The sequence below is a fragment of the Heteronotia binoei genome, chromosome 7 (genome assembly GCF_032191835.1).
Source record: "Heteronotia binoei isolate CCM8104 ecotype False Entrance Well chromosome 7, APGP_CSIRO_Hbin_v1, whole genome shotgun sequence".
NCBI classification, from domain to species: Eukaryota; Metazoa; Chordata; class Lepidosauria; order Squamata; family Gekkonidae; genus Heteronotia; species Heteronotia binoei.
The window spans coordinates 64,363,116-64,651,473 of NC_083229.1; the positions used below are offsets into that span (position 1 = coordinate 64,363,116).

At 42.4% G+C, this 288,358-nt stretch overlaps 1 protein-coding gene across 4 annotated transcripts; it reads right to left on the reverse strand.

Annotated features, from left to right (window-relative positions):
* Positions 1-26,151: 26,151 nt before the first annotated feature.
* Positions 26,152-151,178, reverse strand: FAM110B (family with sequence similarity 110 member B). 4 transcript variants are annotated; one of them, XM_060243747.1, is made up of 2 exons: positions 150,737-151,178; positions 26,152-29,299 (listed from the first exon to the last, which is right to left on the reverse strand). In XM_060243747.1, exon 2 carries the CDS (start codon positions 28,947-28,949, stop codon positions 27,837-27,839), a length of 1,113 nt encoding a protein of 370 aa, XP_060099730.1. In that variant the 5' UTR covers positions 28,950-29,299; positions 150,737-151,178; the 3' UTR covers positions 26,152-27,836. The 4 variants fall into 4 exon arrangements, with proteins under 4 accessions (XP_060099730.1, XP_060099728.1, XP_060099727.1 ...); XM_060243745.1 differs by lacking the exon at positions 150,737-151,178 and adding an exon at positions 96,903-97,040; XM_060243744.1 differs by lacking the exon at positions 150,737-151,178 and adding an exon at positions 96,878-97,033.
* Between the last annotated feature and the right edge of the window lie 137,180 nt (positions 151,179-288,358).

Here is a 288,358-nt window from a genome sequence, read left to right on the forward strand (position 1 = left end):
ACAAGATTACACAAAAAATGCTTGAAAGGCAGATCACATTTCAGTCTACCTTTTTGACAGCAGTAAGCCTGTTTGTTCTCCCCTTATGCAATTCTATGTTTATAATGATAAGCAATTTATATAGCTATCCTTTTTCTTGTCTTTGCCACCCCTCCCTACTGCCCTCATCTGGGGGGTGGCCTTGCATGGGCTTAGTGGGGCTGGTGGAAGTGAAGGGTGGCAGTGATTCTGGGGCCCTATCCTAGACTTTTCCCCAGAGCTGCAGAATTACTAAGTCTACCCCTGCTATCATCCATGTTTGTGTCCTTGCTGGATTTAAAGTTGCTGCATCCCCCCCCCATTTCTTCATATACTTTTCCTCAAACAGCATTTCCATTTAATTTAAGAGGCTAATTATTGCTTAGTGATACTTTTATTCAGTTTTGGAAAGTAGTATAAACTGCTAAGGCTTCCTCAGTGACATCACCTGGCCACTGCTGAGTTATGACAGATGTATAAATAGCCACAAGTGGTCATTCACATATTGAAGGCTATAATCATTACTTGTCAAAAAAGGGTTCTGAAAATGGGCATAAACAGAGGACAAGTAGATCAAGCATGGCTGTCTCTAAATCCCAGTCCTGCTGTGTTGCCGGATTAGATGGGAATTGATGTGGCAAACTAGGATCCATGAGATTTTTCTGGGGCTTTGGAGTTCCTGGAAGTTATGGTGCATGACATGGCATTCATTATTAACTATCCTATTGAACACTGTTGACTGATTGGTTCGGTGCTGCCAATTGCTTATTCCTTTTGCCGAGTTTGGCAAGAGCTGGGCTATGGCACATGTCAAGGGTTTAAATGCCCTCGGGCATCCTTCCACATGACTGAATCATCAGGTGGGCAGGACACCTCATCCCTGTCTATGGGTATAGTCAAACAACAGGCTTGGCTGTGCCTCAAATTTTTCCAGAACTATTTGTTCCAGAGAAATGTGATCACACATACCACCTTAATCTCACCTCACCCCGTGGTTGAGTGATCAGACTGCTACCACACAGAAAGGGTGGGCAGCCAGCTTTGCTTAAAAAAAAAAAAGGTCTGCTTTGCACTGTTGGGTGAATATGAGGTTAAGAGCTCATTGCTAACAGTGAAATAAAAAAAAGGTGGCCAGGGAGCATAAGTCAGATCTCCTAAAGGGCTCGTGCACTACAGAGAGATCAAACATTGTAAGTGTGCACGGAGATTGGCTCAAGCAAAAAAACTTCATAAGATGTTGGGAAAGTCGGGGATGAGGATGGGGGGCTGAGTGGGGAATGGAGGGCAGATATGGCTGTATAGATAAGCATTTAAATCTGCTGGAGAGAAGCAATGACAACAGATCAAATTGCTTGTCTGACCACACTCTATATCTCTCCTAGGAGTCATAACAAGAGCATCCTCCCATCTGAGAGATGGGAAACACTCCCCCCGTCTCCACAAAAAGTTCTGAAAGCAGGCCTAAGGGAAGATCCAGTAGATTTTACAGCCAAAAAATCAAATTGATTTTATTTTTTCCCCAAGGAAGCTTAAAAAGTTTATTTAGGATTTGGTTAACTAGGTGTGGGATAATTACAGCTTGTTTCAATACTCTTCAAACAAAATCAAAGGAAAGATAATGAGGGAGGGATGTAATAAACTGTTCCTTGATTGCAGCATTGTATCATCACTAAGTGGTCAAGCCTTGAATGATCCTTTGTTCCTTTATGCCTTGGGGTGCTTTTAGCCTGGCAAAAACCAGATAGTGGGGCAATGGGTATAATGTGCTCAGATTATAGTAATGAGTATCATTTTAATTATCATAACTATTAAATACACAGCTGGGTAACAGTTATACTAATGCACAATAGTCAACATAGACCCTTCTTATCCTAGGGTTGCCATTCCCCAGTTGGGGCAATTGAAGTGAGAATCATGGATGAATTGGCAAGGAAAAAGGCACCGTCTCCATGCAAAGGTGTCTCCAAATTTCTTCAAATGACTAGAAATCACTATAATTACTTAGAACAAAAAAAATTATTATTTTTCAAAGCATGGAACCCATTGGGAAGTGCATGAGTTTGAAATTTGGATCTGATGAAACTCCTTGTCTTGAATGTGAAGCTTAGATGAAACTTTCAGCAAAAATGGGATCCGAATGTTCCGGAAGTGCTTGTTTAGCTGTATATTTGAAAATTCACATACTGTGCATTTGAAAGTTGAATTTGGGCTGGAGTCCACTTGTAAATTTCTTCTACTGCAGGAGCTGTGGATATTTACCTGAGGAAAAGAAAAATTATTGCAATGATATTTTGAACTTTACCTGTTGAACATGGGTTTTAAGTCCTGATCTCTGTTGTGTGTTGTTTTGTAATATTTTGTAATTTCTATGAGCCTTTGAAAAATAGTAATTTTCTTGTTCTAAGTAATTATAGTGATTTCTAGTCACTTTAAGAAATTTGTAGACACTTTTGCATGGAGGTGGTGCCTTTATTCCTCAGTTAGGGGCAGGAGATTCCCTGATTTGGAGCCCCTCCCCTCACTTCAAGGCTATCAGAAAGCGAGGAGTGCAGGAATGGTGCTGGGCACTCCACTATACTCTATGGAGACCAGTCCAGATAGGGTATAATGGATAATTGATCTGTGGGTATCTGGGGGCCTGGGGGGGGTCCCGTTTTTTGAGAGAGGCACCAGATTTTCAGCATGTTGGTGCCTCTCCTCAACTATCCCTCTGAACTAAATTTTCCTTCTAATTCAATTTTTCAATTAATTTTGTGTGAAATGGGTCCCTCAGGTTCCCTCCTCTCCAGCAGAACCCAGTGCCACTGTCATTGCAAGCTTAAAAGGACTGCTCCAAGCCAGGGGGTTAGGATTTTGCAAATTCTGTGCAAGGAAATAGGAAGTGAACACAAAGGAACCCTGGCAAAAGGAAAAGAACCCTCTTGAAACTGACATCACTAGTTTGAAATTGAAAGCAGTGTTTACAAAGCTGGATAATTTACAAAGCTGTAAACACCCCCCCCCCCCAATTGCCTTGAAGTTTGATAAACATTTAGTTTGAGCAGAGACTATCTATCTGGAAATGTATCCATTCACAAAACAGCACAAACCTCCACAAACTTCTTGAAAGTTCACAAAAGTTTGTACCCATTGACTTGCCACAAATATCAGTCTGAGAATCATGAACTGGTTCTCTTTCATTCATGACCTAGTTTGTGCCCATTCCTAATCCCTGCCAACATCCCTTAATGCATTACAATATAAACCAGGTATATATCCTGAGCTGTAAATCACAAGACATAACCACACAGCAGTCCCATTTAGACATACATTTATTTATTTATTTATTTATCAAATCTTTTCAGAAAATTTTCTGGAAATCTTCAGACCTGCCACCCATCAATGTTAAGAGACTACAGTATTCCAATCTTCTTGTATGTGGACAATGTGGTTTTTTTGACCTGTACAAGAGTGAAAGTGCAAAAATTATTTAAAAATTTCTCCAAGCATTGCTTTAGGGAAGGTCTGTTGATAAACCATTACAAACCTAAGATTATGATCTTCTGTAACAAGGGAAATTTGACCTATTTTTATTGGCTAATAGATGATATTGAAGTTGAAAAGGTAAAAGATTTTATCTTGGCATTTCTTCCCCCATATAACCTAAGTTGGAATTCCTACCAAAAGGAAGTACCGTATGGTTTGTTTTTTTTTTTAACCAAAACAAAACATCACCCTATGTTGTGGCTAGTGTAAATGTTTTTTATACTAAAGGTGGAAAATATATTCCAGAAGCTGCTGCAATATGGATAAATTCAATCGATGAGACTATAGACTGACCTCTCCTTCAATGTTTATGAAGGTTGCTAAATGTTCCGTAGTGCATTGCAGGTATCATTCTCTTTGCTGAGTTTGGTCAAATGTTTCTTGAAGCTAGGGCATAGCTGCTTTCTTTTAAGTTATGGCTTAACTTGTTCTTTAGTGCAGAGGGATAATTACTTAGCTTTTTTGAAGCAAGATTCTTAATAGGTCCTCATTCCCCCCGACAAAAAAAGATCTTGATATGAAATTGTGGCTGACTAGCTTATCATATTTATATGATATTCATGTTGGCCATCATATACTTTTTAAAAAAAGAAATCCCATGCCTTTTAAGAGGTTTTTTTTTTGCCAGATAAAGTGCCAACCCTTATGAAAAATAGATATATTAAGAGCACAATCCTAAGAGGGGTGGTGGAAAGTCCTTTGGGAACAGACAATCCGCTACGCAAGCGCAAGTACCGGCTGTGCCCATGTACGGCTGGTGCTGCCACTGCAGAGGGGAGTTACATGCGCGGAGGACCGCCCCAGCACCGCTCCACCCGAGAGCAGCGGTGCCTGAGGGCTGCGCCTGAGTGTTGGTGGTATGCGAGCATCTCTTGCACTTGAACCAGGCAGTGGGCTCCAGCAGGGGGCATTTGCTGACCTCGCTCCCCTGTGTTACTGCCTTCTCCCTTCCCTCAGTCTGTCCTTTGCCATGTTCGCAAACCCTGGAAGGGTAGGGTGTGTGTGGCAGCCACCCCGATGCAGAGAGGTGGGTCAGAGACTGTCCCTTTAAGAGAGTACCCGGCTGAAATGCAGCCTGCTCCTCCAGCTGCCCCTGCAGGTGCTCTTGATCTCTGTCTCTGTTTTGCAGGTGGGAATCCAACACAGAGGCTTCCGCATGTGTCGCTCCACCCCCCTCCACTCCCTCAGCTATTTCTGCCCGCAGCTCTGAATGGAGCCCCGCCCATGGCAAGACTGCCCAATGTGCACCGGGGCAACCGTTACACTCTTTTCTAGAAAAATAAAGTCTGAGCTGTGCCCTCTGTTGTCTCTCCTGCTTGGCATCTACTACATGTTCCCTGGGCAACCCCCCCCCCCCACTCTGTCAGTGGCCTCTCCAAGGGAATGCCTGGGAGGTTGGGGAGACTTGGTTCTTGGGTGGGAAGCGGACTATGAGCCGCCACGCTGCCCCCTGTGTGGCTGGACAGGGGAGGGGGGGTGCTGCCCCTCAGCCTGCCCGGGCTGACGGCCAACTCAACCCTACCGGGCTGTTGTGTGCAGGGCAGAAAGGGAGGGGGCTGCTGAAGTGAATGCATACCCAGTGGCTCGCACTCTGAGTTCTGCGGCCCCCGGGGGAGGTGTTCCGTGCACATGGCAGGGTGTTTCAGGGCAACACAGGGGGTCTCTGGGTGAGGGATGTCTGCTGGTGAGCTGCTCACTCCCAGACACACATTCCAGCTGCTGTCTATGAGAGTGAACTCCTGAACTCGGTACTTCCTGCTTGTCTGCGCATGCCTCTGCCCGTCTGCCTGCCATTGGCAGAGTCTCTGACAGCAGGAGGCTGTGAGGGGGTTGACAGCCTCTCAGGTACAGGCTTTCCACCCCCTTTCCTGGTCACATGCAATGGGCTGGCCAATCCTGTGGTCGCTCATCAGGCCCGAACTCCCTCTCACCGCCTGGCATAATGTATTGCCTTTGGGAGCCGACTGAGCCCACCCACACTAGTTCTGTACTCGCGCAGCTACACAGCGGTTCTCAGGATTGGTCTGCCCATTACCTTATTCAGAAAGAACTTTTGTGTTCCTCTGGTTTGATTGATTCTCTAGCACCTATGTTACTGGGATGTCCTTTTTATGAAATTCTTAGACTGTTACAGTACTCCTCTTTTAACTGATTGGCTTGGATTATCTGTGTCATGGCAATGCCCTTTTAATGAGTGATAGGGATCCTAAAGTTACATTGGCAGTTGCAAAATTGATTCTAGTCCTTATGTCCCTTAACCACCTCCACTGTTCAAAATCTGTGTATCAATGAGCTTCTAAGGGATAAAAGAAAGGAAATGTATTTAATACATTTATGTGTCAGTTATCCAGAGACTTGGTTGATGCAGCCCACAAAGTAAAACTAACATCATAAAAAACAACCACCATAAAATGATTAAGCTATAAAAACAAATGTTGCCATTAAACAGCCTAAAACATGTTAGAGACAAACCACAGAAATGGCTAAAAAGATGCAAATCTTCAGTTGAAAATCTTGAGAAAGGGAAACGTTACAGCCTTAGAGTCATAATAGACATGACAGAGATATGTGTCTTTTGAAACTGAATGAAATCTGCACAGAACTGTGTAATACATTAAGATCAAACCTACATGCAAAGTAAAATCCTCCCCTTCACAGCTATTAGCCCTTTAAAGGAAAGAGGGCTGTTCATATTTTTGTCATTTGTCTACCTTTTTTACTCTTTAAAAAGCTTTAATCAGAGGACAATTAACAGATTGCTTTTATTATCCTGTAACACCTTCAATTCTGACGTGTTAACTGCCTCTTTTGTTTTCTTATGCAGATGTTATCCAGACCAAATGTCCTTTCAATTTGTTAATTCCACTGTTTTGTTATTGGACTTCGTACCAATTTGCATGCTTAACCACTGCCCACCAGCTATATGTAATTCTGCTCACTGTACACCATTCCTTCATCTGATGAAGTATGCATGCATATGAAAGCTTACATTCTGAATAAAAGGTGCTACTGGACTCCAGCTTTGTTCTGTTGGAAGGGGGACAGGGTAGGGCTGTTTTCATGCATGGTCCCATTACAATTGACCTCCTATGTAGCCATTTATATAGCTCAGAAGATGGTAGGAAGTTCCATACAAGGATTTCTCAGCATCTCATCTGTTTTGAACTTTTAATTTATAATTTCCTTTATATTAAGGTTTATGTTCCTGACCTACATTTTTTTTTTAAAAAAAATTAAATTCCAAGTATGGCGTTACATAAGGACAGGGTACGTCTGCTCCAGCTGCTGACACTTGGCACTTTCCAGGTGATAGACTTCTGCAGGGAGTTTATTCAGCTCTTCTCCCAGAGCTCCATTAAGCACTTTGTTTCTCACTGAATGAGCAGAGAGACTTGAATAAATATGTGCAGCTTCCATGGATGGATGAAGCTGCAGTGAAGAAAAAAGAAAAGTCAGCAGTGCTGATTGGCTGTGTTTTCTAAATGTGTCTTTTGATTGTTGAATTCCTGCCAAACACATTATTCTTTCTCAGCTTGCCCTTCAAAAGCCCTTGATCATCAGATGGTACATTTCCTTTGAAACAAACACAGCATTTTCTAATGCAAAAAACTGAAACTCATAACTTCCATTCCAACCTTTTAATCATAATTTCTCTTTCCATTTTCAATCCAGCATTTAATTGCAAAAGATGAGGCAGAAGAACAGCTGTATTTCCATTTCTTTGCAACTTTTGCTTTTAGGCATATTGCAGGAAGGCGTTGAATTGTTCTGGAATTCTCAAGGGCAGTTCAAGATGACATACACAACTGCAAATAGTGTGTGCCTGCTGACAACTGAGAATTTCTGTTAATGGACGTACACAACAATTGCCACTTGCCTTGTCAGTCAAGTAAAGCTTAGTACAAGGGATGCCAACTCCTGAAATTAAAAAAACCTGGTACCCAGGTGAGTCTTGCAGTTGTTTTTTTGGGGGGAGGGGGGGGAGAACAATGTCATTCACTTAACTGTTGAAATTTCCCTACAATGAAACAATGCAACCTACACGTTTATCAGGCAATCACAGAGATCTTCACAACCCAGACTACACCTGCACATCAATAAGAACAAAGGCAATTGTCAATGTAACTTAGAAGAGTAAGCCAAGCATCAATGCCCAGATCAGGTCACATTTGCAATATATGGTCATGGATTCAGGCATACTTGAAACATTTAGTCATTTTGCAATGGGTACCATTTCTCATACTTACTTTTAAGGAGCCAAGATTAGCCACAAGGGTAATTACATTCATGATGGAAATCACAAAACTCATGTACAGCACATAATTAAAGAAACTGAGTTGATGCAATCATTCAGGCCAAGACACACAAACAAAACAGGATTAAGGACTTATGTAGGAAATGCACACCATTTTCCTACTCAGAACAGACCAGAATGCCGCCCACCCAGGGACATTCAAAGAGTTGGTGAGGTCTCCCACTTGCTGTTGCTGCTTGCTCTCTTCTCTCTGATGCTGGTTGGATTTTAGTAGATCGAAGAAAGGATCCTCTCCTTGCAGGCAGACGGGGCAGCAAAGCTTGTGGTAGGGGTGTGCATTCGGTACCGTCTAATCAAAGAAACTGCCGAATCACCCCTGATTCGGAAGTATATGGCGCTGTATACTTCTGAATCCATTTTGAAGCCATTATACGGGAGCTGTATACGGAAGTCCATGGAAAAGGCAGGAAAGGAGCTTTTGCAGCCTCAGGGGAGCTGCTTGCCTCCTTTCCCACATTTGGAAGCCTTCTCCCGCCTCTCACATAGCCTCCCTGGGATCAGGGAGGGAGGGGGAAGAGGAGAGGAGCCCCATGCTTTGCAGGGCTGTTGTGTAGCTGATGGCTGGGCTAATCCCCCAGCCATCAGCAACATTGTTGTTCTTTTGTTTACTCACTTGCATATTTTTGCATAAAATTTTTGACTTCTCTTTATTAATATAAAATCCTGCCATTTATCCATATTCTTGTATCTTACCTAGTAATAATGGCATTACTTGTATAGGATTTTCATATATAAACATTACATCATCTGCAAATGCTCTGTATTTATAAGTAAAGCCTTTTAGTTTCAAACCTTATATCTTTTCAGATTCCATTCCAATTCTTTATTTAATAAATGTCTCATTTGTGTTTGTTGAAGTATTGTAATTTCCCTCATAATTTGCTTTTTCCCAGGTCTCTTCCACAGCTTCCCCTCTTTTTTCTTTATTTCATTCTGAATGTCCAACAATTGTTTTTTCTTTGCTCTTTTATCTTTATTGTTCAGCATAATCAATATCCCTCTCATTACTGCTTTGTATGTATCCCAAACCGTTTGAAATTCAATATCCTCCTTATAATTTATTTGGAAGAAAGCTTTAGTTTCTTTCTCTAGAGATGCCACTATTTCTTTATTTTGTAGTAAATCTTCATTTAACCTCCATCTTCTCACCTTTTTGGTGGACTTAGTTGACCACAATAATGGATTGTGATCTGCTCCTATTTTAGGTAAGATCTCTATTTTCTTTGTAATAAGACCTAAGTCTTTTGTACCCCACAACATGTCAATTCTTGAAAAGGTATTATGTCTTACTGAAAAAAAGGTATAGTCCCGCACTTCAGGGCTGAACTTCCTCCATATATCTTCCAGATTTTCTTGTTTAACTAATTCAAAAAAGGACTTTGGCAACTTCCCTTCTTTATTTTTTTTTCCCCCAGATCTATCCAACGCATTCTTAATTGTCTTAAAGTCTTAAAGTCCCCCATTATCATAATTTGTTCATATGTCACATTATCCAATTGTTGTGTAATGTCTTTAAAATATATATATCTTTTGCTCCATTTGGTACATACAGTCCCAATAGCAACAGTTTTTTTCCATTTATTATTATTTCCACCGCTACATATCTCCCATCATTGTCCTTAAAAATCAATTTTGGATCCAATTCTTGTTTAATATAGAAAATCACTCTTTTTTTCTTCTGCTCAGCCAGTGAAAAAAAATTCAAGCCCCAATTGTTTATTCCATAAAAATTTATAATCCTTTTGTTTAATGTGTACTTCTTGCAAACAAATTATATTACAATTTTGCTTTTTAATCCAATGAAACGTTGCCTTTCTTTTTTGTGGTGAATTTAGTCCATTTACTTTCCAAGATAATAATTTGTAATCCATCATGGTTCAAATTCTTTATATTCTTCATAAAACCTATGCAGTTCTTGTGTATTTGTGATTGTGATCCTTTTCCCTTGAAGTTCAAAACTCACACCTTCTGGTAATATCCAACTATACCTTATTTTATTGTCTCGTAATTTTTCTGTCAGTTTCTTGTATGTCCTTCTGTCAGTTAACATTTGTCTTGGCAGCTCCTTCATGATTCTTACTCTGCTGCCTTCAACTGTCAGTGTTTTCCCAAAGTTTTTATGATCTTTCCCACCATTTCTTTTGTCATAAACTTTATAATCACATCTCTTGGTAGATTATTCTTTTTTTGCACAGAATGAATTAACTCTGTACACATAGTCATGCATATTCCTAGTACCTTCTAAATCTTCCTCCAGAAATTTTGCAATAATTTTTATTATATATTCCTTTAAGTCAGTTTGTTCGTCTTCAGGTACTCCTCTCAGACGTAGCTGAGTTTACATCAGTTTGCTATCATGTATTACCACTTTTTCTTGTATTTTTTTCAAGGTGGAATCATGTGCTTTCACTCTCCCCATCCACTTCTTGCACTTTCTTAGATGTTACCACAGTTTCATTTTTGAGATCCTCTATATCTTTTTTCAAATCTTCAATGTCCTTTCTAATTTCCTTTTTGGAGGCAGTTATTAGCTCTTTCATCCCTTTCATCATCCTTGCTTCCATTGCATCCAATTGTTCCTGCATCTTCTCCAGTGAAGAAGCTCTTGTACGTATTGGCTTATGGTCTGACATGTAAAAATGCTGAAAAAGTTGACCTCACCAAATTAAAATCCAACTATCGGATTTTAAAGAATAATTTTTGCTTTTTTCAATAAGCCCCAAATCGCCATCCCTGGAACTTCCTAAGCTCAGATATAAATTTTGAACGTTTATATTTTTTCCAAAATGGTGGTGGCGACTTTTATGCCCCTTTTTAAACTTTTTTCCACTTTTTTCTGGAGGCTTCAAAAGTAGTTTTAACAATAATCTCCAATAGTATTTACCTTATAATGTTCAAATTCACCGGTTCCACTAATTTCCGATGTCTCAAATCCTTTTAAATAACTTTTAAATTTTGACCTTCTTGTAATGGCCGCCGAAATTTTTCTATGATTCCTCAGTCCTAGAGTAAGGTGGCTGACTCCCAATTTTCCCTTCTTCACTGAATATTTCCTGCTTTACTTGCCACCACATCCTGTTCTCGCTGGTAGAGAGATCTCGCGATGCTTGTGACATATTTCCTGTGTCGTCTGTTAAAACTGCAGCTCTATGACAATGGGACTTTCCAACCACAACCGCAAGTATTCAAAACAATTATTTTCTTTTCTCTTTTTAACACTGTCTTTTAGTATTTTATAGTCCCAATTTCGCCCCTTCTCCCCCTTTTTTATCGATAGCTTCTATATTCAATCTTCTACCTTTTAAATTTTATTTTTTACAGTTATTAGTCTCGGAATGAAAGATAACGATCTGTACCGTTTGCTGTGGTTATCCAAAACGGCTCCAGTCTTGCATAAATTTAGATGTTCAGTAGAATCAAAGAAGGTTTGGATCTTGATGAGCTTAAGTCAATTGAATGAGTGTAAACTTCTGTAGACGCTGGAATGCAACTCATCTCCGGAGACCCTTCAAAGCCTCAAAGGAACCCTTGGGACTCCCTTTAAGCCAAAGTAAATTTCCTCAGAATTTTCCGAGCATGTCTTGGACTAATCTCTGACTGAGAAAAGTAGGCAGTAGGCATTGGATTGCTTTTTTCTACCCCGAACAGAAGTTCCAGTCTGCTCCCCTACAGAGAAACAGTTCAGCTCGCCATTCTCCAATCCCCGGAAGTCAGAGCAGTGGTATTTTTTGAAACTACTCTGTGTAGGGCCAGAGAAACTCTTTAAGGAGTCTGCCTGGCTGGACTCCATTCCATTGCTGCTGTGTTGGTGTGTTGATGTGAAAGAGAGATTGTGTTGCGCTGGCCCTTGGTCTCAGCTGCTGCTGCTCTCTCAGCCTTGCCTGACCTGCCTGGAGAAGAGAAGATGTCTAAGGTAAGAGACTTGGGGTTCTTGTTTTTATTTTAGTTAGTAAAAGGACTTTTTAAGACTCAGAGTCCCTTTACTTATCCAGATCTGGGTGGGTGAGTACTGGGTAGCTTATTTGGGGTTAGGGTTAGAGGGTTCTGATGGGGGTGGGGGCCTGGGGTGGAGGGTTTGCCAATTTGTCCATATCTTACTTTAGTGAGAGGACTTTTAAAAGTGCAGTGTCCTTTTACTTTTCCTGATTTGGGTGGCTTGGATTTCTTGGGGTTAGGGTTAAGGTTTTTTTGGGGGGGGAGGGGTTGGTAAAGTTCCTGTATTGTTAAAAGTCAAGTTTTTTACTGTTTTAACAGGATTATGTGTTTGATTTGTTGCTGCTCTGTTGTGCTGCTGTCGTTCCTTTTCTCTTCTGGTTCTGGTTCTTGGGGGGGGGCACTGTTTGGCCAAATTTTCATTGTTAAAAAGGTCACTTTTTTAACAGTTGAGTTTGTTGGCCTTTTCTCAGTGATCGGTTTGGATCTATTTTCTGTTGCTGCTGGTTTTGCATCCTCCTGTCCTGTTGTTCCTTTTCCTGGTTCTGGTTTTGGGAGGGGGAGATGTTGTTGACTGATTTGGCCTGAGGTTTTTTATTGTTGAAAAGGTCACTTTTTTAACAGTTGAGTTTGTTGGCCTTTTCTCAGTGATCTGATTGGATCTATTCTCTGTTGCTGCTGGTTTTGCATCCTCCTGTCCTGTTGTCCCTTTTCCTGATTCTGGGGGGGCGGGGGGGGGGTGCTAAAAGTTAAGTTTCTTTCTGTCACATTTTGGTTTTTTTAAATTACCTCTGGTTGGTGTGTAGGCTGTATGGGGTGGGTCACTTTCACGTTTTTATAGTTATTTTTGGAGTCTGAGGGTGCTTTCGGTTTTGCTACGGCCACTAAACAGGGTTTATAAGGGTGTTTTTAGGGATAAGGGTTATAAGGGTGTTTTTAGGGATTGTGTTTTTTAAAATTAAAACAAAAATCCAGTTTAGGGTTTTATCTTCTTTCAAAATTCAACTAGGCCAGATAGGGGTGATTTTAAAAGATTTTAGGTTTCTCATAAAAGGCAGCGTGACTACTAGGCCACATCAGGCTCCCTTTTAGAGTCTAGGGTTGCAGTGCATCTTGCTTTCAGCCACTGAAAGCTGCTGCATCCTTAGATTTCCATAGGGTAAACCACAGCTTCTCTCAAGTTATAGGGGACACCTGATTTCTAGTTTGCAAGGAAATCAGGTTTGTCCCAGGTTTAACTAGGATGATATAAGAAGAATTGCCTTCATCTCAAGGTAATCTTTTAAAAACTGTAGCCAGGTAGAGGCAGGATCACTTAGACTCCTAAACTTTACCAGACTACTACTACCCCAACCCAAAGAAGGCCAGGTTAGGGACCAAAAAAACAAACAAACAAGTTTTGGCGGGAGGGTTTTTAAAAAGAAGTCAGGGCACCTGTTGGTTCAGGGTACAGTGCAGTGAGTTAGGTTTGTAAAAAAAACCACTCTCAGTTCAGGTTGTGTGAGACTAGCCAAAGGTGACATGAGTGACAGGCAGCAGAAGAGGGGCCCTGGGGGCAAGGCCAAGGAGAAGACTACAGGGGTGGAGGGGAGGGGAGGACCCAGGTCCCCTTCCCACCTGTGCGTAGGGCCACTCCACAGCCACCTTCCAGCACTCCGACTTCTGGCTGGAGTGTGATGAAGAAGAAGGCCCGCCTTGGGCCCTTGATCGAGGCTGCTGCTGCGGCGCCCCCAGCAGAGGTGACATTAGGTGCTGGCACTGAGCAGGGGTCTGCTGCTCGGGCAGTCTCTCCTCCAGCTGATGTCGCTCGGCCTCAGCAGCAAGAGGAGGGGCAGCAAGAGTAGCCCTCCTTGGAGATGAGCTTTGGGGACAGTTTTCTGTCCAAAACGATCACCCCAAGGAGGGTGCAGAGTGTCGTGCAGGAGCTGGAGGAGAAGCTGGTTGAGGAGGAACAGCCCCCTTATTTGGTTCCTTCGGGCACCAGCAGTCCTTCAGGGGAAGGCCAGGAGGGGAGGCCGCATGAGGTGGAGGGGGAAGAGATGGAGAAACACGAGGTGCCTCCATCTTCGCCAACTCCCCCCTGGCTGCCAGCCCCTCCTGCCACCCCGAGACACGATGCGTCTGCCCCGAGCACCTCATAGGAGGTGGCTCCGGACACCCAAGCTGCCGGTCACCTTGGGCATCCATACACCTCCGAAGTCTGGAAGCATTTCTGACTTATGGAGGATCCACGCTATGCGCAGTGCCAGCTGTGCAGGGCCTGGATCAGTCGTGGGTGGGACTCTGCCCACCTGACTCCAGGGGGGGATGTGGAACTACCTGTGGAAGCACCACCTGGCGGTGCTTCTTAAGGGGAAGAAGCAGGCTGGTGATGGGGTGCCCAAGCGGCCAACACCACCCAGCCATCGCGACTACCTCCAGAGCTCTCCAGGAGAGTTCCGTGGCAGTGCACGGATGTCAGCCATCTCTGACTGAGATGTTTGGTGCGGGTGGCACCTCTGTGCCAAGAGGGGGAATCAGGTATGGCAGGAGGGTGATTGCCTGGAACCTTGCCAGGTTGGTCGACCATGGGCTTCCATTTCCAGTGGTTGAGAATCCTGGGGTGCTAGGGTTGCTCGAGTACCTGGCGCCCTGGTACAAAGTTCCTGCTAGAACCACCATTAGCAGGACCATTGTGTTAGCTGTTTTCAGGGCGACCAGATCTGTGGTGAAGGTGCATTTGTCCCGTGCTGCCAGGGGGACTGTTCATCTCACCTGATATCTGGAGCTCCCAACATGTGTTCAAGGGGTATCTCTCGCTGACTGCTCATTGGTGGCAATCCAGTGAGTTGTAGGGTGGGGGTGGCAGTAGTGGCAGGCAGGGTCAGGGCTGCCAGGCCGGCTATCACTGGGCCTTGCTGCACACTGAAGCAGTCAATGCGCCGCACACGGCGGGCACTCTTAGAGCCATCCTCTCACGGCAGTTAGAGAGCTGGGTAGGCAGCGGGGACGTTGCCATGGGCTTCGTGGTGACTGATAGTGGCTCCAACATCAAGGTGGCTGTCCAGCATCAGGGCCTACAACGTTTTCCTTGCATGGCCCACCTTCTCCACCTCATGGTTAAGGATGCATTGGGCCAGACGAAAAGCCAGGAACGTTGGTATCTAGCCGCAACCCATGAGTACCGACTTCTGTTCCAGAAGTGTCGGCACATCATGGGTCACTTCTCATGCAGCAATACGGACTTGTATCTGCTGCGTTTGAAACAGACACTGACAGGCGTGCCAGGGCACCACCTGATCGGTGACATCAGCACACGCTGGAACTCCACCTGTGCCATGCTGGAGCGCATGGTGGAGCAGAGAGCAGCCCTGGATGCCTTTGTCTCTGAGACGAGTGTCTTTCGGGATGAGAACCGTCTCACCCAAGAGGATTGGATGGTCATTTCTCAGACTGTGGAGGTTCTTGGGCCCTCCAAGACCCACACAGAAATGCTCTTGTCTGACACAGGGAGCATAGCACTGGCTATCCCCATGGTCCACATGGCCTGTGAGGACCTGGCCTCGTTTCTAGTGCCAGCTCAAGGCCGTGCAGACATTCTTCCAGCGGTGCACGCCCTGGTTGTTAGGCTGCAGGAAGGGCTTGAGGCCCACTTTCAGACTTTCACCCAGGATAAGGTCTACATGATGGCAACCACGTTAGACCTGCACCTTAAGGACACAGTTGCCGAGCGGGCCAATGAGCTTGATCGCTGGCAAGACGAGCTCTCACAGAAGGTTGAGCATTGTAGAGTCAGGTCGGGCCCAGTGCCGGTAACTGAGGAGGAAGGGGATGGAAGCAGCTCTTCTGCCACTTCCACTGCTGTTCATCCCCAACCTCCCTGGCTAGGCAGTGTTTCCCACCAGACTCACCAGTGTTTCCCACCAGACTCACACCACGAAGAGTCCTGAGATGACACTCCCCTCTAGGAGCAGTCGGCCCCTGAGAGTGGAGACGGGTGCTGTGATGGTGAGGGACTATCTTTTGGAGCCCAACGAGTCACAGGAAACATCTCCTTTGGACTACTGAGTCACGAAGGAGGGGATCTGGCCGGCCCTGTACTCCATGGCCAAGGCGTTGCTCTCATGTCCACTGATGAGCACGCAGAGCGAGCGCATCTTTTCGCATATGGGTGACATTGTCTGCCCACATCGTAATTGCCTGCAACCCTGGACAGTTGAGCAGTTGATCTTCCTGAAGGTTAACTTGCCTCTGTTCGGCTCCCCGAACGTAGACTTTGAGAGTGAATGAAGTGAACACCTACTTGTGCCTTCATCCTCTGTTGGCCCATGCTTGGAAGGTGGTTGTAAAACCCTCTCCCACTAAACATAGACTAGAGTCCAAAGACAGCCCAAAAACTCACTTATAAATTGATTGGCAGTGCATCCCCCACCCCTCATCCATCCCCAAACCAAAAGTGAATGCTGGTTTAAAATCTGCAAAGCAATCCAAATTTCCCCAGTCCCCATCCACACATGCCTAATAATACTGAAAGTGCCATTGCAGTCCCCAACTGTAACCGACAACACCCACAGGCCCAGCCAGGATAACCCAGGTTTTTTCCCCAGGGGCAGGAGGAAGAAAGAGGGAGGTGCCAGTGATGATGACAGGCAGCCAGCAGCCATACCAATGCTGAGGTCCCTCTAATGGGCAGTGATAGCTGGTGTGTTGCTGCTGAGCTGAGAGAGAAGGAATGGTTCCCTTCCTCTCACACAATCTGAGGCCCTCCCAATGATCTTCCTCATTTGGGGTGCAACTCTGGCTCGCCTCCTCGTGGTGCACCCTGGGTAACGCAAAAGAGCCTGGACCAGCCAACCATCCATCACTCAAGGTAAGTCTAAATGCTTCTTGCTTTGTGTCAGATACAGAATGATGTGGAGCTAGGTGTGGTCCACTGCTTCTCTTGTTGTGTTGGTTGGGGCAGGGCTGGAGATCTGGCATCTGTAGATGGTGTGTTCCGTGGCAGGGAAGCTGGCACCTGGGTGAGACCCAGAACCAGCATGCTTGTCGTGCTTGGCCAGCTCTCCCCGTGTTGTTTGGGGCAGGGCTGGAGAGCTGGCAGCTGGGCAGACCTTGAGCAGATTGTGTTTTGTGTGGCAGTGACGTTGGCATTGGGAACTGCATTTATATTGGTTCCAGGCCAGCAGGGTTCATAGAGTAGATAGATGGATGTAGTGCACTTGGGTCCTATAGAGATTCTCTGGTGTGAAGTTAGGTTTGGCTTTGGGTGCTCCAGGAATTGGACCCCCTGGCCCCATCTTTTTGGGACTTGGGGGTTTTGTAGGGGAGAGTCCCCTGAGGGTTCTCTGCAGTTTTTGGGGCTCTCCCTCAAACCCCGTGCCCCCCAGTAGCCTCTAATTATGCCCTATGTTGCCATTGATTTCAATGGCCCATAGGGTATAATGGTGGGATACGGGCACCCTCTTTGGGTGCCCCTGGAATGGGACCCCCTGGCTCAATTTTTTTGGGCCTTGGAGGGTTTGTAGGGGAGAGTCCCCTGAAAATTTGAGGGCTCTCCCTCAAACCCCCTCCCCTCCAGGCGGCTTCCAATATACCCTATTTTGCCATTGATTTCAATGGCCATAGTGTATAATGGGGCCGTATATTCGGAAATGGCCATGCATCTACCATATATGTGGCTATTCCGAGTACCAGTATTCGGAAATATACGGTATTCCAAATTTTTTGGCCCCGTATATTTCCGAATCCAATTAATTCAGAATTTTTTTTTTTTGCACACCCCTAGCTGGTGACTGTGGTTTGAACTCAAGCAAGCAGAATGAACCAATGTGGTTCCCTCTAGTCATTTATCCTACTTTACCTTAGTGTCCTGAAAGTTGCCACCCTGAGTGTGTGAGTAGGTGAGGCAGCCAACTGGATTCCTTCTTCCTGCTCCAGTTGCCACAGGGGGACCTGGGGTGACAACAGAGGATATAGCAGCCATTTGAACTGAGCATGGGGACTGCTATGTGTACATACCCTCCTTAGTACACATGTGCATATAATACAGGCACCAGTTTTTAAAAAAATACAAATATAATTAACATGGACAGGAAAATCAGAGGGAAAAGGAAAACAATACTCCTGACCTGGATAGCCCAGGCAAACCTGATCTCCTTACTGCTGTCAGGCAACAAAGCTCCAGAAAATCTGGATCTGCTAAATGGGATTTATTATGCCAGTCTGACCTCTTTACAAGTTTTTACACTGAATTACATTTGCTATTTTGTTGCCCATTCATCCCAAAGAACAGATTGTTTTGAGGTTTGTTGCAGTGTGCATAGGCTTTCATTATTCTGAAACATTTGTTATTATTTGCTAATTTGGCTTCTGACTGGTTAAACCTGACTCCTGCCATGTCCTGTCTTCAACCAGTTACTGATCACCAGAAAGCAAGGTTGCACTTACCTGTAATGGTTGTTCATCGACTGGGCTTCTGTGCAGGCACACAAGGACAACATTTGTGCAGGCCTGCTGTGTATATCTCTTTTTAAAGCTTTCTAGAACATTCAGAGTTCTCTGCTCATCCCCATCCCAGATTGCTCCTTCCCACTCAACCAACATTTGACAGGCAAGCACTCCTTCGCCCAGTCCCTTATTACTGCTGTGGAAGAACTTTAAGAGTGTGAGAATCCCACAACAGGGAAAAGAGGGAGGGATGTATGCCTACACAGAAGACCACTTGATGTACAACACAGGTAAGTGCAACCTTGTTTTCATCTTATTGGCTTCTGTTCAGCCCCACATAGGAGAATAGCAAGCTAGCTTACCAGTAGGAGGTGGGGGTGGGACCCTAAGCAAAATAGGGACTGAAGAACTGCTTTCCACACATCTGGAATTGAGATCAACTGCATAGCACTTGATGAACATCAACAGGTAGGACCAGATGGCTGCCTTGCCGATCCTGTCCAAGAGGACGTTGCTGAAGAAGGCTGCAGAAGAGGACAGAGACTTGGCTGAGAGAGCAATGAGATGGATTGGGCAATCAACCTTGGAGGCAGAATATGCCAATTGGATGGACTTAACAACCCAGTGTGAGATGGTTTGCGATGAGGCTGCCTGGCCCTTGTGGGACCAGCAAAGCAGACTAGCAGGTTGTCCTCCTTCCTCAATGAAGTGGTACAGTCTTAATAAAAAAAAGTAGTGACCTACAAACATTTAAAACAGGGGTGTTAAACTCATTGTTATGGCCAGATCTGACATAAATGAGACCTTTCTGGGCTGGACCATGTTAGCCATAAAATGTAATGCCAGGTAGCAGAGATGTAAACTTCATAAAGGACACAGGCAAACACAAAGATTTAAAAAAAAAAAAAACTTAAAACATGCTTAAAACATTAGCACTTGTTGGTCTTAAAGGTGCTTTCTTTGTATCTCTCCTATGCAATCCAGGCTCTCTCAATTGCACAGCAGAGCTACTGAGCCAAGTTCTCCTTCTATTGGCTGAGGCTCCTCCCCCCTCCTGGTCCCCTGGAGAAGGAAGGAAGGAAAGAGCCAGAGCTTCCTTTGAAGCCAAATATCCCTCTCCCTCCTTCCTCCATAAGGGAGGAGCCTCAGGCAATTGATAAAATAGAGGCTTTGCTCTGTAGCTCCTGTGCAATTCAGCAAGCTTGGCAAAGCAAGCTGTGATGCAGAAGGAAGCAGATGACAGCCAGTTACTCAGGGCCCTGATAGGAGCCCTCTGGGGACCTGATTCAGCCCCCAGGTCAAATGTTTGATGCCGCTGATTTAAAGTGTGCTTGATTTGTTCTTTGTCCAACGTGAAAGGGGGGAAAACACTGGCAGGACTATGTCCTGGGAAACACAGAAGGTGCATAACACTTTCGAGAGGAACCAGAGCAGGGTTAAAATGCTTGGGACTCTTTAGCTTGGAGAAATGTCAACTGAGGGGCGACATGATAGAGGTCTACAAGATTATGCATGGGATAGAGAAGGTAGAGAAAGAGGTACTTTTCTCCCTCTCTCACAATACAAGAACTTGTGGACACTCAATGAAATTGCTGAGGTTGGGTTAGAATGGATAAAAGGAAGTACTTCTTCACCCAAGGGGTGATTAACACATGGAATTCACTTCCACAGGAGGTGGTGGCAGCTACAAGCATAGACAGCTTCAAGAGGGGATTGGATAAACATATGGACCAGAGGGGGAGTTGGCGGGACTTTATATAAATAAAGAAAAATCAAAAATTTTGTGCAAGAATATGCAGATAAATAGACAACAAGAATTACAAAGACTAACGGGTTGTGAAGTTGCCTCTAAGGTTAAATACCTAGGGGTAGAGATAACAATGAAAAATATTGATTTGTTCAGGAACAATTATGAAAAACTATGGCGTAAAATAGAAGAAGATATGCTAAAGTGGAACAAGCTCAACTTGTCATTGTTGGGCAGAATAGCTGCAATAAAAATGAATATTTTACCAAGGATTATGTATTTGTTTCAAACCATCCCTATTGTGAAAGATGCTAAACAGTTTGATAAATGGCAAAGGAAAATTTCGGAATTTGTGTGGGCCGGGAAGAAACCAAGAATTAAAATGAAAGTCTTGACAGATGCAAGAGAGAGAGGTGGATACCAATTACCAGATTTGAAACTGTATCATGAAGCAATTTGTTTAGTATGGATGAAAGAATGGATAACGCTGTTAAATAAAAAACTTTTAGTGTTGGAAGGCCATGGAAAAAAATTCGGCTGGCATGCATACTTGTATTACGGAAAAAAGAAGATGGATTGTCTTTTCTCTCACCATTATATAAGAAGTAGTCTACTAAATGTGTGGATAAAGTATAAGAAATATGGTGATGAGAGGAGACCTTTGTGGATAGTGCCAGCTGAAGTAATAAAGTTAACGGCTAAAACAGTTAATGAAAAACAGCTATCATATAACCAGTTACTAAAAATACAAAGTGGGAAAATAGAACTGAAAACGGCAGAAGAACTGAGTTATAAATATGATTGGTTTCAAATGCAACAAATAAAAAGCTTGATGGAGAATGATATTAAAGCCGAAGGAATAAGGAAAGAACAAACAGAAATGGAAAGAGTTCTGCTTGGAGACAATGAGAAATTAATCTCAAAAGTATACAAATTACTTTTACAATGGTCTACAGAAGATGAAGTGGAAATCTCAAATGATAAAATGGGCAATTAATGTAAATAAAGAAATAAAGATGGAATCTTGGGAGTATTTGTGGAAGAACTCTATGAAACTCGCAACATGTCATAGTATTAAAGAAAACTGTTTTAAGATGATGTATAGATGGTATATGACTCCAAAAAAATTAGCAAAGATGAACAATAAGATGCCAGATAGGTGTTGGAAATGTAAAAAGCATGAAGGTTCTTTCTACCATATGTGGTGGACTTGTGAAAGGACTAAAATGTTTTGGCAGATGATTCAGCAAGAGATCTCTAAGATTCTGGGATATGAATTCAACAAAGAGGCAGAGACTTTTCTGCTGGGATTACAAATGGAAAAATTTCCAAAAGAAGATAGAACTTTAATATGGTACTTGCTCTCAGCTGCTAGGACATTGTATGCGCAGTTATGGAAGCAAGAAAAAATACCAGAAAAATGGGACTGGATTACAAAAGTTATGTCATGGAGTGAAATGGACAAATTAACAAGAAAACTAAAAGACTATGATTTAGAACTTTTTAATGTGGAGTGGAAGAAATTCAGAAGATACGTAGAGAAAGAGTGGAAAATAAAAGGACATTGGACAATTTTTGATGATTAAGTTTTTTATAGTTAAGGGTACCTTAATATTTGTTTTTCTAAAAATAACACTGGCGGGGGTCAAGTAACGGAGGGAGGGGTGGGAGGAAAGTAAGATATGGGGTAGAACGGTTTTTTTTTATTTTATTTCAAGTTCTTTATAAGTTGTAGATATAATTCTGCTACCATATGTTACTAATAAATTTGTTTATACCAACATATGGACCAGAGGTCCATCAGTGGCTACTAGCCACAGCGTACTGATGGAACTCTGGGGCAGTGATGCTCTGTATTCTTGGTGATGGGGGGGGAAGAGTTGGATGGCTTCTAGAGTCCTGGACCCACTGATGGACCTCCTGATAGCACCTGGTTTTTTGGCCACTGTGTGACACAGAGTGATGGACTGGATGAGCCATTGGCCTGATCCAACATGGCTTCTTATGTTCTTATGAGAACTATCTTATTTGGGTGAAACTTGGTAAAGGGCAGGGAAGACCACAAAGCCCTAAGTTCTCTAACCCTTTGGGTTGAGGTGATTACCAGAAGGAAGGCTACCTTATTGGAAAGGAAAAACAAATAACGTGTGGCAAGGGGTTCAAAGCACTTGAAAAGTAATGCAGAGAGCATAAATGAGAAACTCCACTGGGGAACGGAAGGGAATACTGGAGGGTGTAAAATAAAACCTTGAGGAATTTTTTAGAAATTGGGGCAAACATCTCCCTCCAAAACACACACACACACACACACACACACACCATGGTTGTGGAAATTTAAAATTGTCAACAGATGGACTTTAGTTGAGGTAATGGTCAGGCCACTATTTTTCACGAGCAATAGGTATTCAAAAATATGTCAGCTAGCAGGATTTGGAGGAAGGCTGTGGGCAGCCACCCAGCAGGAAAACCTGGACCATTTGGCAGCATATTTTCTTGCTGAGAGGCAGCTAGTGAGGATAGTAACATCATTCTATATGACCACTTTAGTGACTGGACATCGTGCTGCAGGAGAGGGGTCTGACACCATGGGATGAGGTAGTTAGCAGCTTCTGGACAGAAACCACAGCATTGGAAACCATGCCCTTTCAGGGCAGAACAGTGCAATCAGAATGCAACTGGATTTGTCCTCCTGAATTTGGTGAGGACCCTCCCTAGAAGGGGATCAAGAGAAAGGCATAGAACAAAGTTCCTTGCCATGCCAATTGTAAGGCATTATCTGCCCCTGCCTGTGAACGGAACTTAGGGCACTTGGTGTTCAAGAAAGAGGCAAATCTGGGGCTGCTCCCATTGGGAAAACACAGGAAGCAGGTAATCGTGACAGCCAGTTTGGTGTAGTGGTTGAGTGTGCACACTGTAATCAGGGAGAACCGGGCTTGATTTCCCACTCCTCCACATTCACCTGAGTGATCTTGGGTCAGTCAGAGTTCTTGAAAGAGCTTTCTCAAGAGCAGTTCTCAAAAGAGCTCTCTCAACTTCACCTACCTCACAGGGTGTCTGTTGTGGAGAGAGCAAGGGAAGAAGATTGTAAGCCACTCTGAGACTCCAAGTGAAGGTGGGGGTGTAAATTCAATCTCTTCGTCATTCGTGTATAGACATCTTGACTTTATTGAGAATGTCTGCTGTCCGTTTGTCACCCCAGTGATATGGATAGTCTCCAAGGAGATGACCCAGTGTGAAAGGAGAAAAGTTTCCAAACAGAGGGAGAGGGAAGCAGCACCTCTCTGTTTATGTAGAATGTTGTAGTGTTGTCTGTGGCTATTCTCTTCTGCCAGAGACTAAGGCTGAAAAAGAAACCAAAGTGTATCTGACTGCCCTGAACTCCAAAAGATTAATATGCATGCCCCACTCAGCAGGGGACCAATGCCCACTGGCTCTATGGGAGGCCCCAGGATCCCAAATTGGGAGCCTGTCAGCAGGTTCTCCCAAGATGACTACCACCATAAGGAATGTCCTACCATTTTAGGAATAGAAAATTTCTGCCAGCGGTGGCGGTGGTCTGACTGCATGCTGACAGTCATGAGAAATTTAGGGACTACATAGGTCCAATATAGGACGTTTGCTACCATCTTGGTTATCAAGTAGGCAATAACGAGAATAAAAACCAGTTTTGGTCTCATGTAACAGAACAGGCTTAATGGCCCCTTTATTCAAGTTTGAACACTTCCTGTTGCAACTCATGAAGTAGCATAGAAGGGGAGGGATCATCAGGGCAACAGACTGGAGAAACACAAAATGAAAGGAAATATCCCTGCTGAACAAAACTAATAACCAAAGTGCCAGGGATAACTGAACCCCACACAAGAAGATAACATGATAAACAAGGTAAAGATTGGGGGCAGGATAGTCAGGATTTAGGCTAGAGGCCTCCTGAGATGAAGCAGGGCCTTGCCTAGAGTGGGATCTGGTTCTGAGGGTACTGAAGGGCAGAGGGAAGAGTCAAAGTAGGACAGTTTGTACTAATGGGATAGCAATGCTTAGAAGGAGTGTGATCTTTGCTAGAGCCACTAAAGCCTTCTCCGAAAGAGCAGCTTTCAGTCAGGAATTAACTGGAGTTTGGAGTGAACTGACTGAAAATAGAGCAGGCAGAGATGTTGTGGGCCTCACCTAGGTACAGGAGAAAAGTCATGGTTATCCAACTGAGCTATATTTAGCTTCACTCAATGTGCTTCTTGAAGAGAGCCATAGCTGGATAATAAGGTCCTCCTTCCAATCCCCTTTTTTGTAGGAATGAAACAGGGTGAGGAAACAAAAGGAAGAAGAATGGCTAGAGGAAAAAATCACTAAAGAAAAAACTGCAAGGATCAGAAGAGATCAGACATCTCATTTCCATGGTAGTGATGAAAGGACAGGGGGATCGAGTGCCCACCCCGCGTTAGCTAAGTGAGAAGGAGATGGCCAGTGAGGGGAGGGGCAGCGTGCTCCAAATGTCTAGAAAGCTTTAGAAAAGTGATGTCCGTGGCAGGACTGCACAAGCGTAGACCCATGTGTGCCTGCACAGAAGCCATGAAGATGAATCTTATCCCATGATTGTTAAGCTTACTGGTGAAGGATTTTGGCAGAAGGCTTTAGAAGTCCAAGCAGATCATGTCTAGTGGATTGTTTGCTGATAATGCTCAAGGAACTCCCTTTTCAAAAGCAACACTTTTTTTTCTACAGGTTTGAATAATATTATTTGAATAATACTTTCCACCAAAGAATCATGACAGAATGTAAGCTAATACAGCCTGGTTTTACCCCAGGTCTCTCTTAAAAATTATATTGTATATTATATTAGCTATTTTCCAATCCTCTGACAAGAAGAAGAATTGCAGATTTAAACCCTGCCTTTCTCTCTGAATCAGAGACTCAGAGCGACTTACACTCTCCCATATCTTCTCCCCCCACAACAGACACCCTGTGAGGTGGGTGGGGCTGAGAGGGCTCTTACAGCAGCTGCCCTTTCAAGGACAACCTCTGCCAGAGCAATGGCTATCTGAAGGCCATTCCAACAGATGCATGTGGAGGAGAAGAATTTCAATAAGCACATATTTTTGTTTGAAGATCAATAATTACACATTTTAGAATTTCTTTAAGAACTTGTGCTCCAGACCTTTTGATGTGTTAATTTGTAATCAATCCTGGTATTTCATTTTATCTCCTCTTTTTGGCTTTGCATTTCAGATGCCCTTCCTAAAAAAGTCTTTGGGTATTTGTATCTTTCTAACATCTTCCATTGTGAAGCTGACAAATATTTTGCTCATCTATTCCTATCTACGTTCAGTAATGTTTTCACACCTTTGTTATCTAATGGACCAGCTGCTTCCCTGTTTGGTTTCCTGCTTTTGGTGTATTTAAAATGTTTATTGATTATCTTAATGTTTTTACTAATGTGATCCTCAAGTTCCTTTTCTGCTTGCATTACCATCAGGTTACATTTCTTTGCCAGCATTTATGCTCTCTTTTCCTCTTCTGATCTGTGCAAGACTTCTTTGAAAAGTTTGTTGACTCTGCTTGCTCACCTTGCTGGCATCCTTGCAGACTTGTTTGTACATTTATCATAAAATATAATATTATAGTAGTTTTAATTAATCCGCTTAAAGAATTAATATCACACACATGCACAAACTCAGCATTCCCTTTCCAGTCCTTTTTTGAACGGAAGGCCTGTGTGGAAATTGTATGCAATTAAGTTTAACTATGGGAAATTTGCTGGACTATGGGAAATTCTGCACTTACAGATAAGGTGGTTACATTCTATACTACCCAGGTGCCAGGCTTCCATGATCAAGAGGGATGAAACTCTGGTTTTTGAACTTTAGATTTTTGTTAAGCCTCTGCCACTTTGATTCATTCTGGATTGAATTTGTTTCCAGCTGCCTAGCAAATTAACAGGGATACTGTTAACATCACTGGTGGGAAAAGAAGGCCAAGATTTGTAAATAGGGTTTAATTCCTTTGATCAGGACCACTCCATTAATGTTGTCTGAAAGAAATACAATTTTATGGGCACCTGTGATGTGTGAATGTCTGTGTTTCTTTAAGTTTATAATGAAGACTTGCACTCAGATTAACTGGATTCTATAATCCTTCTGTGCCCACTTTTACAATGAAGGGCAAAAAGAGTACAAGAGCAGAAACACACAGCCAGTAGCTGTACCAAGAGCTATTTATTAGCATAACACTCTCTCTCTTTTTTAAAGATCTCATAAGAACTGAAATATGTACAAAGTCTTACAGCATTTACACAATAAAAAGTTTCCTATTAGCTGATGAAGTATTAGATAGTGCTGCAAAGTACTTCAAAGCATGAATATAATAATAATGAAGCAAACCACTGCACTTTCAACTTCTCCGCTACGCACCACAACTGTCACTTTGACATGACAGTCAAACCATTGGGAAGACACAAGATTGTCAAAAAATGTGTAACAGATTGACGTGCAGCACTAAACACCATAGGAAGGGGGCAGAAAGAGAAGGGGCAAAAAAAGAAAAGAAAAGAGCTACATACTGTCATGTTTCTACAGTTTCCTAGAGTTGTAACAAACTTCCACAGCCTTAAGATATAACATATTTAAGACAACATTATCACAATTTCTCAGATATAGTTCAGCTATATTGAGTGTGTTTCACGTCCGGGTAAGAGGCTCTTATACTGATATGGCTGTGTACTTCCATTTTCAGTTCATGAACTGCTCAAACAGGTCTACAAAAATGTAGTCAGCAGCAGGAGCTTGTAATCATGATGTGCTTTGTCTAGTTTAAAAGGCATTCAAGATCAGTGAACAGCATCTAACCATTCCTGTCAAAAGTTTAAGACAAGGAATCTTTCTTTCAAAACCAACGCATCTTTTGATTGGTTGCTTTTTGGGCCTCTTTCTAATAAAGTCTGGATTGGTTGGACCATTTAAGTCCTTTATTCATCAATCACCTGCAAGAGTAGCTTATACACTTTTTGAGTCCTTTTTAGAGAAAAAATTAATGGGCAGGAGCAAAGGGCTTTCCCCCCACAGAAAACTTTAATCTAAAAAGGATTATTTAAAAGATTCTAATTGAACCCTTTAAAACAAGTTGAACAACTTGCTTCAAAAATTGCATCAATCATTTTCTGGCGGTTGTAGGTAATGTTTTAGACTAATGGTTTAAGCCAAAGGCCATATTCTGCTGGTATAAGGCACTTCCCACCAGCAGCAGAGGAAGGCAATATTAATTGATTTCTGCTTACTCTGCAGATCCTCCCACTTCACTCCCCACAGTGTTCCTGAGGGTCCCCTTTGCCCCACAAATACCATTTCAGGGAGCTCAGTGGGCTGAAGCAGAAGAGGAGAAATGGGAAATTTCAATTCCATTAACAGAACATTGGACCAACCCAATCTTTCTTATTTTGGCAATGTTTCTCTTTTTTGCCTCCAAAATTGATTTCAATTTTAGCTGAAAAGATACCTGTGTCTGTTAACTATACATGTGATTAAGACACAAACATTGTGATATATTTAAAAAAATCCACAAAGAACTACAGACATACTGAAAATAAGCCATTCAGCCATTTAATGTAAACATATTTGTTTATAAACAAAGCCCTATTTGGATTCTGGTCTTAAACTTTTGGCAGATAATGTGTGTATGCTCAGCCAGGCTCTGTAGCTAATTATTGTTCAAGTGGAAGCCAGGTCAGTTCACATGTTGACAGGCATGCAACTTGAAAACATTGCACAACAAGCAACACAAAAAAGAGATCTGAGAAGTGTATTAAGACTTCAAGTAGACTTCACAACTCTTCACAACTGACTATTCACAAAGATACAGTCTTTGCTTGTTCCCCTGTGCATCCACTTATACATGGGACACTTTCTGTGACTCTCTAGCTTGCTTGATGCTGTATAACCACTTGATGATTCTGGCATTTCTTTCAATTGCAGAAATGCCATATGGCACGCGGTCATTGGCACTGTCATCATTCCTAAGGTCACTGTTGCTGTCCTGAGACTGTTCACAGTCTGAACTGATCATACTTGCACTGCGAAAATTGAGAGAGATAATATCAGAGTTAGCCCTTGCAAAATTCTCCATCCCAAGATTTTCAAGCTCTTCAGGATCCAGTCCACAGTAGTTAAAGAATCTTTCAACATCTGCATCAACACGGAAGTATCTGTCACTTAAGTCTGATTTTGAGCGCTGCAGAGAAGGTCTTCTGCTGACTCCACAGCTGGGCTCTACCATGTCCATTTCTGGTGATTTCAAAGTAGCAATGGCAGCAATTTTGGGTTTGGGAGGCAGAGGAGGAGCTGAACTACTACATGGTATTGCTTTTAAGGGTTTACCACTAGATACTTTTCTAATGTCTGATGAGCTATGGGAAACGTGCAAGAATGACTCTGGCGACTGTTCCAGTAGTCTTCTGCTCACGCTTGAGTTGCTTTCTTGAGGACTGCTATGGCCTTGAGTTGGGAATACTTTTAAAGACTCAGCAAATGAGTGTCGGTTTAAGTCTCCTGAATCGGATCTGTGGGGAGGCCAATTTCGTGAACTATGTTTGTGACCTGAGCCTGAACTGGAGCCCTCTGAGCTGTTGATTATGTTTTTCAAAATCTCTAGCTTTAGATTCTCTCTCTGGACTCCACTCTCAGTCTTTATGTTATTGTTGAACACTTTCAAGGTAGGGCTGCCCAAGGCTCGCTTAGCTGCAGGACATACTGGTGGCTTGGCAAGCACTGCTGGCTTCACAGGCTCTTGTTTGGCATTGATGACCTCTTGGCTCTTGACGTATTTTGCCTTGTCAGCTTCCAGCCTCTCTACCGCACTGAGTCTTTTTGGATTAGGCTCTGCCTGCCTACGGAAATAGTCAGGTCCTTTGTTTAAAATGCGAAGAGGGACAGCAGAAGTGAATGTGATGGCAGGGCCGACAGGTTTGACCATGCTACCTGTCTGTAGTGTTTCTGTAGGCATGTTTGGTGGCCTTTCCCCGGCAGCCGTTTTGAACTCCTTTCTGGAATTTTCTAAATGCACGGTACAGAAACATGTATATTAAGCACAATGAAGAGCAGATGAATCTTGTAATGTGAGGGTTAGGAGCAGTGGAAGCAGTGGTGGCAGCAGCAGCAGAAACAGTGCTTCATTTCACAGCTCATTAAATATCACGGTGTTTCTTTCCTTCTTTATTCCCCTCCAAGGCAGCCTTTGTACAAAAAGGCCACCAGAAACAAGTCGGCATTAATCCTGCTCTGCTGGCTTCTTTCTTCTCACTGAAGGATGTGGAAGTCTCTGCAGTTCCTTTGTGCTCAACTACAAGCAGTGATCTGAAACACAAAATAACCAACCACATGTCAGTAACTGGGCATGATATCACAGCTATAGAAACAGAGATCTGTCTGCACATTCTTTCATTTGTTGGCTGGGCTACAAGCTGTGGGCTATAATAGCCAAAACAGTCTTTCATACCTTTTCCTAATGATTTATACCTTATTAAGATGGTAAGAAAAGTGGGATTAATGTTCTCCATTTGCATGTCTATACAAGTGATATTTATTCATTTTATAATTATGCTATTGATTTTTCATTACAAAAGGGTTAACATTTATTCTGAATTATAGTAGCATACCCTGAGGCTTATATGGTTATTCATATTCTCTGCTTCTCATATGATTTGGGCCTTCCTCAGTTGGGTCATGGCTGCATTTCTGACTTTTGACTGGAAACAAGGCAAGAGGCTGTGATGAAAATGTATCTTTTATTCTTGAGCTTAGCTGGGAAAGACAGAATAAATATAATTTAAAATAAATAAAATAAGCCCACTCTCATGCCTTACACACAGTGTGGGTACATGCACGCGCACAAACTGTAGGTTGGTGTTCTGGCTAATTGCTCTTTTTACATACTTTATATTGAATGTTCTTTCTGCAGAGTCAAAAACAGAAATACATTTTCCTGTCCCTGGGCTAAAAATATTTCTGATAACTATAAGGTCAGAATATGTGCAAGTTCACACATATTAATTCTGAACACATATTATGCAGCCTTGCAAACAGTTGTTTTTTCTGTATCCATTTTCTGCCTCCTCCATTTTCCTTAAAAAATGTAAATAAAACATTTAAAAACACCTCCCTTGGTCATTTCTCTGCAGCCTCTAGAAATCGAACAACATAATAAGCATGTTGGAAATCAGAATCCTCTAAGAGGAATTGGACCTTTTGCTCTAATGTTGCTGGAGAAGCACAGTCCATTTATCAAAGCATGGCATAATCTATTTTAGCCTACACTGGAACACAAAAGGACATTGCAGGAGAATATGTACATGAGAATCCACTGACTGGAGAGCACAGGAACATAATCGATCTGAAACAAAGGTCCAGATGACCCAGTAATACCACTGAAAAGGGCCAACTGAATCTTGAATGCATAGAAGTTGTACATAATTTTAGCCTAACCAACTAAATAATGGAGTTTACCCTTAAATGAAAGGCTGAAGAGTCTGGGACATTATAAAAGTTTCTATAATTATCCATAGGGTGAAAAGAGTTGACACAGACATTTTTCTCCTTCTCCCAAAATACTAGAACTCAAGGGCATCCAATGAAACCAAAGTGGGGGAGTGGGGAATCAAGCCCGATTCTCCCAGATAAGAGTCCATGCTCTTAACCACTACACCAAACTGTATGATGGACTAGATGGACCACTAGTCTGATCCACTATGGGGTCTTCTTATGTGATATATTGGCAAACAGATCTCATTTGTCTTATGATTGTATTATTTAGAGTCTTAGACCTTCTAAAATATCCCAGTGAAATCAAATGGGAACACAATGTTGACTGCATATAAAAACAGGTGATTAGATGAGCACTGCTAATATATTCTAACATGTCAACATACACACTAACTTCTCTTTTATAGACAAATTAACTCACTACTTCTTCCGTATTTTTGAGGACCAAATCAGATGTAGCCCAGGAATTCCATCATGAGCCGCCCTGAGCCTGCTTTGGTGGGGAGGGCGGGATATAAATCAAATCAAAATAAACAAACAAATAAATAAATAAAGCCCTTTCTGGGGTCCATAATCATCTAGTGATGGTGGGAGCAACCAAAGCAGGGCCTTTGAAGATAACTGAATGAGTAGGTTCCTATGGGAGAAGGAGGTCCCAAATGTATATTGTTATCAGGCCATACAGGGCTTTAAACGTACCAGCACAAAGAGCCACTAGAGTGGGACCATTTCCAGAACCTCATTTTAAAGCAGACTGGCTACTCTGTGCAATGGACATGTGCTATAAGTACACCTCTACTGAAATGAGTAGTACATCCATTCCATGGAGGGGCTCTATGTCAGCACTTATAGGACCTGGTCTTCAAGTCAAATGACTTCAGCCTGGGGAACTGAACAGGAATCTTTACAGAAAAAGTATCTATTTCATAGGGCTCATTATTAGCAAAGTATCTTTAAAATGTTTTTATTAAAGAGCTCACTGAACTATTTTATTGCCATGATGCAAAACTCAAGAGTGTAAGTTCCCCCAAGCACTTACTGAAACTAAAGGACACTAATTATTTGTAGAGAGTGAAGATCTTATCTTCACTTTTAATCATCTGAGTATTTTACTATCATGTGCATTTAAAAATGTAATTTTGATAGCATTTTATTGAATGCACCTGGCAAATGCTGTATGTTGCATTATAAGCTGCTTTCTCTTTTAAGGAGATTGTATTACATTAAAATATTAAAATATTTATCATTCCTTACAATAAAATTGATGCCAGTAATTCACATATATTATGCATTCTTAAGATCTCTCTTGGAATAATGTACTTATTAGTATCCCACTCCGTAAATGTTCTTTATAATGTATATCACATATTGAGAAAGCTTTTTACTTCAGTTAGTAACTGCAGAAATAAACAATGCAATAAAGTCACAGCTAAACATCATTTAGTGAGTTTAAGAATGCAGAATGAGCTCTTTAATAGGCATTATTATGATAACGAGGAAACAGTAGGGCTACAAATTGTTATGAAAAAACTGTACTAATATCCAATCAAATGTAAAAAGCATCTAGTGCTGCAGAACACAAGATTCTAGTAGAGTATGGTTTGTTAAACTTTACAGCTGTACACATTTTGTGTTTCTCAGACATCTAAGGTAATACTCTTTCTTTTGGGGGCTCCAGAATGGACAAAAATGAGGACATGTCATAACCATCAATATATCTAATTCACAACACAGTTCCACCTGCAGATACTTAAATCTAAAGACTGGGATCAGGGAGAGGGAAAGATTCTTCTACAAACCGGGGGGGAGGGGGGAGCAGACCCAGGTTTGCAGAAGAATCCCAAAAAGTAAAAAAACAACCAGAGAACAGTTGTCTGTTCAAATGCACACAACTGTTCTTTAGGAGTTGTGGCGTGCAAGGAGGATGAGGGTGGGGAGAAGGAGCAGAAACCATTGCTTTCTATTGCCCCAAATTGCTGAGGCAGTGAAACTGGAGAGGGGTGAGGAAGGAAGCACAGAATCCAGCAGCTCTCACAACTACTGAGGTGTTGATGCTCTCCCCGTAGCAAAACTGGAACCCTTAGAGGAGGAGGTGCAGGACCTGCCAGCCTGAGGCTATGACACTTCAGATGGATGGAGGAGGATGAACAGAAACCCCTAAAAGTCCCTGCTGCTGAGGTGAAGCTTACTCCCTGGGGTAACCTGTTGAGGCAACAATGTTAGAGGCAAGCAGGGAAGGGGACAAAGGAATTATCACTGCCCCCCCCCCCCCCCGCCAGTCCTGAGATGGCAGGGGACAGGGTGAGGAAGTAGTTGCTGACCACCTTTCTAGTGCAGAGCTGACAATGATTTTTATCTTTGGAGTTATATCCTGCCGTCGCCACAAGTGGGCTCAAGGAAGGTCACAGCAATAAACAATAAATATAATTAACAACGTACTAACATTTTAAAAAACAACACAGCACACTACCATCTCTGGCATGCATCAAAGTCTTCCACTGGCACAGGGCATAACAAACTAACAGCAGAGCCCATTCAAGAGATGCCAGGATGGTTCTTGAGGACAGTTCACTTGGGCAATGTGGGCAGGGGAGGCCAAGGTCTTCAAGTGTCTGCTGCCTCACCAAAGGCCTGGCAGAACAGCTCTGTCTTACAGGTCCTGTGGAATTGCACTATATACTTAAGGGCCCTGATCTTGAGTGGGAGCAAGTTCCACCAGGCTGGAGCCAGGATGGAAAATGTCCTGGCTAAATGGACATCTTCCGGGCCAGGAACTAGCAGCAGGTGTAGTTCAGCAGAGTGCAAAGCTCTTTGGGGCACATATTAGAAGTTCAATGCCATAACCTTAACTGGATCTGATGCAATTGGTGCAGCACTGCATAGATGTCACAGTCAGCAGGCATGCCACTGCATTTTGCATTAGCTGCAGTTTCTGGAACAGGCTCAAGGGCAGCCCCATGTACAGCATGTTACAGCAATCCAGCCTGGAAGCAACTGTTGCATGGATAACTGTAGCCAAGTCTCAGGAGAAGAGATAAGGAACCAGCTGAAGATGGTAAAAATCTGATCTAGCTGCTGTGGTGACCTGGGCTTCCATGGAAAGTGAGGCATCTAAGACTGCCCCCAGACTCTTCACCCCTGGTGTCAACAACAATGATGTCTCGTTAAGAGCCTGAATTCCGATCCCCTCTCTCCCCCATGGCTCAAATACAAGACCTCTGTGTCCACTGGGTTTAACCTCAGCTGATTCTGTTTTAGCTACCCAGCCGCAGCTCCCAAGCCCTGTCCAAAGTGGAAATAGGAGGGCTTCTAGTGTCCTGGCCCTACTGGTGGACCTCCTGATGGGACTTTTTTTTTTTTGCCACTGTATGACAGAATGTTGGACTGGATGAGCCATTGACCTGATCCAACATGGCTTCTCTTATGTTCTTATTAAGTGCTATTTGACTATGTAAAAATTCTTTATGAATCTCCTTTTCTCATATACTGTGATGGTCAAGAGCTTAATTGAACCCATCTAACTTTGTTCCCCTATGTTTTCTCAACATTTCAGGGACTGTGAGTATGACCAATCCTTGAGACAATTGGGGTGGTCTTTTTATAACACTCTTTTGCATAACCTGGGAGACCCTGACTTTATTTGTAGGAAGGACTGTTTTGATGCTCTCATAATATGTACTGGAACATATTTGTTTGCAAATAGAGGGTACAAGTGGGAGACCCACAAGGACTTGTGTTGGAGTCCCATTTTTTCCATCCCCTACTATTTCTTCTTTTCCTTCCCTAAAAACCTCTATAGTCTCTTCCTTTTTGCATGATGCTTTTCTGCCCAGCACCAAGATCAGTAACATAAAATCACAAAGTAGAATACTAATAACCACCAATCTAATTTCAGAATATCATTGTTCCATATGCTTACCTGACTCCAGTAGGAGTTCCAGTACTTGAAAAATGAGGCAACAATCCCACTAGTTAGCTGACCAAAGGTCTCATTTTTCTGATTATTGGTAAAGCCTCTCCTGGTAATCTAGAAAAACTATATACTGTAACAAGGTGCAGCTGTCATTCAATTCATGAAAGGGACCAGTACCTATTAATCTTCACTCAAAATTGTAGTCAAAATTTTCAAAGCTTAGTATTACAGTCTAAATTTTCTAGGCAAATTAAACAATTCAAATAAATGCTGACAATTAGAATTTTTCAAAGTGTTGGAGCTCCTCTTGGAGTTGGGTAAGCATAAGGAATGATGTTAGTCTGAAATGATATTGCTCATGTTTAGTATTCTAGTATTCTTGGAAGGGAGAAAAAGAAGCATTGCGAGTATTTAAATCCGATACACTGTGTAAGCAAAGAAAAAAAGAACACAAAAGCTAGACGTATACGGTGCAAAGCCAACGTCTGTGTATATACCATCTGTTCAACACACCATCTCTCCAGCAGCAACCAAAAGCCCCTCCTTAAATTGATAAACCAGGAAATAAGAATGATGCAACACTACAAAAGATTGAGACATAATGCTCACAAATTAAACTTCACATACTTATAGCACTAATGTTATTTAACCAGAAGATCAGAATATTATGCTAAATGTCATCTTGTTTCTTCAGCAGTGGTTCATAAAAAACTTATAAGTTTACGTTTTCTAACCTTCTGATTGCTTCTTAAAACCAGGCTTCTCTTCAGTAACTACAGCACAGTAAAGACAACTATTTATTGCCTTCCCATTTTCCTCATTCTTGTACTTCTTCAGAACTTTTGAGCTTCATTCAAAACACTTGAGTTTCCCTTTAAATCAGTGTTCCAATTATCATTTGCTGCTTCTCTGGAGACTACCCTACTAAAGTTCTCAAAGCACTCTGGACAAAATCGATGACTGAGGACAATACTCTTGGTGCAATCTAATTCTATATTACCAACCAAAACAACCAGAACAAATAAAAACCTAAAGCCATCTACACACCAAATGTGTACTGGAAATCTATCTTACTACCTTTGAGGCTTCATTATTCAGTTTCTGTGCTTAGTTTAAGCTTGATAAAGAAAAGTCTCAGAATTTGGACAAGGAAAAAGCAAGCAAACAGCTGTACCATATTCTAGAGTCCCAAGCATTTTGAGGTGAATAAAAAGTCTCCTCTGATTATAAGAAACTGGTGAATACTGTAAATATTTGTGGGTGGATGTGCAGAATAACCTCTTGAGACTAGAGATGCTATCACATTTCAAAAACGTTGAATACTGCAATTCTGACCTAGCTTCTCCCTTATGCAAATACAACTCACGAACAATTCATTCTTAGTCATTTTCTGTTACTATGTAATGTATCTTCCATATTTGCATTCTTTATTGTTAACTGGTGCATCTTATATGTAGTTTCTTATCAAATATATTTATTTAGATTTGCAGCATGCTAATTTTTAATTTAATTGGTAATTGTGAGTTCATTATATTTATAATTTGTTTACTCAGAAGTCCCAGTGATTTCTTTAAAATTTTTATTATAAACACAGAAAAAGGTTTTTAAAAATTTGCCATCAAGTCACAGCTGACTTATGGTGACTCTGGGGATTTTCAAGGCAGCAGACGTTCAGATGTAGTTCACCATTGCTGGCCATACAGAATAATAAATACAACTAGAAAACAACATTGCTTTACTAAATTCTAAATATATTTAACAAGTGTGAATCTGCAGACCCCACCCCCCGCTGACTCCTTCTAAACACTGCCAGCTGCTGCTCTGGGTCCCGCTATGGCAATGAGCATGCTGGAGCAGCAGCTGGCATGCTCTGCAGCTGGTAAGAGAGTGAGCCAGCATGGTCTGCTGTGGCTGGCCCCAGAGCAGCAGCCATGGTGCTCCATCGCTATGGCTGGGCCCAGAGCAGCACCTGGCGTCCTCTGCCATCACTGCTAGCAGTTGATGGCGTGATCCTTTGCTGCTGCCAGACCTGGAACAGCAACCACCGAGGTAAGTGTGTTCTCTGTGCTTGCACAGAGAATGCTACTTTAATTTTGGGGGGATTTAAATCCCCCTGTGAATTGTTTCTATTTTATTTTCAGGTTGTTGGGTTTTTTTTTTACCAAACTTGGAAAGTGCCCCAAATGTGCAGAAAATTTTCTTTAGCTTCAATGTGGCCCTGCTCTGTGGATTTAGCTATCTACAGAAGGCAGCCATATGTGGCTATTAGTATATAGAAAAGTGGGGGCCTATGAGACTCACCGGGGGAATCCCATGTACCCCCCTCTCTAAGCCCAGCATGGAGCCTTGGGCTTTCTGTGGCTCACTGGAGGGGGAGAGACCATGCTCACCTGGAGCTGTTCTGGACAAGCCACAGAGAGCAGTGCTAAGGGGGGAAGTCTATGCTTGCTACTGTTCAACAGGAGCCAACCCTTGAAAGCTAGTGTGATGTAGTGGTTAGTTTCAGACTAGCCTCTGGGAGATCCAAGTTCATAGCACCTCAATTTAGATAAAAAACATCAGACCAAACATTCTAAAACCACTCTATCAAAGAAGGATTTCGCCCTCCAAGATGAGGCAATACAGATTTTAACAATTCATCACTAATTCCCAGTTAGAGAAGTTTACCACATCTTTCAAATAATGAAGCAAGACCCCTTTGGGAATAAAAGGTACAGGACACCCCAGCCCCAATTATTTCCACATAGTTTTACAGTAAGCCAATGTAGGATAAAGTGGCCCAATGTGCATATTTTATTCAATTAGGATGAAATCCAAAAATAGTCATTTAGCTTTCAAGGAGAAAACATTGGGCATCCTCCCCAACAGACTGCATGGCTTAAACATACATACACTCACACATATACACTTGCCTTTGAAAAGGTTAAAACTGGTTTCTGGGCAGCAAGCCAACCTCCAGCTGTGTTTTCCCCTGTTCTTCTATGCCTAGATTTTTGCAAGCTGAATATGTGGCATCCGCATAAGAGCTCTTGAAATTCTGCAAACAAGTCACTGTCTGCAAAGAGTCTGAAAGCAGATGATAATGCTAAGCTAGAGAACTGTATCTCTTCAGGCTAAAAAGAATGGAAATTTAGAACATTTCGATCCAAAATCCATCATATCCACAGTGGTACCTTTTAGTGCTACAATGCAGTGAAGCATATGAGGATTCAGAAAAGAATACCAGACAAAACAGGTGTGCATCTCCCAGATATTAAAGGTTATGAATGACAAGTAACTAAGAAGCCAAAAATCAAGGCAAGCAAAGAGAAAAGGAACAGTTTGAACACTGAATATTTAAGAATATTTGGTTTTCTTCAGTGTTCCTCTCATAATGGATCTCATTTAATTTTTGGTAATGCTGCAGCATTGTTAAGTTTTAGAAGGATCATGAAATTGACAAGTAGACTAAGGACTAAACAGAGTCTCTAACAGTTCAGACAGAAGTTCTGTTTAACAGGATGCCTTTTAAAAAATAATATATTGCTTTAAAGTATTTTCTTGCATTCATACATCTGACTTTCAGTAATGCAGCAGAGATCTTTATGCTGTGCTGCCAAAGTGCCTTTTAAAAAATCTGTAAAGCCAATCAAAAGTTCTGCCAGGCAAAAGCCCTATCGAGTCCTGTCCATTTTCTAAAAAGACTTGGTTGGGTGAGAGTAAAGGTGCTGGCAGGCACCATGATGCCCAAGGAAACTACGTTGAAGCTTTCTGGACTAACCTCTCCCCCTCATCTCCAAAAAAAAAACTGCTTCATACTAGGAGATAGAATAATTTAGAAATCCCCTTCTCTGGGATTCAGTAAGCTCTCAGATGTTTAAGAATGGTATTTTCTCCCTTTTTAAAAATTGATTCTTGTTTTTTCTTAATATTCTATACCCTGGGGCATATTTGGCCCCATGGTGCTATTTTTACAGGAGTTTTTTTTATTTTCTTTTGGTTAATTTTCAGAAGTCTCTCTCTTCTTTGCATACCAAGGGGGTCCCTGAAAAGTCTGCCATCTTGTCTGAGACAGTGTGATTGGCACAGGGATCAACCATTTTTCTATTAGACACAGTGCCTGTCAACACCACTAGCTTCCTTTCCATAATGGCAACTGAACAACCTAAACATGGGTGCCTACCATTTCGGTAAAGTGAAGTAACCACCAACAATCAAAATTATACAGCTTGGACCCAATCTTCTCCCTCACACTTCTCTCCAACTACTGATGAGGCTTTCTTCCACTGCAGTGCTCGATTCCTCACCCACTAGCACTTCTGTGCAAGCCACAATGAAAGTGGTCAGTGCAGCAGAGGAAAAGCACCACAGTGGCTGGAGAGAAATGCGAGAAGAATGCCATAGGATCCCAGTCCTTTTTTAATCTTACCCATGCTTGAAATATTAGCATTAATGCATTCCATGTTAAGGATTCAACATCAAATTAAAATGGTATAAATGAAACAAGACTTTTACAGTTCTGTTGAAAGCTAGACACAAAGATTACAGTCCCTCCTATGTGTATGCTCTTGACAGAATCCCAATAGTACTGGAATCAGTACTGAAAAGCAGTGAAAAACAATAGCAAATCTCAAGCAGGGCTATCCTAATCAAGTTTTTGAATACGTTTTAGCCACTGACTCATCAGCGAAAGCGCTACATTTGAACTGAGGATATTTCATGATTTGGGATTTCCCGCCCCCTCCCCCCCCTTAATTTACAAGGTAAGAAAAAATATTGGGGAGATGCATTTTGAAGAAAATCAAAGAACATATGAAGTCTCATAAAAATCTATGGTATACTCATGCTGTCTCCAAAGAAAATTATAATTGTTAAATGCTTATGTTTCTAACCAAACAGCTTTTAAACCACAGTCAGTATTCAGCAATAAAGGAGAGCAGTGAAAGCCAAATCACTTTTTAAGTCTTTGAATTGATCAAGTTCCATACATAGTAGCACAAATAGGTCATCTTTGTTTTTCAATTTGGTCTCAACAAACTGCTTTCCTGAGCATAGAGAGCTTGGCATGGTTTTCAGATCAAGGAGTTTAACATGAAAAAGTCCCCCCCCCCGCCTTCATGATTCAAGGCAATGTGCATAAACCAATGACTGAATGTAAACATAAACCACTGAACAGCAACTAGGCATTTATCAAACACAGCTTCCTAACCTCAAACCAAATCCACACACAGTCCTTCAGCAAGGGATATGTTTATACCTGCATAGAAGGGTGGGAGAAGGAAAGACAAATGGAAGGAAGAAAGCAGGACTCCTGAAATATTTTATTACAGCAGAATACTTGCATCCAGTTTATTGTTAAAAGGTTGGTGCTTCAAATTATTTTAACACACAACAAATTTCAGTTAAACTACAATTCATTCTAACAGGAGGAAACGTTGCTGCTGCCTCAGTCATGTGCATTTTTTTTCATCCTACATAAATCTGACAATACCATGATATTTTAATTCATTATTATATTTATATCCCACTTTTTTGCTCACTCCAAGCCTCAAGATGGCTAATGAATACAATCATATATTATGTTAACCTGTAATATTTAACCAGAGCTAAATACTTGTAATAATAATAATAATAACAACAACATCCCTAAAATACAACAACTGCTGATATGGCCAGTACTCTTGATGCCTTGTTTCTGCCCTGGCCCTGCTTACAGACAAGTCTACATTAATAAAGGAGTTGTGGGACCTTGTGGAAAACAGAGCATCTCCCTTGATTAGCTTAGTAAGCAATCACTGTGACAACTTCTCTGCCAAAACGTTCCACAGATAATCACAAAAATGATAATAACTGCCCATCCTTTACTTCATTCCTGATGTAATCAGAAGCAGGCAACTCCTTCCCAGAAACTCTCTTAGCTCTGGTCATTTCACTTCCTCACCAAAAAAAAAAAAAAAGACAGCTTATGACAGCTCATGTCACAGGAACAGAGTTCAAACAATATGGGAATCAAATGTCCAGGGAGGCAGGGTCCATGACATACTTCTGCCTGCCAGATTATTTTAGCCCTTGGTAGGCTGCAGACCTGGGTACTCATTTTACCGACCTCGGAAGGGTGGAAGGCTGAGTCAACCTTGAGCCGGCTACTTACCTTTTAGGCTGCAGACCACTGCTGAAGCAACGCTGTGGTTACTGGCTCTCTGAACACAAGGACACAATCTATAATTAGGACCAGCCCAATGAAATATAAAAATCTGATGAAAGCCCTGCAAATTATCCTAGTATCATTTCTGACCTTCACAGTGAACTGACCAAGGTGCTGATTGTGACCTTCCACTATTGACTGGCTGCTGAGCTCTGCATTCTGGCCCTGGATAGGTTTACAGGTTATTTCAAAGCCTCTGGTTCCTTGGCAATCTGATCTCTCCCTGCTGGACAACAGCTTTACATGAGTGTTACACATAAACAGGAGAACTTTCAGAAGAATTTCAAGAAAGATAAATGTTTAGAGGTCAAAGCACCAAACAGGGAGGCAATATAAATTTTCCTCCTGAGTGCCTTGTAATGTTAGCCTATAGGTTTAGATTTTTGTGAAAGAAGTGTTTATTGTTTATTCTTATACTCAGACTTTTACCCATCTATGCAAGTTTGAATAGAATATCTTTGTTATGTTGACAATGAGGTTTTCCCCACCCTGTGGAAAACTGTGTACTGGAAAATAAACTACTGTAAGTACAAAAAAGTTATTGTTCATATTCCAGAATAGTTCTAACTATAAACTACATCAAGAAAACATAACAAAGCAGGATTACAAAATTACACATAACACATGCAGCCTGCCCATTAGACAGATCAAGGGGTGCCAGAAGTTAAGAGTTGGGCATTGGGCACCAAAACAGGCTTCTCCCCCCCCCCCCCAAAAAAAGGAAGAAGCGCGCCTAGCCTAAGGCGCCAAAACACACATAGGGGTTTTGTACAACAAAAGAAACTCAAATCTCAGAGAATAAGATAACATCTCTAACCTGTAATGTCTCTGTACATTTCTATTTAATCTCTGTATATCTCAAATTAGTGAAGTATATAAGTAAATAATTTCCATTCCTCTTTACAGGAATTTGATGTAATTGGCACGTATAATGAAAACTCACAGGAATAGACTATCATCATTTACATGACCTAATTCAGGGATGGCCAACAGTAGCTCTCCAGATGGTTTTTTTGCCTACAACTCCCATCAGCCCCAGCCATTGGCCATGCTGGCTGGGGCTGATGGGAGTTGTAGGCAAAAAACATCTGGAGAGCTACCATTGGCCACCCCTGACCTAATTGATTTACATTGCAATCCTAAGGGAGGCCAAATTGTCTCAGGAAAACCAACTGACCCTTACACTGGCATAACTCAGATATGCCAGTGTAAGACCCGGTTAGGATGATGCATAACACTAGCACTGCTGCACCAGTCTCTTGAACCAGCACAGCTGTCCACCGGCATCTATGTTAGGTGGCTTCCTAAGCAGTTTCAGTGTTGGAACATGCCCCCCCTCCCAAACTCCAAGATGTGCCATAAAAAATGGTGGGGTAGGCCATAATCAGTGGAATGCAAGTACCCTCCAACTACTACAGCCATGCCCACAAGTCCCAAAGAGCAACCAATCAGCACTGTTCTCTGTGGCAACTCCACATCTCTCAGCACCTAATCATGGGCTCCCCAGCTCTACAAATGCCTTCAGAAGGTTGCTCACAACTCACAAGGTAGAGTGAGAGGTGAGGCACCTTGGTGGTTGGAAGAGGACAGACAGGGCACTTAGAACCACTGGACAAGTACTTTAAACCAACACTCAACAAGGAGAGCAAAGTCCTCACTCTGTGGCTGACCTCTCCCAATTTCACCCCAATCACCTCATCTCCTCAACCAGGAACCAAAGGGGCAGCTACACTTTGACAGGTAAGCAGGGCACCCTTTCTCCCAGCCCCTTTTCCTCTGAAGGAAAATGGCCATAAACTGCTGACCCTCCCCCCGCCCCATGTACCACCAGCCCTGCACACAAAGGGATTTGGTGCAAGGGGACAGGCCTGAGACAGCTGCCGGAAGAGAAGACAAAGCTGTTGGCTGTGGAGTGGTTGAGCAGCCCTGACAGTTAGCAGGGTTCTATGAGGGGCCAAGCTACACCATCCACTAACCACTGAATTCAAGTGCCCACTGTGCCCTGGCTGCAGAAGAAGCCTTATTTGGAAGGACCTTTTGGTGCCCATGCTGCTGGTGCCTTGGTCCTCTGCCCCATTTGTTAGTCCACATTAACCATTAGGCCAGCAATAACCATTAGGCCAGAGGCAATGAGGAGTTGGAATAGGTTCCTCATACCTCCTTTGTCCTTACTGCTCTTCAATAAAGTTTTCTCTGTGGCCACACCTATGGTTTGTGTGTGATTGTTTTCAGAGGGAGGGTATGGAGGTTGAAACACTATGCAGATGCTGCAATTCAACAGCAGAGTGGATGGTTCTCATCCTGCTGGTTATGGCAGCATATCTGCACACACATCTAGGGGTGGGGTGGGAAGTGGCCCAGACCCATGTGCCCCCTGCTGATGACACACACAGAGATGCCAAAAGATCTCTGTTTGAAAACAGCTAGGGGTTTTTTGGGGGGGGGGTGGACAGCAGAGGGACAGGTTGGGTCAGCATGAGATTCTACAGGCACTCTGATAGAATGGGGGAACTTCAGAGACAAGCCTAAGAGCTTAACAATACTTGGCAGCAGTGTTCCCTCTAAGCTGAGTTAGCGTGAGCTAGCTCACAGTTTTTTAGCCCCCAGCTCACACATTTTTGTCTTAGCTCAGGAAAAATGGCCCCAGAGCAAACTAGTTTATGTAGCAGCTCACACTTTTAATGCTAGTAGCTCAGGAAGTGGAATTTTTGCTCATAATACTCCACAGCTTAGAGGGAGTATTGTTTGGCCCAGTATGCCCAGTTTGGATCTGGGTTGTGTGGAGCAAACCACTGAAAAAGGGCCACCACCAGGGCTTGCCTTGGATGGCTGCTTTTTTGCCACTCCAAGCAAAGCTGATCAATTCCGGTGGTCTTACATATGGAAGCCTGGAAGGGCCAGGTGGATCCCAGCAGCCCTGGGCCAATTTGGGTATGCTATGGAGGAGCCAGTGTGTTAAAATGGTCAGGGAACAGATGTTGTAGGGGGCTATTGGCAAAAAGGAGCAGTGCCTTAGCCACTGTGTGTATCAGGCTTCTGGATGGTGCTCTCACTGGAAATGGCGACTGTAGCAAGAAACTAGCACTGTGCCTGGTCTCAGCTGACTGTTTCTCATACCGGGGCCAAGTGCCCTCAGAACTAAGAGCACTCAAATTAAAACAATTAAAAACAGAACAAAAAAACCCTGCAATGAGGAGTCATTGTTGATGTTCCCTCCCTGTAATGTGGCCACCCTGCTACTGGGGACTTAACCCTACCACTGCAGGTGCAACAAGACACTTGGCACAGGAGAGGGGGAGTGGAAGGCAGGCACAGAACCCAGACCACTGGTGGTGTGATAGTGGGGCATGCTCATTCCTCATCAGCTGTCTTCCCTCTCTAAGGCCACCAGAGGATTCAGGACCCTAAAAGGTGGCCTGGATGGCAGGGTGTCTCCTGCACTAGATGTGTTCCTGTATGCGCTCCTGCTCAATGTGCCCCCTCAGACCCTGCCTTGACACTGCCTCCACCCACTGCTCACTGTCCCTTTTGAAGGGAGGTGGCAGCCATTCTCACATGGCCATGCCATGGAGCACTGCACAGACAGCAACAGCTTGGCCACTGCCAATGGCTGCATGGCATAGCACCCTCCGGTATTGTGAAGGCAACAGAACTACATCTTCAGTTGTCTGAATGCCTGTTTGATCACCATACGTGTTTGGTGGTGGGCTTGGTTGTAGGCTGCTTAATCAAGTAGATCATTTTTGGGTCATGGTGTCAACAAATATGCAATAAGGTTAGGATGCAATGAGACTTGTCAAGAGACATCCCTCCAGCCTGCTGGGCCTGCCCCCCCCCTTCCCGCACTACTAACCCAGAAGCCATTCTTTGCCCTCTGGCCAGGCAGCCAGCAGGCGGTTGAGGCTAGATGTCACAAATGTGCATCATGGATGCTACTTGGTAACTTGGCCATGAAGTCTGTAAAAATACTCTGGTGACTGCAGGATGGCTTTACATTCAGGGTTAGAAATGATGGTGGTTTCAGTACACTTGTGGCTCCTTCTGGAAGCCCATGAAGACAATATGGGTGCAGTCCCCAGCCCCCATGAGGTTAGAGTAGCATGGAAATAATGTGAACCCTGCCTGGATGAGTACCAATTCTCTGTCCTCAAAGGGGAACTTCATATGGTCTTGCAAGTTGGCCAGCATGGCACCCAGAAAGCTGTGCAGGCAGCAGCTGGCCAAGGACTGAGACACCCTGAGAAACTCTGACACAACCCCTTGGAAGGATCTAGTGGCTAGGAACGTGAGAAAGAGCAGGACCTTCTGAAGAATCAGGATGGTGCAGGGGGTGGGAGCTTGGCCATGGAGGGCTGGCCCCAGTTCCCTACACAGTCTGGATGGCTGTTCTGTCCAGGTGGGAACAATCAACGCAAACATGGAGCATTCTTGGGCATCCACAGTACACATGAGGTGAATACTGGCAACCTCCACAGTCCTGTGAACATTAGGCACCTTGAAGTCCCTGGGGCCAGTGGCTGAGGGCAAATCAATACAGTGGGTGGAGAGGGACAGCAGGTGTGAGCTGCATCCTTCAAAGCAAGGTACCACTGCTGCAGGTGACTCAGATGGTTGTAGGGATTCTAGCCTCTTGCCTGGGTACAGGGCCCATGCCTATCTCACTCTCATCACCCATGTGGGCGACAATAGAGTGGGAGAGACTTGAACTGCTGAGAGTGGTAGAAATGGATGCAGGGGCTGGCAGCGTATGTGACATTGGCTGTTGGGCATCTGGAGAAGCTGCTTGTGATCATGAAGGATGTAGAGGTGGGACAGGTACACATTGAGAGGCTGCTGGGAGACATGCGAAAGGCCTTTCAGGCACTCCCTTTACATCCCACTGGCCCTTCTAGTCAGGCACTCCCTTCACATCCCACTGGTTCAACTCTAGCAGGGGAGACATGATGTTTGGCACCAGAGGGACCCTGGGCAATGTAGGTGACCTGTTGGAGATATGCTGGTGAATGGAGGGCACCTGCTGATGCAAGGACTGCTGCTGAGCACCACCCCTTCCCCTTATGGGATTCAGATGGGCAGGAAGCCAGCTTTGGGTGTCAGGGGGAATGCTGGGATCCCTGCCCCACTGTCTGGTCCCTGGCACTTGCAAGAGGTATAGGTCCCTTTAAAGGGTTGGAGTGTGTGTAGCTGACAATGGCCTAAACTCCCAAGTCCCACTCCTAGGCTGTGATGGCTACTTGGCTCAGCCCCTCTGCCTACTGATCCCTAAGTGGTTCTGACAGCTTTCTTCACCATGGAGCCACTCCATTGCAACAACACCTCCATTGAGAATGGTGGTGTGGCTGCTGGGAACACTACCACAGAAGCACCCTGGAAAAACTAATAATGGGCACTGGTTTTCCTGCTGGCTGCCATATAACCAATCTCCGCAGAGAACAGACTAGCAGCACCACAGTTATGCCACAGCCAGTTGCTGAGGCACTAGCAAGGCAGAGGATTGCTCTGACCATCTGTTTCAGTAGCCACTCTTTTTTAGTCATTTGGCTGTTGTGACCACACAAGTGTTCCACACTGATAATTCTGGTTGCAGAATCTGTCTAACAATTGTGAAAATGCCAGTTATTCTGAATCCACCCTCTATGTCCATCTGGGTTATACACAGAAGCCAATTTGTAAACTAAATCATCATCACAGAAGTGCTTTTCCAATTTATTCCAGAGCCACAGAATTATCAGAGTAAGTGGAAGGCACCAGAGTAAGTAGAAGTATATTTTAAAGCAGTTGTGTTAGGAGACAACTATTTCTTTAAAAGCAATTTAAAATATTCAATTGCATATGCATTTCTAGAACTTGGTTAAAACAAGAAAGGAAAACTATTTTGAAAAATCTAATGAGAGTTAAACCTTCTGTACAGTCAGTCCGCCAGTTAAGATCTGTCCCCCAAGCCCTGCTACTGATGATCATCCCCAGGTATTGACTGCACACATGGGAAAAGAGAGTGGGCACAAGAGTGCTGGTCCTGTGCCTTGCATCCACACCTTCGGCTGGTCATCTGCAGGGTGTGACCATGTGGAAGAAGTGGCTGCGCAAACTGTGAGCACCATTACTGATCACAAGGAGAAGGTGCATGTTTGGGCACTTCCACTCCATTGTTTTAACCATCAAGGCATGTCCACCTGTACTGTGTGTCCACCTGTACTGAACTTGTGTGAAGCTGGTAGCAACCAGAGACAGTGGAGGCATCTTGCCTTTGAAATGCACTCTCCTTTTGCGACTTGCCTGGGAGCTACTTTACTGTCTTTTAGATGCCCAGCCAAAACATTTAGTTTTATTCAGGCTTTTAACCATGGCACTTAATCTTTTTTTGGATGTTTCATGGTCTGCTTCCAACCTGATAAGTGTTGTATGGATTTTTAAGGCAGTTCAATAGTTGCTGTATGCTGTTTTATGCCTCTAACTTGTTTCTAATGTCTTGATTTTCATATAAATAATTTATGCTTCTGTTTTTATCAACAGCTTATCGACAATACTTTCGAGCTACTTCAAGCAGGGTCTCTGGAGAGGTTTATATATATATATATATATATATATATATATATATATATATATATATATATATATATTCAATGAGTAAGTAAAAACTCAGTAGAACAAGCAAATCATTGAAATGGACAATACTTTCAGATGACATCTCTGGGGGGAGGGGGAGGAGGAGACTGGATTTATACCCTCCTTTGCTACCCAAAGGAGTCTCAGAACAGCTTGCAATCTCCTTTCCCTTTCCCTCCCCACAACAGACACCCTATGAGATAGATGGAGCTGAGAGAGCTCTCCCAGAACTTCTCTGTGAGAACTTGTGACTGACTCAAGGTCATATCTGCAGGTGCATGTGGAGGAGTGGGGAATCAAACCTGGTTCTCCCACACACTTAACCACTGGCTCTCTTATAGTAATAAAATAATGAGAACTGTAAGGAAAAATTGTTCCGGACACTAAAATCATCTGCAATCCATTAAAATCATCTGCAAAAATATGAATATCTGCAAAAACATGCATAGGATTAAGAATTAAACCAAATCAAATACTCATTCTATAATATAATATATTCTAAAACAATATATTCAGTCTTTCAGAGCCTCAGGTATCTGTCATTCACACCACTTGATCCTTTTAACTAGTGATGCCAAAGATTGAACCCGGGACCATACTTAAAAGCAGATACTCTACCACTGAGACATCACTCTTCCTCTAATATGAGGGAAACAGGACAATAATTATATACAGAGAAGGCTGCAAAATTCAAGGGAGAAAAATAGAATATTTCCACTGTGAAAGCTTGGCTTGTAAGCACATACCGCCCTCCAAACAAGTATGATCAACAGCTGTGTATGCCTGAACATTCTTTGTTGTGGCCCCCACCTGGTATAATGGTCTGCCTGATAAGGTCAGGTAGCTTCCTTGCTTCTATCATTTTGCAGAATGCGTAGCACAGAATAGTTTAAGGGCATTTTGTGTAGATTTAACGGTTCTGTACATTTTCTGTTGCAATTTTACTGCATTGTTTTATTGTAATTTTTTTTGTACCTTGATTTTATACCTTGATTAACTGCACAAAAGGCAGAGTCTAAATGAAGTAAGTAAGTAAAATAAGCAAAGATATTGTCCCTGTATAGATTACATATAAAGCTTGTTCAAGGAAGTGCAGGAGATTTCAATAATTACAGCTCAAATCTCTGTTACAATTCTATTAAGACAAAGACTGCAGTTCTATGCACAGTTACCGTGGACTAGGTCTCATTGAAAACTGTGAGGCTTACAACTTTTTAAATTAAAATGTTTATTTATTTAAACACTTATACCTCACCTTTTCTTGTGGTTCAAGGCTGCTTATATCTGCAAAAACATGCAGAGAATTAAGAATTAAACTATATGAAAACACTCATTCTATGATATAATATACTCTAAAACAAACTGCTATTTTATTTGACATACTAAAATTAAATTCTTGTTGTTGAAGGATTGGTTTTCAACAGTCAGTTGGATATATAAAGAAACATGACTACTTTGTGTCGAAATTAAAATGATTTCTCCAAGGAAGAACTAGAAGATAGGGATATTAAAATGAGTTGGTGGTTGAGAACACAAATAGAATCCAGATATGCCAAAGATTAGATAATAGGTTTTAATATGGAACAATATCCATTTGATAAATTTTTTGGGGGTCCTCAAGTGAAACTAATTTCTAAACTATACTCATATCTACTACAGATGAAGATGCAAGATGAGATTGTAAAAGACTGTATGGCCCAGTGGGCTATGAATGTGGGTCGTAATATTATAGGATTGCCAAGTCCAATTTAAGAAATATCTGGGGACTTTGGGGGTGGAGCCAGGAGACATTAGGGGTGGAGCCAAGATCAAGGCTGTGACAAGCATAATTAAACTCCAAAGAGAGTTCTGGCCATCACATTTAAAGGCACACCTTTTCAATGCCTTCCTTCCATAGAAAATAATGAAGGCTAGTGGCACCTTCTTTTGGGGCTCATAGAATTGGACCTCCTGGTCCAATTGTTTTGAAACTTGGGGGATATTTTGGGGAGAGGCACTAGATGCTGTACTGAAAATCTGGTGCCTCTACCTCAAAAAACAGCCCCCCCAAGAGCCCCAGATACCCACAGATCAATTCTCCATTATTTTCTATGGGAATAAATCTCCATAGCGAATAACAGAGTTCCCAGCAGACATTTCCCTCCCCTCCCCTCGCTTTCTGATGACCCTGAAGCGGGGGGAGGGCCTCCAAAGCGGGGGGATCCCCTGCCCCCACCTGGGGATTGGCAACCCTATAATATTATGTTAGATGAATGGGAGATCTTATGGAAACCTAATATTAAATTAACTAAGTCAGTAGTCCTTAAGGAAAGCTTAAAGACTAAGATGTTTTATAGATGGTATGTAACTCTCCAGAAACTTTCTAAAATGTATTCTGATATGTTTAATAAGTGCTGGAAATCTACAAACATGTTGTGTCGTTTTATCATATGTGGTGGACCTGTGAGGTGGTGAAAGACTATTCGAAGATGGTGCATGAATTATCACAGAGAATTTTGAAGACACAGATTCAATTTAAACCAGAACTATTTTTATTGAACATATATCCTAAGGATTATACAAAAGAGACAAAACATTTAATAGCTCATATTGGTACAGCAGCTAGTATTTTACTTGCACAGAAATGGAAACTTCAGGAAATGCCTACGAAATCGGACTTGATGGGGAAAATACTGGAGATGGCTGAGATGGACTACTTATCCCAGTTGCTTGCTGGGAAAGCTAAGGAAGAAGCAAGAAAATATTGGGAGAAGTTATATGTGTGGTTAGATAATTAAGACTTTTTGGTGTGAACTATTTCTATCTTTTGCAATATATACTATAAATATCATATATATTAGAAATATAATCTAAAATAGATAGTTTTAACGAAGACTTACAATCTTTACAACATTACACAGACTACGGTGATACAGTGTAAAGTGAATAATAATACTTTAAAATACTTTATTTTAAGGATTTATTGTCTTGCAGACTGGATTATAGTTCTATTGTTACTTGTATTTTTACTTTTCTATTCCCACTTTCCCTTTCACCTTTCACCTGAAAACTAATAAAAATTTTCAATACGAAATTAAAATGATTTCCACTTCTGTGTTTGAAAATTCTTACTGCAGAGACTTAGGATACATGCTGAAGTATATTGATACTTCAGAAACAAGAAGTAACTCTAAGCAGCAAAAAACTACCAGTTTTCTAGCCGCTAAACTGCTATGCATACCTTGCAAGCATTTTTCTCTGTTCTTTGGCCTAGCTTCAGTAGTTTTTCACTTGCTAAAACTGGAAACCAAGCATAAAGCAATCACTCAATTTATGAAGTGCTATCTAAACCCACATCCATCATTACACTAGTTTAAGAATTTGTACAATGTTTAGGCTAACAAAGGAATTTCCATAGGTCAGAACTTGAGATCACTCTGTGGTTTAGGTCTTTACAGGAATTTGGCAAAGACAGCTTATTTTCCACCATACAGGATGACAGTTTTCTCCCAAAAATGACTACTTGGGAAAATAGGGTTATCCACATCAGTTAATGAACATGAAGTCTGAGCAGAACTGAAGCAAAATGTCCTTCCAGGGCAAGCAGATTTGATAAGCCATCCTAATTCCATTGCAATTCTTCCCTATAGAAAATGTTGTGAATAATTAATGTTTTTAAAAATATATCTGTTGCCTCTCAGCAAGAGAATAACATGTCTATGTTACAAGCTGTACGATTTTTACATAGGGGGGTGTAATATTGTGGTCAAGCTTTTTCTTTTTCTATGAAGATGAGACAATAAGAACTTCAAGAATTCAAGCAGTACAAAATATGAATGCTATTTGTTTATGGTGATTTATACCATCAGGACATTATTTTCTTTAAAGTGTGAGCAGCCACTTGCTCCTTTTAGAAGCTAAAATGCAGATGACATTTACTCTCTATATCTGTGTCACAGTATTGGCTTTGTTGATTTGTTTTTATCTGACAGAAAAACATGAAGAAGGGGGGGACTGGGGGAGAGAAGCCTTTATGCTCTTCCTTCTTGTTGTCTGTTATTCATTTTCCTGTCAGTTTGACAATTGATTTGGAAACTGAAAAAGTCTGCATTTAACAGTTACTGAGTTCAAAATGAAATTCTCTAAATAATACCAACAATAATATAAGATATTTCTTGGAACTTATACCAACAGGAGAGAGGGGGTAGATCCAATGGTATGTTTCTGGGACCATGTAGAACAACTTTCTCAGCTGCCCCTACACGAAGCAGACTGAAGTAGGATTTTGAGCGTCATTTTAGGATGCCATGGGAGGGGAGAGTCAAGAAAGTTGCAACACTGGATCCTCCAATGTCAGAAGGACTGTAGAACATCTGCATGGTGAAGTTCCATATTCAATCCCTGATTTCTCCAGCTAAAGGACCTTGGGTAAATGGGGTTTGGGAAAACTTCTTTTCTGTGATTCTGGAGAGCCACTGTCAGTCAATACAGACCAATGGTTTGACTTGGTATAACAAATCTTCATACATCCACAGGGTTTGTGATGGAAATATTTACTACAATAAACCTAACAGGTAAATATGTTTATTCTACTATTTGAGTCTGTAGGAGAAGCTCAGATGAATGAATGTTCCATATGAAACAAAAATCTCTCTCATCCTATAATTATGCATTGGATTTTTCCTACCTAAATGCAGAACATTAAATTTATCCCTATTAAAATTCATTTTATTTCTTTTAGCCCAGTTTTCCAGTCTGCCAAGATCATCTTTGCCTTCTGCCATATTTGCCTTTTACCATATTTGTTACCCCTCCCAATTTAGTATCATGTGCAAATTTAATAAGCATTACAGTAACTGGTCTAGAGAAAGATCTTGCTTTGAAACAGGTTCATGTCATCTGATGATTTACTGCCTTTCATAAACAGACCTGCTCTCTTGAGCTCCTGACTGGAGGACTTCAGATTTGCTGTGGTTTGGTTGGACTCTCACAGATGTTTTGATGTCCTTTAAGAGGATTTTTTCCTTCAACTCTACTGCTATAAGAGAGCTTTGGATTCTTTCCCCTGTATGTACCTTTGCTTCAAATAATCACTGCGATACAATATGTATTTAGCATTTATTGTTGTCCATTCTGTTTGGTCACAGTTTTGCTTGACATTGCTATCTTGTTCATGACTTTTCCTCTTTGTTTGGGTTTCCACAGAATTCCAGCACACACTGCAGAATATCTGGGACCATCTTACAGGGCATACATAGAGGCAGGGCTCATTTCCAGGGGGAACACACAGGAACAACGTTCTGGGAGAGAAGATACAAATTATTTATTTTTTACCTTAAAAGGCCACGCACTAGTGCTGTTGCAACTAGTGGAGCTTCACAGGCTGCAGTATCAACTAGCTCATCTGGCCCCACCCTCTCTGGTTGGGGGAAGGGGAGGAAGGGGTCCTTGATCCAATCACAGCCATGCATTTTGCAAAATGCATGTTGTGTGCTCCAGCAAGGAAAGGGAGAAGGGTGAACCTCCATTGCTGCTGCTGCTTCTGTTGCCAACTTGCCATAGAGAGACTGTGAGTTCCTGCGCCCTTTGGCTGAGCTCTGCTCTCTGTGGCCTGGCCTTGGCTGCTGGTGTTCCTGGCTGTACTACTGGACTGGAGGACTTCATCTGGTGAGATGACTCTTTTTTGTGTTTATGGGGGGATTTCTGTTCAGATTAGAAGCAGGCTTTTATTTTTAACTTTTTTAAAACCTTGAGTTTTCCTCCTTCTTTGGGTGGTTGGTTTTCTGTTGGGGGCTGGGTTGTTGGGGGGGGGGCGCCTCTGGCCTGGTTTATAATAATCTGTATTATTTTTATAATCTTTTCTGAGTTTTTTTTTATAAAAAATTGGAATTGCCTGTTAATTTTTTTTAATTGCCTGTTAAATTTCTGCCAGGCTTTGGTTGACCTTGTTGTGTGGGGTCTGATTTCTTCCTCTGTTTTCCCTTGGCTGGGCTGTGGTGGCTTACTGACCTGTTGAACTTTTGGTGATGTTTTACTGTTTTTCCTGGTTGTGTTGGGGTATATGGGTGTGGATTGGATGGCTTTTGGTTTCTGGGTGGTTGGCCTTTGCTTGGCTGTTGCTCTCTGAAGCTTGAGACAAGTTTGGGCAGGCCTGATGGTGACCTGACCTGTTGAACTGCTGATGGTGTTTTATTGTTTTTCCTGGCTATGTTGGGTGTATGTGTGACCTTTGTAAAGACTTTTGGGGTGCCCACAGATAAGGTCCAGCCTTTTTTGGCCTTGGGGGTTCCATAGGGGAGAATCCCCTGCAGCTGCCCTGCAATTTTGGGGACTCTCTCTCAAACCCCCTGTCTGCCAGTTGCCTTTCATTATGCGCTATGTTTTGCCATTGACTTCAATGCCCCATAGGGTATAATGGTGGAATAGGGGCACCCTCTTTGGGTTTCTCTGGAATTGGACCCCCTGGTCCAATCTTTTTGGGACTTTGTGGTTCCTTTGGGGGAGAGTCCCTTAAAGCTGTCTGCCGTTTTGGGGGCTCTTCCCCAAAACCCCTATTCACGAGTTGCCTTTGATTATACCCTATGTTGTGCCATTGACTTCAATGGTCCATAGGGTATAATGATGGGATGGGGGTACCCTCTTTGGGTGCCCCTGGAATGGGACCCCTGGTCTAATCTTTTTGGGACTTTGCGGTTCCTTGGGGGAGAGTCCCTTAAAGCTGCCCTGCAGTTTTGGGGGCTCTCCTCCAAACCCACTCCTCTTCAGGAGGCTTCCATTATACCCTATGTTGCCATTGACTAATGGCCCATAGGGTATAATGGGGCCAAATATATGGAAATATCCGGATATCTCCTATATATTCTGATATACCGGATACTGGTATTTGGAAATATCTGGAATTCTGGATAGTTTGGTCCTGAATATTTCCAGATCTGGATATTACTGATTTTTTTTGTATGTGTGTGTACAGTCCTACTGGTAAAATAAAGTTACAGAAACAACAGCAAAATCAATCTAAGGCCTTTTACTGGACCAATCAAATTAGTGCAAAATAAAATTAACCATGAAAGAAAAATGGTGTAAGCCAGAAAGTGGCAAGTCCCAGGTCTTGACTTTCTGGACTCCTAAAACACTCTCCAGAAAAGGGTTGTTTTCAAGAGCTATTCCAAACTTAACAGCCAGATAATCTTCCTGGGATGCGGGTCACAAATGTTTGGAATGCAGAGTGAGAAGCCTCTCTCACACACCCTTTCTTCCTTTCTCTATCATGGCGGAAAGAACACCAGACAACGGCAGACTCCCTACATCCCCTGAGAGGAGACAAGGAGAATGCAGAGAGGAAGAGACATATCCTAGACGCTCAGAGAGTAGCGGGGAGAGGATCCCCCCTGCACATCCAACAACTCCTCATCACACCCTGGGACTGGGTGCCCAGAACCTCCACCACACTCATGGACGAGGCACCAGCATGGAGAGAGGTGATCTTGGCGTGGCCGTCACGGAGGGTGAGAGTGATGAGAGAGAGTAGCCAAGAAGGCGCACGAGCTGGAGGAGGTGGAGATCGTGATGAACCCCAATCAGAAGAGGAAGAAGCGTACAACGACCCTAACCATCCATGCTCAGACGATGATGACAATGGTCCCGAACCTGAGGAAAGTGGATTTATCCAGATGTTGAGGAGCGAGATGGCCGAAATGGCAAAATGCTTGCGGGAGGAGATGCAAGCCAACACCACCTTCATGGCGCAAGAGATGAGACGGCAGCTGGAGAAGGTACTATCCCCAGTAGACCCAAGAGGGACCCAACCACCCCCTCCCAGAAGACTGCTGGTGGCACCACAGCCTCCATTGCCACTTGATCCACGAGATTATGGCAGAGGGAGGGAGCTCGATGCCACTTTCGATGGGGACCCAGAAGAAGTAGAATATTTTTCTATCCAAGCCAACAACTATATGCATTATTGGGGGAACACCTTCCCTGACGAATTCAGCCGGGTGGATTATCTGGGGTCGAAACTGAAAGGGGGCGCAAAACGCTGGTACGTAAGCCTGTATGAAACCAGGAGCCCAGAATTGGATACTGTAGCAGCTTTCCTACAAGCTTTACTGATGCAGTATGAAGACCCCCTCCAGGAGACCCGAGCCCTCACCACCTTGCGAGACCTATAACAAGGATCAAAATCGGTGAGAGAGTATGCGGTTGAATTCAGAGCGAATACGGCTAAGGTGAGGGGTTGGAACAAACTAATGAAAATAGAGCAGTTCCAGAGGGGCCTAAATGCGAGCGTGTTGGATCGGGCCTTACAGCAAGCTTGCCCTGCCACACTGGTGGGGTAGGTGCAGTTAGCCGGTGAGGTCGAAACCAACATGAAGAGAGTGGCCCTGCAATGACAGCGGAAGCAAGGGGGAAAGGGGGGACGTGAGTCTCGGTCCGGGGCAAAACCCAATGGGAAAAAACCTAACTCCGCAGAGGGAGCTACCAAACCAGCCACCCCACGGCGTTGCTTCTGATGTGGAGACCCAAATCACTTGCCCGTGAATTGCCCTGAGCGACGTCGAGGCCTCCTCCTTACTCTGAAGCCCAGAGCCTCTAAACTGAAGAAGAACGAGGGACGCCAGAAGGACTACACCAAAGGGAGCACCATTGCTGCCACCTCAGCGGACGAAGAAACCATTGTCATCAATGAGCTGAGCAAGATGTCCTGGGAGGATGAGTCAGCGGGAAACGGGGACGACCTGCACTGAGAAGTGCCGAGCAGCAGGTTGCGGAACTAATGGCACCACTAAGGGTGAGGATAACTGGAACTTTATTTTTCGTTCCCCTGACGTTGTTGAACCCAAACTTAAAGCGGTCTGTCCATGTTTGGGCCCTAATTGACTCTGGATGTACGAGAGACATAATCACCCCATAGCTGGTAGAAGCCCTGGGCCTCCATAAAACATTACTACCACACCCCATTCAGTTTGAGCAAATGGATGGGACTGTAATGAAAGGGGAACCATGCGTGGAACAGACGCAAGAGGTGCCAGTGGGGATAGAAAACCACTGGGACACTGAACTCTTTGTAATAGCCCCCTCCTCGTCCTTCGACATCGTGCTAGGGGTAGGTTGGCTGGCGAAGCATGAACCTGATATTAAATGGGGGGAACAAACCTTAGACTTTACTGATAACAAGTGTGAGCATCATCATTGGGACAAAGGCTGGGGAGCCAAGCCCCCTCCTAGGAACGAGAAACTGTGTTTGACAATAGAGGAAGTGTGGTCAATCCCTAAGGAATATAGAGACTTAAAAAGAGTATTTAGTGAAGAGGAGGCAAATGAACTTCCTCCCCACAGAGACATTGATTGCACTATAGAAATTCCCGGGCAGGAGCTTCCCAGAGCTAAACTCTACTCGATGGAGTGGGCAGAGAAAGCCGAATTAAGGAAGTTTTTGGACAACAATTTAAAAAAGAGGGTTTATTCGGCCAGCCATGGCCCCGCACGCTGCTCCGGTGCTCTTCGGTGCGCATAAAAGAGGGAGATGAATGAAAACGGCATTCAATACCCCCATGGGCCAATTTGAATACTTGGTCATGCCCTTTGGATTACAAGGGGCACCCAGAGTATTTATGAACTTTATAAACGAAGTTCTACGGAAATACTTGTATAAAGGGGTCATGGTGTACCTGGATGATATAATTATTTATTCTAAGGATCTACAATCGCATGTGAAATTAGTACGGGAAGTACTAAGCACCCTATACGAGCACCAACTGTATGCTAAGTTGTCAAAGTGTGAATTTCACAAAACAGAGCTTGACTATTTAGGTTACTGAGTGTCAAAACGGGAGTTACTAATGGATCCTGCCAAAATCCAAGCAGTGTTGGATTGGGAACCCCTGAGGACACATAGACAGCTCCAATCTTTCCTCGGTTTCGCAAATTTTTACCGTAATTTCATACAAGGGTTTGCGCAATCCATGTTACCGCAACTGACCTTTTAAAGACTAAAGGGAAAGGGGCTGAAGCCAAAAGGCCAACAGCCAAATTAGAATGGACGACCAAATGTCAAGAAGCCTTTAATAAATAAAAAAGACTGTTCACCAGTGAACCTATCCTTATTCATCCCGATGAGTGAAAACCCTTTGTGTTTCAATACGATGCCTCCGATGTAGCTGTGGGAGCGATCTTGATGCAGCCCGATGAAGAGGGAGGGCTAAAACCTTGTGCCTATATATCTAAAATAATTTCCCAAGAACAACGGAATTGGTCCGTTTGGGATAAAGAGGCGTTTGCGGTGATTTTTGCATTGAAAACCTGGAGGTCATGGTTGAAAGGGGCATGAGTGCCATTTGAAATCTGGACAGACCATAAAAATCTAGAGGCACTCACGGGACGTAAGAAATTGACAGAAAAGCAAATTTGCTGGGGGGGCATCTTCGCCAAGTTTGATTTTACCCTGAAACACATCCCGGGTTCAAAGAATTTCTTAGCTGATGCCTTGCCTCGACTTCCCCAACATAATAGTCAAAGGGAAGAGGTCATTGACTCTATTATCTCGCCAAGCCACTTAGGAGGGGCTGTGACTACCCGTTCCAAAGCAAAGTGAGAAAACTTAGAAAAGAAGTGGGGGGCGGGGAAGAGACTGATCACAGAAGTGGAGAAAGAAGGTGATCAGAAGCCTGACGGAGTTACCAAAGGAGAAGGGGGGTTCTGGTACTGAGAGGGAAAGCTCTATGTACCTGAGAGCCTACAGCGGGAAGTATTACAATTTTCCCATAACGGCAAATTGTCTGGACATTTTGGGTATGTGAAAATGTTACATTTAGTGAATCGGCAGTTCTGGACATTTCCAACTATGTGGCTTCTTTCCAAGTATGCATAATGGCCAAGAAAATGGGGTGGGAAACCCCCCGGGTTATTGCAACCTCCGGAGACCACTACCAGACCATGAGCAGTGGTATCGATGGAATTTATAGTGGAGCTCCCGACATATCAAGGGAAAACGGTTATTTTGGTGGTGGTGGACACATTTTTGAAACTGGCACACTTCATTCCATGCGCCCAACACCCCACTGCAAAAAGACCAGCTCACTTGTTTTTCCAACACGTGGTTAAACTACACTCATTCCAGATAAGATTATTAGTAACAGAGCACCTCAGTTCGTTGCCAACTTTTGGCGGGAGTTCTGCAAATTGACAGGAATAGAGCAAGGTCTAAGCTCAGCGTATCACCCTCGGACCGACAGACAAACGGAAAGGATAAATGCGCTCCTAGAACAGTATTTACAGTGTTTTGTCAACCACCAACAATCAAACTGGGTAGAACTCTTACCTTTTGCAGAATATGGATATAATAACAGTGTACATAGCGCCACCAAAACCTCCCCCTTTTTGGTAGTGAATGGATACGAGGGCAAGCCCTACCCGTTATTACCAGGTGGAACAGTACTAGAATTACCTTCTTCTTTTGAACATTGGTGGGGGAGTTTGGGGAAAACATGGAAAGTAATACAAGAGAATATAGAAGCAGCTAATGACAGCTACAAGAGGCACTATGACAAAAACCATGCTCCTGTGTGGGACTTTAAAGTAGGAGAGACAGTCTTTGTATCCACTAAGAATTTACCGTTGCCTCAACCATTCAAAAAGCTGGCGTACAAATTTCTTGGTCCGTTCAAAATAAAAAGGATAATCAACAAAGTGACAGTAGAACTGGAATTGCTGAAAATGTTTAGTAAAATACATCCTGTTTTTCATTGCAGTCTCCTCCACAGAGATCCTGGAGCTACGTTTTGGCACCCTCGACCGCCAGCTCCACAACCTATCCAGATTGGGGGTCAGAGTCACTAAGAAGTTAAAGAAATCTTGGATGCTAAGTTAAAATGAGGGGTGTTGTATTTTTTAATCAGATGGAAGTATTTCTCACTGAGCCACGATGAATGGGTAGAGAGCTCAAATGTGCAAGCAAAAGAATTAATAAAGAAGTTTTACAAGTTGCACCCCTCAAAGCCCCGAGCAAGATCTTAGAGGGGGCAGTATGTCAAGCACGATATTTCTGGGTATTAATTTAGTATGCATTTGGTGTTCATACTTCCTCCCCTCCTTTTCTCAGCTATCCCCCTTTTCTGAATAAAGATTTCTCTTTTCTCTCTTTCTCACAATACAAGTACTTTTCTCCCTTTCTCACAATACAAGAACTCGTGGGCATTTGATGAAATTGCTGAGCAGACAGGTTAAAACGGATAAAAGGAAGTACTTCTTCACCCAAAGGGTGATTAACATGTGGAATTCACTGCCACAGGAGGTGGTGGCGGCCACAAGTATAGCCACCTTCAAGAGGGGTTTAGATAAAAATATGGAGCAGAGGTCCATCAGTGGCTATTAGCCACAGTGTGTGTGTATATATAAATTTTTTTGCCACTGTGTGATACAGAGTGTTGGACTGGATGGGCTGCTGGCCTGATCCAACATGGCTTCTCTTATGTTCTTATGTTCAAAGCTTCCCCCACCTGTGGATTCTCAAGGATGCAGGATATGCAAGTAATCTCCCTATTGTAAAGTAGAAGTACCTCCCCCGAGTTCCCATACATATCAGCAAGCCAGGAATGTGTGGAAACCGAGAGAGGTTGTAGTATCCAAATGGCTAGTTGATAGTATGTTTTGAACCTTCTATACCAGGGGTCCTCAACCTTTTTAAATAGGGGGCCAGTTCACTGTCCCTCAGACTGTTGGAGGGCCAGACTGCCGTTACTGTACAAGGCCGCGGGCTGTCAGTTCTCCGTCTTCTGCATCTCTCTCCCTTCCCCACACCACACACCCCGGCCTGGGAACTCACCTCACCTCGGTATCACCTCACACTCTGTCTCCGCCGCCTCAGCCCAGTGCCGGAAGTGTGCGTTGCTAACGCAAGTTTAGGTCGAACGTCACTTCCGGTCTGATTTTGCCATAACCCGGCGGGCCGCATAAACGTCCTCAGCGGGCTGCATCTGGCCCACGGGCCGTAGGTTGAGGACCCCTGTTCTATACAATTCACATCTGTATGTTATGTTTTGAAGCTATCTGAACTTTGTCTTTGAAGTAGCCTTTAAGATGCCATGCTATGTAACTTACTGTATCACTTCCAAGGCATCGTTCCTTGGGCAAGTATTGGATTATCAATAAAGCAAGTATTTCAATAAAGCAATAAAGCAAGTATTTCAAATAATCAAGCTATTTAAACAATAGCTTGATTATTTGAAATACCGATGCTTGACATCGCCCCCTGCCTTCTGTCCCCCATCTTTCTCCCCCTCAAAAGTAACTTGACAGGCCATGCATGCCCTCTGGCTGGCATACATCCTTTGTCTTCTCATGGGAATTCCCCCCCTACAGGAGGCAAAGAGCCTTTCAGTGGTGGCCAAGGCCAAGACCTCCCTCCCTACAAGCTGCCTCAAGTCTCTCCTTCCTTCCTCCATCTATTCTCTCTCTCTATTCCCACCTCTCTCCCTCTCCCTCCTCCCATCTATCTCTCTCCCTCCCCTCCTCTATTTGTCTCAAATGAGGGAGCTATTGCTTGTCAAATGCATCTCTCTGTGAAAGGGTTTGTAGTGGTGACTGTTGAATGAATACAATGGGAGCCGGGCTGTTTGTGACAAGCTGTTTGCTTGTCAAATGCATCTCTCTGTGAAAGGGTTTGTAGTGGTGACTGTTGAATGAATACAATGGGAGCCGGGCTGTTTGTGACAGGTGAGCTGCTTTTGCTTTTCCAGTGACTGCTTCTGGATCTTGTATGTCAGAACAGGATCTTGGGAACAGACACGGTTCAAACATTTCAGGAAAGTAAGGGAAAGTTGGATTTTTGCTGTGGGATGTAGTTTTGATGGAAGTCTTTTCTTGCTGTTTTCTGTGTCATGCACACTGCTGTATCACAGGGCTGAGATACTGAGGACTTTGAAGAGTGAGCTGCTTTCTGTGGCTCAGGCAATTTTTCTCCAGATTGCCAGCTCTGAGTTAGGAAATACCTGGAGATTTTGGGGTGGAGCCTGAGCCGGTGGGTGTTGCCTTCTGATACACTTCCAGTGATGTCAGGGGGTGTGGCAAATGCAAATAACTTATGCAAATAAGTTATGCTAATGAGTTTCTGTAAAGCTTTTTCTACAAAATGACCCCTGTATAGAGGAAATAACTATGAAATAAGCCCAACACGTGTCAGGTTGCAGGTGAACAACTAGACTCGCAATCAGATGTATATTAGGGGAATTCACATTAAAAAGCAGTTGTTTGCTCAGCACTGTGAGGAGGAAGATGGAACTTTCAGGTTCCCTTCCTCTCCGCTTTCACCAGTGGAAACAGAAGGGGAGCTTTCACCCCTTTGCACTCCATGTTCTTTGTTCATTAAAGACACAAGTTATAATTGATGGGCATTGCTCTTGCTCTACATGTACCAGCAGCACACACCCTAGTAACATCTGTCATGGCTTTACAGCCCCTGACTTTCAAGGAACCCTGTCCATCATTATTAATCTTTTTCACAAAGGAATCCAAAGATTTCCTGAAACACTATTTGACAATTACTAAATTAGATGATCTGTAAGGGTGACTTGATTGCTTTAATTAAACAGTTCCACTGCAGCAAATAGAAAGGATCATGATTACTTTTATTCTCATTCTTCACTATGTAATACGTATGGCAAAAGCAATTAGAAAGTCAAAATAGCAAGCACTGTTAGCATACATAATGCATGTCAGATTGCAATATGAACAGTGAACACCACCAACAATGAAAAAGAAAGAGGATTTGTACAAAGAGGACAGATGAACAAAAGCATATGCAATGTTTAAATTTGTATTAAATGATTTTAGGGTATTAAATGACTTACATTGATAAAGCCGTAATATAAGTAAGACATCTGATAAGCATTTGTATTCACATCATATCACTTTTTCTACTCAAGAAATAACTGCAGTAAATGCTAAAACATAACTAGTACCAAAGTTCTATCAGAACAACATATACACATTGACTCTAACATTAACTTTATATTGACTACAGATATAAAAACTGTTAATTTCTTATGGAGACTACCTAAAGAGAGTAAGAAAGTTCTTGAACAACTGCATAAACATGCATATATTCTGATACGAATTCTAGCCACTTCACTAATTAACACAATGTTCTACTGCTGCAAAGCAAGCAGCAACAGTTCCAGTTATTGCTGCCTGGTTCCTGTTTCTCACCATAGAGAATGAGAAAGAACTTTATAAACTGCAATACCAGAAACGACACAGGAAGGTGAAGTTCCCCAGTAACAGTGGCAAGACAAGTGAGTCAAGAGGTTGACAAGATAGACAGTGGTTAAACAGAGACTGTAGCAAGATCAGGAAGTGGCATGTTCAGGGCTTTTTTTAAGCAGGAATACACAGGCACATAGTTCTGGCTAGCTTGGTGTCAGGGGTGTGGCCCAATACACAAATGAGTTCCTGGGCATGATGGTCCTGAGAAGGGGCTGTGACAGTGTAATATTAAGAACACAGTAGTAGAAGCAGCAAAGTCAGTACTGCCAAGGAACAGCCATTGACTTCAGCACTGTAGTGCCAGATGCCTACGCTTCTTTCAAAGGGCAGGCAGAATGAAGAAAACAGAGGAGGATATTGGATGTCGGGCCAGATGAGAAGGAGTAGAGTGGGGAAGAAGAAAAATTGTGAAAGAAGGTGAGATAAGAGCAACAAAAATGGATCTAGGGCTAAACAAGAAAAAGAGGCAGAGCAGCAAAGAGGAAAAGTGGAATATACAGAGAGGAGGAGGAATCTGAGAGGTTAGCACTTGCTTTGGGAACCCCTAAACATGTCAACGATAGAGACCTTGTCCCTCTTTATCTCCTCATCTCACTCTTGCTCACTGCTCCTCTGCCTTATATGGGGTCAGTCCAACAACAAGAAAGCCTGGCCCAGAGAAATGACAAAATCAATGAACACACATTATGAGAACTGCAACAACCGACAACCCAAATTAAATAAAATTTCTTCCATAACTCAAACTCTAGTGTTGTAATTTATATAACTACAAGGTATAAAACTTAAAGGTACAGATTTTTTCCACATCAATGTAGCAACATATCAATAGTACAAAATAATCTTCATCAGGGTTTTTTTCTGGAAAAGGGGGTTCCAGAACTCAAGAGAGAAATGAAGGAGAAGCACATGGGTTCCCCTCATGAACTTTTTTTTTTTAGAAATCTGATTTCATGAAGAGGTTCTGGAATTCTGTTCCACCATGTTCCTCCAGAAAAAAAGCCCTGGTCTTCATAGAAATAACAGATGAAACTCAGGCTGATTCCGCACTAACCCTGCTCCATGCCAGGCTTCCGTTTCTCTTCCCAGCAAGCTAGTGATTTTGCACCAGCTGCTCTGCACTGCCATTTTGAATGGGAAAAACCCACGATTTGCCATGCCGCAGCGTAAACCTGTTTTTTCAGGTTTATGCTGTGGCACAGCAAATCACGGGTTTTCTCAGCGCAAAATGGCATGGAGCAGCTGGTGCGAAATCGCTAGCTTGCTCCAGAGAGAAATGGAAGCCTGAGCAAGGTTAGTGTGGAATCAGTCTCAGAAGGGATTTCTTGTTCCAAAGTAAAAATCTTGCTTTCACAGTAGTCCAATACAAATGAGTTTTCATCCAGAAGTAATTGCTTCAGTCTTTAGCTTTGAAGAATCCACATTTCATGATGCTTTGTCAAGAGCTGATTTTACCATACAGCATTTTGTGATATCCTCAAAGTTCCATACAAACAACACATTTGTTTCCAATTGGCATTTGCCAGTTTTGTACCTTGTATATAAATAAATATAAATAAAGAGTGGTCAGTTGCAGTATTGCAGTCCAAGCTCTGCTCACAAGTAGGGATGTGCAAAAAAAAAAAAATCGGATTTACACGGATTCGGAAGTATACGGGGGAAAAAAATTCGGAATCCCCGTATACTACTGAATACCGTATTTGGAATAGCCGCATATACGGTAGATGCGTGGCTATTTCCGAATATACGGCCCTATTATACCATATGGGCCATTGAAATCAATGGCAAATAGGGTATATTTGAAGCCACCTGGAGGGGAGGGGGTTTGAGGGAGAGCCCCCAAATTTGCAGGGGACCTGCAGGGGACTCTCCCCTCCAACCCCCCCAAGTCCCAAAAAGATTGGGCCAGGGGATCCCATTCCAGGGGCACCCAAAGAGGGTGCCCCTATTCCATCATTATACCCTATGGACCATTGAAATCAATGGCAACATAGGGCATAATTAGAGGCTACTGGGGGGCAGAGGGTTTGAGGGAGAGCCCCCAAAACTGCAGGGCAGCTTCAGGGGACTCCCCAGCATGCAAACCCCCTGGCCCCAAAAGACGGCACCCATCTGTGGGCACCCCAAAAGGAAGACTGCTCCCAATGGTGAGAAAAACCAATAAGAAAACTCAGGCCAAATCAGTCAACAACAACACCCCCACCCCTAAAACCAGAACCAGGAAAAGGGGGACAAAAGTGGCCTTTTAAACAATAAAAATTAGGCCAAACAGCACCAGCCCCCCAATAACCTGAAGAGAAAAGTAACACAGCAGCAACACAACACAGCAGCAACAAATCAAACACTGAAACAGTAAAAAACCCTCAACTTTTAACAATACAGCAACTTCCCCCCCAACCCCCCCCCCTTCACCCTAACCCCAAGAAATCCAAGCCACCCAAATCAGGAGAAGTAAAAGGACACTGCACTTTTAAAAGTCCTCTCACTAAATTAAGATATGGGCAAATTAGCAAAACCCCCCCACCCCAGGCCCCCACCCCCAGCAGAACCTAACCCCAACCCCAAATAGGCTACCCACCCAGTACTCACCCACCCAAATCTGGACAAGTAAAGGGACTCTAGTCCTTTTACCAACAAAAACTAAAACAAGAACCCCAAAACTGTCTTACCTTGTCTTCTCTGAGTCCAGGGAGGTCTGGTAAGGCTGAGTGAGAGAGCAGCAGGCCGCAGCAGCTGAAGCCAAGGGCTAGCAGCCACCAGCAGCAGCACAATCTCTCTCACACCAACCCACATACACCAACACAGCAATGGAGGAGTCCAGCAGGAAGACTCCTTAAAAAGGTTCTCTGGCCCTACAGAGAGCAATTTCAAAAAATAGCACTGCTCTCTGATTGGCCAGACAACAGTGCTTACTTGGATACCCAAGTAAGCAAAAGATCAAAATAACAACAATGTAGCTGATGGCTGGGCCATCAGCTACACATCAAATGCATGCTTTGGATTGGCTGCTAGGGCTCCTCTTCCCCCTCCCCCCCTCCCTGATCCCAGGGAGGCTATGGGAGAGGCGGGAAGAGGCCACTAAAGGTGGGAAAGTAGTCAAGCAGCTCCATTGAGGCTGCAGAAGCTACCTTCCCGCCTTTCCCATTGACAGCCGTATACTTCCGAATAGCTATTCGGCAGTATACGGCGAGCCGTATTCGGCTGCCGCATAATAGGCGGCAATGGGAATCGGCTACGGCCAATTCTGAATACAGCCGAATCAGTGTTGATTCGGCTGTATATACGGTTCGGCCGAACCGAATGCACATCCCTACTCACAACCTGAGTTCAATCCTGGTGAAAGCTGGGTTCAGGTAGCTGGCTCAAGGTTGATTCAGCTTTCCATCCTTCTATGGTCGGTAAAATGAGTACCCAGCTTGCTGGGGGTAAAGTGTAGATGACTGGGAAAGGCAATGGCAAACCACCCTGTAAAAATCTGCTGTGAAAATGTCATGACGCGATGTCAGCCCAGAGTCAGAAACAACTGGTGCTAACACAGGGGACTACCTTTACCTTAATATAAATTATATAAACTGTGGAAGAATCTTTATTTAATTTGGCTCAGACAAATGTCAGGCAACAACTTTGGTGTAATTCCTGGAAGAAAATACTATCTGTGTTGCTGTTGGTGTTTGTAGGGCTACAGAGAAAGGAGGAGTTCAAAGTATCTCTGATTCCCTTCAAATGGACATTATGAGGTACAGAAGAACAGGAAGTATAAATCCCTCCCTCTTACCATTCTCTTTGCTGCAAGCAACATATGAAGCTGCTCTTGCTGAATGAATTTAAGCATATAAGAAAAGGCTGAGGCAGCTGCATCTATTTTGGTAGTTCTACAAAAATACCAGCTTGCCACTTATATTAACAAAATACATTGACAATAGGAGAAATGTTATACGGCAACATTTCTCCTGTTCTTTAGGCTACCTGAAGTCTGGGGAAACTGAAAACCATTATTCTAAGAGAAAAATTAAAAGAACAAGTCTATTACCCTGACAAGTTTTCAGAGAAACAAGGATTTCCAGTATATGATCTATAAACACAGTGCAGTTAATATGTGGGCGGAAGAATAAGACATGCTTCCATATCTGGTCCAGTTTAAGATTTCAGTGAACATAGCTTAGCATCAAGATGACGTATGGCAGTGCAAGTTCAAATCAGCATGCTATAAAAAAATAAATTGGCTGGCAAACTAATGCAAAAGGCATGAACCTTCAGTGAGTGGACATGCATTCTATATGCATTCAGCAATGCATCCAGCAAACTTAGGACACTGTACACATTGTAGATATGACCCAAATATCATGCTATATTCTACACTAACCACCGGTCTGTAATACTTTAATGATTAGATTTTAAGTAAACCTAATATCTACTGTGGGAAAAGGATCAAAGTAGCCTTTTTGAATTACCTATTTTTACTACAATATAATGTCTCCTGACATTATAATGTACAATAAAATGTCTCCTGAGAAACCTGTATAAGGGTCAAGAAGCAACTGTCAGAACAGGATATGGAACCACTGATTCGTTTAGAATAGGAAAAGGAGTTCTACAAGGATGTATATTGTCACCCTGCTTATTTAACTTATATGCAGAGTACATCATGCGGAATGCTGGCCTGGATGAAGCACAAACCGGAATTAAGATTGCCGGGAAAAACATCAACATCCTCAGGTATGCAGATGATACCACTCTAATGGTAGAAAGTGAGGAGGACCTAAAGAACCTCTTGTTGAGAGTGAAAGAAGAGAGCACAAAAGTAGGCTTGAAACTCAACATCAAAAAAACTAAGATTGTGGCATCCGGCCCCATCACACCTTGGCAAATAGAAGGGGAAGACATGGAAGTAGTGACAGACTTCACATTTCTGGGATCCAAGATCACTGCAGATAATAATAATAATAATAAATAATAAATTTTTATTTGTATCCCGCTCTCCCCGCCGAAGCAGGCTCAGGGCAGCTAACAAGACATGGTATACACCATGATTTTGCATAAAACAATTTTAAAATACAGTTAATAAATACATTTAAAACAGTTACATAAAAAGTTAAAACTACAATAAATTAATGTGCTATGTTCAATAGATGTATTCCGATGGCTAGATATCGCTTTCAGGGCTCCTTATAAGCTTGCAGAAAGAGGGCGGTTTTGCAAGCCCTGCGGAACTGATTAAAATCCCGCAGGGCTCGCACTTCCTCCGGTAGTTGATTCCACCAGTGGGGGGCCATTATGGAGAAGGCCTGCTCCCTCGTTACTTTCAGTTTGGCCTCCTTTGGTCCAGGGATCCTTAAAAGACTTTGGGAGCTAGATCTTAGTGTTCTCTGGGGAACATGTGGGGAGAGGCAGTCCCTAAGGTAGGCAGGTCCTCGGTGACTGTAGTCATGAAATTAAGACATCTGCTCCTTGGGAGGACAGCTATTGCGAACCTGGGCAGTATAATAAAAAGTAGAGACATCAGCCTGCCAACAAAAGTCCGTATAGTCAAAATGATGGTGTTCCCAGTAGTAATATTGGCTGTGAGAGCTGGACCATAAGGAAAGCCGAGCGCAGAAGAATAGATGCTTTTAAGATGCGGTGCTGGAGAAGAATCTCAAGAGTCCCTTGGTCTGCAAGAAGATCAAATCAGTCATTCCTAAGGGAAATCAACCCAGACTGTTCCCTGGAAGGTCAGATGATGAAGCTGAAGCTCAAATACTTTGGCCACCCAATGAAAAGGGAGCACTCACTGGAGAAGATCCTGATGCTGGGAAAGACAGAAGGCAAAAGAAGAAGGGGACGGCAAAAGATGAGATGGCTGGACATTGTTACTGATGCAAAAACACAAATTTGAGCAGACTTCAGAGGATGGTGGAAGACAGGAGGGCCTGGCGTGACTTTGTCCATGGGGTTGCAAGAGTCGGACTCGATATTTTTTATATTTTTTTACAATATAAAAAAAACCCTAGGACAGAACCCTAACATTCACTCGCTTCCTAAAAAGTCAAAGCTGAACCTTAATGATATGTAGTATATTTGACACATCTAGATTTTTCAATGGCGATAAAAAACAATAACCTATAGTAGTTAATTTGAAATATCTTTTGGAAAATATGGAAACATTAGTTGGAAGAAATGGCATATTTGCAAAAGATCTGACTAATTACTTACAAAATAAAAAGCCGCCCTGGGCCATTCGTGGGAAGGGCGGGATATAAATTCTAAGTAAATAAATAAATAAAATAAATAACAAGGCAGTAGGAAGTATAACAATTTACCAATATCAGGCAAAGTTTATTGTGACATAATTTTTACACTTTGAAAGCTGTGATCAATAAGCTGTTAAGGGCTTATCAGGTTATTAGAGGTTAGAAAGAATGGTGATCAGATCCCTCTGGCACAGATTACAAACCATATATTTATATTTGAATCCCACTGAATGATGAATTGTATTGATTAAAAATGATTATGATTTTTTATACATCTCAGAATAATTGTTGGAATTATAACCCCGTTGAAGTAGGGATCTACATTCTTTACTGTTTCTGTAGAACTGGAATGATTTTGAAACAGGTTGTTAGGGAAGTAGCATATTTGTTACAATACCAGGGAAAATTCTGCCTTTGCTAGTATTGTTATTATCAAAGCCCAAAGAATCCAATTTAGATAAACACAAAATATGAAAAATATGAATCTTGGAAAAATATCACATATATGTAGAAATTACAAACTTACAAAGAATAAATACAGTACATGGTAATGGTAGCATAGCATTCTATTAAACAATCAGAATTCAAAACCTTTGATTTTGGTAGCAGATGGACAGGTTATTTTACTAATAAAAACATGAAGTCAGAACCTCCAGGAAACTAGCTTAAATGAATAAATTGGGAAAGATACAAAGAAAGCACCTTTAAGACAAACAGATTCAAGGTATGAGCTTTGGGTTAGTTGTGCCAGGGCTTTCCTGAGTACAACTGGGTAACCCTCCTCCATTTCACTGTATTCATGCCCTCACAATGCAGTCTTTCTCAGTAGGAAAGCAATGTGAACTACTTAGATGAGGAATAACAACAAGCCAGTGAGGTACATTAAGCTGAGACTGTAGTTCAGACCAAGTTCATCCAGCACATTTTCTTTGCCTAGACTTCTCAGATAAGTAGGCTGATACTGACCACTATACATTGCTATCTTTCTATTCCTGCACTGCCTCACAGGAGTTGTAGCCATTTCTCTGGGGAAGACTATAGCTTTGTAGACAAACACATAGCCGCCAGCTGTGTCATGGTGCCTTCATGTGTTCTTAACTAGCACATGAAGCAACATATACAAAAGCTTGCAATCCCCCAGTCATTTCATGTTTTCTCCTGGGTCCTAGGCTCAGAACATTGACCATGAGATTTCTGTAACAAATACCAATAAATCAAAAGTAGGTTTGCAATTTACAGATATACACCTGAACAACACCTATTGCTACAACATATACATTGTTTCCAGTTTTTGTTGCAATAATTTTGTTGCAAAGGATCTAGGGGTCTTAGTGGATCATATGCTGAACATGAGTCAACAGTGTGATATGGTGGCTAAAAAGGCAAATGCAATTTTGGGCTGTATCAACAGAAGTATAGTGTCCAGATCACATGATGTGGTAGTATTACTTTACTCTGCTCTGGTAAGACCTCACCTGGAGTATTGTGGTCAGTTTTGGATATAGACAAGGTGGAACGGGTCCAGAGGAGGACAACGAAGATGGTGAGGGGTCTGAAGACCAAGTCCTATGAGGAAAGGTTGAAGGAGCTGGGGATGTTTAGCCTGGAGAGGAGGCAGCTGAGGTGATATGATCACCATCTTCAAGTACTTGAAGGGCTGTCATATAGAGGATGGTATGGAATTGTTTTCTGTGGCCCCAGAAAGTAGGACCAGAACCAATGGGCTGAAATTAAATCAAAAGAGGTTCCGGCTCAACATTAGTAAGAACTTCCTGACCGTTAGAGCGATTCCTCAGTGGAACAGGCTTCCTCGGGAGGTGGTGGGTTCTCCTTCCTTGGAGGTTTTTAAACAGAGGCTAGATGGCCATCTGAGAGCGATGAAGATCCTGTGAATTTGAGGTAGGTATTTGTGGGTTTCCTGCACTGTGCAAGGGGTTGAACTAGATGACCCTGGAGATCCCTTCCAATTCTATGATTCTATGATTATAATTCTATTATTCTAATTCAGAGCAAGAAGTATCAGTTATCAGAGACTATTAAATAAACTAAATATTGCAAGAATGCTAATCTTTTAAGCATGTTTTATTTTTAATATGAAAAAAATCTTTAATTGCATTTGTCTGTGCCCTTTATAAAGTTTATATCTCTATTACCTGGCATTTCATTTTATGACACACGTGGCTCAGAAAGGTTATGCTCCTGTCCCCTAGCGGAGGTTGAGTTTAGAGCACGTGTTCTCTAGCTGTCCACTCTACAAGGAAGTTCGTCATGGAATTATCATCCCACTACTTTATTTGATTCCTGGTTACATAAACACAGACAAAGTAAGGCTTCACTGGTTTTTATCTGATAATAATGCTAAGATCACATGCGAAGTTGCTAAGTTTTGTGCATTAATTTAAATTACATGAGCTGGACCCTAAAAGTTCTTGAATTTGAATTTTTACTATTGTGTTTTATCTCTGATTGAATTGTATGTTGTTCAAGAGACCACAATAAATAACTACTACTACTCCTACTACTCACATGGCCTGGCCTGACAAGGTCTCATTTATGTCAGATTCAACCCTCATAACAAATGAGTTCAACATCCCTGGGTCCTGGGACGATGGCTGGCTGGGCTGCCTCAGGCTGTGACCCTCTGAGCCGCAGGCCTGTCTTCATTTTTAAGTGTGTAGACAAGACAGCTTGAAAGTTATTTTGTTTTAACCTATCTGTTTCTGAAACCATTCCCCTCATCTATCTCTACAAGACACTTCTTTACTGAACTGGTGGCTCTAACTGGGAAGTTAGCCAAAAGTCTTTCGCACCCAACTAGTTGCTCTCCCATATGATGGGGGAAATGGGGGGACAGGCTTGAGCCCTGGTAAGTGGGAGACCAGGGAACATGTTGTAACTCTAAAAGGAATTCCTCTTCCTAAAAGAGCATTTTGGGTTTCTTGAAAGGCAGATTGTGGCAGCAAAGGTTAAGGATGACCAGGGGCTAGAACTTAACTTGGGGTTTGATTTTGAGTCAAAGTGAGGCTGGTCTTCCACAAGAGGTTTTATATGTGAGCCGCCCTGAGCCTGCTTCAGCGGGGAGGCTGGGATATAAATTAAATATTATTATTATTATTATTATTATTATTATTATTAGCTTTGTTTTTGTTATATGTGGTTCATTTTTTTAGTATGAAAATGCTGTAGTTCCACAGCTAGGAAATTGATTGGCCCTAAGGCAGGACATTTTACTCCTACGGCATCTCCAAAGATTTCCTTTTGTTGTTGCTGAAAATATTCAAAGGAGAGATTCCGCAGATATTCTTAACACTTTTTCAATGTGTTGCAAAATGACTTCTGTTACATGTGCACTTTTTTTTAAAGTAAAGCATTTTACAGTTACTTAAGACACAGGATCTTTAATATCTTCTTTGAATACAGACATAGAAATAATAGCCTGAAGGGTTTTTCAAACTGGTAAGAGTGTTGCTATGGTAACATCATGTTAACAAGTGAAATCATCTCTCACATTTACAAAGGAAGCAACCAAGCACTGTATTGAAGCAGAATGCATATTTGGCAATGGCATTACACTGGCACCTGTCTCCCAACAACTTACATACAAATACATCATAATGGACACAGTTCTGTAAAGCAACTGCCATAGGTAGCACAACTTCATCTGAAATGTTCTCTTGGCCTAAAACTGCTTCTTCTTCTAATATGTACAAATTTCTAGTCTGAAGAGGAGGGCATCAATTTTATGATCAGATTAATGGAAGCTGCCATATTATTCAAGCAAAAAAGTCAATAAAATATGCATTCAATTTTCTTGAAGGAATAAGTAGAAGTCCATAATACAAAGCACTCTGTACAACTATAGCTTTGCTCTGCTCAAAGTCTGTATCATTCATGGAGGCACAAGCAAATTTGAGCTGCAGGAACTATTCAAGGCTGGCTAAATTCAAGTCTGACTAAATTTCTTCCACATGTGGAATGATTATTGGTCTATTTTAAAATTTATTCCTCAGAGAAATTAAAATAATGACCCAATCAATATCAATAATTCCTGAATGAAGTAGTTTGTTTTGATCTGTTCCAATCTGGCTTCAGTCCTGGTTATGGTGCTGAAGGCCTTGGTTGCCCTGATGGATAACCAACACTGGATCCGGCCGAATTGGCACACTATCGGCCGGTCTCGAATTTACCCTTTTTGGGTAAACTTATTGAAAGGGCAGTGGCGTTGCAATTACAGAGCTTCCTGGAGGATGCTTCCGTCCTTGATGCCCATCAGTTGGGCTTCCGCCCGGGTCATGGGACGGAGACAGTGCTGGTTGCCCTAGTGGATGATCTCCAGCGGCATCTGGACCGAGGCGGCTCGGCAGTACTGATGTTGTTAGACCTATCGGCAGCGTTCGATATGGTCGACCATCGGGTGCTGACTTGCCGTCTCGCCGACGTGGGGATTCAGGGGTTGGCTTTACAATGGCTTACCTCTTTTCTCATGGGTCGGGGACGAAGAGTGGCGATTGGGGGTGAACTGTCCCAGAGGTACCCGCTGGACTGCGGAGTCCCTCAGGGGGCAGTTCTCTCCCCGATGTTGTTTAACATCTACATGCGCCCTCTTGCCCAGATTGCCCGGAGATATGGGCTGGGTTGTCACCAGTATGCAGATGACACCCAGCTCTATCTACTTATGGACGGCCGGCCTGCCTGTGTCCCAGAAAACCTGGACCTGGCATTGCAGGCTATATCTAGATGGCTCAGGCTGAGCGGGCTGAAGCTAAATCCATCGAAGACAGAGGTCCTCTGCCTGGGTCGCCGTGGTCCGGGGAGGGAGATTCCCTTACCGGCCCTTGATGGTGTGCCTCTGTCAGCGGCGCACAGGGTTAGGAGCCTGGGGGTGCTATTGGAGCCTACCTTAACTATGGAGGCCCAGATAGCGGCCACTGCCAAGTCCGCATTTTTTCATCTTAGGCGGGCAAGGCAGTTGGCTCCTTTCCTGGAGGACGACGACCTGGCAACAGTGATCCATGCAACGGTCACCTCGAGGTTAGACTACTGCAATGCCCTCTACATGGGGCTGCCCCTGTGCCGAACCCGGAAGTTGCAGCTAGTGCAGAATGCCGCTGCCCGGCTGTTATTAGGGCTCCCTAGATGGGAGCACATTCAGCCGGGGCTTCGGGGACTGCACTGGCTGCCGATAACATATTGAGTTCGGTACAAGGTGCTGGTTATGACCTTTAAAGCCCTTTATGGCCTGGGACCTACCTACCTTAGGGACCGTCTCTCCCCACATGTTCCCCAGAGAGTGCTGAGATCGGGGTCCCAAAACCTCCTTACAATCCCTGGGCCAAAGGAGGCCCGTCTGAAAGTGACCAGAGACAGGGCCTTCTGGATTGCAGCTCCCTGTTGGTGGAATCAGCTCCCGGAAGAGGTGAGGGCCCTGCGGAGCCTTGAACAGTTCCGCAGGGCCTGCAAAACAGTCCTCTTCCGGCTGGCATATAATTAATTGCTATCAGAATGCCTGAACACTCCAATCTATAACACCAGATTATTTAATACTGGAATACTGAAGAATTGATTTAAGGAAGGTTAGCATAGTACATATTGTAGTAAGTTTTATGTGTTTTTATGTATTCTATATGTATTTTATATATTTTATTGTATAATTATAATTATTCATCTATCATGAATGTATTTAAATGGATTCTGTTGGTTTTTATGTTGTAAACCGCCCTGAGCCCACCTCGGTGGGGTAGGGCGGGATATAAATCGAATAAAATAAATAAATAATAACCTGAGCCAAGAGATAAACAGATAATGTGACCTAGGGTTGCCAAGTCCAATTCAAGAAATATCTGGGGACTTTGGGGGTGGAGTCAGGAGACATCAGGGCAGAGCCAGGAACAAGGGTGTGACAAGCATAATTGAACTCCAATGGAGTTCTGGCCATCACATTTAAAGGGACTGCACACCTTTTAAAAAGTCTTCCTTCCATAGGAAATAATGAAGGATAGGGGCACCTTCTTTTGGGGCTCATAGAATTGGACCCCATGGTCCAATCATTTTGAAACTTGGGGGATACTTTGGGGAGAGCCACTAAATACTATACTGAAAAATTGGAGCCTCTACCTCAAAAAACAGCACCCCCAGAGCCCTCGAACCCTCCAGATCAATTCCCCATTATACCCTATGAGAATCGATCTCCACATAGAGAATAATGAAGTGCTCAGCAGACTCCCCCCCCCCCCATTTCTGGCAACCCTGAAGGGGGATTGGCCTCTCTACTCACGAGTTGCTGCTAACTTCTTCAAAGTAACACAGACACACCATCTCAAGAGGAAGCCTTTCAATCAGCGACTGAAGCCTCCGGAGGCAGAAACGCACATGGTCCTCTGGGGGAGGAGCCCCCCCCTCTGCTGGCCAGACTCCCCGAGGAGACACCTGTAGCAGCCGGAGAGGATGCAAGGATTACGAGTCCCAGCATGCACCTCGCGAAGGGAGGCCGGACTGGAGCGAATAGCAGGCCGGCGGTGGGCGGGTCTTTGTGACCCGGAGGAAGGGAGAAGCCTGAAGTCTGTGAGGGAGGCAGGCAGGGAAAGAGACATGGTGCCGTTCCCCCCCCCCGCTTCCAGATTTTTGGAGAGCGGGGGAGGAGGCTGCTAATCCAGGGGTCCCCCGGCAGGGCCAGGGGGTTGGGAAACCTAATGTGACCTGTTAACTCTTTTAGGTTGGAAAAATCCAATGCATGGTTATAGTGGGCTTAGTGGGCTAGCGGTGGCTAAAAAAGCAAATGCAATTTTGAGCTGTATCAACAGAAGTATAGTGTCCAGATCACGTGAAGTGATGGTATTGCTTTACTCTGCTCTGGTAAGACCTCACCTGGAGTACTGTGTTCAGTTTGGGCTCCACATTTTAAGAAGCATATAGACAAGCTGGAATGGGTCCAGAGGAGGGTGACAAAGATGGTGAGGGGTCCTATGAAGAAAGGTTGAAGGAGCTGGACCTGTTTAGCCTGGAGAGGAGGCAGCTGAGAGGTGATATGATCACCATCTTCAAGTACTTGAAGGGCTGTCATATCATTGTTTTCTGTAGCCCCAGAAGGTAAGACCAGAACCAGTGGGTTGAAATTAAATCAAAAGAGTTTCCGGCTCAAGATTAGGAAGACCATTAGAGCATTAGGAAGAACTTCCTGACCATTAGAACAGACTTCCTCAGGAGGTGGTGGGCTCTCCTTCCCTGGCGGTTTTTAAACAGAGGCTAGATGGCCATTTGACAGCAATGTAGATTCTGTGAATTTAGGAGGAGGTATTGTGAGTTTTCTGCATTGTGCAGGGGGTTGGACTAGATGACCCCGGAGGTCCCTTCCAACTTTATGATTCTATAGTGGACTTCTTGGTAGCTTTTGGTGGTCCTGGAAGGGTCTATAGTGTACTCTCATGGTTTCATCTATTTGAAGCTATAGGGATAGGTCATCCAGAGGTTTGGATTCAGTTGCCAACATTATGAGGATGACTCTGAGTTCTACCTCACATTTCCAGCAGATCCCAGGGAGACAGTGAAAACCATGAACAGGTGGCATGGAGACAGTTTTGGGATGGAAGAGGGCTAACAAATTGAAACTTAATCTTGACAAAATTGGTGGGATTGACCCAGGAATTATGATACCTCCTGAACTAGATGGGGCTGTATTTCCGCTAAAGGAGTGGACTTCGTTGGGCCCAGGCCTCTAGTAGGATAATTGGGGTATCAGTGGTCAGTGGCATCCTTCACCAGCTTTGGGTGGTGAGCAAGCTGTATCCCTTTCCTGGGTGGGAAAAATCTGCCACTGTGGTACATGGCCGGGTAAAATCTAGATTAGATTACCACACTGTGCTATACATGCTGCTGCCTCTGAAGACTGTCTAGAACAGGGCTGTCAAACTCCTGGCTTGCATACCATACCCTGCTCGCCCAGGGTTTCAATCAGGTCCAGGGCAATTTTCTCCTCCTTTCTCCCCCTTCTGTCCTCACCCTTTGAAGCTATGAGGCTGCTGACAATGTTCCCAGCTCCTTCTGCCTTATCTTTATCTGATTCAGCTGAAAGCTCTTCTGCGCTTGCAAAGCTGCAAAGAACATGCGGAATAGGTTTTTCATTAAGGTCTCTGCAGCCAAATAGACCAGTCTATCTGGCCCAGGAACCTTAATAGAAAATCCATTCTGTATTTTCCTTGCAACTTTGTCTATGCTGCAATGTATTTCAATGGAGTGGAGCTAAAGCCGTTTCATTTTTGCAGCATTTATGGCCAGTTGAAGCTCCTTGCAAATAAAAGGTTGATGCTTTGAGCCAGCTAGTCTCTGGTGAATGGACCTGAGCACTGCTGCCTAGTGACTACTGTAACCTGGGAACCCACAGCCAAAGGGGGATATTACGAGAGTCATTATCAATCTGAGTAGGCCCAGGTGGTGTGGGGGTGGGGAGAAGCTTGCAATGCCGAGCCATTTCATGTTTTCCTAGATTCAGAACATTTTATATTTTTAGTTTCTACTGTGATCCTTGTGCTTTTTCTTGGTTTTATATTAAAAATTGTATTTCAAATCCTACTATTCCCCGTCTTTTTCATTTTCAACAAAATATTACAAGAGTTTTAAGCATGTTTGTATTTTAAGTAAAATGATAATCTCTTTAATTGTGTATTTTATGTATTTTTTATAACTCTGCTACCTGGGATTAACATTTTATGACATGCATGGGTTGGCCTCACAAAGTCCCATTTGTGTCAAATCCATCCCTTGTAAGAAATGAGTTTGACACCCTTGGTCTAGAAGCTACAGTTGGCACAGAATACCACAGCAAAAAAGTTGATTGAAGTGGATTACAGTGTCCATATCCCACCAGTTTTGTTCCATCTACACTGGCTCCCAATTTGCTTCCAGGCCCAATTCAAGGTGCTGGTATTGACCCTATATGGCTTTGGAACAGCATACCATAAAGAACACCTTCAGTATGAATCTATGCATCCACTAGAGTCATCTTCAGAGGCCTGCTTCAAATGCCTGTGCTATGCTAGATGGGAAGCAACCTAAGAAAGGGCCTTCTTGGTTATGGGGCCAAAATTTTTGTCAGGTCCTGGGTCCTCCAGGGCTCAATTCTGCAGGCAGGCTGTTCAGCATTGTGGTCTCAATTGTGCAGCAGAGGGGTGGTTAAGTCACCTGTTCTCCTCTTTTCCTGCTTGTGTTCTCTCTAAGTTTGGTCTCTTTGCCTCCTGCCCACACACCTCTTTGATAGTTCCGTGCTCTTCCTCCTAGACCCCACTGAATTTTCCCCTTTAATTTTTTCTCCTGTATGATCAGATCCCTCTGCCTAAACAATCTCCTTCTTCCCTCAAAAGGACTAGTGCAAGTGGCAGCTCTGCTACCCACACCTTGTTCCCTTGCAAAGTCCCTCCCCTTGCCACTGTCCCTGGTGTGGGGCAGAGTTTGAGTCCTGTCAGTTGCCCTCATTCTCTCCTGACTATCCAGGGCTGTTTCCTGCAGGAGAGATACAAAGACAAGTCTCTTGCTCCCTCACTCACACTCCCCTTCTTCTGCTTGCTTCTCCTCTTTTGGGGAGGAAGGGAGGGGCAGGAAAGAGAGGAGAAAAAACCAACTTCAAGACCAACAACATTTTATTTGTGTACAAGCACACTTTAGAGGGAGAGAGGCAGTGAGGATGGCGGGATGGATTCTTTTGACAAGCACAATGAGGAAATTATTTTGGCTTATTTTGAAAAGTTGTTTTTTTAAATGGATTTCTCTGTTCCTATCTGGATTTATTGTCTTTCAAAAAAACAGCAACACAAAATCCTGATTAGGAATTAGAACACTTGAACAGTTCTTTATATCTTGGAGAGTGGAGTGATTTCATATGCTAAATGATAATAGCATTAATTTTTAACTAGACAGCAAAACTAGCTCTTAATTCAGTCCTGGAGGATGCATTGTCTTGAGTTTCATTATCAACTGCAATTCAGCAGTCTTTCTAATCTCCCTTTGAAATTCCTTTGTAAGAGCACTGCCGCTTTTAGGTCAGCAACTGAATGTTGTGGTTTCTAATGTCAGATTTATGTCCATTTTTTCCTTGCATAGTCCTGGACTGAATCCTCCTGGACGGAATTGAGATCTAGGTTTCCTGTCTCATTACTGGTATCTCCAATAATGCAGTTATTCCCACACCTACTACCCCTCTGCATATCACATCTAATCCAATCAAGCCTGCTATTGTCATTCACCTGCTATTGCCGTTTGACATCTGAAATCTCCTTTAATAAATTTTGTATTGCCAGTACCTCATATTACATTTTATGGCACATCCCGCCTGGCCCCCAAAAGTGGCATTTATGTCAGATCCAGCTCTCGTAACAAATGAATTTGACACCTCTGCATTATGTTCTTTACTGTCAGCATTTTATATGCAAAAGTAGCTATACCTTACCAAATATCCAAAATGATCACCAAATTTCTGCTCTATTGTCTATTAGACACTGAATGCAAGAGATATGCAGAAATGAATTATGATGTTTGACATAATACATGGATAGTCATTTTAGTAATTGAAATACCTTAATTTACATTTGCACAAATGCCAAACCCACTGTCTGAGCAGGAATCCACTAACATTCAGAGAAGGCTGGTGCTGTCAGATCAAAAAGATAATGCAGGAAGGGAGGGCCAATTTGAGCATCTGGGAGACCCTTGGCAGTACTTTACCAATAGGCTCCAGACCCATCTTTTGACTAAACTAACAGTACAAAACAGCCACTGCTGTCCTCACCATCCAGCCTTGCACTGGAGGAGTTTGCATAACTTCAGCAGAAATCTTTCGTAACACACTCTACGGGCGTTTTCGCACTGACCTTAATCGGCAGCGACGTTTCTCTTCACCGCGCAGGATCTGCGCGGATTTCGCACCAATTGCTGCGGAGCACCTGGAAGAGCCGCAAAGTCCCGCGGCTTTTGCGGCGCAAATGGAAACAGGTTTGGGGCGGTTTCCATTTGCGCTGCAAAAGCCGCGGGACTTTGCGGCTCTTCCGGGTGCTCTGCAGCAATTTGTGCGAAATCCGCGCAGATCCTGCGCGGTGAAGAGGGACGTCGCTGCCGATTAAGGTCAGTGCGAAAATGCCCTATAGTTTTCCTCATAGAGCAAGGAAAGGAAGTTTGCGTAGCTAACAATATGAGCATTGCCACTGCTAGTATATCTTCACTATTTGCAGTAAGTCTCCTCTCCGCCACTTTGAAAGGGAACAAACAAGTGGCGAAAAGCAATTTCAACTGGGTATTGAATAGTACTCACTCCAGGAAAGGTGAGTAAGCAGTGGCTGCTCACACCCCTTCTGCTGTCTCAGAAAGCGGAGAGTTGCTTGGCTTTCTTGAAGACCCAACAAGTTTCCAATGCTGTCTCCTACAGATGCTAGGGCCTATGAGAGAGTCATCCTTGGCTATCATTGGGCCAATGAGAAATCTCTATTTCCTTGGTAGAATAGGTACTGATAGCATGTGAAGGAGAGGAGCGCACCTCTCAGCATTCTATGGGTCTGCACCTGTATTGATCCTGCTGTATAAATTGCTGATGCTATCAGCAGCAAAAGAAACAGAAAGAGAGCTGCATGCCACCTGTATCCTTTTCCTGGCTTCAGTCTGCTCAACCGGAGTCAGATGAGCAGAGAACACTGCATTAGGCAACAAGGGCTCCTATGCTCCACATTACAAGGGCTGAACAAGCACCAGAGGATAGTTGAATAATTAAGGAAAGAGGTAGAAGTTCTTGCATCAGTGCTGACAGGGTGAGTGTGAGTAGGTTGGTGGTGGTGGTGAAATGAATAGACAGGTTGTTTTCATAGAGAACAAACTATTGAACCATTTAAAATGCACATTAATACCTTTGAAAAGAAAATGTCCCTGCACTTTGAAACATGATATATTGCTGACAGTATTAATAGTGAAAAATAATTATATGACTACTGTTTCAAGCATCAAAAGTTAACACAGCAGGAACAGGTAGATCACAACTCCTTATATCCAGATTCCAAAGATTTAGGGACACCTGTTTTCATAAGAAACAATGGTAATTTGTGCAGATTGCTCTTTGCCATTACAGATCCCCTGCACTGCTTGCTATGCTGTTCCTGAGCATCCATCCACTAGCCTTCAATAAACTCAATGAGCTTTAGTGAGAGTGGGGAAATTGATACTGTTGTACAATTTGATAAAGCATTTAAATGATCAGCCTCAGAAAGATTATAGTGCTAGGGGGGTTTTGCCTACACAAATGACTGCAAGATTAGACAGATTCATGGACAGATACCAAAAGCGGAGACACTAATTTTTTTTTCATTTTACAGGAGGAAAAATGAAAACTGTAAACAATTCTATTACTTTCACAAGTCATGGCTATGACTCAAGGGGGGAATATTGCCTCAACACTGCCAAATGAGCTGAAATTGTTAGTGGGGCAAAAATATCCATAAGCTGCAGTGGATCAGGCAGCAGTCATGCAGAGCTGTTTGGCAAGGTGCTAAGCCAAAGGTGAACCCAGTGAACACAAAGGAGATGTGGTCAGGGACTCACACTGCATATAAACAGAGGGAGCCTGAAGAAAGTAAGCTTGCCAGCAATCATGTTAGCATTTAAGTGCAGCATGCCTAGCTGTATATGGCTGTTTCAAGGGAAAAAACCTATTATTCTTACTATTTTAAGGCAGACAAATTAAGGACAAACACCAAATTCTCATTCTCTGTCATAAGGAGAAAAAACCCACTGGAGACTACCTTTTTTTTTTTTTTGGAAGGATTTGCTTTCTTTACAGTTTTCAAGGTAATTGTCTGCTTCTCAGTGTCTCAGTGTGAAAAGTCAATTGAGTTTTAATACCTTCCTTCAGGCCCTTCCTTCAGCGAGGGGTTGGAGGGGAGGTAAGGACCATCTTCTTCAAGTTCTGATGAGCATTGGCCAGAACCACTTCCTGCCACTTAAGGCCCATGTGAGTTGATACCTACAATCTTTATATTACCATGCCTTTCAGAATGCAAGATAGAGTTATCCACAGTAATCAGAATCCAAGCCCATCACACTTCTATTTCAGATTAAGAGATGGTTTCTTATTGTTCTTCCATACATGCCTTTAGAGCACCCAAGACTCACACAGTAGGTATGGGCATGAACTGAACCACAAATTGTGCTTCATGCACAAATCAGGCTAATTCATGGTTCAGTTCAGAACCATGCCTCCCACAAACTGTCCCAAACTTCCTGAATCTTCCAGGGGAGGTATGGAACGTTCAGGACAGTTCCTGCCCACTTGGCTTCCCCAGGCACCAAGCAGCTGCTCCCCAGCTGAACTTGTGGGGAGAGGTCTCCCGCAGGATTGGCTGCTCTGCTAGACTGCCCAAATGGGCAGAACAGCAAAGCCTGTAGAACAGCTGGTTCTATGAGGAGACAAATTATGGACCAGGAGTGTGGGAGGCTTGTTGTACAGCAAAATCTCTGAAAAATGGCTATGGCATTTCTTAATACTGTTGCCCCAGAAGGTCATACCAGAACCAATGGGTGGAAATTAAATCAAGAGTTTCCAGCTAAACATTAAGATGAACTTCCTGACAGAGCAGTTCTCAGTGAAGCAGGCTTCCTCGGGAGATCATGGGCTCTCCTTTGAAGGTTTTTAAACAGAGGCTAGATGACCATCTGACAGCAATGCTGATTCGGTGAATGTAGGCAGATTGTAAGAGGGGGAGCAGGAAGGGTTGCATCAGTGCTTAGTTTTTGTGGTCTTTTCTTACATGTCCAGGGAAATGCTGATAGCGGTTTTAGGGTAAGGAAGCAATTTTCTCCAGACCAGTTTGGTCAGGGATCCTGGAGGTTTTTTGCCTTCTTCTGGGTAAGGAGCAGGGGCAACTGCAGGCACGGGAGGCATTGTGCAGGGGGTTGGACAGGATGACCCTGGAAGTCCCTTCCAACTCTATGATAATATGAATACCATGGAATACTGGGGTGCAATGAAATAACTGTCTTAGCAGGATTGGGAAAGACAAGAGCTTCTGGAGACCTGTCAGCAAGTCCTGAGTTACATAAACTCAGCTCAGGAAAAATTCGAGTAGCCCTGTTGGTTTGAAGCAGCAGAACATTTTGAGTCCAGTGCTACCTTTAAGACCAACAAAGCTTTATACAAGGTATAAGTTTTCATGTGCATGCACACTTCTTCAGATAGCAATGCTCATGGAACTTTCCATCAGGAGTCTTTCATATGGTAATGGTTTGATGCCTCACTTTCAGTTCTAAGAGCAAGCAGAACCAATGCAGGCCTGACTCTATGTACATATTACTGCCTGACTTTTCTTTTTTGGGGCACTTCATATTCATGTTTAGTGTCTTTACATGCTCTTCCAGCTCTAAAAAGACATCAGTTCTGTAGTACAAGAGGCATAAGAGCAGTAGGACTGAAGATTCTGCCTTTCACTAAGAGTCTCAGAGCAGCTTATAATCTCCTTTCCCTTCCTTTTCCCACAACAGAAACCCTGTGAGGTAGGTGGGGTTGAGAGAGTTCTGAGAGAACTGCTCTTGAGAGCTGCTGTTTCAAAACCTGTGACTGATTCCCCAGATGGAGGTGTGGGGAATCAAACCCGGTTCTCCCAGATTAAAGTCTGCACTCCTAACACTAAACCAAACTGCAATGGTCTACACCACACCATTAAACCAAAGTAGGTTAATTAAGAAATAATTGAAATAGAATCTGGAAACTTGGCCTAAATAAACATTATTTAATTAATACCTCTATATTAATAATAATAATAATACCTAAATAAACATTATAAACATTACTACTATCTTTTATTATTTGTTTTTGGACAGTCATAATTATCACTGCTCATTAAACAATAATAAGGTAAAGGTAGTCCCCTGTGCAAGCACCAGTTGTTTCTGACTCTGGGGTGATGTCACATCACGACATTTTCATGGCAGACTTTTTATGGGGTGGTTTGCTATCACCTTCCCCAGTCATCTACACTTTACGCCAGGAAGCTGGGTATGACCTTGGAAGAATGGGTCAACCTTGAGCCAGCTACCTGAACCCAGCTTCCACTGGGATTGAACTCAGGTCGTGAGCAGAGCTTGGACTGCAGTACTCCAGCTTACCACTCTGTGCCACGGGGCTCCTCATTAAACAATACTTCCTTTCTAAGACACCAGTGGATAGGACAGCAAATATAACAGACCTAGTATCTTTCTACCAAATATTCTTCACCTTGTACATAGAAGCTGGTGTGTTCTTTCCATCATAATGTTAATAATTCATCAACACAGAAAAATCTTCTTGGAACTCAGTTTACTACTTTAAAACCACAGTTCTTGAATGGTAAGAACAGCATATTTTTGAAGAACTCGGGTAAGATAAGAGACTTCTTTAGATCTAGGAAGCTAGAAAATACAGGACTCCCGAGTCCCTGAGAATTTTTTAGTAATAAAACCCATGGCATGGTGGCAGATTCAAGCTTCCTCATTGGTTGGATATGGGGTATCAACTATTGGCTAATGAACCATATGCCACCATCTCTGGCCTCTCACTGGCTGACTCCCCTACCCCTGCCTACTGCAGGCCCAGGAATGTTGAACAAACTGCCAAAACAGTCTTAGCTCAGAGAGAGACACATCTCCGATGCTTCTCTCTGTCTTCTCTATCAACCGGCCTCAAAAAGGCCTGCCACTCTACTGTGACTTCATGAAAGGCAATACGGCCATTGGTGGCAAGAGACCACTGCTGCCCTATCAACAGCCCACACAGAGAGCATCCCAACACATGAAGCCTTTCCTGTCATTCCCTCTCTCTCTCCTACCCTCAATGCAGCCCAAAATGGTTGCCTCAGAAGGAGACAGGAAAGCCTCACAGGGATGTTGTTCAGATCAAATGGGAGGAGAGGAGAATTATGTAAGCTGCTTTGGTCCCCCCCCCCCAGTGAAGAAAGTCTATCCTTTTCCTATGTAGAGGCTGCAGGGATGGGGAAGGGCAGTGGAAACCTTAAGTTAGAGGGAGATAATGGGAAGGAGATAGGGTTGCTAGCTCCAGGTTAAGAAATTTCTGGAGATTTAAGGGGTAGGGCTTTGACGAGGGGTGGGACCTCAAACAGGCACAATGCCATTTCCTCCTAGAGAACTACTATTGCCAATCTCCAGGTGAGGGCTGGAGATAGCTCAGAATATGAGCCCTCCCAGGCTCTGAGGTCTGCTACTCAACATCTGCTCACAATCCCTGGCTTCTACAAGGGCCAGGGCCTTTTTGGGCCAGGCCCCTAACTGGTTCAATGAGCTACCACTAGAGATCCGGGCCCTGTGGGACTTATCGAGGTTTTGCAGGGCCAGCAAGATGGAGCTTTTCCGTCAGGCTTTTAATTGATCCAGCTGGTGTCTTTTGAAAGCCATTGTTTCTGCCAGCATCTTACCATTATGGTATGCATGTCATGCTGACAGTTATCAGCCATATGCTATTGTGTGGTTTTGCCACCTATGTTTATAAGACTATTTATTATGCTGCTTCTGACATATAATACTTGTTTTTATGATGTTATTCTGATATGTTTGATTTTATTGTTGTAAGCCACCCTGAGCCCACTTGCGGGATGGGGTAGGATATAAATTTAAAAATTAAATTAAATTAAATTACATCTGCTCTCCAGGTGGCAAGGATCAGCTCCCCTTGAGGTGGTGGGAGGAATGAATGCCTTCACTTGGGTGGGTGGGAAGACAATAAATGTGGAGGGGGGGCCTCTCACCCACAGGCCTTGAGTGATACCTTTCCAGGTTGGTGGAAATTTCCTGGAAATTCTGTGGTGGAATTTGAGGAGGGCATATTTATTTATTTATTTATTTATATTGGGATTTATACCCCGCCCTTCGCACCGAAGTGTCTCAGGGCGGCTTACAACATGATAATACAAATACTACAATTTAAAACACTTACAAGTAAAATTAAAACCATAAATTAATAAAAGCAAGATAGATAAAAACCGGCGGTCTACAGATGCATTTTGTTCCATCCAAAAGATTTCCTTGTCAGTCAGTATTATAGGCCTGCCGGAAGAGGGCTGTCTTACAGGCCCTGCGGAACTGCCCTAGGTCCCGCAGGGCCCGCACCCCCGCACCCCCGCACCACCTAGGGGTTCAGAGTGGGGTCTGTCAGATCCAAACTCTTGCTGTGGAAGCTGACTGGGTGATTTCAGACCAGTCACAGACTTTCAGCCTAACTTACCTCACAAAGTTGTTGTGCAGATCAAAGGGGGTAGGGAGAATGATGTAAGCCAGGGGTGTCAAACATGTAGCTGAAGGGCTGGATCACAGCCCCTGAGGGCTCATCAGGCCCATGAGCAATCCACTATCTGCTTCTTTCTCGCACGCACTTCCTTTAGCATCACAGCTTGTTTTGCCAGGCTTGGTCAGTCACATAGGAGCTACAGAGCACAGCCTCTAGTTTCTCCATTGGCTGACCAGCACATGAAGCAACTTATGTACAAAAGCTCAACATGCCAAGCCATTTCATGTTTTCCCCTGGGTCTTAGGCTCAAAGCATTGACCATGATATTTCTTTAATGAATGTCAATAAGTGGGTTTGCAATTTACACACACCTGAACAAGACCTGAACAGCATATTCAATATTGCTACAGCAGAGACATTGTCTCCAGATTTTGATGCAATAATTCATAGCAAGAGGTGTCAGTTATCAAAAACTGTTAAATAAACAAAGTATTGCAAGAGTGCTAATCTTGTAAGCATATTTTAAGTTTTTAAAAAATCTTGTATTGTGTTTGTGTCTTTCATAAATTTTATATCTGATACCTGGCATTATATTTTATGACACACATGGCCCAGCCCAACAAGGTCTCATTTATGTCAGATCTGGCCCTCATAACACTCCTGTTCTAGACCTATTGGGAAATTAAAAATGATTAATTTTCCATGTTCTGACCTGGCTTGGGTAGCCAAGACAAGCTCAGACTTGTTAGATCTTGAAATCTAAATAGCATCGACTCTGGCAAGTACTTCAGTGGAAAACCTCCTTAAAATACCAGAACCAGGAGACAGCTTCAGTTTTACTATTATTATGGTCAGCAACCAGATCCCACTAACATACTAGGAAGCAAGGGAAGGCTTTATTCAGTCACCTCTCTGAATATCCTCCATGCTCCCAGTAGGGGACAGTCACCAGAAGCTGCCATGACTTCCAGGCACACACACAAACACTCATGCATGCGCACACACACACACGCACATAAAAATGTAAAAATACCCCACCCACTCACCAAATATGTTTCAGGTCCTGGTGGCATATATCCAAGAGTTCTTATTCTCTTCATTTATACACTCGAGTTCCCCCCAACAGAGACTCAAAGCAGTTTACATCATTGTTCTCTCCTCCATTTTATCCTCACCTGAGAGATTAAATTGAGAATGTATTACTGACCCAAGGTCAACTAGCAAGGTTTCATGGCAGAATGCTCCCTAGATGATACAGTGTGCCAGACAAATCCATGGATACAATGGTCATTTTACTTAAGGGTTTCTGTTGCTTTAAAAATGCTGTGGAGCCCAATCCTGCTCAGCACTGTACCATGGGGGGAGGGGCTCCTGTCTCTCCCCACACCATTTTCATACTACACTATATAATCTGCCTTGAGCCTCAGAGAGAAAGATGGACTATAACTTAAATAAATTTGTTGGATGTTTTCCATGCGAAACTAACATATTTTTTAAAATTCTTGCCAGTTTTAAACTGTTGAATTCTTTATCCCATCCTTCTTGTTTTGTTTTTGGCAAGATTATAATTGGTTGTTGTTCTTTGTTACTGCTGCCAATTCTTTAAAATTGCTTTTAATTATATCTGTATAGATCAGGAGACCCCAACAAGGCTCTCATGAGTGCCCATGGTGTCCACCAACACCTTTGCTGGCTGTCCGTCAAGTATTCTTGAGTTTCAAACAATATTATTAGTAACATATGGTAATAAATTTCAATTTCTTACTTCATTAATAATTTTTAAAAATCTATCCCATATATTACTTTCTACCTACCCCTCCCCCCGCTACTTGACCCCCGCCGATGTTATATACTTAAAATCTAAATATTAAAGGTACCCTTAATTAATAAGAACCAAAATTAATATCCTCCTCCCTCTTGTACTTAGTCATTATCAAAAATTGTCCAATGTTCTTTTATTTTCCACTCTTGCTACGTATCTTCTGAACTTTTCCCACTCCATCTTAAATACTTCTAAATCACAGTCTCTCAAGGTCCTTGTTAACTTGTCCATTTCACTCCATGTCATAACTTTTACAATCCAATCCCATTTCTCTGGTATTTTTTTTTTTGCTTCCACAATTGCGCATACAATGTCCTAGCAGCTGAGAGCAAGTACCAAACTAAAGTTCTATCTTCTTTTGAAAATTTTTCCATTTGTAATCCCAACAGAAAAGTCTCTGCAAATTTATTAAATTCGTATCCCAAGATCTTAGAAATCTCTTGTTGAATCATCTGCCAGTACTTTTTCGCTCTTTCACAAGTCCACCACATATGGTAGAAAGAACCTTCATGTTTTTTACATTTCCAACATCTATCTGGCATCTTATTGTTCATATCTGCCAACTTTTTAGGAGTCATATACCATCTGTATATCATCTTAAAACAGTTTTCTTTAATATTCTGACATGTTGAGAGTTTCATAGAGTTCTTCCACAAATATTCCCATGTGTCCAACTGTATTTCTTTATTTACATTAATTGCCCACTTAATCATTTGAGATTTCACTACTTCATCTTCCTTAGACCATTTTAAAAGTAATTTATAGATTTTTGAAATTAACTTTTCATTATCTCCAAGCAGAACTTTTTCCATTTCTGTATGTTCTTGTCTTATACCTTCAGTTTTAACATCGCTCTCCACCAAACTTTTTATTTGTTGCATTTGAAACCAATCATACTTATTATTCAACTCTTCAGCAGTTTTCAATTCTATTTCACCGCTTTGTATTTTTAATAATTGATTATATGACATCCCTTTTTCCTCTCCTGTCTCAGCTGTTATTCTTATTACTTCTGCTGGAACTATCCATAGTGGTTTGCTCTCATCGCCATATTTCTTATACTTCATCCAAACATTTAGTAGATTATTTCTTATATAATGATGAGAAAAAAAACCATCTGACTTTTTCTTTCCATAGTACATATAAGCATGCCAGCCGAATTTATTTCCATGATCTTCCAACGTTAAAAGTTTTTTATTCAACAGTGTCACCCAATCTTTTATCCACACTAGACAAACTGCTTCATGATATAATCATAAATCTGGTAGTTGAAATCCTCCTTTTTCTTTAGCATCTGTTAAAACTTTCATTTTAATCCTTAGTTTTTTCCCAGCCCATACAAATTCTGAAATCTTTCTTTGCCATTTATTAAATTGTTTACTGTCTTTCACAATCGGAATAGTTTGAAACAAATACATTATTCTCGGCAAAATGTTCATCTTAATTGCAGCTATTCTACCAAGCAGTGACAAATTAAGCTTGTTCCATTTTATCATATCTTCGTCCATTTTACGCCATAACTTTTCATAATTGTTTTTAAACAAATCAATGTTCTTCATTGTTTTTTCCACGCCCAAATATTTTACTTTATGGGTAACTTCACATCCCGTTAATCTCTGCAATTCCTTTTGTTTATTTGCTTGCATATTTTTACACAAAATTTTTGACTTTTCTTTATTAACATAAAGTCCTGCCAATTCTCCAAAATCTTGTATTTTGGCTAACAAAGGTGCTACTTGCATAGGATTTTCATTTATAAACATTATATCATCTGCAAATGCTCCATAGTTATAGGAAAATCCTTTAATTCTCGTTCCTTCAATTTCTTCATCATCTTGTATTTGCATCAATAAGATTTCAAGAGTCATTATAAACAACAATGGTGAAAGCGGACAATCTTGCCTTGTACCTTTGCTGATTATCATTTCTTCTGTAAGATCTGCATTTATACATAACCTTGCATGTTGTTCAGTATAAATTGCTTTTATCATTCTTATAAAGTTTTTCCCCAACTTTATTTTCTCCATTACTGCAAACATAAAGTCCCAATTCAAATTATCAAAAGCTTTCTCTGCGTCCGCAAAGAATAATGCAACTTCCTTCTCTGGATGTCTTTCATCTGTCCATCAAGTATTCTGAGAATGTAAGTGGGGGCAGTGGGCCTTTTACCCTGCAGGGCTTCTGATTGGCTGTGCAGTTTTTTAAAAATATAGCCTTGGCAGAAGCTGCCACCACAGCACAAGAATCTTCACAGTGTGAGTCATGATAATTCTGTGTATACAAGAAAATACTTTTAAACAACACGTTCATTTAAAAAGGCATACTCTTAATCAGGTCTCAGATTCAGTGGAAGCTCACAGGAGCGCAGCTTCTGAACCTTTCTGAGAGTTCCAGCTCCTCCTTCTGAGAGTTCCACTTCTTTGTCCATTGAATAGTATATGTGCAGCTGCATAACAATCCCTGGATGAGCTCCACCACATATTTTTCTACAAAATGACCCCTGCTCTTAATCAGAGCTTCTGCCTGAAATGCCAGAACGTTACTATTAAATTTATCTATAACTTCGCTCCCTGATATTTTGTGGTTAGTTGTCTTTCTGACGAAGTCTTTTCTGGTTGGTTCTCCTTTCTGAGGCAGCCATTTTTGATTATGCCCACTACCCTATGTCAGAATTCCAAAATGTCTGCAGGTTCGAAGAGGTTGGGGCCTCCAGATACAAGTATGTTGTTGCTGTGTTTTAATTGGTGTATACCACTATAAACCTCTTGGGGTACTTATGGTGCAGAGTCAGTACATAAGCACTTTAAACAGACATTGTATTTCTGCTGGCCAAGAACAAAAACAGGGAGATTCTCAAGCAACTACGGATTACAATACAAAGCTGTCAGTCAATGAGTCTCAAGCAACTTGTTAAAAATGAAGCAATTTTGATTGACCCTATTTTCTTGAACAAATTCACGGTAACATTCAGTTTCATTCTCAAAACAATCCTCTCAGGTAGGTTAACTCATACATACATAGTGTATTACAATCCAGAATTAGGTATATTTTAAAAATACATGATACAAATTGGATACATAAGCAGGTATTCAGTACAGAATTCCTACAATTAATGGTAATATAAAAATTTTAAAGTACTAAACCAATTGTTTCCATATAGGGCACACAACTGTACAAAATCTTGCTACCTTAAAGATAGTTCCATTAAGACAGTCAGCAAGAAGAAGAGAAACATAAAAATCACTGGATCTATTAAGATGTAATTGGAGTGATGTACATATTCCAAATAAGGACATAAGAGAAGCCATGTTGGATCAGGCCAATGGCCCATCCAGTCCAACACTGATGAACCTCTACTTCATATTTTTATCTCCTCTTAAGCTGGCAGTGAATTCCACATGTTAATCGCCCTTTGGGTCATTATAAAATGGACAGTACCATGTATCATGCTGATTGTCAGCATGATACAATAGAAACAGAGAGGTAAGTTAACTCAGAGAAAGCCACAAAGTTCACACTCACTCAAAACATTTCATTATTTGCAAATATTCCAACAAAAGAGAGGATGTGAAAAGGCTCCAAAATTAGGGTTGCCAAGTCCAATTAAAGAAAAATCTGGGGACTTTGGGGTTGGAGCCAGGGGACATTGGGGGTGGAGCCAGGAACAAGGATGTGACAAGCATAATTGAACACCAAGGGAGTTCTGGCCATCACATTTAAAGCACACCTTTTAAAATGCCTTTCTTCCATAGGAAATAATTAAGGATAGGGGCACCATCTTTTGGGGCTCATAGAATTGGACCCTCTGGTCCAATCGTTTTGAAACTTGGGGGGTATTTTGGGGAGAGGCACTAGATGCTATACTAAAAATCTGGTGCCTCTACCTCAAAAAATAGCCCCCCAGAGCCCCCAATACCCACAGACCAATTCCCTATTATTCCCTAGGGGAATCATTCTTCATAGGGAATAATAGAGTGCCCAGTAGACATTTCCCTTCCCCCCATGCTTTCTAAAGGGGGGGGAGGGCCTCCAAACCAGGGAATCCCCTGCCCCCTCCCTCTCTCTCACACACAAATACTTACTTGGTCTTCCAGGAGAACTATGCTTACTGTGAAAACGAAAGCAAAAGAAAGGGAGGGGCCGTTTTCCATGGAAACTTACTGACCCTTTCCAATGAAGCCCTTCCTGTTTCCTGAGCAGCCTTAAAGGGGCACACATTTTACAAACGGATCAGAAGCTCTACAACAACATGATGCCTACACGTATGTTCTCTCTCCCCCCCCTTCCGGATTTTTTGAGACCGGGGGAGGAGGCTGAAAATTCAGGGGTTCCCTGCCACGGCGGGGGGGGTTGGGAAGCCTATCCAAAATACCATATGGGTGGGTAAATAATGGCACCTAAAATTATAGCACTTGTTTCTCTCATACTTACAAGCTCTCTTAGCCACAGAGGAAACAGAAGAGGAAGTCAAATAGTTCCATTTTCACCCCACTTTTTCTCAGACTATGTGAAATGTAGAATCACTCAGGTTTTACTGAAAGTTATGATGAATGAGAATTATAGTTAAGCATCAAAGCTATGCATACCTTTCCTCAAGGTATGTACATTGCTGATCAGGATTCTATATTTTCCACTGCTATTTGGATGGCAGCATTATCTATAGCCCTTAACAGTAAAGCCACTACAACTGCCAAAGAGATCAGCCTTGAAGTCGAGGATTTTTTTTCCCCAGTTCAAGAAGTAAAGGATTTTGACAGAAGAGTAAATGATGTTTTCTATTATTTTTGAAGGTCCTAATAAAAGAATTAGGAAAGTATTTGTTATTTGTTTGTTCTTTGTTAGGGGAGATCACAGGCCAACCACGCAGGTCAGAACTGCACATGCATTAGCATTGTGCAAACTAAATGCTCTACCATGAAGTTAGTGAACTTTTTCATATTGCTACAAGTTTAAAAATAATTCATTTCATATGCTAACAGTTCTAAAAAATCTGTTATAGTAGTTTTCAAATTAACTTCTGTGGACACAAGTTGGCATTTTACAGTTCAACCAAACACGCTGGAAGAGCATCATATTTGGAACAGGAAAAGAAAAATTCCAGCACATTTGCCTTAAGCCACTCCTTGAAAACATGTATCCATTCAGACATATTCTGACAGCAGTCTCTTAATCTCTACAAATCATAAGGCATCCAAGTGCAACTTTCATGACACAAATACTTCGGCAATTTCTTAAATTCCTGTGATTATTTCCACATAAGCACATAAAACTACCTTATACTGAATCAGACCATTGGTCCATCGAAGTCAGTATTTTCTACTCAGACTGGCAGCAGTTCTCCAGGGTCAGAGGCAGAGGTCTTTCACATCATCTACTATCTGGTCCTTTAAATGGGAGATGCCAGGGACTGAACTTTCTGCACACTCAGCAGATGCTCTCCACTTAGCCATGTCCACTCCCTTACATATAATGTTTTTCATTATTGGAGTAAAAGAAAAATGTATTGAACTAAAGTATAAACTCTATTTTTTTAGACCTATAAAAATGCTCCTCCTTTAATCCCCTCCTAAAATTTATTTTAAAAAAAACAGAAGGGAGAGGACTTAGCATCCACCAACTAATTTTTTTCCAAAAGAAAGGAGAAAAAGCAACAAAAAACCCCCCACACAGGTTACAGTCATACACACTAAATAATACACTTTCAATACACCTTCAAAACACTTTCCAACTGGATTTTGCCAGTTCACATAGTAAAAATCCAGTTGGAATCGGATTGAAGGTGCATTATTTAGTGAGTGTGATTGCAGCCATAGAGACAAAAATATAACAACAGTGGTGGCAAATCTCTCTTCTTTATGCATAGACATTAAAAAGTTTGATAAATCCATGTCTGACTACAAAACACCTGATTTGATTTAGTTGCACTTTTCATAAAACCAACCAATGACAAATAACATTCAGCAGCCATAATAGATAAGTGGCTTGCTGGCCTTTTAACTGGGTGGGGGGGGGGGGTGCCAAGGAAAGCCCCAGATGAGCAAGGCCTGCTTGGGATGGGTGGATCTCTAGCCAGCCCAAGCAGACCTCGATTGCCAGGGGCTCCAATTTCTTGCATTGGGTTGCTTGGGCTGGTAGAGGGCTGGCATATGCTAATGAGTTATGCTAATGAGGTCCACCACCTATTTTTCTACAAAACGGCCCCTGTGCATAGTTAATATTTTGTATATTGCCAGCTAGTGCTGCTTAGGAGATTCATGAACAAAAATACAAAATTCAACAACCAGAGTTTTTGGAATTGGAGCTGTGATGCCCTTTAGAAATACAGACTACTCCAAGTCTGCTCTGATCACATCAAGGTTCATGAAACACCCATGGCCTGTCATGAAACACTTGTTAACTACCCTTCGCAGCCCTTGCAGCACATGCTTTGTTAACCTGTTTTTTATTTAGCCAGACCGTGGATGAGAACAAGCACCAGACATACTGTTCTTTATATTGCCAACACTGGGAACAATGTCTCAACCTGGGGTCAATGACTCTAGGACAATATCTGACCAACACTAAGAACATAAGAGAAGCCATGTTAGATCAGGCCAATGGCCCATCCAGTCCAACATTCTGTGTCACACAGCGGCCAAATATATATATTTATATATATATATTAAATATATATATACTGGTGAACCTATTTTACAATTGTCATGCATTTATGTTTTATGATATTAGATCAATATTGTAATACGAAACTTTCATATGTGGGTATATTCTGATGCAATAGGCAATTTAAGGAAAGATGTAGAGAAAAATTATTTGTCAGAAATTATTATGGTTTTTATAGTTTGGAGAACAAAAGAGCTCTTTCCCCAAAAAATACATTCATTACAAACACTTAATAAATTTATTATTACCTCCTTCGTGCTTCCTTTCACAGGGTGCCCTAACAGGAAAGTGGGGCATAAGACCCTTAATACGAGTCACTCAAAACATCTTACACTTTAGGGAGCTGGGGTCATGTGCCTAGAAGTCTAGGTCTGATCACACAAAACTACTGCTTGAGCAGAGGTTATTTTTATTTTGAATTAAACAGCCTAGAGTTTTCACATGAGCAGCTGTCAACATCCACTAAGCATCCGCAGCATGATGCCACAGCAGAAAAAAAAGAGAGCTCAACATTATATTTTCCATCCACATAGATGATTGCAAAATAAACCTGCTGCTTCTTCTAACTAAAAACATGGTCAATTATCACTGCACAAAGAGGGACAAGTGGATGGCAAGCTAGCATGATTGCGACTGTGCTCCCATTCTCACCATTCATCACTGTCCTAGATTCAACTGTTGCTATGCAGGAAGAATCTTCTATGACTACAACCTCAAGCAGACTCACACATGCATTTCCCATTGTGCACAGGTTTATATCTCAGATCTGCAGAGACAAAGCAAACATTCTGAAAATATAAGGCTGAAATTAAGTATATAATAAAGTATTTATGTAGCATTTTCCCTATGTACTCAAAACATGGCAGCAGTCTTTCAACAACCATGCAAAGTAAACAGCATTATAAAGCTATGTTGTATTTCAGAGTTGGGGGAATGTGAGTATGGGTGAGAAGCTTACCTAAAGTCACCTGGTAAGTTCATAACTAGCCAAGATTAAAGACAGAAACATTCCACATTTGGATGTCACATCATCCACTGGTTCTTTGAATATCACAAGTATCAATACTGTTCATTGTATTAAAACTAAATGCAGGCTGAAAGCAGAAGTTGGATATTTATTTTATAAATACCTCATTGCTTTTGTTACTTTCTTATTTTCTCAGTAATCATATTTGAAATGTGCAAAGTTCACAAAACAACCAAAATCCAATTGTAGGGATTTAAGGAAGCTAGCAACGCTTCCATCAAATTTTACTTTGTAATGCTAGCTAAAACTTCATTAAAAAGGGAAGGCCACAGATTAGACGAGATAAGAAGTGAAACTAAAACAGTTAAAACCCATCACTCCTTTTATCACTCAAGTGAGGCAAGCTTCCTGTCACCCAGACGCATGGTAGCTATGTGCCAGCTGGACAACCAGTGACCTAATACACATTTATGTAGCCCTCGACAGTCAAAACAAACCAAATGCACAGCCTCAAAGACTCTCTCCTGGAAGAGCCCCATGGAAATGAACATCAGCATGTGCAACTTCCCATGCACTTCACACAGGAGATGTCACTGTATCGCTCCCAGACACACCTTCACCAAGAGTGGAACTACATCAGGACAGAGCTCTGTACAGCAGCTTCATGCTTTCCCTGCTCTTTTAATCATCAACTTGAACAGCAAATATGACCTTAACAGCACAGTTTTGAATAAGTTCAGATCAAATGATATGCAAATCTTGAAAGGTAAAGAGAGCAAAAAACAAGCACCCAGTTCTGAAAACATTTCACAGACCCACCCCCTTCACCACTCCAAGGCTTGTCCAAGGTATTAATGCATTATATGTCTGTTGATTCATTCCACCGTTGGCAGGGCAAGGTCTTTAAAAACAAAGACACCAGAGCCCACTATTTGCCTTTTTTGGAACAATGGGTGTGCAGCGATGGGTATCCTGCACTATAGATGGGACAATTGTTGTTGCTTTAAATAGCAAATTCAAAGGATCGAACAAAGAACTCATCCAAATATTAAGGCTTCAAGCCAGACAATGGAGCGTATAAATCTAAATTCCTGTCTTGGTGTAGAAATATGCAAGCAGTTAATTCCCTGGCCAAATTAAAGCTCATCTCTCAGACTGTAACTGCTTATTATCTAGAAATATTTTCCTTTCCATTAAGAGGAAGCATCATACATGCTCCAATTCAATTGTTCAGACCCACCCTCACCCACCCAAAAATTAATGCGCTGCTTTCACCACAACAAAAAGGGAATTGAGGACAATTATTTACATGCCAGGCTCCTGATTTCATATGAGAACAATTTCCTCATGCAATATACATTATATTTCTAGGCTAAGTCCTTAGTATAATGATGTGTTTTGTAATGTGATGACCATCCCTCCGGAGTACACATGATATTAACGAAAGTAAGATCAAATTAAACAGATGACATGATTAACTGTATTCATTTCATGCATGAATGTGTTTTATGGGGGGAAGATAAAGACTTTCAAGTAATTACCATAAAGTGAAACTCCTTCATTGACCTCTGCTTGCAGCCAGCAGTTGTTAAATGCTGATAGGTTTATAACAAAGAGCAATGTCTCTTGTCTGTGGGCTTTTCTTTTATGCTACATGAGAAGCAGAGCTCCTCCACCGTTGCATGAACACTGTACCTCTGTATCTACGTCTCTAATGCAGCATAAAGATAACTGTGGAAACCTATCAAATTGGCAAGTGCAACGGCAGCAGCCAATGGGAGAAAGGCACATGCAGAATCTAGCACATGCTCTCTGAGGCTTGGATACTGTCACTGCTGTTTAGCCGGCTGCTAATCTTATTATAGCAGTTTGCTAGCACAGTACTATGAAAGCAGAGCACATGACCAAGAAGAAAAAAAATCAAACACCACAAAGAAAGGTTGATGTACAAGAAAAGCGTTTTGAGCTTTTTCTTTAAAAATTAAAATACAAAATTCAATTTATTTCATGCAATTTATTTGAATACCCACCTCTTGGTATCTGAAGGGATGGGCATCATTCAGAAATTTCAAAATCTTTCCCTTCACAAGTTACGCTCATTTCAATCTAGATGGTTAAGCCTTTAAACTCAACCTTTCTGAAGTTATATGAAGTGTGACAGTTTTCTTCAACCATGCAGATAACACAGGCTACTGAATAATTCCAACCTGATTCGGTACTCCAATGTAGTCAGAAAATATGTAAAAACTTTTTAGTACATGGCTACTCCAGAAGAAGTTAATGAGGCTACTTGAACAATATTGCTTGAATGTTTTCACAGACTTATGACCCTCTCTGCTTTAAAACTTCATTTTAAATCTTCCTTTTGTTATGATTATGAATACAGAAATCACTGTTCTAGTTGGCCAGCATCTTGAGGTCCAGCTCTGGTGAGCAACCTCATCCAGAACAACTGCAGAGAGCTCAGAGGAGAAAATTAAGTCATTGTTGGGAATAAAAAATTAAACCGGCCATTTTCAAATAACAATATGTTACCAATAAATCTGTATTATGCCAAATTGATTTTTTCTAATGTTATCTTTTCACTTTGTGTAATGGTAAATTATTTAGTACGATGTGGTACAATGAGCAATCCCTCTCATGGATTGCTGCCTTGTCGTGGCGAGAAGGCTTGCACGGTTCAATGAGGCTGTGGGCTATGCCATGCAGGGCCACCCAAGATGGACAGGCCACAGCTGAGAACCCAGACTAAATGCGATCCACTGGAGAAGGAAATGGCAAACCACTCCAGTATCCTTGCCAAGAAAACCCATGAACAGAAACAAAAGGCTAAAAGATATGGCACTGGAAGATGAGCCCCTCAGGTCAGAAGGTGCCCAATATGCTACTGGAGAAAAACATTCAAGTAACCACAGAAAGAGTGAAGCAGCTGGGCCAAAGCCAAAAGGACGCTCAGCTGTGGATGTGTCTGATGGTGAAAGAACAGTCCGATGCTGCAAAGAACAATACTGCATCGGAACGTGGAATGTAAGATCTATGAATCAAGGTAAGCTAGATGTGATCAAACAAGAGATGGCAAGACTGAACATCAACATCTTGGGAATCAGTGAACTAAAATGGACTGGAATGGGTGAATTTAACTCAGAGGATCACTACATCTATTACTGTGGCCAAGAGTCCCTTAGAAGAAATGGTGTGGGCTTTGTAGCTAACAAGAGAGTGTAGTCAGAAAATATGTAAAAACTTTTTAGTACATGGCTACTCCAAAAGAAGTTAATGAGGCTACTTGAACAATATTGCTTGAATGTTTTCACAGACTTATGACCCTCTCTGCTTTAAAACTTCATTTCATTCTCAAAAATGACAGAATGATCTCCGTCTGTATCCAAGGCAAACCATTCAATATCACAGTAATTCAAGTCTATGCCCCAACCACTGATGCAGAAGAGGCTGAAGTGGACCAGTTCTATGAAGATCTACAACACTTTCTAGAATTAACACCAAAAAAAGATGTCCTCCTCATCACAGGAGAATGGAATGCCAAAGCAGGAAGTCAAAAGGTGACTAGAACAACTGACAAGTTTGGCCTTGGAGAACAAAATGAAGCTGGGCAAAGGCTAATAAGAGTTTTGTCATGAGAACAAGCTGGTCATAGCGAACACCCTCTTCCAACAACCTAAAAGGCAACTCTACACATGAACATCACCTGATGGGCAACACAGAAATCAGATTGATTATATACTCTGCACTCAAAGATGGAGAAGCTCCTTACAGTCAGCAAAAACAAGACCTGGAGCTGACTGCGGCTCAGATCATAACCTACTCATCACAAAATTCAGGCTTAAACTGAAGAAAACTGGGGAAGCCATTGGGCCATTCAGGTTTGACCTTGATCACATCCCTTATGAATATACAGTGGAGGTGAAGAACAGGATTAAGGAACTAGAGTTGATAGACAGAGTGCCTGAAGAACTATGAACGGAGGTTCGTGACATTGTACAGAAGGCAGCAATCAGCACCATCCCAAAGAAAAAGAAATGCAAGAAAGCAAAGTGGCTGTCTGATGAGGCTTTACAAATAGCTGAGTAAAGTAGGAAAGCGAAAGGCAAAGGTGAAAAGGAAAGATTCACCCAACTGAATGCAGATTTCCAGAGAACAGCAAGGAGAGATAAAGAGGCCTTCCTGAAGGAACAATGCAAAGCAATAGAGGAACATAATAGAATGGGAAGGACAAGAGATCTCTTCAAGAAAATTGGAAAATCAAGAGAACATTTCGTGCAAAGATGGCCATGATAAAGGACAAAAATGGTGGGGACCTAACAGAAGCAGAAGAGATGGCAAGAATACACAGAAGAATTATACAAGAAGGATCTCCGCGTCCTGGACAACCATGACAGTGAAATCAATGACCTTGAGCCAGACATGCTGGAGTGTGAAGTCAAATGGGCCTTAGAAAGCATTACTGACAACAAAGCGAGCGGAGATGACGGTATCTCAGTTAAGCTATTCAAAGTCCTAAAAGATGATGCTGTTAAAGTGATGCACACATTATGTCAACAAATTTGGAAAACGCAAAAGTGGCCACAGGATTGGAAAAGGTCAGTTTATATTCCAATCCCAAAGAAGGGTAATGCCAAAGAATGTTCAAACTATTGCACCATTGCTCTCATTTCACTGTCAGTATTATGGAAGACAATGACAGTTTCTAAGCACATGCTGAGAAAGTGAAAGTAACTGATCTGCCAGGTAGATCATCTAGGTGACAGGAGGTGGCTGCTTGCCAGATTGCATCAGCCTGGACAATGTCAGCATGACTCAGCAGCAAGCTGATTGGTCACCTGGGGAGATGAAATTGTATAAACGTACAGAGACACTTTACTATGTGTGGGTTATGTATGGTGGTGTTGCAGCGGAGCATTCTGTCGGTTTGGAGAGTGGAGGTGTAAATAAATTGCATATAGTAGTTTTAAAACTGCTGTGTGCAAGCCTTCATTCTTTGCATCACTAAAGACCACCCTCACTAAACACTGGCGCATCAACATTCACATGCCAGCAAGGTCATGTTAAAGATCCTACAAACTAGGCTTGTATGTAGATCAGGAACTACCAGAAGTTCAAGCTGGGTTTCGGAGAGGAACAGGAACCAGAGATCAAATTGTCAACATTTGCTGGATTATGGAGAAAGCACAGGAGTATCAGAAAAATGTCTATTTCTGCTCCATGGACTATGCTAAAGCCTTTGATTGTGTGGATCACAACAAAACATGGCAAGTCCTTAAAGAGACGGGAGTATCAGACCACCTCACATGTCCCCTGAGAAATCTGTATAAGGGTCAAGAAGCAAATGTCAGAACAGGATATGGAACAACCGATTGGTTTAGAATAGGAAAAGGAGTTTGACAAGAATGTATATTGTCACCCTGCTTATTTAATTTATACGCAGAGTACATCATGCGGAATGCTGGCCTGGATGAAGCAGAAACTGGAATTAAGATTGCCAGGAAAAACCATCAACAACCTAAGATATGCAGATGATACCACTCTAATGGCAAAAAGTGAGGAGGACCTAAAGAACCTCTTGTTGAGAGTGAAAGAGGAGAGCACAAAAGTAGGCTTGGAACTCAACATCAAAAAAAACTAAGATCATGGCATCCGGCCCCATCACACCTTGGCAAAATAGAAGGAAAATACATGGAAGTAGTGACAGACTTCAGATTCCTGGGATCCAAGATCACTGCAGATTGTGACTGTAGCCATGAAATTAAAAAACGTTTGATCCTTGGGAGGACAGCTATGGCAAACCTGGGCAGTATAATAAAAAGTAGAGACATCACCCTGCCAACAAAAGTCCATATAGTCAAAGCGATGGTATTCCCAGTAGTAATGTATGGCTGTGAGAGCTGGACCATAAGGAAGGCCAAGTGCAGAAGAAGAGATGCTTTTGAGATGTGGTGCTGAATCTTGAGAGTCCCTTGGACTGCAAGAAGATCAAATCAGTCAGTTCTAAGGGAAATCAACCCAGACTGTTCCCTGGAAGGTCAGATGATGAAGCTGAAGCTCAGCTACTTTGGCCACCAAATGAGAAGGGAGCACTCACTGGAGAAGATCCTGATACTGGAAAAGACAGAAGTTAAAAGAAGAAGGGGACAGCAAAAGATGAGATGGCTGGATAGCGTTATTGATGTAACAAACACAAATTTGAGAAGACTTTGGAGGATGGGAGAAGACTGGAGGGCCTGCCGTGACTTTGTCCATGGGGTCGCAAAGAGTTGGACAAAGAGTGCGACTGAACAACAACAAACTCTTTCACTAATAAAGGTCCCCTAAATGTTTCATTGTCAGATTATCAAGGCTAGAGCTTGGCAATACATTTGTACCTTTTGAAGTTCAGATAGTTCAGCTTGTTACTTTCGTTTTTGTAAATTCATTTTAGATATTATGAAGCATGTTGTGCAACATTATTTCTGTGCTGAGTTAACAGAGGTTCTTTACCACCACATTTGTCCAACTTTGGGGGCATTTCAGTACTCATCAGTTTCTATTTCAAATGAACTTCTAAACAGACAGTATGTTCCTTTGAATAAGCCTCATTTATTAGTAGTGTTTTTATTTCCTTAGAAAATTAAGGAGGCATTTGAGAACATGGACATGTTGGTAATTATCTCTCATCTAGATTCCTTTAGAATAAGCACTTCTTAAACCAGTCAAATCCTGCCACATCTGCCTTCTCATATACATAGCTTCTAAATTAGAAGTAATAATACAGCAATTCTATCCATTTTAGAGCAATAGGTTCTGATCATTCAAAATGTGTTCTCCTAAAAGAGGACTTCTCTACTGGTGAATAAAATAATTTCATTTAAAAGCTAAACATCAACTTACTTTGTGTGTTAAACTCAAGAAATAAATTATAAATGTGAATACACTTAACTAAAGTCATTGGAAAAATGCCTACCCAATGACAATGGAAAATATCTTTGTCAGAGATGTTTTTTAGGAATGTACCAGTAGGATCCAAAGAGATTCTTTAGGTGTCCTCAACAGGAAGGATATGTCCAGTGGATAGCTCATTGGGCTTTTAACTTTTTCCCTTTGAAAACCAGATTCACAACTGGTTTTGAGAATATCCTTCATTTCAAAAGCATTAAACACAAGAAGGGGAAGGGCTGTTTCAGTTAGAAGCAGAAGTTAAGAACTGACAGCTGACTGGAAGGAAGGTTAAGGGAGATGATCAAAAAGGAGACCCATTTACACCTGAGGAAAATAGCTCCTAGGAAAGGGAGGTGATTGCTATCCAGTATGGAGAGGATCAAGAAGGATCCTGAATTAAGACAGTGGGAAGTTTAGCCCACTCCTGAGGGGAAAAAGCTCCTAATATAAGGGGATGATCTACAGCCTGTGAATAAGGAAGGAAATTGGAACTTGTTTGAATGTTCCTGACTTCCTTAGCTCTAGCATCTCAGACCAAGATGCTTATGCTAGTTTATATAAGAAAAAAACTTCCAATAAATTGCTCCCCTTGGGTTTTAAAGACCTGTGTGAATAACAGAAACAGTTACTTGTTTGTGACAAATTATCTGGCATTTATTTGTATACAAAGTTACCTTATTCCTGTTGCCTGCTCTCACCTCATAAGACCTCAACGAGTCTACCTGACCATTTCCCCTCAAAGTTAAAACAGCTTGTTATTTTTGAACTACCACCAGCCTCTCATGTGCCATTATCAAACCAGGACAAAAAAGATTTTAGTCTCTCCCGTCAGTTCTCAGCATCTAGCAATATACATTCAAACAACTGGGTGGGCCAGTCAAAGAAAAATCAAGTAGAAAAAGGAAGAAGGGACTACTCAGAGAAGAGCAAGGTAAAAAGAAACTCATACAATGAGGAAGGGTGAAATCGTCATAACAGTCTTAACACAGATAAATCGTTTGCTTATTCTATATGTTAGAATATTAATATAACAGGGCTGCAAAATGAAGAAACTGTATCTATCTTTGACTTCTTTCATAAGACATAAATTCTTATTAGCTGAAGTCATTTACATATTTACAAGACACAGTGAGAACTTCCAAGGAACTAACTGTAATGTTTCGAACATGTTCTCTACTACTTCCTTTTACCAAATGGAACTGTTGGTAACTTATAATTGTTAACTATTCCTTTAGCAATGTAGACACATTTTATGAATAAGTACATTTAATTTGCATAGTCTCCAAGGCAGTCAGACAGAAAAACAGCATTGATTTCTCTCAACTAAACTTTTCACAACCAGTGTCTGCACTTGACAAGTAGATTTTCCCCTAAATATCCCAGCCAAAACCAGGGCTTTTTTGAGCAGGAGTGCACACAAATGCAGTTCTGGAAGGCTTGGTGTCAGGGGTGTGTGGCTTAATATGCAAATGATTTCTGGCTGGGCTTTTTCTTCAAAAAAGCTCTGTTTGAAACAATGGTGATGCCAGGGAGTGTGATCTAATATGCAGATGAGTTCCTACTGGGTTTTTTCTATGGAAAAAAAGCCCTGGCCATAACTGTATTCACTCATAACCACAAGAAAGAATAGCCAAGCAAAGAAAATAGTTTAATTAGACCAGAAAAAACTCAAAATCTTGTATGCTGATGTTTCCACTATGAACGCAGCAAACTGGATATTCATCTAACCCAAAATGTAAATATAACTTTGCATCTGATATAAGAACCATAAAATACTGTAAGCAAAGACTTTGAATTAAATTCACATTTTGTTTTTGGTGAAATTATTTAACAGGGAATACTACTACCTTTTTAAAAAATTAAATGATGAAAACTTGTCTGTATTTTCAATAGATTTACCACCATCTTCCGAGTGTTAAATGTGTATATTGCTTAAGTTACAGAACATTTTAGCCCAACTACCTGATGGGCCAGATTCCTTGCTCAGTTCTGCATGCAAAGTACTTTTGACATGTTCAAAAAGGAGTGCCTGGATGCTGTGGTTAAATGATTAAGACTAACAAACTGAAACTGAATCCTGGCAAGGCAGAGGCAATGTTGGCTGGGAAGGCTGAAGTCTTGAAGAGCACTGTGCTTTCCCACAGTTGCTGACTAAATTACAAGTCTAGAGGTTATACTGGATTCAGCCGTATTGTTGGAAAAGCAAGTTAATTAAGTGACAAAATATACTTTCTTCTATCTTCATTTAGCCCAGAAGATACCTCCCTACCTTGGCCCTGGCTTATCTGGTCATATGCCATAGAAACCCCGAAGCTAGATTATTGTAATGTACTCTGCAAGGGTCTGGCCTCAAGCACAACCTGGAAATCCAGCTGATAAAGAATACTACAGCTCAACAATTATTGAGAGTATACATATTACACTTGTTCTTCAATCAGTCCACTGGTTACTAATTAGTTCCAGGGTTCAATCAAAATATTGACTATTACCTAAAAAGCCTTTCATGGTTTAGGACACACATATCTAAAAGACTACCCCTACCAACAGGGCACTGGTTACTAATTAGTTCCAGGGTTTTGATTATTGACTACTACCTAAAAAGCCTTTCATAGCCTAGGACATAGCCTGAAAGACTACCCCTACCAATAGGCCAAATTGTAACAGCTGTGCTGATTGGCACACAGTCTGCTGAAGGTTCCACCCTGCAAATGGGTAACACCAGCAGTTCCCATACCTGAAAATTCCGTTATGAGCCACACTTTACAGAATAGTTAGCCTGAGCTCAGGAAGACTCTCATGCTTCTATTTTCCTGCACATTGTTGAGAAAAGAATTGTTCAGGAGGACATTGTTATAAAGGTGAGTGGCCTGTAGTAACATAACATTGTTCAAGAGGATGCTTTCACAAAGCGACAACAGCTATAAATTCATGACACAGTTTATTGCATAGTTTTGTTTTTTATTGCATTGCTTTCCAGTTTTCTGTTCCCCAATTGTATTACACTTATTATATGCTTTATACTGTTACTATTACACTGTTAATTTTTGTAATTTGCCTATAGTCTTGTTATGAAAGTCTGACTGTAAATAAAAAATATGAATGCTCATTGCTAAAAAGGTGACAACTTTCATGTACCAAATACTCCATCAAACAACTACCATATAATCCCCTACTGCAATGCACCTCCTTAAGTTCTTACAAACCACAACACATAAGGCAAGTAAAAACAGTAACATCTCTGAGAAATTTACTTGCTGAATGCAGCAGAGCAAACTTTCAGTTAAGTTCCTAATGGAAACAAAGCAGTCAATTAAAGCTTTCCCCATAATGTCTTGGAGCTAAAGTGCTGACTAAAAAAACCCAAACCAGAGTCATTACTTTGGGTTTGTGGTGCACAAGTTTATATTTGAAAACAGTTGGATCTCAGTCAGCCAGTTCCCATGACAGCCCCTCCAAGCTGTATTGATTTCTGGAGGAAAAGGCACCATAAATCTGCTTCAGCAGAACTGCATCATTTCTAGAGATTGGCTTGAGAAGGCAAATTAAATGTCTTCCGTTAGTAACAGAAAGGCAGGCACACAGCTCTGTTTTGGCGTTTCCAGTTACAGAATGCTGTGTGCCAGTCTTTCACGTTTAATATATGTAAAGGCAACAAATTCATGCTTACGAGAAAACATTGCTTCATACTACAAAATTCCCAGGACTGTGATTTTTTAAAAAAGAAAAAAACTGTATTGTTGATTTTTGAAGTTTTCATTTAAAGCATAGGAGGAAACTGAAGCAAAAGTCAGCACTTCCTCTGGGGAATGAAAGATCGGGGGGGGGGGGGATCACAAACACATGAACAGGGTTGAGATACAACAAAGACTAAAGTATTGCTCTGAGCAATAAGAAACCAGAATTTCATTTCAGGTAACAAGCAAAGAACCCTTGATCAATTATTCATACAATAGGCAGCAACAGTTAACGCTTGCTTCAGTGGAAAAAAAAATAAACTAGGGCAAGACTCGCCTTGACAGCTTTAGAGTGGAATCTTCCATTTTCTTTGAATGTCTGGCAATTGTTTTATTTCATGTGTTTTTCATTAGTATCCTCTTCTCATTCTTGAGGGCCAGGGGAGAGTAACAAAATTCATTTGCTGCAAAGGGGAATAATGTTTTAAACTAGTTCTCCACCCAACCATCTCTACCTTACTAATGACCTAAAGCTACAAAGTCTCCTCAACTCAATGATAATGAAACCTTTGAGTAAGCATGGTATAGATTGCACTGTATGTGGAAAAGGAAAAGCAGACAGAGTATACTTCAATGCTGATCAAGAAACGTGTAATGCAACTTCAATTTCTCAGTGTACTGGGAATTTAGAACTGAATACTTATGGCCTGAGAGCTACACATCAGAGTTTTAAGAACGGCTAACAGCAGAACTTCTTGCATTATTCAAAGGATATTTTTAATTGATGACTTTAAAAAAACAGTTCCATTCAGAAGAATAAAATTCATTTATTCAATTATTCATTCTGTAAGTGCTAAGCTGGCAACACTCCTTTTAAAACAGCCTACATTTAACTTTGATGAACTGTGTTACTGTAGGTCACTCTAGTCATTCCTAGTGCCAGTCAAATAAATTCAGCAGGCTGCAAGCCAAAGTGTTACAAGACTGACTTAAGTCCAAAGGCTCCCTTCTCAATATGCTGGTACACAGAATCCTCCAAGGCCAGTAGTAACTAAACTGCTAGGGTAGCTACTTGAAATTCCACCACTACCAAAGAATTCCAGATAACCTCCAGCACATCATTAGATCAGAAACAGATCACTGGAGACCTGAAAATACAATAGAGACTTGAAAAAACAAGTTCTCAGCCTTCTACTCCCAATCCCCTAGACAATACAGGATCTGGATCTAGACACAGAAATTTTAAGAAAAATGTGTCCACTAGTTACTTCCCTCCCCCCACTTCTCTTTCACAGATGAAATAAGTTTTAAGAAAAAGGAATTACTGATCTCACAAGATTGATGATAACCATTAACAGAACACCAAGTTGAAAACCAGTGCTATCCTATGGGAGGAATGACAACAAAGAAGTATAGCATGTCAGAGGGTTTTAAAGCTAATCACAGGGAGGCAATCTGAAGTTTGCTGTTAGATTCAGGTGGATAGCCATGCTGGTCTGAAGCAGCAGGACAATGTTTGAGTCCAGTGTCACTGGACTTGAACTTTGTTCTGAAGGTTGTGTTTCCCTGAAAACTATGGCAACATATCTCAAGATTAGAAAGAAACCTTCACCAAGAGAAGCACTGGTGAGAGCTGGAACAATAACTGATTGGTCCAAAGAAAGGAACGGGTAGTGAGAGCCTCCAAGATGATAGCACACAGGACTTTGTAATGTAAAGAAACTATAAACACACAATAAATCATGAAGATTAATGCTACAAAACTACTCCATGATCTTCTGTAATCCCTACTAGCTGTTCATATTTCTATTATGTGAATTCATTCAGTATGAAGGGCTCCATTGGTTCCTATATGTGTTGTGCAATTACAAGTGCCTATATAGCCTTCTAGATGAACCTGAGATCATCTCAAGTTGCATGTCATGAAAGGTTTTGTGCCCCAACTATAGACAGCTATTTCATACAGCATCTATTTTGATCTAATAGTGTGGGAGTTTAAAAAAAAATAAATCTAAAATGTTCATCATGCACTAGGAAAACAAACTGACAACATCATTGTTCCTATTGTGACAACATACTGAAGTAATTCATTGTAGTTACAAGAGAAGTTGTGAACCTGAAGGCCAGGATACCTGCTACATCAAGAATCAATGATCTTATTTCCCATTGTAGGCTTTAACCTCATTAAAAAAATCCCTGGAATTAAATCTAAACAATGATGACCTTATGTTATTCCTGCCTGCATCTGTTAAAACATGTCATTATATTGTATGCTTGTATGCTAATCTGCTGTTCAACCTTTGCCTTATTTGTATGGACTGGTAAATTTCCCCAGTTTGCCTGAGGACGTGTGCATGCTTCAGCAATCTACAATGGGAAAACAATGCTGATACATCTTAGAGTTGGTGTAAGGATAACAAAATAATGTGTACAACTGCCCTTTAACTTTCTAAAGCACTATATAAATGCTAAATATTAATATCACCACTACCAAAATAAATTATTATTGGCACCAGCACAGCACAAAGTCAACAGACACTTCCCTAGAAGATATAAACCATGAACCCAAATATGGGAGAAGTTCTTGCCTCTTAATTCCAATCTCCTTCTCTATGAACTTTTATTTTTATTTTAGTATAATTTACGCTTAAATTAAACCTGTATCTGTATTATATCATTACAGATTGCAAATGGGAGACTCACATGATTGAATATTCTATTATTAAGGAAAATTTCCCTCAAAATAGCAATGCAAGACTGACAGAGATGGGTCCTAGCCCAGCCCATATAGCTACCAGGATGCTATACTAGGATCTGGGGAACTCTGATGTGAATCCACACCATGGAAACCACACCATGGAAACCTACACCATGGAAACCTACTCGGTGATCTTAGGCCTCTTACTCTGTCAGATTAACCCATTTCACAGGGCTGTTGTTGTGGAGAAAAAATGGAGGACTAGAAAATAATACTGTAATCTACTTGGGGAGAAACATGGGGGTATAAATAAAATGGTAAAATATGTTGTCCTTAGATGAACACTGAATCATGATATGGATTTACCACTTCAATGAGAACTAAGCTTGAACAACAATAAGTTTATAGAACTGGACATAATATCCTATGAAGACAAACACTTACTAGACTATCTTACCACATAAACTGAACTTCTGTTTCACCAGACTGCACCAAAAACAGTTTCTTCATGCAAGCAAATTTCCCAAAACTGAGTCTTCTTCTATCTGTGACCTAAAGACAGCATTTTTTAGTTAGCAATTTCACAAAACTTCCTACAATACCTAGAACCAGAGTAAGTGAATCAGATTGATTGGTCCAAATTCTAAGAACATATTTTTTAATCAATAAAATTCATCCAAGCCTTTATCAAACCATCTGTCTTGATTACACAAGTTCAACTTGAGGTGTTTAGATATTTTCAGTGGCCTGGTTTAAACTGGAATGACAGACTAATGAAGAGGAAAAATAGAACAATTATTTTTAAAAGTTCCTTCTTTCACCATGGCCATGTGGAAAGAACAGGTGACTGAAAATTTATTACTTCCCATCTGTGCTACACATATATATTGCATTTTAAAGATCAGGCGGGCTAGCACTAGTTAGTCAGCTTGTCCATAGTCTGTCAAAAGGAAGGAGGGGTGGCAGAAAATGATAAAACACAAATCAGAAGTCCAACTATATAGGAATTATTTAACCTGGTAAAACTTCAGGAAATCTAGCTAAAGGTGACTTTGTTTAAATCAAACTGATTTCAATCAGAGCACTATGCTGATACTTAAATATCCCCCATTAGAAATCACTGGTACTCAAAATGTGCCTTGCTTTTGGCTGGCCTGCTCTCTAAAAGTTTCGTAACCATTTTATGGAAAATTAGGAACAGCCATTTCCTGGATATTAAATGATCAGGTAATGTGTGCAGAAAATGTTCTTTACTGGGGGTATGAAAAATATTCAACCTGATATAAAATCTTGTTTCATAAGCAAATGAGCAATACTGAATAAGTCAACCATAGAATTTTGTTCCAAATGAAAGGAGCTATTAATGCATGGGGACTTTACCACAAAACATTCCAGCTACTGCATAAAAGGGGTGAAAAGACTACTAAAAGGTATGTGAACCACAGCAATTTCAAACTTAATGATGGTAGTTTTTTCACATGGCCTAATAATATTTGCAGTCAGAACCCAACTCTCTTAAATAAGTCCTTCTTGCTCTATATACAAAAGTATCTTTGTGAACTCTTTTAAATATTAACTGAAGATGCCACACCAGCTCAAAAGCAGCACTTGGCAAAAGATAGCAAAGAGTCACTTAATCTTCACCAGATTTTACATTAGTTCAAACAGTATTAGAAACTACCTACATACTTAAAAAGGAACATGTACCTCACCTTAATGTTCACTTAGGTTAATTTTCTCACAGTTGTTGAACATTCAGAATTGCCACAGAGAGCATGATGCAGCATACTCAACTGCAGTTTGAATGGGCCTCTCACCAAGAATGCCTAGGAGTGCAATCCTAAACAGAAGTGTACCCTTCCAAAACTATTGGTTTTAATGGATTTTGAAAAGTATAATCAGTTTAGGATTGCCCCAGATGGCAGCCCTTAACACTGGTTGGACACATGTGAGCATATGTTGAGACTTTGTCCCGGTCAATATAAAGTCTCCACAGTTGTAAATCAAGACTCTTGTCATGGTGGCAAAGTAATTCTCTTCCCAAAGCCATAGTTATGAATCCATACATATGCACAGGCTCACTATTTTGTGGGACATTTTCAGATCCCTGCATTTATAATGAAGTAGGACAAATTCTAAACAACTCTGCAACATCCTCTTTATTCAGTCATTAAATGTAACATTCTCTTCTTTGGAATTTGTTTTTGAATTGATAGGTTTTATATGCCAGTTTCATTTTGGTGTGTCTCTTTGGGGCACCATCTGCCAAACCTGTAGTTATGGCAATTCTATCACCCTGATTACTTAACATGTTGCCCCGATTTTTCAATACTAGGATATCAGTTCTGTTTACACTAGCTGAGTGTGCTCATCTGACATCTTATGACCTCTTTTTACTCTGTTGTATACATTCCACTGCTTGTGAAAGTATACAGTACTAAGTTCCCAAAACAAGCCAAGGTTGGAAAGTCTAAGATTGGATTCATTTGTCATTGGAACATTCCCAAGTCACTGCATTCATTCATATCTACAAACCAAGGTATTAAAGACCATTAATGGTAACTTTGATACTTGACAGAACATATGAGAGCTACCAATACAATGTTTTACTGTGATAATTAAAATACTAATGAAATCCTAGAAAAATAATGCTAATTTAACTCTGACTAGACAACTACAGAGTTCTATCTAAGCTGTTCAACTGATGCATGACAATCTATTCCAGAAGGAAATTTTCCCTTCCGCTGTACTACTAAACTAGAAAACAAAATGCTATTCTTCAACACAACAGAAAGGTGTAGGAGGTCCTGGACTTATATATAATTGGAAACAGAAGCTGTTTGCCAGAGGACACTATGACAAAGAAAATAAGCCTGTAGAATATACACTTTCAATCTGCGCAGACAAACAGGTTGAATCACTGTTCTTTAAAATATATATATCACCTTGGCAGAAATAACACAAGTCCAAATAAAGATGCAAAAGTGAATTTAAAGTTATTTAAAACATGTCACATCAGAAATGAATTATAGTTTAAGGAACTAACAAAGTAGAATTGTATATGTTCCACTGAACATATTCTCTCCATCATTGCTACAGCAAGTTGATTATATAAATCAATGACAAGCTCCAGAAATGTAAACACACAGAGAATGCATAAAATTCAAAGGATCTGTTTTCTATAATGACTGTCAAGCTATTTGGGCTGCATAAAATGAATGATGCAGGACATGTTGTATTTTAGACCAGGGGTGTCAAACATGCAACTCAGGGGTCAAATTAGGCCCCCAAAGGGCTCCTGTCAGGCCCCTGAGCAACTGGCTGTCATCTGCTTCCTTCTCCCTCTCTTACTTCCTTCTGCATCACAGCTTGCCTTGCCAGGCTCACTCAATTGCACAGGAGCTACAGAGCAAATCTTTATTTTCTCCATTGGCTGAAGCTCCTTCCCCTCCTTGTCCCCACCTGGTTCGTTTTCCCAGTTCCCTGGATCTCGTGGGAGAAATACAAAGAAAGCACCATTAATACCGAGTGCTGTTTTAAACATTTTTTTTAAAAAAACTTTAATTGCATTTGTGTCCTTTATAAAGTTTATATCTCTGCTACCTAATCAGTTCAGTTTGCTTTATTACGGTCCATGACCAAATACACAGCACAATGCAGGCCAACAACAACCACATAAAAATTGTAAAAATCAAGATGGACCTAAATAAGTAAAACGTAAGATATTTAAAAAATAAATGTGAAAATAAAATATAGAACATTAGTATGAATAATGAGATATGACAAATAATACAGTAGTGGTCAAACATTCTCTAGCTTAATAAATATAGTACATATAATAAAAAAATTAAAATTTAAAAATTATACAGCTCCAGAAGAAATATTAACTAGAATACACTGGTTAAAATTACAATCTGTTACCTCGACATTAACTTGTAAGAACCATAAAATGCAATTTGATTGCATGGGAACAAAATTTGGCAACTTTATGCATGGTCTCTGTATTTACATCAGTTTCAGTAGCATTTGTGATGGTATACAGAGTACTCAGGCATTTAAGAAAAGATAAAATACAAGCTTGGAAATATTAAAAAAACAGTCAGTTCAGGACCCCTTCTTCTTAACATAATCCTCACGAATTCTCCTAGCTGCCGCCATAAATTTGGCACAATTAATTGTGAATTGGGGGTTAAAATCTGATAACAGCGTATTTCTGATTTTGAAATCAGAAAACCCGAGACATCCCTCCAACAAAGAATAAATGTACCTGGCTCATATGCCAGGGTATAGGCCACACCCAAACAAAACATGGTCAATCGTTTCAACTTTATCAGCACTGCAAGGACATAGGCACCTTTCTAAAGCAGCCCTAGGCACCTTTCTAAAGCAGCCCTCAACGACTGCTGAAGGAACGATATTACAACGGGCCATAGAAAAGGCCCTTCTGTGGGATGGTATTGTTAGAGTTGAGAGATAAGGGGCTGGAGCTAACACATATCTCCTTTGAGGGGGAGCTGCTACCTAATCTTAAATAGGTACACACATGGCCCAGCCTGACATGGCCCAGCACAACAAGATTTCATTTATGTCAGATCCAGCCCTCAAAACAAATGAGTTCGACACCCCTTTTTTAGACCATATACCCTGTCAGGTTATACCTTAATGTACCTCTTTAGCACAACCCTATTATTTATTTGTAAATTAAATTTAGGGATTTCCCAGTCCCTGAGTTCACAGTCCCTGAGTTATGTATAACAATACATAAAATACAAAAAAACATTATTAGAGTGAATAAAATCATTCAGTATAATCTAAAAACAGTTACCAGACAGTGTCCATGAACCCAATTTCTTTAAACCAGCTCTGGACTGTGTTGACACCTCACAAGTAAGGGAAGAGGCCAAAAGAAGAGAAAAGATAGAAGAAAGGAGGTGTGTGCAAGTCATGATATTGCCCATAATTGTCCTTAACCAAAAGCTTGGTGGAACATCTCTGCCATGCAAGCACTACAGAATTGCATTATATCTCACAGGGCCTTGAGGTTCGGCAGAATTAAAATATTAGTGGAATGGGAACCTCTATCACTAAATTTACCAATTTCTCTAAGGAAGAAAACTACTAATGTTGAGCCTGAACTTCCCAATGTTGAGCCAGAAACTCTTGATTTAATTTCAAGCCACTGGTTCTGGTCCTATGGGTTGAAATTAAATTAAAAGAGTTTCTGGCTCAACATTAGGAAGAACTTCCTGACTGTTAGAGCGGTTCCTCAGTGGAATAGGCTGCCTCAAGAGGTGGTGGGCTCTCCTTCCTTGAAGATTTTTAAATAGAGGCTATCTGACAGCAATGAAGATCCTGTGAATTTAGGGGGAGGTATTTGTGAGTTTCCTGGATTGTCCGGGGGGGCTGGACTAGATGACCCTAGAGGTCCCTTCCAACTCTATGATTCTATGTTTTTACTATCTGGTCTAAACGTGGTAATGTGTTTGTGAAACTAAATCTCCCCTTTTAAGGGAGTTTTCATAACTAGTTGTGACAGACTGTGAAAGCTTTTGCAAGGTACTAGGATTATGGGAGAAGAGAAAATGCATCCCCAGTGCCAGGCAACTAGCCTAGCATTCCCTGGCCAAGATCTGGTCACATGGTAAGTGTTTAATTGAGGCTTCTACACCCTGCCCCAACTGGACACATGTAACTATGAAACTAGAGCTTGACAGTACCAGGCGTCTTACAGCTAGAGTTGCCAAGTCTAATGCAGGAAATATCCGGGGACTTAGAGAGATCTCTCCCCCTCCCTCCCTCTCTCTTTGCAGGAGGGAGCCTGCAAAACCTCACTGGGACCTGGGAATTGGGAAGCCTACTTACAACTCAGCACTGTCAGACAATTACAGCAATGTTGTGAGGCAAAGTAAGAAATATCCACTAAGCTGCCTAGGCAAGTGAATGCACTCATCTTCTTCCTCCACCCTTCCTCTTCAGAACAAGCATGATAGGATTAGCTATATAGCATTGTGGGGTCATCCTGCTCAATGTTAAGCTCCTCCATTTTCTCTCTCATTGTTGCTCAAGGCCTCCTGTTATTTACTGCTTAGCTGGCCTGGCAGGCTATTGTTTATTACCCATGATGGTTCTTGTTGTGTCTACTGTGGAAGGTGAGATGTCACCCTCCCTGGTTCTCAGAGTTCTTATCTCTTCACAGGCCCTTGGTAGAATGCTTTGTAGTACAGAGTTATTGTGTTATGTTAACCAGATAACCTTTAGGTTCGAATATTGCTGCCAGTTGGTAACAGTTTATGTTATCCTATATAGTGATTGTGTAGCTGGTATTTCCTCAATCTTTTCAATGACCATGTCAGTGAAGCATCACCTGTATTCTAATAAATGCATCTATTTGATGTCAGTGAAGCATCACCTGTATTCTAATAAATGTATCTATTTGAAATAACAATAGTTGAATTTGAATTTGGTGAGGTCTAAATTTTCACTATTTTTTAAATGTCAGAACACAAGCACCCCCGTACAAGGGCTACTTCATTAGAAAAAAATGAAGGACCAATTAGAAGCAATGGAGGCCAGAATGATGAGAGGTATGAGAGAGATGATAACTGAATCAAAAAAAGAAATGATTGAAAAGATTTAAAAAGATATGGAGGATCTCAGAAAGGAAACTGAGGAAACATCTAAGAAAGTGCAGGAGGTAGAAGGCAGAATGAAAGTATATGATTCCACCTTGTTGAAAATGCAAGGAAAAGTGACAATCCATGACTGCAAACTGATGGCAACTCAGATACGTCTGAGAGGAGTACCCGAAAACGAAGATGGTGATCTAAAAGAATATATAATAAAAATAACTGCAGAATTTTTAGAGGAAGATCCTGAAGAGACTAAAAACATGTATGACTATATGTATAGGGTGAACTCACTTTATGCCAAGAAAAATAACTTACCAAGAGATGTTGTTATAAGATTTATGACAAAGGAAATGGTGGGAAGGATCATGAATAAAAACTTTGAAAAGACATTGATAGTGGGAGGCAGTAGAGTAAGAATTATGAAGGAGTTGCCAAGGCAAGTGATAAATGATATATATAACATATATAACATATAAACATATAAAAAATTGACAGAAAAATTAAGAGATAATGGAATAAGATTTAGATGGATAATACCTGAAGGTCTGAGCTTCGAATTTCAGGGGAAAAGAATCACAATTACAAATGCACAGGAAATGCGTAGATTTTAAGAAGAAAATAAAGAATTTGCATAATGATGGATTACAAATTATTGTCTTGGAATGTAAATGGACTAAATTCACAAAAAAGAAGGGCAACATTTCATTGGATTAAGAAACAAATCTGTAATATAATTTGTTTACAAGAAGTGCATATTAAACAAAAGGATTACAAATTTTTATGGAATAAACAACTGGGACTAAAAAATTTTTTATTGGCTGAACAGAAGAAAAGGGGAGTGATTTTTTATATTAAACAAGAATTGGAGCCAAAATTAGTATTTAAAGATAAAGATGGAAGATTTGTAGCAGTAGAAACAATAGTAAATGGAAAGAAAATGTTGCTATTGGGACTCTATGCGCCTAATGGTGCAAAGGATGCTTTTTTAAAAGACATTATACAACAGCTTGATGAACTGACCTATGATCAAGTTTTGATAATGGGAGATTTTAATGGAACAGTTAAGAACTCATTGGATAGGTCTGGACGGGGGGGGGGGGGGGGAAGGCAGTAAAGAAAGAAAACTGCCAAAGTCTTTTTTTGAAATGGGTAAACAAGAAAATCTAGAAGATATATGGAGGAAATTTAACCCTGAAATTCGGGACTATACTTTTTTTCAGCAAGACATAAAACTTTTTCTAGAATTGACATGCGGGGAACTAAAGATTTAGGTCTTATAACAAGAAAAATAAAGATTTTACCTAAAATTGGGGCTGACCATAACCCAATAATGTGGATTACAAAATTGTCCAAGAAGTTGAGAAGATGGAGATTGAATGAAGATTTGCTACAGAATAAAGAAACAGTGACACACCTAGAAAATGAAACTAAAGCCTTTTTCCAAATGAATGACAAAGAGGACATAGATTTTCAGACAGTCTGGGATGCTTATAAAGCAGTAATGAGAGGAATGTTGATTACTTTGAATAATAAGGACAAAAGAGTAAAAGAGAAACAGATGTTGGACATTCAAAATGAGATAAAGAAAAAAGAAGGGGAGTTGAGAAAAAGGTCAGGGAAAAAGAAAATTATAGGGGAAATTACAATACTACAAACTCAAATGAGACATTTGTTAAATAAAGAAGTGGAATGGAGTTTGAAAAGATTGCAGCAGAAAATCTTTGAGGGAGCAAATAAACCGGGAAAGTATTTGGCTTGGCAATTGAAAAAAAAAGAGGGAAAGTAAAATTATTAATAAAATTGTGGTAGATGAAAGAGAAGTGGTTACCCAAGAGAGAATAAAAAGAGAATTTTTAAAGTATTATGCCAAATTATTTAAAGGTGTTAAAATAAAGAAGAAGATGGATGAATATTTACAAAAGGTAAAAATAGAGCCCTTAACTGAAAATATGCGAAAAGTTTTGAATGATCCAATTGAAAAAACAGAAATTGAAGCAGCAATCAATGCAATGAAAAATGGAAAAGCACCTTGGCCAGATGGATATACAACTAAATTTTTTAAAATCTTCAAAGAGGAATTAATACCAAAGTTGCATGATGAATACGATAAGAATGAAAGGGAAAATACCAGACACATGGAAGGAAGCTGTTATTTCGTTGATACCTAAGGAAGATAGGGATGTCACAAATGTAAAAAATTATAGACCAATTTTGCTATTAAATAATGACTATAAAATTTATACAAGAATCCTGTCAGAACGGCTTAAACAGCATTTGATAAATTTTATAAAGGAAGATCAAGCAGGTTCTCTTCCCAAAAGACAATATTAGAACTGTTGTAAATATTGTAGAATATTATGAAAGACATCTAGAAAAAGAAGTAGCATTATTCTTTGCAGATGCAGAGAAAGCATTTGACAATTTAAACTGGGACTTTATGTTTGCAGTAATGGAAAAAATGGAGCTTGGAGAAAGCTTTATAAGAATGATAAAAGCAATATATTCTGAACAAAGTGCAAAGTTATATATAAATGCAGATCTTACAGAAGATATGAAAATTAGCAAAGGTACTAGACAAGGTTGTCCACTTTCACCATTGTTGTTTATAATGACTCTTGAAATATTATTGATGCAGATACAAGAGGAAAAAGATATAGAAGGATTAAGATAAAAAGGATTTACTTACAAATACAGAGCTTTTGTTGATGATCTAATATTTATAAATGAAAACCCCATACAAATTAAACCTTTGTTGTTAGCTAAAATACAAGAATATGGGGAGTTGGCAAGACTTTGTATTAATAGAGAAAAATCCAAAATTCTGTGTAAAAATATGCAGATAAATAAACAACAAGAATTGCAGAAACTAACTGGCGGTGAAGTCACCTCCAAGGTAAAATATCTGGGGGTGGAGATAACAATGAAGAATATTGATCTGTTCAAAAATAATTATGAGAAGTTATGGCGTAAAATGGATGAAGACATGTTAAAATGGAACAAGCTTGTCATTGTTGGGTAGAATAGCTGCAATTAAAATGAATATTCTACCAAGAATAATGTATTTGTTTCAAACTATTCCTATTGTGAAGGATAGTAAACAATTTGATAAATGGCGAAGAAAAATTTCAGAATTTGTGTGGGCTGGGAAGAAACCAAGGATTAAAATGAAAATTTTGACAGATGCAAAAGAGAGAGGTGGATTTCAACTACCGAATCTAAGTTTGCTTAGTGTGGATAAAAGAATGGACAACGTTGTTAAACAAAAAACTTTTAGTGTTGGAAAATCACGGAAATAAATTTGGCTGGCACGCATATTTGTATTATGGAAAAAAAGATGGACTTTTTTTCTCTCACCATTATATAAGAAATAATTTGTTAAGCACATGGATGAAATATAAGAAGTATGGAGATGAGAGAAGACCGTTATGGATAGTACCGGCGAAAGTAATAAAAATAACAGCTGAGCTAGGGGAAGAAAAGTGGTTGTCATATAGTCAACTGTTACAAATACAAAGTGGCAAAACAGAACTGAAAACTGCTGAAGAGTTGAATAATAAATATGATTGGTTTCAAATGCAACAAATAAAGAGCTTGGTGGAGAATAATATTAAAACTGAAGGAATAAGGAAGGAGCAAACAGAAATGGGAAAAGTTCTGCTTGGAGACGATGATAATTTCAAAAGTATATAAATTACTTTTACAATGGTCTACAGAAGATGAAGTAGTAAAATCTCAAATGATTAAATGGGCAATTAATGTAAATAAAGAAATACAGATGGAAACTTGGGAATATTTGTGGAAGAACTCTATGAAACTCTCAAAATGCCAGAATATGAAAGAAAATTGTTTTAAGATGATGTACAGATGGTATATAACTCCTAAAAATTGGCAAAGATGAATAACAAGATGCCAGACAGATGCTGGAAATGTAAAAAGCATGAAGGTTCTTTCTACCACATGTGCTGGACTTGTGAAAGAACTAAAATGTTTTGGCAGATGATTCAGCAAGAGATTTCTAAGATTTTGGGATATGAATTTAACAAAATAGCAGAGACTTTTTTGCTAGGATTACAAATGGAAAAATTTCCAAAAGAAGACAGAACTTTAGTCTGGTACTTGCTCTCAGCTGCTAGGACATTTTATGCGCAGTTGTGGAAGCAAGAAAAAATACTAGAGAAATGGGATTGGATTGTTAAAGTTATGACATGGAGTGAAATGGATAAGTTAACAAGAACTTTAAGAGACTATGATTTAGAAGTATTTAAGATGGAGTGGAAGAAGTTCAGAAGATACATAGAAAAAGAATGGAAAATAAAAGGACATTGGACAATCTTTGATAATGATTAAGTATAAGTGGGGGAAAGATATGAACTTTGGTTCTTATTAATTAGGGGTACCTTTTAAAATGATGTTTTGAATTTAGTACGCCGGCGAAGGTTGAGTAAAGGGGGGGGGAGGTAATATCTGGGATTTAAAAAGTAGTTATTAATGATAAGAAATTGAATATATTGCCATATGTTACTAATAAAAATTGTTTGAAATACAAATAAATGGAAATGGTGAAGTTAAATGGAGTACAGAAGAATCAAGTTGTTCCCTCCAGATCTTTTGGAGAGGCATGAACACACAAAGCAGCCTTATATTGAATCAGACCATCAGTCCAACAAGGTCAGTAATATCTACTCAGATTGGTCAATGGCTCTCTAGAGTTCAGGTTTTAGTATTCCACATTACTTACTGCCTGATCTTTTTAACTGTGGATTCCAGAGATTGAACCTGAGGCTTAAAAAAACCCACAGAGGTTCTTCCACTGAGCCATAGACCCTCCCATGAGGAATCTGTAGGAAGCAGCAAAATTTAGAGCAGGGCTGTTTATGGCCCTCGAGATCACTTGGTCTGGCCCTCAGGAATTGCTGGGCCGAGCCAAGCCATGTGGTGGCCTCCCTGGGGCCCAGCTGGCCATCCAGGATCATGGGGTCCAGCCGTGCTGTGCAGCAGCCTCCCTGGGGCCTGTCTGGCCTGCCAAGATCACTGTAGGGCCTGAAAAATTCACTGGTATAGTTCAGGTAAATTTTCCCCTCATTTCCTTATTTTCCTTTCTTTCTATTTCTTCCCCCCATTTTTTGTTTCCCTTAATTCCCCTTTCTTCCCACTTTCATTATTTTGCTTTCTTTCCCCATTTCTTTATTTCCCTCTTTTCTTTTCTTTTCTTTTCTTTTCTTTTCTTTCCTTATTTTCTTTTATTACTTTTTCTTTCTCCCATTTCTTTCCCTTTTTCATTTCTTCTCCCTTTATTTCCATTTTTTTCTCCCCTTTATTTCTCTTTCCATTTCTTGTCCCTTTTTTCCCTTTCTTCCCCCATTTCCTTATTTTCATTTTCATTTATTTCTCTTTCTTCTCCCATTTCTTTATTTTCCTTTATTACTCTTTCCCCCCATTTCTTACCCCCATTTATTTCCTTTTCTCCGCTTTTTCTCCCTTCCGCTCTCTCTCTCTCTCTGTGGAGCCTGAGTGGTGGGCATTGTGAAGGACTGCTGCTGGGTTAAGTGGGTGCCTTTAAAAGTCTACTGGGAGCAGCTGCTGTTTCTGCATGAAGGAAGAGAGGGAGGGGTGGCAGGGGTGGAAGTAGGAGCCAGTTACCACCGGTTCAATTTGCACATAATATCCTTGCATTTATGTCCTAGTACTTTCACTTTGGCCATACTACGATCAAATAAGCATGGGAAATCAAAATACTGTATCATCAATGCACACAACTGAAACAGTTTTGCAGTGTAGATAAAAATTCTACATGAAATACAGTTAGCTCCTCATATGTGGCTATGTCTTAATTAGCTGGCCATGTTTTTGCCACTACTTGCAAGAGGATGGATAAGAATCATATTTAACAATACTATAGTCCATGGAATAACTCATCTGAAAAGGTTTACCTGGATTTAAAGAAGGGTCTAAAGCTATCAGCCCAGCAGATCACTTTCTAATCCAATAACCGTTGACATAAATAACCCTAAATCCTAGTTGCCAACTAGATTGTATGGCTCCTTATAACAGTCAACACAGCAAGAGCTGAACAGCCAGAAACATTGACTCCAAAAGTGAACTCAGTGGCCTGTGATCCAGATCCCCCAAGCAACAGAGGCTCTAGCAGAGACTGACTTGTGTGCTTCAGTTGCTCATACACAGCAGGGGGCAGCTAAGATACAGAATTCCAGGAAGGGTGTATGTATTAAAGAAGTCTTTGCATGCATTTCACAAATAAGAGCTGCTGACTTGCATAACGAGAGTAGAGGGTTAGAGTATGCTGGAGGCCCTGATGAGAACTGTCCACAGCTTGGCTCCAGTACCCACATCACAAATTGCCTGAAATAAAAATTGTATGCTTTCATGCTGATCCAGTTATTAACACAACTAGTGAGCAGCAAGACAAGCAAAATTCTTTTAAATTAAAAACGCCCAAAATATACAAATTCAACCTATTATCTCAAGTCAGAAACATTCGACTTTAATGTGAGTAAACTAAATGCAAGACATAAAAATGTAGCATACATGTTAAAATTGGGGAAGCATTTTCATCAATATATCTAATTCTCATGGCTCCATTTATGCAAATTTAAATCCAAAGGCTAGGGCCATAAAAAGAAAAGACTCAGGTTTGCAAAAAAATTTGAAATCTTAAAAGAAAAAGGGCACTTTACCCCCTGAGCCACAACCCATAATACAAACAGCATCTGTAATTTAATTAGGTTCTGAACTTTTAACAGGAAGTTTTTAAGAAGAAGATACTGGATTTATATCCGACCCTCCACTCCGAAGAGTCTCAGAGCGGCTCACAATCTCCTTTACCTTCCTCCCCCACAACAGACACCCTGTGAGGTGGGTGGGGCTGGAGAGGGCTCTCAAAGCAGCTGCCCTTTCAAGGACAACCTCTGCCAGAGCTATGGCTGACCCAAGGCCATTCCAGCAGGTGCAAGTGGAGGAGTGGGGAATTAAACCTGGTTCTCCCAGATAAGAGTCCGCACACTTAACCACTACACCAGACTGGCTCTTTTAGCGCAAAGATCCCTGGGAACTGTAGTTTTCTATAGTTTCTAGGTCATAAATAAATAGAATTTATATATATCTTTCTGCTGGAAATTTCTTGTTAGTAAGGAAATGTTATTCCCACCCTATTCAAAAGAAATGCTGCTGGAAAGCAAGTCTATTGAGAAAGAAGATAGAGAGGACTCACAAGTATGGGCAAAAGGAAACTGGGCAAGTATATTTCTGAGACTTCTCTTTAAATGCTTTGAAGGAACAAGCTTAATGTGACTTTAAGTTTGTTGAGTTTAAAGGTAAAGGTAGTCCCCTGTGCAAGCACCAGTCATTTCTGACTCTGGGGTGACGTTGCATCATAACGTTTCCACAGCAGACCTTTTACAGGATGGTTTGCTATTGCCTTCTCCAGTCATCTACACTTTACTCCCAGCAAGCTGGGTACTCATTTTACCGATCTCGGAAGGATGGAAGGCTGAGATGAGCTGGCTACTTTAACCCAGCTTCCACCGGGATCGAACTCAGGTCGTGAGCAGAGCCTGGAATGCAGTACTGCAGCTTACCACTCTGCACCATGGGGCTCCCTTTGGTGAGTTTGCCCATCTCTAATTAGAAATGGGCTCATCTGTAATGTAGACACACTGTTAAATATTACTACTATTAAATAATACCTCTGAGCAGGGCTTTTTTTGAGCAGGCACGCACAGGAACGCAGTTCCGGCTGGTTTGGTGTAAAGGGGTGTGGCCTAGTATGTAAATGAATTCCTGCTAGGCTGTTTCTACCAAAAAAGCCCTGCCTCTACGAATAAGGGCTGCCCAACTTATTCATATAACTCAAAAGCACCAATCTCAGAGTTTACAACACTATCTTTTCTTTTGTTTTACATCTCTAGTTCCCATTATTCTCGCCAGAACTCTTCTAGTCAATATCTGCACTGGGTACATACGTGAGCAGAATCAAAGTAAAAATATGCAGGCCTTGAATGTACATGCTAGTTTACAAATATATATTTTTTAAAATCTTCCTGAGTGTCCCTCTCCCCCCCCCCCCCAAAAAAAGCAGAAAGTGCAAAATTACAGACTTCCCTTTCCTGCTTTCAGGTAAGCTTCCCATTAGACAGATATTGTGATTTATCCCAAAATTAAAATCACCCGTCATACAATAGGATACAATGGCCACAAAAGCAGAAAGTGCAAAATTACAGACTTCCCTTTCCTGCTTTCAGGTAAGCTCCTCATTAGACAGCCCAGAAATTGTGATCTATTCCAAAATGAAAATCACCCATCATACAATAGGATACAATGCCATAATCAAATACTCTACTACTCCTCTAGGGCAGGAGTGGGTGACTCAGCATGAAGCTACCAATATTAGAAGTCAAAGGACTTGCACTGTTTTTCAATTGGGAGAGGGGTAAGTGAGACAAGGGCAAGTGTGCACATTTGTTGAAGCTCCCAGAAAGATGCTCCCTGCCTTGATGCACCATGCTGGTCATTTCACTGCCAGCCAGCACTGGAGGACAAAACATTCTTTGTGACCCAGCTAGAATCACAGACACTTGTATGCAAATATGTCAATACAATTTTAGAGTACATGCAACAGCATTAGGACAAGAAAGTGCTGGCTCACTTTCCTAAACAGCAGATATGTATTTCCTGTTCTTATTGACACTTCTCATTTCTGAAAAGGTGCAAAAGCATTCACAAAGGGGTGTAAATAGTCACCAGAAAGGGGAGGAGTCAGAGCTTTTTGAGGAGGCAAGCGTTCATGGCAAAAGATTTCATCTCCTAATGGAACTCAGAGCTATTAAAAAGTCATAGAACTTGTGACAACCTTGAAGCCCTATTAGAAGAGGAGGCAAAAACATTTATACAAGAGTTATTTATCACATATTTAATCATCTTGTAGCCATTACTATATACTTAGTATTGTTATACTGCTTACTTATGAAAGTGTATTTGACATTTAAAACTTTTGGAAAAGCCATATGTTTGGGTCTTCTAGTGTTTCACTTAATATGAAACAGATTTATATATATATATATATATATATACACAAGGAAGTTCTACAGGAGCAGATGGGGAAATTTTTCCCATCATTCTCCTACAGGCTGCCAGAAACCCCAAGGAAACTATTTGGTGCTACTATACAAACACAGCCAAGTTATATAAAAGAGAGATAGCACTGTAGCAAGGTGTGAACAACCAATTACTCAAGGGGCAGGCATTAATACAAGAACGAGTGAAGAACTCTGTCATTAGCAAAGCAAAAAAAATGCAGCCATAAGACAAATCCATTCGTAGCAAAATGCAGGATCACTACTGAACACTGTTACTTATAACAAGGGATATAGGCTATGGTACCCACTGACAACTTACCTTGAACCCACTGTTTTTGGAAAGTGTGTAGGGCAAGGTGGGTCTGCTGTCCAGCAAGGATTCGATTGTCTATGTAGATTTTTAATAACACTGTTCTAGCAGCAGCTGCCACAAGGATCTTCACTGTGCAACTCAAGGCAAGCTGCAGCAGACATTTTGTGACTAGCTCTGCCTCCCTCAGCAGCCGTTTTGTGACAAAGGTGCTGCTAGCTTAGGAGGTTTTCAGCTTTGTAGTAACATGCTATACGATGACCTGGGTACCTCAGGGTAAGCCCCAACTAGTTATTGGATGGGAGACATCCAAGGAATGTCAGGATCGTGACACAGAAGCAGACGACAGCAAACCACCTTTAAATGTTTCTTGCTTGAAAACTCTACAGGGTTGCCATCAGTCAGTTTTGAATTGATGGCAAAAAGAAAGCCATTCTATACATCTACAGGTACTTCTTACACCAAGGGCTTTGAATTTACCTTCCTTCCCAAAGGTATGGAGATTCTTAAATAGAAAACTAGCTATTCTAGCTCCTAAATTATTCTGTACAGTCCCTGCCAACACTTGGGGGATATACTTTCACCCACTTTACACTGCAGATCCAAACACAGAGGCTAGGTATCACATTAACATCAGAAACATCCCTACCTGGCCCCCAGTCCTTGCCCCTCTTTTTACATCAATCTATCACACAGCATAGATTCCTAGTTACTAGGGCTTGGCCATCATCATCATTCCAATACACACAGAGGGAGACAAATCTAATTTATTCAATTACTACCCAATTACTTTGCTCAGTACAGCGAGTAAGTTGTATGTAAGGCACCTATGCTGGAAACTCTTGAGAATATCTAAACCAAGAGAAGATCACAGTTGACAAACAAGTAAACTTTATACCTAGCCACTCTACTTTAGACTACTGCCTAGTTTAACACCACCAGGCAATGAAATGTAGTGCCAGACCCCATGAAGTGCTCTATGTAGCCTTTATCAACTATAAAATGGCATTTGACAGCAGTGCCAGAGACAGATTATGGGCTAAATTAGAGGTCTCATCAATTGATCACAGACTACTTGCCCTTATTAATGTGCTACACAAGAATAACTTCCAGGCAATAATAACTAACCAGCAAGATCACCTTTCACACAGGATTCCTGTTAAAAAGGGAGTGAAGCAAGGCTGAATTTGGCCTGCTTTTAATTAATTTCTATATTAACACAAAGCACTGACCAAACCAGAATTCCAGCTGCTGTAGCTGGCAAACAACATGTTTGCAATCCACCCATCTTGTTTACTCTGAGGTAGGCTTCAGAGTACAGTATTCTGCAAGAAGGAACAATTAATAATAATTTTTTAAGTCAGAAGACTAAAATCTTAGTTTTATAAGGAGACATATTAAACACAGATGGCAAATCAATTAGGGATGAGATAGAACAAGTGAAGGTTTTTAAATATCTGAGTGTAGCATTCCATTGCATAGGCTCATACAAAGCCCAGATGATTCAGGCAATTGAGAGCACCCAAAGAGTGGTGTCCACTTACGTGAGATTTTATCTTCAAAGCGGGGTTACACATTCCTTATGCCACTGAAGTTTTTCAAGTCAAAGTATTATCTATATAAAAACACCCACCCCCTAGAAGCCATGTCTAAATCCCTAAGGAGTATATCTAGTGTCCCTCGCTGTGCACCAAACACAATTCTTAGATAGAGTTGGAGCAAGTATCACTAGAGGTGCACAGCTGGTATCTGGCAGTATGCCTTTGGCTTAAACTAAATTTAAATTCATCTGTATTAGCCCCCTTAATTCTTCTAGGTACCTACCACTCAGATTGGGTGGATGCTGCTGAGACCAAACTACAACTATATGGCTTTTCCCCCTCAGCAATTTGCCATCTTAGTCCCTTGGAAGCCAAAGAAATAATAAAACAATGAATTTGGGATATATACCTCCAAACTGATAGATCCTGGGCACGCCTCTAGCAGGTGGTGGAAAATTACAGCCAAAACTTCATGCCAGCAAACTAAGTTGATACTACAGAATTCCTTCAATACCTCAGAGCCTTCAGAGCCTGGCTTGGTTTAATCTTTTACCCTCACTGTTTCTAGAAGGAAATACCCACACAGTTCACACTTCCAGTGTCTATGTCACTGCCAATCTGGTACAGTCAAAACAGTCAAGTATGTGTTACTACAATGTAAATTCTACAAGGACATGCATTCCATACACCTCATTTCTATTCTATCTCAGGTAGACTGGACATATTTATACATCTCACCTCCTTGCAGGTCAGTTAAAAAAGACCTACATTCCTTTATACACAAGGAAGCTGATGACCCAAACTCTCAACACCTAGTAAGTATGGGATGGTTTTTAAATTTTCATTTTCTAATTGTTTATGCCTATATGCAGTGTGTACTAGACAGCTGTTTGATCTCTGGATCATAAGGAAAATATGTATTTATGTATCTATTCCATGCTAATCCATCAATTTTAATATCTAATAAGGCCAATGTTGCTCTGCTGATGCAGACAATTACTCTGACCATTCCCTCTGTACAATTCTGATTTACTTCCCACTAGGGAAAAATATCAGTGGCTGGACAAGCACTGAAATAGAACAAGAATGTTCATCTGAGCATAGCCATCTGTCAGTGCTGTATAACTCGCAATACGATGTTCCAAATCATATGTCCATCCACAAGTAAAATGAACAGTAAACATGTATTATAATATGCTTCAATTTGTATATTCAATATGACATCAGTAAGATCAGGCCTCAGATTCAGTGGGAGCTCACATGAGCGCAGCTCCTGAACCTTTCTGAGAGTTCCACCTCCTCCTTCTGAGTTCCACCTCCTTGCCCACTGAATAGTATGTGCAGCTTCATAACAATACCCGGATGAGCTCCACCACCTATTTTTCTACAAAATGACCCAAGTAAGATTGTTCATTGAGCTTAAAAGGCCTTGCACCCATTATATGTAGGCTATATGTGTTGAACTCATTTGTTACAAGGGCTGGATATGAAATAAATGTTACTTTGTCGGGCCAGGCCACATGTGCCATAAAATGTAATGCCAGGTACTGGAGATATAAACTTTATAAATGGCAGGGGCAAACCCAATTAACATTATTTTTCACTCAAAATACATACAAAAGCAATTGATTCCTAGGAGTGAAATCAATTCATTTACTGGGAATCCACAAAATGGCCAATAAATGTATTTAATCATACGCAAAACCAGTTTTTTCCAAGGGAAACCAAGATCTAAAGTTGTGCAACTATATACAAATCATGTGCTCTAGACTAATCTATAGGTCTTCTCTGTTTTGAAAGACTAGGAAAAATGGGCTCTACTCTATGAAACCTTGAAGGTATTAATCTTTCAGGAGCACTCCGTGTTCTTGGGAAACTTTTCATTCATCTTCACTTAAACTCTTTTGGACAAGAATTTAAACAAAGCATTTTACTAGTGCTCTTATACACAGTGCTTAGAACAAGTTCAAATGTTTGGCTCTGCTTTGCCCATCTGAGGCTAGATGGGTGGCCTTCTTGGTTGTGGCACCAAAATTAGGGAATTTCCTCCTCAGGGAAATTAGTTTATCCCCCTCAATTATTGTCTTCCACCAGCAAGTGAAGACTCTCCTGTTTGGTCTGATGTACTCTCGTTGTTTCTTTTTAACTGTCAGTTTTATTTATATGTATTGTTTTTAAAAGCTGGATTTTAATTTTGTGCCACTTTGAGGGCCCCAACTGAATACAAAGGCAATAATTTTGTTTTTAACATTTAAACAAAAATTTAAATGTTTATAAAGCACCTACATTTTGAAGTACAAACCAAAAACCCACATGAATACTAGTTATAGATTGGCCCAAATTTCTTCATAATTTGTAGGGGGAAAATCATCCGTAAGGTATTTGAGTTCATTATAAAATGTATTTGCTCAAAAAGATGTGAAAGGAGTTACAAAGTAAAAAGCATTTACTGTGATCATTAATATACATAGGACGGAACATAGTGAGTGATGAAGATGTGTGTTTAAATAACTGTTACTTTAAACTGAAACTGTATAAGATTACACTTAATGAGGAGGGACAAACTGTTAGGGAAGTTTACATTGCAACCCACCCAATAGTTGTATTGTGATACAGACTGATGTGCATACCATGCAAAGACTGATTTTCATACTATGAAATATTCACTAGGTACAATATTACCTTTCAGTATTGGAAACCATGTCCACCATAATCAAGGGTAAACTTTAAAATTTCCAAAGATGAACATATGAATATTAAAGACAAGAAGAGTTAAGTATATATAGAATAAGCTTATAAAAAGGAAGCTATAAAAAGCAAAAAGATTTATTTTAAAAAGTGAAAAGTCTGCCCCAATGGACTGAACAGAAGGGAACACAGGCTCTGTCTAAAGAAATATAAGTTAATAATTAGACACGAAATAAGAGGATTTGAAGAACAGGTTGCTATTCAGAGCAGGAAACTAGTCAGAGAAACTGTTGGGCTTTTGGATTAGCAAGAATAAAAGGGATTGCTAGAGAAGATGGGTAGATAGCAGAGAAGTTCAATGAATTTTGTCCTTCTGAGTTCACTGTGGAAATGTACACATGCCACAGCCACTATTTTCAGGAAGGAAATCTGAAGAACTGAGTCAAATTGAAATGACAAAGGATTAAGTTCTAGACCTATTGGGAAAGTGAATATCCAGTAAGTCTACAGGTTCTGATAGCATACAACTGAGAGTTCTTAGAAAGTTTGTTGATCTACTAACCAATAAATGTAACCTATCACTAAATTCAGCCTCTGTACCAGACAACTGGAGAGTGGCAAACATTGCACCAGTTTTTTAAAAAGGGTTTAGAAGTGAACCAGGAAATTCATCTGGCTTCTGCAAAGAGAAGTCCTGCCTTACCAACCTTTCGGAATTCTTTGAGAAATTGAACAAGCATGTAGATAATGGTTACCTGGAAGACATTATATACTTGGGCTTTTAAAAGGCTTTTGACAAGGTACCCACCCCAAAGGCTCCTGTATAAGTTAGGACTCATCAAGAGGATGGGGTCTCTTATGCATTAAAATTGGTTAAATAAGAGGAAGCAAAGGGGGGAGGGTAGACAATTCTCACAATGGAGGGAAGTACATAGTAGGGTCCCACAAGGACCAACACTGTGGCCTGTATTATTTAATGTATTCATAAATGACCTGGAACCAGGGGTGAGTAGGGTAGCGACCAAGTTTGCAGATGAAACATAATTATTCAGTGATGACTGAAGAGCTCCAGGAAGATCCCCACAAATTGGGTGAATGGGCAACAATGTGGCAAAAAAATCAATGATGGTAAGTTCAAGGTGATACACACTAGGACAAAAAAAATTTCTAACTTCAAGTATTAGCTAATGGGGTCTGAACTTGCTGCGACTGAAAGGGGGAAAGCTCTTGGGATCACAGCAGATAGCTCAATGAAAGTGCCAACCCAGGGTGCCACAGCAGTGAAAAAGGCAAACTCTGTGTTAAGGATTATTAGGAAAGGGCGTGCATTTCTGGTCATCACATCACAGAGCTGACTAAGGAGGGACATGATGGAAGTTACCAGAACTCAAGGGAATTCAATGAAGCTAAAGGGCAGCAGATTCAGGATGGACAGAAGGTACGTAATACTTCTTTACACAAGAAATAGTTAAAATGTAGAAGTCACTGCCAGAGGATGTAGTGATGCCTATATTTAGCTGTAATTCCTGGAGATCCCCAGGTTTCACCTTGAAGCTGGCATTCCTAGTATTTGAACCTGGATCTCCCAGATCCTAGTCTGATATTCCAACCACACTGGATCTCACAGGGAAAGCTTTCTGGATCAGACCTTCAGTCTATCTAATCCAACATTCTGTTTCTTATGATGACCAATGAGAATCCAGGAATCCCCTAAGCAACTACCTCCCCTAGCTGTTGTCCCTCATGCAGGAGGTATTCATTGTTTAATAGCTGTTGATGGATGTATCCTCCATTGATACATCGGGGGGGGGGGGGGTTCAGTTTAGTTTATAAAGACTGAACTCATCAAGTGGCTTAATCAAATGATCAAACAAATCTCAGTTTATTCATGACAGGCATGAGCCTGGACATCTGCTGAGCATGGACATTGATCCCCCCCCCTTCTCCCTTCAAATGCAGCAAAAATAAAGACAGATACCAGTTTTTAAAGTAGGGTTGCCAGGTCCAACTCAAGATACCAGGGATGCCAGGGTTGCCAGGTCCAACTCAAGAAATATCTGGGGACTTTGGAGGTGGAGCCAGGAGGAAAGTTGTGGCAAGCATAATTGAACTCCAAAGGGTCTGCATACCTTTTAAATGTCTTTCCTGCATCTGGAAATAATGAAATACAGGGGCACCTTCTTTGGGGGCTTATAGAATGGGTCCCCTCATCCAATCTTTCTGAAACTTGGGTGGTGTTTTCAGAGGAGGCCCCAGATGCTATGCTGAAAATTTGGGGCCTCTGCCTCAGAAAACACCCCCCCAAGAGCCCCAGATACCCATGGATCAATTTTCCATTATGACCTATGGGAATCAATCTCCATAGAATATAATGGAGATAAGATAAGATGAGATAAATTTATTTTTATATCCCGCTCTCCCCCGCAGTTGCCAAAATTTCGCAACAAAACGGCCGTTCTAATCTGCAGAAAAAAGTTCAGCTATTATGATGTATGAATTATTCAAGATCAGTGAAGCTTGTTGAAGCCTCAGGTGAAACATGGCTATACGCACTTCCCTGTTGCGAAATTGCACTGTGCTGCCTATGCAAAATAGCGTTGTGCTGCCTTTTGTCTACACACCTTCCTTGTTGAAAGGACTGTCGAAGCATTGGACTCCTACTTCACGGCTTGTCAAGGATTTCCCCTGACTTCCACTACACAAAAAATCAACTTTGGCATTGAAGGGAAGGACCTTGGTTCCTGGGTATTTTATAATTGTATTTATTAGAAGTATTGTTGTTTTTGTAGGAAGCACTTTGTATAAAGTTTTTCATAATTCGAGGCTGATTTTTCGTGGATGCCTTCGGGCTTTGTTCCTGGCCAACTGGGGATTGGCAACCCTATTTTAAAGCCTGATTAACTATGTCAGTTATTAAAATGGAAACAAATGAAAGTTCATATATTCAATACACTGAAGACTTCCAATATTTTCCCCTTGAAACTAGGAACTCTGCCCCCCCCCCCCGACACACATCCAAACCATAATCTCATCATATTTTGAAATACTATCACTACTGGGATATCTTTCACCTGAGATGATCTTATAAAATACATACATATAAACAAACATTGCTTTCTCTGTTTGAAGCAGAGAACAGCACAGAACTGCAACCCTAAGCCATGCGAACGTGTAGTCAAGGACAATCAGGAAAGTTTCTCACAAAACCAGAAATCTGCCTACTCTACAAACAAGACCCAGGCAATCAGCATAACTCACATACTCAAAATATTCACATGTGCAATCCTGAAATGCAAGGATCACAAAACACAGAAGGATCTCCAGAACATGAGTGTGGATGGGCCTCAGTCTCCTGAAAACACATGCATAGCTGTAAGTCATGCTGGGACAGATTGCTGTTAGAACTGTGGAAGTTTATTTGCCTTTGTCCAGCAGTACTAGCTGTACAAAAATCAAAACAAACAACACAGAGAAACTTACTTCACTGCAAAGTCTGCAGAGAGAAAAAAGGGAGGTCAGGAGCCAGAGCATTTTTTTTCAGAGCAGAAGAAACTGGGAGAAGAGGCAGCTGCTGTGAATAATTTCTGTTGAACAGAGCCCTAAGTTATTAATAAGACAGAATCTCTTGACCTAGATTTCCCCCCCTAGCTTCAAAAAGGAAAAATACTCTACTTTTTTTGCAACATATACCTCACACTTAACTATATTAAAGAGACACTAATAAAGCTATAAATAGTATCTACTCTGACTGATTTTATATAACCTTGATGGAAGAGAATTCTTCTGCTGTTATTTGATTTGGATTTAAATCCCTGTTTTCTTTAACTTGGTGCTACAAACACTGATTTTTAAAACTGATTTAGTCCCTATCAGTGTGGTAATCAGCAAGTAAGACAGAATCAGACATCATGGGTTAAGTATATTTTCAAACCATGATTTTTCCTCACTACAGTTTTGAACTTCACCAAAACCAACAAACTATAATTACCACTGTGGCTCTGCCTCTTGAGGAGACTGTAAAAAGCTAACAAAGGAGAGCAGTGCTGTGAACAGAAAAACAGAGCAGACGTCAAAGAGTTAAATGCCCCTTCTCTTCCCTTCAAGGCCCAAAAGCAACCTAAAGCTGCACAATATTGCAATTTCCATTTTCTAGTTGAATGGATAAGCATAGTTTTTGTCCTATGAGTGAAAGGCCAAGAACCCAACATGCTTTTGAATGAGTCAGCACTGCAGTTTGTAATTACCTGGTTTAGAACCCAAATTTATACAGCTTTAATGCTCAGTTCCATTACAAACTGACAACCAATTACTCTAGAACTTATTGTACAGCTTGGAATGCTAAAAGATGATCCAGCATTCAACAGACCAAATTCTCAAAAACAGCTGCACAGTTTCTTAAGCTCTAACTCTCAAAAGACACTCTGATAGCTGTGAAGCCACATGAACTGTTTAAACAGGCATGTAATTTATAAAGCAATACTGTGTTTCATGAAGAACAATGAAAAAGTCAGACTGATTGAGCCACTGTGTTGCAGCATCCATGATTTCTGCAACTTCAACTTGGTATCAAGTAACAAGCCAAACAACCAGGCCAATATGACCATACATGCATAGGGCTCTATCAACACACATTTCATCAACTTTACAGGCAAATATCCACTGAGAAATTGAGCTGAGGGGGAAGTTACTTATTATTTAAAATTATGATCCAAGAAAAAAGTTACACACTAAAAAGCATGACGTTAGAGTAGAAAACTTTCTTATGATGACACATAATATTTCTCCTGTACACATACAACAAAACTTCATATACATGGTTGAAATTTTACTAAATATTATAGGTTACATCTAAAGAACTACTGCTTCCATACCACAGTGATTTTCTTGTGGTAGTCTGGTTGCTGATGCAATTCTGTGACATCACCCTTGCAATACAGACTCCAGCAAGCCAAGGATAATCCATTTTCTCTCCATTGTGGTTTCCCTTTCACACCTGATGGGCACTGAATGCCCCCCACCCCACTGTGTTCTTATGTCACTCTCAGGATTCCCTGCCCACCCTGTGATTTTAAAATTTTGAGTAACATAAGAAACACTGCAAAGAAATAACACATTTTTTAAAAAAAAAAAACTCCACATATTTGCAGACATTTTTTGACAATTCCCTCCCCACTCCCTAAAAGGCAGGCTGAGCTGTGACCTCTTCTGCCTCTTAAAAAAAAATGCCATGAATATGAGTAATGCTAAACTTTACAGACTTTTTAAAAAACTACTCCTCCAAGTATCTCCCTCCCTCTGTCTAAGAACATTAGAACATAAAAGATGCCTTGTTGGATCAGGCCAATGGCCCATCCAGTCCAACATTCTGTTACACAGTGTAAAAAACAAACAAACCAGGTGCCATCAGGAGATCCACCAGTGGGCCAGGACACTAAAAGCCCTCCCACAGTTCTGCCTCCAAGCACCAAGAATACAGAGCATCACTTGCCACAGACAGAGTTCCATCAATACATTGTGGCTAATAGACACTGATTGACGTCCATATGTTTATCGAATCCCCTCTTGAAGCTGTCCATGCTTATAGCTGCCGCCACTCCTGTGGCAGTAAATTCCATGTGTTAATCATCCTTTAGGTGAAGAAGTACATCCTTTTATACATTCTAACCCAACTGCTCAGCAATTTCATTGAGCGTCCACGAGTTCTTGTATTGTGAGAAAGGGAGAAAAGTGTACTTCTTTCTCTACCTTCTCTGTTTGATTCTCTTGTGTTCTTCTGATCTCTTCAGGGCACTGGATCTTTGCTATCATCAACAAATAGAGTAGCTGACTAGCACCGCGCTCAAGTTCTTCAATGTCATTTCCCCTTCAGACACAAGAAACCACCACTGTTGATAGCACTGTAACCATAAAACATTGTTTGCAAGCATCTCTTCCCATCCTTTCCTAACACCATCAAAAAATGCTTCTATCGATCATGAGAACATTGTGGTCTTCAGGAGGAGTGAGAAGGCATGTATACAAAACCTCTTCTACTTTCCAGATTAGATAATCTATGCCCCCTCTTTCCCTCTTCCCTTCGACAGTTCAATGCTACTGCAGTTTTCTAGACCTACAACCAATCAAGGCTATTTAAACATGAAGCGTGACAAAAAAAACCTTACTGATGTTACACTGGCCTTGATAAGGGGAATTTTACTTTTAGGACCTAAATTGGAGGTATATTTGCAATCTTACTTTCTCCTGTATATTTAATTGCTGCTTACAATATATCTCACAATGAACTATATTAAAGAGACACTAATAAATAAAACTATAAGTAGTATCTACTCTGACTGATTCTATATAACCCTGATGGAAAACTTTATTAGTCCTAAAGGTGTGACTGGACTCTAATTTTGTTATTTCATATGCATTTGTCACTTTGATAATTTTATGAGGTTTCATTTGGGCCCCTACAAGGTTTTTATGTGTTTTTGAAATAAATGTGTGCACTTTTGATGTTTTTAACTCTTGGCCTCTTACTAGTATTCTACACTTCCTTTGAAGGTTTTTACATTTTGTAAGCCATCTTGAGTAATGTGGAAAGGTGGGATAAAACCATTTTAAATAAAACTTTATTCAAACCATTTTATGCTGCCTTGCCATCCCACCAAAGGTCCAATTTAAAACACAAATATTTTTAAAATATATAAACAAAATATTTAAAACAAGTAAAAAATATAAAGAGAGATATATATGCAAGGAAGAGGACCAATAAGAGTTAATGAGAGAATGCCAAACACAATGAACAAAGTCTTAACCTGCTGACAGATGTCAGTGACTTAGTGTTAAGGATATGTTATAAAGGGCTTCTTTATACCATCACAGTTGTTAGAACACGACTGTCTACATGGACCAGTAACAGATCTCCGGAGTCTCACACAGAGACTTTTTCCAGCCCTGCTATAAAGGCTCAGATCATTCAAGCAGAAACCTTAATGACAGAACTTGGGGCTGTCCATATACAAAAAGGTTCTATAACTTATTGTCCTCTCAATTTCCAATTCATAGAATTTATGGGAAATCACAATAATGAGTAAGTTCCATTTAATAAATTGTACTTACAAAGAAACATGCTTAGAACTAGTCTCTATATCTGTGTTTGAACAAAATTAGAGTCCAGAAGCACCTATAAGTCCAACAAAGTTTTATTCAGGGTGGGAGCTTTCACGTTCATACAAACTTCCTCAGAAAATATTGTCTGAGAAAGTGTGCATGCAAATGAAAATTCACCCCATAGATAAAATTTTGCTGATCTTAAAGGTTCCACTGGACTCTAATTTTGTTCTATAGCTTCAGACAAACATGGCTACCCGCCTGTATTTGTTAAAAATAGGGTAGGACGCAGCAGCACAGATTGTCAACTTGGCCCATAATGAGATTGGCTATGGAAATCCCAGTTCAAATCCCCACTCAGGCATGATGTTTACTGGGGTGATCTTAAGCCAGTCACTGCCTCTAAACTTAATGGTTGTTATAACAAAATATGTAGGGAAAGTGTGTGTGTGTGTGTGTGTGTGTGTGTATACACATACACAACTCACAGAAGGAGATAAAAGCAGACCAGAGATTTTTTGAGACATACTGTAAACACATGAAACCTGTTAGCATATAGACACTTCCATCTAATTTTCTTTAACTTAGTCTTGCCTCCTGTAGATTGTTTGGGTAGGCCATACCCAAGAGCAACAATGTCTTGTTAGCCAGACTTCAAAGACTGGCTATTGTTTTTCCTGACAGTCATACTCAGTAATGTACACCCATCATTTACAAAGTATGCCTAATATATCATCATGATATGCAGTGCACCTGAAGACTGATTTGATTCCAAAAGCCTGGTTCATTCAAAAAGTACACTGAAAGCAACAAATATCAAATGGACCAGATATTCTTCTATATCCATTTAGCAGTTCTTGTATTGTTAACTTGCAGATATAATCCTCCAGGTGTCTATCGAGTTTGGGAGAATGCCCCTAAGTGGGAACAAGGAAATCCAGTTGTTTAAGAACTGCCTCAATTATTGCTAACTCACAGAAGTGATCCCTCAATGAAGATTTCACCATGATTCTTCAAACTCAAGCTTGTCACAAGACCACAGAGTTACAAGAACCACTGGGCCTTAAAAAGAGGGGGGGGGGGAGAGAAAAATCCTACTTATTCAATGGTATACTTTTAAGTTGCTGGTGATATACAGAGGTAACTATACTTAAATTGTTCTGAAGGTTTACCAGCAAGAAATCAATCTTTTATCAGCAACTTTTAAAAATGGTTTTATAACTGTTATTCATTTTGAAATATCACAAACAGTGGTTGCCTGCCACAGTTATCTTCCCTGTGCACAGGCTGATTTTTTTCCAAACACTGACCAAGCAAAAAAAGAAAAAGGGAGGAGAGGGGGGAGGAGAAAGACTGTTAAGCAGCCAGATGCATTCAGAAAATTCTTAATGAATGCATTCAAAGGACATTGCCCTAGCCAGATAATCTTCATATAAGACCCATAATTTACAATAGATCACAAAATGCTCTCAGTTGCTTGCTTCTTTCATATTAGCATACTACTGCAACAGAAGTACCCCTCACTAAAAACAAGTGAATGGTCCTACCACCTGCTTTATCCCTGGAAATATTCCTCCATCTGTTCCATCCACTAGGACAGAAGACTTCATCATCAAAATAACGACTAAGATGAGGTAATGCATTGTGTGACAAAAATATGTTTTGTTTTTACTGTATGGATTTCTGTATGGAGCAGGACAAATTAACAAATGCAAAATCAAAAATTCAGTGGAGACAGAGGCCATGATTAAGAGCTTTTCAAACTTCTAGAGAAGACAGTGCAGTATAAGAAAATAAGTATTCTTAAGGAGACATAATTACAGTTTTGAGACCCAAGTAAGAACAAGACTGCAATCCTATCATTAATTATGTGCGGGCCACAGCCTTTTTCTTTACCACTTTTCTAGGCACAGCATCATTTGCTCCAATGGCATGCAAGCCATTGCTACTATAAACTACATTTAGGATTTATTTCAAACTTGGTGCCTTTCACTGTAGCACAGCCCTGCAAACACACAACTGGTATTATTGAGACCTAATAAAGTAGAACCTCCCTGTCTAAATCCCACCCTGCCATGAAACTTATTGGAACTCTCTTGGAGCCCAATGCACCTCACAGGGTTGTTATGCAGGAAAAAAAATGTAGGTGAGGCAAATTATCAGCATACACAGCCATGGTCCCTCACATAGCTGCCTCCACCAAGGGTAACAGCATCTTGCAATCAACACAAACAGTGACTACCAAAGCAGAAACTGGCCAGGAAAAAAAATGTATGACAAATTCCAAGCATCATATTGCAATGGCATCTAGAAATTTTGTTGTGGTGTCTTTTTTTAATGGTAACACCTATTTAATGCAAATACAATGCATGAAGTAGATAAACTATCTTTTTTTTTTTACTTAAATGCCAAGACAAGGTATATATAAAAATAACCTCCTCACAGTGCAACAATACTTCAGGATTTAAGTGTCCCAAATGTACACTCCTAAATTGTAATCCTTTGAGCTACAATTTCATACCAAAGATTAATACTGCAAAAGAAAAAAAAATAGAAGATTCACCTTTTTCACATATTAACTTATATTTTAATTGAGCCAGTATATATTAAGAGTCAGCCCAAAATGTGGGAGACCCACTCTGTCATGGAAGCCTGCTGGGTGACCTTTGGCTAATCACACACACTCCTCCTATTTCCAGATTCAAAAAGACAAGGGGAATGCCTGGCAGAAGAATACTTACACTGTCACAGAAGACAACTGAACCCACCTGGGAGGTTAACAATACATTAATTGTTTCTATACACTATCAGTATTAATGTAACTACCAGCACATCCAAGCAGAGTTTTCACCCTTCTAAGCCCACTGATTACAACAGATTTAGAAAGCTGTAACTCTGCTTGGCATTGAACTGCATATTTATTTCTCAGTGTGAATTATTTTCAGTGAACGTAATAAACATCATTTCATTTGCTTGAATGGAACCTATAGCTACATAATTCTTCATAGGATAATACTCACCAGAAAAGATTTTTAGAACACTTCTTTTTATTTAAAGGACATAACCAGCCACTGTCCATATTCTTTAACAATGATATTAAAGATCTTCTAAACACATTACTCACTTCCTGTGCTAAGGCATGCAATTTCACTGCTCCTCTGGAGAAAAAGTATGAACTTGGGGGAAAAATATATCAAATCATGTATGGTTTGTGGATTAGCTACCTGAAGCCAACCAGCGATCAATGCAAAAGCACAGTTGCTGCATGCCCTCCTGGCAATCAGTGTTCCTCAATTCCCAACCTTCAATTTTTGTATCAATCTTAGATTTAAAAAAAAATAAATAAACAGGCAGCACAGTGAATGTTGCAACAGCATGTAAATGAAAAGAACTAGAACAATGAAATGTGACCAAACCAAAAAGGTAAAAGCAGAACTATTACTATTCAGAAAGCTGTTAATGCAAATGTTCAAAAGCTGCCAAGAATCACCATGCCAAACTAAAAATATACAATGTGTCCTAATTGTCATATAATTTTTGACTGGTACCGTATGGAAGTCTGCCCAAAGGAAATGATTAAAATATTCTACATTTAAAAATCACAGGACATACAAGTGTTAAACTGAATGAGGAAAGGCAAGGACAGAGAATAACTTTCCTTTTTTTAACTGAACATGAAGGCATGTACTGTTAAGGCCTAGCTCTTTCACCACTTTTGGTGTAATCCCAAACAGAGTTGAAGTCAGTGGGTTTAGAATGGTATAGTTATTTTTAGGACTACATTGTCCATCTATCAGTGAATTCTATCTATACACAAATTGGGTGGGGATCCCAGTGATTGAGGGAGGTAAGAAGTATGGCAGTAGGGCTAGGTATTATACCAGAAGATGGCAGAGATACAGATATACTCTGTTCTCTTCGCCCCATCCTGAGACATGCTGTTTTTGGGAACAGAACAATGTACCCTCTTCCAACACCAATACTGTGCACATTAATAATAAGACCATGGTTTGCAAGATTATCCTGCAGCCCAAAAGGTGGATCTGGAGTGCATGACAGAGACAAGGTGTGGGATGGAGAGATATCGCCTTGAACCCCCCCCCCCCCCGGGTTCTCAGTTCTTCACCTGCTTTGGACTACAGGGTGGGATATGGTGGACAGAATCCTGGATTCTGTGAAGCCCACTACTTGCTCCCTTGACCCTTGTCTGTCATGACCGGTGAAGGGCAATGATGACAGAATATGCCCCCCCACGCGGGATATATTATCAACTTGTCCCTGAGTTCTAGGACCTTCCCAGGTGTTTTGAAGGAGGCAATGGTGAGACAACTCTTGAAAAAGCCATCTTTGGATCCTTGAGATCTGGCCAGTGTCAAATTTCCCATTCCTGGCTAAGGTAACAGAGAGAAGTAGTGGAGCAGCTTCAGACCTTTCTGGATGATTTCTCTATCCTGGAACCGTTCCAGTCCAGCTTCTGCGCTGGCTATGGGATGGAGACAGCTCTAGTCACCCTCACAGATGACTTCCTGAGACATCCTGACCAAGGTGGGTCAGCACTGCTGTTACTACTTTATCTAACAGCAGTGTTTGAGATGGTGATTATGACCTTATGGCCCACTGCCTTGCAGAACTGGGGATACAATGAGCTGCTTTGTGGTAGCTTACCTTGTTTTTCCACAGACAGGGGCAGTGGGTGGCAATTGGGGAGAGGGTTTCACTGCACTACCCTTTGGTGTGTGGCATCCCATAGGGAGGATTCTCTCCCCTATGTTATTTAACATCTACATGTGCCCCCTCTTTCAGTTGGTTTGGAGATTTGAACTTGGTTATCACCAGTATGCTGATGACACCCAACTATATCTGTTGATGGACGGCTGACCAGATGCTGCTCCAGTTCTGGAAAGGGCATTAGAAGTCGTGGCTGGTTGCAGCAAATCCATCTAAAATTGAATCTATAAAAGATGGAGGTCCTGTGCCTGAGTTGCAGAGGGATGGACTTAGAGATCCAGCTCCCAACCTATACTGATGAGTCTGGATGCCTCACTCTCTGTGGAGACCTGGGTCACGGCAGTTGCCAGAACAGCTTTTTACCATCTTTGGCTGGTCACGCAACTGGTTCCCTCTCTCTCTCCCTGTGATCTAGCCACTGTGATCTATGCAATCGGCACCTCCAGGCTGGATTACTGTAACTCAGTCTACACTGGATTGCCCTTGAGGTGGACTTGGAAACACTAACTGGTTCAAAATGCAGTGGCATGCATCCTTAAGGGGTACCTCTTAGAATGCACATCTAACCAATGCTCCACCCAGCTGCAATGTCTCCCAGTGGAGTACCAAATCCAGTTCAAGGTTATGACATTAATGTTCAAAGCCCTGACCAGTCTGGCACCTACATATCTACAGGACCACCTCTTCCACTATGTCCCTCGAAGAGCATTACAGTCATCTGAACAATAGCTTCTGGTGATCCCTGGCCCCAAGGGCATTTAGCCTTGTTCCAATGGCCTGGTGAAGCACCCTCCTGAACAAGATCAGGACCCTGCAGGATCTGCTTCACTTCTGCCAGGCCTGTAAAATGGAGATGTTGCACCCAGCCTTTGATTGAGGTGATGGATGTCTCATTTATTCTGGCCTCCCCTGCTCTACCATGCAACCTGTTATGTTCATTCCTGTTTTTCAAGTACTGCCCATGTTAGGTAGAATATCCCTGCTTTATTCAGGAGACTTCAAGAGACAAGACACAAAACAATAGCACATAATGAGTATTTAAGGCAGCAATGTAATATATAAGGTCTAAAAAGATAAGAACTTACAAAACAAAGTTAGTAAACACAAATTCTAAATTCATTTAGAGTTAAGACTCCATGGTAGATTTCCACTAATGAATGGTGCAGCAGTGTTTTCAGACACACACACACACACACTCCACAGCTCTCTGGCTCTCTTCCATGCTACTCTTGGGTGTCTCCTGTCCCCTAGGAGCAGCAGTGGGAAGACAAAAAGTCATGTTTTAGTCCTGTTTATCAGTTAAAATCACTACATGATCCAACCCTTACAGTGAAATCCTACACATTTTACTCATAAATCAGACCCATTGGAAGCAACGGAGTTTACTCCCAAATACATAGATTTAAGATAGATCCAGGTGGGTAGCCATGTTGAACTGAAGCAACAGATCAAAGTTTGAGTCTAATGACACCTTTTAGACCAAGCTTGTCCAACCTGTGGCTACATCTGGTTGCTTTCCCTCCTCCTTGCTTTTCCCCCCTACCACCAAAGAGGGCACCAGAGCTGACTCAAAGCATGTGTATATGAGTGCTCTTCCTTTGCTCCTGGGTGCTCTCCAGCTCTTCTTTCTTCCTGCTGTTGCCCCTCTGGATCTCCCACCAAGGACAAAGAGCCCTTGGCTGTGTCCTGAAGGTATCAGGGGTGGCTGTGGTCCCTCTCTGGAAAACTTGGAGAGTTGCAGAGCCAGCCTCCCAAGTTCCTGTGCAGGCTTGTGGGGTGGGGTGGGAGTTTTCCCTTTCAGGGGGCTGCTGGCCCTTCTCTGTGAAGGTTGGAGGTGTGGTGTATGCGGTAGAGCTGGGCTTGCTGTCCCCAAAATGGAGATGCTCCATTGCCTCGGGTGAATTCTGTTGCATTCCCCCTCAATCTCTTCACTGTGGGAGTTCCAGAATCCCCTTACCCTTCTCTGTAGCTGGGGCTGGAAAAGAGACACACATAAACAGGTGGGATTCACCTTCCCCCAGAAGTCTCTGGAGAGAGAGGTTTTTTAAAAAGTAGAAAAAACAGGCCTCTTGCTTTAAAAACAAATCAAAGAACCCCCCCCCCTTTTTTTGTTCCTGACAGTGAGTCTTCTGCGCTCAGCAAGCCTGTGTCTGGTCAGCAAAAAGCGAGCTTCAGTTGGGAAGCAAGGGCTGGTGCGAAAAAGAAAAAGAAGTCTACCTACTCCCATCCCCCTCCTCTGCTCCAAGCTTCTGAGAGAGGGTTTGGAGAGAGAGCAATGATTTTCCTTCATTCTGTTAGAAATTTTGAGGCATGGTTTGGGAACAGAGCAAAACAAACATCTCTTCCACCCAACCCCATAGCTACCAAGGGGCCTGCTTGCCTAGCAGTTTTTGTAGCCCCCCTCTGCAGTCTCAGTTCCCCCAGCCCTCTCTGGACCCCTCATTTGTATCACCTGTTGGTGCTACACCTGTATCACCTGTTGGTGTTGGTGCTGGATTAAATTGGGCTGGGACAGACTGCAGGGAGGACGACAAATCAGGAAGGAGAAGCGGAGCCCGAGACCCTCACACACACTTCAAATGGACAGCTGGCTCCTCCCTTTGTTCCTGCTAACCAAAGTGCCCACTGATACTTTGTGTAAGGAGCCCACCCTCACCGATCTAAAAGAAACAAACATAGTGCAGAGAGAAGCATGCAGCTACAGAATTTTCTTTGGAAAGCAAAGGACATTTAAAGGTTACTTGCTTGTTGTGCTTGAAACTTAAGTTCCCTCCCGGCTCTGCTCTCCATTTCTCAATGATCATTCTTAAAGAAAACAAGAATCATAAAGCCAGGCATTTTCCTGAGAACAGTGTGTGTGTGTTTGAGCATTAGGTGGGCTATGCTGGTTGGGAAGGGAAGATTCTGGTTAGGGCTCCCTTATAACAACCACTCATGATGAAGAAGGCAGAGTGGGTGACCCCCATTTTCCTCCTGGATCAATCCTCATTTATTTATTTATTTATTTTATTTATTTAAGATTTATACCCCGCCCTTCCCACAAGTGGCTCAGGGCGGCTTCCAATAGTAGATCCATCAAAATTACACATATAAAGGGATCCATATTTAAAACAGATAAAACAGATAAAACAGATAAAACCCTAGTTATTAATACACATAAATATTTCAGCTATATATAAAAGGAATCCAGCAAGTTACAGTAAAATTCTCAAGCTAAGTATAGGCTAGCCGGAAGAGGGTCGTCTTACAGGCCCTGCGGAACTGAACAAGGTCCCGCAGGGCCCTCACCTCTTCCGGCAGCTGATTCCACCATGTAGGGGCCATAACAGAGAAAGCCCTTTCTCTGGTGGACTTCAACCGGGCTTCCTTCGGCCCAGGGATAGTAAGGAGATTTTGTGTTCCCGACCTCAGTACTCTCTGGGGAACGTGCGGGGAAAGACGGTCCTTCAGGTAGACAGGTCCCAAGCCATATAGGGCTTTAAAGGTGATAACCAGCACCTTGTACCGGACTCGGTATATTACTGGAAGCCAGTGCAGGGTCCGAAGACCCGGCTGAATGTGTTCCCGCTTTGGGAGACCTAATAACAGCCGGGCCGCGGCATTCTGCACCAGCTGCAATTTCCGAGTTCGGGACAGGGGCAGCCCCATGTAGAGGGCATTACAGTAGTCTAACCTCGAGGTGACCGTAGCGTGGATCACTGTTGCTAGGTCGTCGCGCTCCAAAAAGGGGGCCAGCTGCCTTGCCCGCCTAAGATGAAAAAACGCGGACTTGGCAGCGGCTGCTATCTGAGCCTCCATCTTTAGGGAAGGCTCCAACAGCACCCCCAAGCTCCTGACCCTGTCCGCCGCTATCAGCGGCGCACCGTCAAAGGCTGGTAGGGGGATTCCCCCTTCCGGACCACGGCGACCCAAGCAAAGGACCTCTGTCTTCGCAGGATTAAGCTTCAGCCCGCTCAGTCTGAGCCATTCAGCCACGGCATATAGTGCCCGGTCTAGATTTTCCGGGACGCAGGTCGGCTGGCCATCCATCAATAGATAGAGCTGGGTGTCATCAGCATACTGATGACACCCTAGCCCGTACCTTCGGGCAATCTGGGCAAGAGGTCGCATATAGATGTTAAATAACATCGGGGAGAGAACCGCCCCTTGAGGCACACCACAGTCAAGTGTGCACCTCTGGGACAGCTCCCCCCCAACTGCGACCCTTTGTCCCCGACCTTCAAGGAAAGAGGAAAGCCACTGTAAAGCCAACCCCTGAATCCCTGCGTCGGCGAGGCGACCCTTCAGTAGCCGATGGTCGACCGTGTCGAACGCCGCCGACAGGTCCAACAACATCAGCACCGCCGAGCCGCCCCGATCCAGATGCCGTTGAAGGTCATCCATTAGGGCGACCAGCACCGTCTCCGTCCCATGTCCCGGGCGAAAGCCGGACTGAAATGGGTCATTTGTTGGTGTAAAGTGCTATCATAGTGGATCAGGCTCTCAATTAGGCAGTTTTAAGAGTAGGTGGGGTCTATACAACACTGACGTAGAGGACTGCCAGATACAAATATTCTACTAGCAGTAGTGAGAACATTGCAGCCTGGTTGAGCCTCTCTTATTAATCGGCCAGCAGAGCCTGTTCCACATTTTCAGTGCTCCTGTTCTTCTGTGTGCAGCCTGCAGTAAGCCTCTCTGGACTCCAGGTAACAGAGTGAGAGTGGGGGAGCGGGGGAGTTGGTCTTGTGGAAGTTGTGGAGATCATTGGGCTTGTGGTGGGGCTTGCTGCAGTCTGGCCTGGTTCTTGTTTGCTTCTGGCATACACAATATTGGCATATTTTCTGATGTTGTGCTTTTTTCCCCTTTTATTGTTGGGGTGGGTGACTGAGGTAGCCTGGTGGTCTGCTGCTGGCTGCTGCCTACCCCAGGCTAGACGTTTCCCAGTCCTACCCCTGGCTTAGTGCATTGCCTGGCCTGGTTCCTGTTTTAGCTCTGGGCCATCTGCCGCAGGACTTGGAAGCAGAAAGGACATTAATGCCCTATGTTTTGGGGAGGGATGGGATGTTTTTTTAACTGATTCCCCTCCCCCCTTATGCTTATATGTGGTGGCAGATATCATGAAAATTATGCATGGACCTTTTTAAGCTCATCATCAGTTATCATTAGCGTTTGTGTACTTTATGTGTGGCCCAAGACAATTCTTCTTCTTCCAATGTGGCCCAGGGAAGCCAAAAGGTTGGACACCCTAATTTTAGACCAACAAAGTTTAATTCTGGGCATAAGCTTTCATGTACACTTCACCAGATATTGGATGAAGAAAGCTTACATCCAGAATTAAACTTCATTTGCTTAAGATTGCAGCCTGTTATGCAAGCCTGAATTTAGAAGCTGAAGAGAAGAGCTTATCTATATGGTATCTATATAGCAAGGAAAACCTGGCATTTTGGAGTCCAAGAAGGCATGCCCATGCCCCAAGGAGTCTACCGCTTAATATATGATGTAACAAAAGCAGCAAAGGTGTGACGGTCACAAAAGGAACTTAATGGCATGGACAGGGGGGAAAGGCACTCTCGTTTCAGATTCATTTGCTTAATCTCGGCTAGCTTTTATTCAAAAATTTAGGAGTCAAACAAAAGGAATATGAAATACATGTTATACTAAAGATAAATCAGCTTTTAACTACATCAATATTTATTGCTCCTCTATAATACCGAGACAATGCTTCCTTAGTCATTACTTCATATTTTAAATGGACCTATATGAACTTCCCAGAAATGAAAGCCTTATGTCAATTTCTAACTTTTGATCAGATGATTCCACACTGCTCAACTGTTTGCCTAGTCGGAATACACTTTACATATTTCAGAAACTTTTTCTGGGCTACTTTATTATGTCCTTAATACTCACTATGACACTGTATTAAGAGGGTCTAACAAAGTAGGAGTCAAGTTACACCTTTAAGACCAACAAATTTTTATACAGAATGTAAGCTTTTGTGTGCTTAGAGCACATGAAAGCTTACATTCTGAACAAAACTTTGTTGGTCTTAAAGGTCAACCTTGACTCCTACTTTGTTATACTGCTTCAGACCAACACAGCTGCCCACTTGGTTCTTAAAAGAGTATAGTTCCTGATGCTTGAAAAAAGAAATGAGGGTAACCAGCACAGCCTCCTGTATTTCCAACCAAAAAGGTGGGTTACTAACTCTGGAATGGCATTCTTCTACCCATGAAATATTTTATTGCAGTTCAAGAGGAAACCAACTGACTAGAATCCCATTACTAATACAAATATCCTTTAAACAGATGTGGAATATCCAGAAATAAATATATGTACTATTTTGCCCACACAAGATTTCCCCCTCCCAAAGAAAAATGTTCGCCTTTGAAATCTGAACAATGAGTAGGCTCTTGAAAAAGCTGGCATCATATAAGCCTAGGTTCATGTAATGTTGTGACAGATGGAAACCAGATTTGGGACAGGACAGAAGCCTGGCTACAGGAAAGAGCCTTGCATTTATTCATTCATGAGAGAATAAAGGTACATCACAAAAATCAAAGCATAAATATACAAACTGCTGGCTCAAATGCTGAGCCTCCAGGGCTAAATCATATTTCCAGGCCAGTACTATTATATCTGAAAACATTTGCTCCTCAGCAAATCATAAATAGTTATTTCAGCTGTCCTACAAGGTATGGTCATTAAAATCCCATCTTTGGATATATGAAAGAACAGTTTTCAAACAATCCCTTGTTAGTGAGGGATAAGTAACCTGGAGTGATATTTTGTGCTGACTCAGTGTTGCATCAACATTCTGTTCTCCACAACACTCAGTGTAACAAAATGCTTATTAATGTCAAGGTCTCTGCCCTATATCATGTAATTTCCAAATAAGAAACTGGGAAAAAATACTCCAGCAACATTGTAGCCATCATTATTAACATAAAACAAACAAAAACAAAGGCCAATTCAAGCATTACAGATAGCACACAGAAAATGGTGCAAATTGCTTCTGTGTGGGGAACATTGTTGTGGAGAATCTGTATAGCAGTGGTACTGAATTTTTTTATTCCTCCAGAAAACTCATCACATCAATTTCCAGGAATTCCTGCTACAGAAAATGAGCATATTGCAGAAGATCCTGAGCATGCTGTAGAACCCACACTCTATAGCTACAGGTAATGGCCAGAATATTGGACCTTGTCATCAACAGTTTGCACTGTTTTCCAGTTCTGTATTCCTAGTCCCACTGCATTGTTTATTTGATTCGTTATGCTGTTTGACTGAATTATTTTCTGTATTTTGTAATCCATTTTGAGTCTCAGCAAGAAAGGCAGGCTATAGATCAGGGGTGGCCAAACTCGGGAGCCACAAGTGGCTCTTTCACACATATTGTGTGGCTCTCAAAGCCTCCACTGCTCCCTTGCCTGGCATGGAGAAGGCATTTCTCTCTTTAAATCACTTCTCCAAGCCAAGCCAGCTGGCAGCTTGGAGAATGCTTTTAAAGTTAGAGTTGCTTTCCTTCCACCTCTGCCTCCCTCTACCCTCCCCCATCTATCTTCCTCCCTCCCTCAAACACCTGATGTTAATGTCTTTCAGCTCTCAAACATCTGCCGTTTATTCTTTGTGGCTCTTATGTTAAGCATGATGAAGTGAAATAAAATAAAATCTCATGAAGTGAAAGATCTACAACATTTCCAGACGTGAATGCCAGTATAACTGTACAGCTGTATTTTTAAAAACTTCACCTGTACTCCATCTTTCTCTCCAGTGGGGATCCAACATGGATTTCTTGGTCCATTTTACCACAGCAGCACAGGACCCACCAAACTGCCAAGCACGTGACACCAGAGAAGCCAGTGTTATGACATCACCAACAGAGAGAAGTTTGCACACGTGATGGACTGAGTGCCAGGACATGACCAGGACATGGGAAGGCAGAAAAGTCCAGGGATAACTTCTTTTAGGAGAGGACCACTGAACCAGTGTTCCCTCTACTGTGAGCTAGCTCACAGGTTTTTTAGCCTCCAGCTCACACATTTTTGTCTTCGCTTAGGAAAAACAGACCCAGAGTAAATTAATTTATGCGCAGTAGCTCATAAAGTAGAATTTTTGCTCACAAGACTCCAAAGCTTTGATGGAATATTGCTCTGAACATACCTGCACTGAAAACAAAAGTTTTCCACCCCCAAGGGACACTACCTTGCCATCTGGCTCTCCTCTCAGTCATCAGGCAAGCAAAAAGAGGCAGGAGATGTGACATCCCTCACTCTCTACAAATGCACACCAAGAACATACCATTTCAAAAAAAAAAAAAAGCAGCTCTACAGAGACTTGAAGCCCACCTAAGAGTCAGGATCTGTGATCTGTGGACTGAAGACCTTCGCTATGGCTATGGATCACAAAGCATTTCCCTATGGCTATGGATCACAAAGTTCAACAAGTAACAGAGATAAGCCATCCTCCACACAAAGACTGTCCACTACTGCTGATCTTAGCAATTAAGTATTTCAGGACTCCCCAGAACGCAGCTGAAAATTATAGCTCCACGCGATCAAGCTGACGTACATAGTAAGCTGCTTTCAACCTAATGCAAAATGTGACTACCAACATTAAAACATTAGTCTACAACTTCTGCTTGAAGCCCATAAGTTTGTGAACCCCTGAGGTCAAAGTAAGGGATGTAGAAATAAGACAGCATTTCCCCAAAAAAATGCTGGAAACATTTCGTGATAACTTGATGATGTCCTTTAAAATAGGGCAACGTTATTACATGGCTAAACAGAAGTTGAAAGGAAGTGTCTTAACTGAGGTCAGTTGGGGAGTCGGTTGTGAAGCTGAGATTTAAGTAATTAGAACCTTTCCCAAACTGTCAGTCTCACATTTTTAATTACATTATGCCAGTTCATGCATGGAATAGTAACAAGGAGTTGGTGCTCTCATTATAAGGTCCTGCAACACAATAGTGAATCACAAGAATCTGGGCCGGCATCTGTCAGGTTTGGATATTAAAGGAGCTTCTGTGAAGGGCTTGCACTTGAATTTGCTTATGGACCTTTGCCAACTCCAAGACTTTGCACTTTAAAAACAGTTTTAAGGAATATTAAAGCATTCAAAAAATTATTGGACTTACAAAAATACAAAAAACAAAGGCATTCAAATGCCAAAAGAGAACTTCTGTATAAACCTTTCCAATATATACTGTTGGAAAGTTGGTCTTACTGACAGAGCAGACAGACACTGCCACTCTAAAGTGGCACTTGGAGGCATTTGTTTTCAGGGCACAGAATGCACGCTCCAATTTCGTCCAGCACCTTTCCAATGTGCAGCTGCCCTCACTATAGCTCAGTTACTCCTACTTCAGCTCGCCTTGGACTGCAGTCTTAGCTACGGGCCCAGTTTTCTTACAGCCGGACAGTGCAACATCCCCCCCCCCCATCTCTGCAAGGAGAAAATCGCCATTGCAGTCCAATGGTTGCCTCCTTCTATGTAATTTCCTGAAGTCCTTCGCATCAACGAGGGCTGCAAGCAATCCACAAAATACAACAACGCCCCCCCTCCCCTCCTTCCACCACGCAGCACAAAATCAGCTTTCCGCTTCCCAACCAAGCCTGGGGGGGGGGGGGACTTTCCACTCCTGCTTCTAGTCCCGCTATCCTCCGTGCCTCCTCCCATCACTTCTTTAGCCCAACAGCAGAGCCCCATCCTCTCATGGGGGAAGGGGAGTAAGCACAGGCCAGGTGGGAAGGGTACCGATGCCAATACAAAGCCTACATGGCCTCTCCCCCCACCCCCCAACACACACAGTAGGGTACCTGTGACTAGGGAGAGAGAGTTGCTTGTTGCCCACCCTGACACTACAAGCCGAAACAGATCTCTGGTCCCAGGTCCTCAACTACACCAGCGCTTGAGGACCGGGGAGTGGAGATGGAACTGCCTGAGGCCAGACAACGGACAAGCGCCCTCTTTCCGCCCCCGCCGCCGCCTGCAGACATTTGGCAGCTGTGCAGCCACGCTCCCGGGCTTCTTCTCTTACCTGCCTTTTCTGTTCTTTCCCGCGTCTCTCTTCCCAGATTATAAAGCCCCGGCAAGAAGCCAGATCCGCTGAAGGAGGAAGAAAATCGCTGTTGCAAATAGGAGCCCAGGAGGCAGCTGCACCGATCGCCAAGCCGTGAGCCCCCGGGGGCTTCCTCCACACATTGAATGAAACTCTCCCACGGCTGAAACGCTGCTTCTGCCGCTGCTATTCCCGCAGCAGTTTGCAGCGCCCAGCTCCGTCCTTCCCACTGCCTGGCCGACACACGGGGGAGGCGAGGGACCGGCGCCTTTCCCCTGCAAGACTTCCCTTTCTCCAGAGGCGATCTTCAAGGAGACCCAGAGGGTAATGAGCAGCAGCTCCCCCAGCCTTCGGCCTCGACATGCGGAATCTTGTGCTCTGCAAGCCGGCCTCGGCGCTCGTTCTGACTCCCTCCGCCCCCCGTTAATCTTTCATGGTTTGGTCCACACTGAAATAGGGAAGGGGGCGGGGCGGGGATGCGTCCCTCACACAATAGGCTTGATTCGGTGTAACGGAGCAGACGCGGTAGAAGAAGCTGGCTTTCTCCGCTTCCTCCTTTTTTCATTGGGGGTTGGCTGGAGACATGTGAGGAGCGCATCGCCAGCGAATGCCAGAGACCTGGGAATTTTTTTAAAAAAGAAAAGAAAAATGGAATCGTTTGGCTAGATATATTTGTAATTTCCTACAATTTGCGGTAAAATCGACGGCCCAATTGTAACCGTGTCTTACGCAGAAGTATGTCTATTTACTTCCATGAAGTTTGCTCATAGGTCCATAAAACTGGCCTTTAAAACGACGTTTTCACAGATGTGTAATTCAAACAAATTTTGCATACATTAAGCTGTAATGCCAATATTAAACTTGTATCAGGCACAATGTTGAAAATGATAACACTGACGCATGGAAAGAACATAAGAGCAAATATACACACAGTCATTATTGAGAAACAAAGTACTGAACAGTAGAGGCAGAATTCACTCTATACATTTAATATCTAGCCTTTGAATTGCAGCGCCAGATTCCAATATATTTGAGTCTTTACTGGAAGGGGGAGGAGAGGAAAGGTTTCCTTTTCAGGTCCATTTTGGAATCCAGATGACATTCCAAAGTAGACCATAAATTAACAAAATGGCTGGACTCTCTTTTGACATTCTTAATGCATCACAAGGGCTGTATGTCTCCATGCTGTAGTTATTCAACTATCTCAGACTTGCCCTGCTGGCCTGCCTAAATACTGGAATCTTCCTATTTTAATAGAGTTTCTTGGCTGCTAACCTTGTCCAGCAAATAGAGTGAATTTATGTGGGAAAAGTGCAGAAAAGGGAAACTAGAATGATTAAAGGTTTGGAATACTTTCCCTATGAAGAAAAGTTAAAATGCTTGGGGCTGTTTAGCTTGGAGAAACGTCGACTGCGGGGTGACATGATAGCAGTTTACAAGATTATGCATGGGATAGAGAAGGTAGAGAAAGAAGTACTTTTCTCCCTTTCTTACAATACAAGAACTCGTGGACATTCAATGAAATTGCTGAGCAGTCAGGCTAGAACGATAAAAGGAGGTACTTCTTCACCCAAAGGGTAATTAACATGTAGATTTCACCGCCACAGGAGGTGGTGGCGGCTACAAGCATAGCCAGCTTTTAGAGGGGATTGGATAAAAATATGGAGCAGAAGTCCATCAGTAGCTATTAGCCACTGTGTGTGTATATATACACACACATATATTGGCCACTGTGTGACACAGAGTGTTGGACTGTATGGGCCATTGGCCTGATCCAACATGGCTTCTCTTATGTTCTTATGTCAGAAAGGAGAGGGAAAGCAGCATGGTATACTTTAACAGTGTCAGACCTTAGAAGCTAAATAGTGTACTTGGATGGGATACAGCCACCAAGGAACACTACCTAGAAAGTCAATTGCAAACCACCTTTGCTTCTAACTTGTCTTGAGAGTCCCTTGCTGGGGTTGCTGTAAGTCAGTGATGATTTGACAGCACATACCTACGTGTGTCAAGAAAGGCATAGGTGGCTTAGAAACCTGCAAACCCCCTTGAGCATTTAATGACATCATTAGTTTCATAAAGCACATTTAATCCTGTAAAAATCAATATATTTAATTATCTACAATTCAGGGGTGTTGAATTCATTTGTTATGAGGGCCAGATCTGACATCAGACCCTGTTGGGCTGGGCCATGTATGCCATAAAATGTAATGCCAAATAGCAGAGATATAAACTTTTTAAAGGACACAAACACAAAGATTTAACAGTCTCTGATAACTGACACCTCTTGCTCTGAATTATTGCATTAAAATCTGGAGACAATGTCTGTGCTGTAGCAATCTTGAGTATGCTGTTCAGGTGTTTAGATGTGTATTGCAAACCTAAACGAAAACGTAAAAGTAGTACCCCATGCAAGCACTAATACGTTACCAACCCATGGGGTGACATCACATCATCACGTATTCTTGGCAGACTTTTTATGGGGTAATTTGCCATTGCCTTCCCCAGCCATCTACACATTGAAAACCTACTTTTGATTTATTGACATTCATTACAGAAATCTCATGGTCAATGCTTTGAGCCTAAGACCCAGAGGAGAACATGAAGTGGCTGGACATTGTGAGTTTTTGTATGTAAGTTGCTTCACATGCTAGTCATCTGAAGGCACCATGACACAGACTGAGGGCTATGTGTTTGTCTCCAAAACTATTGTCATGGGTGCTGGGGGCCCTGCAGAAGAAGCCGAGCCTGCAGAAGAAACTGTGCCCCTGCCACCTGCACCAGTGCCCCTGCCTCCTGCTGGAGAAGATCCAAGCCCCCCTGCCTCGCCCTCTCAGGTGGCTCGTGTGCGTGACCGCCTTCGTCAGGACCTCAGGGATCGGAGGAGGGCGGCACGCTCACGAGCAAGACGCTCCCTGAGCCCTGAGTTTTGAAAGGATTCTGGCCCTTCTAGGAGTGAGGGTGCTTGAGTCTCAGCAGGATCCTGGCTGCCCTCTGAGTCAGCAATTAGCCCAAATGGGCAACAGACAGCAGAGGGCTACATAGCTGTGGGCTTTGAGAGAAGGCTTTGTGGAAGCAACTAGTCACTTACCTGACGTTCTAGCATCCACGTCGGCTTCTGGACTCCCTGACTCTGGCATTGACTTCTGGACCCCCTGACTTCGGCTTCTGAACCTCTGACCTACGATACCTGGACTGTGATTCGGTTTTGGCGCTTTGGACCCTCCTTGCTACCCAGCTACAGACCTTGGACTGCCCCTGGACTTCGCCTGGCCTGGCCCCAGCCCGTGACAACTATAGTTTTGCCCAGAGAAATAACTTTAGCTTCTATGAGACAGTGCACAAATACAGAGACAGCTGTGTATCAGCCTGTTTATCTGGGAAGCTTAGGCAAAGGAAATGTGCTGGATGAACTTGTTCTGGACACACACTCTCAATCTAATCCACCTCACTGGCTTGTTGTTATTCCTCATCTAAATACATTATTGAGAAAGACTGGATCATGAATGCATGAATATACAAAAAAGGAGGAGGCAAACCCAGTTGCACCCAGAAGAGCCCTGGCATAACAAGCCACCCACACACTCTCCCTCCTTCCCTCTCTCTCTTTGCAAAAGGCTCATACATTGAATAAAACATCTTTGGTCTTAAAGGTGCTTTTTTTTCTCTCCTGTGGGATCAAGTGAACTGGGCAAAGGAAGCTCTTGTTCTTTCCCTCCTTCCCCAAGAGATGAGGAGAGAGAAGAGCCTTAGCCAATAGAAAGAAGAGAGGCTTAGTTATGCTTTGTGACTGAGAGAGCCTGGCAAAGCAAGCTGTCTCTCACTGCTTCCTCCCCAGGGGCCTCAACAAAGATCCTGCGACCCCAGGATCATCCCCACCCCCCAATCTTCACTCCTCAGCACTCTGAGCAAGATCAGCTACCTGCTTCTGGGGCTCTTCATATAACCAGTGGAATGCATGCCTTCTTGACCATTTTCAGCCCACCCATGCCAGGTGAAAAGAGAGCCAGTATGGTATAGTGCCTAAGACTAGCTCTAATCTGGAGAGAAGGGTTTGATTCACCACTCTTCCCACATGAAGCCTGCTGGGTGATCTTCGTTGAGGCCTAGTGGGCCCTTTAGCAGTAGGAGCTGTTGCAATGGAGGGGCCAAGGGCAGGAAGAAGAAGAGTTGGTTTATACCCCATCCTTCACTACCTGAGGGAATCTTGGAGCATCTTACAATCACCTTTCTTTCCTCTCCATACAACAGATACCCTGTGAGTAGGCTTCCCAACCCTCCCGCCCTGGTGGGGGACCCCAGAATTTCCACCCTCTTCCCCTGCTCCCCCCAAAAATGGAAGCGGGGGGACGGGGGAAACGGCGCCGGGGTGCCCCCCCTTTTCCCTCTCCTAAGACTTCACAAGGAGAGTTCAAACTTGGCGAGGGGAAGGCGAAGGCCGTTGATCGTTGCAGGGGCAGCGGCAGCCCGTCCCTGATTGGAAGGGGGTATGGCAAAAGGGGGGTGGGGAGAAACCGCGCAGGAAAAGGCGCTCGCCTCACCAAGCCTCGCCTCTGCGGCGCTCGGCGCTCCCCGGCCCCACCTACTAAATCATCGCTCTCTTTTCCGCCTCCCTCTGCCGGCGCCGCCTCCTCTCAGCGACTGGAGCGCGAGGAAGGAAAGGGGGGGGAGAGAGGAGAGCGTTCCTTTGCCAAGGAGACGTGGATTGTTTGCTCTCTCTGCCGCCGCCGTGAGGCTCTTCTCCCTGCGAACTTTTGCGGCCGGCGGGAAGCCGGTAAAGGGGCGTGCAAAGTTCTTTCGCCTCCGTCTCCCCGCGGAACAAAGCTGGACGGCCGGCGGGAGCGGCGAGGGTGAGGGGAGCCCCCTTTCTCGTGGTGGTGGCGGGGGGGGGGAAGTGTCCCTTTAAATGTGATGGCCAGAACTCCCTTGGAGTTCAATTCTGCTTATCACACCCTTGCTCCTGGCTCCGCCCCCAATGTCTCCTGGCTCCACCCCCAAAGTCTCCTGGCTCCACCCCCAAAGTCCCCATATATTTCTTGAATTGGACTTGGCAACCCTACCTGTGAGGTAGGTGGGACTGAGAGAGCTCTGAGACAACTGTCAATGACCCAAGGCCACCCAGCTGGTTTTAAGTGGAGATGTGTGGAATCAAATCCGGTTCTCCAGGTTAGAGTCTGCCACTCTTAACCATTATACCACACTGGCTCTCAGGGAGGAGCCCAACAGTTATGCTGGTGGGGATATCCTACTGATAGGGCTGAGGCATAACTCAAGCATAACTGCTATTTCAATGCAGAAGTGGCAGGCCATTGAGAGGGATCTTTATCACTTAAACTCAAGGATGAGGCAGAGCCAAACATTGCAGTGTTCTGAGTCAGGCCTGTAGCTACGAGGGGGCCTGTGGGGGCACAGCCCCCTGACTGCTAGGCGGGGGCCTCTGACTTGGGACCCCTAACCAGCCTCCAGTGCCTCGGCTGCATTCTTCTCCATTCTGCTGTCATCATACACCCTGTTGCTTCTGCTTGCTTAGGGGTCGGAAGAATTCTCTGACCCCTCAGCAAGCAGAAACAAGGGGGCACTTTCAGCGCCCAGGACTGAAAGTTAAGCTCTGAGTTGCTTCTGCTTCCTTAGGGGCTAGAAGAAATCTCTGACCCCTCAGCAAGCAGAAACAAGGGGGCACTTTCAGCACCCTGGACTGAAAGTGAAGCTCTGCGTTGGGCTGACGTTGGGCTACAGGGCGCCTTCAAGAAGAGGCCATTCTGGCCCTCAAGTGGGGCGGCGGGGGTAGGGAGCAGATGTCTCCATTGCAGGCTTTCTCTGCCAGACAGTGCAGGGTAGGGTAGGCTGGAGATCCTGGCTGCAGTCCGGGGCTGGGGTTCAGTGGAGGGGTGATGTTCGCCTGCAAGGGTTTTCAGGCCTGGTCTCACTGGCCAACTGAGCAAGGGAGCTGTGCTTGGGCAGCCTCGGCTCGCCCTCCGACAGGAAGAAATCCGAATCAGATGTCTTGTAGCCCCAGAAGTCAGCTGCGACTTGGTGGCACTTTCCACCCCCCCCCTCTCGTTGTCCTGCCGGGCTTGCCTAGCTGGATCATGCTACAGGTAAGGGCAGGAGACCGTGCAGCACATATCTAAACCTTTGAGTGGCTCCCCACCAGAGCTGCTAGAAGAGGGATGGAAAGGGATCACCTTGGGGCAACTGTGGGGAGGGAGGAGGCTGTATGGCAGTGAGCTGGCAGCTTTCCTCCTCAGCGGTGGTAGGAGAGAAGGCCATGGAAGTTGGGACCACTATGTGCCCCCTGAAAAAAATCAGGGCCCCCCAATTCCTCAACTCCTGGCTACGGGGCTGTTCTGAGCACTTTTGAGATCAGAGCCATTGCATGTACTTCATACCTTATCAGTCAGAGCCCTACGGTACATGCATCAAAGGGGAGACCATGCACCCCCAGTGCAGGGAGGGCAATACACCCAACACCAATAAGGAAAGGCAAGGGACTGGTGACCTCAGACCAAGATATCTGCCACTGTCTCCCATGTCTGCCATGGTGACGGGATCATGATGCTGATCGCGCACAGTTGAGGCTAGCAGCACAGCACATGGTGCTAAAGGGGAGAGGGGGGGGGGCTGGCAGGAATGCTGACATCCCAATATTGGGCTGCTGGCAAAATGCCATGCCAGGGCAAGTAGAGTCAAACATCCATGGTACCTAAAGCCTTGCAGGGCAGAACCAGTTACAGTGCAACATCCCATTTAAAATGTCAGCTGAATCATTACACCTGTTCCCCAGGAAGAGCAACCCCACATATAGGGACCTCCTTTGATGTGGCGGGGGAATTGCAGGACCTGCCCGACGTCTATATGCAAAGTTCTTGCAACTAGTCTCTCTCTGCCATCAGTCAGGGACAGTATACAGTAGTGACAATCTCTCTCTTTGTTCTCTGTTCAGGCTGCCATCTCACAGGGCAGGTAACTTGGGAGGGTAATGTTCAATGCTGCCACCGGGGGGTGGTGGTGTCTCACAACCCTACTTGGGGGGTTCCATCTCATTTGATGCAGTTCAATTCCTGCTCCATTCTGAACTGTTCTGACAGCCGTCCAGCCTCAGATGAGCAGGAGGACTCCAGCTGTGGTGCACTTCCACAACCTAACCTACCTTACAGGGCTCTTGTGACAATAATGGAGAAGCCCATCATCCATCTGTCTCTCAGCGGAGGCAGTTTATGGAAGGCCATGCCTGGCAGGCAGGCAGAGAAAGAAGAGCAGAAATGATCATTGACTCTCTATGTGCATATGAGCTGCAGAGACAGCAGTGAAAGGTGGGAGGGGAAGGAGCAGGAGCCACCACCTTGTCCCTGCTGTGTGAGCCATGGGGGAGGGCAGTAGTGATGTGGAAGGCACCATCAGTGCTCCTCCACCACTGTCATAAGAACATAAGAGAAGCCATGTTGGATCAGGCCAACGGCCCATCCAGTCCAACACTCTGTATCACACAGTGGCCAATAATTTATACACACACACACACACACACACACTGTGGCTAATAGCCACTGATGGACCTCTGCTCCATATTTTTATCTAAGCCCCTCTTGAAGCTGGCTATGCCTGTAGCCGCCTCCACCTCCTGTGGCAGTGAATTCCACATGTTAATCACACTTTGGTTGAAGAAGTACCTCCTTTTATCTGTTCTAACCTGACTGCTCAGCAATTTCATTGAATGCCCATGAGTTCTTGTATTGTGAGAAAGGGAGAAAAGTACTTATTTCTCTACTTTCTCCATCCCATGCATAATCTTGTAAACCTTTATCATGTCACCCCACAGTCGACGTTTCTCCAAGCTAAAGAGTCCCAAGCGTTTTAACCTTTCTTCATATGGAAAGTGTTCTAAGCCTGTAATCATTCTAGTTGCCCTTTTCTGCACTTTTTCCAATGCTATAATATCCTTTTTGAGGTGCGGTGACCAGAATTGCACACAATATTCCAAATGAGACCGCACCATCGAATTATACAGGGGCATTACGATATTGGCTGATTTGTTTTCAATTCCCTTCCTAATAATACCCAGCATGGCATTGGCCTTTTTTATTGCAATCGCACACTGTCTTGACATTTTCAGTGAGTTATCTACCACGACCCCAAGATCTCTCTCTTGGTCAGTCTCTGCCAGTTCACACCCCATCAACTTGTATTTGTAGCTGGGATTCTTGGCTTCAATGTGCATTACTTTGCACTTGGCCACATTGAACCTTATCTGCCACGTTGACGCCCACTCACCCAGCCTCAACAGATCCCTTTGGAGTTCCTCACAATCTTCTCTGGTTCTTACCATTCTGAACAATTTAGTGTCTTCCGCAAACTTGGCCACTTCACTGCTTACTCTCAACTCCAAATCATTTATGAACAAGTTAAAGAGCATGGGACCCAGTACTGAGCCCTGCGGCACCCCACTGCTTACCGTCCTCCACTGCGAAGACTGCCTATTTATACTCACTCGCTGCTTCCTATTACTCAGCCAGTTTTTGATCCACAAGAGGACCTGTCCTTTTATTCCATGACTCGCGAGCTTACTAAGGAGCCTTTGATGAGGAACTTTATCAAAAGCTTTCTGGAAGTCAAGGTAAACAATATCTATTGGGTCTGCTTTGTCCACATGTTTGTTCACCCCCTCAAAAAAATGTAACAGGTTAGTGAGGCAAGATCTTCCCTTACAGAACCCATGCTGAGTCTTCCTCAATAACTTGTGTTCATCAATGTGCCTACTCATTCTGTCCTTGATAATGGTTTCTACCAACTTTCCCGATATTAAAGTCAGACTGACTGGCCTGTAGTTCCCGGATTTCCTCTTTGAACCCTTTTTAAAGATGGGGGTGACATTTGCTACCTTCCAGTCCTTAGGAATGGAGGCAGATGTCAATGAAAGATTACATATTTTTGTCAGAAGATGCACAAGTTCAACTTTGAGTTCTTTCAGAACTCTTGGATGTATGCCATCCGGACCTGGTGACTTATTGGTTTTTAATTCATCCATCAGTTGTAGGACCTCCTCTCTTGTCACCTCAATCTGACTCAGGTCTTTCAACACCCCTTCCAATAGAAAGGGTTCCAGAGCAGGTAAACACTTCCCATCTTCCACAGTGAAGACAGAGGCAAAAAGATTCATTGAGCTCCTCAGCCATTTCCCTATCCTCCTTCAGTAATCCTTTGACCCCTTGGTCATCCAAGGGCCCCACTCCCTCCCTGGCTGGTTTCCTGCTTCTAATATATTTGAAGAAATTTTTATTGTTGGTCTTTATGTTTTTTGCTATATGCTCCTCATAGTCCCTTTTTGCCTGCCTGATCACAGTCTTACATTTGATTTGCCATTGCCTGTGTTCCCTTTTATTAATCTCACTTGGACTAGCTTTCCACTGCTTAAAGGAGTCCTTCTTACCTTTTACAGTTTCCATTACTTTGTTTGTTAACCATGCAGGCCTTCTCTTATACCTGTTTGTAACTTTCCTAACTTGTGGTATATATTTATCTGTGCTTCTAGGATTGTAGTTTTAAATAGCCTCCAAGCTTCCCCAAGGGGTTTGACCATATTTACCTTTCCTTTCAGTTTCCTCTTCACATGCCTCCGCATCTCAGAGAATTTACCCCTTTTTAAGTTAAACATGAGCTGTTGGAGGTGGTGGCAGGAAGGTGGCCAGACAGTAGACAAGTGGGAACTGGAGAGTGGGCAGGCTGGTGGGCCAGTGCAAGGGATTGGATTGTCCCCCTGCAAGTCTCATGGGTCCCTTGCCTGTGAGCATGTATGTGTGCACATGTATTCCCACACAGCAATTATCATTTTGACTCTTATGAAAATATACAGTTATCCTTATTCATTGTGCATCAATCTGAAGCTGAGTTTTTCATTTGTTCATGAAAGTTTGGAAGGCCACAATTAGATAGAGCAGTGCAGTAACTTTACCGCTACAAGCAGTAAAACAATATTTGCTTTAAAGCAAATGTTTAAATGTTTGGTTTCACTTGACTTTGGGAAACATGTACAGTGGTTCTTTCGCTCCCACATAGGTCATGCTTTGTGGTATGTTTTATTTGTAGCAGAACAGCAGGAAAATATTTCTATTTCCACTTGGTGAAGAAGTGTTGGGTAAGCTAAGACCATTTTAATGACATCTGAGCCACTAAGCAGAATCCTGGTAGAACTGTCAGCATTTTGAAAGAAATTCACAGCTGGCTAATAGGTAAGGGAATTTCCTTGAAAATTCTGAGAAGCGTTTTGCAAAGCTCTAATTCTGACTTCTGTGAAGGCTGACCATTGGCAACTTAGAATTTTAATACTGAGCATTGAGTGAAATTCCATAATGGCTAACTATATTTATATTCAGAGTGATCTTAATAACAGTTTCCTGACTAACTTCTTAGTACTTATTTATGAGTATACCTGATAAGGTTTGCTCCATGTATTTCATAGGTTTGGTGCTTTCTTGAGATTAAAAAGAATGTAAATAAATATTTGTGTATGGCCCTTTTTTGGTGGTTTTTAATGCATACTTAGATCACCTGGTTGCAGCACATTACTAAGGTATTGCACATCTCCAACCACATGGTGGCCCAAAAAGAACACTTTTAAAATCCCTTTTTTATCATCGTTTCAATCATGTTGGCATTTTAGGCTGTGATCCTCAGAACATTTTCCTTGGATTAAGTACCTTTGAATAAAATGGGATCAGTTGGAATAGTAGAAGAAGAAGATATTGGATTTATATCCCGCCCTCCACTCCGAAGAGTCTCAGAGCAGCTCACAATCTCCTTTACCTTCCTCCCCCACAACAGACACCCTGTGAGGTGGGTGGGGCTGGAGAGGGCTCTCACAGCAGCTGCCCTTTCAAGGACAACCTCTGCCAAAGCTATGGCTGACCCAAGGCCATGCTAGCAGGTGCAAGTAGAGGAGTGGGGAATCAAACCCAGTTCTCCCAGATAAGAGTCCGCACACTTAACCACTACACCAAACTGGCTCTCCTCCTGAGCAGCCATAATATACCTATTTAGCCAAACTGTGAATGCCATCTGGGCCTGCTGTACAAGTTCAAGAGTTATGTCAATCAGACACCCCTTTACAGAATTTTGAATATCTTGCTCCATCCATGCCTCTTTGTAACCCCAATCTGTAGTTCAGAATGCTGCTTTATAGTGCTGCTTCTTAGCTTAAAGAAAATAATTGTTCCCCATCTTGATGCCTTCAAGCCGAATTGCTGTTTAGCTGTTCCTTGCCTCATTGTAGCTTCTGTTTGTCCAGAGCAGCAGGAATATATGTATCAAAGTAGTGCTGAGAAAAGACCCTCCCATCTGCTGCAGCAAAAGCATTGCCTCAGGCAGTAGTCTAAGGTCACTTATCAATATGGATATGCCTAGTCTAATTTTCTCCACTTACATGTACTGCCTATTAGTAAAATCCTTCATGTTTCCTTCAGCTGTCTCTGTTTCACTGGAGCTGAACAGAGAGGTCTACTGCTTCTAGTCTTGCTTGAGAAATTGTCCAGTGTTGCTCTTTCAGTTAAAAATGGCCAGTGTTTCTTTAACAAATGCTTCTTTGGCATCTTGTAAGTAATGGTCATGATTATATGGACGGGAGCAAAGGTGTGAAAGAGGATTTCCCCCACCCACCATGGGGGATCCAATTGGAAGATATATTTAAAACTGACTAGAATTCAAGTCAGTTTCAAGAATTGAGCCAACAAAACAATGAAATGTGAACTAGATCTGAAGGATGTCTTTTGAAGGAAGGGCACTTCTACTCATGGAAAAGAGTGGAAACCCCTTTACCCACAATTCCAGAAACACTTGTTTTTTTCATTGTGTGTGTGTTATGGCAACTTCTGGTGACTGACCCCTAGTGGGGGCCTGGAGGATATTCAGAGAGGTGGCTGGATAAAGCCTGCCTGTCCCTGTCCTTCCAACTGAATATTTCAAGGAAATCTCCCATCCAAGCAGGGCTCTTTTTCTAGCAGGAGCTCCTCTGCATATTAGGCCACGCCCCCTGATGTAGCCAATCCTCCTGGAGCTTACAGTAGGCCCTGTACTAAGAGTCCTCTAAGCTCTTGGAAGATTGGCTATATCAGGGGGCGTGGCCTAATATGCAGAGGAGCTCCTGCTAGAAAAAGAGCCCCGCATCCAAGTACTTGCCAGAGTTGACCCTGCTTAGCTTTTGAGGTCTGGCGAGATCGGGCTTGCCTGGGCTATCCAACTCAGGCCCAGAAACACTTTTTGTTGAATGTAGAATAAGAACAGAATAAGAATTGCAAATTTATACCCCGCCCTTCTCTCTGAATCAGAGACTCAGAGTGGCTTACAATCTCCCATATCTTCTCCCCCCACAACAGACACCCTGTGAGGCGAGTGGGGCTGAAAGGGCTTTCACAGCAGCTGCCCTTTCTGTCAGAACTATGGCTGAGCCAAGGCCATTCCAGCAGGTACAAGTGGAGGAGTGGAGAATCAAACCCAGTTCTCCCAGATAAGAGTCCACACACTTAACCACTACACCAGACTGGCTCTCCAGAAGGAACAGAGAGGAAGGAAAGATGTGTACCCTGAGTGGAACTCTGCCCTGCCCCTGATCCTTTGGACATGCTTGAATATAGCAATATGCAGTTGTTACTGTCATTTCTAAGAACCTCCATGTAGAGTATTAGACCTGAAAAGCCTGTTTAAATTCTTCCTCACCCATGGACTGTGTGCTGTATAACTCAGGTCCTCAGTTCCCCATTCATAAAATGGGATTTAATGAGCTGAATTAGAGGACTGCTGTGAAGCTTATGTATTATGAAAGTGATACTTTCTTTGTATTTGTTTGTATTTAATCTAGAATGTATTGCACAGATGTCTCATAAAGCTGTTGTTAATATAACTGAGTAGAGAACATGAAAACTCTGTTGATAATCCTCCTAACTCTATGATAAATCTTTACTATTTTGTTCAAATACACACAATGACAGAATGTTCTCTTTGCTGCATTTTATCCTGTTTGGTGTAGGAAATCTCAAGATCTCAAGATTATTATAAGCACCATGAAATTAAAAGCTGTTGCTTGGCTTAAAAGGGAAAAGCAAATCTTACTATTGCAAATCTTAGTACTTTTTTTTTAAAAGTATGATCTTGCTTGTGGGATTTAGTTATGTGAATTCTGAAATTTCCAGGTTAATAGATTTACTATGGGAATGAAGTAAACATTTTGGAGCAAATTTGAGGTAAATTAATTTGGCAATATTAATGCACTTATCACCGGCTGTAGAATTATATGAACCATCTTTGGTGTGATATATTTAAGATATATGGAGGCATGCCAAGGAGCCAGAACTGAGTGGGGCCAGCCAGGACATTGCCCTAAAGATCTGAGGTGCCATCAGCAGCTGAGCCTCAGTTCCCCAGGATAATGGGGTCTGAGGGATAAAGTGGGATGAGACAGCTGGAATGTGAGAGCCAAGCTTCCTATTGCAAGAAGGGAGAAAAGGGTTTCACATACATGAGAGAACAGGGATGTGTTGAGTGAGGGGACAGCCACTGTGAAGGTCCCCTGCTCAAAGAAGAAGAAGATATTGGATTTATATCCCGCCCTCCACTCCAAAGAGTCTCAGAGCGGCTCACAATCTCCTTTACCTTCCTCCCCCACAACAGACACCCTGTGAGGTGGGTGGGGCTGGAGAGGGCTCTCACAGCAGCTGTCCTTTCAAGGACAACCTCTGCCAGAGGACAACAGAGCCACTGTTTAAGCCCTTGCTATCCCCCATAAAGGAACAGTAACCCTGTAACTGCTATCTCCCTACCATTGGCATTAAAGTTGTGAGAAAACAATCTGGATACTGCATAACTTAGTTTACTCTGGGGCCATCCTTTCTGAGCGAAGACAAAAATGTGTAAGTTAGAAGCTAAAAAAATGTGATATAGCTCACACTAACTCATGGAGGAGAGGACAATGTTAGATGCCTTGGGTTCCCCAAAGGAGAAAATTGGGGTATAAATGGAGCAAATACAAAATTAATATATAAAGCTGGTGATTTAACTAAAGCTGGCTAAAGGCCTATTTGTCATAAAATCTGTATATTAATTTTTGTTGTTGTTCAGTCACACAGTTGAGTCCGACTCTTTGCGACCTCATGGACAAAGTCATGCCAGGCTCTCCTGTCTTCCACCATCCTCCAAAGTCTGCTCAAATTTGTGTTTGTTACATCAATAACACTGTCCAGCCATCTCATCTTTTGTCGTCCCCTTCTTCTTTTAACTTCTGTCTTTCCTAGCATCAGGATCTTCTCCAGGGAGTGCTCCCTTCTCATTTGGTGGCCAAAGTATTTCAGCTTCAGCTTCAGCATCTGACCTTCCAGGGAACAGTCTGGGTTGATATCCCTTAGGACTGACTGATTTGATCTTCTTGCAGTCCAAGAGACTCTCAAGAGTCTTTTCCAGCACCACATCTCAAAAGTATCTATTCTTCTGCGCTCAGCCTTCCTTATGGTCCAGCTCTCACAGCCATACATTACTACTGGGAATACCATCACTTTGACTATATGGACTTTTGTTGGCAGGGTGATGTCTCTACTTTATATTATACTGCCCAGGTTCACCATAGCTGTCCTCCCAAGGAGCAAACGTCTTTTAATTTCATGGCTACAGTCACCATCTGCAGTGATCTTGGATCCCAGAAATGTGAAGTCTGTCACTACTTCCATGTCTTCCCATTCTATTTGCCAAGGTGTGATGGGGCCAAATGCCATGATCTTAGTTTTTTTGATGTTGAGTTTCAAGCCTACTTTTGTGCTCTCCTCTTTCACCCTCAACAAGAGGTTCTTTAGGTCCTCCTCACTTTCTACCATTAGAGTGGTATCATCTGCATATCTGAGGTTGTTGATGTTTTCCCCGGCAATCTTAATTCTGACTTGTGTTTCATCCAGGCCAGCATTCCGCATGATGTACTCTGCATATAAATTAAATAAGCAGGGTGACAATATACATCCTTGTCGAACTCCTTTTCCTATTCTAAACCAATCAGTTATTCCATTTTCCGTTCTGACAGTTGCTTCTTGACCTTTATACAGGTTTCTCAGGAGACTTGTGAGGTGGTCTGGTACTCCCATCTCTTAAGGACTTGCCACGTTTTGTTGTGATCCACACAATCAAAGGCTTTAGCATAGTCAATGAAGCAGAAATAGACGTTTTTCTGATACTCCCGTGCTTTCTCCATAATCCATCGAATGTTGGCAATTTAATCTCTAGTTCCTCTACCTCTCTGAAACCCAGCTTGAACTTCTGGTAATTCCTGATCGACATACTGCTGAAGCCTAGCTTGTAGGATCTTTAACATGACCTTGCTGACATGTGAAATGAATGCAATGGTGTGATAGTTTGAACATTACTTGGCATTACCCTTCTTTGGGATTGGAATATAAACTGATCTTTTCCAATCCTGTGGCCAGTGTTGTGTTTTCCAGATTTGTTGACATAATGTGTGCATCACTTTAACAGCATCATCTTTTAGTACTTTGAATATCTCAACTGGGATACCATCATCTTTGCTCGCTTTGTTGTTAGTAATGCTCTCTAAAGCCCATTTGACTTCATACCCCAGGATGTCTGGCTCAAGGTCATCAGTTTCACTGTCATGGTTGTCTGGGACATTGAGATCCTTCTTGTATAATTCTTCTGTGTATTCTTGCCACCTCTTCCTGATCTCTTCTGCTTCTGTTAGGTCCCTACAATTGTTGTCCTTTATCAGGGTCATCTTTGCATGAAACGTTCCCTTGATTTCTCCAATTTTCTTGAAGAGATATCTTGTCCTTCCCATTCTGTTATTTTCCTCTATTGCTTTGCATTGTTCCTTCAGGAAGGCTTCCTTATCTCTCCTTGCTGTTCTCTGAAAATCTGCATTCAATTGGGTGAATCTTTCCTTTTCACCTTTGCCTTATCAGACAGCCACTTTGCTTTCTTGCATTTCTTTTTCTTTGGGATGGTGCTGATTGCTGCCTTCTGTACAATGTCACAAACGTCCGTCCATAGTTCTTCAGGCACTCTGTCTATCATCTCTAGTTCCTTAAACCTATTCTTTACCTCCACTGTATATTCATAAGGGATGTGATCAAGGTCAAACCTGAATGGCCTAATGGCTTCCCCAGTTTTCTTCAGTTTAAGCCTTAATTTTGTGACGAGTAACTCATGATCTGAGCCGCAATCAGCTCCAGGTCTTGTTTTTGCTGACTGTAAGGAGCTTCTCCATCTTTGACTGCGGAGTATATAATCAATCTGATTTCTGTGTTGCCCATCAGGTGATGTCCACGTGTAGAGTCACCTTTTAGGTTGTTGGAAGAGCATGTTTGCTATGACCAGCTTGTTCTCTTGACAAAACCCTTTTAGCCTTTGCCTGGCTTCATTTTATTCTCCAAGGCCAAACTTGTCAGTTGTTCCAGTCACCTTTTGACTTCCTACTTTGGCATTTCAGTCCCCTATGATGAGGGGGACATCTTTTTTTGGTGTTAATTCTAGAAGGTGTTGTAGATCTTCATAGAACTGGTCCACTTCAGCCTCTTCTGCATCAGTGGTTGGGCCATAGACTTGGATTACTGTGATATTGAATGGTTTGCCTTGGATACGGACCAAGATCATTCTGTCATTTTTGAGATTATATCCCATTACTGCCTTTTTCACTCTCTTGTTAACTATAAAGGCCACACCATTTCTTCTATGGGACTCTTGGCCACAGTAATAGATGTAGTGATCCTCTTGGTTAAATTCACCCATTCCCATCCATTTTTGTTTACTGATTTCCAAGATGTCGATGTTCAGTCTTGCCATCTCTTGTTTGACCACATCTAGCTTACCTTGATTCATAGATCTTACATTCCATGTTCCGATGTAGTATTGTTCTTTGCAGCATTGGACTGTTCTTTCACTATCAGACACATCCACAGCTGAGCGTCCTTTTGGCTTTGGCTCAGCTGCTTCACTCTTTCTGTGGTTATTTGAACGCTCTTCCCCAGTAGCATATTGGGCACCTTCTGACCTGAGGGGCTCATCTTCCAGTGCCATATCTTTTAGCCTTTTGTTTCTGTTCATAGGGTTTTTTTTGGCAAGGATACTGAAGTGGTTTGCCATTTCCTTCTCCAGTGGATCACATTTAGTCTGGATTCTCAGCTGTGGCCTGTCCATCTTGGGTAGCCCTTCATGGCATAGCCCACAGCCTCATTGAACCACACAAGCCCTCTCGCTACGACAAGGCAGCAATCCATGAGAGGGTGTATATTAATAATCAGCAACAAATCTAACAGTACTTTCAAGCTACATATCTGGCCTAATGTATAACGTAATTCATTCCAGTGAAGGTGAAGGAGGATTTTTACATCTGCCTGTTTCTGATTTCAGTTAGCCTTTGCAAATTGTTCTCTGCCCCCTATAGAGAATCAGGCAGCCACATACAGGCATCCTGTAGCAGGCGGGTGGGGTGGATTTTGTGTAAACAAAAGCCACAAGTAGATCTATTGGGGAAATGTTTAATAACAATGATCTGGATGAAAGAGATGATAAAGGTTTACATATATTAGATGATGACAGAGGAGTAGAGGATAATGTTTTCAATGAACTGTGGGGGTTAACAAAAAGCCACTCTGTCCATTTTAATTCTGGCTTTTGCCTATTCACTTACCAGTTATGAAGTCAAAAGCAACTGTCTCTAGCCAACAATCCACTAGTCCTCAGCTTTAGTAGAGTTCTTTGACACTGCACTTTCATGGAGTAGAAGGGAAAAGGAACCAAGTTCCTGTGTAAAATCTGATGCTTGTGTTTGTTTTGTATATGGCTTAATGGATGGTTACACAAATCCTGCTTGGCCTTGATAATACTGGTTTTGTTGCGTTCTCTCTTTAGCCTAGAAGCGCATTGCTAAGAACAAGCCACAATGTTTGCATTTGTACATCAAGCGAAACCATAGAGAAGACTAACTGTGGCAAATAAGCCAACAGGCTGTGATCACACACATTTAATAATTTTAAAAGCCTCCCTGAGCCTGCTTCGGCACGGAGGGCGGGATATAAATCAAATTAAATAACTAAATAAATAAATAAATAATGCACTTTCAATCTGCTTTCAGTGCACTTTCCAATTGGATTTTGCCAATTCACACAGTAAAATCCAGTTGGAAAGTGCATTGAAAGTGGATTGAAAGTGCATTATTTAGTGTGTGTGAGTGGAGCCAAAAATCTGCTGGCTTCTAAATATGGTTTGACTGACTCCCAGCTAACTACAGTTATTGGAGCGGCTAGCTTACAGCTAATCGTACTAACCATAGTTGATTAAACCTTTGTTTTGCACAATATCTTTATTGAACCTTACAGGCCCAGGAAAAACTGAATCTCCAACTTGTTATAAAACTAGCATTAAGGAGGTACATTAAGAAATGAACAATGTTCATGTCAGACCCATAAGAATCTTGGGGTTTCGCATCACAGTAATAACCATTTCATTTTTAAAACACATTTTTCATAAATGTTCTCTCTTCCTTCTTCTTCTTTTTTGCATTTAATAATGTTCTTATAAAGAACATTTAAAAATCCTGGCAGTCTTCATGTACTTCTAACTGAAATTTATGTAAATGTGTCAAACATTATCTGGAGGGGTGAAGGATTCTGTTTGCTTACATTTCACCATGTACTTATTTCTGCTGTGAATTTCCAGGCTTGACTGAAATGCTAAAGACTGTTTCCATTGATTAATGTGAAAGTGACAGATAAAGAGCCACTGTCTGTGCAAATTCTAATTCATACAATTTGACTGTGACCCAACATTTCATGTGTGCCTCTTCTGTGCTACAGCAAAGGAAGCTAATAGTATTAAACAGAACACTGGATTGCTGAACTGAAGGGCAGTCCATTTCTTGGGAAGACTTAAGACAAGGTTATTATGAATAAACCCCCACAGAATGCAGTAGTCTCAACATGATTGTTAAAGGCATGTACTACAGTCTAAAGCTCTGCAGGGGGCTGTCATGCACACATATCATTCTATATAAGAGAATGCATACATGGGACACTGAATTGAATGGTGAAGCCTTCACCTGATTTAATACTACATTAAGCATGTTGATGAATGGCATGCTTGAAGGACTGAATATTAATGGATGGTGAACCTGTAGTGAATGTATAGTGAACATTTCAGAATGTTTACTTGTAAGAATTGTGGCCTAATATGTCTGCCTGTTTGTGTGGGTTAGAATGCATGCCAGGATGACAATGATAAAGCTTTCTTGTCTTTACAATTATGCCAGGAATGCACAGGAATGTGGTTCCAGCTGTCTTGGTATCAGGGGTGTGGCCTAATATGCAAATGAGTTCTTGCTGAGCTTTTTCTACAAAAAAGTCTTGAGTTACATAATACATGCTACTGAAAGAAGAAGTGAGGGGGCTGATGACCGGGTACCTGCAGTAATATGTAAGGTTTCCAGGTGCTGAGCTGGAGATTCTGCCAGTTTCTTTAAGAGTTGGAAGAATGGAAGAACATACAGAGCAGAATAGTTTTCTAACCCCCTGTGCCTACTACAGAATACAGACAGGCTAGAAAGCAGACAGTCTAGAAAGATGAGCAAAGAAATTGTTAGATCACTGGGGTGAGACTGCCATATACGATCTCTTTAGATAGAGTGTACATAGTGATTTGCCCTATGGGAATGCAGTGGAGCAACCAACAGGAGACTTGTTACCCTTATTGTTAATTCATTAACTGTTCACTTAAAAGCAGAAGTAGTTTTGCTGAGTTTTCAATATACAATGGGGTAAAATAATTAGCTCATTTCTTGATATATGGCAAATGAATGAAAGAGCAGAAATATATTTATTTATGGCTCTGTGACAGATCAAACAAACCAAGCCTGAAGCCATTCTAACTCTTGGGTACAGGTCTATAGATCAATGGTAGAGTACATGCTTCACATGCAGGAGAGCCCAGTTTTGCCCCCAGTGTCTCAGTCTACCCCCCCCCCCCCAAAAAAAAACAACAACCTCGGGTACCTAGTGTTGGGAGTCCATGGAGAATGCTTTCACAGAATAATACTGTGCTAGATGACCTGTGGTCTGGTTTGGTTTAAGGCAACTTTGTAAGTGTTAAAGTGGCGACAGCATGTTAAGTTTTGTTAATGTATAATATGGGGGCTGTTTACTTCATTTGAACTCAAGGGGGAGTTGTAATGTACACTCCCTATTTTCCAGAGTCCTCTTGTAGGTATTCCTGCGTCATCTTGATGTTCTTTTTCTTGGCCTAGAAGGGTTGATAGAAAAAGAGCCAAGAGTCCAGTAGCGCCACAAATTTTGTTAGTTTTTAAAGTACTACTGGACTCTTGCTCTTTTTCTGTTCTGGTCTTAACATGCAAAATGAGATGCAGTAGTCCAAGAACAGACAACATTGAGTGAACAAACCAAAACTGTAAGTGCAGGCCTCAAAGCAGAGGTTTGTTTCTTCTGCTACAGACAGACTAACACAGATACACATCTTGTTCAACCTAGAAGGATTGGTGTTTGCATCTTGAAGTCATTTCTGGTGCTGAATGGCCTACAGTCTATTAATGTCTCTCTCTCCCCCCGCCCCCCAATCCTGCTGCAGTAAATTTAACTGAAATCAACTCTAAAGGGTGGGGTTAGGGTTACCAACTGTAGGTTGGGAAATTCCTGGAGATTTGGTGGTGAAGCTTGGGGAGGAGAGGGACCTTTAGCAGTGTATAATGCCATAGAATCCACCCTCCAAAACAGCCATTTTTTCCCAGGGGGATTAATCTCTGTCATCTGAATAACAGTTATAATTTTGGGAGGCCTCCAGTTTCCACTTGGAAATTGGCTATCCTGAGTGGGACTGGATTATTTCCCAGCTCTGCTGGCAGTATGTTCATCTCCAAATAGTTAAGGAACTACAGAGCTGCCTATTGATACTGTCCTACTGTCATTAGCCCATTGATACCTTTCTACTGACTCCTCCCCAGTAGCTGATTCATATTGTTCATGGCACCTTCAGTAGGATTCCCAGACTCCCACTGATGGAGGTTTCCCCACAATTTAAGGGTCTGGAACCTGCTGCCACTGAATCTGCTGGCGGGGAGTCCTGGCCCCAAAGAGCACTAGTGCATTGTGACATGCGTGGCGCGATGATGTCACCCAGAAGTAATGTTATCATGTTGAGCACATTGCAGTGGGGGGACACCTGGAAAAAACTATGATAATCATAGAGTTCTTTCCAAACACTAGAGCATTCCTCCACAACATGCTCAACACAATAATATCACTTCTGGGTGATGTCATCATGCCATGTGCATAAAGCACACATGAAAAAAAAATCCCCCCACCGAGAGCCAGGTAAGACCTGGCAACCCTAACCTTCAGTCACTATCAGTTTGCTGTATTCCCAGAGGACTTAGTCATGACTGTGATTACTCTGCCTAGAGGTGCAAAGTAGAGTGTATGCAACTGTCCCACTACATGTATGTGTGTTACAGTACAAATGTACCATAGGAAATAGATAGATCAAAATGAGCATGACTCTCGTATAGCCTTGTGGTGTTCTGGTCTTAACACGCAAAATGAGATGCAGTAGTCCAGCTGCAAGAACAGACAACATTGAGTGAACAAACTAAAATTGTAGGTGCAAGCCTCAAAGCAGGGGTTTGTTTCTTCTGGAAGATAACATGGCTTAATACAAGGGCGTCTGCTTCGAATTCAGAAGACCCAGCTTCTATTCCTACCACATCCCTTTAAATTAAGCCCTCATGTAACATGTTGGAAAAGATCTTTTTATGCTTCAGATGTTGAAAGGCCACTGCCAGACTGAATAGATGGACCATTGATCTAATTTAGTGGTATGAGGTAGCTCTGTATGTTCCCTCTGAATATCTGATTGTGTGGCCGGCATTTAAAGCAGATGGTGAGGTGACCTTCCCTGTCATATTTCCACAGTTAAATGAGTATTTATAAATACAAATACAAACAAAAATAACTAGAAAACATCAGCACACTCCCTGGTCTCAGTAAGACACTAAGCATGGTTATCTTGAGGATGATAAATAGTGGCAAGTCAGTCCTTGTCCTCCAAAGCATACTCTCAATGGCATGGCCAACCCTGCCTCTGCAAACTTCTCTGGTTTCTGGGTTGGTTATGCAGGGAGACAGTAGGTATTCCTCAGAGAGTTGTATGTGGCCTTAGTATCTCCTTTTGTTGATCACTTCCTAAATACTTTAGCTCTAGAGAAAAAGGCCCAGCAACGACTATACTACTTAAGACTCTTAAGATCACTACAACTGTCAGGGAGTCTGCTGGTTGCCTTTTATCGTAGTTCCATTGAGAGCATTTTATCTTATTGCCTCTGCGCGTGGTTTGGGAGCTGCACGGAAGCAGAGAGAAGGGTGCTCCAAAGAGTGACGAGAAGAGCACAAAAGATTTGTGGATGTTCTCTCCCCTCATTGGTGGATCTGTATAATATGGCATGTAAAAGGAAGATACAAATGATCCTAAGGGACCATACACATCTGGGCCATTTGCTTTTTGAGATCTTACCGTCAGGTAGACGATATAGAGTGTTGAAGGCTAGGACAAACAGATTTAAGGACAGTTTCTATCCAAGTGCTGTGGTTAGGTTAAATGCAGGGTTATGAAGGATTATCTGTTTTAGATGTATTTAATGGTTTAAATGGTTTTAATGGTTTTATGAATGTTTAATGGTTTTATGAATGTTTATTTAATGGTTTAAATGGTTTTAATGGTTTTATGAATGTTTATCCGTTTTAGATGTATTTAAATGGTTTTAATGGTTTAAATGGTTTAATGGTTTCAGATGTATTTAAATGGTTTATGAATATGTGTGTTTGATGTGTTGGTATGTTTGTGGAAGAGCACCTCATTTCGTTGCTCTCTTTTTGTTGAGAACAATGACAATAAATTCATCTATCTATCTATCTATCTATCTATCTAAAGCACTATCCTGCCTTGCAACTGTCCTTATAAATGCAGAGTCATCTCTGCATAAAATATAATATGTCTCACATTGAAGTGTTCCAAACCCTTCTCCTCTCCTTTTAGTAGCTATGGCAAGGAGTCCTGTAAATGCACTGTCACCCTCTGTAATGTAAGTGCACAAAACAATGTGTACTTTGATAAGAAACTGTACTGATTTCATTGTGAATTAATAGATGACATCTATTTCCTATTTATTTCAGAAGCTGCCAAGGAGGACCTTGGTGGGCAGATTTAAACAAATGCTCTATGACATTGGTTTTCTCATGTAGACTTAAAAGCAGCAACAGCAATTTAGATTGCATAGCACAGCTCTGATAAAATGTTTAGTTAAAGCATATTTAATTTGACCTACTGGTCCAAGGCCAAATTCTTCATTCAGCCATGAAGCACTTGGGCAGCATGTGTAAAATTGAGGTTAGAATTGCTATTGCTGTTCTTAAGCCCACTGCAAGCTCATTAAATCACTCCTTTGTCCAAAACCCAAAAATAAATAGTCAATGAAAATAACATGACATTGGTTGCTATCCAAAGAGCTGCTTTAGAGTGCTGAAAGAATTAGGCATGGAATTTTGACTTTTATTTGAATGGTAGATTACAGTCTAGTTTCATATCACACAGCTTTTGAAACCCCTAAGTTTCAAGAGAGGTTCACCATGTGTGTGTATGTGGGGTGGGGGGCATACTGAGGCACACACCAGTTCTTCTTTGGGTGTGTGGACCTAGCTGCAAGGTTCTTTGACACCAGGCTACATATTTCTCTTGGATTTGACATTTTTAGTATGAAATATAACATAGGACCACAAATAACACTGTGAGAGCTGGATAGGACCATGCCTCAGTGATTTGGAGACCCAGAGCAAGCTTTTCACACCTTCTACAAGCTTAATGAGATGTTGAAAGATTTTTGTTGTCTCAGCAACAAACTGGTACTTGTCAGAGCGGCTACCACTTCCAAGAAAGCCATGTTGATGACCAGGCCTCATTTTGGGCAGGAGCTCACAGAAGCATAGCTCCGGAACCTCTAAATTTTATTGTGCTCTTTCTTTCTTACCCCCCTTCCCAATACTTGCTTCTGGGTTCCATTGTCCAACCCCCCGTGAGAATTTTGCAGAACTCTTAAGATTTGACAAACTTTCTAATATTTCCCCCCACAAAAAATGGGAAAATAACCAAAACGTATAAAGCAGACAGATCTTCATCATGCAGCTGTGGCCACATAGGAGAAAGTGATTTTAAAAGTGTTAAGGGAATAAGGTTTTATTATGACAATTTTATGATAGATGCTGAGCTGGTATAATTTAGTCCACCTTTCGGTGATGCCAGGGGTATGTGGCATATGCAAATGAGTTATGTAAATTAGTTGTGCTAATGAGCTCTGGCACCTTTTTTCTACAAAATGACCCTTGCTGGTCACCAAGTTGATGTAAGGTTGCCAGGTCTGTGATGGAAAATATCTGGAGACTTTGGAGGTGGATCCAGGAGAGGGTGTGGTTTGGGGAGAGGAGGGGCCTTAGCATGGTACAATGCTACCCTTCAAAGAAGCTGTTTTAGCCAGGGGAGTTGATCTCTGCCAGCTGGAGATCACTTGTAAAAGCAGGAGGTCTCCATGCCTTACCTGGAGGCTTTGTAAATACAAGTAAGGCTCACAAATGAAGGTGGAAGGAGATAAAAAGCAATGCTTCCATGTAAACTGTCTGAACAGATTTCTTAAACAAATAAAGATATAAAACATCAAATTAGCAAAATATCTAGTTTCCTTATTAGTGCAACTATTGAATATAGAAAACCAATGAAACAAAGCAGTAAACTGGAAGAGGATGCAGCCTACTATTTATTTATTTAAAGTAAAAAAGGTAAAGGTATTCCCCTGTGCAAGGACCAGTCGTTTTCAAATCTGGGGTGACGTTGCATCACGACGTTTTCACAGCAGACTTTTTAATGGGGTGGTTTGCCATTGCCTTCCCCAGTCATCTACACTTTCCCCCCAGCAAGCTGGGTACTCATTTTATCAACCTCGGGAGGCTGAGTCAACCTTGAGCTGGTTACCTGAACCCAGCCTCTGCTGGGATCGAACTCAGGTCGTGAGCAGAGTGTGGACTGCAGTACTGCAGCTTTACCACTCTCCACCACAGGGCATAAATAAATAAATAAATAAAATTATTTATTTAGTAGGCTTATATTCCACCCTTTCCCATAAACAGGTTCAGGGTGGATCACAACATACAATAATAACAATAAAAAACCTACAGATCAGAGTTAAAACACTACATTAAAATTTAACAAGTAAAACAGTAAATAAAGTGCACCACTGGTGGGAAGGGCACATCATACAAGGTTAATAGTTATAGGCCCATATTAAATGATAGTAGTAGTAGTAAGAAAGTACTGCAGTAGAGCACAATGTAACCACAAGGTCCCCACAAGGGAGGCCAACTGATGGAAAAATGGGATGCCTGCTGCCTCAGCCATAAGCCCAGCAGAACAGCTCAGTCTTGCAGGCCCTACGAAATGGCAACAGCTCAGGTAGGGCCCAGATCTCCACAGGGAGCTGATTCCACCAGGCAGGGGCCAGGGCTGAAAAGGCCCTGGCCCTAGTTGATGCAAGTTGGATGTCCTTAGGGTCAGAGGTGTTCAAGAGGCATTGCGTAGCCAATCGCAATGACCTCTGGGGCGTATATGGGGAAAGGCGGTCCCTCAGGTATGTTTGTCCCAGACCGCGTAAGGCTTTAAATGTTATATACTAAATATCTCAGTCCATAAGTAGTTCAACATACTAAATATCTCAGTCCATAAGTAGTTCAGCAGGTCAGTCCTTTTTTGCTTTTCTTTCAGGCCTGACATCCACATTTGCAGCTCAAGTGAGGTGGACTGCAAACCACGAAGGAAGTATTAATCCATCTGGAAGATTCTGTGGTGTGAAATAATTAAATGAAAGTCCTCTTATGCAAGCTCAAGCTGAATGGGCTTCCCGGGAGTTCTGAGTCTCGTTTTCACCCGCTGGGCTTTCTCCAAGCGTGTCCTAGCACTTCCAAATGCTCAAAATTCTTTCCTCTCTCTTACACTTCCCAATCAGGTTACAGTCTCAACACACCCATACACAGACCATACAGGCCAACACCTTGGTGGCTGATATAACTTTATAACATTAGCTGATATAACTATATAACGTTGAAAAAAACAACGTTAGATCTGGCCAAATTGGCACATTATCGGTCGGTCTCAAATTTACCCTTTTTGGGTAAACTTATTGAGAGGGCAGTGCCGTTGCAATTACAGAGTTTCCTGGAGGATGCTTCCATTCTCGATCCCCATCAGTCAGGCTTTCGTCCGAGTCATGGGACGGAGACAGTGCTGGTTGCTCTGGTGGATGATCTTCAGCGGCATCTGGATCGAGGCGGCTCGGTGGTACTGATGTTGTTAGACCTATCGGCAGTGTTGGATATGGTCGACCATCGGCTACTGACCTGCCGTCTCACTGACACGGGGATTCAGGGGTTGGCCTTACAATGGCTTTCCTCTTTCCTTGATGGTCGGGGGCAAAGGGTGGCGATTGGGGGTGAACTGTCCCACAGGCACCCGCTTGATTGCGGGGTGCCTTAGGGGGCAGTGCTCTCCCTGATGTTGTTCAACATCTACATGCGCCCCCTTGCCCAAAGGTATGGGCTGGGTTGCCACCAGTACGCTGATGACACCCAGCTCTATCTACTTATGGATGGCCGGCCTGCCTGTGTCCCAGAAAATCTGGACCTGGCATTACAAGCCATGTCTAGATGGCTCAGGCTGAGTGGATTGAAACTAAATCCAGTGAAGACAGAGGTCCTTTGCTTGGGTCGCTGTGGTCCAGAGGGGGGGGAGATTCCCTTACCAGCCCTTGATGGTGTGCCTCTGACAGCGGCATACAGGGTCAGGAGCTTAGGGGTACTATTGGAGCCTGCCCTAACTATGGAGGCCCAAATAGTAGCCACTGCCAAGTCTGCAGTTTTTCATCTTAGGCGGGCAAGGCAGTTGGCCCCTTTCCTGGAAAACGGCGATCTGGCAACAGGGATCCATGCAACGGTCACCTCAAGGTTGGAGTACTGTAATGCCCTCTACATGGGGCTGCCCCTGTGCCAAACCCAGAAGTTGCAGCTAGTGCAGAACGCCGCCGCCCGGTTGTTATTAGGGCTCCCTAGATGGAAGCACATTCAGCCGGGGCTTCGGGGACTGCACTGGCTGCTGATAATATACCGAGTTCGGTACAAGGTGCTGGTTATTACCTTTAAAGCCCTATATGGCCTAGGACCTGCTTACCTTAGGGACCGTCTCTCCCCATATGTTCCCCAGAGAGTGCTGAGATCGGGTTCTCAGAATCTCCTTACAATCCCTGGGCCAAAGGAGGCCCGTCTGAAGTCAACTAGGGACAGGGCTTTTTCAATCACAGCCCCTTGCTGGTGGAACCAACTGCTGGAGGAGGTGAGGGCCCTGTGGAACCTTGGGCAGTTCCGCAGCGCCTGTAAGACAGTCCTCTTCCGATTGGCATACAACTGACTGGCATCTGTATATCTGAATATCTGAATACTTGAATATCTGAATTTTAAGGAAGACTGTAGCATAGCACACTAACAATTGTGTTTATTTTATTGTGTAAATTATTAATATATTTTAAATTTTCTTTTTATTGTTAGAATTTTGTGTTGTGAGCCGTCCTGAGCCCACTTCGGTGGGGTAGGGCGGGATATAAATCAAAATAAATAAATAAAATAATAAACTTTCTTAGGAAGTGGCTGTTCCTCTCAGAGTGTCAAACAGATTTTCCTACACAAACAGACATTGTTGCTTGGGCAATTGTTGATGCCTTGAAGCTGAAAGCACATGGTAACAGAAGGCCCGAATGCTGGCTCAGCCCCCACTGTTTGCACTGTAAAGGTGACCAGCAGCTTCACAAGTAATGCATTCTTAACATTACTTGTGAAAACAACTTCAGAGGTCTAAGATCAAGTCTCAGTGTGGTCATAAATGACTAAATCTTAGGTCTTCTTCAAGCAATATATTTTATGCTTGGGATGCCATTACTGAGCACAAAAGACTTAGTACATTAAATCAATTATTAATGGTATAACATAGGTTTTAGGTTATGTCTGACATATACATGGACATATTAACTAGGAAAGCACTAGGTCACAGTCACATATATATTATAGGCTTTGACATGATTTGTATAAGTGACAGTGGACATATGATTTTTCTTTTTAACATTAATATGGAGAATTTCACATGTTCATGGCAGGGATGTTTGAGGCTTACTCAGACTTGGAAGTGGGAAAACTACTGCTACAAATGTTATATGGAAAGGTAACTTTTCTTCCTGTTTATCATCAGAATGAATCATTACCTTTTATTTCCTTATGAATGTATGGCCTAATGCCATTTGGATAGAACAGATCATAGGAGAGAAATCAATTTAAAAGAGCCATGCTAGAACTGACCTTGATATATTCAGCAGGAATTAATAAACAGCTTGGATCAGATATAAAAATAATGGAAATGTGCTGTCATAGAAATGAAATGCCACTCTGCATACAAGGAGAACTCAGCCTTTGTGTTCATCTCTGATTCAGACATATATTCACAAAGCTACAAATATGCTTGCAAAGAGTTGTACACAAGGTTGCCCTCTGCCTACACAATGCCGACAGATTCTACTTTTATGGAAAAGTGAGACTTAACTCATTGACTCATGGTGATGATGTGGGAAAATGGAGCAGTTTGACATTTGGAATATAACGTGAGTGTGAGTTCTCTAAAGAGCATGCTTTAGTATTCTGAAGTAGACTTTTTGGCACAAAGGGATTATAAAAGCATAGTGTGTGATATACTAGGGTATGATACAAAGTTTTATTTTTTTTAAAAAACAGAACCTCTCAACAGATACATCTTCTGCTCTTGAAACTATTAAATTTTCCTATATGGTGTTTTTGTATTATTTAAAAGGGGGGTTGGAATGTGGATTGAATGTGTATTCAAATTGTTTAAAAGCAGTTGATCTGTCTTTCAGACAGAAATGTTGCAATTCATTGTTTGTTTGTCAATTCTAGCCAAGCTCTGGGCTCAGCTCCATTGAGGATGCCCATGGTCAACCTATCAGTCAACAAGATCAGACCGTATTTAGCAGCCCAGTGTTTCTCTCAAGAGGTGTAAGAAATTCATTTAGATCCAAAGAGGACTTGTGCAATAAAGATTTGAACAAACTAGCACTAGCTACAGGCCTAATCATGAAGCAGGAGTCAGGTTTGGAAAGACTTCCATTTGATTATGAGGACCAAAACAAATTCCGCTGTCATGGAGACAGAATCCCAACAGTGGATGTAGTTGGAGGGGAAAGAGAGGCAAGAGTCAAGAATCCAGACAGTGTAAGTGGAGCAAGGAGGAGGAAGGAGGAGGAGCAAGGAAAGTAAGATAGGATTTGATCTAGTGGTAATGTTATTGGATAAATACTTATCATATGGTTTATGTAAGAATGGAAATAATATATTATATGTGTTGATTATAAATTTCTAGTAAAATAAAAATGAAAAATCACTACTGCTTTGTTTGGAAATATATTTAGTATCTAGAAATATGACTAACAATAAGCATAGCATCTGGTAGTGCCACTGTCTGATAACGGCAGGTTAGAAGGGACACCTGACCTGTCTGAATGATCTTTTCCCTCTGCCCTAGCATCCAACCAATAATCAGGGGTTAAACCACACAAGGTACCTTTGATTGGTCCTCATAGTGCTGTACACTTGCACAGATAGACTGTGGGATGGCAGCCTGCTAGACAAAGGTTATTTTTCTGCACAGTAACCCTGTTGTGTCCTCACAAGCAGATTTCAATGCAGAAATATAACTCCTTCCATGAATTGTTGTCAGTGGATCAAGCACCTGATTATTGTTGTTAGCCTGACCCAAACAGAATGGAATTATAGAGCTGGAAGGCCATCTATCCAGTCCCCTGCTCAATGCAGGATCAGACTAAAGCACTCCTGACAGAGATGCCTGATGTCTTTAAAATGTAAATTTTTAGGTATGTGTGATTTCTATTCCGGTTCCTATTAGCCTGGGGAGAGGACACACTCGTCAGATAAAATAAGATATACAAGAGTTCAATATTCTGTTTTATATATTTGTGCATTTATTGTATGTACATATTTACTATGATGCCCCCAGAGACCTCCATTTTGATCCCCAGTTTTTACATGTGTTCTTCTCAGTATGGGCATAGCAATAAAAGTTGGAGTCTGTATTAAAGTAATATCAAAATGACAGGAAATCATATCCATGGTGTGAAGGAATATAGGGACAGCTTTTCCATCAATTATGCAAAAGCCCACCTCTAGGTCTTTGGAGTCTCCTGCCTGATAATTTGATCTAATTCAATTACCTGGATATCCAAAACAATGGACAATTGGCTGATCCCAGCCTTTCCCTCCTTATCCTAATGGATGACTCAATCATGTAAACCTCTCAGTTTCCCCAAAAGAACTATTTTCAATACTGTATTGCAAATAAGAAAAACTCCTCTACTAAGTTCTGACAAAGATTTTTCAAACTAGGCTCTCTCCAGAGAGACTGAATTTTTTTATTCATCTCTCACCCTCTGCCAGCACGCTTTCCCCTTCCCTCTCTTGGCAAAGTGTATAAAAAGCTACCCATCAGCCCCAATTCTTGGTAACTGGTTTGGAATGTATCCAGTTACCTCAGCTCCTTGGTTACTGTAGTGTATTGTGCTTTAGTAAAGCACCGCGCGGCCATGCAGCAGGGATTCCCCCTGGTCACTCGGCAAAGCACGTGAAAGGACTCCGCCAATCAAGATCTGTGACGGGAAGTTTGACTGGCCAGGATTGGCCTGGGCCAGTTGGGGGGCCGTTCCGGGCTGTGTGTATATAAAGCGGGTCCTGGCCCGCGTTGCCTGTTCTGTAGTGATGTACCATCCATTAAAGCATGTTGCCTTCAACACGTCTCGTCTCTGAGTACATTACAGTTACCCTCTCTGCTTCTCCATACACTCTGTGGTGCTATCTTCTGCCTGGTCAATTTCTCTCTCCCAGATCTGTCTCATCGTCTTCAGGAACAGGTTCATATGTCTTTGTTTTTCCCCTCCTTTTCCTTAGACTTTCCACCCCAACCGCATAGGCAGATAGCTTGGTAGAGAAAGGTTTTAACTCTGTTTACTAACACTTTTGTTTTTCAGTTGAGTAAATTGCCTTTTTACTCTTCAAACTGCTTAAACTTTTAAAGCTAATTTTCTCATCTGTTGCGTAAATAAAAACCTCCTTTTATTTTGAAAAGCTTATTCCTCCTCATTCTTTCAAGTGTTGGTCTGAGTCTTAACCTCAGTATACACAGGTTTATGATGTCAAATTTTTATCTTTAATACTCCAAAATACACATTTGCTCTGTGCTAGCAAGAGGATGCTTTTGCTGGTTATGGGTTCTCCACATGATAAGAAATTTGGGTAACAATTATTAAAATCCTTTACATATTTCTGGCTCGCCTTTCACCATGGGCAAGGAGGCTTACAAATCATAGTTTAAAACATGCAACCCCTCCCCCAATAATCCCCTTCCCCCACAAATAATGCGGGCAGACTATATTCCATTTAAAGCCCTGAGAAATGAAGTGGCCTTGGAGCCCCTCCTGAAAATTTCTAAAGATGAAGGCCTCCAACCTCCTCAGGGAGCCCATTCCACAAAGGAAGCTGCAATGGAAAGCAAGGATCTGGATTCAACTGGAGCCCATTTTGCGGGGCCTCAGGGAGGGGTAAGAGTGAGGGCAGCCTTTTCCTGGGGAGAAGGGGCGGGCCAGGACCAAGCACAGGAAGCAGGGGCCTGCCCCAGTTCAATGCTGGCCCTATCGGCTGTCTAGGGGAGAGGGTCAGAGGGCAGGAAGGTCAGCAGCTACTTGAGGTGCAGCACTGTTGCCATCTGCCCTCTTTGGCTGTTGGATGGCTTGGCCCACCCTCCCACCCTTTATTTAAGTGTTTGCAGGGGTCGCAAATGGGTTGTCTTCTTTATTTTCTTGTCACAACTTGGCGGAATCAGCATGGGGCTGGATCCATTCTCAGCAAAATCGGCCTGCCTGCCCACTTCCAGAGTGTGGGGATCCCCTTAAGGGATCTTGGCATGAGGGCCGACTGATGTGCCCAGCCCGGTGGCATGTCTGAGGAATTACCCTCATGCTCAGGTGGCAGGGAAAACCACCTCTGGGCTTCTACCCTAGTGGAATCCCAAACCTGCCATCCCAAGGTGACCAGTGGAGCATCGACTGGCAGGCCGATCAGTCAATGAGTGGGATCCTTACTCCATGCTGTGCCAAGGTTTATTACATCTGTAACCAATAAAGTTGTGGCCAAATTTATTCCATTTTCTTCTGAAAATGGTGTGCTCGTGTGTTATTTCAACTGAAACTGTAATTCAAACTACAATGTGTTGGCAGGGAGGAGTTTGCCTGGGGTGCCCGCCTCGGTCCCCTCCTCTTGGCGCTGGAACTGCAAAAGCCGTGCCAGGAAAGCTTGCTTAGGTGTCAGGAAAGCCTGTAGATGGCAGCCTGAAGACTGCATGGATATATGGGGAAGAGGTAGTCCTTTAGATATGCCAGTCTTCAGTCATAAAAGGCATCAAAGGTCATAACTAGCACCTGAAATTGTAGTTGAAAATAAACTGCTAGAAGATAGATATATACTCACATCTTCTAGCCCCTGACAATAATGAGACTGCTGAATTCTGAACCAGCTAATGTTTCTGGGCTGTCTTCAAAGGCAGCCTAATGAAAAGCATATTAAAGTAGTCTGACTACCAGGTTACAAAAGCATAGATCACTATGGTCAGATTGGCTGAGTAAGAAAAGAGAGGTTGTGAACCAGTGTAGCTGATAGGAGACATTCCTGACTACTAGACATGCATATGCATGTCTGTAAGCCGCACTGAGCCTGCCTTGGAGGGATCGCTGGATATAAATGGAATAAAATAAATAAATAGTACAACCAATCAACATTTCTTGCATTAAGGTTGGGATCATGGGTAACCTCAAGCTCTGCTGTAAATGCTAATCCCACTATAAGTTAATTCAATACCTCCAAAAACATCTGCCTTACTAGCCAGTAGAACTTCTGTATTATCTCCTAAACCATTACCTCTACCACAAGAGATTCTATGGTCATATGTTATGTCAGTCCATACGAAAGATGTGTTCACACTACACTAAATAATGCATTTTGCAACTGGATTTTTGCTATTCTTAAACAGTAAAGATCCACTTGCAAAACACATTATTTAGTATACTGCAAGCACACCCAAAGTCTGCCCATGTATTGCACATGGAATGAGAAACAGTCCCATGATCAACGTTCCCCATAAACTCTGGAGTCTTGTGAGCAAAAATTCTACTTTGTGAGCTATTGGCATTAAAGTTGTGAGTGAGCAGTTTGGCTTCTGCATAAATTAGTTTGCTCTGGGACCATCCTTCTTGAGCTAAGACACAAATTTGGGAGCCAGGAGTTAAACAAACTATGAGCTAGCTCACAGGGCCTGCTCGCCTACTAGGCAAACTAGGTGGTTGCCTAGGGCACCGGGAAGAGAGGTTGCCAAATTGGGCTCCCCCCCTCCCGGTGCCCAAGACAACTGCCTAGTTTGCCTCTCTCTCTCTCCCTCTGTCACGGGCTGGGGCCAGGCCAGGCGAAGTCCAGGGGCAGTCCAAGGTCTGTAGCTGGGTAGCAAGGAGGGTCCAAAGCGCCAAAACCGAATCACAGTCCAGGTATCATAGGTCAGAGGTTCAGAAGCCAAAGTCAGGGGGTCCAGAAGCCGAAGTGGATGCTAGAACATCAGGTAAGTGACTAGTTGCTTCCACAAAGCCTTCTCTCAAAGCCCACAGCTATATAGCCCTCTGCTGTCTGTTGCCCATTTGGGCTAATTGCTGACTCAGAGGGCAGCCAGGATCCTGCTGAGACTCAAGCACCCTCACTCCTAGAAGGGCCAGAATCCTTTCAAAACTCAGGGCTCAGGGAGCGTCTTGCTCGTGAGCGTGCCGCCCTCCTCCGATCCCTGAGGTCCTGACGAAGGCGGTCACGCACACGAGCCACCCGAGAGGGCGAGGCAGGGGGGCTTGGATCTTCTCCAGCAGGAGGCAGGGGCACTGGTGCAGGTGGCAGGGGCACAGTTTCTTCTGCAGGCTCGGCTTCTTCTGCAGGGCCCCCAGCACCCATGACACCCTCCACCACCAGCCCCCTTCTATCCTGTCCACCATGCCCTTCATGCCTCCCTTCCAGTCTGCCACACTCTTCCCCCCACTCAGCACGATGAGGCTGGCCCTACCGGCTTAGAGGCAGCCAGCAGGGTCGTGTTTTGAGAAGAGAAAGCTGGAGAAGGCTTTGCTTCCTCCCCATGCTCGGTTCCGGAAAGGAGGGCGGGGAGAAGTCTCCTCCAGCTTTCTCTTTTCAAAATGCAGCCCTGCCAGCTGCCTCAAAGCTGGTAGGGCCAGCCTTGTCATGGTGAGCCGGGGGTGAGGGGCAGGTGGAGCATGGCAGACTGGAAGGGAGGTGCGCAGGATGCGGCGGACAGGAAGGAAGGGGCTGGCAGTGGTGGTGTGGAGAGAGAGGGGCAAACTAGGCAGCCTCGTTGTGGTGAGTGGGAGGGCACGACAGAGCGCGGCAGAAGAGAGCGGGCTGGTGGTGGCAGGGGGGCCCACAGCAGGGAGCCTGTCTGGGGCACTATGTGCCCTAGAGCCGATGCTGCTCACACTAACTCATTTTAGAGGGAACACCGCCCATGATATTCTTAGGGTCCCATCTCATGCAATGGTGGTAGCCCTGTCTTTTAGTTGCATGTCTGTTCCAGTCATGTAAAAAGTATTAGGGAGGGCTGATATTTACATCAAAAGGAATGCATGGTTGAACTCCTACCTCCCTTACCTTACACACCAGGAACCTTTTCTCCAAGCCCAGTTATCATAATGACACAGCAGCCCTGGCTGGGATAAAAGTGCCTGAAAGACAGATTGCATGGAGCTGGCACAGGATAAAGCTTTATATCTGAACAGGACAGACACAGAAATCAATGTGGCTGTTACCATCATATTGAGTTTGACCCTTAGACTCATGGGGACCAGCCTGTTCAGGAATCTGGCTTCCAGTAAAATAAAACTCATAAATCACAATTTCCATTTAGTTTGCTACTCCTAAGTGGACTGTGGCTTGGTTAGAACAAAATTCGGTTGAACAAGGCTCTAGCAAATGCACTAGAAAAATCTAAGGACTCCACTGATGCTCAAGAAGTGTTGGTGATAATCCTGTGCCATCTGTCTATTTTGCTAAGCCACTCAACTAGAGACAGTGTTTATGAAGAAGAAACAACATCACTTACTATGAGGAAGAGCAGAGCACAATGATCTTCAGGGCAATACTTTCACATTACAAAAGCTGGAGGAGACATTACAAACTATTCAGGTTTGCTATGTCACTAGCACCAATTTACATCATCACAAACAAAGCCTTTATTTAAAACGTTTGTGGAATTGTAGTTCTTTGTATAAGAGTGGATAGTTGTACATTCAATATTCCTTCTGTACTCCATCTTTTTAAAAAGTTGTCTTCCTTTTAGGTGCCAAAATCAATCACACAGTTACTGGATGAGAAACAAGATAGCATACAGGCAAAAAAAATATTATGTAACCAAAAGCAAGGTTGCTTAATATGCAGAGGTCAAAGTATGATCACATGTTATTTGAGAGCAAGTATTTAAATTAACAGTGCAATGCTAAGATAATTCTCCTAAAAGTCAGCTTCATCAAGTGGACTTCAATAGGATCATCAATAGACCTGTTTATGATGATGCTGTATGTCTTGATTATGTTTTATCTCATTGGATGCATTTAAGATCCATGTCCAACAGATTATTATACTTGTATTCTGTAGTGGAAAATGATGGGAAATTTTCATTGTGCCATTTTGAATAGGTGTTGAAGCAAATATGTTTCCTGTTATCTAAAACCTATTAGCTGTATCAGGATAGAAATTTGGTGATAAGAAATTCCTGGTGTTTTCTACCATTGTCATATAATTTGTTCCGTATGTGCTTAGATTGGTGTATGTTTTACACAGACACATGGATTAAATTAACCTATATTTCTAACAATTTTTGTTAATAAAGAAATCCATCCATACACCATAATGTACTAGGAAAGAAAATAAGGCTGCACTGATGAGTAGGAGGGGGGAAAGGATGAACAAGGTGCAAGGGAGATTAGTTTATTTGACCTTTTAGATCCCTACATGTTTTGTGATGAACTTCGTCAGGGCATCTCAGTCAGAAAACTCCCAACTCCCAGCCTGAACTAACAGGAGTGGTAGTTAGAGCAGTTTCTGACTGAGATCTCCTGATGAATCTCAACATGAAATATTTTGGGATCTGAAAGATCAAGAAAATACCCTGCTTTGCATTGTGTTCCTTCTCTCCCCACCCTCTTAACCATAATGTGCTATCTTGCTTCCATTATAACAGATGCATCCACTTTACCAGATGAGAATTTTATTCAAGTAAAATCAGATGAGCCTTGTATCTGTTCATATTGCATGGTAAATTTGAGTTCAATGTCAATTAGTACGAACATGACTGGATATATTCCAAAGGTTCTGCCAGTACAATCAATGATAGAATAATAAATTCTTAGTTAATGTCAGAGATGGCATCATCTTTTAAAAATGGCAAGTACCTTTACAAACATGCCAGCTGTGCAGCATATGGTACTTATTTCATGACCTGAAGTTTTGAGAATCTCAAGAGAAATTCTGCCAGGAATTATTAAAACTGATCCCTTGTACTGACTCTCCTAACTGTATCTTCTTCCTTATGCCAGACAGCACATCATGTATCTGAATTACTAATGACAGGGATGAAAGATATTTCGGCCTCAACATTTCTTTATGTAACATTGTTAATATTCAGATTTTATAACTACCCGTCTTTGAATAAATTCTAAATTAAATTTGAGATCTACAGTTAATCAATGACCATATACATAGAAAAAGTTAGAAGGAAAACAAAATAGTTCCAAAAATAGACAAATAAAGTTAAACACTAAGAGTTTGATTCTATGCTGAGCCATACTCATCATAAGATTGAAAGGCAATTTATGTGTTGCACTAGGACTTGGTAGGACTCAAACCCCAGTCAGCCATGAAGTTCACTGAGTGCCATATCTCAGCTCACAGAGTTGGTGTGATAATAAAATGGAAAAGATGAGAACCACACACACTATTGAAAAACTTGCAAAAGGGTAGGAAATGTCATAACATAATATCTGTATAGGGTAGAACAGATTAAACATCATTGCTTTCTCCTTTCTGAGATGCTCAGCACTCTTCATCAAAGCACCTTCATCATGTACCAGGGAAAACACTTAAGAACATAAGATAAGTTATGTTGGATCAAGCCAATGGCCCATCCATTCCAACACTGTGTCACACAGTAACAAAAAAACCCAAAAACAAAACACCCAGGCGCCACCAGGAGGTCCATCAATAAGGCCAGGACACTAGAAGCCCCCCCACACTGTGACCCAGCCCCCCAAGCACCAAGAATACAGAGCATCACCCAGACAGAGAGTTCCAACAATATGCTGTGGCTAAAAGCCACTGATGGGCCTCTGCTCCATATGTTTATCCAATCCCCTCTTGAAGCTGTCTATGCTTGCAGCTGCCACGACCTCCTGTGGCAGTGAATTCCATGTGTAAATCACCCTTTGGGTGAAGAAGTACTTCCTTTTATCTGTTCTAACCCTACTCCTCTATTTTTATTTATTTATTTATTTATTATTTGCATTTATACCCCGCCTTCCCTCTATCATGTCACCCCTTAGTTGACATTTCTCCAAGCTTTGTAGTGAGCTCATTTCATATTCCAGAACATCAGATGGAGTTTGTTCTATGTTCATGTCCCCCTTTTTGGGCATATTGGCCTTATATCCCAACAAAAATAATTATTGTATTTTATAGATAATACCTTAAAAATTATAATGAAGAGGATGAAAGGGAAAATATTCTCTGTCTTATATGTTATGTACTAGATGATTGTCTTTGACAAATGTGATTATGTTGTATAACCCTTTTTTCCTTTTCTTTTCTATACCCTCACTGTTTTTCCTAAATAAATAAATAAAACTGAAGATTACATGCAAAGAAGCATAGACCTATAGTATTCTCTTATTTTAGTTGGCTATATATATATTTAAAAAAATCCAAGAACCTAACAGTTTGCATAAAGTATGAAAATGTTATCCTTCCATTAATGCAAACATCAGTAATATAGATTCCCCCCCACCCCCGCTGTGGGCACTTCTATTTGGGAAGGACTGAAATGAACCTGTCATCTCATGGTAATCTGTCATTTCATGGTAACCACAATTTATGTGGTTTGAGATTTATGCTGGTAATTATAAAATATTGTTTTTAAATTCAAAGTCTGATGCCCAGCTTGTGAGACAGAACATTTTAACGCAGATATGAATCTTTAAAGTAATGCAGTATTTGGATTTGCATTTTAAATTGTCTATTATTCATTAGCATCATGTCCTTAAACACAACTGCCCTAAGCAATCTATACTAATAATGCACAAAGACCTGTTGATTCAATTTATGTTCAGAGCTGATTTTTCTACAAGCTGTTTAGATGCTTCGGAGTGAATTAATATATGACCATTCACATGAATATGCCTGTTTTCTCACAATTAGATTTTCCCACCACTTTCCCCTGTCATTTGTCAGTTACTGCTGCTGCTTCCAATTTTTAAGGTCATATAATAAAATAAAAAGGTGAACTTTTTTAAAGTTGGGATTTACTATTTAGTATCTCACTCTTCTGTCAGTGTTTGGTGGTGAAATCAATTAATCTTGTGATCAGTTCTTGAACAGTGTTGCAGGCTACACAGCCTACAAATCTAGCTGATGTTGATTATTTTAAAAGTTCACCCAATTGCACAGGCACACTGCTGCTCAGCAGGGTACTGGGTTTGAGATTAATTTTGTCTTGGAACATCAAGGCAATCCAGGGAAGAACAAAACCAATGTAAACTATTATTCATAAATCTATTCCTGCTTTTGGTCATTTGTGGACCAGTAGGGACCAATAAAGGCTTGTGTTACATCAGGATTACAATTATTTTAAAATACTTCCGTTAAGTCTCTAAATGATTTGGGTCAAAATAACATAAATGACTATTTCCACCCACATGTGCCTGCCTATGACTTGAGATCAGCCAAAGTGGATTACTTAGCCAAGAGTCTGAAGTCCTGCCTTGTCTACTTTGGAGTATCCTGGTCAGGCTGAAGCGGCTGCCAACCACACATGTGTTGCCTCAGCTGAGGTGACTGGCAATTACGAGTTCAGAACTGGTCTCATTGCCAGACAATTGTTCTTAGATATCTACTGTATTTAGCAATGCGTTTATGTATTGATTAATTTATTTATTGTTCTATCATTATTATATATTACATTTTATATAATTCCTCTATGATAATGGCCAATGGAGCTAAGGCTGCCAATTCCCAGTTGTGGGCAAGGGAATTCCCCAGTTTGAGGGCTCTCCCTCCACTTCAGGGTTATCAGAACGCAGGGGGTGGGGAGAAGTGAAATGTCTGCTGGGCCTCCCTGTTCAGTAGCAGCACTCCCCCCCCCACCCATGTAAGCCACTGTGACTTAGCAGTTGCCAATTCCAGGTTGGGAAACTCCTGGAGATTTGATGGGTGGAACCTGGAGAGAGTGGATTTAAGTAGGGGTGGGACCTCAGACAGGTACAATATCTTGGACTCCACCCTCCAAATCAGCCATTTCCTCCTGGGGAACCATTGTTGCCAATCTCCAGATGAGAGCTACAGTACACTCAGAATTACAACTGCTCTCCAGATGGCAGAGATCAGCTCCCCTTGCAGTAGGAAGGAGTGAATGCCTTCACTTGGGTGGGTGGGAAGACAGCAAGGTTGGGGGGCACTTGCCCAGAGTCTCTTTCTAGAGCCAATTGTATTTTTCTCCACAATGGGCCTTATTCCTAGTTCTATATATTTTTTAAGTTTATATTTTATTATATGTGGTTGTTTTATCTTTTATATTATGAGCATCTGGGGACTCATTTTGGACTAGAAGGGTATAATAACAAATCTGCAAAATAAGTTATAAACATTACCTTAGTACAGCTTGTGTTGGTTCAAATTTACAAACTTCAAAGTCTTTAAATTTCTGCCTGAAGTACTGTCCTATGCAGAAGTCAACTAGCTTACCACATTGTTAACTATTTCAGGGTAATGCAAGAAGGCCAGAGCCTTATGGAAGTTTTCCTCCTCATGTTGTAGGATCCATCAAGCCCAATCATGCTTTGCTGTATTGGCCACAGCACTCCTTCCCCCATCCCAATGATGTTTGGGAACTCATTTGCTCCATTTGTGAGAGAGTATCATTGCGTGCTTGATAAAACTGACTGCTGTGCATGTTATTGTATTTTACAAGATGCAGAGCTCTGCACATTCCATATTTGAGGGTTCAGTTAATCCCTTAGCACAGCAGAATGCTCTCACTGTAGCAGGGGATTTGATAATTGGGCAGATGAAGCATGAAGGAATAAGGCTAGGGTGCAGGTGGCAGATATTCTAATTTAAAACTAAACTTAACCATATAAAGATGGTTTAAAAAAAAAAAAAAAACTTTAGGTCTCATATTCTGCTATCTCTTCTTGTTACTGTCTTGAAGCAACATACACCTCCCAATGGATAGTAGTAGTCATACTTGCCAAAGTTTTCAGAAAGTCGGAAATCTTGGTGACTGTACAAGCACTATGCAGAAAGAAAAGGCCAGTTTTGAGGAAGAACATCTGCAACAACAGGAGTCAACAAGAGTCAGTCTGGTCATCAAAAGTGTTTTTTTATAATATCAATCCAATTTGTCCTATCAGTTTGCTGAAATTTGTTTGACTTTGAGGACCTGGTAAGGGATACAATTTGACAAAAAAAAAATGGGGGGGGGGGGCTGATGAAGAATGGCTTGATTATTGGAGTCTGCTCAGTTATTTCCTCAAGAAAGGACAGGCCAATTGCTAGCAAACTTGTACCAGGCAAATAAACCCGTGCTCATATAATCTTTGGAAATGAACGTCAAGGTAAACCCAGTGACTTGTAGAACCTAGAGCAGCTAGGTTCAAGTTCAGCAGCACCTTAGAGATCAGCAAGAGTTTTAGGGCATGAATTTTTGAGATCCAAAGCTCCCTTCATCAGTGTCTGACAAAGCTTATACCCCGAAACTCTATTTTCCTATGTCACTATGCTCTTAAAAAATAGAGATGTGTGCCAGTAAAAAATTGTTTTCCTTTTAAATCATCATTATTATTTATTGATGGGATTGATATCTGACCCGTCCCACCAAGGCAGGCTCAGAGAGAGATTAAAGATCTCAGACTACAACCATAAAGTCATTACTCAAATGCCTGGCCATTTATCTATGCATACAGGGAACACCTGAGTGTGCTAGAAAGTTATCAGGCAGGGGAAAGGGGCATGTGCTTCAGCACAAGGCATCAGGGGAGATGCTTTGGATTGGTTTAAATCATTCCTTATGGGTTGGGCTTGAAAAGAGGCCAATTATCACCAGTGTGGGGTTCCACAGAATTCAATCTTGGACCCCATGCTATTCAATTTCTATGTAAGACCCTTAGCAGAAATGCATGCCATCAGTATGCTGATGACAACCAGCTCTGTAACTCTCTGCCTGTATCTCCTCAGGATGTGGTAGAGGTCTTGAGCGCCTGCATGACTGCTTTGGTTAAATGGGTGAGAGAGAACAGATAGAAACTGAACCCTGACAAGCAGAGGTAATGCAGGCTTGGAAACAGAAGGTCTTGCAGGACATTGTTGTTCCTACTTTGATGGGGTTCAACTGACCCTTGCTGACTTGGTCAAGAACCCTGGGGTTAAACTGGGCCCAGCATTAGTTCTGGGGAAGAAAATGAAACTACAAAGAAGAAGAAGAAGCTTACTTCCAAGTTAATATAGCCTGGAAGATGGCCTTATACCTTGACTTAGCTGATCTGGATCCATACAGCTTTAAAATTGAGGCTACTCCACTGCAATGCACTCTATATAGGTCTCCCCTCAAATACAATTCAGGAACTAGATGTAAAATGCATACTACAGCCATTCTGAGTAATTTCATTGGCTGCCCATTACTTACCAGGTGAATTTAAAAAACTGGTCATCATGTAGAAAACCCTCAATGGCCTCATTCCCTCATATCTGCAGGCCTGCCTCTCTTCCTATACCCTATCATGACAACTATGCTCATCTGAGTAGGGCCTTGTAAACATCAATACATAAGAACATAAGAGAAGCCATGTTGGATCAGGCCAATGGCCCATCCAGTCCAACACTCTGTGTCAAACAGTAGCCAAAAAAATTATATATACGATATGTTAATAACCCTTTGGGTGAAGAAGTACCTCCTTTTATGTGTTCTAACCCGACTGCTCAGCAATTTAATTGAAAGCCCACGAGTTCTTGTATTGTGAGAAAGGGAGAAAAGTACTTCTTTCTCTACTTTCTCCATCCCATGCATAATCTTGTAAACCTCTATCATGTCACCCCGCAGTCAATGTTTCTCCAAGCTAAAGAGCCCAAGCGTTTTAACCTTTCTTCATAGGGTAAGTGTTCCAAACCTTTAGTCATTCTAGTTGCCCTTTGCTGCACTTTTTCCAATGCTATAATATCCTTTTTGAGGTGCGGTGACCAGAATTGCACACAGTATTCCAAATGAGACCGCACCATCGATTTATACGGGGGCATTATGATACTGGCTGATTTGTTTTCAATTCCTTTCCTAATAATTCCCAGCATGGCGTTGGCCTTTTTTATTGCAATCACACACTGTCTTGACATTTTCAGTGAGTTATCTACCACGACCCCAAGATCTCTCTCTTGGTCAGTCTCTGCCAGTTCAGAGCTGGGATTCTTGGTCCCAATGTGTATTACTTTGCACTTGGCCACACTGAACCTCATCTGCCAAATTGACGCCCACTCACCCAGCCTCAACAGATCCCTTTGGAGTTCCTCACAATCCTCTCTGGTTCTCACCACCCTGAACAATTCAGTGTTATCTGCAAACTCGGCCACTTCACTGCTTACTCTCAACTCCAAATACATTATGAACAAGTTAAAGAGCATGGGACCCAGTACTGAGCCCTGTGGCACTCCATTGCTTACTGTCCTCCACTGCGAAGACTGCCCATTTATACTCACTCTCTGCTTCCTATTAATTAGCCAGTTTTTGATCCACAAGAGGACCTGTCCTTTTACTCCATGACTCTCGAGTGGCCTATGAAATAGCCTGCCTGAGGAGGTCAGAAAAGCTCAAACATTTTTTGGGTCTTTTGCAAACCATATAAAACATAACTGTGCAGGAGGGCATTTTTATGGGGCTGCATTATAACAGAATGACTCAGGAAGAAGCTTCAATAGAGGAAACTGGAGTGTGAACCATGCTGCTAATAGGTCTTACCTGTTTTATCTTCTCACTGAATTATATTTCTACTTATGTAATGCCATTTATTGCACTGTTTAACATGTCATGTTTAATACTTATTTTTATTTCAAATTTCTGCAGTTCTAGTCTTATTACATTGTTTATTAGATGCCTCCTCATCCTGTTGATTGCACTGACTTACACTATGTAATCTGCCTTGAGAAAGGCAGACTATAAATAACAGACAAATAAACAAAATACTGTTGAAGTTAAAGAACATGCATATCGACAGAATTGCACATTCACTGATCTAGTCATGCTTTGGGAAATTTCAGATAAGCCAGATGTGGCAAATGATTGATTCTTCTGACACCAATCTATCTAGAGAAGATCACATTCATTCCAAAACAGAAGATTCAATGACATGCACAACTAACTGTTTAACTACCTATTCCTCCCACTGAATAGTAGAAATAAGTATGATTAGGGAGATTGTCCTAGGAAGGGCATGTGTATCTGCAGCCACATCAAACCACCTGATGAGATCAGGATTTTGTAAATAGTAAGCTACACAATCTATCAGCATATCATCATCATATCTTACATAATCGAGTCTCTTGTTGTTCAGAATGCTTATACTGAGAAGTTAACTACCTTGAACTGACTACTATCCCACAAGCATACAACATTATCACAGAATGTTCCCAAGTATTTAATTATTGAGTTATTTAAATGACACATTTCCCACTTGCCCTTGAAACACAAAACACCTGATCTGCAGATAACAGACAATTAAACAGACAAGAAAGAACAGTTATACAACTTCCCCCAAAATAATTCCTTCTGTAAATATCCACTTTATAAAAGGTCTTATATCTAACAAAAAATGGGCAAGATAGGGCTTTCTGAAGTAATATTCTACCATTGAAAAGAAGTCAGTGGCCAAACACACAGCTTGCAGGAAGGCTTAACCAGGAATAGGCCCTGAAATGATGTGAGGTGGTGAACAGCCTCTTAATAGCTAAACAAATAAAAATACTAACAGACCTAGAGAAAAACAACTTTATTTATATGGTATATTTATGATATAATAATAAATGTACAGATCTCAGGTATACATCCAATGACAGCCTTGTGCCTGATGGTCATTAGCAAGTTCTTTTATGTTAGGTTTGATTCCTGTTTGCTGTGTGCCATTTTAAAAGAGAAATGGAAGATATGGGATTTTATCCTCAGTGTATGGGAAGTACTATGAAACAACTCCCCTTCAATTCCTATTAGAATACAGTGCAACAGAGGAGAAGAGCTTACCTAAATCCCAAATGCTCCAATTTCCCCCCCAGAATTCCGAATGCTTTTAAAATCTGTAGATATGTACCTACTAAACCTAGTAAAAATCAGATCAGTTTTGGTAAGTAACGAGAACTAAAGTCTTGTGGGGGATTTAGTACAAGGAAAAACAGAGATGTTGCCATGTACAACAGGAACTGAGAGGTAAAGACTCATTCGCCTCCCAGCAAAGCCTGCCTTTAGGAGTCACACAGATCCCACTTACACCACTGGATTAAACCTTTTCAGAAAATATATCAGACATGTTGTGATATACAATGTACAATAGGAGGTTGTATATCACAATAAATAGAAGGACCTGAAAAAAGAGCTCCTCACAGAGTTGCCAGGTCCCGGTGCAGACTGGGGGATTTACCAGGAGCAGAAAGGAGGCCTAGGCTACATCTCTGGTGAGATGGTGCTGTCACTTCCAGAGGGTACCAAAAGTGACATTATCCTGCTGGGGCAGCCTTGTGATGCTCTTGCATTGAGGTGACCAGTGGGGGCGGGGGGCCATCTTGAAATAGCCCCTGAACTTGCTGAGCGTGCTGGAAAGCCGGCATAGGAACTGCCAGCCTCAGAGCAGTTTTTCCTGCAGGTCACGTGACTGGCAGGGGCCATCTTGAAAGAGCCCCTGAAGCCCGCTCTTCCCTGTTTCACCGCGTTGGTGAGGTGGGAGGGAGGAGAGGTGCCACGCAGAGGGGGCAGGGCCACCAGAGCAGCACGGAAATCAGGACCAGAGCGGGGGCTGTCAGAGGGGGGCCCTCCATCCAAAATTTTTCCCATGGGCCCCCCCATCTGGCATTTTCTGGCTACTGGCCTGGTCTGAAGCAATTGCATAAAGTTAGAGTCCAGTGGCATCTTTAAGACTAACAAAGTTTTATTCAAAGTATGAACTTTTATGCGCAAGCAGACTTCTTCAGATAAAATGAAAAGGAAGAAAACCATTCAAATGTATATACAGGGTTGAACAGCACATTAGCTTGTAACATGATGAAGACATTTTGAAACAAATCAGGAAAAACAAGCCAAGTGTACAGGGTTAACACCCAGAAAACTCAATCACTGGACCTAACAACATCAATGTCCCAGTTGAGATAAATGTCCCAGTTGTGTGTGTCCCATTCCTTATTTACCTGAATTGTGTGTGTCCCATCCCTTATTTACCTAAATCTCATCCACTCCTTGGCAGGCTTGAGGAGAAAATGAATTCAAGTGAAAAAACTGCAGGTATGATTGCTGACTTCCCAGTGCCTATCTTAAAAGACATCTCCAACTTCTTGCAGGGAAAAAAAACCCCAAGATTTTGATCCCTTCAAACTGCTCTAATTTTTATAAGCATCAGGTACTTCATACTTCCTACCTGCTCCATGCCACCACCGTTCCTTTCCTTTTCAGGTTGCCAGAGTGGGCAGATGAGCCCTAGCAAGATACGAACACTGTAATATAACTAGCCAGGCATCCATCATTTGAAGATGAATAGGAAGGGGTTAAGTCTTGAGCATTTCTGAACTAGCAGAAGTATCTTTTAACATCTAGAGTTTTTGTCAGAAGCCTAAATTGTCAGACATGAAAGATATCCAAGAAAGCTAGTCTCTGACAATTGATCTTAGTTCTCAGTAATGGGATGTGAGGAGTTTCTAAAAGCAAACTTTCTTTCATTTATCACTAGTGGGCCAAGAGGGAAAAAGAAAACTGAGTTCTGATCAAATGTTTTGCAGTCCACTGACCTAGAAAGACTGAAGTATAAATCTTTTCTATAAGAAACACGTTCAAAAAGAGACTGTATTCTTTCTTGCCTTTTTCTTTCTTTGTGGACCATTGTACTGGACAATGAAGAGTATATTGAGTTAAGCAAAAAGGCATTTAAAAAGCAAACTTAACATTACTTAATGGGATCAGATCCTAAGTGGAAATACGAATTCAATTTTTTTTTAAAAACCCAGTTTATTAGAAAAGATTGCTCACCTCAATTATTTCCCAAAAAAGGAAATTTGAGTATTTTAAGAGTCCTTTTGATTAAATAGGAAGCTTTGCTTCCTTGGATCATTATCAGTTTGTGTGGATTTCATATTATTGGAGTCTTTACTTCAAGCCATTAACATATTTATATAATTACTGAACTGCATTGATCAGGCACTGTTTTCTCTACATGTGTTTTCTCACCAGCTGAACTCCTATAAATGCATCATGTTTGGCCCTTTGTTTAATTAACACAAAAAGGGTTGACTGTCTTGTTTCTACATGGGGGTTTATCAAGAACACAGAGAAGGGAAGAAAGTGTTATCCCCCATCCCAAATTGCCCTTCCTGCAGTGCTTTTAAGGAACACAAAAATAGTTGCAATAATGTAGCTACATTCTTACCAGTGACCCTTCACGTCTGATTTGAGTTTCAATCTGTGTTTGCGCCACCTCCCCATCATTACATACTGCACACACACATTATATATTGCACACACCCTGCAATATAAAGGAGAGCAAGTGAAACCCAGATTTGCAGAACTGCCTGCCTGGGTGCCAACACGGCCAAACAACATGTGCAATCAAACTGTTTTTCTGCATCTGATTTGGATTGTCAGGCTATAATATTTGCTGTATCCCCTGCCTCCTCTCCTCTCCCTGCTATGGTGTGGAAACAAAATATTGACCTGTGCCAAGCACACACTGCAACAGAGACAACAGAACAGCAAACAAATAAAAATAGTGACATTTATATATAATCAAAACAAAGCCCTTCCCATGCCAGTGAGCCAGCAATTAGGGGTGTGCATTCGGTTCGGCCGAACCGAATCAACCGCCGAATCACCTCTGATTCGGCTGTATACGGAATCGCATACAGCCGAATCCAATTGGGGCCCATTATGCGGGAGCCAAGTATGGCTCCCCGTATACTTCCGTATAGATATTCGGAAGTAAACGGAATTTAATGCAAAAGGTGGGAAAGGGGCTTCTGCAGGCTCAGGGGAGCTGCTTGCCTCCTTTCCCACCTTTAGTAGCATTTTCCTGCCTCTCCCATAGCCTCCCTGGGATCAGGGAGGGGGGGAGGAGGAAGAGGAGCCTCAGCAGCCAATCCAAAGCATGCATTTGCAAAATGCATTGCAAATGCATGCTTTGCAGGGCTGTTGTGTAGCTGATCCCCCAGCCATCAGCAACATTGTTGTCTGGCCAATCACAGAGCAGTGCTATTTTTTGAAACTGCTCTCTGTAGGGCCAGAGAACCTTTTTAAGGAGTCTGCCTGGCTGGACTCCTCCATTGCTGCTGTGTTGGTGTGAGAGAGAGATTGTGCTGTGCTGGCCCTTGGCCTCAGCTGCTGCTGATCTCTCTCAGCCTTACCAGACTTGCCTAGAGTAGAGAAGACGTCTAACATAAGACAGTCTTGGGGTTCTTGTTTTTATTTTAGTTGGTAAAAGGACTTTTTAAGACTCAGAGTCCCTTTACTTATCCAGATTTGGGTGGTGGGTAGCTTATTTGGGGTTAGGGGGTTCTGCTGTGGGAGGGGGCCTGGGGTGGGTTTTTTTTGCCAATTTGCCCATATCTTACTTTAGTGAGAGGACTTTTAAAAGTGCAGTGTCCTTTTACTTTTCCTGATTTGGGTGGCTTGGATTTCTTGGGGTTAGGGTGAAGTGTTTTTTTTTTAGGGGGAGGGGTTGGTAAAGTTCCTGTATTGTTAAAAGTTAAGTTTTTTACTGTTTTAAAAGGGTTCTGTGTTTGATTTGTTGCTGCTGTGTTGTGCTGCTGTTGTTCCTTTTCTCTTCTGGTTCTGGTTCTTGGGGGGGGGCTGTTTGGCCTAATTTTCATTGTTTAAAAGGCCACTTTTTAACAGTTGAATTTCTTGGCCTTCTCCTGTTGTCCCTTTTCCTGGTTCTGTTTTTTTGGGGGGGAGGGAAGCTGGCACCTGGGTGAGAGACCCAGAACCAGCAGGCTTGTTGTGCTTGGCCAGCTCTCCCCATGTTGTTTGGGGCAGGGCTGGAGAGCTGGCATCTGTAGATTGTGTGTTCTGTGGCAGGGAAGCTGGCACCTGGGTGAGAGACCCAGAACCAGCAGGCTTGTTGTGCTTGGCCAGCTCTCCCCGTGTTGTTTGGGGTAAGGCTGGAGAGCTGGCATCTGTAGATTGTGTGTTCTGTGGCAAGGAAGCTGGCACCTGGGTGAGAGACCCAGAGCCAGCATGCTTGTTATGCTTGGCCAGCTCTCCCCGCGTTCTTTGGGGCAGGGTGGAGAGCTGGCATCTGGATTTGCTGCAGCCAGTCTGCAGAGCAGAACTTGAGCAGATTGTGTTTTGTGTGGCAGGGTTCATAGAGTAGATAGATGTATATAGTGCATTTGGGTCCTATAGAGATTCTCTGGTGTGAAGTTAAGTTTGGCTTTGGGTGCCCCAGGAATTGGACTCCCTGGCCCAATCTTTTTGGGACTTGGGGGGTTTGTAGGGGAGAGTCCCCTGCAGGTCCTCTGCAAATTTGGGGGCTCTCCCTCAAACCCCCTCCCCTCCAGGCGGCTTCAAATATACCCTATTTTGCCATTGATTTCAATGGCCCATAGGGTATAATGGGGCCGTATATTTGGAAATAGCCGTGCATCTACTGTATATGCGGCTATTCCAACTACGGAATTCAGAAATATACGGGATTCCGTATTCCCCCCCCCCCGTATATTTCCGAATCCGTGTACTACCGATTTTTTTTTTTTTTTTTTGCACATCCCAGCAATGTGCTAGTGGGAATGACTCAAAGCTCCAGCCATGTGTGGAAGCTCTCCCAAAAAGCAAGGGCATCCGGTTGACCACACAGAGCAAAATCCCCATGAGGAAGCAGCCCTGATTGCTAAATATTCCTGCTAGGATCATAATATGTTGTTTGTTTATGTGCTTTTTAATTTTATTTTATATTTTAACTGTACTTTAGTTGTTAGATGTTTTAATGTGTTTTTATAGAACAAAGTTTGGGTCCAGTGGCACCTTTAAGACCAACCAAGTTTTATTCAAGGAACTTTTTTTGCTGCTTCAGAGCAACACGATTACCCATCTGAATGTGTTTTTATGTCTGCCGCTTGGTGGACCCTGATTGGGTTGAAAGGCAGAATAAAAATGTTATCAAATAAATAAATAAATATCTGTACTCTATTGTCTTTTTTCAACCTTCCTTAGCTGAAAATGGTCTGCCATGAAAACGTTGTGAAAGCAATGTCATCCCAGAGTCAGAAATGACTGTTGCTTGCACAGGGAACCTTTCCTTTTCCTAGCTGAAAATAGACCTCTACCCCTAAAATCCCTCAGAGCATAAAGATGTTTCAAAATGGACAGCCTATTTGAGCTGCTAAGTGAGTACAGCTAAGTGGGGAGGAATTTTGACATGTGTTGCTAAAGATGTCATAAACTACCACATTCTCAACAGCAATTACAATGGTAATGCATGCATAATCAGAATAAAGTGTTGTGCTTGCTAAGGCAATACATTATGCTTAGATCTGACTGCTGGATAATGTCATATACTTAATACTAAAGTTCTGTTTTCAGGAGAGAGATTCAGAAAGTTTTTAATGTTTGTCACAGACAAGACTATTTCCATATTGGGAGTGCTCATGCAACATCTGGCAGTGACCTCCTACAAAGACTAATGTTTTTCTTAGCTTATTAGGAAAAGACAGACACATACTAAACCCATGGGGTTGCATGTCCAGGACTGGGATATGTGAACCATCTTGACTCAAGTTTTACTTAATTCTTACTTATGGGAAATAATATACCATTAGGATCACCTCCTCTTTGCAGGGCTGCTCCCCCATGTTGCATAAATGAGGTCAAAATATCAGGAGATAGATTAACCACTCTCATATAAACTTTATATGCTGGACCTTATAAGGGCTCAAGGGCACATCCTTCGTGCATCTGGATTGTTTCCTCATTAGGAAGAAAACTAACCCTGGGATTACTTATCATTTACCACTGAAATAGGTCTGCAATCTGTATGCATGATAGAGTAGAAGGTCTTCTTAGTAAACAGCTCCCTGGCCCTTGAAATTATGGAGGCTAGGAAATCAGTGTCTAAATGCACATGCTGAATTGACATCTGCCTTTCCTTTGTTGTGTGCAAAAATATTGTCCAGAGTGCATGGTGGTTAAAAGACAGATCAGATACAGAACATTTTCTGCCACTGGCAAAGCTGACATTATGAAATATTGTCTTAGGAACATCAGTTTTGTTGTTCAAAGTATTAAGGGGACATTCCACACATTCTGGGAATAGTCTGGTTCTCAAATATTTAAGTAACATTTTAAAAGATGATGAATAGTGAGGACAAGGTAAGTTCAGTCAAAATCCTACAGAATTTTAGAGCAACCAAAGTGGAAATGACAACAGAGATACTTATTCCTCATTTGCTTTCATGGTTTGTGGGGCAAGTGAGAACCAAGTGTCAGGTATTTTGTTTTCAGAAACAATTGCTTCCTGTGGCAATTGTCAGATTAGCAAACCATTGCACAACTCTTTCCAAGTTATAGTTTGGAAAAATGTCATTAGTAGTAGTGACAACATTTTAGGGAGGAAGTAATGATTGAACTTTAGGTAGGTGAAAAGTCTAGTTATATAACCTTTACTTGAGATCAGCATACTATGCCCTAAATGTATATTTGTTTATACAACAGACATCAGGATTGTCTTATTCAATGTGGGCAAATAACCACTTCAAAACTCAGGTTGTGAACTGAGTTGAACCGATCTTCTGAGCATTGCTTACTAGTACCAATACGTCATCTTCTGTTCTGACTTCTGCTAAAGCAAGGAAGATCTGTTCTGATAATTAAATTAATTTAAAGTGATGCTATGCATATTTACTAAATTATACTTATTTCTGAGTAAACATGGTTTGATTAAGGTTTAAGATGTGTTTTACCTGGGTCATCCAACAGCTTTATTCAGTCATAGAGCTCAAGAGTGGATTGATTTTTTTCTTCTTCTTTCTTCCCCTAGTTTCCTGCTGCTATCCACACTAGCAACAATTATGTATACTGTTGTGAAATAGTGAGTGAAAGTCACCTCTTGAGTGGGATACAAAGTAAGTGTTTTGCTCATCTTCATGTATAACCAGATTGCAAAAATGTTCCTGGTCAAATTGCCTTTACTCTTATGACCAATATAGTTCAGTATTCTATTTCCAACAGTGGCCGTCTGGTTACCTGGATAATGCTATCCACCTATTGCTTTCCCCAGCTAACTAATCACATTTATTCAGCAAACTATTTAAAAAATTCAGCTCTGTTTTGCATTGCCATCTATGAACTTGGATTGGTTTCAGGAAGCAGTAAATGAGAAGTGTGGTTGCCCCTCCCTTGAGGATGACAATGACACGTCCCCTTCTACAGAAACCTAATCTGGACACAGGAAGGTTGAATAACTTCCATCAAGTCTCATTCTTTAGCAAGGTGATAGCTGGGCAACTTTGGTATGCCTGAATGAGATGGGTTTATTGGATCCATTTCAAACTGATTTCTTGCCTGGTTATGAGGATGAAATGACCTTAGTCTCCCTGGATGATGACCTGTGCCAGGAAGAAGAAAAGGATGATGAGGAGGAGGAGATTGGATTTATATCCTGCCCTGCATTCAGAGTCTCAGAGCAGTTTACAACTTCCTTCCCTTCCTCTCACCACAACAGACACCCTGTGAAGTAGGTGGGACTGAGATAACTCTTCAATAATTGCTCTTGAGAGAGCAGCTCTGCAGGAACGGTGGTTGGCCCAAGATCACTCAGTGCTGCATGTGCAGGAGTGGGGAATCAAAGCCAGTTCTCCAGATTAGAATCTGCTGCTCCTAACCATACACCAAAGAAGCTCAGGAGATGGATGGGGGAATGTGGCCCTGTTAATCTTCCTAGAACTTTAAATAGCTTTTGATATCATCAATTGTGCTGTTTTTTTGAACTGACTTTTGGGGCTTGGAAGCACCATGGAGGCATTATTTTATATTAGTTTCGGTCCTACTTCGAAGTTACATTCTAAATGTAGTGTTAGGGGACTGCTGCTTGACCTCTGGCCTACAGGTTTCATCTTGTCTCTAATGTTTTTAAACATCTATGTGAAGCCTCTGGGAGTGGTCATCCAGAGATTTGGTCTTAGATACCACCAACATACAAATGATCCCAAGGAGGCCATGGAAACTGTAAACAGGTGCCTGGAGGCAGTTTTGGGATGCATGACAACTATCAAAATGAAACTTAATCCTGAGAAAGATGCTACTGGAGGATGGAAGGTCTGTTTCAGGAATTGGAATATTACCTAATCTGGATAGGGTTGCACTCCCCCTGAAGGAATAGGTCCTGAATCTGGGCATCCAGTTGGATAGACAGGCACCAGCAGTTGTTAAGAGTGCTTTTCACCCTTGCTGAGCCAACTGTGGCCTATCCGGGGCAAGAAAGAACTTGCCATTATGGTGCACACATTGGTAACATCTAGATTAAATTGTTGCAATATATTGTATGTGGGGCCTTCCTATAAAAATGTCCAAGAGCTACAGTTAGTACAGAATCATGTGGCCAGAATGCTGACTGGAGTGAGTTGTAAAGACCACATCACTCTAGTGTTGTTCCACCTTCACTGGTTTCCGGTTTACTTCCAGGTGCTCTGACCATCTTATTTGTATGTTCATATGTATTTATTTAATTGTTTATATGTTTTATTTAATTGTTTGAATATTAAATATCTATATCTAACACTGTTTTAATATTAAAAATCTCTCTATATCTAGTGCTGTCTTTAGTCTTTGAAATCTGTTTTACCATTTATTGTTTGCAGGTTTAATGTTTAACATGTTTTAATGTTCAGCACCTTGGTGACCCCTAGCTGGGCTGAAAGGCAGCATTGCAAAATTTTAAATAAATAAAAATAAACTTCACAAGAGGTAAGCCTGCAGTAGCATTGTCCTAATTACTTTGTTAATAAACACTAAGCAGAGATCAGAGGATACAGCTGAGGCCATCTGATGTCCATTTCCAGACAGCTTGGCTATAAAAGGTTTGTTCCATATATTTCCTTTATTCTTTGGTGGTGGTAGGGAGTGGTCTGTTTCTCTTTGTCCCAAGAGTGCATGGGGTTAGTAGTATAGCTGAGAATTACAAAAACATCATTGCAATAGTTTTGTTTGATAGGATAAAGATTGGTTGAGTCCAGCCATTTTGTCACTCAATCTTGCCATTTCCCCTCCTTCCCCTGTCCCATATGGCTTTTGTCCATGCAAATTTCATGATCCCCAGCATAGTTCTGGGTGGTCAAAAGGGACCTCTTTCCTTTGCCATCAGCAGAGAAACTTGTTGGATCCAACCCACTGTCAAAACTTTAGACAGATTAAAACGATTTTTTGCATTATCTTAAATCTAGGGTTTTATTGTAATTTTGACAGTTTTTAAAGCATAACAAGATTCATGGTCATTCTGAGAGCTGTATATGTCTATAGCTCTCAAACCATTAGCATTTTTTATCTTGCTTTAAGAACACTTTAATGTAATGCCATTATGAAGTATTCAATACAATTATAAGAGATGGTAACACTGTCATGTGATTTTCAGCATGGCCCTTGCTTCAGAGTTTAATGTTCTTCTATACCACTTAGCATGAAGCATCTGGAAATCTGAAATATGCCATTCAAGGGGCAGAGATTGTGGTTCATGTATGATATTTGGAGGGAGCAGTGAGAATCTTGTTTCTATAGGACCCATTCAGCAGCAGGCTGTCATTTTATTTGGGAATTAATCCAAAAATATTAGAAGCAGCATGGAACAAAAAAGGACTAGTTTTAAAAAGCAGACAGAGCAGTCATTCTCTTACTAATGCTTCCTGAATTAGAAACAGTAACAGATTATTCCAACTGGCTTTGCTTTATAGTCTGAGCAATAATAAGACCCCCCTATCATTTTAAGGGGGGCATGCCAAAGGTTCAAATGTTCCTTTAGGCAATAGTAAGCTGATAACAGAGAAGGGCAAAATGTATTCCTGCTTGTTGGACTATTTTATTGTGAATCAGATGCTTTTTTTCCTTTTGTTTAGTAAAGAAAAATACACTGTGGGCAGGGAATTATGTTTTTCTGATGACAGTCATAATTATGCCCCATGACTGTTCAAAAGAGCATCATGATGAGAAACCAGTACATCTGATATCTGTGCTTCAGCTCCTCTGAAATAAATTATCCATGACAGTTTGGAGAATACTATCAATTTAGGGCACAATCTGCTGAGAAGTCCTTGTGCATATGAGTAGTAACTAGGGAGCCCCTATCATCATCGAAGTGACAGCTGCTCTGCCCACACATGCATGCCCCGCCCACACAAAAAACGAACGCCGTATGTTTCCTTATGGGGGAGTGATGCAACAGTCTCTGAGGGGGCGTCTACGGATCCGCCCCCCCCCAAGAAATGCCGGCTGTTTCCTAAGGGGGAAGGGAGGGGTCAGCCACTGGTGTAGCAGGCTTCATATTGTTTGGGGGGAAAGCATGTTTTGCAACATAGACATTATTTAGAGAATTGTGGAGATGCAACGGTTCTAAGTGGCCATAGTTTGGAGAGGAGACATACCCAACGGATAAAATGATGGCTTTAAAACTGAGCATGGCTAACCTTATACGTGTAACATGTCCCTTTAACAGCCGGTTGCGTGTCGATACAACTCTCTGGGGACTCAGTAACGCCATAGAGTTTTGCACGAATCCTAGATCCTTAGTTTGTCAGCCTCCACCCACGCTTTGCTTTTAGACCCCCCTAACTAAATAGTTTACAGGTGGGAAGTGCAGGCACCAGAAATGTTGTTGTACAATATATCTGAGATGTTGCCGGCTGCCCCTGGTTGTCACAGGGCGTGTCCCCTGCGACATTTAAACACACCAATGAGTGTTGATGGTGCTTTCCCATGGAACTCTTTAAAATAGGGGAAACCCCCACCCCCCACCCCCCACTCCATGGCATGCGTTTGTTGCTTTTGGTTTCCCGGCTCTGTTGAACCATCATTTTATGAAGAAATGAATGCTGTGGAGGCTGACGGGGTTCCTGCTTTGGAAAAGGCTGTTCAGGATGATACGAAACCAGTGGAGACTGATGGGGGGAAAGCCGATGCTGGTGAGGAACCTGTTTACGAGGAGTTGATGCATCTTTCATCCAAAAGCGATGGCAAGGAGTCAGAACATGGAAGGAAGGCACAAGAAAATATGGAGATTTTGGAGGAAACGCTCTATCTGGATGTAAGGCCTAAAAATGAGGTGTGTGGAATTGGGGGGCACGCTCATGAGGCAGGATACTTTTTTTTTTTTTGCTTCTTCAAACTTCTAGATAGAGAATGTGGCAGCAGTCAACTCAGGGAGGCCTGACTCCTGTCACTACCCATACTGTGGGGGTCTAGCCCACTTTCAAGATTCAGGCGATGAAAGGGATGATGAGGAAGATTCCCTAGCAGATGCTGAGCATGGTACCATCACTGATTCTGGAGCGGACATGGAGGATACCTCTGGAGATTCTGGAGCAGACATGCTGCCTGAAGCCACGGAAAAGGCGAGGGAACCCCCGGCTTATGAAGCGCAAGCAATGTACCTCCAACGGATGCTGATCCAGCCAAGGAGGGGGAAGAAGAAGACAACCGCCTATGCATTGAGGCTTTATTCTCCAATATAAGTGTAATAAAACTGCACCAACTGTGTGAATGTAACAAAGCAATATTTGAACTAAAAATGTGTTTTCTTCTTTGAACACAGGTGTGGGACAGACCTGTTGATTTTGCACTACTGGCCAGATGTGTTAGCGAGGAGATAAATCCAGGCTGTTGCTACCGCTGCAGACTGGTCGCCCTGTTTCAAAAGGAGGGATACGGTGCCCAAAGTGCGTCTGTAGATGTTCCAAAGTTTACGGTGTTTGAAGTAAATCCCTTTTAACACATCCCCGTGGCACGTCATGACACTTAGCTCTCTTTTGCCACAATGAAAGTATTTTTTATTGGGCTGCATATATACAGAAAAACTGGATCTTCACTCTGACTCGTTCTGATTCTCATCTTTTTCTCCGAGTTTTTTCTGCTTCTCAGCACGCTCCATGGCTTTCCTTTGCTGAAATTTACACAGGTCTGCCCCCTTTTGAAACACTTACACTGTTAAAAGTGATACTCTCTCTCTTTTTCTGACTCTCTCTCTCTCTCTCTCTCACACACACACAGAGTGAGATCTGTTTGGCAAACAAGGCATTTCTAAAAAACCAACCATTAAAATAACATAGAGCTGATTAATTAATATTCTTACCAGGCTCCTGAAACACAGTGGCTGCCTGGGGGTGCGGTTGTGCTGCTTGATCTTCCTCATCCGAAAAAACCTCTGTCAAAAAACCAGATCAAATTACTGTAATTCAGAAAACTTTACATTTACAACTTTACAGCTTGTTTGTGTCATAAAAAAAGAACCTGTAAAATTTTTATTTACCTATGTCATTAATAGTGTATTAATTCAATTCAATCATGCTGCTAATAGCTACTGGTTCTCCTGCGATTCCATACACAAATCATCATTGAGGTAATCTGAAACCGGAATAAGGTACTTGTTAAATGTCTATTTGATGGTAGTTCTACATCCACACAACACCCACCCCACCCCTCCTCATACAAAAATTTCTTACCTTGATAATCATTGAGCTGTGTTGCCATGATGCTGAAAGTTGTATGTTTACAGCTGGTCTTAAAAGTTTTTGTTGCATTAAAGATGGTCCTTCACATGTCCTTAATATAGTTATTTGGGAGTGGGAGGGGGAGTCAGAAAATATGTGGCAACTTGACTCTGAAAATATATTGCGTGAGAACCTAATTTCCTTGCTTCTCTCTCTGTTTATCTTGACCTGTCTAAGCACTTGACCTTTTAGGATAGTTTGAGGGGTCAAATAGTTTTGTCTCACAATTAGTAATATATCAAATCAATCAGATTAGAAGGCTGAGATATATATATTTCTACATTTCTCACCATAAAATCACTGCCCTTTTAGTACAGTTGACCTTTAACGACAGTTTGTGGGGTTAAATACTTCTGTCTCACAATTAGCAATATATAAGATCGATCGACTTAGAAGGTGGGAAATGATACTTTGGAATTCACTTTCCCCAGACACGGTTCTGGGGAACCCATTTGCAAGGTTGTGCATTTTGTTTTGACAGCCAGAGCTAGATTCTCCAGCCTGGAGACTGGCAAGCTCCCTGTGTCGTTGCAAAGAACAGAGGCAGTTTTCATTCCCCCTACATGGAGAAGATGCAGTCTTTATCCCCAACAATGAAGACAGGGATGGGTTTTAAGCTATATAGCTGTGACCAGAGACAGTGATTATTTTTCATTTCAAGGGGTGAGATATCAACATTAATACAAAATTAAAAATTGATGCAATAATGCCATTTATAATATGCAGATAGTCACAATAATTTGCAATGTTTTAAGCAAATATTACTAAGGTAGTGTTGTGAATGCCTAACTGCTTAATAAGTACTATATATTGTGTAAAAAATAAAATTTCTTTATTGGGTGATTCATATTGTGGCAAGCACTCTCAGACCACAGAACTAAAAATTTAAAAAAATGTTAATTGCTTTGAAGTGTGAGGGAAACTAATTACTTTAAAACATATAACAACAGACACAGCCAATACAAACCGGGGCTGCCAACAGCGCTTATAAAAACTTTCCTTCCTCTATTTTCTCCTCATAACAACCCTGCAAGGTTAGGCTGAAAGAGAGAGTGATTAGCCCCAGGTTATGCCCTGAGTCCGTTTGCGAAGAGGGTGGGATATAAAGCCAGAGTAAGTTAATAAATAAAAAACAAAATTACCACCTAGCAGGGTTTCTTAGCAGAGTGGAGGTTTCAAATTTGGGTCTCCCAGATTCCAGTCTAACACTTTAACCGCTATGACATGCTGACTCTAGAAATTCTGCCTGTGGATTTCTCTGAGCTGGATATATTTGGAGATCCTTAATAAGAATTATAAGTCTTTCCTGTTTAGGGCAATGTACAGAAATCTTTTTGAAATTTGGCAAGATTCTTTTGGTTGTATTGTTAGCTTTGGACTTCTGTTTATATCTGTTTGGGTGGGGGACTCAGAAAATATATGACAACTTGACTCTGAAAATATATCGTGTGAGAACCTAATTTCCTCAGTTCTCTCTCTGTTTATCTTGACCAGTCTAAGCACTTGACCTTTTAGGATAGTTTGAGGGGTCAAATAGTTTTGTCTCACAATTAGCAATATATAAAATCGATCAGATTAGAAGGCTGAGATATATATATTTCTACAGTTCTCACCATAAAAATCACTGGCCTTGAGCAGTTGACCTTTTACGACAGTTTGTGGGGTTAAATACTTTTGTCTCACAATTAGCAATATATAAGATTGATTGACTTAGAAGGTGGGAAATGATACCTTGGGAAAGACCAGTTTCCCAGACACGGTTCTGTGAGAACTCATTTGCAAGGCTGTGCATTTTGTTTTGACAGCGAGAGCTAGATCCTCCAGCCTGGAGACTGGTAACCTCCCTGTGCTTGCAGAGAACAGAGGCAGTTTTCATGATCATCTGAGAACAGGTTGCTGAAGCTGCTAGAAAGATAGGTTTTAATGTTAATAAGAAATTGTAGGTGTTTGCAATTAATAATTAATGGGGCAGTGTTATTAGAATGGGTTGCAGAAGTAGTCATGAATGTCTTTGCAACAGTTTTCCCCTGTAAAACACACTGAGAACATAAGAGCATAAGAGAAGCCATGTTGGATCAGGCCTATGGCCCATCCAAATCCAACACTCTGTGTCACACAGTGGCCTATACACACACACACACACATTGTGGCTAATAGCCTCTGCTCCATATTTTTATCCAATCCCCTCTTAAAGCAGGCTATGCTTGTAGCTGCCACCACCTCCTGTGGCGGTGAATTCCACATGTTAATCACCACACATTGCCAATCTTAAAAAGGGATCAAGTAAGTAACAGTGACTTTAAGCGTGCACCAAGTTGTGAAACACAGATCATAATAAGAACATGAGAGAAGCCGTGTTGGATCAGGCCAATACTCTGTATCACACAGTGGCAAAAAACCAAAAAAACAAAACCCATGTTCCATCAGAAGGTTCACAAGTGGTGCTAGAAGGCCTTCCACTTTGCCCCCCCAAGCACAAAGAATACAGATCATCACTGCCCCAGACTGTTCCAATAAAATGCTGTGGCTAATAGCCGCTGATGGACCTCTGCTCCATATTTTTATCCAATCCCCTCTTGAAGCTGGCTATGCTTGTAGCTGCTGCCACCTCCTGCGGTGGTGAGTTCCACATGTTAATCACCCTTTGGGTGAAGAAGTACTTCCTTTTATTTGTTTTAACCTGCCTGATCAGCAATTTCATTGAATGCCCACGAGTTCTTGTATTGTGAGAAAGGGAGAAAAGTACCTCTTTCCCTGCTTTCTCCATTCCCTGCATAATCTTGTAAACTTCTATCATGTCACCCCGCAGTGGACTTTTCTCCGAGCTAAAGAGCCCCAAGCGTTTTAACCTTTCTTCATAGGGAAAGTGTTCCAAACCTTTAATCGTTCTAGTTGCCCTTTTCTACACTTCTTTCCAATGCTATAATACCCTTTTTGAGGTGCGGTGACCAGAACTGTACACAGTATTCCAAATGAGTCCACACGATCGATTTATACAGGCGGGCATTATGATACCGGCTGCTTTGTTTTCAATCCCCTTCCTAATAATTCCCAGCGCTGCATTGGCCTTTTTTTATTGCAATCGCACACTGTCTTGACATTTTTTTCAGTGAGTTATCTACCATGATCCCAAGATCTCTTTCTCTTTCTCTCTTGGTCAGTCTTTACCGCTTCACACCCCTATCAACTTGTATTTGTAGCAAGGATTCTTGGCCCTGATGTGCATTATTTTGCTCTTGGCCACATTGAACCTCATCTGCCACATTGTCGCTCCACTCACCCAGCCTCAACAGACCCCTTTGGAGTGCCTCGCAATCCTCTCTGGTTCTCACCACCCTGAACAATTTAGTGTCATCTGCAAACTTGGCCACTTTGCTGCTTACTCCCGACTCCGGATCCTTAATGAACAAGTTAAAGAGCATGAGTTGTATCGGCACGCAACCTGATGCAACCTGATGTTAAAGGGACGTGTTACACGTATAAGGTTAGCCGTGCTCAGTTTTAAAGCCATCATTTTATCCATTGGGTATGTCTCTTCTCCAAACTATGTCCGCTTAGAACTGTTGCATCTCCACAATTCTCTAAATAACGTCTTTGTTGCAAAACACGCTTTCCCCCCAAACAATATGAAACCTGCTACACCAGTGGCTGACCCTCCTTTCCCCCTTAGGAAACAGTCGGCATTCTTTGGGGGGGTGGATCCCTAGCCGCCCCCTCAGGGACTGTTGCGTCATTCCCCCATTAGGAAACATACGATGCTCATTTTTTTGTGTGGGTGGGATGTGCATGTGTGGGCGGAGCAACTGTCACTTTGATGATGATAGGGGCTCCCTAGCTACTACTCATATGATCTATTGAATGAACAAGAGGGAAGCAAAGAAATGCCATTGGCTTCTATTCCACACTACTCCAGGCTTCCTTCCTATCTTCATCCTTAGCTGGCTTCGCTCCATGTATCCCTCTGTCCTTCCTTCCTTGCTGTTCACCTCCCACCACCCACTTAGGCATCCCTATGCTCTCCTGCCTAACTCTCCCCAAGGTGGCAAATGGGGTGGGGGAAGCAGATGGACAGAGTGAGACAAGCTAGAACCAGCTGCAAGTTCCTGAAACACGACTGGAACTCTGGTTTGGGGAGACAGGTGTGGTTGCAGTGTTGGCACATGCACAGGTGATGTTATTAACATAGAGGAGGTTATGCCCATACTTAAAAAAACCCCCTCAGGGTTGGATTTAGCAGGAATTTCGATTGACAGAGGGATGTGTATGCAATTTTCACCAGTTTCCCTCTGCAGCAGATTTTGACTCCCCTCTTATTCTGTTCTTGGAGGGATCCTGTCTCCTAGGGCCAGTATTTTGGGGGGTATTTGGTGCTGCAGCAGGAGGAGAAGTCATGGAACTCCTGCTCCACTGATGGAAATGCTTTCTATTAGTGTAGATTTTGTGTGGGATGCAGCCCTAAGATTTTTCTGCAGACATGATAGTTTCCTCAAATTTGAAGGATCATGGATATTGCAGTTCTTAATTAATTTATTTACTTCATTTATACTCCACTTTTCTCCTGAGTAAGGACCCAAAATGGCTTATGACATTATCCCTTTTGTATTTTACCCTCACAATAACCCTATGGGGTAGGTTAGGCCCAGAGTGAGTGAAGTGACTGGCCCAAGGTCACCCAGCAAGCTTGCATGGTACCTGGGTCTTCCATAGTACCCAGATCCCCCAGATCCTTGTTTGACATTCTTAACTACTACACTGTACTGGTTCTCTTGCACAGCCCCATCTCATTTCTTCAGAAGAGGATTTCTGGATGAACTGTGCCTAAAGGATAAATTTAATAGTAGACGTTGGTTCCTGTGTATGACATGCTGGTCTATCTCATAGAGGAAGAAACATATAGGAGAATCCTGAGGAAATAAATGGTACAGTTGATTGGTCTGGTAGTTTTTAACATTTTGTAACCATATCCATTCATCATCAGGAAAACGCTGATGTGGAGACAGCTGCGTATCCTCTACCCTGAGAACAAGGATCAAAGAATTTGAACTAGTTCCTGCCCATAACCATGGTGTTACTTGGGCCTTGTTCAGAGAAAAGGCTCCATTCTCTGCACTTAAAGCTGCAACTGGAAATGACCAATTGGAAACCAATTACTTTACAGGTGAGCAGTTTTCAAAGGACTTGTGAGATGGTTGTTGGTTGACATCAGGTCATATGATTGTCAGTGATGTGTGAAAGTCAAATTCCAGGCCAGTACATTAGTACAGACAAATCTGCCTCTATTTGTTTTGTGTGCTTTGTTCCTTGCACTACACAGCTTAGATGAGTCATGAAAGAATGATTATATAAGTCTGATGAAACAGGTAGGAGTCAGACAAATCTGACAAAGTTCCCTTAGAGGGCACCTGCTAAGGATTGTTATAGCATCCTGGAAGCCTGTGTGTCAGAGGTCACCTTTGCTTTTGGCAAGCAAAAACTGTTGAGAGGTTTTTCACAGCATGAGGAACTGATAATGACTCATCTCTGAGGATGCGTTCTTAAGAACATCAACCACTAGTATTAGGTATTTCTGTAGAGGGCTTATTCAGGGCTTGATATACCATAATTCTGTAGAATTCACACACAGATTACCAAGTGAAGTAAATCACATTCTTAAGTGAAGTTGTGTGGGGGTACCCAAAGTTTTTCTTGGTGTGCTGCATATACTTTAAAACCTTGTATTATTTGCAATGGGTGATTGCAGTAGCCTGGAAAATGCAAGGGTAAAGTGGACCCTATTCTTTTAAGTTACAGTCACAAGGAGGGGGGAAGTGCATGATCCTCATGAAAGAAGAGCCTCTATTGCTTTTCTTTCCTCAAGATAACTTCTGTAAACAGTGCAGGAGTTGGTGAGTGTTAAGGACATGAAGTGCAACTCAAGTAACAATGTTTGATTTATGTCCACTAAAGCCAGGAAATTACAAACTAAGCTATTTCATTCCTTCCTGTAAATCAGAGACATTACATTGGATTTTTGATGCTTAGCTACTGTTTCGTTGAGGAAGGTCAGTAATAAATATTACATAGGATATAATATTCTGCCTATTTTAAAACACACACTTCCTAATTGCATGAAATAAGAGTTGTATTGTGTCAGATCAAAGGCAAGACCTGCATATGATAAAGATGTGGAAGCAAGCCAGATATTTTGAAGAGCTTTAAGGTGGGAACACCTGCTGAGTGGTTACAATGTAGTGACACTGAAGGGGTGTGCATTCAGATACACCTGAACTGAAAATATACTGGGGAAATATCACTATATTTTGGGTATAGTTGATATCCCGAATATATCTGGGAATGTTTCAAGATATTCAGGGTTTTTCCAGGAAGATAGGTAAGATAGTGTCTTGAAAGGGGTTTCCAGGGCTGGTGCATGGGTTCTGCCGCCCGAGGCAAACCCCTGATGTGTGGCCACCCCTCTCCCACAGGGGAAAATTTTTGCGCACGTGGCATGATGACGTCACCCAGAGGTGACGTCATCACGTCAGTGACTGAAGTGCCGTTGTTTCTGGGCGCTGAGGAGCGGAAGAGTTTCTCTGACTCTTCAGCACCCAGAAACAACGAGTGGTGCTTTCAGACTTTGATGTTCTCAGAGGAGAATGCCGAAGCCTGAAAGCACTGTTGTTTCTGGGTGCTGAGGGGTGGAGAAATTCCTCTGACCCTTCAGCATCCAGTCAGAGGCTCAGGGAATGCGTGAGCAGGGAGGGGATGCTCTCTCTGCACCCCTGTTGGGAGCTGGTGCCCTAGGCAATTGCCAAGGTTGCCTACTCCCACGCACCAGCCCTGGGGGTTCTATAGGCTTACCAGACTGCTTCTGTTAATTTCCAGTGTGTTTGTCAGTTTCAAGGGCTTCCCCCCACCCCCTTCTTTGCAAGATTTGCTTTTTGTCCTTTTCGGGGTTTTGACAGTGTTGCTGCTCAGTGGCTGTATTTGTTCTGCTGTGGTTTGAGTTAGTCCTGTTAATCCTGCACTGCCATACTGGGTTCTGCTGGGCATTCTGTACATTGCCATTTGTTTTCCTGGGCTTGCAAAAGTGCCCCAACACCTTCAGTTTCTACTGCAGAGGTTCACTGATAATGATAATTCCTGTAGTTATTTATAATGTTGTTCTACTTATTTCACTCAGGGACTGAGCTAATCTGGTTATTGTAAAAGATGATATTGCTATAGAAAAGCAGGACCAATCATTATATGTCACTTCATGTATAAAAAGTTTTAGTTGTAGGCTTTTTAGTGTAGAGATCATTGGATCTAAAGTAAAACATACAATTTTAAAATTGAGAATATGTGCATGTATTCTTTGATTGTAATTGTAAGCCCCGAATGCTTTATGTATCTCATAGTGGGGTCTTTGGTCTGAATCCCAATCATATGTCTGAAACAGATCAGTGCTGCCTCTGGTTAAACCTGGGTCAGCATGAGGAAATAAAGAGTCAGGTTGTTGTGATTTTCTCTTAGACACAGGTGCAAAAAGAGTAGTGGTACAGTAATCCCCCCCCCTTGGAGGCTATTTACAAGAATGCTTGCTCACCATGTGAAAATAATAGGTTACATCACTGCAAGAAGATTTTGACAAGTCACCAAACAATGTGAAAATGGTCCTTTGTTGTTAAAGAGTTTAAAATAGTTTCTATGGAAATTTGGTTTAAGGATATGCACAATTACTCTCTCATTTTACACATGCCCCATGGATCTGGCTACAGCTGGAAAGTATCACAGTGTAGATGTATTCTCAGGAAGCTATTCATCAAAATAAAGGGCAGTATAAATCACAATGCATTTTTCACACTAATTTTACCCCCCACCCCCCCAAAAAAGGTTTGCATAATTTTTCCCCTCATCTCTGCAGTTCACATATCCTTCTATCCTCACAGATTGAGGCCAAGATAAATAAACAAAAGCACATCTGGGGATAACCTTGTAAAATAAATTTTATTTATAGCTATTAAAAGTTATTCATTCCCGTATTCTAAGTGGGAGGCAAAGCCTGGCAAATAAAAGCAATTTCCAGACTTTTTAAAAATTATTTCTGACCTCACCGTTGTCCACTCTTAATAATTCTTGTATTAATAGCCTACTAGACTTACACTAGGTAATAATTAGAAGATAATCCAATCCCTAGTGACAACAAATATCTTTTTATCCCTTAAATATGATGTTATCTAGAAACAATATGGCTGGGATTCATGATCTCTTCACTTTTTTCCAAATGCTTGTATAGCAGCGCCCGCCTCACGGCCTCACTGGATCTCTATATTTCAGTCTCTTCGGGGTATTTTACTTGTTTATTTGATGGGACCACAGCAGCTTTGTTTGTTCTTCCCACAAAATATAGGCTCTTGAGAACTTTAACATAAACCACAGATTTATTGTAACACAAAGATCTTAACTTGGGGATATGGGAGATATTTACACAGGTTAATACGTTGTTCAGTTGTTTCAGGCTTTACATTCACTTTATCTTTCTTTTGAGTTTCTCAGTCACACAGTTCACAGTTTCCCTTTAACTCACTCTCCACCTCTAGCCAAGGTCTGGCCTCTTGGGATTGATGTGTCTAGTCTCACCCCTCGACTGGAGTCTCTCTCTCAGCCCTTCTTGGTGTCTCAGACCCACATCCACACCCTCATCCACCTCTCTAGATCTTCAGAGTAGTCTATAGGTGTCTGTGACCGTTCAGGTCTTGACTGACTCACACACACACAGCCCTCTTGGCTGGTTTTGTCGAGCTTGCAGTCTCCGCCTCAAGACTTCCCCGTCTCCGCCTCAAGCTCCTTCACAGGATCAGCTGTCCTCTCAGCCTCTCTGGCAGGCTCGAACTGACCCTCTCAGTCTCTGTCAGGCTTCACCACTGACAGACTTCTCTGACAGGCCTCTACTCTGTCAGACATCAACTGACTGACTGCCTCAGCAGTTTCTCTTTCTCCACTACTTTCCCTCCCTGAGAGCTCTGAGCACTTTGCCCTTACCCTCAGGTCACCTGACGCAGCCCTGTGCGTCTTCAGTTTATGGTTAACCCATTGCTTTCCATCACATGTCCCTCCCCCTTCTGAGACATTGCACAAGGCGAAAGGTCTCAGCCTTTTGCTGAGCAATGGGACATGGGCACACCTGCTTGGGTTACACTACGTTATAACTTTACAATTTTGTTATAACCCCAACTTCAAAACTATATACATTCTTCATCAGTTATACAGACTAATATTCTTTAACACTACTATACAAACAGACTTTTAAAATTTACATTCTTCTTGACAGTGCATCTGCAATCACATTTTGCTTCCCAGGGATATGCCGTATGTCAAAGTTGTAATCTTGGAGCTGTAAACTCCATCTTATCAGTTTGCTGTTCGTATCTTTAACCTGGTTCAACCATTTCAGGGGAGAATGATCTGTACACAGTGTAAACTTCCTTCCCCATAGGTATGGTTTCAATTTACCTATTGCCCACACAATCGCTAAACACTCTTTTTCAATTACTGAGAGGTGTTGCTCTCGGTCCAATAACTTTCTACTCAAATACAGAACTGGATGATACAGTCCTTCCTCTCCTTGCTGACTTAATGTTGCTCCTACCCCAACATTAGATGCGTCAGTAAAGAGGGTAAACTCCTTTGAAAACTCTGGAGTTCTCAACACTGGTTCAGTGGTCAGAACCACTTTCAGATGTTCATAAGCTTTTTGACACTCTGCATTCCAGTTTACTGGATCAGGGTTTTTCTTCTTCGTGCACTCACATAGCGGTGCTGCTATCGTGCTAAACTCAGGTATAAACCTTCTGTAGTATCCTACTACGCCCCAAAATGCTTGTATTTGTTTCTTGGTTTGGGGTCTAGGCCACTCATGTATGGCTTGCACCTTTCCCCAATCTGCTTTGATCTAACCTCCTCCTAGCACATGCCCTAAATACTTAACCTCGGCCATGGCTAGTTGACACTTAGATGCTTTGATGGTGAGACCCGCATCTTTCACTCGTTGTAACACAATGGCCACATGCTGCAAATGTTCCTTCCATGTAGCACTGTAAATAGCAATATCGTCAATATATGCAAGAGCAAATTCTTTCAGTCCCACTAACATCTTATCAATTACTCTTTGGAACGTGGAGGGAGCGTTCCTTAACCCAAATGGTAATACAGTAAACTCAAAGAGTCCCTCTTTGGTTACAAAAGCTGTTTTCTGCTGATCTTTAGGATCCATAGCTACCTGCCAATAACCTTTTGTCAAATCTAAGGTGGTGATAAAATTGGCAGCTCCAATTGTCTCGACCAACTCGTCTATGCGAGGCATTGGATACACATCCGGTACTGTGATCTTATTCAATCTTCTGTAGTCCACACAAAACCTCATGGTTTTGTCCGGTTTGGGTACTAGGACTACAGGTGAGGCCCACGGACTTTCTGATGGTACAATCAAACCCAATTTCAACATTTCTTCTACCTTCTGCTGTACATATTTGGCATTCGGGCCAGTCACTCTATACGGTTGGAGTGCCACAGGCCTCGAATCCTCTGTGTCAATCTTGTGACACGCTAGGTTTGTCTTACCTGGTACATCTGAAAAAATTGTTTTGTACCTTCCCGAGATTGTTTGTAATTGGCCTCTTTGTTCTCCATTAAGAGAAGGGGCAAACTGAACCTCATTAATGGTCTCTTCCTGGGATATTTTCCCCCAACCCGACAATTCAGTTCCCGCACACACTCCCTTCTTTGCAATTAAAACCAAATTACCCCTGTCAAAATAAGGTTTTAACATGTTTACATGGAGCATTTTACATTGTTCACCATCTTCACTTAAGTTCACTACATAGTTCACGTTGGAGACCTTATGGGCGATGGTATAAGGTCCCTCCCAGGCCACATCTAACTTGTTCTTCTTCCTGGGCTTCAAAACCAGTACTCTGTCTCCTGGCTTGAACTCTCTGTCTCTGGACTTGGAGTCGTACCACTGCTTCTGCCGTCATTGCGATCTCTCATGTTGTCTGCAGCAGCCGTCCTCACCTCCTGCAGATGCTGTTGTAGTTCGTGTAGGTAAGAGATGACATCTGTCTCCTGGATGTCCTCGTTCCCGGACCACGCCTCTTTCAGAACATCAAGGGGTCCTCTGGCTTGCCTTCCATACAACAGTTCAAATGGGCTGAACCCGGAACTTTCTTGGGGTACCTCCCTGTACCCGAAGAGCAGGTGTTGCAACCTCTGGTCCCCTCTGGGATGCTTGTATGCGTAAGTCTTTAGCATATGGTTCAGGGTGCCATTAAACCTTTCATTCAGTCCATTTGCTTGTGGGTGGTATGCCGTTGTGGTCACATGCCGGATTCCACAAGCTCTTAATAATTCTTGCATCACATTTGACATAAATGTGGTGCCTAAATCAGTCACCATCTCTTTTGGAAAACCCAATCTCGCAAACACATTTAATAGGGCTTCCGCCACTGTCTTTGCCTCAATGTCCTTAAGTGGAACCGCTTCTGGAAACTTGGTGGCATAATCTACGATGGTAAGGATGTACTTGTTTCCCCTTCTGGTCACTCTGGAGATAGGACCAACAATATCTACTCCTATCTTCCCAAAGGGTTCTGTGACTATAGGGACTGGCTGTAATAGACCCTTAGTTTTGTCTAGAGTCTTTCCCACCATTTGGCAGGCTTGACACGATTTACAAAAAGCCCTTATGTCCTTGCCCATATTTGGCCAAAAGAACCGTTCTTGCACTCGGTCCCTTGTCTTATTGATGCCAAGGTGAGAGGCCATGGGTGATGCATGAGCCAAATCCAACACTTGCATCCTATACTTTCTTGGCAGGACTAATTGTTTCTTTCTTTCCCATACTATGTTATGTTTTCTTTTTAAGGCCACCCGGTATAGTTTCTGGTCTATCACTTTAAATTGGCATGGGTGTTCAATTGTGATCTCAGTATCACTCACCCCAGTTCTCTGCCATAGTTCCTTCAGGCTGTCATCCTCTTGCTGTTCTCTCAGGAATTCTGCAGCAGGGATGGTCTGCAACATTGTTTCCTCTTCTTCTGCTGGTTGCTGTACAGCCACCTCAGGTATCTCTGGCCTGCTTCTTGTAACAATGTTCACAGGATTAGCTTGCTGTCTCTTTAATTCAGCAGCTAAATCATTGCCCAATAAAAGCGATGTTCCTATGTCACTCAGGACTCCCACAATCCAATCACCTTGGAACTCTCTATACTTGATAGGAACTTCTGCTAGGGCCACTTCAAATGTAGGTCCTTTAATGCCTTTTATGGTGTAAGATTTCCCAGGCAAATACTGATGACTTTTTACTAATCCTGGCTGTATCAGGGAAACCTGCGCCCCTGTGTCCCTATAAGCCTTGACTTCCTTGTCATTTACTGTCACAGTCTCAGTATACTCCTCATCCAAGCTTTCCTGTACCTTCCACACTTTCAGAACACTAGTGGGTCTTTCTGGTGGTGTGTTCTCTGGAAGTCAGGGGTTTGTTTCTACTTCTTTCTGTTGACCCTGCACCCTTTTAACTGTCTTAGCTGGTGGGGTCTTTTTTCCTTTTTCTGGGCAAGTTCTGGCATAGTGCCCTATTTCCCCACATTGGAAACAAGCAGCCTGAGTCTTTCTGTATGGAGGTGGACTGTACCGCTTTGCAGGGTTGTTGTTACCCGCCCCAGACTTCTCTGGAGAGTTCCAGACTCGGGGTTTTTTTGTTGGAGCAGTCCACATTGATCTCCCTAGATCTGATTCAATCTCATCTAGAATCACAGCTGCTTCTTCTACTGTTTTCAATTTCTTGTCTCTCAGAACCCACCTATACTGAGAGGGGACTTGGTTATAAAACTGTTCCAAGCCCACTAAGTTTTTCAGGTCTTCAAATGTGGAAACTTTACTCCCTTCTACCCATCTGTTAAGGGCTCTGTCTAACCGACAACCTAGTTGAGAGTATGTTTCTCCAGGCTTTCTTCTGATTTCTCTAAAATTTTTTCTGCTTTGCTCTGCTGTTAAGCCGAAATGGACTCTGACCCTTTCCTTATACAATTGATAATTAGAAGTTTCCTCATCCCTCAGTTCAGAGTATATTTCACTCAACTCTCCACAGATCTGAGGTCTCAAATAAGTCATTCTGTCCTCATCAGCAACTCTTAAATCTTTCAAAATTAAACAAAAAAGCTTCTACATCATCCCCTTTTTGGTACTTGGGGAATTTCTTTTGTTCTACTGTGAGGCGCCTTTCATTTCTAGTATCACGTTGAAACTCTGGCCTTCCCTGAATCTCCTGGAGTTTCAAACTGTACATTTTTTCCTCATGTTCTCTCTCTCTTTGTTCTCTCTCTCTTTCTGATTCCAACCTAGCCATTTCCATTCCTTTTTCTCTTTCTGCTTCCCTTTCTCGGTGTTCTCTCTCTCTATTTTCTCTTTCTACTTGAATTTTGGCCATCTGAATTTCTTTTTCTGCTTCTATTCTGGCCAATTCCAACTGTATTTCCATAGCCTCTATGCTCTGACTAGGATTCTCCTCAGGAATCTCTTCTTGTGTCTGCCCATCCCCCGTGGCTGTGGTAGTTCTCTTAGGAGGAGCCATTTCTGACAGGAATTTTCCACAAAACTGTCTTAATTCCTTTACTGCAGTGTCCCTCTACTTTCTGTGTGTCTTAGTGACACTTATTTTGGGGTTTTCTTCGAAATCCTGACGCTGGCAACCAATTATAGCAGCGCCCGCCTCACGGCCTCACTGGATCTCTATATTTCAGTCTCTTCGGGGTATTTTACTTGTTTATTTGATGGGACCACAGCAGCTTTGTTTGTTCTTCCCACAAAATATAGGCTCTTGAGAACTTTAACATAAACCACAGATTTATTGTAACACAAAGATCTTAACTTGGGGATATGGGAGATATTTACACAGGTTAATACGTTGTTCAGTTGTTTCAGGCTTTACATTCACTTTATCTTTCTTTTGAGTTTCTCAGTCACACAGTTCACAGTTTCCCTTTAACTCACTCTCCACCTCTAGCCAAGGTCTGGCCTCTTGGGATTGATGTGTCTAGTCTCACCCCTCGACTGGAGTCTCTCTCTCAGCCCTTCTTGGTGTCTCAGACCCACATCCAACACCCTCATCCACCTCTCTAGATCTTCAGAGTAGTCTATAGGTGTCTGTGACCGTTCAGGTCATGACTGACTCACACACACACAGCCCTCTTGGCTGGTTTTGTCGAGCTTGCAGTCTCCGCCTCAAGACTTCCCCGTCTCCGCCTCAAGCTCCTTCACAGGATCAGCTGTCCTCTCAGCCTCTCTGGCAGGCTCGAACTGACCCTCTCAGTCTCTGTCAGGCTTCACCACTGACAGACTTCTCTGACAGGCCTCTACTCTGTCAGACATCAACTGACTGACTGCCTCAGCAGTTTCTCTTTCTCCACTACTTTCCCTCCCTGAGAGCTCTGAGCACTTTGCCCTCACCCTCAGGTCACCTGACGCAGCCCTGTGCGTCTTCAGTTTATGGTTAACCCATTGCTTTCCATCACAGCTTGTTTCATTTTCAGTGGTCAAAATAAAGGGAACACATGGGACTGGATTCAGGTGGGTAGCCATGTTGGTCAGAAGCAACAGAACAAAGTTTGATTACATTGAGTTTCATGTGCATGGCACTTCTTCAGATAGATTGAACACCTGGGTCCCATGTCCCACTCATCCCTTCCTTATGCTAAAACAACTCCCAAGCAGATTTAATAGCCACTGGCAAATTCCAGTGGCCACTTCAGCTACGTGCTTCCATGGTGGGTTTCTGAATGTCTTCCTGGGTGTGCCTGAGTGCTCCATGGAAGCACATGAGCAGTATGATTGTTCCACTCCATTTCCAGCTCGCCCTTCCACCCAACCCCACTCCAACATGCAGGCCCAGCGCTAGAGGTTCTAGCGCCCCAGGCCAAACCCTATTCTCCGCCCCCCAAGTTGTCTTTTCATGCATGCAAAGTGCACATGGCCTGATGACATCACTGGAACCACTTGCCCTTGGTTCCCACCTCAGAGTGGCCAGGAGGTCTCAGAAGCTGGCGGAGGGCTGGGTTTGCTTCACCCTGTTGCCCCTCTGGCTGGCTTGTCTTTGCTGGGCCTTGTTTCCTTCTCTCTAGTGCTGAGGCAGGCCTTTCAGCTCCAGCTCCACTCTTCATTCCTAATCGACCCCCTCCTGGCCACCCTTCTTTCCTTTTATTCCCCTTCCCATTCTCCCACTGGCTGTCTTCCCAAGCCCCTCCCCCCTATTTAGCCCAGGGTACCCATCTGCCTCTGGTTTCGGGACTAGCTGGGTCTGCTGTTGTTGGGCACCACCTCTGTGGGCCTGCTGCAGCTCTGGGCACCCCCACCCTCTGCCCCACAGACCCTGTCATGCTCCTCTGCTGGCCCCACATCGTTTCCTGCCTGCAGAGCCCTGAAGGGGGCCAGGTGGCACTCTGCTTGTGGCTGCGCCAGGCCCGTCTTCCCGGTGGATGGCTCCCAGTGTCAGCCTCAGTGTGGGGGCTTTACTTTCTCTTGCTCCTCTGGACTACTGCCTCTGTAGCAGAAGCAATGGCTGCTGATTCCCCTGTCTCTGGGGTAGGTGTAGGTGATGGGGGGTTGCTGCCTTCTGGGTCGGGGGGGGGGCTGTTGGTGGCACCGGAGGCAGTCCCAGCCTGGAGCGGACAGGACAATAATATCAGCCATTTTATTTTTCAATCCCTTTCCTAATGGTATTATCATTATATCTGCAGTTAATTAACAATTTTATGGTGTTTTCAAAATATTCGCCATTCATTTATAAGTTTGCATTTCAAAATCCTTTGGGTAACTTGCAATACTAAAAATCTAACCATGGGTAGCCAAACTTAAACATATGAGTCACATAAAATAAATGTCAGATGTTTGAGAGCTGCAAGACATTAACAAATATTACATACACTTCTTTATTAAAACTCTTAATACTTTCTTTGCACAGAAAGATAAAACATGTGTATGCACTTTACAACTTGACCATGCTAGAAGGAGATTTTTTAAAAAACAAAAACTGGGAATAATGGTCCCCATAAGATCAGCATAGGGAAAGATTAGGAAATTATTTTTGTCACCAGTGGGAGAAGGAAACACCAGTGGTCAAATTCTAGCAGGAGCTCCTTTGCATATTAGACCACATCTCCCTGATGTAGCCAATCATCTGAGAGCTTACAAAAAAGAGCCTTGTTAGCTCTTGGAGGATTGGCTACATCAGGGGTGTGTGGCCTAATATGCAAAGGAGCTTCTGCTAGAATTCCTCCCCTGGGAAACACACATGTACCATTTGCATCATTATGAATCTCTCTTTGCCTTGACACCAAGGTTAGTAAATACAGCTCTTAAAAGAGCTATGAAAATAAGGGGGAACCTTGTGCAGCCCTCTTTCAGTTCTGTCCCTTCTTCCAGTGGCTCCCTTGGCCTTTGTGTTCTATTTCCCTGCTCTAGACTCCAAACAACCTCTGTGGGGGAGAAGAGCTTGCAAGCCTGCCTATTTCCCCTCCTTTCCTGCTTCACACATGGTGGAAATAGTATCCTACCCAGGGCTTTTTTTGTAGCAGAAACTTATTTGCATATTAGGCCACACACTCTTGATGTATACAATCCTCCAAGAGCTTAAAGGGCTCTTAGTACAGGGCCTACTGTGAGCTCCAGGAGGATTGGCTACATCAGGGGTGTGTGGCCTAATACGCAAAGGAGTTCCTGCTACAAAAAAAAAAGCCCTGAGCCTATCTATGGGTCAGCGCTCAGAGGCTGACTGAGGTTCCGATGCTGAGCACACTTACTTGAGAGTAAGCCTGAATTAAATTCCTCCTCAACCTCTGGGAGCCATACAATATGTGTGAAAGAGCTGCAAGTGGCTCCCAAGCCACAGTTTGGCAAACCCTGATATAGCTATTTCATTTCATTTTGTGTGTATGTGTGTGTTCACATGTACAGATTGACTTTGTAAAATAGATTGTTTGCATAATCTGAAAACTGGGGCAGTTAACTTCTTAACATTTAAGGTATTTTAAAATAAGTCCTAAAAGAATTTGGTTATGAATAATTTGTAAAAATCAACTTGCTTACGGAATATGTTTTGACAGAAGGCATTTTGTTTTCAATGCCATTTTTCATGAATGACTATAATCTTGTTCTGCATCTAAGACTCTTTTGCATTTCAAAGTTGTTTCAAGACATTCTTGTTGTGATTCTTCATGTCTTCCATCTATTTGTCTGACATTTTCTTCTCTATTTAAATTCAACTTTGTCTCCTTTCACAATCCCATACACTTTAAATACTTTGTCAAAGTGTAAAACTATAGGGGCCATTATAAAACAAACCTTTATTCTAATATATATCTAGTTTGTCTTCTTTAAACATAAGTGGTTGTATCCAATAGGTATGCAAGCAGAAGAAGCTCACAGAAAAAAATGTTCCCTGCTGTCCCTTGCATATGCATTGAAAACACTTCTGAGAGTTGGGGAACTTTTGTGAATGAAGTGCAGTGGGAAGCTTCAATGAAGAAAGAGAAAATAAATCAGTCCCTCTGTCTTGTGAGAGAAAAGTCAAAGTTCTGTGAGAGTGAAAGCGGGCAATTTCACCCAGATGTTTCCCAGCTCATGCAGAGTGTAGGAGGCTGCTGCAGAATGGGGAAGGAAATGTGTTTCATCTATGATGGCCACTCTTTCACGAGCTTCTTCCACCTGTAAATCCCAAGGTATTTGTTTTCAGACCTCTAGTGGCAGTGTCCCCTTTTGAATCAAATACATAATTTTATTTCAAAATGTTGCAATACTGTTATATCACACATTTTAAAGCAAACTAAAAGATGTGTCCCATTAGGAAAAGTTAAACATGAATCTTCACAACAAAAAATGTAAGGGATTTTCCCCTAGGTTCTTTTTTGTTTTTTTAAAAAACAAAATAATAGTAAAAGGGATACAAAAGAAAGAAAGGGATTGTATAACATGAAGTCATATATGTCAACAATTATTATACATTGCAGAGTACATCAAACAAAAATAAACATTATTTATCCCCAACATACCCTTCATCACAATTTTTGGGACATTCTCTGTGGAGAACAAGTATCCTTACTTCAGAAATTTTACATTTCACATTTTATTTATATATCTAATTCTCAAAAGTCCCCTCTGCCTGTGGATACTTATTTCCACAGAGGGCAACACTCTCCCCAAAGAGGTTTTTCTACAGACTCAGGGGACCCTGTGGGTCTACAGAAAAATCCAAAAAGTTTTTTAAACACCCAGGAAGAGTTGAATTCCCACAATATCTTTTGATACCGTTTGAAATGGCCCCCACAGAAATCTACTCCAGGTCCCATGTCACACAGCAGGGCACTAGGAAGGGCCTTCTACTGGCTGCCACCACTCTGGTAAGGGTCTGTATGGGAGGGCCCAGCGCACCCACCCATCCTCTGTATCTTCCCTATTAGCAAGTACCTTTTAACTATGACTGAAGAGACATGAGGACCCAGTCAGTTCAACAAAAAGAAGTTTATTATAAGTGCTCTAGAACAACAAGTGGGTAGTAAAACATTTAGTGCACAGTGGATATAGAAAATAATTCCACACTAGACCTTTAATCCTGGTCCAGCCCTGTCCCCAGACTGATTTTCTACACTAGAATAATAGAATCATACACGCATAGAGTTGGTTTCTATGATTCCATGATTCAAGTGTAGAATTTCAGTTTGGGGACAGGGCTAGACCAGGATTAAAAGTCTAGCGTTGAATTGGACATAGTTAAGGTTGGTATAAAGAAATAAAAGCCCGGGAGCATCTAATTAGATATTCCCTTCTTCTAATACCAATAAAGGCTCTCCTCCTTGGGTGGGGGAACCCTTTGGCTGCCTTCTCTCCAGACTGCAGCCTTTCCAAAAAGAACAGCCCTGTCTGTAGCTTGGCCTTTTTATGCTTTCCTTCCAGGTCCCACACCTCTGGGCCAGTTTTCCCTCCAAAACAGCTTTCACCCAATCAGAGGGACAGAAGAGATCCTGGGAGATGTAGGCCCACTAGCAACTCCAAGGTAGGCTTCTCCAGGCCTGTAGGCCACACTAGGCCTAGGATCACGACACTCCTCCACATTGAGATAGAAAAATGAACCGGAGAAAAAGGGGATGCCACCGCGGTTTAAACACTAGTGCAAAATCAGTAAGAGAGAGAATTGGGGGGGGGGGGGGAGGAACATGGGAGGAAGCAAAAGCATAACTGGAGCTGGGACTAGGGAGGATTCCTCACTGCCACTCATCCATTTCCATGCTGTTTTTCCTGCAGTATGAATGGCTAAACAACAGGGGGAAATGTTAAAAGGACATCTGAGTCTTCAACTGCTTTGGTGTTGTGGGTGAATGTGGACTCATCTCAGGATGAAGAAGACTGAAGCCCTGCAACTACACAATTCTCCATGGCCAGGCAAGCGACTGAACAAGCAAAGATGCCTCAGGCTGATCCATTGATAAACCAATGGCCATTTAAACAACTGCTCTGGAAAAAACCCCACATACTGAACACAGAGGCCATTTTCCCACTTAGCGTTTGCTCCCCTTATTCCCCGGCGCAATTATCTCCGGATCATTTTTTTCGTTTTCCCACTAGTGACTCTTTGCGGAGTCGCCTTCCCTGAAGCCCCGGCTCAAATCGTTTTCCCACTGGCATCGGCTTGAGTTCGATGCCCTGTCAATCATTTTTTTTTTTAAGCGCAAGTCTGGTTGCGTAATGACGTACTAACGTACTAATGTACTAACGTAACATCGAGCTGTTCCCTCCCCTTCATTTCGTGGACAAACCGCATCACGTGTGCTGCTGTTGCTCATGGATTGGCTGCAGCTGTAGCGTCCTCCACAGTCCTTTATGTATTAACAGAAGCATTCCTAGCACTATATCCCCCCCCCCAAATTCTGAATTTGCGAAATATCGCAATAACGAAGAGAGAGAAATCGAGGGGTTTGTGTGTGTGTGTGTGTGGCAGCTTCTTCCCTTCGCTCCCTCCCGGGTGGCGAAGCTGGGATTTCCTCCGCTCTCTTTCTTTCCCCTCCCCGGCTGGCGCTTGCAACGGGGGACCTGACTGATTCCTGCTGCCAGAGCTCCCCCCCCCGCCCCATTCTCTCCTTCCCCTTCTGTGGCGGGTGCGAAGAGCGAGCTCCGTCTATTTTCTAACCGAGCGGAATGTAGCCAGGGAGAAGAATGCAGGACTCCAACTTCCCATTTTATACATGGCGATTTTGTGCAGGTCCAGAAATCCTGGTGGCACAGCTGAGGGAGGCATTCCGTTTTTAACACACACACATGAACGCTTTGGCCCGCACCGGCACTAGATTCCCCCCCCCCAACAATGGAGAAGCGCCGCCGCCGCCAAATGTCTCTGGGCGGCTGGGCTCCCTTTGCCAAGGCGGCGGCGGCAGCGGGAAGCCGGCGGGGTCAAGCGGGGCGCAAATGGAAGTGAAGTGGGGGGGTTTGAGCTGGGGAGAGTCGAAGCTGCCGGGGCCCCTCCGCCGGCCCGCTGAAACCGCCTCCTTCCCGCTCGCCCTCCCCAAACTAGACCCGAAACGAACTGGCTGGAAAAGGCCTGCTGGGGGGGCTGCCGCGGTCCCCCCACCGGGGCCCCTAAAGGGAGAAGAGGCGGGGGATAACGCAACAGCGAAATAACGCAACTATTCCAGGAGGGTTTTTTTTTCCCCCTTTGTTAATTTCGAAATATCGCTATTACGCAAAACTGTGAAGTTTAAAAAAAAAAAATGGCCGCGCCGGCACTTCGGGGAAGCGCCGCGAAAGGCTGATGATTGGCCAAGGGGGTGGATGGGGTGGGAGGATGGAAAGGGAGAGGGTGCCGCCCACAAAGCAGTCGATCCGGCGTGGATGGATTTCCCACAGCAAACTCCGCTGAGTGGATCCGGAGTGGATCCGGAGGTTTTCGGAAACTCCGGCAACATGCTGAAAAACATACTCCGGCGTAAAATCCCTGTAGCGCCGGAGCAAACCGCAGCGCCGGAGCAAGATGTGCGAAATCCAAGAGAAGATCCGGAGGTAAATGGGGCGCTACGACGGAGCAAACGCTAGTGCGAAAACGGCCAGAATTTCACAAAAAAGTACAGAAACACACAAAACCTACAAGGAAACAAAATAAATGAATTAATGCTTTGCATACATTCTGTGTGCTTTATTGAGTGGGTTTCACCACAAGGAGTATATACATTTCGTATCTACAGATCCTACACTGCAGTTTCAAAAAAATGCAATTACAACTTAAAACAAATTACAACACATTACACAACATTTTGTTGTGGGTCCCCACATGTAATTGATATATTTTACAACTATATTGTTAATTTTTTCATTATTACATATTCTGTATTGCATATTTCATCATTCCAACTTGCTATCTATAACTTTTTTTTGCATTTTCTTTCTTTATTAAAGGAAGAATTTAAAAATTAACAACTCCAACAAAATCTTTTACACTGTACAAACTTAATATCACTTAAACATTGTATCTTCATGTTTTCTTTATCTTCATCTTCTTCCTTCATTCTTCTCTCAAAGACTAAATAAAATTCACAAGGTAATCTGCTGCTTCGGTGGGGAGGGTGGGATATAAATTAAAAATCATTATTAAATTATTATTATTATCATTACATTATATATTTCAAATCAAATTAGAGCTAAGTTGTGCTACAAATAATATAATATATAGCTCAGCCCTTGGAGGCCTTAAAATTTAAGGACTGGAGGAGAACAAGACTCCACCTTCCATGGGCTGATTATACCTTGGGGGAATATGCCCAGACACTTACAACAGTCCCACCACTCTCTAATATCAGAGAGTTATGCTTCCATTATAAATTGTACCCAAAAACTCATTTTTAAAAGGAGTCAACACTCTCCTCAAAATCTCCATGATCTTCAGAAGTGCATACACGACTTGTTTTAACTGGAGTAGGGGGAGAGCGCTCTTTCCTCTTGTTTACTCTCGATGCAGGAAGGGGGGAGCAATAATTCACCAGAGGCAGAGTCGTGGGCAGTATGATAAGTTGAACCTTGTTGCACACAAAGTTTGCCCGTTTGGAGCCAACGATATTTTATTCCTAAATCCTGCAGTTTAGCTGTCGTGCCTTTAAGATCTCTTCTGATCTTTAAGAACTCAGGCGGGAGATGAGGATACACCTGGATCTTTAACCCCTGATAGTCCAAACCGCCCCTCTCCATGGCCTCTGCAAGAATCTTGTGTCGTGTTAGAAGATCCTTGAATTCTATCAATATATCTCTGGTATATGATGATGAAGTGGATTCTTCACATACCTTGCCAGTGCGATAAGCTCGCTGCAGGAGGGGTGTAATACCAGTTTCAAGATTTAGTGTAGCTGCTAGCCAGCTTGCCATAAATATAGTCAGCTCTGTTCCAGCCTTAGCGTTTGATACGAACCCTCTGAACTTTAGGCACAACTCCCAGCTTTGATAGTCCAAAGTCAGAATACGTTCCCGTGCCCAAGTATCTGAAGTTGTCTCAGGTATTTTTTTCTTGAGCTCTGTTACTTTCTGAAAAGCTGTCTCTGCTTTTTGGCATGTCTGCTTATGAAGCTTTTCTAATTCATTCAGACGTTGGGTCACAGGTAGTAGCATTTCTATTGCCTCTGTTTGGTTAGTGCCTGTATTAAAAAATTTGCAGTGAGGGCAGTCTCTTCAGCCATTGACTCACCCCTCCCCAGCATTGTGGAGGAGGTGGATGGTATGTCTGAAGCCGGAAAAAAAATCTATTAAACACTGCATTTTTTTCTTCTTTGTTTTTGCCTTTCTTTCCCCCCTTCAGAGCCATCTTTTAAGCTTTAAATTTTGATGTTATAGGGGATAAAAATATTTTTTTTTTAAGCAGGCTCAGTAAGAGCTGGGCAATGGCTTCCAACCCAGAAATAGGTCAAAGCCACTCCCCCCTATAATTTTTACTATAACAAAATTTAAGGAAATATCCATTATATTTCTCACAATAAAGAATATTTTGCTCCAAATCCAGTTCCTTATGCATTTATATTAAGAATTTGTTCTCATTCAGCTTTGTCTTGTAGAACCTTCATATTTCCCCCCTAGTTTTGATATATTTCTCAGTGCTTTTTGAGTAAAGGGAAAGAAGTCTATATTAGTGCAGGCTTTGGTCAGCAAGTTATGAGGAAAACAAACAAACAGACCTGCAGGTCTTTTCTTGTTATTTCATGAATGGATATACATCAAAATACTATGTGACCACACAGCTATAGCTAGGTAAGAATGATAGCTGTTCCCATGGCAACAGGTGTTCAGTATACCACTAGCTAGTGGTAGCCATTTCAGTCAAGAAGTCATACATGCGGTATCAATATAGAAAGCATTTGTGCGACCAAAAAAGCGGAGAAAAACACAACACTACACAAGAAAGGGAACTAAAAGTTTGAGACAAAAAAAAAGAAATTAAAATATAGCTATACACATAGTGCTAATTAACAAAATATCATATAGAATTTATACATTCAAAAATGTTAAAATATAATTAAAAAAACGCAATCCTCTTATCCTGCTACAAACTTCTACCTGCCATATGTTTGTTGATTCTATGTGTGTGAAGTGTAGTGAAGCTGCAGCTGATTTATGGTGACCCCAGCAAGGGGCTTTCAAGGCAAGTGAGAAGCAGAGGCAGATTACCATTACTTTCCTTTAAGTCTTCCTGGTGGTCTCCCTTCTAAGTACCGATCCAGTTTAGTTTTCAATATCTAACATGATTGTGCTATATACCATGCTGCCTTCCCACTCTTTTGATTCTATAACAGCATATAAAATATTGAGATTAGGGAACATTGCAGTTGCTTTTTAGCTAAAGATATATTATGGTGGGTAATTGTATTGGTCTGAAGCAACTGAACAAAGTTTGAGTCCAGTGGCACCTTTTAAGACCAACAACAGTTAATTCCGGGTATAAACTTTTGTGTGTATGCATACTTCTTCACTCAAATTGACATAAGTAAAGGTTCAGCACAGTCAAGATTACTAAAATACAATACATGGGAAAAGAGGGGGAAGTTCAAATATCTCACTAGATGGAGTTGAAAACTGTTTTGGTTGTAATAGAGTAATAGACTATAGTGCAAAAAAGTAAGTAATGTGTGTATCTCATTTTAATGGCACCCAGTGGCTGTTCCATTATTAGGTGAGTGTTCAGATCATACTCAGTTTCAAGCGTACCAAAGAACACCCAGCCACAATATGCCTCTTTTACTGCTGTCTTTTTACAAGATTTCTTATTTGCAGAGTAGGCCATTCTAAACTTAATTCTAGTATGATTGCTCTGAAAGCAAGCCAAGCTGTGCTTGGTGTGTAGTTGGCACAGGCATCCTAGGGTACCAAAAACAAAAGGAAAAGGTGACCATTAGGTCATGTTTCCTTCCTGTTCTTTAAAGAAAGAAGAATGCTTTTCTGTAAGGAATTAATTTCTATTTTCCCCTCAGTATCTATCCCTCTTTCAGGACACTGAATGACTTGTTATTTGGCACCAGCCGAGGCCAGAAAAGTCCATTTAGCAATCTGACATTTATTGTACCATAATACATTTCCAAAAAGCACTGAAGGAAAATGGACATAATCAGACAACAGGGTCTGTTAAACAAAATGAAAGGTATAGCAAGCTGCCAAATTCACTGGAGGGTTGCCTTTATCCAGTGCTGTGATGGTAACACAATAGATGTGATGTAATGTTCAACTGCATTTTACAAGGCTACTGACACTAGAGAAGGTTCTGAACTGCTGCAATTATTTTCCCTGTCCTTTGAAGACCACATGGATTTGCTTAAGATATTTATGTGCACCAGTAGGACTGATATGAAATAAACCATGCACTATGTTGGTGAAGGTAGGCATTGTAACAGGTACAAATAGTGCCCTTTGATGTATTTGCCTCAGATTTGCAGGATGTTATTTGGCTCCCCTTGCTCAAAATGATCAACTAGCATTAACATCATGTCACAAAACCATGGCACAATCATGAACAAACGATGCCACAGAATTAAAACTGCAGTTAATCTCACTCTATAGCAACAATAGCCTCAGATATAGTATAGGATGATATAAAGTTTGGGGAGAAAAACTGTTGTCTTATTTTAAAACACATTTGTCACATTTCTCTCCCACTTTTTTCCATGCAGATTAGGGCTCAGGGATGGGGTTATCCCATTTTATTGTTTCAAGAATTCTTAGAAGGAGATTCAGCTAAGGGGAAAAAAAAGAGTGACTTGTTAATAGGCACTTGTAGCTGAAGCAGGCAATTGAATCCAGACTTTCATGGTCCAAAGCCAGCATCCTGTCCACTATATTATAATGATGGAGCTCTCTGTTAGCAGGACAAGAATACAGTGTATGAGTCTCTTTTTAATGAAATCAGTAAATTTTTATGGCAGGTAAGTCAAGCTCCCCAAACAGCTACAACCAAACTGGATGCCAGAGCATGTTTGAATACATTGCATCAACTTGAATTTAGAAGTTTTTTCTAAAAGTTTCATTATGTTTGCTGTCTTCTTTTGCATTAACCTTCTCCTTTAGGATCCATGTCTGATGGATTTTCAGTTATGGATAATCCTGCCTATAACAACATGCTTTTGCAAAATTTAAATATACAGGCTTCTTCTATCCGAGGGAGACTTCCTTATTTCCAAATGCACAACAAATTGGTTCAGCTGTTATTTGTTCGTTTTAGAGATTTAAAAAAAAATGCTTCTCTCCCAGTTTTTACATTAGATGATTTTGATCTGCATTGTACAATTGTAAGTTTAGAAAGACAATTGTGACTTCTCCTTTGTTATGGAGAAACCAAGAAAAAATGTTCTAATAGTCTTGAAGTCATTAAGGTGACAATAAAGGAATGCATTTTGAGTGCACAGGAGATTTGACATGTGTTAGGCTTCTGCCCCCAGCACTTGTTTTTGGTTTGCTCTTATCTTCTGAGCCATAAATAAGCTAAAAGTTTTCTTTTTAAACCTATAAGCTGGTTGGAGAAGACTAGGGTTCTTGAATATGTAGTAGGGTCGCCAGATGCCTGCTAGGGGTAGGATTCCTTCCCTCAGCAAGACTTGCCCACTGGCACTCCAGTGGCTGGTGGGAGAAAGAAAGAAAAAATTAAAATCAATGTTAAAATCACTGTTAAAAATTGGAGATCCAATTTTGGCATTATTTCCTTCACTACTTCCCCCAAGAACTAAACCCAAACAAATGGTAACCATATAAACTAAGCTTATTATTTCTGTTTTATCCTGGAATCTGTTAAACATCTTCATTATGCTGCATGATAATTTACTGCTCACCATCTACCTATATGTACAGACTGGTAATTCCCGTTTTGTTTCTGACTGTCTTGACTCTAATTGGCTCTTCTGGGCAACTAACCACCCCACCCTCTCTCTCCCTATAAGTAATAGTTGACAAAATTATTTCACTATATCTGAAGAAGTGTGCTTGCACACGAAAGCTTATACATTGAATAAAACTTGGTTGGTCACTGGTGTCACTGAATTCAAACTTTTGGTAACTGTTGGTTATAGTGTGACCACTTCTGGGAAACCTTGAAAGTGTTCTTGGATGTGATGTCATGTTGTTGCTGATGACTACCTCCTCATGGCCCTGCCTCACCAATAGGGTTGTCAAGTCTTATCTGGCTCCAGGTGCTTTGTGCACATAGCGTGATGATGTCACCTGGAAGTAAAATTATCATGCCAGGCACATTGCACGCATGATGATTACTGGTCTGCTGAAGCTGCCTACCCAATAGAGAAACTGAAAGAAAACCCAAGGCACAATAAGAAGGCTTTGAACAGCAATTGGGTAAAAACTATGACACCATAGAGTTTTTTTTTACCCGATTGCTGGAGTGTTGCAAGTATGATAACGTCACTTTTGGGTGACATCATCATGTCGGGCAGATTGTGGCATGCCAAGCTCTTTGGGGGTGGGGCTCCCCTGCCAGCTCATTATGGGGCAGTGGGTTGGAGGCTTCAAAATAATGGAACCCCTGCCCCTGGCAGGAATTTAGCAAGCCTATTCACCAGGTTCCTGTTAGACTGGGCTTAGTAACTCCCTTGGAGCTACTTGCCTCTGCCTCCCATGCTTTCCAGGTCCCCAGCCTTTTGAATCCTCTGAGGCCCCACAGGGATTGGTCAGCTACTCAGGCCCATCCTCATTCTTGGGTAGATCCTCCCCATGCCATTAGCCACTGAAGTTCAGAGCCTTGTTATTGTGCCTTGGGTTTCCCTTCTGTTTCTCCATTGGGTAGGCAGCTTCAGCAGACCAGTAATCATCCATCTTCAGGGCCAAGGAATCTAGTAATTCTGGATGTTGGCATAGGGCCCAGGTTTGACATTCCACAGGCATTACTGTCAGCAATTGCTCTTTAACCACCTTGTCCATTATGGCATTCACCTGGTCCCCTCTGGTTTGAGCCACTTATGGAGTAGCAGTCTCAAATGGACTCACAGACTTGGTTCTTTTGTAGGCTCTAAATTTCTGCCAGTACCTTTTGATTGTGATTTGCAGTGTCTGAAAGATGGCCTTCTTGACTTTCTCATAATTGACTACATCCCATGTATTAAGGGCCTAGTAGGAGGCTAGTGTTGGCCCTGCTAGAAAGGGTCCTAGCATAGCCACCCACTGTTACTTATGCCACACAGCTGCCATAGGGGACCTCTCAAAACCTCCAGATAGGCTGTCTGTGGCATTCCCATTGGCTGGCCAGTACCACTGCTAGCAGTGTAGCCATCTTTGCTTTAGCTGTTGGATCCACCAGTTCTGGGCAGCCTGCTTTTGATCAATCATCCTCTGTATTTTCTCCCCCTGAGTACTGGCCAGCCAAATGGGTCAGGCCTCCAGCTGAGACTGCAGCTTCAGGGCTGCAAGGCCCTGGGATCAACATCTCTTCAGGTTGGACACATCCAGCTCACAAGATCCTGGATGAGCCCCATTTGTTGTCACCTTTGCCCTTCACCTTAGACTGGGTTCTGGTCATTTTAACCTGAGCCAGCCCCTGAGGATATTTCTTGGCCTTTCTTCATGAGACTTACTGACCCTCCTCCAGTCCCCTCATTCTCCTTTCAGACATCTATGCTTGGTGGGATACTCATCCAGTGTCCTGGCCTCACTCTGGGTCCACCTCCTGTACATTGCTTCTGGACTGCTTCTTCCTGGGTTGAGCCCTCCTGCACTGATACCAGTGTCTTGTCTGCAGATGCTTCTTCATATTCTCTCACTTCAGGTGCCTTTTGCCTGGCCTGCTGTTGGCTGCCAACTGCAGCATCCATTACTGTGACTTTCTCTGTTTTTCCAACTGTCTGTCTCTCACTGTACTTCTCTGGCCTTGAAGGCCTCCTTTCTGACTTCTCCCCACCAGCATCCACTCCTTTGCTATCTTTTAATGCCAAACCTCTCCCAAGAAGGCCTCACCTTCTCTGCAGAATCCCAGTGCTCCTTCTAGCCATCTCACCACTCATCTCACGGTTTGAGTGCCCTGATGCTGCTTGGGCTCAGTGGAATTGCCTGGATAGTCACACATATAAAGATTGTTTGATGCCTGCCAGAGAGCCCCAAATCTGTGGGAACACAAAGCACTCGTGATGGTTTTCTGAGAACATATATGCTTACTATTGTATGACTGGAATATTGCTATCACTACCTCTATTGTGTCAACAATGTATATGACATGACACTAAGTCTCCCATCCTAAGAATGAGTTCTTCTGAATATATTAGGTTTTTAAGTAGACTGGCTTAGGATTGCTCTTTGCAAAGTAATGCAAGGAGAAATGAGAAGTCCCTCATTTTTTGTGTGAAAAAAAATCAGGTTCTGATAAAGAATAATTAAAAGAATGAAAAGCCTTTGAAACAGTTTTATTGGAATCTTGTTTATGAATGGTATCTCTGACTATCAATTCATTTATAATGTTTAAAAGCATGTAAACCCGCACTTAGTGGGTATAAAATATATATACAATTAGTATAAAATGGATTATATCTACCTGATACACAGCTACATGGTTGCAGAATGTGGGACACACAGGACTAGTGGTGGTCAGGAATTGTATTTTTCAATTTGTTTCAGTTTGTGGTTGAACCACAAACCAGATCACCTACAGATAAATTGTTTCATAAACCAAACCAGTTTGCATTGGTTTGTTACCCTTGCATTCTGCAGCTTTTTTGGGAAAGAGAAATTTAAACCAAACAGCTGAATGACAGGGAGCAGGAAGCAAGTGTTTCAGTGGCTCCAAGCCATTTAAACCTTACTTTCTGCTCCCTGCCATTAAGCTGTTTTTCGTGAAGAACAGAAAGCAGGAGTATAAATGGCTTCAAGCCATTTAACGGTCTGCTTTCTGCTCTTCATGAACTACCATGAACCATCATAAACCAGCCAAAATTTGTGACAAACTTTGCGAGCTGGTTTATACCCGTCCCTACACAAGAACATCATATGTCCATTTCATGATTGTCAGCGTTATTTCATTACACTGGCACCTTGATAAATGGGGTATGTTTTTGACAGTTCACTTGAATGGAGTGTGAAGGCCAGTTCAGGATTTTTGTAAATTAAAAATTCTTTTTGAGCTTAATTGTTCGCTATTAGTAAATATAATTTACTATTTTTATGAAATTCATTTTTATGGAGTAAGGTGGTTTAAAAAACTATTTGCTTGAATCTGAGATCTCAAGGTACACATGGGGACCATGTTTTCAACTTTAGTTTCTCGAACAAAGTGGGCTGTGGAAAGATCAGCTTCATTACAGGACTTAAGAATTTGGGGGTTTCCATAAAAGAAGTCCTGTTTTTAATTATACAAAAACTGTTTGTTCTAATTTGGTTGCTGCTCAAAGGCTTTATTGTTTTTCTGCGTTCTGAATTTAACACCCATAACTTTTTGGGAATGTGAGAGCCCAGTTACAGAATGTTCCAAACTCTATAGCATATGAATCTTCTCTCCTGATGAGGGAGACAAGGCCCCAATCAGAGATTTCCTGGGTTAATGCCATAAACCCTTTCCTGTATCTCTTTGTAGAGCCTCTTCTTCTTTTCGGCAATGGCTGTCATGTGCAAGTCTTTGCCCAGGCCTTTGTTAGCAAGAAGACTAATCATGTTGGGTGGTTGCCAAGCAACATGCATTTTGACTGCAAGCTACAAAATTGTACATGTGGGCTTGATGGATTGCATTTTGTTCATGAATAAAATTGTTAGGTGATCAAGATTCTAAGGAGAGATTGTGACCTAGAGAAGGTTGCTAGGCTACCAACCTTCAGGTGGGACCAGATCTCCCACAATTTCTACTGATCTACAGACAATGGAGGTCACTTCCCCCAAGAAAATGACTGGTTTGTAGGGTGATCTCTATAGCATTATATTTTGCTAAGGTCCTCCACCAACCATCTCCAAACACCACCACCAAAAACCTCCAATCTGGCAACCCTACAGGCTGTAGACAATCCCCCACCCCAAGCATTTAGGGTGCAGGGACTGGCTTACCAGCACGATGCATGATGCCAGCAAACTGCCATCACTTCAGGTGAAAACTGGAAGAGTCATCATGAGATACTCAAGGATTTCCAAAAATTCAATGGTAAAGCTCATGTGTAAAATGGAAAGTGACATAAGTGTGCTGGTGCCATGGTGATGTCTGCCTCTCCCCCCCCCCCCCCACCGTTTCATCCTGCTGGCATTTCAGGCAGGCAGTGTATTTAGTTGCTGAAAAGTCTTCTGCTATAGCAGTAACTCTACTTAGATTGAATTTTTGCACAGTTTTTATGCCTCTGCATAGCAAACTTGGACTTCCTTAGTAATTTCCCATCCAAATACTAACTAGGGCTGAGCCTGCTTAGCTTCCAAGATCTGATGAGATAGGTCTAACCTGGGCCATTCTCAGCAGGACTTTAAGTCAAATACAACATGGGAAATTATGTAGAAAATAACAGGAATACAGAATTAAATGTGTACAAGAATATGATACCTCTTTCCATTAGCATGTCAAGGGGTTCATGAGGGATCTTACTCGAAGTCTCATTAGAAATGGACGTTGAAGGAGCCATGGGCCTTTTTTCAAGCTATGGCCCCAAGTCTTTGCAATACTCTACTAATTATTCTTTAAGTAGAGTTCAAACCTCTATGTGGGGTCTGAAAATCTCCTGGAATTATAACCGAAGGTGAACTCTAATGCCATATATCATGGTGAGGTCCCTCCTGTCCTCCAAACTCTGGCATCCCCAGGCTCCACACCCATATCTCCAGGAATTTCCACACATGTAGCTGGCAATCATAGTTTGTTGTAGGAAAAAAAACAAGAGTTTTGTACATACTGCATGAAAGCTTAAGCAACAATAAAAACTTGTTGCTTTATAATGTGATAGAGTTGTAATGAGATGATTAAAGCAGTGAATCCCCAACTATTGTTATAACTATATCATTAAACAACAAGAGGTCTCTGATGAGTTTATTCCATACTGCCTCCTACTAACTGCTGGCTCCAGTCCTGCTAAATAAAATATGTAGCTATCAACTTTAAGATCTACACAAACACCTGCCAGCCTATCTACCTGTTTTGTGTTTCTTGTCCTGTTTGCTGCAACTAGTCTCTGGTATAATTGCTGGTTTTTCCTCCTTCATAAGTAATGCCTCGTTCCTGTTCTTTATTTATCAGCTATCTTAATAGCCACAGTCACACTTGTTCTCATGCAAACCTGGTCTAATTTACTGAACACTCAAGTAATTGAGTAGAGGCTCTGCCATTGTTTCATTTCATGCTATTTTGATTACTTTATTTCCTGCTTCTTTCCCTCAGTTCCTATATCAGTATAGAGATAAGGTATTTGATATCCAAGGGAATTGATAATGGGATCAGATTATCTTTCTTTCTTATCGCAGTCTCCTTCATCCTCCATTATCTCTAATCGTGAGGGAAGTTCTGAAGTTAGCAGAAAATTAATCTACTTCTAGATCAATAAAAGAAGACTCTTCTCCTAAGGTTTCCTCAGAAGATAGTCTTTCTGCAATCCAATCACTAAATGAGATCCGACATGCTCAAATCAAAGTTAGGTTAGTTTACAGTGCAAATGGGTAATAATGATAAATGATGTTGTATGTTAATTCAGCACATTTGGATCATCAACATAATAAACTGCATGCTCTGTATAAATGTGTTTTTAAAAGGCCATATCACATTTTATATAATTTATTTTATTTTATTTTATTTATATCCCGCCCTCCCCGCCAAGCAGGCTCAGGGCGGCTTATGAATACATGCAGCAAGTCATTCAGTAAAACTCTGGACGAAAAAGAAAGCTTTTACATACCTTTCCTTATGTTAGACTGTAAACTGTAAACCGGCATCTACAATAATAATAACAACTCTACTAAATCTGCACTGAGCATGTTCTTGTAGAATTCTAAAAATGTCTGTAATTTATTTATCTACATAAAATAGAAAAATTAATATCCAATTATCACTCTGGTTTCAATCATTAATTGCAAAACACCTTGTTGTAAATTGCTTGTCAGAAAAAGTATGCCTCTGAGCATATGTTGAATCCTTTTACCTCACAGGAATAAAATTTCTGTCCTCGTTTCCTCCCAAATCTGGGATTAGGGCTAAAGGATTGAGGAAGCATAGTGCTCTGGCACATTTCCACTCCAGAATCTCCCTTTCATCTCCTTGTTTAAAATTAGCAAACATGACATGAACCAAACTGGCAGGTGTTCGAGCATGCTAATGAAATTTCTAATGGAAATATTACCTAAAATAATAACTGTAAGACAAATGCATAGAAAATAATAAAGATAGTATTTTGATTCAGGCAGTCAGGAGTGTTTCAGTCTGAAGTGTATGTTTGTGGTTGAAAAACCTGACTGGAATCATATGGAAGCAAGGAGGATAAATCTGCAGTGAAAATCAGGAATCATAAGGAAGCAAGCAGGATAAATCATAAGGAAGCACTGGATAAATCCAGGGTGGATGAGCCATCAGCTTCAGTAATACAAATCAACGCAATAGTACTAATACTAGCTTCTTTATATCCTGCTCACTTGTAATGTTTTAAAAATTATGTCAGTCCTTATCTGTGCAGTCCTTATTGTATATTCATGTATTGGCTTTTGGTATAAAAAATGTAGTGTTCGTATTAATTTATGTTTAGACTAACATCTCCAAGTTCAAGGCTATAGCAAAGCTATATATGCCCATCCTATCATGGATCCATGCCACTGCTAGCCATGTCCGACTCAAGCAGGGATTTTGGAATGAATTTGTGAAAATGACCACAGCATTTCTTGATTAAAGATTTCAGATTTGTCTATATGTTCACTGTAAAGTAGTTTAAATAGAAATTTTTTTAAATCCTGTTTTATTTTGGAAGGTGTTTCAGGAATAATTTCTGTCCTGATGTTTTCACTGTGAATATAAAATGAAATGATATATGTTTATTGCAGGAAAATGTGCAGCAAAATGTCTTTGATCACTACAGGTAGCAGCTAGGAGCTTGCACAGTTATTGGGAAAGTGTGAGCCAAAAGACCCTCTTAGCAGATTCTTGGCAGCTATTGTAACAAACTTTTATACTTGTATTTTGTAGCATGGGCTGCTGTAATATTGTAATTCAGCCCCTCAGAGATGTTTTGACATCATTTTGTACTCCTGGCAACTGATCAATTGAGACCCTCTGGCATCATAAGTACTGACCAGTTCTCTGTCAATGGGAATAGAGCAGGAGTTTGTTCATATAATGTGGTTGTCCAAGGAATGAACTAAACCAAAAAGGCAGTGAACAGTTTTCAGGATTTAATGCCACAGCAACAGAGCCTGAATCTAGAGCAGCTTAATTTCTTTCACATAAGGACCTTTGTTACTGGATACACTAAGTGTTTATGGGGTAAAAAGTCCATTAAGAATATTTCCCATAAAATAAAAGATCCAACTTTTAGTAGTCCTGTTCTGTTTCTACCTTCCAGTTTTCTCTCTTCTGTTGTAGCCCTGGAAAAACTAGAGCTCTATTGCTACTAACTACCATGACAGAAGAAGCTATGCTTTAGAAGCTATGATGTGAGCATCTGTTTATATGTATGATTGACTTTGCTTTCTATGTGGACAGATCACTATCCATCCATCACTGGACTGCATTGATGCTGAGACTGTTAAGTACATCCGAAGAGGTGTTTTCGTAATATGCTTACAGATATCACATTGTCAAAACAGTAACCATGAAACAATACCATGGTCAATTTCTACAAGGTTCATACAAATGACCTGCATTTCACATCATGCCTGTCATTTATAGAAGCAACACAGAACTCATTTTACCCAGCCTCCACATGAATGATGTAATGTGTAGAAAAATTCCAAGACCAATAAATGCCTTAAGGCTGAGTTCACCCATTGCCTCTTCCCATGCTAGTAGCAGCTTTGTGTGATCTGAGTGCCTCCAGCAACATAACTGATGATGCCCATCATCCTCTGTACCAAGCTGAATCCCTACTTATGTTAGCACCCTCTTCACTGTACCACCTCAAGTACTTGGTGAGCAGCTTGGCATGGGAACCAGCCATGAATGCTCTATTCAAGGAGTGGTTTCTATGGGCTATGGTTTCTTGTAAATTCTGAGAGTGGTAAAAGCTAAAGGTAGTCCCCTGTGCAAGCACCAGTTATTTCCGATTCTGGGGTGACGTCACATCACAATGTTTTCACATAAGACTTTTTACGGGATGGTTTGCCATTGCCTGAGAGTGGAACAGGCATCAAACTAACCCACATTCCAAATGTTACACATTAAAAACTGGAAAGAGATTAATGTCAAGCTTCCACATTCCATGCTATTGGCTAACTTCTTATAACAGTGCTTCACATACTTCCATTCAGACCAAAAGAGAGTTGTATGTTGACTGATCTGGACAGTTCTTTCTCTTTCCCCAAATATGTGGTGCTCAAGTTCCATCTAAGCCAACATGATCCACAGCTCCAACTCTGCCACTGAAACCTAAACTATGACTCCTCAATCTTCTATGGTCGCTTTTAGAATTTTGACAATAGAATGTGAGCACAGCAACAAAATGGCTTCCACAAGTGATGACATAGGAGACGTCACAATATGTTAGTGTCCTCCTATGGTAGAGGCACCTGTTGGGAGAATGCAGCTCCCAACCAGAGGCAGGCTGCACAGCCTTGTCTCTGGGGGCCGTTTTGCCCCTTCATAAGGAGGAGCGGGCAGGGCATTATGGGAGGTGAGGGCATGCAGGCACGCCTTAACGGCTGTCTCCATTTCTGCCTCTCAGTCTTCGCCTCGTGCTCGGGGAGGGGATAGCTTGGACAAGCTCCTCCTGTCCTGCCCGGCACGGGGCTTTTTGGTGCATTGGTTTTCGTGCCGTGGCAAGCCACGGCGGCGATCCCTTGACTGAGCTTCAGAGGAGGGGCTTGTAGTTCAGTGGTGGCAGTTTCCTGGTGGCTGCAGCCGCTTTTGGGCATTGAGGGATGGAGAGCACCCGGTTTTCGGCTGCGTGGAGGTGGCGGGAGTGCTTTTCGGCGCAGCAGTTTGCTGCTGGCTGGGTTCTTTAGCTCAGCCAGCGTGGTTTTTTTTGTTTTTTTCCCTCTGCCTTTTCCCGGGGGTTGTTCCTCCTCTGTAGCTGGGAATATCGGGTCTAGCTTTGGGGTCCTCTTCATCCCCCCCGTCCTATTGTTGGGGTGGTCTGCACTGTTGCTGGGTGGGGCGGCGGCCATTTTCCCTGCTTATAACTTCCCTGTTGCTGGGCAGGGCGGTGGCCATTTTCTCTGCTTATTACTTCCCTGTTACTAGGCAGGGCAGTGGCCATTTTTTGTTAGCCTCTGCTTAGAGCCACCCCCCCCCATTTGTTGCAGGCTAGATATTGGGCTCACTAGCCATGCCTAAGGGGCAAGGAAAATCAAAGCCCTGCACCAAAATCTCAGCCTTGCTAGCCAGTTTCTTATAAGCACCCGGTGCCTCAGCCTATGTCATCTGAGGACGAGGATGACTCCTTTGAGCATTCCGTATTAGCTAGGTTGGCTGCTTTGGAGGGTTCTAGTGGCATGCCCCATATCACAGAGGCTGGGGGTAAGAAGGGCGTTTCATCCAAAGCTGTCAAGGCTGCTGATAGGAAACGGTTGCAAGAAGAGATTCTTAACCGCTTGTCTTCTCTTGAGAGCGGGTCCGGCCCTGTTGAGACGGATGGAGCGTCACCTCTTCCGGTGGAAGTTCCTGATGTGGATGCCCAGCAGGGTGTGCAGCTTCGTGTTCTGGGCTCCCCATCGGGCCAGGAGGACTTCGGCCAGGTCACAACTGGGGCTCAGCAAGTGGGCTACCATAGAGTAGCGTGGATGGCGGGGTCTCCATTGGTCGGGCTTGTTGCCCTTGCTTTTTGAAAACGTTCATGTTTTGCCACCATATGTTGTGGTGAAACATTTGGGAGGAAACAATCTAGGCTTACTCAAGGGTAAAGCCCTTGTGCTGTAGGCCAAGGATGACTTTTGAGTCATTAGGAGATGTTGGCCTCAGGTATTGATTGTATGGTCAGCCATGATCCCACGCCAGGTATGGCGTGGAACATGGGATCCACGGGTGATTGAGAGAGCTCGCCGCAAAGCCAATTTAGAAATTAAAAAAGCCCTTGAGGGGGGGTTGGGCCACTTTCTCCCTCATCCTTGCTGATTGCATGGATTGATGGCGTCCATCTTTCCAATAAGGGAAATGACACTTTTTTGGATGACTTAAAACTTGGGCTTCAGGAAGTGCCAGGCGTTTAGTGGGTGCAGTTGCCTAAGCAGAGGCTTGGCCTCGCGGTGGCTGGGTTTTTTGCCTAACTTCTGTTATGCAGCTTGGTGAGCACCAATAACACCCCAGTTTTGGGGCATGGGGTCTAGCTAAATCATTCCTGGCCCACGCAGACTAGTTGAGTGATGAAGCGGACTGCCTCGGGTTTGCATGGATTGATCCGCCCTTCAGCCATGCAGATGAGGGCTGGAACTCCAGGGCATAACCTTTGCTAGGCTGGCCAGGGACGAGCCATGAATTTTGGCTATACCTAGGGGCAGGGTGGCTCGCCCGTCATGCGGCAGGGGAGGGGTATTTCGTCCCCTGGCCCTGCTGTGCTGCCTGTTATGTTTATAGCCCTTGTTGTTAATTTAATAATAAAGAAAGTGGCCATTAGTTACCCAAACCCTTGTGTCCGTCTCTTCCTTTCGTCTGTGGGAGCAAATGTGGAATGTCTTGCAGTCTTTTTACCATGGAGATGTTATCCAGGTGAAATAATTTATCTCACAAAACACATAAAATCTATTTGAACCCCCTATTTTAATTTATTTTAATAAAATTTTGGGTATTATTTTTCATGAAAGTATTATTTTACAGTTAATGAGTAATAGCTGCTTCTAATTCAGCTGAGGAAATTTCCAGGAAGGCAATGTTAATGGAGAAACAGTACAAATTACTGGGATCTGTCTGTCTAAAATGACCATGTAGAATTATTTGACAAAAATGAATCTTCATTCTTTCACTTTTTAAAAAAGTGTCATACCAATGTTAAATAACATACCCAGGACTGTAGTTCCCTGTCTAAAAGCTCACTGTTCTACTGAACAGTAATCAGTCCAGAACAAATTGTAGTTTCTTTTAAATTATCCTCCCTCCCATTATATGCTGCATCTGTCCTCAGTATGGTTGTTTGTTTTGAAGATATGTATTTGAATACATTTTGCACTTACTTTGCTAAAGTTATCATCATTCCAAAAGCTGTAGAATAAATTTAAACACAAACTATTTGTTTTCTTTTACTGTTTGAATTACAGTGTGTAGTATGAAGATTTTTTTCTAACCCCCCCCCCCTTACTTTAAATAATGTATAAAGACAGGGATGAGAATATCCTATTTAATGTTTTAATTGCTTGTTATCGTTACAATGGTCCATAATAATGATACAATTTGCTTCATTTCTTTATTTAGTAAAGCACTGACGGTGCTCTATGTTTGTGGGAACTTGAATTGCCTCTTATTGAAGGGTTTACCCTAATTGTGTAAACTTCCACTTGTTTAACAAGTAGAAAATAACCCAAGTCTAAAATCTGTTGTGCAAGCAAACACTTGTAGGATAGAATATCACAGCAGATGGCCAAGCTGACTTTAAGCTTGGTATTGATTCCTATGAAGAATTACAGATTGTCTTGGGGGACTGCAACATTCCAATTGAGTGCATCTGGCTACCATGCTCAGGAGGACTACTTGCCTGCATGGCAACCATGTGATCATCCCATACTTTATTATGCTGTATGTATGAGAATTGGCTGGCCTTACTGTTCTACACTAGACAGGAGGCTGATTATGTGTTTGGTGTCATAAATACCTACAGAAAACCCAGATCGGGTTGATAGATGGTCTGCCTGTATTTATTTATTCATTCATTCATTCATTCATTCATTCATTCATTCATTCATTCATTCATTCATTCAATTTATATCCCACCCTTCCCACCGAGGCGGGCTCAGGGCGGCTCACAACATAAAATACCAGAACCATAAAGTTAGTAAATATTAAAACACATTCCATAATTTATAGAAATTAAAACTATAAAACCAGAAAAAACAGTCTAACAGTTTGGTGCTATTCTAACGGCCTTCCTCCGCAGTTCTTAAATACCGGTCAGTTGTATGCCAACCGGAAGAGGACAGTCTTACAGGCCTTGCGGAACTGCCCAGGGTTCCGCAAGGCCCTCACCTCCTCCAGTAGCTGGTTCCACCAGCAGGGGACTGTGATTGAGAAGGCCTTATCTCTGGTTGACTGTAGAGACTGATAGATCCTAATGGTTTTCAGAATATGCACAGGGTGGGGAAGTTTCAACAGAAACTCTGTCCTTTCTGAGAACCTGGAATGGAAGAGTACCATAGGCTATACAAGTACCTCCCCAGTGTCCTCTTCTCCTCACAATTTGCAAGCCTCAGCCCCCCTGCCCCCAACAGCTGGGATTAGTATTTACTAGGTCATGCCTATCTACTAGTTTGTTGACACTCTCAGGAAACTCTAACACAAAATCTTAATAGTGTTCTCTGGAGAATAACTCTTCCTTAAGGTTTCTAGATTTCTCTCTGTAATAAATTACAGCTTTCTACTAACTCTTGAAGTGTCTAAAGCTTATTCCCCTGCTGTCTGTGTAAAGCAGTATTATTTTTGTCTTCTGGACTCAAAATCACAATTCTCCTTCAGAGTAGTTCTAATACTGCAAGAGCAAAGCAGTCTCTTTCCTTCTAACTGTAGAAGAACCTTTCTGACTAACACTGTCAGAACACTGATTCCAGTTATCCCTTCCTTTGTCAGAAGCCATCTTTTGGGCTTACTCACTCCAGACCCGTGTTCCCTCTAAGCTGAGTTCATGTGAGCTAGCTCACAGTTTTTTAGCCTCTGGCTCACACATTTTTGTCTTAGCTCAAAAAAATGGCTCCAGAGCAAACTAATTTATGCAGTAGCTCACAATGCTGGTAGCTCATAACTTTAATGCTAGTAGCTCAAAAGGAGAATTCTGCTCACAAGACTCTACAACTTAGATGGAACATTGCTCCAGACCCAAAGGCCCAAAACAAAAAAACCCCTTTTCTCTCCAGAACAGCTGATGTTAAACCTGCTGTCAGCTAATGCTGGCCAATCAGAGAGCAGCCAATCACACAAGCTCTCCACTCCAAGGCAGATTAACTCTTGATCTCCCAGTCTTTCTGAAATAGTAGCATTGAAAAAATAATTTGCCAGCCTCAGCGTCCCCCCCCCCCCACCAACAGCTGGGATTAGTATTTACTAGGTCATGCCTATCTACTAGTTTGTTGACACTCTCAGGGAACTCTAAAATGGCAGGCACTCTGTTTGAGTGGACAAGGGGTGCCACAGGAACTTACTACTAAGAGAGCGTGCATAGTATTGCAACTAGGGATGAGCATAAAACAAACTATGAACCATGATGCATGCACAAATTGAGTGAGTTTGTTTTGAACTGGTTCACAAACCTCCCAAACTTCGCATCAGAGGTCTGGGAGGTTCAGGAAGAGTTTGTTCCTTCCCTCCAAGCCTTAGCTTCCCCAGGCAACCCATGGATGCAGGGCTCCTGGGGAAACCAAAAGAAGGCAGTTTAAACTGCCCCATTCCAAGCCTCAGCTTACCCAGGCAACCTGCGGCTATATGGCTCCTGGGCAAGCATCCCAGGATTGGCTTCCCTAAGTGTCCTGCAGGTGCAGAGTGTTTGGGGCAGCTAAGGGGAAGCAGTTTAAACTGAAACTGACCATGTCCAATGGGAAGCGAGCTCTGAAGGCATTTAAATGCCTTTGGAACTCACTGGGGACCAGGGCCAGTGTGTAGGAATAGGTCGACTAGGCGGTGGCCTCAGGTGCCACCTGGCCTATGGGCGCCACGAGGCGCCCCCTTCCACACCCCTGTGCTGGTCCTGCTTTACCCAGGCTTCCCGAGACTCAGGAAACCTGGGCGAAGTGGGGGCCAGGGCCACAAGCACCTGGCGGCTGCTGCCGCATCCTATCTTCACCCAGGCTCCCCGAGACTCGGGAAGCCTGGGCAAAGTGGGGGGGCGAGGGCGAGTGCCCAGCCACTGCTGCTGTGTCCTGTCTTCGCCCAGGCTCCCCGAGCCTTGGGAAGCCTGGGCGAAGTGGGGGGGGGGTGAGGGCGAGCGCCTGGCTGCTGCCACTGTGTCCTCTCTTTGCTCAGGCTCCCTGAGCCTCAGGAAGCCTGGGTGAAGTGTGTGTGGGGGGTGAGGGCGAGCTCCCAACCGCTGCTGCCATGCCCTCTCTTCGCCCAGGCTCCCTGAGCTTTGGGATGCCTGGGCGAAGTGGAGGGGGGGGTGAGAGTGAGCGCTCAGCCACTGCCGCCTGTCCTGTCAGTGACATCATCATGGCGCGCAAGCTTTGCATGCGCGAATATGATATGGAGTGGGGGCGATGGCAGAATGCTATTTGGTTTGGGGTGCAGAAAAGCCTAGTGCCAGGCCTGCTGGGGACCATATGAACTGGACAAATTGACAAACCACAAAACAGTTTGAAGCAACCAAATGAACCATTAACCAAAATAAAACACCGGTTCAGGCAATGAAATGAACCATGAACCAACATGAACCACAATTTTCCCAATTCGTGCTCATCCTTAATTGCAACCATAGTTCTTTTTTTTTTTTAAATTTTAAAGTTTTATTAAGAAGAAATAATACAAATAAAAGAAAAGACAAAGAAATAAAATAAAAATAGACAGAGAATACATAAACAATCATCTCTCACAAACCACAAACAAGATAGATACAAACAATCAACTGCAAACTAACATCTAACAACTAACATCTACCCAACCATACACACTGGGAGATGGAGAGAGTTAAGCATCAAAAAAGGCAAAGGGGGAAAAACCCCATGGTTACTCCGATCCGACACCTCTGCTTTTAACCCATTTATAAATAGGGTCCCATTCCTCTTGACATTTTTGCACATTGCCATTTCTTAATCTTGTGGACATTAGGTCAGATTCTGCGGCTGCCAACAATTTGTTGATAAATTCCTCTCTATTGGGAGTTTTCCCATTTTTCCAATATTTAGCATACAAAATTCTAGCTGTGGTAACTATATACAATAACAGTTTCAATTTAGAAAGAGGCAAGCTTTGTCTACAGATATTTAACAAATACAATTCCGGCACATGGTTAATTTGCATTTTTAAATTTTTTTGGATCCAAATATTAACCTGTGACCAATATTTTTTAGCATGTTTACATTTCCACCATATATGAAACAGGGAGCCTTTGGCTTCTAGACATTTCCAACATTTGTTAGAGTATGTAGGATAGATTTTTGCCAACCTATCAGGCGTAAGGTACCATCTATAGACCATTTTATATAAATTCTCTTTCAGTTCTGCTGGTTTCATCAGTTTTATGTTACGCTTCCATAGTTGTTCCCATTCCTCCAAATCTATATTGTAACCAAAGTCCTTCAACCAACGTATCCATGCTTCTTTCACAACCTCGCCCTGCATCTTAATTTGAAGTAGCCAGTCATATACTTTAGAAATTATCTTCTGTTTAGATTCTAGTATGAGATCTAGATCAAGTGGAGTGTTCGTAAAGCCCTTTTCTTTATCTTTGTGAAATCTTGACTTAAGTTGGCACTGGAGCCACCAACTTAACTTAGAAAGTTCCTCCTCAATCAGCTCATTCTGGCTGTTTAACAAGAAGGCATAGTCTTGTAAGATGTCCCAGTTGTACAAGTTTGGATGGGTCAGAGCTTCTACCGGAGATAGCCATCTTGGAGTATAAGTATAATGTACTTTAATTTCTTCCCAGGTCTTGTACAGAGATCTTCTTATTTCATGTCTAAGAAATCGGCCAGTTTTGCTAGGAGCATGATACCAAATATAACTGTGCCAGCCTTCTCCCAGGCCAGCACCCTCAATAGTCAATAATTTTTTATTGTCTAACTTACACCAGGCTCTCAGCCAAGCAATACAACAAGCTTTGTAATACAAGTTCCAGTCAGGTAAGGCTAGACCACCTCTTAGTTTACTATCTTGTAAAACTTTCAATTTGATTCTAGCTTTCTTGCCTTGCCAAATGAAGGTCTTGGTCATAGAGTTGAGTTGCTGGAAGAATGATTTAGGTAAGATAATTGGGATTGTTTGAAACAAAAACAAAATTCTTGGGAGGATGTTCATTTTTATTGTGGCAATCCTGCCTAGTAGTGAAATTTGTAAGTCTTTCCAGTTGGTTAAGTCATTGCGGATTTCTTTCAATATTTTTTCATAATTGTCTCTGTATAAAGACTTTAAGTCGCTTGTAAGCTGAATCCCCAAATATTTTATCTTTTTTTCATGCTTAAAGCCTGAAAGCTGCTCTAATATTTCGATTTGGTCTTTTCCCATATTTTTCGTTAGAATTTTGGTCTTAGCGACATTCAATTTGAATCCGGATACTTCTCCAAACTCTCTTAATCTTTGCTTTAAAGGAACTATCGAGGAAGAGGGTTGTTCCAAGGTAAACACAAGATCATCCGCAAACGCCATAGTCTTAAACTCTATGTTATTTATTCTAGTTCCTCGTATTTGAGAGTCTTCCCTGATCTTCTTAATCAACGGTTCTAGAGTCAGAATGAAGAGCAAAGGGGATAACGGACATCCCTGTCTGGTACCTTGTTCTATCTCAATTGAGTCAGTCATTACTCCATTAAAGCTCACTTTTGCAGCCTGCTTTGAGTAAACCGCTTCAACCATTCTGGAATATCTCTCACCACAGCCGACTGCAGACAATGTCGCTTTAATAAAGTTCCAGTTAACATTATCAAAGGCCTTCTCTGCGTCCACAAATATGGCAGCAAGTTCTTTGTCAGGATGTTCTCTATAATATTCAAACGCGTTCAACAATAGCCTCACGTTCTGGTTCATTAATCGACCTGGAACAAAACCAGTCTGATCTTCATGAATTAAGCCAGCAATTACTTTCTTCAACCTATTTGCCAATATGGCTGCGTATACCTTGTAATCACTGTTCAGAAGCGAAATTGGTCAATATAAATAAACTTGAACTTCAAAACTCATACCCAAACAACATCCCCCCCCCCGCCCCAAACACTACTTCTGGTCAAGCTTCCTTTGCAGTAAAAACCAATACGAACAACTAAATTTCTGTTGCCCTATTTTTCTCATCAGTAACTCTGCCAACTACCCAATAACCTGACTGGATATTGTTCCAATTCTCTGAAGGCAAACTTCCCATGAAAAGATTGGGAGTTTAAATAATAAAATTTCAATGTCAGTTTATTAGTTGGCTCGTGTCCTTAAAATGTTTATGATTTGTTCAGGGGTGGAATTCTAGCAGGAGCTCCTTTGCATATTAAGATACACATCCCTGATGTAGCCGATCCTCCAGGAGCTTACAAGGCTCTTTTTTGTAAGCTCTTGGAGGATTGGCTACATCGGGAGGGGGCATGGCCCAATATGCAAAGGAGCTCCTGCTAGAATTCCACCCCTGGATTTGTTATACTGATTTTAGCAATGTATTCCATTGATCTGTTTTGTTTATCTAATAACCAACTTAGATTTATGTTGCTGAGATTTCATTTGTGTTCCTTTTCATTTTTTTTTTCATTTGTGCAAGACTTCCAATTTTATAGGAAGCCTTCCTGCTTCTTACTCAACGCCTGCTTCTTACTCAGTGTTAAGCATCTTTTTATGCTTTTGGATTTTTTGTGTTATATTCTTTCTGACCACTTCTTAGCTTCTTCTAAAAGCTGTAAGGGTCCTGCAGAAATTTAACCTGTATTTTTGAGGTGGGGCGGAGTAAGTAGGAGTATGCTATGTGGATTTCATGCAGCACATCAGACAAGTGTTCCTAAAAATCTCTGTGGTCCCATGCAATATGATCCTACTTAAAAGTGCTGAAGTGTTTTTATTATTTTTCAGAGATGTAAGCAAGATAATTTTAATAAGCAACATATCTTTGTTTCTGACACGACTTCCAGTCATCTCCATGATCAAGAAAGCTCACAGTTTGTCACACAAGAACTATGCCAGGAAAAAAAATTAGCATCTTTAAAATATATAACAGTAATCAAATATTGCTGTGAACTTTCTTATACACATCAGGATAAAAATAAATTTCTTTTGAATCCTATAGCTTCTGATCTTTAGTTATAGGGAGAGAGCTCCAATGGGGAAAATGCTGTTAAATAGAAATTTGTTTTATTTTAATTAGGCACAGAAATTCCAGATCATAGAAAAAAAACTATTTTCATAAGTGCTTAATTCTCATTTAGCTAGTTTACTGAAAACATGTCCAAAGATTATGCCATGGAACAGATGGTGAAATAGCACTTTTGAATGTTTGCTCCTATTTTTTTTTTTAAAAAAAAATTTGTGGCTGCTTCTGAAAATGTAAGAATTGGGACTTAGAGAGGGAAATGAGGCCTAGTCAGCAGGGTTTTGAGTTATATACTGGTGCACAACTGATTTAACAACAGAAGATAAGAAGGAATCTATCATTGGCATCTGCTCATGTCCAGTGATCCAGGAGTTTTATGGTCCATTCTGAACCACGACATTCAGAAACAGTGACGTGATAAACCTGTAGTTCAACAGGAAACACTGTTACAAGATTCTATCGACAAACTCCACTTCCATTCCTCTTTAATTGCAATCCATATTTTGCTTACCTGTTCAGCAGAAGATAGCATACTGTATCTAGATATTTTATTTCTTCCTTATTTACATATTCCTGTGAGAACATAAAGAAATTATTTCCATTATTCTCTCTAGAAGCCACCACAACTGATATTTCTATGATCTGATTGCAATATAGTGAATTGTTTTATTAAAAATGAATAGATTGTGATGGATTTCGTGCTAGGCTTGTTCTGGATGGAGAGTCCTTTTGCTCTGGTTTTTCTCTCCGTTTTCACACAAGCTGTCCTGGAGCTGCAAGTTGGTGTGCCACTTTTCTGTATCAAGTGAGATCCTCTTACAAGCAGTTTCTGCTTGCCACAGAAAAGCGGTGTGCCAACTTGCAGTGCTGGGGCAGCTTGTGTGAAAACCGAGAGAAGCACTGGGGGCAAAAGCACTGTCCACCCAGAACAAGCCCTTGTGCGAAATCGGTCTGTATTTGTTCTCAACAGCAGTAGCATGTTTTAAGTCAGGAAAAAAAAATATTTGAACAGTTGATTCACACATTACATGACAGTAAACTGGGTTTGCCACTGCTCGGACACTTAATGTAGGAAGTCAATATTGGCATATGTATATAGGTGTGAAGTATGTACTTGCAAATACATGTTTGCAGAATTTGCACATTTAGAAGTTACATTCAGAACACGTTAGTTATAATTGTAAAAATGAATTTATGTGAATCAGGTCTGACAAGCCAGCTCCTTACTTAGATGTTTATTATTATTATTATTATTATTATTACTTTAAATTTCTATCCCGCCCTCTCCGCAAGCAGACTCAGGGCGGCTAACAACATACATTTTTACGATTTAATCAATAAAACTACAATTTAAAATTATTTAAAACACAAACATTAAAACATTCCATTGCATTTTTGGTGCTTTATCATTATGATATAATTTAACATAAATATAAATGTAAATAGTGATCATGGTACTCTTTAATGGTGTAGAGTGGCAGCTCTCTCCCAAATTAGGTTAGATCTCAAAGGCCTGTCAAAACAGTTCGGTCTTACAGGCCCTGTGGAAAGTGGAAAGATCCAGCAGGGCCCTTATGGCCTCTGGGAGAGTATTCCACAATTCTGGCGCTGCCACCGAGAAGGCCCTAGCTCGCGTCTGCTGCAACCTAGCCTCCCTTGGTTCAGGGATGGACAACAGATTTTTTGTCCCTGAACGCAGTGCTCTCCGGGGAACGTGTGGGGAAAGGTGGTCCTGCAGATAGACAGGCCCCTGACCATAGAGGGCTTTAAAGGTCAATACCAACACCTTGAAACGGACTCGGAACACAATAGGTAGCCAGTGCACCTCTCTCAGCACTGGCTGAATGTGCTCCCACCGGGGGAGCCCCATTAGCAGCCACGCTGCAGCATTCTGCACTAGCTGTAGTTTCCGGGTCAGCGCCAAGGGTAGTCCCATGTAGAGAGCATTACAGTGATCTATTCTTGAGGTGACCGTAGCATGGATCACCAGTGCTAAGTCATTGCGCTCCAGGAAGGGGGCCAACTGCCACACCCGCCGAAGATGAAAAAAGGTGGATCTAGTAGTGGCTGCTACCTGGGCCTCCATTGTAAGAGAGGACTCCAGGAGCATACCCAAGCTCTTGATCTTGGGGGCTGGGATTAGTGACACCAATCAAGAGCCGGCAGAGGGATCCCCCCCCCCGGACCACCCCGACTCAGATAGAGAACCTCCGTCTTCGTCGGATTCAACTTCAACCGACTCAGCCTGAGCCAAGATGCTACGGCTTGAAGAGCCAGGTCTAGATTTTCCGGGGTACAGTCAGAGTGACCACCCATCAATAGATAGAGCTGGGTGTCATCTGCATATTGGTGACATCCCAGCCCATACCTCCTGACAATCTGGGCAAGGAAGCGCATATAGATGTTAAATAACATCAGGGACAGAACCGCACCCTGTAGCACACCACATATAAGTGGGTGCCTTCAGGATGATTCTTCCCCTATCACCACTCTTTGTCTCCGATCTTGAAGGAAAGAGGCCAACCACTGTAAGGCAGACCCCTGAATCCCCACGTTGGCAAGGCAGCTAGTCAGTAGCTGATGGACAACCGTATCAAATGCGGCCGACAGATCTAATAATAATAGCACCGCTGAGCTTCCCCGATCCACATGTTGCATGAGGTCATCTATGAGGGCGACCAGAACCGTCTCCGTCCCATGACCTGGTCGAAAGCCGGACTGGAATGGATCCAGTGCGGAAGTGTCATCTAGGAATCCCTGTAGCCGAGTTGCCAGCGCCCGCTCTATGACCTTACCCAGAAAGGGAAGGTTTGATACCGGCCGATAGTTCGCCAATACAGCCAGATCTGCAGATGGTTTTTTCAAGAGGGGACGGACCACTGCCTCTTTAAGAGGTGTGGGAAAGATCCCTTCTACCAGGGATCTGGTAGATACCCTGTAGTGGCTCACGTAACAGCACCTGGCTAGCTTTTATAAGCCAGGACGGGCATGGATCCAACCTACAGGTCATAGGGCAAACAGCGAAAAGGATCCCATCGACTTCCTCCAGGTTGAGTGAGTTAAAGGAGGTCGCGTTAGAGCGACGAGACCTTATCTGCGAAAAGACTCGCAAAAGCCTCGCAGCCAATTTCCAATTCTCTAACGTTTGGTTTACCTTGCAGTAAAACTGTTAATGATCAAATTATACTAAACAATTGTGCTGGGTGCGAGGTCATAGACACAATCCGGGATGCAAAGTAAACCTTCTTTGTGGCCCAGACTGCCATCTCATAGGTCCGCATAAATGACTTATAAGATGTTCTCGAAGCTTCGTTGCGAGTATATCGCCATTGTCTCTCTAGTTGCCTTAATCACCGTTTCATTGATCGCAGCTCCGGGGTATACCACGGAGTGGATCGTGAACGGGGATGGAGAGGACGTTGGGGAGCGATCTCGTCAATGGCTGTGGAAAGCTGGCTATTCCAGATCTTCACCAGCTCATCTAATGAGTCACTAGAGGACCAGGGATCCTGCAAAGCCATTTGAGGCCGCAAGGGGTCCATCTGCCTTCGCGGGTGAGCTAAAACTTGCTCGCCACCTAAACGGGGTAAGGGCGGTGTATCCACACAGGTCCTCAGGGCATAATGGTCAGACCATGGCACTGCCTCAGCAGAAATCTGATCCAATACAACTCCAATGTGTGTCCAGCCCGATGCATGGGCGCTGTTATATATTGGGAGAGTCCCAGTGCTGCCATGGAAAACACTAGGTCCGTCGCCCGAGTGGAAGCCATGTCCTCGGCATGGACATTGAAGTCACCCAGGACTATAAGCTGAGGGTACTCCAATGCCCAGCCTGCTACAGCCTCCATCAGAGACGGTAAGGCACTGGCCGGTGCATTAAGCGGACGGTACACCAGCCAGATTACTAACCTCTCCCCAACATCCCACATCAAGCCAGCACACTCCATACCCATGATCTTTGGTGGCGGGAGTGCCGTGAAGGAGCAATCCTCCCATATGAAAAACGCCACCCCTCCCCCCCGCCCGTTAGTCCATGCCTGGTGAAGGACGGAGAACCCAGGCGGGGCTACTTGGGAGACAGCAACCGTCTCCCCATCCTGTACCCAGGTTTCCGTCACATAAGCCAGGTCCATGTCCTGCCTGATTAAAAAATCCTGCAGGACTGAGGTCTTATTATTTATGGACCTGGCATTGCACAATACCAGGGACGGTGGTGAGTACTTCCACTTGGCCCCCATACCCGCTATCATTGGGATGGGACACAGGCTGAAAGGGGAGTGAGCCGTCTTGTGTCTCAGTCTCCTTCCGTTCCAATTTTGCCTGCTCCCACTGCTATACTTTCCCCCTCCCCAGGAGCACTGGAATCCCCTGGCCAGTCATCTCTTTCACAGCTAAAATAGCACAAAGAGATAACACTGATATATGTTACAGCAGTCTCCAAAGAATTAGGGAACCAAAGATTTACTAAAACAAAAGAACCATGCTATCAGTGTACTCTCCAATTTCCCAATACGTTATTGTCATTTTTTCTATGTCCAGCACAATTCATTTTATTGATGCTTTATACCCTTCACGTCTAGGTAAGAATAGGCCATGACATGCATGCAGAAACTCTGCTGAACCATTCATTTTTTATACAGGTGGTGGTGGTGGGGGGGGGGGGGGGTTGAATTCCATATGATGTGTGAAACCTGTTTTACATTATATGCCCATCTTCTAAGAAGTAGGAATACTTGACAAACCCGTTTGGTTAACATCCTGCTCACCAGTAACAGTGTGGCATCCTTAATAAGAAGTAGCCTTTTAGGGCTATTCAAAGGAGCACTTTATCCCTTCAGAGGCAGCTGCATTGTCTGGCATAGGCTAGTTTGAAACCATACAGTAGTTTCTGATTTTTTTTTATTTCAGCAACTGACTTTGAGAAATGTACTTCAGAAAGGCTCCCAGCTGGATTTGTAATTAAGTCCATCTTCTATAAACTGACTGATGCTTGCTAACTCATGGCAAATGCGGGAATAAGTGGCAAAGAAAATAGCCAAACAGTAAATTGCACAAATGTAAAATGTTAACAGTCTCTGTTTTACAGAGATTATCTAAAGGGATTTTCAAATACAGAACTCACAGGAAAACTACTTCCAAGCTATAATGAGGTGGCAGTGGTGGTGGGGGGAATCCTTTTGGGAACATGTTCCTGAATTATATCAAGTGATGTTGTGTTTATGTATCTGTTTAGTTAATCAAGATTTATTTAGCACCAGTCATAATGTTTAGGAATAAATTGTAGCAGCTTTTCCCCTGAAAGCCATCAGAATGCATAGAGTTTCTGTCTTCAGAGTGCTGTTCAATATCACCTATTTAGAATATTCATGTTTCTATACAACTGGTGTTAGAATCCATGTATGATGATCCTGTTCAATTCTCTCCCTCAGAGGCAAGATTTTCCCTCCATTTTTTCTTTCCCTTTGCTGACTGAGCCACCCTAGTAATGTATTTTCTTCTTTGCTAAAGAACTCTGGCTGTCCCATTCTGCCATAGTATGATATTTTTATATGATACTTTGGCTGTTGGCTCAGCCCAGGAACCCAAGTGAAGAATCAGGAGTACACTTTAACTTATACAACTTAAATGGCACTTGAAGCATTTTGAAATTTTTTAAAAAACAACAAACTATTTTATTTAACATAGAGGGGGGAAATCAGGGGCTGAAATTTCTGAGGTAAAACCAGTACACGCACAGACTTTAGTTCAAGTGTGGCCAAACTATGGCTCGGGAGCCACATGTGGCTCTTTCATACATATTGTGTAGCTCTCAAAGCCCCCATCACCCTGTCTGTCAGCTTTGGGAATGTGTTTATAATTTTGTTTATATATAAATTTTAATTTATATCCCACCCTCCCCACCGAAGCAGGCTCAGGGTGGCTTACATGACATAGTACACTGTACCATGATACAACAATAAAATTCAAAGCAATTAGCAATTAAAATACAATTACATATAAACAACATCTAAATTAATAGTTTAAAATTACAATATAACATAAGATGGTGCTACAGTCTTGATATGCAAAGTTTAAAGTTGCTTTCTTTCCACCTCTACCTCACCACCTTCCTTCCTTCCTTCCTTCCTTCCTTCCTTCCTTCCTTCCTTCCTTCCTTCCTTCCTTCCTTCCTTCCTTCCTTCCTTCCTTCCTTCCTTCTTTCCATCCTTCCTTCCATCTTGCGGCTCTCAAACATCTGACATTCATGTCTTTTGGCTCTCAAACATCCAAGTCCAGAGCTAAAGGTTCTGCCACCCCAGGCAGAACCTGCCCCCACCAGGAGTTGAATCAGGCGCGTAGAGCGCGCGCGGCACGATAACATCGCCTAAAGTGACATCATCGCACTGCCGTGCTCTGCTGGCCCAGCCAGCTCCCTCAGAAGGAGGGAGGGGGGAGGGCAGGGCAAGGGGTGGGCTGAGTGTTCTTGCCTGCTTTCAAAGGGAGCTGGCTGGAAAGTGGCTTCCTGCATGCTTCTTCCTCCGTTCTGATTTGGAATGGAGGAAAAAGCATGCAGGTGGCTGCTTCCCAGCCAGCCGAGTCCCCCTGAACTGGGGAAGTGGGCTGGGTGAAGGGCGGGCTGAGCAAGAATGCTTGGCCCACACCTCACCCAGCCCTCCCCCCTTCAAAGGGAGCTGGTGGAAAAGTGGTCACCTGCATGCTTCTTCCTTCGTTCCGAATTGGAATAGAGGAAAAAGGACGTGGGCGGCTGCTGCCTAGTCACCTGAGTCCCTCTGAAGTGGCAGAGTGGAGGGGCTGGGTGAGAGGCGGTCCAAGCAAGAATGCTCGGCCTGCCCCTAGCCCAGCTCACTCCCCCCCCCCCTTCAGAGGGACTCTGCTGGCTGAGAAGCGGCGCCCGCATGCTTCTGCCTCCATTCCAAATCAGAACGGAGGAAGAAGCATGCAGGCAGCCACTTCCCAGCCAGCTCTGTTGGTGCGAAAAGGGATGGGGAGGGGGCGCCTGCCCCCGCCCTCTGCCCCTGTGACCAGGTGGTGCCTGAGATGGCTGTCTACTTGGCATATTCCCAAGTGCCGGGCCTGCAAACATCTGTCATTCATGTCTTTTGGCTCTCAGACATCTGACATTTATTCTATGTGGCTCTTACATTAAGCAAGTTTGGCCACCGCTGCCTTAGTTCTTATGTTTCAGGCTAATGAGAGTTTCTAAAACTATTCACAGTTACTTAAATCTTTATGCTGAGAAGCTTTTGTTCCAGTGTTTTCCCAATACTCTAGTATACTTTCTTAGAGTATTTTCTGACTCTTTTGGTTTCCAGAAGGCTGATACACTCTTTCCAGTTCCAAAACCCCTTCTCTTGAGACACCAGTATTCGCCTTGAGTTTTTTTTACTCAAAGGTTTTCAAAGGCAGTTTATAACCATGCCAGACTAGGGATCTCTACACTCTTCAGAGCTAATGAAGCAATACCTGCTCTGAATGGCAATAATAGAGGATTAAACAATAATTGAAGACCACTACTTTCAAGTCAGTACCCAAAGACAACTGCCTGGACATTGCTTGAAAGACAATGCCAAAACATATGGATGTTGGTGTGAGCCATCAGAGAACCTCTAATATTCTTAAAACTCCATTTCCTTTCAATAGTGAGGTTATCTAAGCATATTAATCCAAAGGCTCTGTGTGTTTATGGGAGCTCTCTTGCCCACATGGAATCCACATGCATGTAGCAGCTGTACACATGGATCAACCAAATGTCAAGGGATTCTTCTTTAAGAAAACATGTGTTGGCTCCATGGCTTGGCAGGAACAACTGGATGTAAACACAACAAGAGTAGCAGTGATGTGGAGCTAACAGACCACCCACCTCCCTGTGCAAAAAGAATAGCAAAGATGAATCAGAACATATCAGGAAATGAACTAGGTTGTGACATGAAGGGGGCAGGAGAATTGCTATGGCATTGAACCTGTGTCATCCATGGCAACACTGGGGCTCACCCAGATTGTATCAGGGCCCACACATCAAGCAGGCCACATGCTGGATTTGGACTTTGGCATGAATTGGACACAGATCTGATGGCCAAAGTGTTGGTGCCATGGTCAGATCATTGCATTCTGAATATCTGGTTGAATGTCTCTGCTCCCCCCCCCCCCCCGCCACACACACACATCTAGGCAGTGAGCAGACTTTTGCTTGCCCATGGAGACTAAAGAATTCCAGGATGCTCTGCAGGAATTGACACCCTCTGGTGATTCCTTAGACAAGCTGATAGAGGACGGGAATATCCGTCTCTCTGAAGCCATCAACGAAATTCCCCCCTGATATTCTCTCTGTCCCCAGCAGGAAACACACACACACACGGTCACACTATAAAAATTAGGGGGATGAAACAGGAACTCAGATGACTGAAGCCAATTTGGTGTTGAGTTTGCAGTGAAGCCAAAAGAGCATCTTATAGGATGCTTATGAATCCTATGAGATGGCAATGAAGGCCACTAAAAAGATTATTACACAGCCTCAATCGCATTTGCTAGCTCTCGCCCAGTTCAATTATTTAGCATAATTAGGTTTTTTACATTCCTCTCGGAGAGGACCCAGAATAATAGAAGTTCATCCATAAGCTGTGAGGCATTTGTGAGCTTTTTTTTTTTGCAGATAAAGTGTTATCACCCCATCGTGACTTCCCAGCCAATGTTGATGTAGTATGAGAACTAGAGGCCCCCTGGCCATCTCTAGATTTGGTCTTTGACACCTTCAGCTGGCTGTCCCAACTGATGTCAACAGGATCCTGGGTGCTGTTATGCCAACCACCTGCATTCTGGATCCATGCCCTTCAAGGCTGGTGAAAGCCAGTGACAAGAGGCTTTGATGCTCTCTAGAAGATATTATCAACCTGTCCTTGAGTTTGCAAAACTTTCTGGGGAGATTAAAGGAGGTGGTGGTAGTCCTGCTCTTGATAAGATCTAATTTAGATCCTTTGGATCTGACCAATTACCACCCAGTCTCAAATCTTCTGGGCAAGGTAATTGAAAGGGTAGTGGCAGAACAGCTGGATACCATTCCTGGAAATCTTGCTGAGGGTTTGGAAGCTGTGATTGCATAGTTAAAGCGGAGTCAGTTGAAGCTGAATGGAGGTTCTGTGATAAGATGCTGTGGCTGGGTGGAGGGGAGCCTAGGTTGGATTCTGAACTCCCAACCCTCAACTGTGTGCCCTTAACACTGGCACTGACTCTCAAGAGTTTGGGCATGATCCTGGATGTCTCCTTGTCTATGGAGACCCAGATTACAAAAATTGTGAAGCTGCCATTCCTCCAACTGTGCCAGATTAGGCAACTGGCCTCCTACCTGTCCCTCTTTTTAACTGATCCTCACCAAAGAAGAGCATTCATGCTGGCTAGATTTAATGCATTACCATCGGCCATCCTTTTCGGAAGATACCACAGAATCCCCCGCAATCTTAGACGATGCCCTTGTAGTCAAGGGGTGTTTTCGCACTCACCTTCAGCCGGCGCCGCGACCCTCTTGACGACGGAGGATCTGTGCTGATTTCCCACACGAAGCGCTGGAGCAACCAGAAGAGCCGCCAATTTCCGGCGCGAAGCCCGCTCAAGCGTTTTCCTGCTTCTTGGCGATTTACGTTTGAGCGGGCTTCGCGCCGGAAATTGGCGGCTCTTCTGGTTGCTCCAGCGCTTCGTGTGGGAAATCAGCACAGATCCTCCGTCGTCAAGAGGGTCGCGGCGCCGGCTGAAGGTGAGTGCGAAAACACCCAAGGAGTCATTGAAACGGTCCCTCGTGTTCTTTTGGACTGCCCTTTTTATAGCAGTCCACGTGCAAGATACCTAGATGCATTGCTTTCTGACCATCAAGGCCTTTCTGACAATGCCAAGGTTCATTTTTTACTCCACGGGAAACACAACTTTGTCACTACTCACGTTGCTTGCTTTTTACAGGTTGCGATCCAAATCAGAGAGGCTTTTACTCATGCATAGCCTACTGCTATTTTATGTCATTTAACTTTTGCTGGTTTTTTAAGGTTTTATTATATTCTATAGTGTCACTGTTGGTTTTAAAGTATACTGTATTCTTGTATTAATGCCAATAAAGGTCTATGGTATGGTATGGGAGTTTGGGCATGATCCTGGATGTCTCCTTGTCTATGGAGACCCAGATTACAAAAACTGTGAAGCTGCCATTCCTCCAACTATGCCAGATTAGGCAACTGGCCTCCTACCTGTCCCTTCCCAACTCAGCCAAAGTAATCCACACAATGGTAATCTCTTGGAGTTTTGCAGGTAGTCCTAGCACATATGAGCAGATAAAATTTACCTGGGTATATGATGAATGGGTAGCTCCTCCTAAAGGGAAACCTGAAAGACAGAAGCCAAAGAAAGATCAGAAGGTGTGACTTCTATCCTGTGTCTGATGCCCTAGTATCCTCCAAACTGGTTCATCCCATATTTTTTTAGAGGCCAATCTCAATAGCATTTCCCGGTGGTACAAAGAGAAACTTCATTTTAAAAAGAAATGCTACAATAGATTGATACAAAAGCATCCTTCAACCAGTATGAAAATTTCAAGTCTCCTTTTAAGGTATCTGTGACTTTTCTAGCATTTCCTGTATCATTTGAAAATACTGAAAACTGGCTTGCAACTGTCAAGAATATTTTTTAAAAGAATATTATTTCTTCCCTCTCATGGATACATACATCATGCAGAACTGACTAATTCCAGTGCCCTCCTTGTGATTGCTTACTGGCAGGTTTTTGTTTATCTTGTTAAAAATGGATGGAAAAAATAATAAAAGTAGATGAACAGGGAAGTATGAGCAAACCTCATCCAGCTGAATAACAGATAGCTGAACAAATGGCTGTGGAAGATTTCTAGAGGCAGGTTAAATTTAGTTGCCAAAAGGGCTGTGGTTAGCATTTTAGAAGCTGCAATACTGAATACATGAGCTGCCCACTTGTCTAGAGTTTCCGTTTCACTAACAGTGGAGCTTTCCTTCAGCACAAAAAGCCTTCTGCTATCATGAAGGGCCTAGCTTCAGCAAAAGAGGTCTGTTTTGCTGGTAGAAGTTTTCTTGGGTCAGTGAAAGGCTTCTTGTATCAGAGGAGGGCTCCACTGTGAGTGGAATGGAATCTTCTTGGTCTCATGACTGTGGCAAAATTGTCACTTTCATAGAACTGGAAAAAATGTAGAAAGCTTGAATACCAAATCCTGGATTTGAAAGTCTGGGAGATAGTGAAACTGCCTAAATGGACTGAATTGGTTAGGATGAACGATGGTCAGGTGAACCAAGCCTGTTCCTCAGAAAGCTGGAAACTGTTTTATTAATTGTGGCGGGGTGGGGAATACATTGAGATATTTATATATTTAACTGCACTTTTGGGAGGGAAAGCATGGCCAGCTGAATTTCATTGCCCCCCCCCCCAAAGTCGGAATGAAGAGTTGGACACAAATGCATTGGTATAATTAATGAGCCACTTTATTAATCCCCGTAATAAACGGAAAGGGCACCCAAACTGTGGCCTAGTCAGGGCTAGGGTTCTCAATGGACCGCTCCCCTGCCATTCGCGGGCGAGAGACCCAGCCCCCAGCCAGAGCTGTGTGACACAGCTCCTGCCAGGCCGGCCCAGCAGGGAGGCACGCCCCAGAGGGTCCAAACACCAGACGCAAGTCTCAATGGAAAGCACCATTGAGCCTCCAGGACAGTCTAGTCGAGCCTCCAGGACAGTCTGCATTCTCCCCACCCCAGGTCATTAAACCCCAAGGTTGATCATGTCAGACCCCTAATTCCACCAAAGGGGGATGCTTCATGGTCCTCCCCTAGCCACATAGTACCCTAAACCCAGGAAAACCTGCCAACTAAAGTGACCGCCTACTTAACAGCACCTCCCGATAGCCAAATCCACAATCCGCTGTTTGGCTATGTAGGGTAGGCAAAAAACACACCCCAGCACTTGCCAATCAGCTGGGGAGTAAAAAATTCCTACCCGCCCCCCCCAAAATGGGATGACCAGCAATTGCCTACATACCAAACAGGGCAGGCAGGAGGGCTGATCTCCACGAGGACTGCACAGGGAGTGGAGGTCTGGCCGATACAACGGCCTGGCCCTGCCCCCTAGATTGCATGCCCAAACGGGCTAACTCTCCTCAGTTCCCTCCCGGGGGGGGGGGGGGGGACAAAGCCTGCTTCTGCAGCCTAGCAGCTTTGCTGTAGGCTACAAGCACTAAATGTGCTTTAAAAACTGCTTAACTTATATACTATTAAGAATCAGTTCCATTGGTACCAGGACCTCTACATAATCAGTGAAGATTCAAAGAATCTTTTAGAGTCTAGCTAATAATTTCCCATCAGGTAGAATGGAAGGACTCTGTCTGGGTATTAAGAAATAGTTATGTTCTTTGGGTCCTCAAAGTCTTGGATGGGGAAGACAGGAAAACATGGAGTTAATATGAGAGGAAGACTTCAATGAAGGCCAGAGAGAAACAAACAAACAAGAAGTTTTGAGATAGATATCTTGAGAAAGGGATTAAGATTATAGTAATTTGCCACCAAAGGATATACATTTTAGACCTACACTTAAATGTGTGCCTTATTGCTAATTTAATTTTCCCTTTGCTCATTAGTTAGGGCTGATAATTCCTGAGAGGCTAGGGGCAAAGAGACTTACTGAATTTGAGTTACATGGTACTCCAGTGTCAATTCTGGCTGTATAACTGGAAGTGACATCACAACATCAGGGGATGCTCTATAATTTTCTTGAATATTTATGGTAAAATCTAAAGAGTGACTCCTAGAGCATCCCGCAATACAACTATGTAATTTCCAGTTACACAGCCAGAAGCGATGTCTCAGTATCATGGAGCTCTGTTTTGCCATTTTTGTTCAGCTATGTACTTTTTCTTTTGTAAAAATTAATGAAAACACAAGTTCAGTTACATTTTTGCTTTTCTTTGGTTTATCTGTATGACTGACAGCAGTCACTTCCCAACTGATAGGCAGATTTTCCCACCAAAACCTTTTAGTTCCCCTCAGTGACTGAGTTGCCCCCAAGTAGTGTTATTCCTTTTCTATGACTTGAATGACCTACTGTCCTACTTGGATACAGATATTTCTTTAGGCTTATGACCCAGAAGGGGAACCTGAGAGAAATGCAGGAGCTGTCTTGTTTTCAAATGGCACTTGGGACAAAGTAACTTTCAAAACAGAATAAAGATTTTATTTAGCTGGCAGGGAAACATATATACATATATATTGGAGAAGTCAATGATTGGAAAATCTGAGATAAAAGTTTTTCCTATGTACAGAACTGAAATCTTAAGACATACAAGAGAGTGTTGTTGTAGCTTCTTTTCAGAGGTTTTTAGTTTTTAGTGAGAGGTACTTTTCTTAGTATACTCCAGCACCAACACAAAATCTTAATAGTTTTCTCTGGAGAATAACTCTTCCTTAAGGTTTCTAGATTGCTCTCTGTAATAAATTACAGCTTTCTACTAACTCTTGAGGTGTCTAAAGCTTATTTCCCTGCTGCCTGTGTAAAGCAGTATTATTTTTGTCTTTTGGACTCAAAATCACAATTCTCCTTCAGAGTAGTTCTAATACTATTAGAGCAAAGCAGTCTCTTTCCTTCTAACTGTAGAAGAACCTTTCTGACTAACACTGTCAGAACACTGATACCAGTTATCCCTTCCTTTGTCAGAAGCCATCTTTTGGGCTTACTCACTCCAGACCCGTATTCCCTCTAAGCTGAGTTCATGTGAGCTAGCTCACAGTTTTTTAGCCTCTGGCTCACACATTTTTGTCTTAGCTCAAAAAAATGGCTCCAGAGCAAACTAATTTATGCAGTAGCTCACAATGCTGGTAGCTCATAACTTTAATGCTAGCAGCTCAAAAGGAGAATTCTGCTCACAAGACTCTACAACTTAGATGGAACATTGCTCCAGACCCAAAGGCCCAAAACAAAAAAAACCCTTTTCTCTCCAGAACAGTTGATGTTAAACCTGCTGTCAGCTAATGCTGGCCAATCAGAGAGCAGCCAATCACACAAGCTCTCCACTCCAAGGCAGATTAACTCTTGATCTCCCAGTCTTTCTGAAATAGTAGCATTGAAAAAACTGTTCTGTGCAGTCCCCCCCCTACCATGTTATTGAATTTTGCTATGCTTTATAAACAGAACATGGACAATGAAGAGCACCAGGACAGCTGAGCACCACAAAGACAAACTATATATATATTGTGGTATTCTCTTGAGTCTTTTAGGTCCATATTATCCTGTGGGTCCCATCCCCAAAGTGGATCATAGGCTTTTTCAAGTTTATTTAAGTAAATGTTTGCATGGATGTTTCAAGTAATGGTTGTAAAACAGAAAATGCATGAAAATGATAGCTACCAAAGGTATGTGGTCCAGAATTCTTGACCATAAATAGATGGGTCACCATACAAAGAAAGTCTGGATGTATAGGCTGCTGTACCAAAATAGACCAAGTCCTACGAGGAAAGGTTGAAGGAGCTGGGCATGTATAGCTTGGAAAGGAGGTGGCTGAGAAGTGATCACCATCTTCATGTACTTGAAGGGGTGTCATATAGAGGATGATGCAGAATTGTTTTCTGTTGCCCCAGAAGGTGGGACCAGAACCAATGGGTTGAAATTGCATCAAAAGTGCTTCTGGCTCAACATTAGGAAGAACTGTCTGACAGAGTGGTTCCTCAGTGGAACAGGCTTCCTTGGGAGGTGGTGGGCTCTCCTTCCCTGGAAGTTTTTAAGCAAAGGCTAGATGGCCATCTGACAGCAATGCAGATCCTGTGAATTTAGGGGGAGGTATTTGTGAGTTTCCTGAATTGTGCAGGAGGTTGGACTAGATGACCCTGGGGGTCCCTTCCAACTTTATGATTCTATGATTATGAAATACTTTTCTAGGGAAAGCATGATGCAGCTAGTGAGTTACTTAGAATCATAGAATCATAGAGTTGGAAGGTACCTCCAGGGTCATCTAGTCCAACCCCCTGCACAAAGCAGGAAACTCACAAATACCTCCCCCTAAATTCACAGGATTTACATTGCTGTCAGATGGCCATCTAGCCTCTGTTTACTTGTAGTTCATGAGCTGCCTTTTGGAGACTCAGATGTGTTTGAATACACATGAATAACAAAGGCCTCCTGCTATAGTGGAAGGTCTTGCATCCCTAAATGTTTACAGTTTCCAATGAATTTTCATGTGAGGCTAAATAAACTCTTTCCTCATATCTACCATCCTCACCCAGTGTAATTCTAGCTGGGATCTTTTAGTGTTCTGAGAGAACTAGCAAAAAAAAGTGAAAGGATCCAATTTACATTTAATATTAATGTGGGGAAAAGATCAGAGGTGAAATACCAGAAAATACATCAAAACAACATTTTATGCAAATTTCTCTGATCCTTTGAGCCAACATTATAGGATTACATTTATAATGTGTAGGTATCATTACATATTTAGTGTCTTAAAAGTAGAAGACTATATAAAAGAAGCCTTTTCTGGGCTTCTGCAAGTGCAGCCATAACCAAGCATGGTGCATGCATAACAAGGGAACACGATGCTTTGAAATTGGTCTTTCTAGAATCTATAGGAGGCACCCCTGCTGGCCAATGGCAACCCCTCAGCCAGGCACATTGACACAGAGAGACATGCTGGAAAGTTTCTGGCAGAGAAGTGCAGGAGGATCCTTGAACAAAAGCAGAGGACCAAATCAAAGCCCACCCCCACCCCCTTCCTGAGAGCTTTCTAAATAGTAGCTAAAGGAACACATCACAAGACATAGAGCAGGGGTGGGGAACCTTTTTTCTTCCAAGGGCCATATGGATATTTATAACATCATTTGCGGGCCATAAAAAATTGTCAACTTAAAAAACAGTGCTCTGGACAGGGAGAATGATTCAGGCCAGCAAAATTAATGCAAATAATTGTTTTTCTATTTGAAGTCATGTGGGGAGAGCCTAATCTGGCACACACACACACACGGCCCGCCACCCTAGGCAAATGCGTAGGTCCAGGGCTTTTTGGTAGAAAAAGCCCAGCAGGAACTCAGTAGCATATTAGACCACATCCCCTAATATTAGCATATTAGGTTGCACCATCTGGGATAATCAAGTGCAAACTGAACTGTGACAGTAACTTTTTCAGGCCCTAAAGCAATTTTGGCCGGCCAGCCAGGCCCCAGGGAGGCTGCCGCACAGTACATCTGGGCCCTGTGATCCCTGCCTGGCCCTGGGAAGGCTGCTGCACAGCGCGGCTGGGCCCCACAATCCTTGCTGGCCAGCCAGACCCCAGGGAGGTTGCCACACGGCTCGGTTCGGCTCAGTAATCCCCGAGGGCCATACCAAGTGACCTCAAGGACCACATACGGCCCTCGGGACAGAGGTTCCCTACCCCTGACCAATGTTCCCTCTAAGCTGCAGAGCCCTGTGAGCCAAAATTCTACTTTGTGAGCTACTGGCATTAAAGCTGGGGTGGTCCAGGGGGGGAGATCCTTCTGCCGGCTCTTGATGGGGTGTCACTAATACCGGCCCCTAAGGTCAAGAGCTTGGGTGTGCTCCTTGGCTTCTTGGCAGCACATGGCTTCTTGGTAGCACCCTAGAGCAAAAAGTTGGTTTTTAACCATGGATCCTCATGGATCCTCATGATTTTTGCTTGGAATCACCCCATGATTTATGTGGTGCAAATTCTGCCCATGGACATGATATGTGATTGGATGGTGAGCTTGGGGTGGCCCAAAGCAAAAATCATGAGGATCCATGAAAATCTGTGGTTCAAAACCAAGTTTTTGGTCCATGGTGCTGCCATGAAGCCATGGATCCACGATTTCTGTGATGCAAACTCTGCCCATGGACATGATATATGATTGGATAGTGTCAAGTCTGTCTATAACTCTGGCTCAAACACAGAGCATGCTGCGTAGAACCAAAGTATAACCAAATGCTGCTAGCTTACTCCCTCTTCCTACCCCCCTCCTTTAGAGAGCTCATCCTGCTTTGAAATGGTAATGTATGAAAGTCTTATCTGTGCCTTCTCAGCCCAGGCTTGTGGAAGAGGAAGGAGCCTGAAAGCATCAAGGCCACACTGGCCTCTAATCAACATGAGAATGTATTTGTAACATCTATGTGTGAATGTCCTCTGCGCTATTTCCCCCCCCCCCCCCTTTTGAAGTATACCTTATATGCAATGTATCTACTGTATGGTCTTTAGTCTTTTCAAGACCTGGCTTAGGCCACAAGTAACCAGTATCAATAAAATAGAGTCTTTGTATCCACACCAACTCATCATTGGATCTGCAGACTTGACAGATAGTGAGCTTGGGGGATCCAAAACAAATATCATGAGGATCCATGAGGATCTGTGATTTGGAAACATGTTTTTCCACTGTTGTTGCACCACAGATTCATGGAGGCATAATTTTTCTGGTGCTGCCTATAGTCTATATAATTAAAATGTAGTCCCCAAAACTGAACACAATACTGTAGGTGAGGTCTTACCAGAGCAGAGTAAAGTAATACCATCACTTCACATGATCTGGACACTATACCTCTGTTAATACAGCCCAATATTGCATTTGCCTTTTTAGTCACCAGTGCTTGCAGGCTGCAGTGAGGTGGATGCTCCAACTCTTGAAATAATTTGTGAGGGGCCCCCCAAGATTTCAACTGCCTAGGGGCCTCTGCAGGGTTTAATCCGGCACTGCTTGCAATCTGTCACACCTGTCGTTGAATATACAAGTTCAAAGCATCCAGCATAGTTTCCTACTGCACTGTAGTGCAGGCCCATAGCCAGGATTTCAAAGGTCAGGGGGAGCATAAATAGTAGTCAGGGGCACTTAGCAGCCGCCTCCTCCCTGCCACAGCTGGCATGACTCAGGGGCACAACTCAGAGTGCCCCTTCCCTTTCCTCCTACTCCTTCCCTCCTTTAAATCATGTGGGAGGCTGGTGGCTGCTCCTGCTGCCCTCCTGTGTGATTTAAATGGCCCTCCCTTCCCCTGTTGCTGTCTCCTGAGGTGCCAGGGGGGTGAAGGCTGAGAGGGTGGAGGCCACCCCCTCCTTCCCACATGATGGGGGAGAGAGGGAGTAGGGGAACCCTGAGTAGGGGAACCCTGAGTAGGGGAACCCTGAGTAGGGGAACCCTGAGTAGGGGAACCCTGACAGGCAGTTGGGGGCAGGCACCCCACAGGCACCCCTGTGGCTATGGACTTGCTGCAGAGTATGGTTGGAGAATAGGGTCACCAGGTTTATGTTGGAATACCTGGAGAGTTCAGGGGTGGATCTGGGAGAGGGGGTGGTTTGAGGAGGGGGGGGGTGCTTAGCATGGTATAATGCCATAGAGTCCACTCTTCAAAGCAGGCATTTGCTCCAGGAGAGCTCATCTCTGCCAGCTGGAGATCAGTTGTAAAAGCGGGAGATCTCCAGGCCCCACCTGGAGGTTGGCAACGTTAATGGGAAACCAGACTGTTATTTGGTTGGCAGTGAAGATACAAATGTCCCCTCCACCTGTTTTTTCAAGCTACTAGCTACACACAGCATAACAAGTACATACAACTGTGTCTAGTACCAGCATGTAGAACATCTACATGATGATGTCTTACATATTGGCTTAATTCCATTGTAATTTTGTTTCTATTATCCGGTGTTGCAAGTCAAAAGCTATAAATGGAAATAATTTTCTAATAATTAATTGGATATTTTAAAATCTTATGACTGTATATGCTTGTATGAGAAGTTAATGGAAAATATGCCAAATCCTTCTGCTTGATGAGACTTTAGAGTCTCATAAAGCTACTCAGATAATCATTTTTCAGACAAGGAAATTTGAAAGATTATCTAGGCTCTTTGGTTTTGTGTAACTTTCTGATTGCTTGCAGGGGAGCTTTTATCTTACGGACAGACTGTATTTAATTGAAAAACATTCAGTGCTCATATTTCTATTGTAATTCTTCCACTTTGGTGGCAAGAGTAGGCAATCTATTTGCACAAAAATGCTGCTTTGAAAAGGATAAGTGGCCAATCTTTTGTGTAAATTATTACAGTGTAATATGTAATACCACATTGTCCTTGGCAGTGAAGACTGAGTTCCTGTTCTCTGGTTTTCTTAAAACAATTTTAGCAATTTGCCACTTCCAAAATATACCCAATGGAGGAATTAAGATCTAGGGAAGCTATTAACATAAAGTGTTTTCGCACTGACCTTACTCGGGAGCGACGTCCCTCTTCACCGCACTGCGCGGATTTCGCACTAATTGCTCCGCAGAACCCGGAAGAGCCGCAAAGTCCCGCGGCTTTTGCGTCGCAAATGTAAACTGTTTTTTGGCCAGTTTACATTTGTGACGCAAAAGCCGCGGGACTTTGCGGCTCTTCCGGGTTCTACGGAGCAATTAGTGCGAAATCCGCACAGACGCTGCACGGTGAAGAGGGACGTCGCTCCCGAGTAAGGTCAGTGCGAAAACAGCCATAGGTATTGTTATGTATTGGACATAAGCGGCCAGGCCGCAGGACGACGGTTACCAAAAGGAGACCCTCGGGTCCCCGGATGTGGCTCGCCAGAGGCCCCGCCCCCCAACATCTGTGGTGGGAAGTTTAACCGACCAGGATTGGCCTGGTCGGACCAGGGGGGCCATCCGGGGAATGTATATATGCGGCCAGGCCGCAGGACGATGGTTACCAAAAGGAGACCCTCGGGTCCCCGGATGTGGCTCGCCAGAGGCCCTGCCCCCCAACATCTGTGGCGGGAAGTTTAACCAACCAGGATTGGCCTGGTCGGACCAGGGGGGCCGTCCGGGGAATGTATATATGCTGGACCCCGGCTGCATGGGCTCACCTTCGTAATGTGCTCGCAATAAAGAATGTTGCCTTCAAACCATCTCGGTTCTCAGTACATTACAGGTATTCTGAAGATGGTGCAAAATGTGTGTGTGTGGGGGGGGAATGAGTCAACCAGTAAAATACATGATGATGATAAAGTAGATAATAGAACCAGTGTTTGTAGAACTAGCCAATGTTTGCTAAAATATTAAAATGTGGTTATAAAATTAATCAGCTGGACTGCAAATCCAAACAGTTCCAGGAAACAATCTGTGACCTGATTTGAGATAACTTCATGAAAGTATACTGAAAAACAGATTAGCATGTCTTATCAGCTACACTGTAGTGTTTGTTCAGGTTGGTTAGAACAGGGGTGTCAAACATGCAGCCTGGGGCCGAATCAGGCCCCCAAAGGGCTCCTATCAGGTCCTCGAGCAACTGGCTGTTGTGTGCTTCCTTCTCCCTCTCTCTTGCTTCCTCTGCATCGCAGCTTGCTTTGCCAGGCTTGCTCAACTGCACAAGAGCTACAGAGCAAAGCTTCTATTTTCTCCACTGGGGAGGAAGGGGGGGGGCAAAAATAGCTTTGCCAGGCTCTCTCAGTAGCAGAGCTACTGAGCCAAGTCTCTTTTCCTTCTATTGGCTTAGACCTCCTCCCTGCCTGGTCCCCTGGGGAAGGAAGGAAAGAGCCAGACCATCCTTTGCCCAGTTCTCTGGATCTCATGGGAGAGATACAAAGAAAGTACCTTTAAGATCGAGTGCTAATGTTTTAATCATGTTTTTAAAGGGTTTTTTAATCTTTAATTGTGTTTATCTTTGTTCTTTATAATGTTGATCTCTCCACTACTTGGCATTACATTTTATGACGCACATGGCCCAGCCCAACAAGGTCTCATTTATGTCAGATCTGGCCCTCCTAACAAATGAGTTCAACACCCCTGGGTTAGAATGATGAAAGTAGTAAGCATGCCATTACAATTGATTTTCTTTGATGATGTTTGAAACTGAAGTTATTACTTGGCTTATGGTGAAACAATTTTACAGCCTGCAGTGGTTAGAGCAGGGGTATCAAACATGTGGCCCATGGGATGGATCCAGCCCTCACAGAGCTTGTATGTTTCCCAAGAGCAACTGGCTGTCATCTGTTTCCTTCTCCCTCTCTCTTGCTTTCTTCTGCTTCATAGTTTGCATTGCCAGGCTCTCTCAATCACACAGGAGCTACAGAGAAAAGACTGTCTTCCCTCCATTGGCTGAGGCTCCTCCCCATCATCCATGGTGAGAGAGGAAAAGAGCAAGAGCATACTTTGCCCAGTTCACTCCATCACATGGGAGAGATGGAAAGAGGTGACAAAAGAGGAGGTCCTACAACTAATAGACAAATTAAAAACTAATAAGTCACCGGGTCCGGATGGCATACATCCGAGAGTTCTGAAAGAACTCAAAGTTGAACTTGTGGGTCTTCTAACAAAAATCTGTAATCTTTCATTGAAATCTGCCTCCGTTCCTGAGGACTGGAAGGTAGCAAATGTCACCCCCATCTTTAAAAAGGGTTCCAGAGGAGATCCAGGAAATTACAGGCCAGTCAGTCTGACTTCAATACCGGGAAAGTTGGTAGAAACCATTATCAAGGACAGAATGAGTAGGCACATTGATGAACACGGGTTATTGAGGAAGACTCAGCATGGGTTCTGCAAGGGAAGATCTTGCCTCACTAACCTGTTACATTTCTTTGAGGAGGTGAACAAACATGTGGACAAAGGAGACCCGATAGATGTTGTTTACCTTGACTTCCAGAAAGCTTTTGATAAAGTTCCTCATCAAAGGCTCCTTAGAAAGCTTGAGTCATGGAGTAAAAGGACAGGTCCTCTTGTGGATCAAAAACTGGCTGAGTAATAGGAAGCAGCGAGTGAGTATAAATAGGCAGTCTTCGCAGTGGAGGACGGTAAGCAGTGGGGTGCCGCAGGGCTCGGTACTGGGTCCCATCCTCTTTAACTTGTTCATAAATGATTTAGAGTTGGGAGTGAGCAGTGAAGTGGCCAAATTTGCGGATGACACTAAATTGTTCAGGGTGGTGAGAACCAGAGAGGATTGTGAGGAACTCCAAAGGGATCTGTTGAGGCTGGGTGAGTGGGCGTCAACGTGGCAGATGCGGTTCAATGTGGCCAAGTGCAAAGTAATGCACATTGGGGCCAAGAATCCCAGCTACAAATACAAGTTGATGGGGTGTGAACTGGCAGAGACAGACCAAGAGAGAGATCTTGGGGTCATGGTAGATAATTCACTGAAAATGTCAAGACAGTGTGCGTTTGCAATAAAAAAGGCCAACGCCATGCTGGGAATTATTAGGAAGGGAATTGAAAACAAATCAGCCAGTATCATAATGCCTCTGTATAAATCGATGGTGCGGTCTCATTTGGAGTACTGTGTGCAGTTCTGGTCACCGCACCTCAAAAAGGATATTATAGCATTGGACAAAGTTCAGAAGAGGGCAACTAAAATGATTAAAGGGCTGGAACACCTTCCCTATGAAGAAAGGTTGAAACGCTTAGGGCTCTTTAGCTTGGAGAAACGTCGACTGAGGGGTGACATGATAGAAGTTTACAAGATAATGCATGGGATGGAGAAAGTAGAGAAAGAAGTACTTTTCTCCCTTTCTCACAATACAAGAACTCGTGGGCATTCGATGAAATTGCTGAGCAGACAGGTTAAAACGGATAAAAGGAAGTACTTCTTCACCCAAAGGGTGATTAACATGTGGAATTCACTGCCACAGGAGGTGGTGGCATCCACAAGCATAGCCACCTTCAAGAAGGGGTTAGATAAAAATATGGAGCAGAGGTCCATCAGTGGCTATTAGCCACAGTGTGTGTGTGTGTGTGTATATATTTGGCCGCTGTGTGACACAGAATGTTGGACTGGATGGGCCATTGGCCTGATCTAACATGGCTTCTCTTATGTTCTTATGTTCTAAAGCACCTTCAAGACCAACAAAGTTTTATTCAAGATATGAGCTTTTTGCCTTGCTACAGAGAAAGAGTGAGATTGTGTGAGTTTTGTTGATCTCATTATGCCAGGACTCTCCTGGGTACAACTGGGTTCCCCTCCTCTTTTTCACCGTATTCATGCCCTCATGATCCAGTCTTTCTTAGTAGGAAAGGAATGTGAACTATTTAGATGAGGAATAACAAAAAGTCAGTGCAGTGGATTAGGCTGAGATTATGTATCCAGACCAAGTTCACCCAACACATTTCCTTTGTAGACAGGTTATTTTGAACCTATGTTTCTTAGACTGCAGGCTGATACTGACCACTATACATTGCTGTCTCTTTATTCTTGCACTGCCAAATAGGAATTGTAGTTATTTATCTGGGGAAGACTACAGTTTTGTAGACAAACACATAGCCCCCAGTCTGTGTCATGGTGCCTTCACATGTTCTTGACCAGCCATGAAGCAACTTATGTACAAAAGATCAGAATGCCCAGCCATTTCATGTTTTCCTCTTGGTCTTAGGCTCAAAGCATTGACCATGAGATTTCTGTAATGAATGTCAATAATCAAAAGTAGGTTTACAGATTACAGATACACACCTGAACAGCATACTTCAGCAAATACATTGTCTCCAGTTTTTGATGCAGTAATTCAGAGCAAGAGGAGTCAGAGACTGTTAAATAAACAAAGTAGTGTAAGAGTGCTAATGTTTTAAGCATGTTTTATTTTATTTTTTTTAAATTGCGTTTGTCTGTGTCCTTTATAAAGTTTATATCTCTGCTACATGGCAATACATTTTATGACACTCATGGCCCAGCCCAACAAGGTCTCATTTATGTCAGATCTGACCCTCATAACAAATGAATTTGATACCCCTGGCTTATAGTTTCAGAATAGGATCTGTAATACCCAGGTGTTCCATCTGTGATGGAAACTCACTGCATGACTTTGGGCCAGTTATACATTGTCAACTTAGAGTTGCCTGTTCTAGCTTAGGAAATATCTGGAGATTTTGAGTGGTGAAGACTAGGGGAGTGTGGGGTTTGGAGAGGAGAGGAGAGGAGAGGAGAGGAGAGGAGAGGAGAGGAGAGGAGAGGAGAGGAGCCTCATAAGGGTACAGTGGAGCAGATTCTATCCTCCAAAGGAGCTGTATGTTTTTGGTCTTGACTCACTCAAAACCTTTCTGTTGCTAAGGGGACTTTCACAGCAGCTTTTCATAGCATGGGGCTCTCTAAGGGCCAGGAACCCAGATCCCTGATTTCCTTGTTCTCCAAATAAGGTAAGTTCCCAATAAGGTAAGTTGAGGTAAGGTAAGTTGACCCTCCAGAAGGGGAGCCACTTAAACAAACAGCATTTAAAGAGGACTGTACATTGTAATATATATATATATATATATATATATATATATATATATATATATCATGAAGATAGAATGCCAGCAGGGGGTTGGGGGCTTTCCAGTGTTTTGCACTGAGTGTCACATGTATGACTATCTGCCCAAAGGACAGAAGTCTTGGGTGTGTGCTCGATGCAAGGAGCTCCTGGTCCTCAGGGAACGAGTTCGTACCCTTGAGGCCGAGGTGACTGCCCTGGAGAAACAGAGACGGTCAGTTAGGCACTTGGGGAAGACTCTCGGGGGCGTATTAGATGAGCCCCGCTCTGAACGTAGCAGCCCCGTTGCTGCCAGAGAACGAGAGGGTCGAGAGGGAACAGGGCACTGTGCTGAGGACAAGGGGAATGCGCCCTCAGAAGGGACCTCTTCTTCGGTTGGTGAGCGGGAATCCTTTCGCGCCAAGGAACCATCCCTCAGCAGGGGGAGAGGGGGGGTTTTGGTAGTTGGTGATTCGATCCTTAGGCAAGTAGACAGCTGGGTGGCGAAACCGCGTACTGACCGTATGGTGACTTGCCTGCCTGGTGCGAAGGTAGCGGACATTACGCGTGTAGTAGATAGACTAATAGACAGTGCTGGGGAGGAGCCTGTGGTCGTGGTGCATGTTGGCACCAACGATGTGGGGAAATGCAGTCGTGAGGTCCTGGAGGAAAAATGTAGGCTGCTAGGCGGGAGACTTAAGGCCAGGACCTCCAAGGTAGCCTTCTTGGAAGTGCTACCTGTTCCACGTGCAGGGCAGGAGAGACAGGCACAAATTAGAAGTCTCAATGTGTGGATGAGACGATGGTGTAAGGAGGAAGGGTTTAAGTTTGTTAGGCACTGGGATGCTTTCTGGAACAAGCGGGAGCTATACAAAAGAGACGGTCTCCACTTGTCCCCGGATGGAACCAGGCTGCTGGTGCTTAAAATCAAAAAGGTGGCAGAGCAGTTTTTAAACTAAATCTTGGGGGAAAGCCGACAGGAGATGAAATGTCTCTGGTTTGGGAGGACTCATCTCAAAGAGATGAAGGGTTAGCTGCTATTTTTCTACCGGGTAACAGACCAGAGTTGTCCACTGTGAAGGCGACAAACAATATGGACTGTCTGCCAGAGTCTCGAGGTGGCAGGAGGAAGGTGGCGGGCCTAGCTCGCCTGGGAAATTATAGATGTTTGTATGCAAATGCTAGACGTGTTCGAAGTAAAATTGGTGAATTGGAATGTTTAGTGTTGGGAGAAAACATAGACATTGTGGGAATTTCAGAAACTTGGTGGAATGAGGAGAATCAGTGGGACACGGTGATTCCAGGATATAAGCTATATCGGAAGGATAGGGAGGGAAGGGTTGGAGGTGGGGTGGCTCTGTATGTCAGAGAGGATATACGGTCCAGTAAGACTGAGGTCAGAGAATTAGATTCACTTTTAGAAATGCTTTGGGTTGAAATAGAGGGCCCAAAAGGAAATTTAACTATGGGAGTTTGTTATCGCCCACCAAATCAAAAGAGAGAGGACGATTATAATATGATGGAAGGCTTAAAGATAGCAGCTAAACGTAAAAACTGTGTCGTAATAGGTGATTTTAACTACCCACAGATTGATTGGGTCAATATGTGTTCTGGTCGAGAGAAAGAGATTGAGTTTCTTGATGCTCTCAATGACTGTGCTATGGAGCAGATGGTCTCAGAACCTACCAGGGGTGGGGCGATCCTGGATTTGGTCCTAAGTAATGCCCAAGACTTGGTGAGAGATGTAAAAGTGATTGCACCGCTTGGGAGCAGTGACCATAATGTTATTGATTTCACCGTTTGTATAAATAGGGAGTTGTCCAAAAAGACCGCCACAACCATGTTTAACTTTAAAAGGGGTAAATACACTGAGATGAGGAGGCATGTGAGGTGGAAACTGAAAGGAAAGGTACATACGGTCAAAACCCTTGGGGAAGCTTGGACGCTATTTAAAACTATAATCCTAGAAGCTCAGATAAAATACATACCACAAGTTAGGAAAGGCACAAACAGGCATAAGAAAAGGCCTGCATGGTTAACAAACAAAGTAATGGAAGCTGTAAAAGGTAAGAAGGACTCCTTTAAGCGGTGGAAAACCAGTCCAAGTGAGATTAGTAAAAGGGAACACAGGCTGTGGCAAATCAAATGCAAGACTGTGATCAGGCAGGCAAAAAGGGACTATGAGGAGCATATTGCAAAAAACATAAAGACCAACAATAAAACTTTCTTCAAATATATTAGAAGTAGGAAACCAGCCAGGGAGGCAGTGGGGCCCATGGATGATCATGGGGTAAAAGGATTACTGAAGGAGGATAGGGAAATGGCTGAGAAGCTAAATGAATTTTTTGCCTCTGTCTTCACTGTGGAAGACGAGAACTTTTTGCCCGCCCCAGAACCACTAATTTTGGAAGGGGTGTTGAAAGACCTGAGTAAGATTGAGGTGACAAAAGAGGAGGTCCTACAACTGATAGACAAATTAAAAACTAATAAGTCACCGGGTCCGGATGGCATACATCCGAGAGTTCTGAAAGAACTCAAAGTTGAACTTGTGGATCTTCTAACAAAAATCTGTAATCTTTCATTGAAATCTGCCTCCATTCCTGAGGACTGGAAGGTAGCAAATGTCACCCCCATCTTTAAAAAGGGTTCCAGAGGAGATCCGGGAAATTACAGGCCAGTCAGTCTGACTTCAATACCGGGAAAGTTGGTAGAAACCATTATCAAGGACAGAATGAGTAGGCACATTGATGAAAATGGGTTATTGAGGAAGACTCAGCATGGGTTCTGCAAGGGAAGATCTTGCCTCACTAACCTGTTACATTTCTTTGAGGGGGTGAACAAACATGTGGACAAAGGCGACCCAATAGATGTTGTTTACCTTGACTTCCAGAAAGCTTTTGATAAAGTTCCTCATCAAAGGCTCCTTAGAAAAGTTGAGAGTCATGGAGTAAAAGGACAGGTCCTCTTGTGGATCAAAAACTGGCTTAGTAATAGGAAGCAGAGAGTCAGTATAAATGGGCAACCTTCGCAGTGGAGGACGGTAAGCAGTGGGGTGCCGCAGGGCTTGGTACTGGGTCCCATGCTCTTTAACTTGTTCATAAATGATTTAGAGTTGGGAGTGAGCAGTGAAGTGGCCAAGTTTGCGGATGACACTAAATTGTTCAGGGTGGTGAGAACCAGAGAGGATTGTGAGGAACTCCAAAGGGATCTGTTGAGGCTGGGTGAGTGGGTGTCAACGTGGCAGATGTGGTTCAATGTGGCCAAGTGCAAAGTAATGCACATTGGGGCCAAGAATCCCAGCTACAAATACAAGTTGATGGGGTGTGAACTGGCAGAGACTGACCAAGAGAGAGATCTTGGGGTCGTGGTAGATAACTCACTGAAAATGTCAAGACAGTATGCGTCTGCAATAAAAAAGGCCAACACCATGCTGGGAATTATTAGGAAGGGAATTGAAAACAAATCAGCCAGTATCATAATGCCCCTGTATAAATCGATGGTGCGGTCTCATTTGGAGTACTGTGTGCAGTTCTGGTCGCCGCACCTCAAAAAGGATATTATAGCATTGGAGAAAGTCCAGAGAAGGGCAACTAGAATGATTAAAGGGCTGGAGCACTTTCCCTATGAAGAAAGGTTGAAACGCTTGGGACTCTTTAGCTTGGAGAAACGTCGACTGTGGGGTGACATGATAGAGGTTTACAAGATAATGCATGGGATGGAGAAAGTAGAGAAAGAAGTACTTTTCTCCCTTTCTCACAATACAAGAACTCGTGGGCATTCGATTAAACTGCTGAGCAGAAAGGTTAAAACGGATAAAAGGAAGTACTTCTTCACCCAAAGGGTGATTAACATGTGGAATTCACTGCCACAGGAGGTGGTGGCGGCCACAAGTATAGCCACCTTCAAGAGGGGTTTAGATAAAAATATGGAGCACAGGTCCATCAGTGGCTATTAGCCACAGTGTATGTGTGTATATAAAAATTTTTTTGCCACTGTGTGACACAGAGTGTTGGACTTGATGGGCCGTTGGCCTGATCCAACATGGCTTCTCTTATGTTCTTATGTTCTTAAAAGGAATAAGACATTTTTTTTCCTCCAGGCTGTTGGCAATCCTACATATTTCCCATTCACAGGTGTGTCAGCCCTTTGTCTTGCTCCTAATTCTTTTGGTTTCCCTTAAGTTCCAGTGTTTTTCAATCAGAAAAAAAAAACCATATCCACTGGTGACCACACTCTGTACTAGGTCACTTTATATGACCATTTTGAACGTCATATATTCAGACCAGCGTTTTAACTTGTCCAGCACCACTGTTCTGAAGATTTTAGTGTAGCCTGATATAGGACTGATTAGAATGAACAAAATGAATCATATTCAAGTGGAAGGAGCTTCATCTTGTGATCTCAGGTGCTCAGGGATATAGAGAAGGCCAAGTGAAGACTATAATTCTGAGGTTTGCCTGAAGAAAAAGCATAGGCAGCATCTTTTTGCTGTATAATTGAAACAAACCTATAATAAGGTTGCAGAATAGCAGAATTGATTTTATGCTGAACCAAACGACTTTGCATGCACTCGTGTGTTGTGATGTACATGGGATGGACAATTAAGGGGGCTCCATTGATGAGAATAAGAGAAATAAAGTTTTCTTAGATGATACCGGTCCTATTGATTTTCCCAGAAGAAAATATTTTGGTAATAAATTTTGACTACTGGATAAGCAAGAAAAGTTTCACTTCTCCTAAGAATGGGAATGGCTGCCTTTGATCAATGAAAAAGTACAGAGCTAGACACAGAATACTATTCCCTCAAAAACTTCAAATTATTTAGTTACAAAAATTCTCCTTCCCGCCTTCTTTCCTATGCTTTCTTATCAGCAGTGCAATTTTACTCTTTAACTGTGCAATTTTACTTTTTCTGTGTGCAAATTTCCTCAAAATGAGTGCACTTTTGAAAAGCATAACTTATAGTACAATCCAAAGTGCAGTTACACCTTTCTAAGTTTACTGAAGTCTGTGAGTTCAGAAGGGTGTGACTTTGCTTCAGATTGCACTGTGGAGATGCAATTTTAGCTTTTAACTCGGTGGGCTGGTGGCTAGGAGGGTAGACTATAGTCTAACTTCCTAATTGCTATTTTGAAAGTCCTGATCAAATTAACATGGATTGATAGGTACTAGCCAGGCAACATTAATCCCTTACCTGGGATCACCTGTATTTATCTAAAGCATGTTTGTGCCATAGGTAGATTGAGACCATGCCATGGAGGCATATCTATGCTTGCAACATAGCCCTAAACAGAGTTACTCCCTTCTAATTCCACACTGAAGCCATTTATTTAATTATAGAAAGCAGTATCATACTCTGTATTTCAGTAAAAATACTTTTATAAAGATTACAATAAAACAATATATTTAAGGGAAGTGTTAAGCCCTTACAAGTTCACCAGGGCATGGGTGACATATCAATCCTAGAAAATAAATAAATAAGTCTGGCTATGATGGTGGAATAGCATTAACAGAAAGGGTAGGCTAGGTAGAACAGAGTATATGGAAAGCCTGGGCAACCTTTTGTTACTAGAAATGCTGGGGATCTCATCTTTTTATGGAGGAACTAGCAAAGGCATATCGAGGTAGAGCACTATAGCAGCAGGATTCCACAAAGTGTATACCAGTACTTACTACAGAGAGAGAGATATTTTGAAATGACTTAGCCAATTGAATAAATTTTTTTTATTAAAAAATAAAATAATAAAAACACACACACACTGAATTAAACTAACACACATACAAGAACATCAGAAAAGTAGTAATTTGTGGTGCAAATAGGGGATGAGATTGGTGGTGGGGGAGGAAGAGATCATATCCTGGAGAGTTGAAATCAATGAAGAAGAGCAGCAGAACAACCAGTGCTGTACTGTGGAAGATACCCAAACAGAGTTTTGGGGTGCAAGTCTGAAGGCGCCAAGACTGAACACACTGAGCATGTCCAGAGTGTCTCCTTAAATAGGCAAAAACATATCCTGAGGCATAGGTGGTCAGGATGTTCCTTAGAGCATAGTTTCCCAAACTTTTCCCCTCCATGGCCCAGTTCCTTCCCCGTGGTCCTCAGGGAGTGATACTGGGTCACGACGCTGCAAATGGGAAACTCTGCCTCAGAGCAATGCAAGTTGGGTTATGAAGTGATGTGACAATGTGTGCAGAAGCAAATTGATGGATTTTGTTGAGACAGACAAAGGGTCTCAGGAAGCTGGGCAATGAGTTTCAGGTGTGCCTTATAGGTGCTGATAGCTGATTGTGGAAAAGATGAGTCAAGAAGCATTAGAACTAGGTAAAATGATTAGATTAGTTGGGTGGAGGCAGGAAGTTTCTGGGATGGAAGCAGGGGGAAGCAGGAATTGGCGCTTGAGATATTAACAAGAAATATTGATATAGATACACCTGGAGGTGTTACTGACAAAGAACAAAGGTTGGAGGGCAGAGATAGATTCTCATAAGGACTTTTTCCCAAGTCTATGCATCCCATGGAAGTTGGAGGAATGATGGAATTAGCCAGGTGTCAGTTTGCTCGAGGGTCACCTTAGCTAGAGACAAAGGAATTGGCGCTTGAGATATTAACAAGAAATATTGATATAGATACACCTGGAGGTGTTCCTGACAAAGAACAAAGGTTGGAGGGCAGAGATAGATTCTCATAAGGACTTTTTCCCAAGTCTATGCATCCCATGGAAGTTGGAGGAATGATGGAATTAGCCAGGTGTCATTTTGCTCCAGGGTCACCTTAGCCAGAGACAAAGAGATCTATGCATACTTATCTTCACTTGCTAAATGTTTGTATGTGCTGAGCCTAGGGATCACAGTGTGTTTGGAGCTGGGACAGCTTGACCAAACTGCTGTCAGACTCCATTTTGTGTGCCAAGCCTGGTATAGAGTTTCCAAGTGTACCAAAGTGCCCAGTGTATTGAGGATTGCTTACACCATGGTGTAGCATGGCTATGCCCTCCCCAGAGCACATGGGTGACCAGGGTCTATAGGTGGAGTTACACTTTAAGAAAATACAGTCCTTGCATATTAGTGGACTCTAGGTTCTTGAGGCTGTATTGCCTCATGATTCCCTGAAAGAAACAAGAGGAAAGCTCCAGTAAGACAGAGTCAGGTTGATGAAAGGGTTCACATGAAATGTAAACACACCAAGTATGTCATTATTCAGTCAACAGGGTGATTATGATGGCTGAGCTGTATTTTGTTCTTGCCCTGCCAAACCCAAAATTCTGCAAAGCCTTAACACAAAAATGCTTCACTCAACAGCATTATATTATCTTGCAAATACATGCTGCTCTAACCTCAGTCCTGTCTTTTAATCTTTCTATTGCCTTATTGTAAGCATCAGGGCTTTTTTTAAAGCAGGAATGCAGTTCTGGCTGGCTTAGTGCCAGGGGATGTGGCCTAATGAGTTCCTGCTGGGCTTTTTCTACAAAAAAAGCCCTGGTAAGCATCATTCATGCATAGAGAGCTCATAACGGAAGGTAGCAAATGTCACCCCCATCTTTAAAAAGGGTTCCAGAGGAGATCCGGGATATTACAGGCCAGTCAGTCTGACTTCAATACTGGGAAAGTTGGTAGAAACCATTATCAAGGACAGAATGAGTAGGCACATTGATGAACACGAGTTATTGAGGAAGACTCAGCATGGGTTCTGTAAGGGAAGATCTTGCCTCACTAACCTGTTACATTTTTTGAGGGGTTGAACAACCATGTGGACAAAGGAGACCCAATAGATGTTGTTTACCTTGACTTCCAGAAAGATTTTGATAAAGTTCCTCATCAAAGGCTCCTTAGAAAGCTCGAGAGTCATGGAGTAAAAGGACAGGTCCTCTTGTGGATCAAAAACTAGCTAATTAATAGGAAGCAAAGAGTGAGTATAAATGGGCAGTCTTCACAGTGGAGGACGGTAAGCAGTGGGGTGCCGCAGGGCTCAGTACTGGGTCCTATGCTCTTTAACTTGTTCATAAATGATTTGGAGTTGGGAGTGAGCAGTGAAGTGGCCAAGTTTGCAGATGACACGAAATTGTTCAGAGTGGTGAGAACCAGAGAAGATTGTGAGGCACTCCAAAGGGATCTGTTGAGGCTGGGTGAGTGGGCGTCAACATGGCAGATGAGGTTCAATGTGGCCAAGTGCAAAGTAATGCACATTGGGACCAAGAATCCCAGCTACAAATACAAGTTGATGGGGTGTGAACTGGCAGAGACTGACCAAGAGAGAGATCTTGGGGTCGTGGTAGATAACTCACTAAAAATGTCAAGAGAGTGTGTGATTGCAATAAAAAAGGCCAACGCCATGCTGGGAATTATTAGGAAGGGAATTGAAAACAAATCAGCCAGTATCATAATGCCCCTGTATAAATTGATGGTGCAGTCTCATTTGGAATACTGTGTGCAATTCTGGTCACCGCACCTCAAAAAGGATATTATAGCATTGGAAAAAGTCCAGAAAAGGGCAACTAGAATGATTACAGGCTTGGAACACTTTCCCTATGAAGAAAGGTTAAAACGCTTGGGGCTCTTTAGCTTGGAGAAATGTCGACTGCAGGGTGACATGATAGAGGTTTACAAGATAATGCATGGGATGGAGAAGGTAGAGAAAGAAGTACTTTTCTCCCTTTCTCACAATACAAGAACTCGTGGGCATTCGATGAAATTGCTGAGCAGAAAGGTTAAAACGGATAAAAGGAAGTACTTCTTCACCCAAAGGGTGATTAACATGTGGAATTCACTGCCACAGGAGGTGGCGGCAGCCACAAGTATAGCCACCTTCAAGAGGGGTTTAGATAAAAATATGGAGCACAGGTCCATCAGTGGCTATTAGCCACAGTGTATGTGTGTATATATAATTTTTTTTGCCACTGTGTGACACAGAGTGTTGGACTGGATGGGCCGTTGGCCTGATCCAACATGGCTTCTCTTATGTTCTTATGATACACAGAGGTCAAAATATCACACACGGCAGATATAACAAGCTATAGATATATATTTGGCCACTGTCTGACACAGAGTGTTGGACTGGATGGGCCATTGGCCTGATCCAACATGGCTTCTCTTATGCTCTTAAATAAGCTTTCATTTTTCAAGGTTATGTATTCTTTTAGCTACAAATTTCCCTTCTTCCAGTTGGAGGAGGAGGATTGTTAACATATATGAAGATGGAAGTCACACTTCTGTGCAACATTCCCACCTGCCTCTACAAATCCATTTAAAAACATGTTGAAAGCAACATACCATCTAAGCCTTTTTTTTTTTTTGGACACTGTCTGCCATTGTGGACCAGAATTTATTCCATAGTGTGAAAGGTAGAGTTATTCCCCCACCCCAACACACTCTTTTTTCATATTTCTGCACTGGAATATCTGTGGATTACATTTCAACATTCTATCTTTGTGGAAATTGCCACCAACTGAGAGAGAGTGATTCCAAAAACAATACACTTCCAGGCATGACATATGCCAACACTTTCTCCTCTATTTAATTCTCTAAAATAACTACCAGTTTGAACATTGTACTAGCTACTAACTTCCTATGTGTCAAAAGTTCTATTCCAGCCAATATTCTGGTGTTCATTTAAGATGAAAAATTGTTCTGGAAAAGATTCCTCTAGAATATTGTTCCACTTCTGTGAGAAGATTTCTTTGTATTTTTACCTTGCCCTGTGCTTCTGGAAAAGGTGTTTCTGAATCAGCAGCCAAAGGCAGAGCTCTTGTGAATGGATCAGGAAACACTCATTCCACTCTTTCACACACTATGTCATGTAATATAATGCTTCAGGTCACAATGTGAGAGTTCAAAGCCTTCCACTTCACCTACTGGGGAAGCAAAAAGAAAACCTGTGTGTTTTCCCTCCCACTTTTCCTGTGCACAACTGATGTCTCACAGCATGGCACACTCTGCATCCTGACTTCTGTCTATCAAGTGCAGAATTCTGACCATAGGAGGATTTGCCATTTCTACCAACATGAGCTGCCTCCACAATATTTAACTTCCTCTGTTTCTCATTTTGGGGGACCAAGGTGATGACTAATTTGATGGCCACAGCCCTTGATGTGTCTTTGAAATTAGGCCTCCTTAGGATTTCCAGAAAATGCACAAATTCATTTCCATCATTTTGTTGCTTTAAAAAAGGCTAACGTTTATGTTCACTAGAGCTAAGATAATAACAGGCTTCAGATTTTTCAGTGGTACATTGATTTTCAGAATGTTTGTTATACTGAGCAGAATCCCTTAAATTGCAAAAAAACATTGCTGCCTAAGCAACAACTTAGGAAACATATGCATATTACACAGATATGTTTTCATGAATATATTTCTGTTCTCCTGTTGCCCAAAGTATAAACGTTTATGCTGACTCAATAGCAGTGTGGTTTTCAGACAAGTATCTTGAGACATTTTGTCATATTATTATACTTTTTATTTCCTCCCACAGTAATACACAAAAGACAATAATATCAGGCTATGAACCTTAAAGTTGTGTTTCAATTAATCTTGTATTAAGTGTTAGATTCCTATTGGGGGGGGGATTGTGACTGTAATATAATATTCAGGGCTTTTTTGTAGAAAAAGCCCAGCAGGAACTCATTTGCATATTATGCCACACCCCCTGACATCGCCATTGTTCCATGGCTTTTTTGGAGGAGATGCCCAGCAGGAACTCATCTGCATATTAGGCCACACCTCCTGACATCTAGCCAACCTGAACTGCGTTCCTGTGCATTCCTGCACAAGAAAAGCCCTGATAACATTTACAGAGCAAAAATATACAATAATCCAAATTGGTTTGGAATGGATGCCATTAATTTCCAACAGTGAATTATTTATTTTTCTCAAGTCCAAATAGAAGTTTCTAATTATAGTGGAGAGCCAGTAGAAAGACAGTGTAGTGGTCAGAATGTTTAGCTTGCTGAGCTTTAAAACTTGAGGGATAGCCTCTATTTCTCCATTGAATCTGTTGTGTCTTGCATTTCAGTCCTGAAGTTACAACACAGTGAATGCTACAGAGGTGACCAGTGGAAGTCCACTGGTCCCCAGATGTAGCTTGCAAATACGCTCCGCCAATCAAGATCTGTAGCGGGAAGTTTAACTGGCCAGGATTGGACCTGGCCAGGCTGAGGGTTGTTCCAGGGTATGTATATAA

Bases quoted from the DNA above. Each gene is read 5' to 3' on its own strand.
- FAM110B (XM_060243747.1), bottom strand. From the start codon at position 28,949: ATGCCTACAGAAACACTACAGACAGGTAGCATGGTCAAACCTGTCGGC.